The sequence below is a fragment of the Megascapheus bottae genome, chromosome 17 (genome assembly GCF_031878675.1).
Source record: "Megascapheus bottae isolate mThoBot1 chromosome 17, mThoBot2.hap1, whole genome shotgun sequence".
Lineage (NCBI taxonomy): Eukaryota > Metazoa > Chordata > Mammalia > Rodentia > Geomyidae > Megascapheus > Megascapheus bottae.
The window spans coordinates 49,277,541-49,549,179 of NC_143525.1; the positions used below are offsets into that span (position 1 = coordinate 49,277,541).

General features: G+C 57.7%; 5 protein-coding genes across 17 annotated transcripts; 2 read left to right on the forward strand and 3 right to left on the reverse strand.

Moving 5' to 3' along the window:
• Positions 1-10,512: 10,512 nt before the first annotated feature.
• Lgals3bp (galectin 3 binding protein) lies at positions 10,513-19,692 on the reverse strand. Of its 6 annotated transcripts, none has more exons than XM_090351310.1 (4): positions 19,686-19,692; positions 14,398-14,470; positions 13,859-14,105; positions 10,513-11,632 (listed from the first exon to the last, which is right to left on the reverse strand). In XM_090351310.1, exons 2-4 carry the CDS (start codon positions 14,447-14,449, stop codon positions 10,528-10,530), a joined length of 1,404 nt encoding a protein of 467 aa, XP_090207436.1. In that variant the 5' UTR covers positions 14,450-14,470; positions 19,686-19,692; the 3' UTR covers positions 10,513-10,527. The 6 variants fall into 6 exon arrangements, with proteins under 6 accessions (XP_090207436.1, XP_090207431.1, XP_090207433.1 ...); XM_090351305.1 differs by lacking the exon at positions 19,686-19,692 and adding an exon at positions 16,235-16,343 and having other exon boundaries at positions 14,398-14,473; XM_090351307.1 differs by lacking the exon at positions 19,686-19,692 and adding an exon at positions 16,231-16,299.
• On the reverse strand, positions 18,147-32,351 carry Cant1 (calcium activated nucleotidase 1). Its single transcript, XM_090351311.1, has 4 exons — positions 32,272-32,351; positions 22,891-23,543; positions 20,972-21,175; positions 18,147-20,017 (listed from the first exon to the last, which is right to left on the reverse strand). Exons 2-4 carry the CDS (start codon positions 23,519-23,521, stop codon positions 19,647-19,649), a joined length of 1,206 nt encoding a protein of 401 aa, XP_090207437.1. The 5' UTR covers positions 23,522-23,543; positions 32,272-32,351; the 3' UTR covers positions 18,147-19,646.
• A 6,273-nt stretch (positions 32,352-38,624) lies between these two features.
• On the forward strand, positions 38,625-56,901 carry C1qtnf1 (C1q and TNF related 1). The gene is made up of 5 exons (XM_090351312.1): positions 38,625-38,680; positions 38,787-38,896; positions 52,501-52,669; positions 55,083-55,222; positions 55,907-56,901. Exons 3-5 carry the CDS (start codon positions 52,515-52,517, stop codon positions 56,455-56,457), a joined length of 846 nt encoding a protein of 281 aa, XP_090207438.1. The 5' UTR covers positions 38,625-38,680; positions 38,787-38,896; positions 52,501-52,514; the 3' UTR covers positions 56,458-56,901.
• An 18,121-nt stretch (positions 56,902-75,022) lies between these two features.
• Engase (endo-beta-N-acetylglucosaminidase) lies at positions 75,023-84,033 on the forward strand. The gene is made up of 14 exons (XM_090351313.1): positions 75,023-75,161; positions 76,385-76,470; positions 76,607-76,808; positions 77,298-77,446; positions 77,946-78,103; positions 78,469-78,617; positions 78,906-79,071; positions 79,880-79,983; positions 80,304-80,412; positions 80,546-80,736; positions 81,173-81,321; positions 81,638-81,746; positions 81,962-82,076; positions 82,208-84,033. The coding sequence occupies exons 1-14, from the start codon at positions 75,037-75,039 to the stop codon at positions 82,640-82,642; spliced, it is 2,247 nt and encodes a 748-aa protein (XP_090207439.1). The 5' UTR covers positions 75,023-75,036; the 3' UTR covers positions 82,643-84,033.
• A 1,181-nt stretch (positions 84,034-85,214) lies between these two features.
• On the reverse strand, positions 85,215-224,414 carry Rbfox3 (RNA binding fox-1 homolog 3). 8 transcript variants are annotated; one of them, XM_090351316.1, is made up of 12 exons: positions 157,709-157,910; positions 104,713-104,967; positions 97,743-97,880; positions 96,212-96,265; positions 95,396-95,488; positions 94,211-94,271; positions 90,991-91,044; positions 90,743-90,875; positions 90,160-90,337; positions 89,280-89,341; positions 88,457-88,535; positions 85,215-85,563 (listed from the first exon to the last, which is right to left on the reverse strand). In XM_090351316.1, exons 1-12 carry the CDS (start codon positions 157,811-157,813, stop codon positions 85,561-85,563), a joined length of 1,215 nt encoding a protein of 404 aa, XP_090207442.1. In that variant the 5' UTR covers positions 157,814-157,910; the 3' UTR covers positions 85,215-85,560. The 8 variants fall into 8 exon arrangements, with proteins under 8 accessions (XP_090207442.1, XP_090207443.1, XP_090207447.1 ...); XM_090351315.1 differs by lacking the exon at positions 85,215-85,563 and adding an exon at positions 85,980-86,827 and having other exon boundaries at positions 97,743-97,877; positions 157,709-157,914; XM_090351314.1 differs by lacking the exon at positions 85,215-85,563 and adding an exon at positions 85,980-86,827 and having other exon boundaries at positions 157,709-157,912.
• Between the last annotated feature and the right edge of the window lie 47,225 nt (positions 224,415-271,639).

Sequence of the window (271,639 nt, forward strand, 5' to 3'; positions counted from 1 at the left end):
CACTCAGGCCAGACAGAAAACCTTGCAGGCAGCCTGGAAAGGGCAGGGCGGGTGCGGCTGCCCTGTAATGAGGCCCGGGTCCTCTGTCCATCCGGGCCTCCCTCCTGCAGCAGTTGAGGACTGCTTGGTTCTCTAGATTCAGGAAGGGGTTAGTGGGCAGAGGTGGGGTGCAGAAAGCCCCACACATTACAGCTGTGACCCCCTAACTTCAACTCTCTGCTGATTCCTTTGTGGTGGCACCTTTGTGGTGTGTGTGTGTAGGTGTAGGTGTTTTCTGTGCATGTGTGGGTACCAAGGCTTGAACTCAAGGAGTTGAGCTCTTGCTTGGCTTTTTCACTCAAGCTAGGCACTCTACCACTTGAGCCATAACTCCACTCCTGGCTTTATTTTTTTTGCCAGTCTTGGGGCTTGAACTCAGGACCTGAGTATTGTCCTTGGGCTTTTTTCTCAAGGCTCGTGGTCTGCCATTTGAGCCACAGCACCACTTCCAGGTTTTTTCTATGGATGTGGTACCAAGGAATTGAACCTGAGTCTTTGTGCATGCTAGGCAAGCACTCTGGTGGTTTGCTGGGGAAAGCAAGCCACAATCTGGAGGCCAGTGGCGGTTTCGTCTGCTGAGAAAGTTCAGCTTTCTGTGCAAAGCACTTTCTTTCCCATAGTCCGCTCCTTTCTCTCAGGTATGACTTGGGTAAGCACCTCTCTGGCTCTCACTTTTGAACCCGGCCACTAGGAAGCCAGTTCCCAGGGACCAGAGACTCACATGGTGTGGCTGGCCTGACACTGGCCGGGGAGGGCGGGAGGGGAGGAACATTCCCAGAACAAGCTGCTATCTTTCCAGGCCCCGATGGTGAGCTCAGTAGGGTTTTCTGTGCTAGAGTTGTGCGGCCAGCCTGACTAATGGGAGGAAACTGGGCTTGCGAAAGCTCAATCTTGACAAATAAAACCAGCATCGTGAGCCAGATACTGGGGCTTGAACTCGGGGCCTTGCACTCTTGCTTGTTTTTTGTTTTGTTGTGTGTTCCCTCAAGGCTGGGGCTACAGCACTGGAGTCCCGTCTCCACTTGGATGTTTTGCTAATGGATTGGAGTTTTCCTGGCTCCCAATCCTTCAGGACATCTATCCCTAGGAGTCTGCCCACAGGTGTCCTCCCGGCGCTGTGGTTGCCATCTTTGTGCAGGGCCAGATGACAACCTGAGCCCTTAGTACTTGGCACCCTGAGCCCTGGCTGCCCAGACAGACCCAGGAGACTCACATAGCCTCTTCTTTCTTGGTTGGGAAGGCGTGTCCCACAGACACATTCAGGCCAGATCCCCACGACCTAGTTCTGAGATCCCCTCCCGAGGCCAGGACTCAGCTCTGAAAAGGAGCCAATACAGGAGCCTCAACGTGTGGCTAACCCCTGGCCTAGAACCCCTCACGGTCTTCAAAGGAAGAAAATACATTCTTTCTGTTTAATTTATTTTATTATCTTGAAATCATTGTACAAAAGAATTTTGAATTAAAATATCGTTTATTTTTAAATTTTTGTCTGTCATGGGGCTTGAACTCGGGCCTGGGCACTACCCCTGAGCTTTTCTCCTCAAGGCTAGCCCTCTACCACTTTGAGCCACAGCATCACTTCCAGTTTTCTGGTGGTTAATTGAAGAGTCCCACAGGTGTTCATGTTTGTGCTGGCTTTGAACCTTGATCCTCAGATCTCAGCTTCCTGAGTAGCCAGGATGACAGTAGTGGGTCACTGGTGCCTGGCTCGAAAATCATTCTATTTTTTTTCTTTCTTTCTTTCTTTCTTTTTTTTTGATCAAGCAGTAACATCCAACAAATTCTTATTTCAGTGACTTTTCAAAAAATGAAATATACCCACTTAAGATAATCAAGTTACATTATTTGTCACTGGTTGCTGGGAAAATAATGAATATATAACTGTGATCTTGGTAGCAGCCCTCTGTGTGGGGGATCTCTGCTGGTTCCAGCTGGTTTGGTTAGTGGTGAGATTAGGCTCCAGGAGAAGCAGATAAGGAGATTTGTGGGATCTTCTGTGTATCACATGGTTCCTAGCAATCAGACAGTAGTTCATTGTGGTTTTTCTTTTTTTTTCACCAGTCCTGGGCCTTGAACTCAGGGCCTGAGCACTGTCCTTGGGTTTTCTCAAAACTAGAGCTCTACCACTTGAGCCACAGCACCACTTCTATATATGTGGTACTGAGAAATCGAACCTGCGTCTTCGTGCATGCTAGGCAAGCACGCTACCACCAGGCCAAACTCCCGGCCCCTGAAAAATCATTCTTAACTGAAGCTTTAGCCAGGTATGAAAGTCCATCCCTCTGAAGGCTGAGGCAGGAAGGTCCGGTGAGCCCAGGATGGGAGGCCAGCCTCAGGAACGTAGTGCAAAAACACCTCAAGAGCCCAGCCTGTGGTTAGGGCTGTGCAGGCCATTCCCAGGCCAGCGGGAAGAATACCCCGGCTCCCCTGGGCCTCGTGGCTGCGGGATGGCCTTGTGCTGGCAGAGTCCTGCTCTCTTCATCTTGCTCCTCCTCCACCCCTGCCATGCAAAGCCTTATAAATCGAGTCCAGAGGGAGCTACAGCCGGTCCTGGATGGCTCTGGGCTTTCAATCTGTGGCTCACTCAGCACTGACCCCACCCCTGCTAACATGACACTTAAACATGCCACCTGAGGCATAGCTGAGGTCTTCAGTTACACAAAGGCCTTTTCCCTCTTCTCTTTCGCCATCCTCCACTCTGCCATGCCAAGGAATTATAAAATGACCTGACAGCTCCAGGCCCTGCAGACCTCCTTGTCCTCCACTTATCTCGATGATCATGGGAACAGAGGAATGTTTGCACAGCAAGAATACAGTTCTGGAGACTCACCCAAGGACGTGGGGAAATCAGCGGGCCCAAGGCCACCACGGGGCACAGGCTGTGTCTGAGGATGTGCCTCCCTTCCGGAAGCCTGTTTCCCTCACCACAGAGAGGACTGTACTTCTTTTGGAGCTAACACCCCGCGTGATCCTCATTTCATTTAACTTTTGTTTCCTTTCCTCTGGGCTAAGGGTACACCACTCAGAGGCCTGGGTAGGGGCGGCCAAAGCTCCACCCATTATCTTTTGTGATAGGTCCAGGTCCCCCCTTCACCCATCCCCACTGATCTGGCCACAGGAGCAAAGTGATTCAGGGAGTGCCATGGTGTGGGAGGGGTGGCAGAGGACATCCAGGCTCTGCAGCAGCTTGGTGTTGGCTCCACAGGCTTTCAAATGGGTGTGGGAACCTCTGGGTAATCCTGGAGTGAGGCATTTTAGAGTCATGTATCTCCTGGGTGGAGGGCAGGGGTCCCAGAGCTTCCATCCTGGTCCGATTGTAGGCCAGAGTGGTCCCAGTGGAGGAACCAGCGGTCCCAGGAAGATGGTAGTGGAGGTCAGGCACACACGGCCCTGGTTACCAAGGCTGTACGTTACCATGGCGACACTGCTCCTGAGCTGGCATCCCCTCCCAGGCCCACCGAGGGTGGAGGCTGGCTGGTGGGGAGCAGTTACTCAGCAGCTCACATGATTGCAGGGGAAGGAGAGCTTCTCGGGATGACCACGGCTCTGCCCGGCCCTCTCCACTCCAGGAGCTGTCCCATGGAGGTGGGCCCGCCTCTCCTCTCCTCCTCCTCCAATGGCTGCACCTCTTTGTGGAGTGGTCCCCACTTCACACATGTGGCCAGCTCCCGTGCCAGTGGGAAGAGCTGGGACCAGCAGACATCAGAGCTGGTCTGAGGAGAGAGGGACTCGGGCATGGCAGTGTCCAGAGCTCCAGGAAGACAGCCCAAAGCCCAGCCCCAGCCAGCAGCAGCCCGGAGCCCCTGGAGGCTCTGGGGGCCCTGGCCCTCAACCCTGGTGTCTGCCTTGGTTAGATGGGTGCTAATGGGACCCCACGTTGAGTGGCTTGGATTTAGACAGTCTGCTGGCAACTTCCCCAAGCTGCCTGCTGTGTCGCGGCCTGCTCACTCCTTTCTTGTGTGACTCAACTGACAGTCAAATCCCAAGGCACCCCCAGGTACAGATGTGGAGACGAGGGTGAGCGGAAGCCTGAGCTGCACCCCCGATCCCAGGATCTCTTATTAAAGCAATCAGAAAGAAGACTATTCAGTCCCCTCTGTAGGTGAGGGGCGTTGAAGTGGGCATAGCACTGGGATCCACCCTGAAAAACCTTCATTCCGCAAGTGGGGTCCCTAGCCAAGGAGCAGGTGGGGGTCAGCAGGCCTCTGGTGATTCCTGTCAACCCAGCAGGATTGTCATTGGAGCCAGTGGGCCCCTGAGGGCAGCGTGGTGTCCAGGGGGCTGTGGAGGGGGGCTTCTTGCAAAGCGGGCAGAGTGGACTCTTTGCGTGTGTGTGTACAGCTGCCCCTGAGCTGGGCCTGGCCCGAGACTCGGACATGACTGCGTCAGGAAGGAGCAAGGCAGCAGCAGGAACCTGTGTCACTTTGTTCCTGTGCCACAACTGCCACTGAAGAGAAGGGTAGCTCTGGGTGCATGGTAGGATGTGGGGACTGGGAGGCAGAAGGATTCTAAATATGCTCAGGGAGAGCCATTCGCAGAAGGGGAGCCTGGAGCAGAAGCTAAGGACAGGACCCTGCACCCTCAGCTCCAGCCCAGCCACCTCCTGATTAGAGGGCTCCCTGCTAGTCCCCATCAAATGGCAGGGTCCCTGTCCCCTGTGGTTCCCAGGGGACTTCTTCCCCAGAGCCCATGCTTGAGTCTCCCGGGTTGGCCTCTTGGAATCTTTGTTGCTGTTGTTCTGGTCCTGGCCTTGAACTCAGGGCCTGGGCACTTTCCCTGAGCTTCTTTGCTCAAGACTAGTATTTGAGCCACTTGAACCACAGAACCACTTCTGGCTTTTCTTTCTTTTTTCTTTTTAATAGTCTCACATGTTCCTCCCCAGGCTGGTTTTGAACCTCCATCCCAGATCTCAGCCTCCTGAGTAGCTAGGATTACAGCCAGCCCCTGGCTTTGAATCCTTTTAAGATATGGACAGAAATTTATTCGAATTCTCTCTCACCAACCAAGACGCCTCTGGCGGCTACGGCTCACGTTTTTGTTTTTGTTTTGGGTGGGGGTGGTCATGGGGCTTGAACTCTTGCCCGGGCGCTATCTCAGAGCTCTTCACTTCAAAGCTACCACCCCACCCCTAGACAGTCCACTTCCCATTTTTCCCCAGTGATTAATTGGAGACAAGGGTCACTCGGCTTTGTGTTGCCCGGGCAGGCTTTGGGCTGAAATCCTCAGATCTCAGCCTCCTGTGTAGCTAGGATTACAGGCGTGACCTGGCCTGGAAGGCTCACCTGTAAGGGGCAGGTTCTGGGGACACCGTGGGAATGCACGACTCTCAGGAGAGGCTAAGGATCTCCAGATCGCATCCACCAGCAGTGGGGGTCGGGGGAGAAACGCAGCGCACAGAGGTAAAGAAAGTGGGGGGCCACTCTAGCCTGCCCTCAGCAGCCCGGTGGCGGCCAGGCGGGCAGGGCCAGCAAGTCACTGGCCATGAGTGACTCCCCTAAGTCTAAGCCAGCCAGCCCCTGTGTGAGTGTGGCTTTGGGCACAGGATCTTTCCAAACTCCATCAAGGCAAAGCATCATAAAAGATCACCCTGGACCTCAGAAAGGCCCGGAGCCTGATGGTGTTCTTGGAGGAAGAGAGAGAGGGAAAGCCACATCCCAGCTGTCAGACCCACAAAGCAGATGCCATGTGGGGGCCAAAGTTGAGGCTGGAGCAGGTGATTCTTGGAGCCTACCCCGGAAGTGGTCCAGACACTTCCATCCCAAGCTTCCTGGTCTCCAGAGCCAGGAAAAGGGCCCTGAGATGGTTTGAAGCCACCTATGGCCTTTATTTCTGCTGCCCCAGGCAACAAATGGAAGTCTCAAGTTCTTGGCCCTGCCCTGGAGTTGGCCCAGAAGGGCTGGCAAAAGAGGCTGGTCAGAGGTGCCAGGCACTGCCAGGGGCTTCTGCCACTCCTGAGAAAGTGAGTTCTGAAAAGGAGCCAGCTGGCAGGGGACCCTGTCCCCTACTCGCCCCTCTCCCCTGGGTATGTGAGGTGTCCCAGGGTCCTTAGATGCTGGCTCTCTGGACCAGTCTTCCAAAACCCCAGGCCCTGGACACAGCTCTCCTTTTCTCTCATTGGGCCACAGCCCGATCCAGGCAGCTGCTTCCTTCTGATGGGCCTGCCTCCAGCCTACCTGTCCATCATGGCTCTGAGGCCTCGGCTGGGGGGCCCCTTCCTGCTCCCCCACTAGCCACTAAGGAAAGCTGCTGCTCTGCCTCAGCCCACACCAGCTGACGGTCCACACTTCTCTGGGGCAGACACCAGCTGGGTGTCCCCTCTCCCATCCAAGCCCCAGGCGAACGGGTCTGAGCCAGTGCTGAGCCAGAGAAGGGGCCTGGCTCACACGACTCCCCACTTTGGCCTCAGTCAGCTGGCCCCCAGGGACCCCCCGCCCCTGCCGTCCCCTGTCCCACGGGCTTAAATTCCGTGTCTCTCTCACTCTCAGTGATAACCCTGAGCAGCTCACAGGACTCGACTTGCCTTTGCTGACCATGTGAGGAAAAATGAACAGGTTCGAGCACACAGGGGCTGTCGGGAGGCCCTGGGACATGGCTGCTGTCCTGCGGAGTGGGGAGTGCTCACCAGCCCCTCGATGTGGGCTTGTGCGGGTCCAGCTTGGCACAGCCATGGCTCCCGGAGACTGCCGCAGCTGCTGCCCACCCTGATGCCAGCTGGGGAGAGGGCCCTGAGGCTTTCCTCGCCTGCAAAGGGCAGATGAGGCTGGAAGGTCACCCGCCTCTGCCCCCAGGGAGCCCCCAAAGGTTTGCAGAGCTCTGAGCCAGGCACAGGGACAAAGAGCAGATGCGTGTGTGTGTGTGTGTGTGTGTGTTTTTAGTTATTCACGACCTCCCAGCCCTGCCCCCCCCCCCCGGGCGCCATCCCAGGAGCCTCCATGGAATTCTCCCATGCTGGCCTTGGGGACTCACCCATGGGGACACTCATGGGCCGGGCGTGGGACACTTGGCAGAACTGTGGGGACGGGCTGGCGCCCCACCGCCCATGTTGCGTAACCTCTGTAGGCTTGGCTCGGTGCTCCTGGCTCCCCCCAGCCGCACATACTTCCAGATCAGCTGCTGCCACATCAAACCTTTTCTGTCCAGCTCCCTCAGAGGCCCTGGCCCGCCACCTTCCCCACAGCTGCACGGGTGGGGTGGCGGGGGCACGGGAGCCAGGAAGTTCTCACATGCCCCGGCCTCTGGCCGGGGATACTGAGGCTGCAGCAAAGTCTGGGGTCTGAAGGCTGAGCTGCGAGAAAAGAGCACTTTCCAGGTTATTTTTTTCTCATACTAGTGCTGGAGCTTGTTTTTTGTTTGTTTTTCTCGAGCTATCCCTCCACCTCCAGCTTTTGGCTGGTTAATTAGACATGAGAAATCTCATGGACTTTCCTGCCTGGACTGGCTTTAAACCTTGATCCTCAGATCTCAGCCTCTTGAGCAGCTAGGGTTATAGGCATGAAGTACTGTACAGTCCTTGATAACGAGGAGAGCACTTCGGGGGAGCCATGTGCACAGCTAGAAGGAAGCGTGGTGGTGCTTCTGCAGCCACAGTGGCCAGCAGAGGCACAGGTCTCACCCAACCTCTGGTCCAGACCTCCTCTGCCATGTGACTGGAAAGATCTTAGTGGGCCTTGTGTTGTAATTCTAGAACAAGGCAAGGCTTCATTATGTAAAATAAATCAAATGTTCTGAGACTGGGTAGAGGTTGGGTTTCTAGACAGAAAAGCCAGAGGAAAGCAAGAACAAAAAGTTATTGGCTATTTCAAAGTCAGTTATGGTGTGAATGTAAAAACAAACAAAAAAAACCTCCCACAGAGCTCTTGTGTGAAAAGAAGGCTTGGTCCCAGGCCCTGGAGCCACGTCTGCTCCTTCACCACGGGTTCATTCACTGACGAGTGTCTAGCCAGTGGGCCACAGAAGGGGCTCCTGCTACAAACCCCATTACTCATGAGCCCAACATCCAGGCCAGCCTTGGGCAGAGAGGGCTGTAAGATTCCAGCACTAAATTAAACAGGAAGGGCCAGGCTGAAGGCATGGGTCAAGTGGTAGAGCGCCAGCCATGCAAGCAAAGCTCAGTGAGCCCAAGACTTTGAATTCAAGCCCATATAAGAAAAGAAGTGACAACCACAAATAAGGCTCAGAGAGTAACTTGGGTAAGTACCTTCTACCACAGTACGAGTCTAGCCTGCCCACCACCACAGCCCATCTTATGCTGGAAAGCCAAACCATGCTTATTGGAGCCCATCGTACTCAGTATTCACTTAAAAATGTATACCGCGTTTCATTCAGAATAACTTAAGAAATGTAAATAACCTGAATGCATAACGGACTGGTTATTGCATAGTCAAATCACAACGTGGATGCTAAGCTGGCTACTAGAGTAACAGACCAATGATGATGCCTTCTCTTTGTGCAAACTTGAAGACCAGTAGGGAGTCGTTTCCATGGAGAGGAGGGGGGGCTGGGGAGGGACAGTGCAGACCCCTCAGCCTTCTGCAGCCAGGCGAGTGTCTAGCAACTCTACCTGGGCAGCGGTCACCAGGGTGTCAAAGCAAACTGAGCTCCTTTCGGCCTCCTGCGAGCTCTGCTTTGGGCGTGTTACTCACCTGTGGCCGTGTTTCTGCACCCCAGGATCTGACACTGCACTGGCTGGCTGGGCTCTTGAGAGACCCAGCATGGAAAACTGAAGCTACTACTGCCAGACTGTGTGCAGATGAGGTTCAGGCACTGAAGGGCGGGGCGGCTGCTTCTAGCCAGGCCAGGGAGATTCAGAAGGAATCTGCACAAGCTCCAAATCCCAGGCTCTCACCTAAATCTCTGACCAAACCATCAGATCTCACACAGAGGCAGGAAAAGGAGAGGCTGCAAATCAGAGTACAATTTGATCCAGGGCATGGGCGAGAAAGGAAAGTTAAAGAAAAAGTCTTGGCTGATAGGTTGCTGTTATTCTTTTCTGCCACCTCTATGTGTTGTTCAAAAGGCAGATGTGATGGCCAGAACCCCAACAGCTGTTGGGGACCTTGAGGTAACCTAGAGGATGATGGTCTTAGCTAAGACAGTGGCAGGGGCGCATTGGCAGTCTACCTGCCTTCTTTCCGCATTAGAGAGAGTCTTAGGGAAAGCCCCACACAAGTCCCTGCTGTTCTGGGTCCTCATGATGTGATGACACCGCAGCCAAACAGGTGGGAGCACAGGTGCCTCCCTCCGGAGAGCCTGGCTTTGTGTGCGCGGAGGGCTGGGAATGGGGCCGTGAACTACGGGACTGGTCAGCAGGAGGTAGCGAAGCCCTCTGAATGCTGCAGAGGAAGGAGCCCAAGGAATCCAGAAGTCCTGACCAGGAGTGTGGTCTCCATCCTGCCCTCTGCTCATGGCGGAAAGCTGTGATCTCCTCCCCAGGCCCAGAGGCCACAGGCCAGGGCCACCTCCCAGGGCCAGAACTTAGAGAACTCTTACAACACTCTTGGCATTGAAAACACTCAGATGGCCAGGCCAGGCCAGGCGCGCATGCTGAGCCTCAGCTGCTCAGCCAGGACATCTCCACCCATGAGGGGGGCGGGATCTGGCCTCCCCCTGGCTCTGGATTCAAGTTTTCTCTGACCCTGACAGAGCAGGGCTGGCCCTGGCCACAGCTTGGTCAGTCACCCCCGCCCCCCAGGACTCTGTGCCTGGGGAATGTGTCATAGCGGGGGAGGCGTCCTGCATGCGCTCGGACATTCTGCACATGCCACGGCATCCGAGTCTGCCCCCTGGCTTGCCCCGGGGCCCGTGGGTCTCCCGCCATCTCCCCCACCCCGTGTGGGCCTCTTGTGTGGTCCAGCTCCCGGATGACGCAGGCTGGTTCATTTTCCACTAGGAGCGCCATCCGGGGATGGGGCGCTGTGCCCTCTTCCTTGGTGCAATGGCTGTTGGAGGACAGACTCTGGCCATGGCCCCCTCAGTCTCCATTTCTTTCTGGAGAGTCCCCTGTTCTAAGGGAGGCCAAACCGTCCTGGGCTTCCTCTGCCCCCTCAAACCCTCCTGACCAGGGCTTCCCTCCCTTTTTTGTCCATTTCCCCTGAGGCCCACAGCCTCCTCACAGGTGGGCACCCTCTGTTTCCTTGCTCACCAGCAGCCAGCACAGCGGCTGTCCAAACCCGGCAAAGGCACAGCACCCCACCTGCAAAAATGAACAAACTGGAGAAGCACCACGTGATTTTAATGATTGGGAGCAGAGATGGGGGTGGGGGGCAGAGCCAGCAGCTGCAGGGCCACTGGACTTAGTGACATCGCTGGCCCAGTCGTGGCTCTTCACCCCCTAAAATCTGGCAGGCCGCCAGCCTTCTAGTTACTTCTTTAAGCTCAGGGAGACAGATGCGAGCAGGGGGCCACCTGGCGGCAGGTTGTGGGAAGGTGACTGCGGAAAGGAAGGGAGGCCAAAGACCTCTGGGGGGGCCCCCAGGGAGGGGGGGCGGTCTACTCCAGGCTGGTAATGTTGGTGAAGTAGAAGGGGCGGATGACCACTTGATAGCCACTGAAGGATCCGGTGGCACAGGGGAAGAACGAGGCCCTCTTGGAACTGTTGGTGCCCAGGGCGCTGGGGATGGGGGCCTTGGAGCCCTGGAAATCGGTTATGTCCACCACCAGGCCCTCCTCACAGAGCATGAGGGCTTTGTTCTCGTAGCCCACGCTGGGGTCCGAGGCGCCAGAGCGGGCCAGGCCCAGGACCGGGAGCTCGTCGGAGGAGCAGGAGAAGCCGTAGTTCCAGCAGTCCTGCATCCGTCCCAGGTAGAAGAGAGACCAGGAGACCCACTGGTTCCGGAAGAGGAAGCTGGGGTGCAGGGGGGTCTGGAAGGAAGTGTAGGAAGGATAGCCGTAGCCGTAGCCGTAGCCGTAGCGGCGAGGGCTTCGGGAAGGGAACCGCCACTCGCCCTGCACGCTTCGCGAGTCGTTGGTGATGGCTGCGCTCCAGTTGGCTGCGGTGTAGAGCCGGGGCTTGTAGGTGTCGGAGGTGAGGTTGACGCCCAGGTACTGGGCCAGCAGCGGCAGGGGCACCGTGTGGAACTCGAGGGCCTGCAGGATCTTCCTCTGGAACAGCGCCTCGTGCCTCTGGTACAGGGGCAGCGTGAACTGCAGCTCAAACAGGACCTCGGGTGCCATCATGGGAAAACGGATCTGCTCCAGCAGGCTCTCCACGTCCCAGGGGGCGGCGCCCCGCTCCCGGCTCCACTCGTCCACTGCCTGCAGCAGGGCCAGCTCGCTGGACACGGCCAGCTCACTCTTGGGGAGCAGCGCCTCCATCAAGGTTTGGGGGACGCTGGTCCAGACCCCAGCCTGCGTCAGGGCCTCCAAGTTCCAGGCCAGGAAGGTCACACACAGCTCCTCCAGCACGGGGTCTGCCGAGGCCCGGGCGTAGTCGTAGAGGTCCAGGGCCTGGCGGAAAGACGGGTCCTCGGGGAGGAGGGTGGCAAAGAGGCGCCCGCAGTACGCCTGCAGCTCTGTGGCTCCAAAGGCAGTGGCCAGCTTGTGGAAGCATTTGACGGATGTCAGGGAAACCTCGATCCTCCGGGAGTAGAGGTACCTGAGGATGGGAGGGAGGAGCGGGAGGAGGAGCGGGAGGAGGATGCACATGACGGAAGACCCTGCCACCACTCTCTCTGTCACCCTGCCGGGTGTGGCCTCCTGGGCCACCGGTAGCCACCCTTCCTCCCGATCCATGCCACCAAATCATCACCCCTTCTCCCAGCCACTCCCCACCCCGCCCAGGCCTCGGGCCCATCTCACAGTTCAGAGACCAAATTGGGCACGGGGGATGTAGAGTGAGGAAGAAAGGGAGAGAGGGAGGAAGAAAGAGAGAGTAAAAGAGAGAAGGGAGCAAGGGGGGAGAGGGGGAGAGAGAGAGGGGGAGAGAGAGAAAGAAAGAAAGAGAGAGGGAGGGAGGGAGGGAGGGAGAGAGAGAGAGAGAGAGAGAGAGAGAGAGAGAGAGAGAGAGAGAGAGAGAGAGAGAGAGAGAGAGAGAGAGAGAGAATATATACCAGGGCAGGCCCTTTGTTTGGAGCACAGGCCGTGACTCCAGCTAGCAGGGCTTCAACCCTGTTTGCTACTGAATTGTAGAAACAGAGCCCACTGGGGGAGGAGCAGGCTCCCTGTCCACTTTTCATACTAGGCTGGAAAGAAAACATTTTAATCTGTTCTTAATGGACAATATTGCTCTCTCTTCAATGTCATTTGTTATATAAAGCTTGTGTCATAAGAATGAAGGCGAGTAATGATTTTTGGTGGTGTCAGAGTTTGAACTCAGGGCCGCTCATCTGCTACCGCTGAGCCATGCTCCCACCCAACCCTGGTTTTACACTGGTTATCTTGAGATAGGATCTCATGTTGTACCAGCTCCTCACTACTCCTGTTTTAGGCTTTCCACCGTGGCTGAGATGACAGGCCTGTACCACCATGCCAGCTTGTTTCATTGGGATGGAGACTCAAGAACATTTTTGTTCTGGCTGGTCTCAACTTTCTTTTCTTTTTCTTTTTTTTAAACCAGTCCTGAGGCTTGAACTCAGGGCCTGAGCACTGTCCTTGGGATTTCTCAAGGCTGGAGCTCTACCACTTGAGCCAAAACACCATTCCTGGCTTTTTCTGTGTATGTGGTACCAAGGAATTGAACTCAGGGCTTTGCATGCTAGGTAAGCACTCTACCACCAGACCAAACTTCTGGCCCTGATCTCAACCTTCTATCCTACCTATCTCAGATTCCCCATCAGCCAGGACAACAGATATAAGTCATCATGCTTGGTTTATAAGAGGAATAATTATTAATAAATGTGGTTCTCTTTGTTAAAAAAACTTCTTATGCTGGGAGCTGTTAGCTCATGCCTGTAAACCTAGCACTCAGGAGGCTGAGATCTGAGGGTCGTGGTTCAAACCCAGCCAGGGTAGGAAAGTCTGTGAGACTCTTATCTCCAATTAACCACCAGGAAACCAGAAGTGGCACTGTGGCTCAACATGGTAAAGCAGTGGCCTTGAGCTGAAGTGCTCAGGGACAGCGCCCAGGCCCCCACAACCAACAATAGCAACAAGCACAAAAAACCCTTCTTCAGCCGGGCGTGGTGTCTCACCCCTTCATGCTAGCTACTGGGGAGGCTGAGGTCTGAGGATTGTGGCTGGAAGCCAGCTGGGACAGTGCTGAAAGTCTTGGGCATCTCCAGGATCCCACTCAAAAAGCAGACGTGGGGCTGTGGCTCAAGTGGTAGAGTGCTAGCCTCAGGCACAGATTGGCTCCAGGAGTCAGGGCCCAGGCTCTGAATTCAAACCCCACAACCAAAAAGAAAAAAAAAAAACAAAAAACCTTCAAAAAAATTTCTGGAGGCCGGGAGTGTGGCCTAGTGGTCGAGTGCTCGCCTAGCATGCACAAAGACCCAGGTTCCATTCCTCAGTACCAGATACGTAGGAAAAGCCAGAAGTAGTGCTGAGGCTCAAGTAGAAGAGCTCTAGACTTGAGAAAGACCAAGGACAGTGCTCGGGCCCTGGGTTCAAGACCCAGTACTAGCCAAAACAACAAAAACCCCCAAAACCCGGAAGGCCTCCAGTGGGGAGACCAGAGACACCTGAGTCGTGTGGGAGGCTCTGCCCAGGTGAGCCTGGGTCTCACCTTCCTTGTCTGTAAGGGGCTCCCAAGACCTGCTGGGGCTGTGTGCACAGCTCGTGTGTGCGTGCGCGTGTGCATGATTGTGCTCTTCTCGGCTGTGTGCACTGCCTGGCCCCTCTTTCTGGGGAAGGCTTCCAGGAGGGAGGAGAAGGGCTGGCGTACCTGATAAAGTCCTTCATGAAGGGCGCACACTCCGAGTCTACGCTCATGGTGACATTCCTGCCCGGCTCCCCCCACAGGGCCCGGGCCTCCGGGTTGGCCGCCAGGATCAGCAGGTGGACGCAGAAGCTGAGCTCTTCCTGCCCCCTCACCAGGATGAACAGGTCGCAGTCCTGCTGGCTGTCGAAGATCTGAGCCAGCGCTCCAGGGAGCTCCCCGGAGAGGTCAAGGATGTGGGAGCCTCCAGTTTCTGCCAGGAACCCAGGCAGCAGAATGCCATGAGCGGCCAGGGCTCAGCCGCTGACTCACTGAGACCCCACAGCCCGCTTGCACCTTTCTGGAAATGACCACATTAGCACCTGCTGACCTGCTGGGGAGATCTAGCTGCACAGGCCCCCAAACCTACAAGCCACTCTCACTGGGGACAACGGGGCCTACACAGGGGACCGGGCCCCATGCCCGGTCTCTCCTCGGTCTTCTGCAGGCACAGAGCAGAGGCTGTAGAGCGAGGCCGCTCAGGCGGGTTCCCAGCCACCTCTCACCTGGAGTCCCAGAGGCCAGCAGCCACATGCAGAGGAACCACCAGAGCGCCATGACGTGCTTAGAAACCTGAGCCTGCTGAAGAAGGAACCAGAGGGTGAGACCATGACGACAGCCCTCTGCCCCGTCCCCCCTGCTCTACCCTTCTGGTCATCTGCCAGCTTTCAGTTCAGCAAGTAAAGGCGGAAGAGGTGGGATGGGGGTGGGGCCGCCCTCCTAGAAACCAGAACTGAGGGAGGAGTCAGTGTCCTCCCCTCAAGGCTGGTGCTCTACCACTTGAGCCGCGCCTTCACTTGCTTGTGTTAGATGCTGGAGCTGGGACTCGGGTCTTCATACTTGTTAGGCATCTGCTCTACCTCGTGAGCCGCTCACCATGTCCTCACTTGCTTAGTTATTTTTCAAGTGCAGCCTTGGGCTTTTCCCCAGGGCTGGCTTCAGATCCTGATCCCCCTGTCTCTGCTTTATGAATATTTATGACTACACATGTGTACCACTACTCTGGCCCATGACTTCTACAGGTTCTTGAATACTCCTTCTCTTCCTCCTTCCCCTCTCCTACCTCTTCCTCCTCTTCCTTCCCCTCTCCAACCTCCTCTTCTGACTGAATTCAGGGCCTTGTACTTGCAAATCACATAGGTGCTCTACCACTTGGGCCATACCTCTAGAGCCATATTTTGCTTAGGTTATTTCAAAGCAGTCTCTTATTTTACCCCCTGGTTGATCTGGGCTGAGTTCCTTCTACCTACACTTTCCTGTGTTGTGGGGAATGGCAGGTGTACTCGAAGACATCCAGTTATTGTTTCCCTGTCTGGAATAATAGGTGTGAGCCACTGTCCTGAGCCATTAAGTGAGATGGAGTCTCTCATACTTTTCTTGCTGGGCTGGTCTTCAACCCCTACCCCAGCTCCACCTCCCAAGCAGCTAGGATTACAGGCTTGAGCCATCCCAGCGGCTGATGGCTGCTTCTTGGCTTCCAGCCTGGCCCTGCTCACGCTGCTCAGAGTGAGGCTCAAGAGGTGGCACACAGGGACTGGCAGGAAGCACAGAACTGAAGCCAAGAGTCCTCTTGTGCTGGATTCTGGGATCCCAGCCCGCTGCCCCCTCCAGTGTGGCTGGCATGGGCCTTACTGTGACCCCTGAGACAGAAAATGCCTCAGCACCACCCCACTCTACAAATAAATCAGCTCAAGCTTGTTGCCCACTGCACAGCGGTGAGTCCAGCGGGGGCCTTCCTTTCACAACCTCCACAGAGGCTGGCAAGCACCCGGGCACCTCACGCCTGTTCCGAGACCATCCCAGCGTTTTCACGGGGGCGCTGTGCCCTGGGAAACCTCAGTTCGTCCTAGACAAGCAAGGTTAAGCGCTTGCCCACCCCACCAGCCCCAGCGTGGTGGCCACCGGCTTTGTTTACCCTAGGACAGGAACATGGGGCCTCGGAAATGGCAGCCAGCCAAACCCCTGGCCCCTGGCGGCAGGATGTGGCTGCTCTGGGCATAGCGGCTGACCCCCTCCCAAGGAGTCTGGGACAAGGCTTCCTGTGACAGCCTTCATGCAAATTAGGGAAAGGAGTTCTGAATTCAGACATGTCCAGGCCTGGGCTGGAATGTAGAGACCCGAGAGGACCAAGGACAGAACTCCAGCTCGTCCTTCAGCTGGGCTTGTGTGCAGTGCACAGCCTGTCCAACTGCATGCAGAGCCCCTGCACAGATGGTTCCTGGACTCAGGAACTCTGAATGCCCAGCTCCAGGCCTGAGGGGAAATAGGAAGGTGTGCCCTCCCCACATTCCACTGGAGAGAAAGCAGCGCCCATCAGAGAGTGACAGGCCAGAGCTCACTTGCCGAGTGCTGCTCACGTTGGCTGGAGTCTCCTGTTGCCGTCTTCCCAGGATGGACGGTGCTAGGCTGGTCCCCGGAAATGATCAGAAAGCCCCGTCTAGTTTCGATTTTCAGAAACCACATGACCAAGGCTTCTTCTGGGGTTGGCTGCAGATAATACACCTTCAGGCCCCCTTCTTTCTCAGCAATGGGGCCAAAGGGAAAGATGGGGCCAGCAGACTCTGAGGAGCTGAGGCCCTGGCAGGACAGCCTGCGCTGACATCCGGACACAGCGACTGTGGGTGCTGACCAAGCCCCCCCGGGTGTCTCTTGGGGCTAACACACTGGCTAAGTTCATCTTAGGAGGCCAAGGAGCCCTCAACTGGGAGGGAATCCTGTCCCGGCCCTGAGGGACCCAATCCTGTCGAGGGGCAGGAAGGCCCTGAGCCCCGGGGCCAAGGTGCCCACATAAGCCACACTCAGGGTGTGACCCTAAGCCTCCGTCCATCACCTCCAGACTGGGCAGCCTCATTTCACATGCTCTCTCCTGACGTCCCCTCAGCATGTGGCACACTGCCCTCCAGTGGACATCCCCACCTCTGCTGGCTCTCACCCTGGCGTGCCCTGCATGAACTTGGTTCCTCATTCCACTTGTGGAGCCCCCGGTGCTGGGTCCGGGGACTCCCACCTGTGTTTACCCACAGAGGCTGGACAGGAGTCATCTGTAACCAGCAGCAAGGCCCAGAGCTACACACAGGCTCAGCTGGGGACAAGGGTCTCATCTCCCCCTCAACAAACCTTGAGCCCAAGAGAGTTAGTCCAGAGACATTGCAAAGGTCAGTTCTTTTGTGGCCATTTCCCCAGGCATGAGGCTTTCTGCCACAGGCCACCATCTCATCTGGCAACACGGGCCCTGGGGAGCGGCTGGAGGTGGAGTGTCATGGGAGTTTGCAGTGCCAGCAGAAGAGGAAGCTCCAACACCCTCTCAGCCACCTTCGTCTCCAATCGCCTTGGGATGAGCAAGGCAAGAAGGCCGGGAGGCCCGAAGGACCCACAGACCCACACCCGTGGCTCTAAAACAGCTGCAGGAAGAGCCGCCAGCACTGTCTTCTGTCGTAGGTCTGCAATTCCTGGTCTTTGCCAGCCAGCCTCCGCCTGGCCTGGCCTTGGATCCCAGCCCGCAACACTCATGGCTGGGTCCTTTCACGATGCTTGCCGTCTCCATCCCCCCTTCCTGGCCCACAGCTCAGGGGGCCAGAGGAGGCAGCAGAGGCAGTCACTTGCAGCTGGAACCCCCCAGCTGTGACCACTGCCAGCATGCCAGGGGTTGTGGGGCCCAGAGGGGCCTGCCTATGAGGCCTGGGCCTGGGGACCAGTGGGTCCCTCCATCACCTGCCAGGATTGGTGTAATCCCCAAGGGTGTCACCTCAGAACCCAAAGCAGAGAGGGAAGGAATGTAGGCTGGAAGGAAGGCCCATTCCCCCTAGTCCTGTTGGCTGGGACTGTTTACACAGCCAGGACTGTGATGGCACAGCCTGGCTGGCCTCTTATCCCCGCCAGTGATGCTGTCCACCAGGCTCTATGCCCTTAGATTGCTTAGGGGGCCTCGTGCCCTGAGTCACCTCACCTCCCCAGGTGCAGGAGCAGAAGGGGCCAGGCAGCTCTGGGCAACCTTTCCTTCTGAGAAGAAACAGGAGGGAGGTTCCGGCCACACAGCCCAGAAAGCTCAGAGCCATGCTAGAACTTGGAACCTGTGTCCTTGCCTGTCCAGTCCTGGAAAGCTCTCCAGTGATGGACTGGCGATGGACCCATTGGGGAGGGCCTGTCGCTGGCCTCCTTGGCATACATGGAGTCTGTTTCCTCTTGCCTGGGCCCCAGAACCAGCCACTTCTTAGCAACCAGCACAGACCAGACACAAAGGGCTCATATTCTTGGACACTTTATTGTGGATAAGAAACGGGGAGGGAGACACAATCATTTCGTTGGCAGAGGGGTGGAGAGGGCAAGAAAGGGGCTACCTTACAGTCTGAAAACCCCAGATGCTGGGGAAACCCACACCAACACATCGGCAAGGGCCCAAGGGCCAAGTCCTGTGTCTCTGACTTGCTCTCCCCTCTCTGACAAGGCTTCTCTCCAGCTGGCTCGCAGCCCAGCGGGCCAAGGCAGAAGACTGGTCTAGAGAGCTGTTTTGTGCTGGTCTGATAGGGATGGCAGTCCCCCAGCAGAGGAGAGACCCTGTGGGCTCCCTGCCTGGGGAAAGAGGTCTGTGAGGGCCACCAGGGCCAGGCCAAGCAAAAGTCCTTCCCTCTAGGGAGGAGGCTCTGCCCCGCCCTGAGGGCTGGTATGAGATGGATGAGTTAGTTCTTTCTTTCTAGAATGGGCATGTTCCAGCATGCCAACCTGCCCTCCTCACCCATGCCTGGAGATTCAGAAGAGACCATAGGAGCAAGGGGTGCCTAGGCCTGCAGGAACTCCCAATGGGAAGAAGAGGGATGGGCCTTGGGGAGAAACCCTGGGAAACCACAGGAACCATCTCGAGAACAAAGCAGAGCCCAGCCAGCGGTCAAGAGCAGGCCTGTCGGAACCCAGGGCATAACACATTCAAGTCACCGAAGACAGTCTTAAAGAACGTGGCACTTTCTGCAAGTTGCTAGGAAGAGCAGATACCAAGGGCCCAGCAACCTTGGCAGTAAACTTGCTTTGCCATCTGTGGCTGCTTGGCTGCACCTTCTCAGCACCGCTGCTCTCGGTGGTAGAATTTGGTGGTTCTATTTAATAAGAAGCTGCTTTAATAAAAATAAGTTAATAGTTAAACTCTAATCCATGGTGTGTGTGTGTGTGTGTGTGTACATGAGCGTGTGCATGTACAGTAAGGAACAGCTCAGGAGGGAATGGAATGCAAGCTGTGTGAACAAAGCAAAGCTGCCGGGGAGGCCCTCAGTGGCCTGGGCCCGCTGCAGCCACATCCTGTGCCCAAAGTGTAAACATTCACTGTCCAGGGGTCTGCAGGGGCGACTATGCTGATGAGGAAGAGGAGGGGTCTGCTCCCACAACTGTCACAGGACAGAGAACACATGGGAAGGCACGGGAGGTGGATGAAAGGAGGAAGAATGTGGGGGATTCTGGGCTTGGGCCCCAAGTCAGGGCGCCTGTTGGGACGATTCTGCACGCCTGTGTGGCAGTGCGCAGAGGCCCTGGCCAGGCACTCGGGGACTAAGCCCCTGCCTTTCCCCGTACCAGGATGCCCCACCCCTGGCTGTGACACCTGTCCTGGAACTGAGCTCCCTGTCCTGGAGATTGCTGGCGACACGTGCTCCTCATGGTTACAGAAAGGAAAACAAATCCAAGCGAGCTCCTCCGGTTTTTATGAGAAGCGAATCCTGACGCAGCTAACACCCTCCGCCCTCAGCTGCCCCTGACGAGGGAATCTCTCCACTTAAATGAACTCTATTCCCTCGTACTTGACGTTTCCGACCTTGGTCTCTGGCAGCAGGAGGCGGCCGTCCAGCGTGAAGGCCATGATGTAAGTGGCAGCCCTGCCGCCATCCTCTTCCGACTTGAGGGCCAGGATGATCTGGTCATCGGTGTTGGGGACGAACTTGAAGGAGGAGAAGCCGTGGGTGGGCACGAGCTCCCCCACACGCCTGACGGAGATGTCCCCGAAGTCGGGGGTGGCACTCAGGAGGAGGTTGGTGCCCCTCTGCTCGTCCTCCTTCTCACTGTACCGTTCGTGGCTGGCTCTGCGTGGCAGGAAGAACCAGCGCTGCAACGTGTCACTCCAGCAGGCGGATTCGTGGATGAGGTAGCCTGCGGGGACAGCACAGATCCCGTCACCCCACCTCGTGGAGCAGCATGGCCGCCCCCCAGTGGGCAGGTTCCTGAGTGGGGAGGTCTGGGGCACAGCACAGACCCGGTCACCCCATCCTGTGGGGCGGCAGGGTCCGCTCTTCCAGTGGCCCACCCTGTTCACAGCCGGTGAGCTGAGGCTGCAAACCTCAGGACTTGGCTTCATTTCCCTCTTAGGCCTCCAGCTACCCGGACAGTTTAGTCTGCAGCTACTCTTGGCTATGGGGGGTGTTAGGAAACAAGCACACACAGTGGACAGTGAATCTTCAGCGCCTCCCCACACTCCAGCTGTCCCTAGACGGCCAGGCCTGGCCAGTTAGCTTTCCTTCTACACATCTGTTCCAGCCAAGAGGCATAAAACAAACAAACGAAGTGGCTCCAGAACAGAGACAGAACAAACAAGCACATCTGGCTGGGGGAAGAACAAAGTGGATGGAGGAGGAGGCCATGCTAAGCGGCAGGGAGCCTGGTTCCCCTGTTGCTTCTGGAGGGAAAACTTCTAGGACTAAGCTCCCTGCTCTGCATGCCACACCCCTAGACCTGGCCAGACTGTCCAGGCTTCCTCCAAGCAGAAACCAAGGGCCCTGGGAGAGGCCAGGGGAGGCAGGCCCAGGCCCTGTGGGCCTCCCCTATTGGGCCTGTGCGGGCCCAGGACTTCAGGCTCTGCAATGGAGTCCGGCTTCCTCGAAGTGAGACCACACCTGGGTGACAGCGGAGGCTGCTTCTGCAGGGAGCAGGGTGGCTTGTCAGGACTAGGACTCTTGAGGACAGAAGAGAAAATAGTTTATCGGCTTCAAACACTCTGGCCTGGGGGAACAGAGGGAGTCATCAGAATGGAGGAAGGCACCACGCACAGTGCTGTGGGGCCAGCAGAGGAACGGACACTGCCAGACCACCTATCCCGTGGGCTCTCACCTGGCGGTCGGATTCCCGCGGCGGCCCTCAGAGCATTGTAGCTGGAAACCCAGTTCTCATGGTCCACGCTGCCCCTGTGGCCCACCACCTTCACCCACTCGGGGTTCTCGTTCATCACCTCCCCTGTGGTGGTGGTCCACTCCTTTCCCAGGCCCCCCACATACAGGTGCTCATCCTTCACGGCCAGCCACTCCGCCTTGAAGCCTGGGATGAGAAGAAGAGCACGCCTGAGACACGGGCCGGCCTACTGCTCTGGGAGCCCTGTGGCCTGCGGGAGCCCTGGCATCCACGAAGAGCCCTGGCGTCTAGTAGTCCCAAGTTGCTGCTTTAAGCATCAGAGTAGGGGAGGAGGAGCAGAGGAGGAGCTGGTGCAGAGCCTCCAGCACCTATCTCCCTTCTGTTTCTCCTCCCCTCCTTCTGCCCCTGTGCAGTTCCCAGGACCTCTGCTGTGCTCATTACAAGCCCTGCTTCCTCACAGCCCCTTTCCAAAGGTCAGTGATGACTCTGCTGGGTGTCTATGACCCCCCAATCCTGCTTCTCAAACTGGGTCACCACCCAGCCTGCACAGCCTGTCTGATAAGGGACTCTGTAGCCCTGGGCCATGCCTGCCACCTCAGTGCAGCCCAGAGGGCTTGGGGGTGTGCTCAGGAGCCCAGTTTGCCTTGTTAGCTGCCTCATTCACCTGGCTTGGCAGGCCGCCACACAGTGCCCCTCTAACTCTTCTTGGGGTATATTCCTCCCTGGCCCTGCCTCCAGGGTATAACTGCCTCACACTCCAAATTCAAGTCTCTTGGGGCTTCCTTGCTACTCTCCTGCTGAGGCCAAGAGCCTCCAGATGTTTCTTTGCAGGTAGCTCTGCAGGGACTAGGTGGCTTCCTGTGGCTCCAGTGACTTCTTAGGTTCCCTGAGCCATGTCCTTGACGAGCCACCTCATTTACTGAGTGTGCCAGCCATGGGTCAGCCCCAAAGCCTCCCCTGTTCACTCCTTGTGGGAAGCCCAGGCCCACACGACGACGGTGGCTAAAGCCCTAACAGAAGAGTGCAGGACGCGGGTAAAGACTGACCCCTACATGGACGCGTTTCTGCCATCTTCCCTCCTTGGCAAACACCAAGGATACTGGAGCCTGCACACTGGGCAGAAACATGGCCTGGTTACTCAAGGCAGGCCCTCCCCGGCCTCTTGCTGACATGAGCATTCTGGCCCTGTGGGCCCTGCTCTGGTGGCTCTGTCCCTTGTCCAGTAGAGGCAGTGACTCCTCTCGGGGCAGCACTGCAGCCCAAGGCAGGCTCAACTGCCCGCACAGTGGCCGAGCTGACCTAAAGGTTTAATAAGCTGAAATCAGTCTCAGCTCAATCTGAGAACACCAGCCTCCACATTTTCACATGGAGGCATCTGGTGGGTATAACCCCAGCATGGTCGACATCCTGGAATAACAGAAGCCTGGCCATGGAGGGGTCCGGGGCAGGGGATGCTACCCTAAGGGCTCAGGGCTAGAGCATGCCCAGGTCTTGGGCTATGCCAGGCTTGAAAAACCACTTGGCACAGGATACAACAGGCATTACGTTACTTGCTGCCATTGGACTGTATTGGTCATTTTACATGAGCCATAAGTGAGTTACAAATAGCCTGATGGCCCCTGGTAGGAAAAAGGTCTTCTGCACCCACTACAGTCCATTCTGGAAGGAGCTGCTCTCTTTGGCAGGTCACTAGGGATCGCATCAAACCCAAAAGCCACTCTGTGAAGTCGCCAAGGCTTCTACTCAGGGCTGGGGAGGTCAGGGGGAGAACAGCCCGTCTTTGGACATGTGGTCTTCACCGGGCCAGTGGGCTGCTTTCCAAGTTCAGAACAAACTACAGACGTCCAACTCTAGAGCACCCAGCCCCTGACAAGAGCTGCCTAGAGAGCAGCCACCCTTACCTTTCTCCTCTGTTCCATCACCATCGGAGAGAATCACCCAGGGCACGGCCTTGGTGCCCTCAATCTGATAGATGACCCCTGTCCGGTCATCCACAGAGTAGAGCTTCCCATTGAAGACGATCAGGTCCGAGAGCTCCATGCCCCTCCCCTTCTCTGACAGGTGGGTCTCCAGGACCCCATGGTCTTTGTCCCACTCCACAGACACCGTGTCCCCGCTGGCTGACAGTGTCAGATAGCCCTTCTTCAGGTAACTAAACCAGGTGTTCTCCTCCTGGGCCCTGGACTCCGTGTCCAGGTCAGCGATGACTGCGATCCGGTATCGGATCCCGCCTGCCGTCCTCTGGGGGGCTGACAGGGGGTAGGTGTCATTGTAGCGGGAGGCAGGGCCCCGGCTGTGCCTCCAGTTGTGTGCGTTGTGGGGTGGGGGCCTGCTCGGAGCCGGGCGGTGGGAGTAGAACAGCCAAAGGAGGGCGACGCCCACGAAGAAAGTCAGGATCACCCTCCAGCGGGGGCGGAAGCGGGGATCGGCAGCCTTGGTCATGGACGCCAGCACAGGAAGGCCCCCCACGCTGATCCGGAGGGAGTGCATAGGCTCATTCCATTCCAGGTGGTCAGAGGGCCGGACGGGCATCAGACTGTGTGTGAGGTGGGAGCTGCAGCCCGGGGAGAGAGGCACGTGGTCAGCGGGCTGTGAAGTACATCCATCGCTTGCCAAGCCCCTTGTCCAGGGGGCCCAGCATCAGCACGTCCCTAGTCCTGGACTCCTACTCAGCAAGATGGACGTGAAGTCTCTGAAGAAAGCCCGCCCTTCCCTGGCCTGGCTGACAGGACACAGACCTGCATTTGACTCCAATGTCACCTCCTCAAAGGCCTTCCTGACCGTAGGGGTCCAATGTCACTGGGGCCCGCAACACACAAAACTTTGCTTGTTTCTGCCTTGGCTTCAGCCTCAGGCACAGAGCCAGAGACAAATGAAGGCTCCTCAGGTGAGGAATCCTTACCTCCTGGGTGAGGGTCCTTCAATGGTGACCTCTAAAAGGGAGCCCAGAAAGTAGCAAGGACTCCCCCGCCCCAACCCCCCTTCCCAGGATTGGAAAGCACTGCAGGGATCAGAGTCCGGGTCTCTGGTGACTGCCTGGAATCTCACATCCCTATTGTTCTAAAGGCCCTGTGGCTTGGCTCAGCTCCTGGTTCCTCCTGGGCCACACCCGTGGCAGAGCCCCAGCCCCAGGGTGAGGCTGCTGGTGGCAGCTGGGTACTGTACAAATGTATCAGGCAAGCACTGGCCAGGGAGGGGCACAGAATGTCTGTCTTTCTCCAGGACAGCTGCTTAGAGCCACATCCGGGAGAGTAGGCTTCTCCTGACTGGAGCTGAAGCTCTGGATCCCTCACAGGCTCCCTGCACGCGTCTCTCTGAATGGCTAGAGCATGCCTGACAGCACGGCCTGGAGAAAACCAACAGCAGCAAATGGGGTACTGCAGGGGCAGGTGTGTGTCATGGCCAGCTGCCAGGTGGCACTGGGGAGGGCTTGGGGCCTCCTCCCCTGGCTCTGTGTGACCCTCGGGCCTCCTCCACTGGCTGTGTGACCCTCGGGCCTCCTCCCCTGGCTCTGTGTGACCCTCGGGCCTCCTCCCCTGGCTCTGTGTGACCCTCGGGCCTCCTCCACTGGCTCTGTGTGACCCTCGGGCCTCCTCCACTGGCTCTGTGTGACCCTCGGGCCTCCTCCACTGGCTCTGTGTGACCCTCGGGCCTCCTCCACTGGCTCGGTGTGACCCTCGGGCCTCCTCCCCTGGCTCGGTGTGACCCTCGGGCCTCCTCCACTGGCTCTGTGTGACCCTCGGGCCTCCTCCACTGGCTCTGTGTGACCCTCGGGCCTCCTCCACTGGCTCTGTGTGACCCTCGGGCCTCCTCCACTGGCTCTGTGTGACCCTCGGGCCTCCTCCCCTGGCTCTGTGTGACCCTCGGGCCTCCTCCACTGGCTCTGTGTGACCCTCGGGCCTCCTCCACTGGCTCTGTGTGACCCTCAGGCTTCCTCCACTGGCTCTGTGTGACCCTCAGGCCTCCTCCACTGGCTGAGTGACCCTCGGGCCTCCTCCACTGGCTCTGTGTGACCCTCGGGCCTCCTCCACTGGCTGAGTGACCCTCGGGCCTCCTCCCCTGGCTCTGTGTGACCCTCGGGCCTCCTCCACTGGCTCTGTGTGACCCTCGGGCCTCCTCCACTGGCTCTGTGTGACCCTCGGGCCTCCTCCACTGGCTGAGTGACCCTCGGGCCTCCTCCCCTGGCTCTGTGTGACCCTCGGGCCTCCTCCACTGGCTCTGTGTGACCCTCGGGCCTCCTCCACTGGCTCTGTGTGACCCTCGGGCTTCCTCCACTGGCTCTGTGTGACCCTCGGGCCTCCTCCCCTGGCTCTGTGTGACCCTCGGGCCTCCTCCCCTGGCTCTGTGTGACCCTCGGGCCTCCTCCACTGGCTCTGTGTGACCCTCGGGCCTCCTCCCCTGGCTCTGTGTGACCCTCGGGCCTCCTCCACTGGCTCTGTGTGACCCTCGGGCCTCCTCCACTGGCTCTGTGTGACCCTCGGGCCTCCTCCCCTGGCTCTGTGTGACCCTCGGGCCTCCTCCACTGGCTCTGTGTGACCCTCGGGCCTCCTCCACTGGCTCTGTGTGACCCTCGGGCCTCCTCCACTGGCTGAGTGACCCTCGGGCCTCCTCCCCTGGCTCTGTGTGACCCTCGGGCCTCCTCCCCTGGCTCTGTGTGACCCTCGGGCCTCCTCCACTGGCTCTGTGTGACCCTCGGGCCTCCTCCACTGGCTCTGTGTGACCCTCGGGCCTCCTCCACTGGCTCTGTGTGACCCTCGGGCCTCCTCCCCTGGCTCTGTGTGACCCTCGGGCCTCCTCCCCTGGCTCTGTGTGACCCTCGGGCCTCCTCCCCTGGCTCTGTGTGACCCTCGGGCCTCCTCCACTGGCTCTGTGTGACCCTCGGGCCTCCTCCACTGGCTCTGTGTGACCCTCGGGCCTCCTCCACTGGCTCTGTGTGACCCTCGGGCCTCCTCCACTGGCTGAGTGACCCTCGGGCCTCCTCCCCTGGCTCTGTGTGACCCTCGGGCCTCCTCCACTGGCTGAGTGACCCTCGGGCCTCCTCCACTGGCTCTGTGTGACCCTCGGGCCTCCTCCACTGGCTCTGTGTGACCCTCGGGCCTCCTCCACTGGCTGAGTGACCCTCGGGCCTCCTCCACTGGCTCTGTGTGACCCTCGGGCCTCCTCCACTGGCTCTGTGTGACCCTCGGGCCTCCTCCACTGGCTGAGTGACCCTCGGGCCTCCTCCCCTGGCTCTGTGTGACCCTCGGGCCTCCTCCCCTGGCTCTGTGTGACCCTCGGGCCTCCTCCCCTGGCTCTGTGTGACCCTCGGGCCTCCTCCACTGGCTCTGTGTGACCCTCGGGCCTCCTCCACTGGCTCTGTGTGACCCTCGGGCCTCCTCCACTGGCTCTGTGTGACCCTCGGGCCTCCTCCACTGGCTCTGTGTGACCCTCGGGCCTCCTCCCCTGGCTCTGGTCCAATAGCCACACCAGTACACACTCAATGTGCTCCTAGCCCCCAGCTCCTCACTTCTGACAACCCAGAGAGATTAGTTCAAGGACAAAAGCATGGAACAAGAGTGGGAGACAGTGGCAGGTCCCCCAAGAGGCTTCTACGCCCACCTTGCAGGAGCTGGCCTCTCCATGCCCCCGGGGAAGGACTGCCCCTTGGCAGTAACCTTGGGGCGGGGCCGTCTCTCCTGACGCTGGAGGATGCTCTGCACAAACCCAGGTTCTGTCGCACCCGGTCCCTCCTCCAACACTGGCCTTCAAGCCTGGGGATGGCCACACTCCAACGTGGCCAGCACTCCCCACCTTCCTCTGAGCTCTCATTTAAAATGCCCCCAGATGTTTCTCAAGTACACTACTTCAAAGCCTAAATCCTAGCCCCTCTGCCTTCAAGCTGACTCACTCCATCTTCCCTGAAGGGTGATGGTGTTGATGGGGTGGCTACATACATCAAACCATGGCCAGAGCTGAGCCTGGCTCAGCCTGGCCCCCTCTCTCCTGCAACAGTGCTCCAGGGGCATGTCTGACCCAGCAGCCACCGTCTATTGCCATGGCCACCTCCCACCCAAAACACACCAGCAGCTGTGCTTTTCCCTAATAGCCCTGCCCCTCTTCTACAGCTCTGGTTGTCCTGCTCCACCTCCCATCTCTGCCTGTGGACACAGCCTGGGCACAAATGCCACAAACCCCAGGCATGCTGGCTGTCCCTTCGCGCGGAATACTCTGGTTCTGCCCCTGGCGTGGCTCGTTCCGTCACCGCATGGCTGGACCAAGGACAATGACCAATCCACCTGGCCTCCACACACAAGCCCGGATAGCTCGACACACGCAAGGTAATGGAAAGCGTTTCCAGCCCTGACATTCCCTGTCCCTCCAGCCCCTGTCTCATGCATATCCACACTCACTGATCTCCTCTGCCTCTGTCCCCCTGGACTGAGGACACAGGCTCAGCTCCCTCCCCACCTATCTCACTCAGCAGCCCTTTGATGGCTGCCCGTTCTCCAGGGCTCACCTCAGAGACGGTGACCCCTGAGTGCAGGCTCCTGGGAGGCGGCTCCCAGCCTCATGCACAACCCCAGGAGCACCTCACACATCTTGGTGGGCACGAGGCCCACTCGCTTCTTGCTATGCCTCGATTCTGTCCCCCTCTCCCTGTGCCCACAGCCCCAGTTCCTCATGACCTAGACCTATGCTCTGCTATTTACCAGTTGTGAGATCTGGGTGAGGACTTCCCAGAGTAGAGCCGAAGCCTGCTTGCTCCCCCTGCTCACCTCCCCAGCACTACTTTCAACGGCAGCAGTGGCAGATGCCTTCCTTCCATGAACGCTCTGGTCTACACTGGACTCTTGTTCCTCAGACCACTGAAAACCATCAAGAGCTCCTGGCAGGGCAGTGACAGCCATGCTTCCCCTGCTCCTTTCCTGCTCTTCCTTCAGCAGGCCTTCCCTCCTCTGGGGTCAGGACAGGAAGGAATCTGAGAAAGTGACCAATGTCAATGACAGCTTTGCAGGTGTGATTGAAGACCTTGATGGTGGCTGGGGGCTGTCTAGGCGGACCCTAAATGTAATCCAGGTGTTTCTTTATGAGAGAGAGGCAGAGGGAGACAGATGCAGACAGAAGAGGAGCCATGTGACCATCCATTGAGTCAGAGGCCGACCATCAGCCACAAGCCAAGGAATGCCCAAGACCCCAGAAGCTGGAGGCCAAAGAATGGTTCCCTGCCCAGTCTCTGAAAGGAGTCTGGGAGCCTCTTATTTGGGCCCAGAGATTGTCACATTCAAGAGCTCTGGGACACTGAATCACTAGAGGTGAGAATACAAATGTGTGCTGCCACAAGGCACCAAGCACAGCACCCAAAGGGAACACCATCCAACAGTGTCTCCTGGGCCATGGCAAGCACCTCAGGAACGGAGCACACCTCCAACAGTCTCCCGGGCCATGGCACACAAAGCTCCCGGAGGTGGGGGGGAGGGAGGGCTTGTCTCAGCGGTGGAGACTCCCCAGTAGCTAACAGGAAGGTCAAGCACTGAAAGACTCAAGCCCCACTGGTTAAATGAGAATGAGTGCTGTCAGCCACAGAATTCTGACTGCCTTTCAGAAACTTCCATGGACGCTCTAACCTGAAACACTTTCCCTTGGTCTCTATCCTCCCTGCCTTTCTTTTGCAGGAAATAGTTTTCTACAGCCCACATTGGAGTTGCTGTAGAACAAGAGCTGACCTTCCTCCCTCCCCTCCTTGTTCTTCCTCCCTCCCTCTTCTCTTCCCTCTTTCCTCCCCCTCCTTTCTTTCCCTAACTATGAGAAACAGGTGAATGGAGGGAGAGGTAGATGGACAGAGGCGGTTCCCCTCACAGCCTGAGATGATGCTGTGTTCACATCTGTAACAAGATGCTCCTCAACCCTGCCTGCAGTGTGATGTCCTGACTTGACCGATCAGGAAAAGAACCAAGCAGCCACCACAAGTTGCCGTCCCTGGACAGCAAGCACACTGGGCGGGTGACCACAGCTCATTCCCACACGGAAGCTCCAAAGCCATAGCCCTGCTGTGGCCTTTTCCCCCTGCAGCCACGCTCCAGTGTGACGACCCTGGGAAGAACCTTCAGGGGCAACAACTAGCAGAGGCGCCAAGAGCCAGTTTCCGCTCTACCCTCTGGCAGGCAAGCGTTGAAAAGGGCTCGCTCACAGGCATGCACTTCTGGTTTGTTTACAAATCAGGCCTGAAACAGCAAGGCCTGCTGTGGCATACACACTTGTCTGCCCACTCCAGAGGACACCTCTAGAAGGCAAGGGGAGCAGCAGAAGGTGGGGTGCTTTCTCTGAACACCTGGGAGCCAGCAGCTCCCCTTAGATAGGTACCTACCTACCTCCATGGGTGTCTAAGGTACCAGACTCCACACAGGCTGAGCAGAGGGAGCCGCGGCCCCGCGCCACCGCCAAGCTGCTTTCCCGCTCTCCTGCTTCCTTCAGGAGTGGCACTGGACAGGTGGCAGATCAAACAAGTTCAAGGAAAAAGCCAGGGCAGACTCCTCCCTTCCAGGACACAGGAAGGGTAGGGACAAGGGAGGTTCATTTTCAGTATACAGTGCCACTCTTTCCTGCCCTCGCCTCTTTCCTCTTCCCTGCCCACCAGACACGAGGCAGGCATGGAGCACCCATCTTGCCCCCTCCCTCATAGGACCGACCAGGAATCTTTAGGGAGGACCCAGGGTCTTACAACAGCTTTCAAACAACACAGGATGGCAAGTGAGGTTCCCTGAAAATGGTACCTGACTTGTTTTGTGCTTGAAAATTCCCGCTCAGATCTGGACCACTGTATAACCCCAGCTACTCAAGATGCAAAGGCAAAAGGGTGGAGGGTTTAAAGGCAGAAGGGTGGTGAGTTTGAGGCCAGCCTAGGCAGAGTTGGCATAAACCTCCCCCGCAAAACAAAAACCAAACTACAAAAGAGCTGGGACACAATTCACATTTGCTCAGCAAAAACGTCTGCACAGTGCAGGGAATTGAAGACGAAAGGAAAGGGTGTGCTTGGGGTGCAAAGGCCGAACCTGTGGTACTCAGCACCTGTCAAAGGCCACATGTGGCTCAGGGTCTGACTGTTGAATGCCTGCTTCCTGCCTCCACTGAAATGTAGCCTGGGAGAATTTACTCCTCAGCCTGATTTCAGCCAGCGACTCCTGAGAAGCGTGTTAATTTCCATTGCTGTTGTAACTACAACAGATCAGACAGTTCACATACCGCATATTAACATTTCACAGTCCGACATGGTTTTGGTGGGCTATGATCAGGGCTGGGTCCTTTCTCAGACTCTTGGGACAGTTTACTTTTTCCTGGCCTTTCCCAACTTCCAGAGGCTGCTCCCATTCCTTGCCTGTGGTCCCTTCACAGCCAGCAATTCCTGGCCCCATCCAGGTGCTCTTTCCTCTCATTCATCTGCTTCTTGCTTCCATGTCAAGCACCGCTAAATGACTTTGGGTCCATAGGGGAAAAGCAGGATGACACCCCCCACACCCCGCTTTCAGGTCAGAGATTAGCAACACCAATTCCCCTGTGACAGGTGCACAGGTCAGGAGCTGGGCATTCATCCCGTCACACTCTGCCCTTTCTATGAGGTATGGGTGGGCACAGGGCTAGGGTGCTCAGAAGCCCTGTGCCCTCCTATCACAGCTTTCTGGTTAAGATGGGGGTGGAGGATTACCACTCACTCTTTGCCAAGACTAGCATTAAATGTGATCCTCCTGCCCTTTGCCTTCTAAGTACCTGAGATTACAAATGTGAACCACTGGTCTTAAATTCCTTCAATGCTGGCATTTAATGTAAGCCTCCCAGGACATCTCAACAGTCTAAAGGGCACATTTCCTAGTGCCTTCAGATCATTCAACCAACAGAGGAAAGGGTTTCCTGATGAAGCCCTGACCTATGTCACTGCTCTCAACCACAGCCCCAAATGTCAGCTCTTCTATCCTGAAAGAGTAAACGCTGGAAAATGTGCTCACCGACCCTGTACAGCCACAGTGAGAGCTGCCACACCACCAAGGGGGTTCTGACTCAACAGGACCACTTGCGTGTGTCCCACACAAACACACTTACTTCTAGTCATCCACAAAGAGTGTGGAAACACAGCCAGAGCAAAGCACAACTTCCTTACCCCTACACCAAAACCCCAGCTCCCCTCCTGACTGACCCCTGTGCTCAGGAGTGTGTGAGGATATGTAACAGGTGTCCAACTCAATCCCGATGAGGCTGTTCTAAGTATCAATGGCTTACACAGCACGGTCGCCAGGAGCTGTGAAAATGCCAGAGGAGACCTGTGGCCAACCGAAAGCTATCATGATCACACCAAGCTGTAAAATGATTTCCTCTATTGTTCTGGACACATCATCGTTTGAGATCAAGTTAATCTGCGCAAGGAAGCAAATGAAAGAACCTGGACCACGGCCGTGAATTAAGACAGTGCTGGACACATCTGTTTGCCTCCCTGAAGATGTGCTTGGACTTATGCAAGAGAGAGGGGAGCGTGCAGCCTGGCTCCCGCGGTGTACCTTTCCAATAGAAAGCTCATGGAGGCCGGCCGAGAGGGGCTACCGGGGTGACCCGCGCGCCCACATACTCCCGCTGGACTGCTGTGCCTGAAGACCTGGGAGGGGTCGGGGGGGGGGTCCGCGCATGCGCTCCCTTGCCACAGGCCCGACACCTTGGTGTTTTTCCTTTGTTTCTTTCAAGTGCTGGCCTTTCAGAACTCAATGCATCAACGGACTTGACTCCGGTGCCCAAGCTTTGCTGAGGAGGTGACGGGAGAGGACGGTCAGCCCACAGCCCTGACGCGGGAATGAGGATCAGGGCGGAGAAGATGGAGAGCGAGCTCCGGGGCCGGCGGTCCACCCCCGGGGCCGGTCACCGGCGAGGCCGGCGCTCCACCTCCGGGGCCGGCGGTCCACCCCCGGGGCCCGCGCTCCACCTCCGGGGCCCGCGGTCCACCCCCGGGGCCGGTCACCGGCGAGGCCGGCGCTCCACCTCCGGGGCCGGCGGTCCACCCCCGGGACCCGCGCTCCACCCCCGGGGCCCGCGGTCCACCCCCGGGGCGGAAGGCCCGTCGCGGGCGGCCGGACCCCGCGCTGACGAGGGCGGGGACGCCGGGGACCGGGGGAGGGGCGGGGGGCCCGGGATGAGGGAAGAAATCGCAGTCTGGTGTGACGGGGCGGGGGCCCGGCGGGTGGCGGGGACCGCACGGGCGGAGCGGGGGCGGCGGCAGGCCTCGGAGAGGAGGGGCGCCAGCGGCGGGCACGCCGGCCGTCACTCACCCTCGGCGGGGCCTGGCTCCGAAGCCCGCGGGCGGCCGCGCTGCGCCGGGCCGGACGGGGCGGGCGGGTGAACACTTCCGCCCCGCCGCGCGCTCCCGACAGCCTCTACTCTGCGCCTGCGCCGCACGCGACACGCGCCGCGGCCGCGCGCTCCCAACAGCCTTTGCTCTGCGCGCTGCGACCCGGTGTGTGGGGGTGGGGGGGCGGGGCTCGAGCGGTGGTTGCCGGGAGTTGTAGTTTGGTGGCTGGACTTGGTTCCCCGCCCACTAGGAGGCCTGAGTCGTTTCCGGGGGTGCGGGAGAGCGGACACCCGCCCTTTTCAGCGCGGGCTGCCGGCCGTGGTCGGGACTGGGGCCGTCTGGCGGCTTGCACCTGTAATCGTCTACTTGGGTGATTGGGCGCAGTTGTCACTCAGGTGGGGGGGAGGGGCTGAGATCAGGAGCATCACGATTGCACCTGTAATCTTCTACTTGGGTGATTGGGCGCAGTTGTCACTCAGGTGGGGGGGAGGGGCTGAGATCAGGAGCATCACACTTCCAGTCTAACTGGGACAGAAAAATCTACAAGACTCCACCTCCACAGGAGGAAGCTGGACACGATGGCATCACTCGTGACCCCAGCTGAGACTGGAAGCCTGAAGTTGGTGGCACATGGCTCAGGTACACGTACAGGTGGGAAGTGAGACCCCCTCTCAAAAAGAAGGAGCACAAAACAGTGTGGCTCAGGTGCTAGAGCGCCTGCCTAGCAAACAAGACACCTTGAATTTAAATTCTCATGATCACCCAGACTAGGATTGCTTCAAGGGGCAGTAAGGTGGGAATAAGAAGCAGAAATGGAAGAGGAATAGGATCGTATGCAAGTATCACAGTGAAAGCCCATGGCACAAGTCGTGTGTGCTACTCAAAGAAAGTACTGTCATTGGACAAAAGGGAAGAGACCGAGGAGAGGAAGCCCTGCAGGACCATCTGATTCTCCCCGGGCGCTCTGCGTAGCATTGCAGCGATACTTCCTGGAAGCTGTGCCTCAGGATCCCTTCTGGAGTGAACGTCACGTGACCTGGCATCAGGCAGGGCCTGGGAATGTCTTCATGGACAGCTCCAACGTGGAGAGACAGGGGAGGTGAGAGCAAGCAGTATTTCTAGGTGTGATGATTGCCGTTAGAGGAGAGTTTTTGTGGGTAAAGCCACTCCCCACTGGAGAGAGAGACACGGGCTACCTGAGGGTAGTAGAAGGTCAGAGAGGCTTTTTTCTAGAGCTGCCTCTAAGGCTTCTCCGCTCAAAGTACTCAGCAAGCCAGAGCACCTTCTTCTTGGGAGTTGCAATCGCAGCCCCAGCACCTCCTCCTGGAACATCTCTCCTTTTGTTTCTGTGGCTCCATGGAAGAGATGACACATTTTCTGCTTGCACCGCTCATCCCTGTGCTGCTTCTACTCATGCTGGTCCTGGGTTCATTTCATGGCTAAGTGTGCAGGACATTGCTTTCCACCAGGGGGCGCACCCGCTCTATTTATCCAGAAGACTATTGCATGGAGATTGGGTCTGTGAAACTGGACGAAGCAAGCAGACATAGGGATGTTGAGGCACAGAAGTTACATGACTGACCTGGAGAGGGAATGCCCTTGTGCTGGTGGTTTCCTGGAGGTGTGAAGCTTTGGCTCATCCTGGCCTCTGCCAGTCCTGAGCGCCACCTGCTCTCCCAGAACATGGGAGCCACAGCACAGGCCCGTGGCAGGAGCCAGACACGGACTGCCAAGTTCCCATCTCAGCAACTTCCCAAACTGTGTGAGGACCTCCCTACCCCCTGTCCCTTGGCAGGGCCCCTTGCCCGCCCGTCTCCTCGCTACCCGTTGGAATGGAATTGAAAAGTTTGAAGAAAACCAGTGTCTGTCCTTGTGGGATGGCTGGGGAGCCTGGCGCAGAGTAGCTGGGTTGGCAGGATGTCAGGACTACAGTGGAGAAACTGAGTTGCTGCTAATGGCAGGCTGTGTGTACTGGGAACCCAGTGTCTCATGGACTTTAGCTGAAGCTGCAAGGCCTTTTCAGTGATGAGGCAGCAGGCAGTACCACAGCAGGGAATGGGAAAGAACATTGGACAGAGGCAGCACAACATGGCCTCCCCCCACCCCCAGGGAGGGTCCCAGGAAATGCCCTTCTTTGAGTCTCTGGGGCCTCACCCTGCAAACATCCCTAGCTTAAGAAAGTGAAGCCACTTAGAAACTTCTTTGGGTTTGGGTCAGACACCCTTGGGTAGGGGCAACCCCTAGCAGATTATGAGTGGGCTTGGTGTACAGCTCACTGGGGACCCAAGATAAGACTTTGGAGCAGGACTCAATTGTCCTTCCTACCTACCTTCCTTCCTTCCTTCCTTCCTCCCTCCCTCCCTCCCTCCCTCCCTCCCTTCTTTTCTTCCTTCCTTCCTCCCTTCCTTCCTTCCTTCTCTCTTTCTCTCTTTCTTTCTAGCAGTCCTGGGGCTTGAGCTCAGAGCCTGAGTACTGTCCTTGAGTTTTCTCAAGGCTAGCATTCTACACTTGAGCCACAGCACCACTTCTGGTGTTTTCTGTGTATGTGGTACCAAGGAATCAAACCCAGGGCTTCATGCATGCTAGGCAAGCACTCTACCACTAGGCTTACACTCATGGCCCAAGGGCTCAGCATTTCTGGTGGGTTGTGATGTGTGTGTGTGTGTGTGTTGTCCCTTAGCTTTTTCACTCGAGCTATCACTTGAGCCACACTTGCACTTGCAGCTTTTTTCTGATTAATTGGAGATTAGTATCATGGACTGTTGGTGCTAGCTTTGAACCCTGGTCCACGGATCTCATCCTCCTGAGTAGCTAGAATCACAATGTGAACCATAGGTACCAGCCTGGTGTTTGGCTTCTGTCCCAGGGCTGGTGTCTCCTGCCCCGGACCTGGCTGGTGGCTTTGGTCATCTGTTGTGCCCTGGCTGCTCCCTGAATCCCTCGTGACTAACTTGCACAGAGAGGTATTTGCTGTACTCGGAACGCTGTGGTTGTGGTCGCTTGGGGCGTTTGCGGAAGGGATGGAAGGAGACGAATCATCGACCAGAACATCCCTCGCTTGCCAGATTCTCTGTCTCCAAGCAGAGAGAGTGAGAGCCGATGACAAAGGGCAGGGGAAAGCTGGCACACCGTCTGGCTGTGACACGTTTTATTTCTTCTGTTGCACTCGGGTGCCTTGGAGAGCTCACTGGTGAGTCTTGGCCCATTCGCCTGCTGGCTTGGGTTGTGAGCTGTGACAGGCACCCCTTAAGATGAACCCCACCCAGGCCTGTTCCTCGGAATTCCCCTCCCCCGGGAAGCCCCAAGTTCCCTTTGCTGTTTTCCCATCACATCCCTTCCCCCAGCTTCTGCCTGAAGGAAAATGAGCAATCTGGTTTTTCAAGCTCTTAGAGATGTGGGGGCCTCAACCCACAAGGAAGGAAAAAACAAGCATATACCATACCGTGTTACCATAGTTATCGTGAGTTCTATTCTAACTCTTCGTGTCTGTTCCCCAGCTGAGGACTATAGGCTCCAAAATCCACCCAAATACCAAAGTCTCCAAAAACTTGGTTTCTTCCCAAAATTTGGCACACACAGGTGTGAGCAGCACAGCGCGTCTTGAACTCTTGTGAGACCCTGACTGTTTCCCACTGTGTTTGGAACAAGGAACTGCCCACATCCCCAGAGATGAGCCACTCTCTGGGGTCCAGGTGATTCCTATCAGAGGCCTTGGGCTTGGCTGCACTTTCTCCCGAGCCTGGGGACACAGAGCGGACAAGCCAGCTGTGGATGGGTGCCATCCTTGGCTAGAACTCTACGAGACTGCTGAGTTCATGTCTTGGAGTTGCACTAAAGATAGCCAGGCTCTGTAACTCAAGCCTGTAGCCCTAGCTGCTTGGGAGGGAGCAGAAAGCAGAGTCACCATTCCAAGCCGGGCAGTGGTGGAAAGGAGGTTATAAGAGCCACCACAACCAGTGGCTGGGCACATAAATGGTCTGTCATCTCCAGGGACTCAGAGTAGCACATGTAGGGCTGGATCTTAGTCCTAGCTGGGATAAACATAAAATAGGAGCCTCCTTTGAAGATATCTAATGTAAGAAGGGGCTGGAGACATGGTTCAAATAATTTAGCACCTGTCTTGCAAGCAGAGGCCCTGAGTTCTGTCGGCCATAACTATCAGGCCTTCAAAGCCATCTAGGCCAGGGGAAAGAGAAAGAGCTAGCTTCCCATCTTCCACATGCTTTTCTCTGTGGTGTTATGAACTCTGGGGAGGACATGGGGTCTTTCCAAGGTTCTCTCCGCTGCCACCCCACAGTGGTTGCCGCCATGTGTCCCCCACTTGACCTTCCTGGTCAGCCTGCTGTTCTCCCCACTGTCCCTGCCGCCACAGCTGAGGGGACAGGGCAGAGGGGAGCTCAGCATCCTGGTGTCACTTATGGGAACGGAGGGGACTTTATCTTCTGGTCTTCCTGTAGTGATAAGCAACCAAGGATGTGAGTTCTGCTCCACCCATATGCCAAGGATGGCCGGCAGCTCTACCTAAGTTCCCTGTACCCTCCCCAGTGCCCCGTACCCCCCCTCAGTGCCCTGTACCCCCCAGTGCCAGAGAGCACGGCCTCAGCACCCCTCAGGAGGTTGGCACAATGATTGGGGTCTTTGCTTCCATCTGCCCTTTATTTGGCGGGGTGAGGGAGGTGAGGGGTCGGTCTTGGGGCTTGAACTTGGCCTGGTCGCTGACCCTGAGCTCTTCAGCTCAAGGTTACCACCCTACTCCTGGGCCAGGGCTCTGTCCCTGAGCTCTTCAGCTCAAGGCTGCCATCCTACCCTTGAGCCACAGCACCACTTCCTGTTTAGTGGTTAAAGAGTCTCACAGTCTTTAGTGCCCGAGCTGGCTTTGAACTGGGTTCCTCAGATCTCAGCTTCTTGTGTTGCTAAGACTACAGGTGTGAACCACTGCGCCCAGCTTCCATCTGCCCATTCTGTGCTGCACCCAGCTTCTGGCCTGCGCCCGGCCTTGGGGCAAGGCAGTGAGCCTGGTGGGCATCCAGCCTCTTCACCTCCCATGTGCCTCTGTGGTGAGAAGGAGGATTCCAGGGCCTGGGGTGCCAAAGCAGTCTTTTCTGTTGGCATCCCAAGCCAGCAGCCCCTTACCCAGATTGTGGGGTGCATTTGGTAGAAAATGTCAGACAGTATGGATAGGTACAGCTGCCCCTGGGTGGGGGAGCATGGCTCAGAGGAGTGGAAATGAAGCCCTGGTACTGTCAGAGCAGTTTTATCTCCTGGGGCTAGATCCTCCCTCTTTGGGTGGTGAGATAAGATTCCTGCACAACTCACTCATGTGACTCAGATTTTAGGATGGAGCACCCCAGCCGACCTCGTGGGAAGAAGCTCGATTCGACTGGGTTGGAAAGAATGCTTGAATAAGATTGAGAAATACACAGAATGACCCCTGTTCCATTAATGGAGTTCTTTGGGAGGTGGGAACCTTCCAGGCAGAGCTTCCTTCCTGGCTTTGTGTGTGTGTGCATGTGTTTGCTGGTACTGAGGCTTGAACTTGGGACCTGAGTAGTGTCCCTTAGCTTTATTGCTCAAGGCTAATGTTCTTCATTTGAGCCACAGTTCCATTTTTGGCTTTTTCCCCCCCAGGTTAACTAGAGATAAGAGTCTTGACTTCCCTGCTCAGACTGGTTTTGAACCTTGCTCTTCAGATCTCAGCCTCCTGAGTAGCTAGGATTACAGGCGTGAACCCTGGGTGCCTGGGTCTTTCTCACCTTTGCACCAGACGCTGAGCAAAGCTTTCTGAAGTGTATACACACACACACACACACACACACACACACACACACACACACACACGTGCATGTGCATGTGCTTCTCACATGCACACCACCACAACATGACAATCTGTTACAGGTACTCACGGACCACTCTCAAATCTGTCCAGTCCTTGGACCCCAGGTAGAGTCCCCATAGGCATGTGTTAGCCACAGTCTGAAATCAGTGCTTGGCCCCTGGGCTGCTGGAGCTTCCTGGAGCCCATCCCCCCTCTACCAAGTCACTTGGGGTTCTCAGGCTCTCTGACACCCCCCACCCTGTCCTGGGCATCCTTGTCCTGGGCCCCCAGCCATCTCCACATCTGGATGTGCCTGCAGATGCCTTCCCCAGCCTGGCTGGCTCCCCAGCACGGCCATAGACCGGAGGGCCGGCCAGCCGGGCACAACACAGTTAATGCTCGGCGGCTGCTGTTTGGGTAATTTGCTCTGGGAGCGTTCTAGGCTCCACGGCACATCTGGCTGGGGTTTGCTCTGTACGTGTTTGTCCCGCTTTCTTCCTTTCTTCCTTGACTTTTGAGAAAGCACGTTTCCGCTTCTGCCAAAGAGACCTTGGAGCTAGTGGAGGAGATAAAGGTGCTGCCACAGTCACATCCGGCCCTCCCCACGCTCGGCATTCTTCCCCAGGGGACTTTTTTTCCTCTCTCAGATCTTACTCTCTCTCTCTCTCTCCTTGGACAAGTCTGTGCTTTCCTGCCGACCTGGCCTGGAGGAGGCTCAGCTGCTGGAGATGCGCTGAGAGGCGGAGAGAGGCTCCGGACGACTCAGCCGGACCGGCTCAGCTGCAAGGAGGTAGGTGGCCCAGTCACAGGGTCGGAGCTGCACCCGGTGCCAGCCCGCTCCTGCCTCCGTGGCTCCAGCTTGTTGCCAGGGCAGGACTGAGCAGGCACCTTCTTGGTGGACAGTGCATGGGGAGGAGGGGCCAGGTTAGCAGGTGAGAAGTTTTAGGAACAGCCCTGTGCCCGTGCTGGCCCACTCCCCTTGCGGTAGCTGGACTCGACTGTCTCTGACTGACAGGGAGGCGGGCTTGTCTGCAGCGGGAACCGTCCTGTTCCCCCAGCCTGTTTATCTTGTTGCACCCTTCTATGAGGAATGTATCTCTACTCACCATAGCCTCTGGAAGCCCCTCTCCCCCGCCACATGTCTCCGCAGCCCTCTGCTATCTAAGTTGATCCTAAGTTCTCTGTGCCCTCTTGGGCCTTGGCACAGGATGGAAGGGCGGACTCTGCCTGTCACCCCATAGTCTTGGTGTCCTGGAGGGCACCCGGATGGTTGGGCAGAAACAAACCATCTCTCCTCCCTTCTAGCTGTGGAGCTGCTACAGACTGAGAGGAGCCCCTGTGTGGCCTGGGGCTGCAATCTCAAATTTCCTTAAACTTTTGGACACCATCCCCTCCACCCCACAGCCTCCACCTTAGCCCTCTGGGTATCTCCAGTAGCACAGGTGTGGTTCCCATCTGTTTGCCTACACCCCGCCTTGCCAACCCTGGAAGCCCACCCAGGCTGCTCGCAGGCTCCCCTCTCCTTGAGCTGTCGTTTCCTCCCCACCCCCACTTATTTACTTTTGTGCCAATAATGGGTCTTGGGCAAGGCTAGTAGTACTCTAGAACTTGAGCCCCAGCTCTATTTCTGGCTTTTTGCTGGTTAATTGGAGATCATAGTCTAACAGATCTGGGCTGGCTTTCCTCCTTGATCCTCAGATCTCAGCCTCTTCAGTTGCTAGGATTACGGGCCGGTGTCACTGGCGCTGTTGACTCTTGCAGTAGCCTTGTGTCTGCCTTGTCTGCCTCTTGGTTTGTAGGTGGAGACCAAGCTTTGAAAATGAGAAATGTCTTGAGAAACAACTTCCTGGATCCCTGTGGAGCGTGTGACGTCCTTAGAGACAGGCCCGGCTCTGCTTTTAATAGTGCAGAAAGTATACACTTCCCAGCAGGCTGTGCAGCACACGTGCACGGCCACCAACACACACCAGACTGTGACGTGTGCTGCAGGGAGGGGCCGCCTGCCCTCAGCCACGCCTGCTCAGAGTCCCGCTCGCTGGAGAGAGCTGGGAGGTAGGGGGCTTCCCTGTCACCCCAGTTCTACCCAGAGAGGGGCTTGGTGAGCATCCAGCCAAAGCAGGGGCCAGAAGCAGCAGAATGACAGCATGAGTTTGTCCATCTCCCATCATCTATTCGGGAGTCTCGCCCAGGGAAGCTCATGGGGGCTCATGGTTTGCCCCAGATGCAGTGAGTGGGGGAACCTAGATCTTCTTCATCTAATCAACAGATCTAGGCTTCATCTCCCCCAGCTCCCTACCCCCCCCCCCCGCCCCTTTTCAGCCTATGCTGGGAACTCCTTGCAGTCTGAGCTCAGCAGAGCCACTCCGGTTTCTAGAAGAGAAGGCTGGCGGGGGGGGGGGGGGGGCAGGAAAGACAGTAGGCTTGCTTTCCAGGGGTGCTGGCTGCCCCTCTCCCCCTTCTGTCTTGAGTTTCCTATTATGCCAAGGGAGGTACTCCTGGCAGTTCTAGAAGAGAAATGTGGCCTTAGGTCCAGGTACAGGGCACCACTGCCCCACTGGTAAGAGACGCCCTTCCAAGCAGGCTGCAAGGAAGCCCCGTTGTCCTAGGGATAGAACCTCCCTGCTCAGGACAACCAGCACAGTATTCTTGTTATTTTTTTGGAACAGTCCCTTTTTGCTGTTCTCTCTTGTGCCCCCTCCCCCAGCTCTAATTAGCATGACTCATAAACCAAACATTCTGTGACTGAACTTCACCCATCAAAACAAAGATGAAAAGAATTTCGTGGAAGAAGTCCTGTGGCAGGGCATCCTCACCGGACACCAGCTGTACATGTGCGTCTTGTCCTCAGGAGACAGGCGCTGTAGTGGGTCCCAGGTCCTGGGGTCAGGGCAAGAGGGGGCTACTGGGCTTAGGGGGAGAATGGGGTCACAGCAGGAGGCCAGAAGGGCAGAAAGATGTTCTGGTAGTCTTCTTTTCTGACAAGTCAGGAGAAACCCTGACAGCCCCTGAGACACCAGAGCTGGGTGCCGGCTACTGAGTGGGCTGTTGTTATTTTTCGCCTGTTTGACACAATGTAAATGTCAAGTCACCAAGGACAATTCCTAGGTGTCTATTTGTCTAAGGAGCATGAACTCTACACTGCTTTCCTTTCATACCCTGGGGCCACCCAGGAAGACAACTTCAGGGCCTAGCCTCAAGGCCCTGTCCCTGGCCTTGCCCCTGCCTCCAGCCCAGGCTCTAGCAGCTCCTGTTCTGAACTTAGCCACAGGACGTCCAGACAGACCTGCACAATCAGTGCCCTTTCCCCCTCCCAAGCGTGGGAGTAAAAGGCTGAACTACTACCCTGGTAAAACTCAGGGCCCATTTCTGGGGGAGTGGCAAGCCCGGGGGGCAGGGGGAAAGCCTGGGGAGAAGCATGCCCTTGAGGGGCGGGTCTTATAGGGAATGGCAGATCCTGTGAGGGGTGGGTTCTCGGAGGGGGGGGGTGGTGAGGCAGGGCCTGTGAGTTAGGTGGGGGCTCAGAGTCTCTGGAGAGGAATCTGGTGCTCTGGTCCTGATGGAGAGGCTGAGAGAGCCTTGGCCTCCCCTCCCACTGCCCCTTTACCTAGGCCCCATCCCAGGGCCGTCCGGTCCATGGGGTTGAGGGTCCCTGGCCCTCCTCTGGAGCCACTGCATCCCCGTACCCTGCTTTGAGTGGGACATTGTGGGCTGGCTGGGCCTCTGTGTCTGGCTGTCTTCCTGTACCTGGGAGAAATTTTCTTTGAAAGGAGGCAGTTGAGCAAGAGACTAGGGAGGCGGGAGGCCAGGCCAGGCCAGGAAAAGAGCCAGGCAGGGCAGGGCGTGAGGAAGCCAAGTTCTGATGTCTGGGGCTGGGTCAGACATGCTGCTGGCCACAGCTAAGCTACATATGGTGGAAAACCCCACGTGCTCCCATCCTGGGGCTGCACTCCACCCCCTGGGAGTGGGGCATCTGGTAACCAGCCGCCCTCCGTCCTGCCCTGGGGGCCAGGGAAGGGAGGCCCGTGCCGGGAAGGCCGTCAGCCTGGGTGGGTAGGGCGGGGGCTGGGCCTGAGCTTCTGTTCCACAAGTTTCTGGGCTGGTGTCAGAGTGTGGATGTTGGGCTGAGTTCTGATAGTAAATGGGAGGATATGGTGGTTTGGGGGAGCAGAGGGGTTCCTGGAGCAGAGGAGATTCAGGCCCTGGAAGTCCTCTGATGCTTATCTGGAAAAGGCAGTGGATCGGGTGAACGGTGGTGAGCAGGTTGGCACAGGGCTAGAGCCCAAAGTCCACCCTTCACCGGACTGTCCTCTCCTCCACTTCCATAAGTCCTGCCCCGCGGCTCCTCTACTGGCACCCAATCATGTCTGACTCCCAGACAGCCCCCAGAGGCCCAGACAAACAGACATCTCTCCTTCCATCTCCTTCATTCTTCTTCCCACCATTTGTTCCTGCTGGCAGGATTCCAGCTTGGTCCTGGCACCCAGCAAGGGTATAAGGGGGGCTCTGTTTCTGAGCTCCAGTGGTGAATGTTGAGATGCTCATAGGTAGAGCAGAGTGTGGGAGATGAAACCGTAATCTCAGCTCCCTGGGGGTAGACATGAAGAGAATCATAGTTCAATGCTAGCTGGGGCAAAAAGTGAGCAGACCCCATCCTTAACCAACAAGCTGGGCATGGTGGTACATACCTCCCTACAAAGCTGTGATCACAGCTGCACAGGAGGCTGTGAGTGGAGGATCATGGTCCACTTTTTTTTTTGCCAGTCCTGGACTTGAGCTCAGGGCCTGAGCAAACACTTTAACCACTAGGCCAAACTCCCAGCCCCATGGTCCACTTTTTAAATCTGAAAAATAAGGCAAAAGAGGGCTGGAACCATGGGCTCAAGTGGTAGAGTGCCTGCCTAGTAAGCTTAAGACTCTGAATCCTGATTTCAAACCACAGCATTGAAAAAAGGAAGGAAGGAAGACCCAGGGGATGGCACATCATTTCTATAATCCTAGCTACTCAGGAAGAGCAAGGTTCAAAGCCAGCATGATCAGGAAAGTCCATGAGACTTATCTCCAGTTGACCACCAGAAAACCAGAAGTAGTGTTGTAGTTCAAAGAGTTAGAGCGCTAGCCTTGAGCAAAAGAGCTCAGGAACAGCACCCAGGCCTGAGTTCAAGCCCCGTGACTGACCACAAACAACAATAATAAAAACTAGTAAAAAGTCAGAAGAGGAGGTATGGCTTAAGTACTTGAGAGTAAAGCGAAGTGAGAAAACATAAAGCCTGCATTCATACCTCAGTCCTGGCACAAAAATGGAGGAGGAAGGGAAGGAGGAGGTAGTAGTGGCAGCCACAGGCTGGTACCCCTGCAGAGATCTTAGTGCTTTCCACCTGTAAAGATGGTCTAGGGCACCCAGCAGCTAACACCTTGCACTGTGCCTGGCAGGCAATTGATGCTTTGCAATCCTTTGCTTCTCTGGATGAAAGGGCAGCTGAATCTCCCTGAAAACCAAAGGCAGCGGCTATTGTTGGACTGTAACTGAGCTAGCCAATCAGGAAGCTCCCCAAACCTGAGCTCAGCAGCTCCCCATGGAAAGGGAGGCACTCTCGTTCTCCCCCTCCCCACCCCTCCTGGTGCTGGGACTTGAGCTCAGCACCCCGTGCTGACCTGAGGTTTTGTTGCTCAACGCTGGCACTTGAGCCACAGCTTTTGGGTAGTTAATTGGAGATAAGAATCTTAAGGACTTTTCTGTCCAGGGTTGTTTTTGAACTGCGAGCCTCTGATCTCAGCCTTGTGGGTAGCTAGGATTACAGCTGTGAGCCGTTGGCCCAGCCCCGGAAGCCTCTGGTTCCATGAGTCTGAGAGGCCAGGCCACTGCCCGAAGTGCCCCAGATGGTCAGTGGACATTTGTTGAGTGATTGAGCAAGAGACTGAGGCTTCAGTACCAGGCCAGTCTGCATCCCACCCGGTCCCAGTAAGCCACAAATCTGCCACAGCATCACCACCCCGCCCCCACTATCTACATTCTTATGCAGAGTGAAGTTCCCTGGAACCATCAAACGGTCCCTAGGTCCCCAGGGTGGGGCACATCTGTCATTTTCTAAGTGGAAAATAATGTGTACTTACTGTGAAAAAAATTAGACTCTTATGGGGAGAGAAAGACACACACAGAGACACAGAGAGAGACAGAGAGAGAGGGAGAGAGACGGACAGAGAGAGAGAGAGAGACAGACAGACAGACAGACAGACAGAGACAGAGAGAGACAAGAGGGAGAGAGGCTATAGAAGCCCAAATAAGAAAACATTAAGCAGCCATGTTTTCATTACTCAGTGTAGTGCCAGCAGCAAGCCAGGTAAGCAGCCTTTGGGGGCTCCCCGTGTGTGCGTGTGTGTGTGTGCGTGCGTGTGTGTGCGTGTGTGTGTGCTTCTGTGTGAATCTGTACTTGTGTGGGGAGGATATGGGTCTGCAACAAGCATTTCTCTGCTCAGTTTTGTGAGCATCTTGTCATATCCACAGAGGGTGCTGTTTGGTGCTACTAGATGAATCTGGCCCCTCCTCCCTCTTTCCCTCCCCCTCCTCTTCCCCTCCTCTCCTCCTCCCCTTCCTTCCCTCCTCCCCTTTCCTCCCAATGAGTTCACCCTCTTCAGCCACCTTGCTTTTGGCCTCCAGTGCGTGGGTGCTCTCCCGCTCATCTGGTGAGACAGCAGCCCTGGAGGTCCCGGTGTCTGCAGCCTTGGCTAAGGAGGCCTGGGGCTGGACTCTGGGCTTCCTAGCTTGGAAAGGAAGAGGGCTTGGAGAAGGGTAGCCTCAGGCCACCCTGAGACTGCGTTTTGATACTCTTGGTGGTGTTCCCTGTGTCACAGACCTGGCCACTGGAGGGCTTTGTGTCTTCTCTGGGGATGGCTGAAAGGTGAGGGTGGAGCTGAGCTGTGTGGAAAGCCAGCCAGGTGCCCCCTGCCTATAATCACAGCTTCTGGGGAGACGTGGGAGATTGGAGATGGGGAGAATCCTGCTTCAAGTCCAGTCCTTGGTGAAAAGCACATGATACAATGAGACACAATGAAAGCAAGAGGAGCTGGGGGGAGTGAGGCATGGCTCAAGGGGTAGAGCATTTGCTTAGCAAGGGCCAGGCCTGAAGTCCCCAAAACACTTCTCAGATGCTGTGGACACAGGCACGTGGGACTGGGCTGCCACCTTCCCCAGAGCTCACAGCCCTGGGAGATGGCACGAGGCTGCCAGTGGAGGCAGAACGGCTCTGCGGGTGCTGGAGGCTAAGCAGCAGACGCATCTGGACGGGGCGGGTTTCAGCACCGTGTGCCGCAGGTGACTGGCGTGAGGATCTGTGTACAGAGAGGACAGGGGAGGTGGAGACAGGATCCCAGCCACCACGGCAGTGACATCAGGGCTTAAACACTTCCTTTACTGTCACCAGGCACACTAGAAGCCAAGGGGCAACAGGGAGCTCCTGGAGCGGCGACCACCGAGGCCAAGGGGCAGAGAAGAGAGGATGGGGGTGGGGAGGGGTGCTGGTGAGATTGTCTCAGTGGACCCCACACTCTGACCTAGGACCCTGAGAATGCGGTTGTCCATCGTGGAGTCCTGGCTGCAGGAGGGAAGGGGAGGATTGGCGAGAGCAGGGCAGAGGTCTTGGGGTGTTAGTGTCTCCTGGCGGAGCAGAGAGTGGTGCCCCGGGAGCTGGAGACGCCTGTGCAGAGCAGCGCTACTGGGGAGCCCTCTGGCCATGAGGGGGGGTCTCCACAGCCCTGCCGCCCAGAGGGGCCACCACGGGTCCTGTGGGAGTGTAGAAGGTGGCCTCCTCCGTGGCTGAGAAAGAAAGGTTTTCTTGTGTTTAGTCTTCACTAATGGACTCATGCTGTGTTGGGTGTCTTGGGGAGGGCAGACTCAGGGCCTCTTGCCATTCGGGCGTGGAGTGGGATCCTGGAGGCAAGACAGGCAGAAGGAGTTTGGGGTAAGAGGGGTCCAGGCAGGGACGCAACCCTGGAAAGCCGCCGTCTTCTCTGGGGGACCAAGAATCCACCAGGGACAGAGATCCCACAGACGGTGTGTGTGGTGACTCCTGACTGCAGTCCCTGCACTGAAGTGGCAGAGAGGCAGGAGGGTGTTGAGTTCAAGGCCAGCCTGGACTTCAGAGTGAGATCCCGTGTCAAAACAGAACAAAACAAAAAGGAGGAGTGGTGGAGGTGGTGGAGGTGGTGGAGGTGGTGATGGAGAGGGCAGGAGCTTGCGTGGTCCAGCCCCTGTGTCGAAGAGGTTGTGCACAATGAAGACAGCCGGGTGTTTCTGAGCACAGGCAGTGTGCTGCCAGCAGCTTGTTCTTCAGGAGCGCGAGCTGGAGCAGGTGGCAGCAGCCCGTTGGCGCCTGACGTGGGAACCACGGGGTGTGGCTGGGTTCTAGGTGCCAGGCACCTTCAAGAAGAACCTGGAGAAAGTCTCGGGGTATCCAGGCTTGGGGCCACAAGGCAAAAGCTGTCTGTACTGCCTGTGCAGGGCTGGGGGGCGCTGCTGGACAGGTAGAATTTCCAGTTCTTTCCTCCCTTGGACTTGATAGGAGTCGCCCCCCAGGGTGCTGGCGCTGCTGGTACGGGGTGGGTCGGGGGAGTGGGCAGTAGGCCAGGCGACCTGCAGAGCAGCCCCTGGCCTCCTCCCCAGGCAGGGCCAGCAGCCCCCCCGGCCCCACGGAGGCTTTCCAACTGAGAGGTAATCGGAGGACAGGGAATCTTTGTTCTACTGGGAGGCAAGCACAGCTCTGCAGGCTGGGCTGGTCAGGTGCCCCAGCTCCCGATACCTGGCAGACACGGCCACCTTGTCTGCTGGGTCTGGGCAGTGACCTGGATGAGTTCCTGCCCCAGATGAGAGTTTCCTGGCCTCCTCTCTCCATGGAGAGGCCAGGCCTTCCAGAAGGTGCTCCCTTTCCTGTCACCACATTGGAGTGTGGAGAGCAGGTAACTAGGGCCACGAGTGACTCCGGGACAAAGCAGGTAATTCTGACTTCCTCAGGAAAGTCTCATGGCAGCCAGGCTCAAGAGCTCCTGCAACATATTTCCCCTCTCAGGCACCCCAGAATCTGAATCCTGCAGTGACTGGGGGTTCTTAGCAACTTGCTGGGACAATTCCACCCAGCGTGGAAGGAGCCGGTGAGCAGACCCGTCTTCGGAGATGGCTGAGGTGAAGACAGAGGGCAGGTGTGCGGGAGGATGCTGGATTTAACCAGGGAACCCTGTGGCCAGAAGCCACGAAGCGTGGCTCAGGCCGAGCTCCCTTGGGACCGTTGGGGATGGTGTTCAGGCCCTAGAAGAAGCCAGACAAAGATGTTTGCCTTGGGTGGGTTGAGGATGGAGAACAGCCAGGCCCCCTGGAAGGCATCTGATGCCAGCTAATGGTAGGGAGGAGACTTGACCTTCCGGGCTTATTAAGGAGGGCTGGTGGGGGTTTAGATGAGCCGGATGCATGGGAGGAGGGAGGATAAATGACTCCCAGATTTCTGGCCTGCTGCTCATTCGTGGCTTCTCCTCCTCCCCCTCGGACTTATTAATCTAGAGCAGAGCTGTCCAACAGAACTTATCACAGTGCAGCCATGGTCGCTTCTGAACTTCCCAATATGGCGGCCAGCAGCTGCAATGGAGTGACCCAGACATTGCAATGTGACTGGTGGGGCTAGGGAGTTGAACTTGACCTCAGGCTGGGCAAGGGCTCTATCACTGGAATTGTGTTCTATCCTTTCTGAATGGATTTCACTCCCACAGGTCACTAATGGCCCCTGCACTGGAGAGCCTAGGTCTAATACAGGAGCCACTCACCACTGATCTCACATTTGCCCTTGGGCTCTCATTGAGTACTTGTCTGTTTCCTTCTCAGGACTGTAATATTGTTGAGGTCAGGGAATACATTTAATTTATGGTTGGATCACTTCCTCCTAAGCTCTTACACAATGTCAGGCAAATCACAGACATTCAATAAGCCATGCTTGCTACGCCGCCAGCTGAGAGGGCAGCTTAGACTTGCCTTCCAAGACTCTTTTCAGCTCAGGGTGATTACGGGTTGCTCCCTCTCAGAACCACTGCTTACCCCATGAAGATTAAAGACAAAGCAATGTTTACCAAATGTTCTTGTCAAATGGCTCTGGACTGGGTGGGGCTCAGGGACTGAACCCACACAGGCAGCAGGCACGCACCACAGTGTGGCGCCAGGAGCAGCAGGACTGATTTTATGTGTAAGGAAACTTGGTTGAATGTTGCCTCCTTGAAGGCTCCACAGATCCACGCAGCACCTGTGAAGGGAGGGACACCACCAGCAAGGACATGCCTCTGACTCCCCCTCCTCCAGGTCATATAAGTTCCTGATTTCTCCTTGCCTTCAATCCTCTTTTTTTTTTTTTTGTGGCAGTCCTGAGTCTTGAACTCAGAGCCTGGGCACTGTTCCTGGACTTATTTTGCTCAAGGTTAGTGCTCAACCACTTTGGGCTACACCTCCATTTCCGTCCTCCTAGGAAGGGGGACCTTCTTGCTGGGGCGAAGGCAAGATGAAGGCAGATGAGGTGGCCTTGGAAGGAGGCTAAGGAGCTGCAGCAGGGCCTGAGGGAGTTGGTGAGAGAAATGGGAGAACTGTTTCCATGGGACTCTACTCATATTGGATTTGGGAAAAACCAAGACCTTGAGTCTTGTGGCATTGCTTTTTATTGCTCTGATTTCAGTGCAGCTCAGATTCAGGGGCATGTGGTCCAGGTTCAGCAGGGTCACTGATCTGCGCTCCACTTCCTGGGCCACTGCTCTGGACATGACCTGCTCTAGATGTCCTGAGCCACTTCCCTGGACTTGACTTGCTCCCCATCTCCTGGGCTGTGGCCCTGGACTTGAACTGCTCTCCATCTCCTGGGCCATTGCCCTGGACGTGACCTGCTCCCCATGTCCTGGGCTGTGGCCCTGGACTTGACCTGTTCTCCATTTCCTAGGCCATTGCCCTGGATGTGACCTGCTCCCCCACGTCCTGGACCGCAGCCCTGGACTTGACCTCTCCACGTCCTGGGCTGTGGCCCTGAACTTGACCTCTCTATGCCCTGGGCTGTGGCCCTGGACTTGACCTGCCCCCCACGTCCTGGGCCGCGGCCCTGGACTTGACCTGCTCCCCTCGTCCTGGGCTGCAGCCCTGGACTTGACCTGCCCCCCTCATCCTGGGCTACGGCCCTGGACTTGACCTGCTCCCCTTGTCCTAGGCCGCGGCCCTGGACCTGACCTGCTCCCCACGTCCTGGGCCGCGGCCCTGGACTTGACCTGTTCCCCTCATCCTTTGCCACCTTTGCTGTGTAGAGCACGTTCCTTGCATGGCGCACTGTTGGGCAGCGGAGTTGGTTTTACTGGAAACCGCGAACTGCCATCTGCAGCCAAGCTCTGCGCGGTGTTGACAATGCTGACCTCACTCCAGTGTGGCGAAAATGAAATGAAAGTTGTGATGGCAACCTTGCAGTGGGACTTAGTAAAATGGATGGGAAGACAGTGCTGCACAGCGCCAGTGCTTCATGCTGTCATTCCACCTTCTCAGGGGCTGAGACCCATCCTGAGCAGGAAAGTCTGTGAAAGTCTTAGTACCAACACACACACACACACACACACACACACACACACACACACACACACACACGTGTGAAGAGGGAAAGCTTTCAGTCTTAGTTTTTCCCTGGCACCAGAGAGCCGGTGGTGGTGGAGAGCCCAGACTTCCCATCCCCAGCCTCTGTCTGGCTTCAGGTTGTCACCTTTTGTTCCCCTGCCCCGCATGGGACCTTTCCCATCTGGCTGGGTACTCGGCCCATTCATCTGTCATACCCAAAATGTGGAAAGCCTCAACGTTTTTTAGGCTGGGTGGAGATGAACCAGTAGGAAAGCTATGTCCAGGGGAGACCCCACCTGGCTTCTCTGCTGGGGACATTGTTCCCCAGGGCAGACACTGGGCAAGTGTAGAACAAATGGGGGGAGGTCCCCAACAGATGTGGTGGGCAGAGCTCAAGAGCACGGCTGAACAATGCCCAGTGAGATAGAAGGTGGCTCCAAATATCAGTCCTGCCAAGGCCAAAACTCCATGGGGTTTTGTTGGTACTTTCCAGTATGGAAGCATTTATCAGAAGGCATGTATCTTCAGATTCAGAAAAAAACCCAAACCAGAAACAAGCTTAAGCCCGGAGTCATGGAAGGTGCCATAAGCCCAGCCCGTGGAGGCAGAGGTGCAAGGTTTGTCAAAGCTGAAGCTTTGACAGCACCCAGGCCCAGAGGTCAAGCCCCAGCATAAATTCAAGGCCTAACTAGTGATGCTGAGGATGGCCTGAGTTGCGTAGAAAGACCCTGTCTCAACAAGAAAACAAAACCAGGGCCAGAGTGTGGCCTAGCATGCACAAAGACCTGGGTTCAATTCCTTAGTACCACATACATAGAAAAAAGCCAGAGATGGTGCTGTGGCTCAAGTGGTAAAGTGCTAGCCTTGAGAAAACCCAAGGACAGTGCTCAGACCCTGAGCTCAAGCCCAGGACTGGTAAAAACAAAACAAAACAAAACAAAACCAGCTTTGTGCAGTGACTCATACCTACAATCCGAGCTCCTCTGGAGGCAGAGATCTGGAGGATTCAAGGTCATAGCCAACACCGGCAGAAACATGAGCAGAACCCATCTGGCAATCAGCTGGGCTTGGTGGTTCATGACTGTTGTCCCACCTGCGAGGAAGGCACAAGTAGGAGGGCTGTGGTTTAGGGACAGGTGTGGTGCAGGTGCTGGAGCTCCTGCCCAGCAAGCACGAGACCCTAGGTGCAGATGACTCAAGAGAAAAAAACAACAGAAAAAAAAGGTTAAAACTTCCTTTTAATGGATGCAAGATTGACACGTAAAAGGAAAACAAAAATAGCAAGGCACCAAGGTGCAGGGGAAAGGAAATATTGAATTAGAGAAACACACAGATATCTAGAACTGGACTTGACAAATATTTGTGGAGCTCCACTGGAGGCCATGGAGCTGAGAGGTGCAGGGCAGGTCAGAGCTGGACAGGGGACATCCAGACAGGAAGGCGGCCACACTGCCTTGCCGGGACACTCTCAAAGCCAAGCAAAGGTCTCTATGGTCTGGGATGATGGAAAATCAAAGTTGTGTTTTCCTACGGGCGTCCAGGAGAGCTCCAGGGACGACTCGAGGCGCTCCAGTTGGCTGCTGGCTGGTGGGTAGGAAGGGCGGCCACCTGAGGTTAGCCCATCGGAGTCTAAGACTGTCCATGGCTAACTGCCCAAAGCCCCTGCCTTCTTGTGCATAAATGGCCATTTAATAATGGACAGATGTCTCCTTTGAGGACCAGCCAGGGTGAGGTTTGCTCCCCAGAGAAATGCCGCATGATGTGTCTCCTTGTGTGGTAGAGTGCGTGCCTAGCATGCACGAAGCCCTGAGTTCAATTCCTTGGTACAATATATACAGAGAGGATGTGGTGCTATGGCTCAAGTGGTAGAGCTCTAGCCTTGAGAAAGCCCAAGGACAGTGCTCAGGCCCTGAGTTCAGTCTCCAGGACTGGCTAAAAAAAAAAAATCTGAGGGTTTGTATTTTCCTTCACTATGAGAGAACTCAAACCACTGTGGGGGAGCTGTTCCTTGTGGGGTCCTCTCAGGGTCAGACGTCACATCTGGGTCAAACACTGGAAGGCGAGAATCAACCTTGGTAGCCTCACCAGACCAGGGAGGGTTTTTCCAGCCCACCAGGTACACTCAAGCACAGTAACGCCTGGCTGCAGGTGTGGGGACCATCTGAGACCCCAGGAGAGCTGGAGGTGATGCTTTGAAGAGAGAAAACAAAGGGATGCTCTGCCAAATTCAAGTCCAAGCGCACCCCAAGGGGCTCACTGGGAGCTCCCAAGAATCACATCTTTCCAGGATGGCCTTCATGCTAGCGGAGGAAAGTTTTGTCCCAAGCTTTTTACGAAAGCACCGCGAAGTGGGGGTCAAGGGCCTTGCTTGAATGAGTAGAACCATCCTGAATTAAAGACTACGGAGCCCCACGGAGCGCCCCCTGGTGGCAGAAAGCAGATTGCTGCTCCCAGGATGTATGCCCGCCCCACACCCTGTCCCCCCACTGATTAAAAGAAATGCTGTCTTAGTCATCCGACTGTGAGTGCTCAGTATTCATCCATGCACTGTTGGGCAGGGGCCAGTGCCTTGCTGGATCTGCGTCTTAGAAGTCTGGGTAGGTACAGAAGGGCCGTGCTCAGTGGTGCATGTGTGTGTAAGCAGGTATGCATACCAGGACATACCTGTGCACAGGTGTGTGAGGGCACACAAGTGTGTGAAATTGCGGTGTGATTCTTCCCGGTGCTAAGGTGGCATGGAGATGACTGAGTGCCCTGGTACTCCCCCCATGTGTTTCTCCCTCCAGAGCCTGGTGGGAAGATGGGCTCCCATGGATGGAGATTGGTGCTGACATGCTGCTTGCTGCTGGCCTTCGCCTGGGGCCCGGTCCTGAGCTACGTGCCACGTGATCAGCAGGAACAGCAGGAGCTGGAGGCCACCGGAGAGCCACCACCCCCACAGGGTCATCCTAAGAGGTGAGGGACTCTGGTGCTAGGCTTCCTGGAGCTCCGGCTCCGGCCAGGGCAAAGGTGCCGCACCCCAAGTGTGGGGCTCCTGGGAGAGCCAACACCAAGGAGCCGTTCTTGGGGAGACTGGTGCTGGAGGAAGGCAGGCCCTTCTCCTTCCGGTGACTAGAGACCCAGGTCTCGTCCTGGTCAGCCTCGCACACACCCTGCGGAGAGTAAGTCTGCAGTGTTTTAAATGAAGAGCAGACCAAGAACCCCCAACCAGGCCCTTCAGCTTGTCTTTGAATTGATCCCTGAGAATGCATTCAGCATTCTAGAAACAGCTTGGAGTTAGGCTACAGAAACCGCTGGATTTGGAGAAATGTCACCCAGAGCGGGTGTCTACAGCCTGGAAGATTTATCTAGTTGCAAAATAGGAGTGGGTTGGTAAGGCCTGGGCAGTCAGCTTTCCCCAGAAGGTGGTAAAAGGAGGGCCGGGAGTTTGGCCTAGTGGTAGAGTGTTTGCCTAGCATGCACAAAGACCGGGGTTCAATTCCTTGGTACCACATACATAGAAAAAAGCCAGAAGTGGTGTTGAAGCTCAAATGGTAGAGCTCTAGCCTTGAGAAAGTCCAAGGAAAGGGTTCATGCCCTGAGCTCAAGCCCAGGACTGGCAAAAAAAAAAGGTGGTAAAAGACATGAGAATGACTTTAGCCTTTGTGTCTGTGGCCTTCTTTGATATGGTAGACTCTAGTGTATTAGCGATGCTTTGCAGGGATGCACAAATGCTTAGATTTCATAGCTACATGGGTGGCTTGAGGGTACAGCCATAGCCTGGCAACCGTGAGTGCGAACGCCAGGACTGTCACTGGAAGCAAGAACCCATTCCTTTATTTCTTCTTTTTTTCCTAGTCATCACCTCATCTTTTTCTTCTTTTGTTTTTAATTGAACATTTGATCAAGTACCAGCTGCCAGTCAGACATCGTCCTTAGGCACCAAGGACGATCTCGAATGGCACCCTTTAGCATCCTGCTGGAAGGAAACAGACACAGTGCAGCAAGGCAGGCTCTGCGCATAGTAGGGGTGCACCCTCGGTGCTGGGGGACCCAGAAAAGGGAGGTGTGAGATCTAGGAAGGCTAACCAGCAGCATGAACTGGTCTCCAAGGGTCCCCAGGGCTATTCCAGGTGCAGGAGAAAAATCAGTCTGAATGCTGTGCACAGTTGGGGGAGAAGGGTGGGCCGGTGGGTCTAGTGTGAAGTCCTCCCCACTCCGGACTTCGTCCTAGAGGAATGGGGAATCACAGGGAGGTTTGTGTTTTGTGGTGTTCTAGAAGGAGTGCTGGAGGGCAGTGTGAAGAGGGATGGAGGATCATGGGAGAAAGAAATCCAGGAATAGTTCACATAGCACTGGTTGGTTAGAGATGATGGGGGCCTAGCGCCCCGTCCTGGGGTAGCCTGGGCAAAGACTCCCTCCTCTACCCCAGTGGATGTGGACGTAAGCCTGGTGCTGAGGCAGAGGCTCCGTCTGGACCGCTTGGCGATGATACTGGGAATGTTCCAAGCCAGGCACTGGTGGCTCGCCCCTGTAACCCTAGCTACTTAAGAGGCTGAGATCTGAAGGTCACAGTTCAAAGTCAGCCAGGCAAGAAAGTCCATGAGATTCTGATAGCCAGTTAACCAGCAGAAAAGTTAGAAGAAAAGATGTGGTTCAGGGGTTACAGTGCCAGCCTCGAGCGAAAACGCTAAAGGGCAACCCCTTAGTCCCGGAGCTCCAGCCCCTGTACACACACACACACACACACACACACACACACACACACGACAAGGTTCCAGGGCTTTGATTTGGGACATATGACATCTGAGTGCTGAGAAGAAGGTTAGTGACTTGAAGTTCAGTGATCAAGGTCCAGCTCAGGAGACAGACCAGGGAAAATGCCCACCGCTGTTGCTGGGCTGGTGGTTGGACTCAGGGTGTGCCGACTGGTGTCTGGATGGTCCAGGGAGGGAAAGCGCTGCAGAGCCAGGCAGGAGCTGGCTGGGTAAGAAGACTGCTGCTTCTGCAGCAGGTATGGGCACCACAGCACTAGAGCGTCATGCAAGGCTGCCCAGCGCCTCAAGGTGGCGGCATGGAGCTGTCACGGTCCCCAGCTGCACTGTGGTCCCTCTCCTTTACGATGGGTGGAATGGCTTCCAGAGCCCCAGGGAGTGGCAGGGGCTCACAGCTCCTGCATCCTGGAAGGACCCTGTTCAGGTTTTTCCTGCTGTGTTTCCCATGAGCACTATAATGTAAGAGGCAAGATCTTTCTGCAGTTTGGTTCAGGATCCCCGGAGCATGGGGTGTGGGAAGGCCGGCAGCCCTTGTACCCCAGACCACCAGACTCACGGGCAGCTGAGGAGAGGTGAGAGTCGTGACCTTGACTCTGTCGTTTTAATTTCCTCAGTGTGGAAGAAAGCCATGAGAAGTACAGTTCCAGGCAGGGTGAGGAGCCCCCCACCCCTCGGTGCTATCGCTGCTGTGACCCAGGGACCCCCATGTACCAGGCTATCCCAGCACCCCAGATCAACATCACAATCTTGAAAGGTCAGTGGGTGAAGAGACCAGTCCCAGCACCTCCCGGGGGCTGAGCTGGGACAGGGGAGGGACAGCTCCCTGAAGACAGGAGCCCAGACCAACTTCCCTCTGAGGGGACTGGGGGGTAGGGAGAAGCTCCCATCTTGAAGCTGTAGGCGATTTCCAAGAGAAGAGATGGAGAGAGACACAGGAGCAAGAGCAAGAGGGGGCCATCAGGTTACCCGTCCGGTCTCTGCCTGCCCGGGGCTGCAGGACTCTGAGTTCTTTGTTAGGTGGCTTGGTTTTCCCAGACCATGTTCTGTGTTGTACAGCCCTGGGAGAAGGCCTGGACCCTGGACCCTGGGCCAAGCCCCAGACATCTGCAGCCCGTTTGCTTGGAGTGAGCCTGGGCCTAGCCCTGAAGCCTGTTGCTCGTGGACAAACGCATATGTCCTTTCATCGTTGCCAGACTTTCCAGAAGGGGAAAGAAAAAAAAAAAAAAGCATTGCTTCTGGATGGAAATAGATCAACCCTGGAAACTGAGTCCACTAGCTTGACTGCATGTGAATCGAAACTCACCAGTGTTCAGTCGAGGAGCTGGGGGGGGGGGCAGCTGACCACACCAGAGCCGTGACGTCCAGCTGGACAACGCCCACGGCGCAGCCAGCCACCAAGCCTCTCTCGTGATGCCCTGTGCATTTCTGTCCCTTTCAGGTGAGAAGGGCGACCGAGGAGACAGAGGACTGCAAGGGAAATACGGCAAGACGGGCTCTGCGGGTGCCAGGGGCCACGTGGGCCCCAAAGGGCAGAAGGGCTCAATGGGGTCTCCCGGGGACCGGTGCAAAAACCACTACGCCGCCTTCTCGGTGGGCCGGAAGAAGCCGCTGCACAGTAACGACTACTACCAGACAGTGGTGTTCGACACGGAGTTCGTGAACCTCTACAGCCACTTCAACATGTTCACGGGGAAGTTCTACTGCTACGTGCCGGGCGTCTACTTCTTCAGCCTCAACGTGCACACGTGGAACCAGAAGGAGACGTACCTGCACATCATGCGGAACGGGGAGGAGATGGTGATCCTGTACGCCCAGGTCAGCGACCGCAGCATCATGCAGAGCCAGAGCCTGATGCTGGAGCTGCGGGAGCAGGACGAGGTGTGGGTGCGTCTCTTCAAGGGCGAGCGCGAGAACGCCATCTTCAGCGACGAGTTTGACACCTACATCACCTTCAGTGGCTACCTGGTCAAGCCGGCCGCCGAGCCCTAGAGGATGCTCCCCCTCCACCCCTCCCGGCTCTGTCTCTTCTGGGGTGCAGGCCTGGGGATCGCTGTGCCCTGCACACCCTGAGTGCCTGCACCAGGCTGGCCCCAGTCCTGGCTTTCTTCACCTTTGCATCCCTAGCTTTGGCATTTTGTGAGATGCCCCTGGCTGGTGAGAAGCCCAAGGGGCTGGGTGGCCCCAGATCTGGCCAGCGGTGACTGGGAGGGAGCTGTGGCTGGAATTATCCGGGCTGGCCGGCCCGCCTGAGCCTCCCAGGTGGGCGTTGTCTCCAGCTCCCTCCTGTGTACATAGCCTTAGGCGACCCTGAGGCTCCTCCTGTAGCAGCCAGGGTTTTGCAGAAGGACCTGCCCAGCTCTCCCTCCTGGAAGCCATTGAGCAACTGCTGAAGACCCCAAGGGAGAAAAGTAAATGGTGGAGGCAAAAGGACAAGAGTTGTTCTCTCTGCTTTTCCAGCCAGTGGTCCAGGGAGATGTGCCAAGACCCGCATGGGAGTGGAAGGGAAGGGAAGCCAGGGACCCCGGGGGGGGGGGGGGATGGGGGTTGGGAGCCTGGGGTCCACTGTGTGCACCTTCCTGGGGCCTGCAGGGCTGAATGGCCTCTGTGGCTCATTGCCATTTTTGTGGCCTCACGTGGGTCTTCCTGAGCCACAGCTGAGGAGGAGGGGGCTGGGCCAAAAGTCAGCTTCCCAGGGGACCCACCTAGCCCTCTGCAGCTGGCTCTGCACTGGCAGACACGGCCTGCTCACTGCAGTGCCGGTTGCCTGTCAGTGGCTGGGACCTCACTGGTCCCAGACCCGGAGCTGTGTTCACCAGCAACAAAGCCTTGTTCACTCTCTCCAGACCGCCCTGAAGCCCCATGTGGGATTGCCACCCCTGCCCCACTGGCGGGGGCCTCCTGTTCCTTCTCCTGAACTGGCCAGCCATGGAGGGACCCTGGTGTTTGCTTTAGTGTCTATCAAAGCATCGGGCACTGCGCCCAGGCCTGTCTCTTCCCTGCGCCACAGCTTGCCTCATCTTGGCATCTGCCCTGTTCATTTGAAGCCAGGTGTATGGACTCATCCAGATGGGTGAGGCCTCGCCTGTCTCCTGACCAGCAGCTCTTGGGGCTGCTTGGAGGGCCTATCTCAGGACCCCGAGCAGGAAGAGGGTGCTGGAGGGATCCCACCGGCCCTGCCTGTTCCTCGAGCAGGAAGCACATGTCCAACCACTTGGCTCAGTCTCCAGCCACGGACAGTGCCGCCCTGTGTCACCCACGCGGACACCCAGGGTCACTCTCACAGCCAGCTTTAGTTCCTTAACCCGCCCACCGGCAGTTTCCTCTGCTCAGCCCTGGTGACCCATCCTTCCTCCTTCCTGGGGCCTGGAGGCCTGGGTGCGGGGTCCATGTGTGTCCCCAGATTCTACCGGCCAGACTCTCCAGGTGGCGTCTCTGTGCACCGCTGCGGGCAGGGCCTGCCTGGCTCTCCGCCCCCACCACCCTTTCCAGGACACATTAAACTTGGCATCTGTGTTTGAGCAATCTGGCTGCTCTGCTTGCTCATTCAGTCCAGTCCTCCATTTCAACCCTGTTATAGGCTAGGGGTGGGGACGGGGCTCAGCTTTATACTTGGGCACAGGTTGGGCCTTGAACTGTCTGGAGAAAGAAAAACACTGTGGACGTAGGGCTGTGGTTGGGCTCACAGCCTGAGCAACTGAGCAGCAGCTGGAAAGAACAGAAATGGGTGCTGTACCAGCTGTGGTGGCGTCGGCTCCCTCCAGAGGCCCTGAGGGAGGCCCCTTCCTGCCCCCACCCCCGTTCCTTAGTTCCCCCACTCAGCCTCCAGCTGTCTTTCTTGTGGGCCTCACTCCAACTTCTCTTGTTTAAACACCTGTTATTGGATGTAGGCTCCACCACGAAACCAGCATGATCCTTCACCTAATCACATCTGTACACACTTCCTTCCCAAAGGCCACACACGCACACACACCACAGGTCTGCAGGTGTGCGTGTTTCATGGGAGACTCTAATGCAGCTCACTGTCACAAGCCGTCGTCTTGAGTGCACGCATCAAGAGCCTGGTGGGGCCGGGAGTGTGGCCTAGTGGTAAAGTGCTTGCCTAGCATGCACGAAGACCCAGGTTCGATTCCTTGGCACCACATACGTAGAAAAAAGCCAGAAGTGGTGCTGAGGCTCCAGTGGTAGAGCTCTAGCCTTGAGAAAGTCCAAGGACAGTGCTCAGGCCCTGAGCTTAGGCCCAGGACTGGCAAAAATAAAAAAAAAAAAGAGCCTGCTTTCTGCTCTAGTGGTAAAGGACAGATGTTTCCCCTTCTTTTCATGACTGGCCAACTGGGTGAGCAGCCAGGCTCTTCTCCAAGCTCCCGCAGCCAGCTTGGAAGCAGGAGCCAGCAGGCGGCCTCGTGCCCGGGCTGCTGCAGGTGTTGCAGGGTGTGCTCAGCTTTGGGCTGGAGCCCGGTGGGAGACAGTGGGTGCTGCATCCAGTCCTCACCCCGCCGAGGCTGTTTCCTGTGCCCGAGGCCCAGTTGTTCCCCAGCTTTCCCAGTTCCCCCCTCAAAGTCCCCCATGCTCGTATTCTCCCTTCCTGGAGCCCAGAGTGCTGACATTTCTGATTTCCCCTCTCTCTCCACAAATTTTACTTTGTTCACGCTTGGGGACCGGCACTGGGGACCCCATGACAAAGAAGATACGACCCTCGCCTCTCAGAGGACTCTCCCAGGACTGTTGCTCTGGTCGGCCACACATGCCAGCCTTTTCAGAATTGTACATCTGGCACCAAACTGTGTGGCACGTCAGACACCTTCCCCTTGCATTTCATGGCAAAAAGTCTTTTCCTTGTTTCCTGTCTCCAGCTAAAGAAATTCCAGTGTCTGCAAACTCAGATCTGCAAACGCAGCTGCAATACAAATATTAGTGTTTTAGCAAAAGGCTTTAGAATGGCAGACAGCTCAGCCAAAGGAAAAAATTGCTTGGAGTAGGATTTCCCGGTGTCTGTCGCCAGGGGAGGGGATGAGGAGGGCATCACTGACTTCAGTCTCCAGGGGCTTCTGCAGCGGTCTCTTGGGAGCACAATGCATCCTGGGAAGCTGGCTTTATTAGCCACAGTAACTGTGATAAAGGAAGTCAGTCTTGACCAGGTCACAAGCAAGCAAGCAAAGCAAGCAGAACCAAGACTCCTAGGAGGTTACAGAAAGAAAGAAAAAAAAAAGACAAGTTTTCTACACACAAAAGAACAGAGCTATGCCTCTACCTCACACCATATACAGAATTGACTAAGAATGCATCTTAAACTAAATATAAGAGTTAAAACTATAAAGTTTTCAGAAGAAAGCTTGATCTTGATTGAGACAATCGCTTTACAGACAGACAACAAAAGTACAAGAGGAAGAAGAAGAAGGAAGAGGAGGAAGAGGAGGAGGAGGAGGAGGAGGAGGAGGAGGAGGAGAAGTTTCCAAAATCTAAATTTAAAGAAAGGAAGAAAGGTAGAAAGGAAGGAGCTAGGGCTGGGAGTTTGGCCCAGTGGTAGAGTGCTTGCCTAGCATGCACAAAGACGAGGGTTCAATTCGTAGGTACCACATACATAGAAAAAAGCTGGAAGTGGTACTCTGGCTCAAGTGGTAGAGCTCTAGCCTTGAGGAAAAAGTCCAAAGACAGTGCTCAGGTCCAGAGTTCAAGCCACATGACTGTCCAAAAAAAAAAAAAAGAAGGAATGAAGGAAGGAGCTAGAACCAATGGGGCATGCCTGTAGTCCTAGCTAACTCAGGAGGCTGAGATCTGATGATCCATGTTTAAAGCACGAAAGTCCATGAGACTCATCTCCAATTAACCACCACCAAACTGGAAGTGGTGCTGTGGCTTAAGTGGTAAAGCGCTAGCCTTTGAGCTGAAGAGCTCAGGACAGAGCCCAGGCCCAGAGTTCAAGCCCCACAATTGACCAAAAAAAAAGGGAGAGAAGAAAGGAAAGGAAAGGAAAGGAAAAGAAAGGAAAGGAAAGGAAATAAATCAGCCAAGTACTAAATGACACACACCTTGCAATCCTGGCTACCCTGAAAAATGGTAGTTTAAAATCAACTCAAGAAGAAAGTCTTTGAGACTCCATCTCCAAAATCACCAGCTAAAAGCCAGGTTGGATGTATGACTCAAGTGGTACACCATCCGCTATACAGCGAGCAAATGGACTGAAACTCTGGGCCTGAATTCAAGCCCCAGGACTAGCAAAAGACCGCTCACAAAATGGGATCAAATAAATACACATTACCAATCTGCTAAGAGAAGTTTATTAGAATATAGGAAAAATGCCTGCAACTTAATAATGAAAGATATCTAGTTCAACTATAAACAGGCAAAGGACTGGAAGCAACATTTCTCAAAGAAAACACGCAAGCTGCCAACACCACATGAGCAGATGTTTAGTGTTTGTTAGTGGCTGTCAGGGAAAAGAGAAGATGGATGCAAAACCACAGTGCACTACAGTTTTGCAACCAAGATGACATTCACCAAGAAAACAGACAATAACAAGTGTCGGCAAGGTTGTTGAGAAACTGGAATCCTGACACAGTGCTGACAGGAAAAAAGACGGTTCAGAGTCTTTGGAACATGAAATGCAGGACTGCAGCTACGGGGTGTGAATCAAATGCCTAGCCGGTGTGGGGCCCTGAGATCAAACCCCAGTACCAGAAAAATCAGTCAGTCACATCAATCAGTCACCAGAAGCCTGGGGACACCAGCCTGCAGGCCATTTGGCTTGTGACAGGACAGACACATGCATCCTGCACACCCTTGGTTGGCCTTGGTCATCAGTTTGTGTTGATAAATTTCATTTGGGCTGTGGATGATGTTATAATATCCAAATGACCCGTGGCAGATAAAGGGTTTCCAGTTCCTGTAAGATGGAGGCTCATAGCAGCGCTGGGCATAATAAAAAAGGTCAATATAACCTAAATATCTAGCAGGATGGACTGGACGACCCACGTCGGTGTGGTATCCAGAACAGGCGAGTGTCTCCTGGCAGAGAGTAGATGAGACGTTTCTGGGGCTGAGTGGGAAAATGAGAAAAATGGAGAGCAAGCAAGGCCCAGTGGTTTCTCCCAGGACTGAGAACGGGCTTCAAGAGCCATCTTCACAGCAGTTGCCCAATTGGGTGACTAGTCTAAAAACCATAAAGTGGTGTTTTTTGTTTTTCCCCTGGATTATCAGATCTGCGTTGTTGGACAAGGAGGAGGGTGGCTGGTACAGCTTCCAAATTCCATCTCCATAAAGCTGTTATCAAACGAACCCATTAAACACACGCGCGCATGCACACCGACACACAGTCTCGATCAGGTTGCCTCTCTCCCCTCCAGGGGCTGAGGTGTTGCTCCATACTTGGCTGGGGGGTGGGGCTGGGGCTGGGGCCAGGAGTGAGATGGGAGGGCCCCGGTTAGCTCTTCCTAGAACAGTGCTGAGCAGGCAGCCTTGGGTGAGGTCACTCCAGCCTGATTCCAGGTGCCAGGAAGCCCATTCCAGGAGGAAAGAGTCACAGAGGACCTGCCCTTCTCTCCCTGGCCCCTGCCTGGCCAGGAAGGGGTCAGGAAGGCAGGGTGACCTCAACTGGCCTGGGCATGCAGCCCCTCCCCTTCAGGACAGTGGGGTGGGGACGCAGCCACTGCTTGGTGTACAGATGGCCAAGGCAGACAGGAATCTCCACTGCACATCCGATTAGGAGTGGGTAGCCCTGGAGAATTTGGAAAGCCTGCTGCCCGGAGGGAAACGTGTGTGGCCAGGCGGGGGAGGTGTGAGAGCCCGGAGCCCGGCCTGCAGCCATGCTCACTGTGCACGGCTGGAAGCCATGTCACACTACCACGCTCCTCACATCCCAGGAGACCAGAGAAGGCTTAGCAGCCTGCTGGAGAGCCCGAGTGCTGATGGTGAAGAGCCACGAAGAGAACTCTAGAATCGGAAAGGAAATATACACTAAGAGCTGGGTGGATGAACGTGATGGTATATGATACAGAGCTGGAGAGAAAGGCTCAGTGAGTTTGAAGATCACTCAGAAGAGAATGGCCGCAGAGAGGCAAAAGGATGGGACGTACACAGGATGTCCAACAGAGGGATGCTTCCAGAAACCCTGGTCCTGGAGTGAGAACTGGCCAGAGAAAGAGGCACACAGCCAGGCATGATGGCATTTGCCTGGAATTCCAGCACACATGAGCCTGAGATCTCAGGATTGCCATCTGGAGTGGGTCCAGGCAGACAAACTTGAGAGAAGTCCAAAAAAACCAACAAAAAGCTCCAAGTGGAGCCTGGCTCAGGAGCTAGAGTGCCATCCTTGAGTAAAAAAGCATGAGCGAAACCTTGAGGTGTTGAGTTCAAGTCCCAAGCACCAAGTAAAGTACCTCCTAGCCACCAGAAGAGGATGATTTCAAGACGGCAAAATGGAATAAAATTTGAAAAGAGCTAAATTAAACTAAAATACGCAGGGTGCTGGAGTCATGGCCCAAGGGCCAGAGCCCCTGCCTTGCAGGGCAGAGGTCCTGAGTGCAAAGAAGTTCACGCTCAGTGTGGGTGCATTGTGGTAAAAACCAGAGCCAAAGAAAAAGGGAGAGAGGGGAATTCTTTCTTCCAGAGGAACGAAAATGAGCACGTTTGACCTTCCACAGAAGGGGCACACGCAAGAGCTAGTGGAACGTTCTGTGGAAAGGGCTCAAATGAGGCGGCCGCCTAAAGTCCTGTTTCCAGTTGAAACGTTAAGAAGCAAAGGAACACATCCTTCCAGAAGTGGCCCTGATGCCAGAGGTGGGGGTAGAGACTGGAGGACCGAGGGAGGGAGACAGACCTGGTGGCCAGGACTAGAAGAAAGCATGGCCTCAGAAAGCAGCTTGAGCTAAAGACATTGTCTCTGTGGCTCAGAAATCCCACGCCCGGGTGCATTCCCAAGAGAAATAGAAACACACTCCCCACAAAACTCCCCACAAATGTGCCTCGTGGCATCGTTTATAGACGTAAAAAACAAGTAGAGACAGCACCAATGTCCTTCACGAGTACATCAATGAATTCAACGCAGTGTACCTCACCGTGGAGTTTTTAATTTTACGGTTTATCTGTCTTCTGGTACCAGAGGATTTAAACTCAGGGTCTTGAGCTTTCCCTCCTGTTGCTTCATGCCTCCAGCCGTTTTCCACGGGTCATTTTGCTCCCCACTCCAGTGGCAGCGTGCACCTGAACAGAGATCCGCCTGTTTTGGGGTTCCCGTTCCAGCTGGGCTCATAGGTACTGCATGCAGCTTCTCTTTCGTGGAGTCTTCACGGAATCACCAGAGATCTGGTTTTTATTCAAAACAAAACAAAAGACAGCAAACAACCACAAGGCACACTGCCTATCCAGCACTGAGGGAGGATGAGATACCTAGAAGGGGGAGGTGCTGTGAGGGGATGGGAGATGGGGAAGAGGAGAGGGGGAGGGGGAGGAAAAGAGAAAGAGGGAGGGAGAGGGCAAAGGTGGGGAGGGAGAGGGAGGGGGGAAGGAAGGAAGGAAGGAAGGAAGGAGAGAAGGAAGGAAGGAAGGAAGGGAGGGTGAGTCAGGAATCAGAGCAGGGAAATCTGGGTGTATTCTGTCTTGCAAAAGGCCCCTAGTTCATCTCCCAGGCAGGCTGGTGTCTCTCTCTCTCTCTCTCTCTCTCTCTCTCTCTCTCTCTCTCTCTCTCTCTCTCTCTCTCTCTCTCTCTCTCTCTCTCTCTGTCTCTCTCTCTCTCTCTCTCTTTCCCCAATCCTTAAAAACTTTGATAGCATGCAGGCACAGGTGACTCACACCTGTAATCCTAGCTACTCAGGAGGCTGAGATCTGAGGATTGTGGTTCAATGAACCACCAGAAAGAAAAAAAAAAGCGGAAGTGGCACTGTGGCTCAAGAGGTAGAGTGCTAGCCTTGAGCTGAAGAGCTCAGGGCCAACACCCAGGCCCAGAGTTCAAGCTCCACAACTAACAACAACACAAAATAAAATGAATAGCACAAAGGAAGGGAGTGCACCCTCAGTGGGATATAATTAGGGTATGCAAGGCTGCTAACCGCGTCCAGCTTACCCTCTGCCAGAGCCGCTTTCTCAGCAGGGCTCTCAAGCGGTCCTCACACCGCCCAGACTTGTAGATCTTGGTTTAGAAACCCACAGAGGGCTGCGATGCAGCGCAGTGGCAAAGCGCTAGCCTCGCAAGCGTAACATCCTGGGTTCAACCCCGATGTCAAAAAAGACAAAGAATATATAGTTGATAAAATAAAAATAAATAGAGCCCTAACCTGCGGCAAGGCTTGAGCCTTTGTCTCACCCCCAGGCGGCCTTTCTTATGTCACTTGGCAGAGGAGAGGCAGCGGGCTTCCTGCCGGACTTGTGAAGAGCAGTGAAGGCCTCTGTGAATCTCAAGGCATGCCTCGTTCTGGAAGCACAACTTTGGCTGGACATGGCACTCTTTAGCTAGCGTTCCTGAGTAAGTTGTTTTCTTATTTTTGATCTTGGAAATGGGTCAGGGACGAGTGCCATGGCCATGCCTCTGTGCCTGGCCTCCTCACATGGCTCTTGTCACATAGGTGTTGTTGGCAGGGCAACTTTGTATTCGTGACCTGTGCCCTCAGCCTTGCTTGGGGGTAAACTGGGGTCCCCAATGCACACAAGTGAGCAAGGAAGTGTGACACATTCAAAGGGGGGAAATGGACAGAATCTATCCCCTGACAATGTCTGATGTCAGCCACTAGACAAGACTTCACGACTGTCATAAAGACACTCAAAACGTCTGGGAGTGTGGCCTAGTGGTCGAGTGTTTGCCTAGCTTGCATGAAAACCTGGGTTTGATTCCTCAGTACCACATACATAGAAAAGAAGCTGGAAGTGGTGCTGTGGCTCAAGTGGTAGAGCTCCAGCCTTGAGAAAGCGCAAGGACCGTGCTCAGGCCTGGAGCTCAAGCCCCAGGACTGGAAAAAAAAAAAAAAGACACTCAAAACACCAAAAGCTGACGTGGAGAAAGCCAAGAAAACATGATAGGACCAAATAGAAGCATTGATAAAGAGATAGAAAACCTAGAAAAAATAAATGAAAAATTCTGGAGCTGAAAAGCACAAGAACTGAAATGAAGAAAAAAACAAAGGCTTGCAGAGAGCCCTCGGGACCCCACCAGACCAGCACACGAGTGACATGGCAGCACCAGATCAGACACAGAAATAAGAGGAGGAATTGCAGTTATATCAGTCATGTAATGGGTATATTTCTGGACAGTGTCACTCCTTCCCTCACAATGATATACTCAAAGTGCTGTAAAAAGAAAAAACCCATCAACCAAGAAAGCTATAGCTAACAGAATCATCCTTCAAAATATAGGGAGAAAAAAACCGGGTGAGGGGCCTTGTTACCTATCACCACACTTCTCTTGCAGAATTTAGGAGTCCCTGAGAGGTGAAGCAAAAACACAGCTGTCACTGGAAGTCCTGGGAAGAAATACAGACCTCAATGAATGTAAAGAAACAGGAGATGGTAGACGCCAGTGCCATCTTAACCCTGTTTTATTTTCTCCACGATTAAAAAGATGAATATGGACAAACACTTAGCTGGCTGGATAAAAAACCAACTGGGAAATCTTGAATGAGTAACGCCAGACGTAGCGAAGGAGGCATTACTACAGATCCTACAGAAGGAAAAAGACGTAGGCAGGAAATCAGAATGGTCATCCCACAGGCTAGGAGGCCGCCTGGCAATCAGATGGACGGAGATGGAACTGGGGCCAGGCGTGGGGCGGGGTGTGGAGGCCCTGAACTCTGCACGGCTGTGGAGGAAGCGGAAACCACATGCTGGTTCCTCGGAAAGCTAAATATAGAAATGGCAGGGACCCCGCAACCCCGCTTCCCGGGGTGAACCCCAAGTACTGGGTGCAGTGTCCTGGAGACGTCCGTGAGTAAATGCATAGCAGCTAGACTGCCTCACTGGAGGAGGAGGTGCAGAGATGGACAGGGGTGCCGGGGGGAGAGGTGCCGGGGGGGGGGGTGAAAGGTGGGGAGAGGCCCAATAAGCTGAGTGTTTAATGCCTTTTGGCCCGGATGTGTTTCATTGATTTGTGTGGGCCCGGCCTGCTGTGACAGATGGCAGCTCAGCCTGACTGTCACCTCTGACCCAGTTAAGCCTTCCTCTCCCTGCTTCCCCCCCCCCACCCCATGGCTGGCTGGGAGGAAACCTAGCCACATTTTCCTGTGCACTTTAACCAACAGTGCACAGCCCTGCTGGATAGCAAAGGGACAAAGACTGGACCTTAATAAAGGGTAAAGGGTCCACACACTGCAGCCCCTCCACACACACACACACACACACACACACACACACACACAAACACTTAATTGTTTGCATGACCTCACAAGTCATCGCAGGCCTGACCACCGGTGTAAACAAGACTCCTGTGGGAGGGACACCTGGCCACGGTCAGGTGCTCAGGCATCAGGCCCCTGTCTCCATCAAGATTGTCCCAGGCCAGGCCCGCCTGCCACCTCCCCAAGAGCCACATCGGGGTCAGGCCTCCAACTTACACTACAAACCGGAAGGAAAGTCCACCATGCCCAGTGATACCTCTCAAAGTGGTGAAACAGGAAGCGGGGCTCGGAGGCCTCAGAGCGGGCATGGTGGTCCAGGCCAGCTCAGGCCTCAGAGCTCCTGAGTCTCCGCCTCGAGCAGTGTCCTGGGGCAAAGGTGCATGTGTGGCATCCCAGCCACAGAGGGCAGCACACGCAGACTGGCAGCCCGCGGGAGGAAGGGGCTCTCTGGCTTAAAACAAGACCCTGTCTCAGAATAACCAACACAGAGGGGGGCTAGTGAAATGGCAGAGCCTGCCGAGCAAATACACAGCCCCGAGTTCAAACTCCAGTAGGGCCCTAAATAAGGTAAAACGGTGCCTTTTCTTTGGATTAGATGCACTTTATCCTAATAAAACAGTAGACAGACACACACTTGGTATACCACCAACAATGCCCCCGTACCTCTGGATCGTCCTAGCTGAAGCTTCAGAGTTGCAGCAGAGGCAGGAGGTCTTGGCAGCGCCCTTGACCCACACAGTAAAGTTACTGTGGCCAGGCTCAGTGGCTCAGGCCTGTCATCCTAGCTACTCAGGAGGCTGAGATCTGAGGATCAAGGTTCAAAGCCAGCCCTGGCACCAAAGTCTTGAGACTTTTATCTCCAATTAACCACTATAAAACCAGAAGTGGCATTGTGGGTCAAGGGGTAAGGTGGTAGCCGTGAGCTGAAGAGCTCATGGATAATAACACTCAGAGTTCAAGCCCCATGACAAAAAAAAAGAGAAAAGGTTATTGTGTTTTGTCATTAGGTAGATTGCTTTACTATGCTTATGCAAAAATAACAAGCAGAGGGCATATGGAGTTTAAGTGTTCTAAGATCCCTGCATTATCTTCAGAATAAGTAAAAAACATGGAGTAACATTTGACTTTGAAACACACGTTGTGATCTCTTAAATAATATCAAATAAATAACATTAAGCACCATTAAAGGAGCTCATTACATCCAAGCTAATGGAGGAGGGGGATGGAATCATAAAGGCATTCCATCAGAAACAGATGAGAATGAAAGGGAACAGACAAAGAGATTAGGAAGGAAAAAATAAAAATCCACTGAATGTGTAGACCAGGATAATAGCTCAAGTGCTGGAGTCCCTGCCTAGCAAGTACAGGGCCCTGAGTTTGAACCTCCATATCTGCAAAGAAAGGAGAGGGAGGGGGGATGAAGGAAAAGAAAGAAAAGAAAAAAGAAAGGAAAGAAATAAAGAATAGAAAGAAACAAAAAAGGAAAGGAAGGAAGGAAAGAAGAGAAGAAAGAGAAACCACACAAACATACACAGGAACAAACACCCAAGTCTGTGATTACATTAGTTGTATGGACAAATTACTCCAATTAAAAAGTAAAGATTGTCATACCGGATACAAGGCAAAACCCAACAGTTCTATTTACTGGAGACTATTATCCTGGGTAAAACTGCAGAGAAGATGAAAGGAGAATGAGAGGTTGTGATTTGCCCTTGAGTAGGTTAATTTCAAGAAAGCCATGAGCCTGGGGTCTGCACACACACACACACACACACACACACACACACACACACACACACAGCGTCAGGAAACCAAGCTGGTTGCTCTGGCCATTAGTGGGATTAAGGATGCAAAGTGAAGTCTGTAGGGAAGAAAATTTCCTTTGTGTGGTGGAGGCACCAGAAAGCCCTGTGGCCAGCACCCGAGTGGGGAAAGGCTGAGACATGGGCTATGTTAATTCTACATTGACTGCAGTGCCCCAGCCAGCGCAGGAAGGAAAGACAAGGTTTGTTTGTTTGTTTGTTTTGTTGTTTTGTTTTGTTTAAATGATATAAAGATTGGGAAGGAGGAAATCAAACTTCCATTTGTTATATAATGGCGAAACCCGTAAGATTCTACAGATGAGTTATTGTTAATGGTGTGGTGGCTCACGCCTGTAATCCCAGCTACCTGGGGGGCGGAGATCGGGAGGATCGCAGTTCAAGGCCGACCTGGGCAAAGCGTTCAAGAGACTCCCTGTAAGAAATGAGAAGTGAGGGCTGAGGGTTTGGCCTAGTGGTAGAGTGCTTGCCTAACATGCACAAAGACCCAGATTCCATTCCTCGGTACCACATACATAGAAAAAAAATGCTAGAAGTGGTGCTGTGGCTCAAATGGTAGAGCTTTAGCCTTGAGAAAACCCAAGAACAGTGTTCAGGCCCTGAGCCCAAGCCCAGGACTATGCAAAAGAAAAAGAAATGAGAGGTGAGTGACCCATATAGGCTCGAAGCTTTCTTGGGGGACAGACCTGCTGGGCTGCTCCAAGCCGGAGTGGACAGGTATGAGTGGAATTGAAGCACAGTTTTAGGGGGGCAGTCACATGGGTCCCATTATGTGGACCGTGGAATTCAGGGAAGGGGGTAGAGTCAGTTCCCGGAAGGTGTTGTGAAGGTGTTACCTGGGCATCAGGAATAAGGGTGAGGAATGTAACCAGAGAGGGAATTTGTACGTCACATCAGGAAAACAACACGCGCACGCAGGTTCTTGTAAACAGGTAGGGGCAGCAAGCTGACTCAGACCACAGACTCCCTGCTCCACCAACAGCTAGCTAAACATCGCCATGCCCGCTCGTCCTCCAGCTATGTGAGAGACTGCGGAGGAGGACTGCGGCCAGAGGGAGCCCTGGACAAAGCACGAAGGCCTACGCAATAAATGACGTAAGAGAAATGGAGATGGGCACGGTGGCTCACGCCCGTAATCCTAACTACTCATAGGCTGACATCTGAGGGTCGAGGTTCAAAGCCAGCCTGGGTACCAAAGTCCATGAGACTCTCATCTCCAATTAATCACCAGAAAACCAAAATTGGTGCTGTGGTAGCGTCTAGGCCCGAGTTCAAGCCCCATGACCGACCAAAAGAAAGGAAGGGAAGGAAAGGGAAGGAAGGAGAGAGAAAGAGAGGGGGAGGGAGGAGTGGCAAGAGCTCTCACAACCACTTGGCCTGGAGTTCAACTCCCTGCACCACCAGAAAACGAAAAGCCCCAAACCAGTGTACCCCGATGCACAGGAAGAGATAGCGATTACTTATAAAGGTTGCATAACAAACCACCTCCAGAACTCAGTAGCTTACAGGAAAACACCAGTTGATGACAGCTCACGTAAACGCAGGCTGGCAGTCCAGCGCTGGCTCCTCACAGGCCTCCCACAGCTGCTGGCTCCGGGGCTGCTGGCGCTGCTCCAGGATGGCCCCAGACACGTGGCCAGGGCTTCAAAGACAGCAGCTGAGCTGTCTGGGGGTTCATGTTGTCTTTGCTCAGTGGCCCGGGAGGACCAGAGCAGAAGCTGCAGGAGCTTGGGACGTAGGCTGAGAAGTCACACCACGGCTGCATTCAGCCATGTCCTCCTGTCAAAGCAAGTCACAAGGGCCAGCCAGGAGATGAAACAGACAATGACTCCTCCTCCCTCCTCCTTTACTGTGGCTTGAAGTGCCCAGGGCCTGGGCACTGTCCCTTAGCTTTTTTGGGGGTGGGAGTGGGGCTCAAGGCTGGTGTTCTATCATGTAAGCTACATCTCCACTTCCAGATTTGTTGGTTAACTGGAGATAAGAACCCTCTAGGCCAGGAGTTTGGCCAAGTGGTAGAGTGCTTGCCTAGAATGCCCCAAGACCCAGATTCCATTCCTCGGTACCACATACATAGACAAAAGCCGGAAGTGGTGCTGTGGCTCAAGTGGTAGAGCTCTAGCCTTGAGAAAGTCCAAGGACAGTGCTCAGGCCCTGAGCTCAAGCCCCAGGACTGGCAAAAAAAAAAAAAAAAAAAAAAAAAAAAGAATCCTCTAGTATCCCAGCCACTTGGGTAGAACTTGAAGCCACAGCATTGAAGTCACCAGCGCTCAGTGAATTGAGCTAGGAGTCATTTTAATAGCTGTGCAACGTCTCCTCTCTACCTTCAGGCTGGCAGAGGGCAGCCCCAGCTTTTGTGGGATACCCCCTTCCCTTTCCCCAGCTTCCTAGAGTCAATCTGTGTCTGAACGAGGTGTGAGTCTCCTAACAAATCCTGCTTTACTATCCTGCCCTAGACTCAGTCTTTTGCTTACTGGGGCAACAATCTAGCCTTAGACGTCATTCACGCCCAAGAACCTAGAAACATCTGAAAGCCACCCTCTAGTGGTAAATAGTGATGAGAGTGGAAGTCGTTCTCAAAGGGACAAAAGGGGACTCTCTCCACCCCCCCCCCCCATTGATCTGCTACCAGATCAATGTACAAATAAGGGGAAACCACCAGGCTTATGTCTGCAGCCCTCACTATTTGAGAAGCTGAGATCTGAGGGCTGAGGTCCAAGGCCAGCTGGGCAGAAAACTCTTTCATCCAATTAATCACCAAAAGCCACAAATGGAGCTGTGGCTCAAGTTGTAGAGTGCCAACCTTGAGTGCAAAATCTGAGGAGGAATGTGAGCCCCCTCAGACACAGAGTCAACAGCAACCGCCAATCAACAAAACCAGCCCACCAGCAAGTGACCCCAAGTGAACCAGACTCCCCCTTCCAGAAAGTAGAGAAAGGGCAGCAGTGCAAACCCAAAGACAACAAAAACAGGAGCTAGTGAAATAAAAACAATCAAAAAAGAACAAAATAAGGAGCTTGTTTTTGAAACGACTTGTGACATTGACAGACCTTTACCAAAAAACACCAAGAAAGAAGCAGGGGACACAAACAGCATCAGTGCCAGAGGGTACACAGGGGAGACAGGGTGGTGTTTCAAATAAAGAGATTGGGAAATATAATTAGGAACAACTTAATACCCCTAGAGTTGGAAACCTTGATGGAGGGGATACTTTTCAAGGAAAACATTTATTTGCAATGTTGGCCCGGAAAGAAAGAAAAATCTGAATAGATCAGTAACCCCAAAGCATATGTGTATTCAAAGCCCTACCTCCCAGAAGTCATGTGAAGAAAGACAAACCTGACAGCCATGGGCTGAAAGCAGAGGGCTCCGGGCCCATGACCTTGACTTGGGGACAGTTGTGTCAGGCAGGGGAAATAACGGCCCAGCTGCAGCATTGATGAGCTACCAATTGAACCAGGCCTCCTGTCTGACTTTTTACTGGTTAGTTGAAGACTAAGTCTTATTGTCTTTTCTGCCTGGGCTGGCTTTGAACCACAGGGCTTGTATCTCAGCCTCCTATGTATCTGGGATTCCAGGCATAAACACCACCTCGCACTGTTCAGGATCGCTAATCTCCCTAAGCAAGGCTGGACACCCTTGGCTACGAGCAAAGCCACCCTGCCAGGGATGCCCACATGGTTGGGGTCGTTTGGGCAGAGTGCCAGGGCAGGCAGAGGAGAACAGTGGCCCTGGCCCCATCCTCAAGTCTCCTCCCAAACCACGCTAAGAAGACAGAGATAGTTGACTCAAGAAGGTTAGCTGAGGAGTGTGTGCTCAGCTCGACTCCTGAACCCTTCTCTCAGACCAAGGTAAGAAAGCAACTAGTTTTCTCAAGGATGCTAGCTTAAGAGCTTATGTTCTTCTAGAAGAATGTCTGCTGTGTTAGAGAAGAAACTTACTTGACTCATCCCAGCTATGTACAAAGTTCACTGCCTTCCCTACTATATCATACTGGATGGTAAAATCTGCCTGGGAGATGAACTAGGCGCTTTTGTCATCTGAGATGAGTGCCTCTTGGTTTCCCTGTGATTCCTGAGACGGTCTTTGTACCTTTCTTTCTCATACCATGCCTGCGCTGTTGAAAGCAGCGCTGGATGACACAATGACCCACTTAGAATATCTCCAACCTGCAATGCGTTTATCAGAAGGAAACACCATTGTAGAGCAAGGCGTACCTGGGTCTACCTACATTCATTTTTTGTTAGATTAAACTATTGAAATAAATACCCAAGAAGTATTAGCTCAAGTCAGTCTGTTTCTCTCACAGAGGAACCAAGATTCAGCAACCCCAGTGTAATGCTGAACTCTCCCTCCCCCTCCCCCTCCCCCTCCCCCTCCCCCTCCCTGGAAGCTCCTTGGTCTCATAGACTGATATCGTTGTTCTCGTCCCCACCATCACATCACACACTTGCTGGCAGCCAGGGAGACCTGGAGGGAAAAGCGGACAAGTGCAAGTCATGGCCGCTTGTTCTCATGGCTTCTCTCAGCTCTTGGGGCTGTGCTGGGAATGCAAGACTTGTAGTCCTACTGGAGCTTGAACTCAGTGCTTGGGTGCTGTCCCTGTGCTTTTTGCTCAAGGCTGGTGCTCTATCATTTGAGTCATACCTCCACTTCTGGCTTTTTGCTGGCTGAGTCTCAAAGACTTTTCTAGCCAGGCTGGCTTTGAACTTTGATCCTCAGAGTGGCTCTGAGCCTCTGGAGTGGCTAGGATTAGGGGCAGGACCCACTGGTGCCCAGCTTCTTGACTTACTCTTCAGCAACCAAGACTGGGATCACCGGAAAGCTTTGTGTTACGACGCTCGTGCCTGGGCTCATAAAGCCCTGGCCAGGTGACCTCACAACCATTCTGCCTTTTCTTGTACTCTGAGCACAGGGGCCTGAGCCTGCTGACCTCGCCAACCTCTCAAAGTTGTCTTCAAAGGCCTGCAAAGAGCTCCCCAAGGGGTATCTCCTGCCAGCTCCGTCCCCCCAAGGATCACTCTCTTCTCATCCCAAGTGGCTCGTCCTTCCTGCCTGACTGCCCAGCCTGCAGCATAATCAGACTCTATGTTCAAAAGACCTCGGTCATTACTCCTACCCCTGGCATTTATGGAAGCGTGGGGCCTCATAAAGCTCAAAGTCTGCAACAATAATCAACAGGCCCAGTTAACTTGGCTTGGGTAGCATCTGAGGCCCGGCCCAGAAACTCCAGGCTGCACAGGGGAGCTGGGATTGGGAAGGAGAGGCCACCCTCTCTCACGTTCCCATCTCCTGGTCACTCAGGACACCGACTGTCATGTTTTCTGTGACTTCCATCTGTGCCCAGAGCTGCAGAGGTGCAGATGTGAACCTCTTGGCCCCACATGTGCCCTGAACATTTAGGGATGAACTTGGTGTGGCTCACAGGCGTGGGCATGTGGCAACAATGGGTGTCAGCGAGAAACTACTCATGCGCCACACACTGAGCGTCTGGCCACCATCCATTCCTGCTTTTCTTAGTCTTCCCTTATGTTGTAAGGAGCTCGGAGATGCAAAAAGTCTTGTCCAGCAGAGGTTTGGAGGCTGCTGCCCTATGGAAGGACAGTCTGTCTCCAGATACCCCATCTGAAGATCGGATGCTCTTCTTGAATCTCTTGTTAAGAGTAGAACACAATCCTTAGCACTTGTTGATACCGACATCAAAACAAGAAGCAGGGGTTTTGCTTTTCCTGAAAATGATCATTTAATGGGAGCTAGCAGGGCAGAGCATTGCCAGTCTGGGAGTGGCTTTCTGAACGGGTGTCCCCTCTGAACTGCGTCGTTAGGAGGCGTTCAGTAGGTGTAAGTGGGAGGTGGGTGTCCACCTGGGAAGAACAGAACTGGCCACGGCGCCGAGGACGTTAGGGGTGGACATTCCCCTTGCCCACTGGTAGCCCCTGGGCAGTCGTGGTCTCACTTCACCCTTTGCTGGCTTCTACTGACTTCTTGACAGAGCTCCAAGCAGGTGGTTTTGGCTCTCTGGGATGAACTTCAAATTGCTAGAAAAAGAGTTGGTTGAGGATGGAGCTTGAGGAAGCAGTTGGGGGTCTTTGGAGACAACTCCAGGGACGCTGGACTCAGAACCCACCCAGGCTCCGCCCCCTGCCCCGGCCCCGCCCCCTGCCCCGGCCCCGCCCCGCGCCCCGGCCCCGCCCCTCCCTGCAGAGCCCAGTCAGAGCTCTCCTCCAAGCCCCGCCCCCAGGCTCCGCCCCCACAATGCCTCCCTATAAAGTCCCGTCCTGCTCGTCCCGCACCCGGACGAGGCCAATCCGGGCCGGGCCACTGCGCCGCGCACTCCCTATTGGCCGAGGACGGAGGCAGGGGGCGGGCCCAGGCCTGCAATTGGCTCTCGAAGCCGGAGACGAGGAGCCCCGAGCGGCGGGCGGGCTGGGACTGTCATGGAGGCCCCGGCAGTGCAGACCCGGGCGGCTGCGCGGCGGCAACGGCAGGGACTGGCGACCCCGGCGGGCGGGACGCAGGAGGGGCCGGAGCGGCGGCCGAAGAGGCGGCGGCCGGGACACAGGTGGGTCGGGCGGCGGGGGTCCCGGCCCCCCCCGAGGGGCTGGCCGCGGGGCCGGGCGCCGCTCCCTCGCCGTCGGGGACGCGTGTCCGCCCGGGAGTCCCCGGCCCGCAGCCTCCCGGAGGCCAGGTCAAGCGCGCCGACTGGCCGCCGCCAAACCCCAGGCAGCGGGCCGGCTAGGCGGCTCCGGCGGCGACGCGGTGGGATCTGGCCGAGCAGGAAGGGGGTCAGCGGCCGGGAGCGGGCCCGGCGCCCGCTCTGCCCGGGGCAGCGCTCCACGCCCCCCGCTCCTCCTCCAGCTCCCAGCCCGGCCGGGTCCTGACCCGGCGCTGGGCTCCCGCCCGGCGGGCAGGCCTGGTGTTGGAAGGAGCAGCCCCAGGCAGTGGAAGGCTTCGGGAATGCCAGCTTCCATTTCTCTGGTCCCCATGGCAGCTTTCTTCTCACGACTTGGAAAATAGTAACGGCAAAAACTGCTGTTCAGCTGGGTGCTGGTGGCTCATACTTACCACCCTGGCGACTGAAGATGCCGAGATCGGGAGGAGCCCGGTCCAGACCACCGTAGAAAACATCCAGAATACTGTCTCTAGTTACCCAGCAAAAAGCCAGGCTGAAGGGGCGGCTCAAGCCATAGAGCACCCACGAAGCAAGCAAGCTGGCTGAGATACAGGCCCTGAGTTTAAACCCCAGTAATATAAAATAAATAACCAGCACACACACACACACACACACACGCACAAAGGTTGGAAGTGTGGCTCAGCAGTACAGCCCTGCCTCACAAATGTGAGGCCCTGAGTTCAAAACAAATCAAAATCTAAACCTGTTGGATCTAATGTACCAAAGGTACCCTTTCCTTCTGTATATCCATCCACAAACACTGAGTAGTTCCTCACTGTTTTATGAAATACCCTGCTCTTTCAGAACCTGACACCTTGTTTGTCGGTAGTCCTTGCCTCTTGACTGAGCCAAGCTCATGTAGTCGTGAAGTGTTTGGAGTCTTCCGTGTGGGGTTGGGCTCTTCAGGGGGGGAAGATGTTTGTTGATGGTCGTGGTGGTGCCCAGAGAGAAGCTGAGCCCGGGTTCCTGACAGAGGGGACTTGAAGGGTCAGCAGCTGTGCTCTCAGGTTCCGTACCAGCTCCAGCACTGGCTTGTTTTATGACTTAATGTCTTGTCCAGGAGACACCTAGCCATTTGCTTCCTTTTATTGAATACAAGTTCCTTTGCTTAGAATTAAAGAAAACCAGGAAGAAGAAGCGGCAGCAGCAGAAGCAGTCTTTCGGGAAGTGGTCAGTTTCTCCTCAGATCCTTTACCAGGTGAGATAACCAGGTATTACCAGGTACTCTCAGTCTCCTGCTTGGGGTGGCCCCCAGCAACCCCCCCCCATCACTGTCACAGTGGTTCCACAAGTCCCCCATTCTGCGATTTCTCACCTTTCCCTCCTTGGACCAGATAGATATTATGACAAGAACACCACCAAGCCTATCAGTTTTTACTTGTCCTCCTTGGAGGAGCTCCTGGCCTGGACCCCCCTCATGGAGGACAGCTTCAACGTGGCCCTGGAGCCTCTGCAGCACCGCCAGCCCCCGCTGCGCAGCCCCAGGCCCCGGACCCTGCTGTGCCACGACATGATGGGCGGGTACCTGGAGGACAGGTGAGCGCACACAGACCATGTCTTACCGCAGGGGGTCCTGTGGTGGGGAGCGGTTGGGGGTGGCCCCGTGCAGTAGAAAGACTCGGGGCCAGGGCCTCGGTTTTGGTCCTCAGGCCTAGTCAGGCTTTGTCTATTAGGGACGTGGTGGGACGGGGTTGTCTGTTTCTTCAGCTGCCCAGTCATCTGGTTGGTCCCGCTGCCTCAGCTTCCGATCTGGTGGGGGTGGGGAAGATGTGAGCTAGGAAGCCACTGGCCTCTGGCTTTGTCTGGGTGTCTCTTCCCCTTTACCTCCTCCCACACCAGCTCAGAGAGATCAGAACGCTCAGTTCCTGCGGAGCAGCGGCTGTGCTAATGCCCAGAGGAAAGGCGCTCCCTCCTGACCGCTCCAGGCAGGAGAAGCAGCTTGTTCTTACTTCCCGCTCCACCTGCCCGTGACCGGAACTCCTCTTCCCCTGTGGTCTCTGAGTCCTCGCTCTGCCTCTCCCCCAGGTTCATCCAGGGAGCCGAGGTGGAGACCCCCTATTCCTTCTACCACTGGCAGTACATCGACATCTTCGTGTACTTCAGCCATCACACGGTCACCATCCCTCCGGTGGGCTGGACCAATGCTGCCCACAGACACGGCGTCAGCGTGCTGGGTAAGAGCCAGGCTGTCACACACCTGAGGACCTCCAGGGAGAGGAGGGGAGGGGGCAGCGCCTGGTGCGGAGCTGTCTGCAGGGTGTGGGACATGAGCTCACTCTTCCTGGAGAGAAGCCACAGTCACTCACGGTGGAAGCTGTGAGGCTGGGCTGTGTCTCAGTGGCTGCTCATGCGCATTCACACACACACATGCACACGCACACAGTCAGACAGGTAAGCAAACCCAACAGTCAGCGTTCTGCTCAGGGCCCTTGGCCACTTAGCTGGAGAGTGGAGGATCAGTCTGCCGACCGCGGGTCAGTCAGTCCCTCTACATTCCCAACAGTCACCACTGAGTTGATGGGACCCACTGCAGGGCCACCCAGCATGTCCCACTCCTGGGCAACTGAGGCGGGACCAAGAATCGGAAAGCTTGACATGAGTCTGACGCTGCAGGGGGAGGAAGCACGCTGGCTGGAAGCCTCTTGTCTCACCTGGCCCTCTCCTGCCTCGCAGGGACTTTCATCACCGAGTGGAAGGAGGGAGGGAGGCTCTGCGAAGCCTTCCTGGCCGGGGACCCGCGCTCCTACCAGGCCGTGGCTGACCAGCTGGTTCAGATGGCTCAGTTCTTTCGCTTTGATGGCTGGCTGATCAACATTGAGAACCCGCTGAGTGTGAGCAGCCCTTGTGCACACTCTGAAGCCCAGCTCCCTCACCCACTCAGGCCTCTGCTCAGAGCTGGCTCGGCCCCACTCTCCCTGCTCCGCTCTTTCCTCACCTTCGTCTGCTCTGGGCTTGGCGTGGCTTCTTTTCCACAGCCCTCCTCCACTTGCAGTTGATGTTCTCTTTTCCTCACTTCTGGGCTGAATCTTTTCTTTCCAGCCTGACAGGAGAGGCTCTGGCTGCCCCTCCTCTTGCTGGCTGTGGGATTGGCGGGGCTTTGGTGGGGGTTTGTCTTGTGTCCTGTGCACTCTGGGTGGTTTCTCCTGGCTCACATGCCCGCCTTGCTGAGGGCCTGATTCTCTTTCCGGTCCTGCAGCCGGCCGCTGTGGGGAACACGCCTCCTTTCCTCCAGTACCTGACCTCCCAGCTCCATCGGCAGGTCCCCGGGGGCCTGGTGCTGTGGTATGACAGCGTGGTGCGGAGCGGACAGCTCAAATGGCAGGATGAGCTCAATGAGCACAATCAGTGAGTGCTCGGGCCGGCTGAGCGGACGGCCCAGTCCCTCTCACAGGACAGTCCGTGCTGGCTGCTTCGGGTAGTCAGAGGGCGAGGGGGGAGGTCTGGCCTTTCTGCTTTCCTCTCGGGGGTAGAGAAATGAGCACCGTGCCTCGGGCTGCAGCTCAGCTTCCGCGCTGCCTCTGCGCTCTGGAAGAACCACGCTCCAGCCTCCGGCAGCCCTGGTCTGTACTGCTCAGTGATGAGCCGCCCCATCCTGCGGGCCCGGGGCCTCAGTGGGTCTCTGCCAACCCCCAGGGTCTTCTTCGATGCCTGTGATGGCTTCTTCACCAACTACAACTGGCAAGAGGAGCACCTGGAGCGGATGCTGGCACTGGTGGGGGAGCGCCTGGCCGACGTGTACGTGGGCGTGGATGTGTTCGCCAGGGGGAACGTGGTTGGAGGCCGATTTGACACAGATAAGGTGAGTGTCAGCTGTGGGCAGAGCTCGGGGGCAGTGGCTGCATGGCCTCGGTGGTCTCCTTTCCCGGCGGGCCTTCCACTGCCCCTCGAGCTCTGCTCAGCGTGGAGGGCAGAGGAGCTGCATGCCCCGCTCTGAGTCCAAGCTGTGTCCTAACTAGGCCTCGCTTCCAGCCATTTCTTCAGGGCTCTGTGTGTTCATGGCAGAGGCTGCTTGTCTCACTCTCCAGCCCAGGCTAGCGAGGGAAGGCTGGAGAGGGGCAGCACTGCAGCTCAAGGGTTGAGGACCAAGGAGGCGACTTCATGGGAGCCTGTGGGGGCGAGGGCGTTCCCTGGCCTGTTGGTCCAGCAGCGAGGAAGGACGGTGCAAGCCACCTGCCTGAAGAAAGAGCAGGGGCTTGTGTCAGCCATGGGTTCTGCCCCTGCCCCATCCCCTCTTGCCCCCATCCTGTCCCTGCCCTGTCCCCTCCTGTCCCTGCCCTGCCCTGCCCCTGTCCTGTCCCCACCCTGTCCCTGCCCCTGGCTCTTAGTCTTAAGGATGTGCCCGCTGGTGAGGGAGAGCAGTGACTAGAGATGGTCTTTGCCCTCTGTGACTCCAGTGCAGCAGTGAGGTGTGTGAGGGAGGAGGTGAACCGCCCCCCTCCCCCGCCTTGCTCCCAGGGAGCTGTCCAGAGCCTTCCTGTCTGTCTGGCCTGCAGAATGACTGGAGGAGGAATGTGGATAGCTCCCTGCTTTCCCCGGCTGCCAGAGACCGGCAGGCGCTGCGTTGGGCTGCCTGGACTCTGGGCCTCTCTGCAACTTGTGTCTCCTAGTCTCTGGAACGGATCCGGAAGCATGGCTTCTCCGCAGCTCTGTTTGCCCCCGGCTGGGTGTACGAGTGTCTGGAGAAGAGGGATTTCTTCCAGAATCAGGACAAGTGAGGCCACCATCCTAGGCCTTTGCCTGGCTTTGAAGGAGGAGGGGGGCATCTCAGTGCTGTCCTCAGGGTCCAGCAGCTGCTCCCGCTCTGCCCTGAGCAGGGCCCCTCCCGGAATGTGGGCCATGGGGTGGTGATACACGGGAGGGTGGAGGCCTGTGGGCGGGGAGAGCAGGGCTGGGGGCCCCAGGTGCCCCTGCCGCTTGTGTCTCTGGCCTCTTGGTGGCCTTGGAGGGCGAGGGGAACCTGGAGTGGTGAACATGAGTCTGAGGGGTGCTGTCACTCACTGAGTGTATTTCCCCCCCCCATGTCTCTGGAAGATTTTGGGGCCTTCTGGAACGCTACCTTCCCACACACAGCATCTGTTCCCTGCCCTTTGTCACCTCCTTCTGCCTAGGCCTGGGGAAGAGGAGAGTCTGCTATGGCAAGGTGTGTGGTCCTCTGGCTTCAGCTGGATGGGTGAGAGGGGCTGTGGGGGAGCCATGGTGGGCGCACCTGCTCTGGCTCTGGAGCCTCTGCAGGAGGCCCACCCCTCTGTCTTCCCATACGCCCCTTCCCTCAGGAGCAGGGGGTGGGCGCCTGGTACCACCCAAGCGCCCAGGAGGTGCAGCCCCTCTTTGGTGAACACCAGCTGGCTGGGCACAGCCAGGGTTGGGTGACGACGCAGTGCTGCCTGGCCGACGCCTGGCACGGGGGCAGCTCCCTGCTCATCCGGGGGGTCATCCCACCCGAGGCTGGCGGCGTGGCCGTGAGGTGGGTGAGTGACCGGGCGGGGTGTGTGGCCCCCGGGCTCTCCTGCCCTCTGGCCGTCACTGTGGTGGGCAGTGGTGCAGAGGAGTCCGTGACAGTGACAGAGGACGGAGGACAGGGGCAGAGACAGGAGGGGGTCCAGGACAGAGGACAGATGCACAAACCATGAAGCACCCCCAGCCCTGCCCAGGAGTCCATGCGGCAGTGTCAGCTCCTGGCACATGATGTGGAGCAGCACGTGTCTAGGGCTGTCACCTTGTAGACTGAGGTGTCCCCTCCTCAGCCCCAGGAGTCAGCCCGTGGGACAGGGCCGTGTTTGGGAATGTGGGCTCCCCGGCGGCCCAGGCCTGGGTGTGGGGCCTGGCCGGGAGGCTGGGAGCCCCGTGGAACCAGCGCAGCTCCTCCTCTGCCGAGGCCCACGTGTGTGTTTCTTTTCCAGGTTGTTTTCCCTGCAGGTCCCGGTGCCACCCAAGATTTTCCTGTCCCTGGTGTATAAGCTCGAGGGGCCTTCAGACGTCAAGGTAGCCCTGGAACTTACCACGGGGGACACTGGCGGATGTGCCATCGACAACATCTCTGTGCTGAGTGGTGAGGGGCTGGAGGGAGAATCCGGGGGTTCAGGCCATGGGGAAGGAGGGGAGCTGGCATGGATAGGTCAGGCAAATCCTGCCTTCCATGGAGTCGGGGCAGCTTGAGGACTTCTTGCTCAGCCAGCCTCGTGACCCTACTGGGCATCTGGCTGTGGGTGGGAGAGGGAGACTGGCCAGTCCAGACCCTGTTCTGTCTTCCTGGCGGTCCTCAAGGCATCGGCAGCCCAGGCTCCCACCGGGACGCGGGGTTCTCCCCACTTCCTTCCCCTGCATTCCCCTGAGAGTCTCCTTTCTCAAACCTGTTTCTTCCTCAGCGGAGACTGGCTCAAGACACAGCCCCCAGCCCCTCCGGGTACCCCCCACCAAGCTGGCCAGATGGGTGGGACGCTGTGGCCAGCCGCTCAGCGGGGGCTGGATCCAGCGGTGAGTCCCTCTCCCCGGCAGGTCCCAGGAGAGGAGGGCCACGCAGTAGGGGTGCTTGAGGTGTACTAGAAGGACGGCATGGAGAGGCTGTAGCCTTCCAGGTCTGGATCAGCTCTGAGACGGAAGCCCAACCCAAGCCACTCCCAGGAGCACGCGAGGGCCTGCCCTGGCCTGGCCCCCCCAGAGCGCATGCTCATGCCTTGGTGTCTCCCCAGCTGCTATGTGCTGAGCCTGCGCCAATGCCTGCTGCAGGACCTCTTTGTGAGCTTCTCCCGACCACGGGGCGGCCAGGAGGAGGAGAGCTTCACCTGTCGCCTAGGGGAGATCCAGGTGTGTATCCTTGCGTGGAGGGAGGCGGAGGCTGGAGAGGGTGGGCCGGCCCGGGATGGGGAGGAGGGGGTGTAAGGGCCAGACCCCACCCCCCACCCCTCAAGCTGTGTGAGCCTTCTCTCTCCTGCCAGGTGGTCGATGCTGACAGCCTGCTGGCCCCTCTGCCCCAGGTGCAGGATGTAACCGTCTCACAGGTCCGCTGGCTGCCCCTGGCCCCCGGCCCCGAGGGCCTCCTGGCTGGGCTCCGGCTCAGCTGCACCCTGCACTGGTCCTACCCCCTACGCCAAGTCCGGGGCTTCCGAGTCCACTGGTGGCAGAGGATGAGAGGGGCTTCTCCCAACAGGGGTCCCCCCGGCCCAGAGAAGCCCATGTTCCTGGGCCTGGCCTTTGCTAACCAGTACCGGGTGGTGGACTTGCCCGTGGCGGCTGCAGGCCCTGGCCAGGATGGCCAGGTGGAGTTCGTGGTGGAGCCTGTCCCCAGGGAAGGCTTTGTGGTGCCGCAGGCCGAATGGGGTCGGGCCGCCCTGGTCTACTCTGCCCCCGAGGCCAGGGGCCTCAGTGCATAGCGCCTCCCCACCCCAGCCATGCAAGGTCCCTGCCAGCTAGAGCTGGGTCTCCAGAAACCCAATCTCCAGGCCTTGCCGGTGGCTTTCTGTGTGGGTCATAGGAGGCGGGCTTATGGTGCTCGTTCTAGAGTGACAGGCGACCGCTGCCCACCTTTTCCACGTTGTGCACTTCCCAGGGGAAAGGACAGGGCGTGCAGGGGCTTCCTGGAGGGTACCAGGAAAGACACTTAGTGCTGGACTGGACGAAGCCTTTTAGTCTCACAGAGTGAACATTTAGAAACAAGTCGTTCCCAAGCAGGCCAGAGGACACTGAGCAGATGCAGTCCTCAGGGACAAGGACAGCGCCAGGGTAGCCAGGGGATCAGGAGCCCAGCTAAGCAGACTGGGGCATCCTGGCTCCCTGGTGCAGGGTGTGCCTGCCCGTGCCTGGCGGCTTTGGCGTCCTCCCCTCCTCCGCTGCTTACCTTCTGCGCAGGCTCACAGAGATTACTGGAGCCCTTCCTCCTGCCTCCCCCTGCCCTAGGAGGCCCTGCCGAGCTCTGGGTGGTATGGAGCCCCTGCGGTGGGTCCCTGGGCCTCCAGCACCCCTTCCCTCTTAGTGCCAGTTGGGGTCTGAGGTGATCTCGGGCAGGACGAAAGGCTGGGGTGGGGTCTGGCCTCAGGGTCACACAGGCTCAGCCCTCCAGTCCACTTCCTGTGCCCCCAGGGGTGCTGACCCCATTCGGAAGTCACCTGCTGGGGTTAGTTCATGGAAGGAGCATTGTAGGAAGGGGACAGGCTGCCAGGTGCTAGGACAGCCGCGTGCAGGGGTGGGTGGGCTGGGTTTTCCTGAGAGAGCCTCGTGCCCAGCCTGGAGCCCAGGTTCTCCACAGGGCTCAGCTCCTACCATCCCCTGCTTTCTTCCAGCTTGGTAACCTGGGTTGGGGACAACCCACGACAGTGGGCAGGCCTGCCTCTGCCGGCTGCTGACCGCGGGGGCCAGGCCCCAGCTCCTGCAGGCCTGGGGTGGCCAGCGGCTGCTCTTTGGTGGCAGTCACCACACAAGCCAACTTCTCTGCTGTTTCCAAGCTTTGGCTTTCCTGCCAAACCTGCTCCAGGGTACCAAGTCTCCCAGGCTGAGCCCGGGGCAGGGCCTGGCATTCGTGCCCACTTCCTTTGTTCCAAATACTTTCTGCAGAGGAGGGAAGGTGTATAGTGGCAATTATTTCCTCACAGTCTGGTGATCAAGCAGTTAGAAGGAAAGGGGCCTAGTAGAGCGTGGCGTGCGGCGGAGCAGGGCCTGGTCCCGGAGGTGCAGGCTCCTGTGCGGGGGAAATGAATCTGCAAGTGTTTAAACCTGCACCCCTCTGCTGGGTGTGATTACTCTGAAATAAATGACCCAACGTGGTGAAAATGAGAACCTGAGTCTTGGTGAGTTGTGGCCAGCAGCCCCACCCCTGACCCCACAGTCCCTAGGTGCTTAGTTTGGGTCCTTGCCACTTTCCTTGGGGCTCAGCTCACTCCCCTCCCCCCCCCAACTCAGCCACTCTCCCTTCTGAGCTGCAGCCTTATCCACCTCCCAGGGGTGGGGGCTCAGAACCCCGGGGCTGCCCACCCAGACCGTGTGCCCTACCTGGGGCCTCAGGGCGCCCAACCCTCTGCCTGGAGCTGTCAAATCGGAAAGAGCATTCCTGGCTTGAAGAAAGAAATCTTTATTAATAATCTTAATAATAAGAGTACTGTGGATTTGAATGATCACACCTTGGAAGCATACGGAATGGTAAGAAAGGAAGCCTGTGGCTCGGCTGCAGTCCTGGGTGGGGACGGGCGAGGGGTCTGCGCTGCTGCAGGAACAGGGTCTGCCACAGCAGAAGGCGAGGGGCTCTGTACAGAGGACAGAGCCGGAGGCAGGCGCGGGGCTGTATACCCGGGAGTAGAAAAGGGGGGTTCCATTTCGAGAGCTTCAGTAGCTGATGCTGAATATAAAGTGAGGTGTGTTTTTTTAGTTTGAAGGTTCATGAGACAGCAGAGCCGTGTCGGGAGCCCATGGTTTCATGGAGTTTTTGCTACAGCCACCCCTGCCTTGCTGGGGCCCCTGCTCTCCCCATGCCCTAGGGGCCAGCCACTGACCAGTGGGACTCCCACACCCGTCCAGGGCACAGCCGGCCTCCCCTCCCCCTCCTTTGCTCTTCCTGTGGCCATCCACAGCCCCGCACCACAACTCCCGACCTCGAGGTCCTGCTGGGTGCGGCCTGTCCACTGCCCACTCTGCTCTCCGCCGGCTTCCAGCAGGCAGCGGCCGGCCGGCCTTCAGCCCCACAGCTCCACGGGGCCTCCTCTGGGAAGGAAGATGGTGGCTACAGACAAGTCCACCGGTCCACGGAGGTGGCATGGCGGGTCCCACTTGGCAGGCTTCCTTTCTCTCTCTCACGTAGGGGGCGCAGGGCAGAGGGTGCCTGGTATTCTGGAGCTGCATCAGCCCTTTGCACTGGGGGACCCCAGGGCTGCTGGTTGGGTGGCCAAGGGCACGACAGAGCCCTGGGGTCAAGGCCCCTCCCCACTCCCAATCCCTCCAGGGCATGAGGAGCCATGGCTGCTCCGCCTTCCTCCTGCTCAGCCGGGCTGCTGGCCCTGAGTCCTGGGAGTGGGAGGGGAAGGAAGACTGGATAGAAAGTGGAGCCTCGGCGGCCGTGCTTCCAGGCCCGTCCCCTGCGTGTCTTCCACGCGCCCCTGCGGGTCACGGTCTGTCGGTGTGGCCGGTGCCGGGCGGTTGGATGCCTCTTGTTTGGTTATTTTTGTTGTTGTTGTTGCTTGGATCTTTACCATCTTTTTTTTTGTTTTGTTTTTTTGTTTTTTTGTGTGTGATTTTTTTTGTTTTTGTTTTTTTGTTTTGTTTTGTTTTTGCCCTTCATGGTCCGAGAAGGAATCGGTGGAAGGTTTCACTACAAAGAAACAGAAAGGCAGGACTTGCAGTGTCTCAGGAGCAGCTGCAGGGTGGGGGAGGGAGCTGGCATGACCATAGGCCCCCGCCCCAGGCTTCTGGGACCCCACCATCTGCTGCAGCTAGGCCTCCAGCCAAGCCCTCTTCTGGGCTGGACACGACCATGGAGGGAGACCCACAGTCTTGATGCTGGCGGGGGGGTGTGGCCAGATGACCAGACAGGGCAGTGGACAGGGCATGGTGAGTAGGGGCCGGGGCCTGCTCAGGCTGAGAGGAGAGGGGGCACACCCCTGTGTGACAGCCTTGCTCTCTGACCCCCCCACCCCCACCCCAGAGTGGGTGGCTCCTCTCCCATGTGTGCTCTGGGCCCAACACTTGGGGCAGATATCGCCTGACCTGGCCCTCCCCCGACTTGGCCCTCGCCCCCGCCTCTCCCCTGGCTGTCCAGTTCCTGCTTCCTCTGCCTCTGGGGCTGTGTGAAGGAGTGCTGGCCGGGCTTCCAGAGGCCACAGAGCTGGCACACCCTTCAGTTTTGGGGAGGCGGAGGAAGGCCCCACCACTTCACTCCCATTTGCTAGAGGGGACGTTGGTATAAAGGCACCTGGGGTGAGACACAGCCTTCCACACTCCCAATTCTCACATGACCCCCCCCACCGCAGTTTGTACATCAAGCAGCATGTTTGTGACAATCAGGGCAGGAAAAATTGTCAATAAAATTTAATCGGCAATAGCGGCTTTGGCTGAGTAGGGGCTAGGAGGGTTGAGGTGGCTACTGGGATTCCTGGAGAAGGGCAGACAGGAGCCTGTCCAGGAAAGGAAACACTCTGACCAGAGCCGAACCCTGGCTGCCTGCTTTAATCGCTGAGCACTGAGGTGGCTGGGCCAGCAGGGGCTGGGAGGGAGCCCTGGGCCGCTGGGCAGGCATCTGGGGAGCTCCAGGGGCCTGTCCTGCCCTCCCAGCCTGGCCCCGCTGTGTGTATACCATACCTGAAGACATCAACACAGTCAAGATAGGAAAGCAACGTTCAGACAGACAGGAAAAACCAGAGTCAAAGACACAAACAGCGTCGGGGTGGGGTGGAGGTAAAAAAAAATCTATGGATTTAGTCGCAGAGGGTCAGGGGTGCACTGTCCTCCCGGTGGCTGGGCCTGGTGTTTGGGCTGTAGGGTGTGGTTTGGAATAGGCAGTAGTGTGAATGCTGTTAGGGGCGGGTCTCTTGCTAGTAGGGGGTGAACCGGCTGTACCCTCCTCGGCAGAGGCTAGCCTGCAACATCAAAGATGAAAAACAGCCAATCAGTACCGCCTTTGGGTAGGGGAGGAGAAAAAGCAAAAAGAAAAAGGGAAAGAAGGAAAAACAAAAAGAAAAGAAATGGCTAAATCCCGCTTTCTTTTCCCCTTCTAGAAGTTTCCTTTGGGAAGCATGGGCCTTGGTTGTCGTGGCAGTGGGGAGGGGCAGCGTGTAGTAGTGGGAGTCTGGGGGGGGGGTGTCGGGGCCATCGTCCAACAGTGCTCCCGGCATGTAAGCTTTTGTGCCATCTCTGGCCACTTCTCAGGACTCCGCTGGCCCCTCATGGCGGAGGGAGTCTCAGCGTGAGCCCCTTCTCATCCTGGGGATGTTGACAGGGCTCTCTGGGGCCACTCCTCCCCAAGGGGGACACTTCCTGTAGCCCACCGTGTGTTCCTGAGGCCACGAGGGGCCTCCTGGGACCAGCTGTGTGTGTGGTGTCCCTCGGGGGAGTGCCTGGTGCTCTGCCCGTGCCCACCGCAGGGCCGCTCCCCAGCGGGCACCACAGGCGCTTCCCGTCCCACCTGCCAGCTTTGCCAGAAAAGGGGAAAAGATGAAAAATGCAAGAGAAGAAAAAGCTAGGGAGAAAAACAGGAATGAGTGCTCTTGGCTCAGTAGCTGTGTGGCAGGCGGGACGCCCAGGGGCCTCTGGCCTCGGGCCCTGGCCTTGGCCCCTCCTCTAGAGGGTATGCCACCCTTCTGAGCCAGAGCCTCTTCCCCATGGCCTCCACAGTTCCGAGCCTGCTCGGGACATCTGAGGCTTGTTAAAAATTAAAAGCATAAAAATAAAGAAGACAAGATGATGAGGGAATAATCAAAACCAAGGGAGGTGGAAAAAAAGTCCACATGGCCTCCTTACTGTCCCCCAAAATGTTTTCATCTTTGATGCTGGATGCCAAGCTAGCTAAAAACAGACACTGACACCCTTGCGGGTAGGAGCAGGTACAAGGGGTGTTCATTAGCTGCAGGTCTGGGGTACAGAGGGGCTGGGCTGTATGTGTCCAAAGCCAGTCTCACACACACACACACACACACACACACACACACACACACACACACACACACACACACACACGCCAGCCTGCACACTCTGGCAGCAAAGGCCTCCCCCCCCCCCCACTGTCCCCTTCTTTCTTGTAGCAGCAGGACAGGGCCACTGGGGAGATGCCTCCTACCCCACACCAAGGATGCCAGGATGAGGGGTATGGAGAGAAGCAATGGGGACCCCCTGGTCCTCTCTCCACGTGAAAATAGAGGGTGGGGGTCTTGGATGAGACACAGCACAGGAGGGGATTGGGGTAGACCTGCTGGATCTACAGAGCTGCGCAGCTTGGGGACAGGGCTTTCCTCTAGTACCTTGGGGCTTCTCGGGGGCGGGAAGGGCTTGGGTAGGACTCTGGCATGGGCTCAGAAGATGGGGGTCCCATGGGGGTGCTTCTCAGATAGTGTGGCTCATCACCTGGTCAAAGTCCCCCCCCCCCCCGGCTACTGCACACATCCACCAGGCTTCCCCAGGCCTCAGGAAGAGGCCCCCTCTCTCCCCGCGGCTGTCCTGCCTCCCTGGCTCTTTATCACGGCGCCCAGGGCTGGGCACCCCCGCCTCCTTACCATGGTTCCGATGCTGTAGGTGGCTGCGGGGCCGATGGTGTGGTGGTAGGGGTCAGCGGCGGCGTACACTCGGCCGTAACTGCAGGGAGAGCGGGGAGGGAGGGCGCAGGCGGGTGAGGGCCAGCCGGCCTCCTGCCCCTCCCAGATCACCCCAGCAGGCCGCTGGGGACCTCCTTCCCCCACCAGGTCCTCCTGCACAGTCTGTCCGTCCTTCCTGGAAGTTTCTGGAACCCTAGGGGTCACCCTTTCAGCACACCCAGCATAGAGGGCAGCAGGTCCTGCTCACTATTGCATGGACACCTTTACCAAACCACTTGGGGGCGGGGACTCCATTCACAGAAGGGCAAAGCTCAGGACCTTGAAGGGGGGAGGAATGCTGCCATCACTGCCGGGAAGGTGGCCCTGTGGATGAGGGGACCATGCAGAGGGCCTACAGCAAGGCCCAGAAGGGTAGGGGAAACAGCCAGCCACACGGCCTTCCGCCAGGCCCTGGGAGGGAGGGCCGAGCCCGGGCCACATACTCTGCCCACCCTACGGGAGGAAGGGGCAGTCTTTCCTTCTCAGAGCTGGGGGTTTCAATCCTGAGAGTGGAGGTCAAGCTGAGGCTTGGCTCTTCTATGGACCACTGCCCACTGTGCAAGCCGGGAATGACTGAAGCTGGACTTGTGGGCCCCGGGGTCTCAGCTGCACTTGGACCTGCACACACCAGGCCCAGGAAGCCCTGGGTGGTGGACAAAACTGCCTGTCTCCACGTCCAGCCCTCGGGGGACCCTGGACCAGCTCCCCACCAAGGTCCCGGCCTGGCCTGTGGTCCCAGCCTCACCTGTCGCTGTAAGCGGCGGCGGCGGCTGTGGGCTGAGCATATCTGTAGGCTGCATAGCCTCCCTGCAGAGTGGGTGGGGAGGAGAGATGGCACAGACGACTCAGGGGCGCTCACCCAGGGGGGGCAGACATAGGCAAGGTTCAGGTGCAGCCTGACCTGGGCACCAGGCTTCACATCATTCATTCACTTAGTCATTCATTCATGGGTCCCATAACCATTTGTGCACCTGGCACACACGAGTGGGTACCAATTCTACCTCTGCCTGTGCGCTGGCACACAACCGATGCCCAAAGACCTGCCAATTGGTCAGCAACTCCTGACCGGCAAGGAGAACCCTTAGGAAATTCTGGACACGGGAAGGGATGAGGCCAGACGGCTTCTCAGGCACCCGAGATGATGTCTTGGCCCCGGATTAGAGGGGGGTAGCTGAATTTCAGGTGACTGTCCAGACCTCGGGATGGCCAGCGGGGCGGTTAACGAGGGCTCTGAGCCATGGGGCACGATACGTGCTGACCCTCTCTGCAGGGCAGAACCACAGGTACCACAGGCACTTTGGGGTCTGCCTCTGGTTGCTCTCGGGCCTCTCCCTGGACACGGGCATCTTAGGCCTCCATTCCAGGGTGGTTGGGAGCGTGGGAGAGGTTCCACTGCCCACATCACAGACCCACTGGGAGATGCATTCAGCAGCCCCTCGATGAGCACAGGTATTCCAGGCCGGGCCGTGCTGGGGTCTCAGCGGGCATGCTCTGTCTGTGCAGCCTATGGCCTGGGACTCCTGGGTCCCAAGGGTGGGAGGAAGCTGGCCTTGAGGGGAGACACTGACTTCTCATGGAGACAAAACCATGCCTGACTCCCTCCCCTTCTCCAGGGCTACACTTACATAAATCTCAGCACCATAAAATCCATCCTGATACACGACCCTGGAAGCAAACGGACAAGAGAGTGGTGGGCACGCTGGAGAGGCTGGGTAGGCCGGCTCCGGAGTCTGCTGAGGGAGGGGGCACGGTGCCAGCCCCGCCCACGGGACTGGCATTTTAACAAGCGTTTGCTCCAGTGCCCTGTTTGGTATAACAATAGAGTAACACCCTTGCGAATCAGCTCCTTTCTCCCCAAACCCAGGGGGCCCCTCCGTCCCACTTGTGAGCCCTCTCCAGTCTCCCACCCTCCAGGCAATACCCTGGGGAGAAGGCCCAGAGGGGCTTCCTTATTGGACCCAGTGGCAGACAATGCCCCTGTTCAGCATATGGACCAGATGTTGGGGCCAAAATGCACCCCCAATGCCAACAGCCTCCGGGGGTCCTCTAAGCATGGCATGATGGTCCAGGTGGCTGAGGCCGTGAGTTCTGGGGCTCCCTCCCTGCCCCCAGTCATGGGTAAGTCTGCTGAGATCCCTCCTTCCCCTGCCACCCCCTCCCATCCCAGGGGCCTTTATCTAGCACCCCGCCCTCCTCCCAGGTACTCACGCTCCGTAAGTTGGGATGGGAGGTGGAGGTGGTGCCGCCCGAAACGTATTGTACACGGCCCGGCCCCGGCCCCGAAGGTGTGTGCCCCGGTAGGCCACCGCTGTGCCCGTGGTCGGGTAGGGGAAGCCAGTCACTGCACGGAAGTGGAGACAGAGAGGAGCTGGAGGAGCGAAGGCAGACAGCGGGCCTCACCCAGCCCCACCCCTGCTATTTGCCCATCCCACTGGCTCCTGTACCCCCATCTTTACCTGCATAGAATTCAGGCCCGTAGACGGCACCAACCACCGGGTTGAGCTTCCAGCCTGGGACAGAAACAATGCAGTCACTGGCTTTCGTGAGCCTTTCCCTACCTCATCTTGGGCCTGGGACCCTCCCGTCTTGTCCGTGCATCTCCTGTCCCCCTGTACTGTGAGGAGGGACAGAAGGGACTGGGCTGACTGGTGAGAGGGTGACAATGGGCCCAGGCCAGGCGTCAGGCCCCTAACCTAGATTTCACCAGCCCCACTGCAGGGCAGGCAAGAGGGGCCCATGCTCCAGAGTGAGTGTCCAGGCCTGTCCTGCCCCAGGGCAAACCTCCCCACCCCAGTCCACCAGGGCTGGGACTCTGGAATCTTCCATCCGTCTAAGGTTAGGAGGGAAGCAGTGTTTCCCCTAGGAAAACCTCCAGCCCCCCAGACCTTCCTTAGCGAAGTGTCCAGTGACACAGAGGCCCAAGGCTGACCAGAGGCCTGCCTTTCCCAGGCTCCACCCAGCAGGCCCCCTGGACCAGCGCCCCTTTCCTGTTCCTCTGGCCTCCTGATGGCCTTCCTCATGATTCTGGCTCTCTGGCCCTGCCCAGTGGAGTAGCACAGGGCCCAGGGCCGCCCTGAGAACCACCACCTGGGTGGTCCTTCGTTTCTTCTCTCCAGAGAGACACTGATTTCAAACCTGGTAGGTTTGGTTCCGGCCGCGGAAGCTCTCACCCCAAGTGATAACTGCAGTGATTCTCACTGCTAGCACACCCTGGGCCACTCCGGGCCAGGCTGCACAGAACCCAGGCTGACTCTTTGCAGCTTTGCAATTCTGCCCTTCTCTCTTTCTGTACTGGGGCTTGAACTCAGGGCTACCCTGGGCACTGTCCCTGAACTTTTTGCTTGACGCTGGTGCTCTACTCCTTGAGCCACAGCTATACTTCCAGGTTTTTGGTGGTCAATTGGATATGAAATTCTCCTGGAAGGCTGAGGATGCAGCTGAGTGGCAGAGTGCTTGCCTGGCATGCATGAAGCCCTGGGTTTGACTCCTCAGTACTGCAGACTCAGAAAAAGCCAGAGGTGGAGCTGTGGCTCAAATGGTAGAATGCTAGCCTGGGCCAAAAGAAACTCAGGGACAGTGCCCAGCACTGAGTTCAAGCCCCCAGACTGGCAAAAACAAAGTCTCTTGGACTTTTCTGCCCCTGCTGGCTTCAAACCTTCCCCCTCACACCCTCAGATCTCCATCTCCCGAGGGGCTAGGATGACAGGTGCAAGCCACTGGCAGCTGGCAGTTCCGTATCTCTTGTCCAGGCCAGTGGAGGCCTGGAAGCAGGGGCAGGCCGGCCATTAGCTTCTCCGCATCCCCAGCATCCCGTCAGCACCAGCGCCTGCCCCATGGGAGGCAGCGTGGAACGCAGCCCATCAGTGCTGTGCTTTCTTGCACATCCCTTGTTCTCCTGTTCTGCCCAGAAAGCACTGGCACAAACAGGACTCCTAGGGGGAGGGGGGCTGCCAGCATGACTGGATGTGCTGACCGGAGGGGCTTTGGGGGACCTATTTCCTATGGGGTGTTTTTTTGGGGGGTCATGGGGCTTGAACTCGGCCTGGGCACTGTCCCTGAGCTCTTCAGCTCAAGGCTACCGTCCTACCCTGGAGCCAAGCCCCACTTCCCATTTTCTAGAAGTTAACTGAAGAGTCTCAGTCCTTTTGTGCCCAGGCTGGCTTTGAACCTCGATCCTCAGATCTCAGCCTCCTGAGTAGCTGGAATGACAGGTGTGAGCCACCGCACCTGGCTCCTGGGTTCTTCATTTCCCTGCCGTCCCAGCCTAGGCCTTGGTTACTGGGACACAGGACACAGAAGCCAGCGTTTACATTGACCCAGTCATGGTGCCATCCGCGTCAGGCTGAGGAACAAGGGGCCCCCTGGGGCCAGGTTCTACCAGTCAAGGAGGCGGGACTTTACCAGGCTTAACGCAGAATGTGAATGAGGAGTTGGTGGCAGAGAGGGAACTCAAATGCGGTGGAGGTGGGGTCGCTTGCACTGTTGGTGCCCAGGGATCGTTTGCTGGGCTGGGCCCTGACCTTGCGAGGGCTCCCAGCCTGCTGTCCACAGACTAGACACAGTGCCCACAGTCCCGTATCCTGTGCACCTAAGGGGAACGTCTGCCATCTTTAGTTACTTCCCCTTCCAGGGCTGGGTCCAAGCAGTCACCGCCAGAATGTGCTCGGGGTGCGGACCAAGCTGGGCAGCCTCCAGTTTTTAGAAAGATGATAGAAACCTGGGTCTGCACAGAAGCGGGTGCGAGTGCCCACAATATTCTGGCTCGAGCCTCTGTGCAGACACCTGCATGAGCTCAGATTGCATGGCCGGTCAGGTCTTGCTGTGATCTTTGGCAGTGAGGGGCCACCCTGGGTCATTCGAGGACAGAGAGGTGGGCAGCATGCCCATGTGAGGATAGGCCACAGCTCCCTGGCAGGAGCTGGAGAGAGCCCTGCAGGCGGCCAGCTGCCCACACAGCGGTCCAATGACCCGTCCACAGTCAGCACCCAACAACAGCAGATTCCTCTTTAGGGAGCCAGGTCCCCTCCTCCCGCAGCTGCACGCACTGGGCGGGGGGGCGGGGGGCAGGGGGTGGGGGGGCAGTGGTCCCGCTTCCCAGTTCTTTTCATCAGTATCCCATCCACTTAACACCAAGCGCCCAGCACTGAGAGGTTGTTTGTCACAGCTCCCGACTGACAGATGCCATCTTCCTGCTTTGCAGGAATGTGTGTTATGTGTGTCACAAATAACTGCCCGAAGCATCAGCCGAGACAGCAAGAGAATGAAGAACACGGCTCTCTAGAAAACTGGTCCCCGAAGTCCCACAGGGCACTGGGCTGGGCCGGTGGACTCTGGTCAGCACATCCAGGTGTCAGTGAAAAAAGTGGAGCCTAGAGGGGTGGGGAGGCCTGTCTGCTGTGCCCAGCGCCCTCTTTGGCCTTCCTGTCCGTGTGTGTGCGGTGTCTGGGCAGCATGCCAGACCACAGCGCCTTCACGAGGTTACCCGGGGGCGGGGGCGGGGGTCATTGCTTCAGCCCTGGATGCTCGTGAGAGGAATTAGCTAGGGGGGTTGTATGTGACCTCAGCGCTCCTCCTGGACCCCAGGCAGGGCCGAGGGAAAGCTGGCCTGCAGAACTCTCAGCTCCCCGAGGTCACCTGTTCAGCCCCTGCAGACCCCCGGGCGCCCTGGCCCCTTACCGTTGGTGTAGGGGTTGCCAGTCTTCTTGTTGGTCATGACTCTGGCGGTGGCATTGTTGACCTGTCCAGAGAGGGAAAGAGAAGGGGAGGGAGGGCTCGTTCCTCCAGGCTATCCCAGTCCTGCCTGTTTCCAGCCTCCCAGGGCACCCAGGCTATGGTCCGGCCTAGCCCAGGTCCTTCAACCCAGATCTATTGGTTTGTGCTTGGCACAGGGCAGTTACAACAGAACCCCATTTCCTCCTTCAACCCTCTGGCTGAGCACTGTTCACAGTGTTTCTGGGCCAGCCAGCAGGCTGCAGAGGCCCTCCTGGATGCCCCTGAGAAGAGCACCCCTCCTCCCTGGGGCCGGGGTCTGCAGCGTCTGCACACGGCAGGGGGGCCTGGAGGGTCAAGATGGACTGGAGTCCTCTTTTCCAGACTTGTAAGTCAGGATGCCCAGGGGACACAGGTGACAGAGGACAGGTGGGAAGGAGGGAGGAAGGCAAGGAGTGCCAGACACCAGGGCCCAGGCTGTGGCCCTCGGGGCCACGGGGCACTGCCTCAGCCTCGGACACCTCCTGCCATGGCTGAGGCTCTGCCCTCTGCCCTCGGAGTGGAGCCTGCGCCTGCCTGCTGGAGGTCCAGCTGTGAACAACAGGGCCACACACCACACAGGGTGGCAAGGGGAGGGAGAGCAAGGAGGGAGAGGAGGGGCAGAGATGCCAGGCAGGCCCTGCCCCACCTTGCTGCCCTCTGACCACATGCTGGTATCGAGCAGAGGCCGGGAGCGGAAGAGGAGGGGCCGGGGTGGGGGAAGAGTAAGAGCTTGGCACCCCAGTAAGAGGGACAGCCCACCCCCCACCAATGGAGGGCAGACAAGATTGGCTATGGCCTTTAATCTTCCAGGCCACAAAAATGTCTGAGCAGGGGCAGGGCTGCTCCAGGGGCACAGGTGAGGAATGGGCCTAGGGAGGCCCCGGGGGAGTCAGAAGTCTCCACCCACCAGGTCTCAGGTGCTGGCCGCAGCCAAAGCTCATGGGGTGTGTGCTTGGGGTAGGGGTTCAGTCTCTGAGCGGCCTGTCCCCCTGCTGCAGAGGACTCAGGCGGGCTGTCTTCAGGGTGGACCCTGGTGGACTGATGGGGGACCCAGGGTGACAGACGGGACCTGCCCGGGACCTTGCTGCCGCCACACACTTATCTGAGCACCTCAATTTTCCGTCCCTCTACGATGGTGCCATTCAGCTTCTCCCGGGCTCGGTCAGCATCTGAGCTAGTTTCAAAAGTTACAAACCCAAAACCCTGTGAGCAGAGGACAGACACGAGAAGACAGGATGAGGAAGAGGGCACATAGGAGAGATTGGGGGGGGGGAGCAGGGTGGGGTCAGGGCCACAGGGAGGGGAAGGGGGAGAGAGAAAGAGAGAGAGAGAAAGAGAGAGAGAGAGAAGGGGTCCAGTCAGGTGAGTGAAGGAGAGCTCCAGGAAGCCGGAGGGGGCCCGGGGTGGGGGCCCTGGATGCCAGAGGGGTGGACCCAGGAGGGGGGCAGCTGTCGGCCCAGCCTGACCTGACTGCCCGGCACCTCCTGGGCACAGGCCAAGGCTATAAAGAGATGCTGACCCGGCCTCAGGATGGGGCCGACGCTGGGCTTCAAGACACACTTGGGGCTGCAGCCTCACCCACCTTTGCCCTAGGAACCCTGGGCTGGAGGGCTTGCCTTGCTTGAGGGGGCAGAGCAGGGCTGGCATCCGCTGGGACCTTCTGGCCTGCCCCCCCTGCCCCCCTCCCCAAGCCTCCAGGCCCTGGGGTGAGTGGCTGGCTGGGGGTGGGTGCCCAGGTCTGGGCCCTGGCAGCGCAGAAAGAAAAGGCAGCTTGGCAGCAACACACAGACAGCTGGGGGCGGGGGCGGGAGAGCGGGGAGTACAAGCACCCGTGTCGCTCAGGGTCCTCGGCCGCAGCTCTCCAGGAAGGAAATGCACGTGTCACAGGTTAGCCTGTAATGGTGGCGGCGTCTGCCCGGCACCCACCTTGGAGCCTCGCTCGTTAAAAATGATCTCCACGTCTAAAATTTTTCCGAATTGCTGCAGAGACAGACAGAGGGAGAGAGAAAGAAGAGAGAGAAGCGGGTGGGGGGGGAGAGGTGAGAGGGAGAGGAGGGAGGGAGGGAAAGAGAGAGAGAGAGACACGGGGGAAGGGAGGGAGGGAGAGAGAGTGAGTTAAGACAGTGATCTGTCCATTCCACTCCTGAGCCCATCCAGGGCCCTGGTGTGCTAGGAGGGGGGACCCCTTCCTTGGCTTCTTCTGGAGGCCTGAGCCTTCCAGACAGGGTGAGGAAGAGACATGAATGGGGCCAGAAGTAAGGGCTGCCTTAAGGTGACAAGAAGGGGAAGGGTGGAGGGAGAGGACCCCAGGACCCTGCACTGCTCCCCTCGGCTGGATGGGGCCAGGCTGTGTGGCTAGACGCCAGTCCCTCTCTGGTACAGGATAGTGCAGGCAGCTTGGCCAGGACTCTGGCTGCTTCCGGCCTGTTCTTTTTCTGTCCGGGGTCCTTCAGTGACATGGGAGCCCACAAACCTGTGAGCCCGTCCTTGAGCCCCTTCCCCGGGCCTGGTTCTCCTGCAGTTACCTATGCTGGCAACTACAGGGTGCTCCCTTCACCTTGACCTCCCCAGGGGCCGAGGAAAGCGGCCTTGCAAGCTAGGAGCCCTGTAGCAGGACTGCCAGTTCTGAGAGGAGCAGGGTCTCATCTCCTACTGTGTAGGGCCTCAGGGACCTGACACAGGCTGGTGCCATCTGCCCCACAGGGTCTCTAGGGAGCAGGACACGGGTCAAAGACATGGGTCAGTGAGTGCCCACCACTGTCTTAAGAGAGCCCTGGTGCAGGGGCCTGGCAGCCTCCCCGGGCCTCAATACCCAGCCAGTTCACCACCTTTCTCATTGGATGATTTTAACTCATGCACCATCCAGTGAGTCTGAGCGTCAGCCAGAGGCCTGCCCGGGATGGGGGTGGGCTTCTGGGGGTCACACTATGGGCACCCACCCGGGCTGTCTGCAGGGACTTTGATTGCCTGACATCTTCCAGCTGTGTGGGAGAGCAGTGTGGAGGGGGTGCGTTGCTGAGGCTTAGAAGAGCCTGAGCAGCCCAGCTGTGTGGCAGGCACTGGGTGGGGTGGTGGCAGGCAGAGAGAAGAGCTGGGGAGTGGGGAGGGATGGTGGATGGTCCTGTGACCGGGCAGGCTGGGGAGATGGAGCCCACACCTGGGGCTGCCAGTCCCCACTGGGGGCTCAGGTCACTGGCAGGGCTCTGTCCTCCCAGGAACACCTCACCTCACTGAAACCCGCAGGTACAATCCAGGAAGGGGATCCTGGCTTGCTGGATTCCCAACACATTTTCCCTCCCCTGTCCCGGGGGAGCCATGGGATACAGGCCTGGGGTGCGGGGTGTGCCGTCTCAGGCTAGACCCCAATGGGAGGGAATCTGGGGGTCTCCTACCCCACTAGGGGAGCTACCAGGGCTATGTGTGGGGTGGGACAAAATGGTTGGCCTCACACACTCACCCCGAACATTTGCCGCAGGTCGGGGTCCCTGAACCGGAAGGGGATGTTGGAGACATGTAACCGCTTGGGCTGCTGCTTCTCTGTGGGGTCGGAGGGGTGGAGTGGCTGGCTGTCCGTCTGTGCCGCCTCGTCTGTCTGCTGTGGGTGAGGATGGGGCCTGAGCACTATCCCCAGCCTGGGGGCTGCCTTCCCCGTCCCCACAGGCTGGGGATTCCGGAGAACCCGGGAGACCCCTGCCCCGGTGCCCCACGTTCCCATCTCCAGAGCTCCACCGTGGAGGCCCTGCCCAGATGGACTGTGAGGCCACGACCCTCCCGCCAGCCAGGGGTAAGGCTTCCCGCCGAATGGGCTCTGAGCAATGTCAACTCTGGCCTCTCACACGGCTCCAACTTCAGCTCTGACCTCTCAGCTTAGTCACTGCCATTGCTATTTGGACAATTTTTTTTTTCGTTGTGGGACTTGAACTCAGGAACTGGGCGCTGTCCCTAAGATTTTTCCACTCAAGGTTAATGTTCAACCACTTTGAGCCATAACACCACTTTTGGTTTTCTGGTAGTTAACTGGAGATAAGCATTTCAAAAACTTTCCTGCCCCGGCTGGCTTCGAACTGCAATCCTCATATCTTAGCCTCTTGAGCAGTTAGGGTAACAGGAATGAGAGCCACCACTTTTTTTTTTTTTCTTTTCAGTACTGGGTACTGGGACTTGAACTCAGGGCCCGAGTGGTATCCTTTTGATCAAGGCTCACAATCTACTACTTGAGACATACCTCCATTCCCCACCTTTTGTTGGTTAAGTGGAGATAAGAGTCTCACAAAAATTTGCTGCCTGAGTTGACTTTGAATCAAGTTCCTCAGATCTCAGTCTCCTGAGTAGCTAGGATTATAGGTATGAGCCACTGACACATGGCAATTTTTATTTATTTTTAATTTTCGTGGCCATGGGGCTTGAACTTTGGGCCTAGGTTCTGTCCCTGAACTCTTTTGCTCAAGACTAGTGCTCTACCACTTAGAGCCACAGCTCCATTTCTAGTTTTCTGGTGGTTCATTGGCGATGAGAGTCTCATGGACTGTCCTGCCTGAGAGTTAGCTTTGAACCATGGACCTCAGACCTCAGCCTCCTGAGTACAAGGCCACCAGCACCTGGCTTGAGGCTGCTTCTTAATCCAGCTTTGCATTTGCCACATAGCACCTTTAGGGGCCTCCTCCTGGGGCCTGCCCACAGCCCGGGGGCCTAGGGGGCCCTGCAGAGCCTGTCCTCATGTAGACCGAAAATGGCCAGCTGAAGGTTCTGAAGGACTTGGGTTCAGAACGCAAGGCTGCCAAAATGCACATCCACACTGCCCAGCTCCCGGTGGGAAGGTAGGGACCCAGCCAGCGTGCATGAGGCTCTCTGCCCACGTGGATGTGTCTGGTGGTCAGACCATGAGCTCACCACCACGCTGGTGGTCGGCCTTGCAAGTCCCCAGCCTCGCAATGACAAGAACAAACTGGGTGGACACATCTTCACGAGGCCTTCCAGATGCCAGTCAAGTTTGTGTTCACACTGCAGCCAGCCAGTAGCCTGTGCTGTGTTCTCAGGCTCAGCCCAGAGCCAGGGAGTGGGAGGTACTGGTGCGCTAGGGCTCAGAAGAGACTCACTGCAGCAGCAGACGTCAGGAGATGGCTGAGGAGCTCAGGGCCCCCGGGGCCCCCAGTGGGGTCCATGTCAGCATGGTGGGACTGACTGGCTGGGAACACATCTCCTGTCAGCTTCCTCCCCTCCCATCCAGCTTCCATCGTCCATGTCGCCTTCTGGACGTACGGCTTGTACTCAAACTCTTATCCCAGGGTCCTGCTTCTGAAAACGACATACCAGCTTGATGGCTGGCCCGGTTCACTTGGATGGGGTTGAAGTGTCCCTGGAGGCCTGTGCTAGACTTGGTAAGATGGAGGTGCTGCTGGCTGCAGTCTGCGGTGGGTCTGAGGAGCAGAGGCAGCCGTTGGACAGTGAGAGAAGAGCTGGGAAGAGGGACATGGCAAGGGCACTTCTCACAGGCTCCAGGGGTGGCTGGTCATTCAGGATGTCTCAGGGTGGCGTCCACTGCTGGCAGGCAGGAGTGCTGATGAGTGCTGGCCTCTCAGTCATGGGGTAGGGGGACGCTGAGGTCACCATCTCCAAGGGGACTCGAAGGGGAGCCCAGCAGAACTCTCTCACGTAAGGCCTCGCCAAGGCTTTCTCCTTCCTCTACTGGAAGGTTGGGTCACCGGTACACATTCCTGTATTCAGCCGGGAGGCTCTGACCATGTTTCAGGGCAGTAGTTTTTGTTGATGACTAGAGAAGAAGTCTCCATTTCCTGGGCCATCCAGGGACAGGGGACGGCTCTCAGAGGCTTGGTGGCCAGCTAGAGTGGGGGCTGAAGGCCCTGCTGGGGTGTATGGCATCCTGTGCAAAGGCCCCCTGGATGCCACTCTGCCTTGCTGTGTAGGGAGGGAAGCACACCACACAGCCCAGGGCCTGGAAAGCCATCGTCCTCACGTCCCCTGGATGGCACGGCCTGTCTCAGGAAGCGTGTCATGCTTAGCGCGGCCAATTCTGGCACACACGAACACGTTCCCTGAGCCCTACCCCAGCTGTGGGGCCTCCCTAGTGTCCTCCAGAGGGGATTAGTACTCAACCCCCACACCTAGGCCGGGGCCTTGGGCTGCATCTGTCTGGGCTCCACCAGATGTGGCCCTGGCGACCGCTGATGGGAGTTGGGCTTGAGAAAGAAAGGCAATAGTGGCAGGAATGTGTTCAGAGGACTGGAAGGCAGGCGACAGGCTCTAGAGCCTCCTGCTCGGTCCTGTGTCTGACTCTGACCTCCATCAAGCAACCCCAAGCAGCCTGGGTGTTCCTCCACTCCAGCCCGGGGATCCCAGGTGACTAGTTCGGCTTTGCTCCTCTTTCAGTCCTCCTCCCAGTCCTTGTAGCGGAGGGAGAGCCTGGACAAGTCGCCAGGACCAAGGCCAAACTGACCATACAGCCTGCGATCCTTGCCCTAGAAAGCAAGCGAGGCTCCTTCCTCTTCCTTCTTGATGTCTGAACCGCAGTCACCCACCCTTCCTGCACCCCGCACACCTGTGCTCTCAGCGCCTCTTGGGACAGGCCTCTGATTCAGTCTTCCTGGGCTGGGGATTCCAGCTTCCCTTAGGGTCGTGCAGTACTGGCTTCTGACAGCAGAGGGCGGCAGTCAGGGCAGGGAGGGGAGGGGATGACCCTGATGAAATGGGAAGGGGGGTTGGGAGCTCAGGCCCCTGACATCTCAGTCCAGGCACCCTGAAAAGGGTGCAGCTGAGAGTGAGGCATGAGAAAAAGGGTGAGGGAGCACGTGTGAGCTGAGCCACAGGGGAAGGAGGACACGGGAAGACGTGCCCCCGTGCTTCCTGGCCCAGCTCGGCTGTGGACAGAGGCAGGTAAATGGGTTCAGTGACTGTAAAATTGTAAGATGTACCAGGAATCCCCCGAGCATAACTGCACACCGCCTGCCCTGTGTGGGGACCAGCCTGCCGACCATTTATCACCGTGGTTCAGGTGGTTTCTCCATTCTTCCGAGGGGCTTGCTTGCTTGCTTTCCTTTTTTCATTTTTTTTTTAAGCAATCATTGCTTCCAGTCCTCAGATGCAGGGGAGAAAAGGAGGCAGCAGCCGTGGCATCCCTCCCTTCCCCCTTCCTGGTGGCTTGGCGTCAGCATCCCTCCATTGCTCGAACCTGTCCCAGCCTCTGCGGATGACCCTCCCCTCCTGCCTCCGCTCACTCAGGGCCATAAGGCAGCTCCTGAAAAAGGGCTGGGGGGGGGGGGCCTCCCAGTTCATCTCTCACGCTCCAAGGAGAGCGTCTGGGCCCATCCAGTGTAGTGTAGACCGAGCAGGCTAGTGGGTCCCAGCCAGCCGGCAGGCCCTGGCCTTCCCATCTCCAGGTCAGAGCCAAGCTTGGCAGATGTGGTACCAGCTGAAATGTCGGTAGGAATCTTTTTCTGCAGCACCAGTCCACTTGGTCCTCCGAGGACAGGGACCCAGCTGTCATCCCTGGGGGTAGGCAGGGGGGCTCCGAAGAGGGAGTCTCTGCATGTGGCCTCGAGCTGTCCACCTGGGGGTCCTGGGCTGGATGAAGGCCCTCACATAGCCAGTGGCAAGCTGCAGTGCCTTCCAGCCTGGGGAGGCTCATCGCATCTGAGTGACGGGGCCTCGTTTGGGGGCTGATAAGGCTTCTCTCCTGCCTTTTCCTACCCTGCTCCATATTGCTCGTGCCTTTGAGCATCTCATTTTGGCGGTGGGGGTGTGAGGAAAGGGCCCCGAAGGAGCGGAAGATGAATCCTCTGAACCCCTGGCTGGGAGCTCTGCCGAGGGAGGAAAGGGGCCTGTGGGGGACGCAGGTTATCCAGGACAGTTTGCTTGAGCCAGGGCGAGCATCTCTGGGAGGGGTGGGGGAGAGGAGTGGGTACAGGAGCTGCAGGAGCCTCTGGCCTAAACAGGTGGCATAGGCCGCCCCTGGGTCTGGGCCGGACTAGCCTTCCAGAGCCAGCTTGGCGGTGGTGGCCATCGAGGATGGGCGTCTCTTCTGGCCCTGCTCTACCTCCTATCAGGGCAGGTGAGCACAGGCAGGAATCCCTTAGAGGGTCAGGGCTACAGGCTGGGCCTGTACTGACAGCGGGCACCCAAGGGACCTGGGAAGGGGGGATACGCTGGCTGGCGGGGGAAGAAGAGCCAGGAATGGGAGAAGCCAGGTTTAGAACAGAGCTTGGAGCCCACCCCACCTACACTCTCTGCCCCTTACTTCCAACACCAGGCTTCTTGGGGAAGGACGCGGAGGAGGTTTGAGAGAGCTAGAGGAGTCCTCAAGGACAGCCCGGTGACATCTGACCGGGCCTGCAGGTGCTCACTCTGCTGCCAGCATGTCGGTTTCTGAGTGCGTGGGGGGGGGGGGGGGTTGGGAGGGGAGGAGGTGGTTTGGGGATCTTAGGGTAGGATGGGGCATTTGCCTGTCTTTCCAGATTCCTCTAAAGCTTCGTGGCTCTGCTTGAGGAAAGTCACCAAGCTCAGCTCTCCCCCGGGAATGTGAGGTCTTTGCCAGAAGGGCCCCGGTGTCTTCAAGGGCTTCTTGCTGGGCCAGCACCTTCCACACTCAGCCCACATCAGGTCTAAGCCAGTGAGAAGAATCTCTTCTCTTCTGTGTCTCTGGGGTACCATGACCTTAACCTCGCAGGACTTGGAGAAGGAAACCCAGCGGGGGGCAGCGTCGTGCGGGCTGCCTGTTCTGCAGCATTTCCTGGCTGTGATCCTGAGCAGGGATTGCAGGGACTGTCACCTCAGCGTGGCAGTGTGGCAGGTATGGTGGGGAGGACCATCTGTTCCTGGGGCCCCTGGGCAGCCAGAGCCCCTCCCCCAGGGCCGACACTCCTGTCCTGACCCATGGGAAGCAGAGGACGAGGTTGGCCCTTTCTTCTCTGCAGTCCCTGGGCTAACGTGGTGTGTGGTAGGCAGTGGTACTCAACAACACCCCAGCGAAGATGGAGAGGGCAGAGGATTCACTCAGGTAGCTCCGGCTGGCTGCATCTGTCTGGGGGCCCCGCGGCGTCCAGAGGCCTTGTGCTTGTTTCTGCTGACCAGATACGCAGCCACTGAGTCCCATGGGTGTCATCTTGCCTTTTTTTTTTTTTCAGGCGGTGCCCCTGACTCACCACTGCTGGCCCTCCCTTGTCTGCTCAGGAGGAGTTTGTACAGATTTGGGCCACACGGGGGAGTCCGCCGTTGCCCACTGTAAGAGCATGGGTCTTCGCCATCACTTGTTTACAGTTGGGGTCATCTTCATTGTTCCTGAGTGCCCCGAGGTCAGGGGTTTTGTGATACACAGCTAGGCACCCCAGGAAGTTTGGAGTGGCTTCCTGTTTTACCATCCCTGTGATCCTTTTGTGTCCACAAGGAGACACCTTGTGCCAGGGTCTTAGAGAGGGGGTCTGATGGCATTACAGAATACCAGAGCTGGTTGCCTTCAAGCAGGAGGAAAAGATATTGTCTGGGCATCAGCTAGGGACAGAGCCAGCCCAGGGGATAAGCGGCTGGCCTCCCCTACAGAGAGCTGGAGGTGCAGGAGCTAACTCTGGATCGACAGTGTGTCCTGGGACGAGGCTGGAGGATGGAGCAAGGGCACTGAGGGGGCACCAAGGTGGTGCCCTTTGCTCCTGGGGAGTGCAGAGCTTTGGCCTCCTGCCCAGTTCCCATCGGCCAGCTGTGAGATGCTGGATGGACCCAACATCCCAGAGCAGGGGTACAGGGAGAATGCAGGGAGATGGGGAAGGAAGAGGAGGTCAGAGGCAGGCCCGAGCAGGAGGGGGGGTCTGGGAGGGGCTGCGGGGTGTGGGGAGGGGAGGAGTCTGCCACCCCCGCAGCAGCGCCTTTCTCCACCAGGAAATCTGAGAAGTGCTGGGGTCAGCACTTTGCCTCTGAGCTGCATTACAACCACATAATTGAAGCTATCTGATTGGAGGGCAGCCAAGCAGGTAGATTACAAGTGATTAGAAATGATAGGAGGGCCTGCAATCCGAGACAGCACAGCTCTCTCCTGGCCACCCACCCTGGCTTGCCTCCCCCTCCCCCAGACCCCAGGCAGGCCCAAGCCTCCAGCCTCCCTCCCTCCCTCCCTTTCCATTAACAACATGTTGCTGGCAGCTGAGGACGTCCACCGCCCCCCCCCAGATGAAGTTGGGGACATCATCCCTCTTCTTGTGGTACATCTGCCTACTCCAGGGGTCCTTGGTCAGCTGGCACCACGGTACCGAATCCCAGGTGGGGTGGACCTTCCTCAACTTGAGAACCCTGGACCAGGTTCCAGTGTTCGGCCAGCCAGCCAGCCTCCCTCCCTCCCATCCCTCCCTCCCTCCCTCCCTCAGTCCACCAGGCCTCCGGGGGGCCCACTGGCCCCTGTAGTTCCTGGGGTGTCAGGGGCCCCTTACCGGCACTGTCTGGGTCGCGGCAATGGGCTGTGTGCTGGCCTCGGTGCCCGGCTGCTCGGTGTGCGTCTGTGCTGGTGTGTACAGGGTCATGCCGTGCTCGGCAGGCACGGGGGTCTGGCCCGTGTAGTCCTGCGTGGGGTGTGGGGGGGGCGGGGCGTACTCGGCAGGGATGCCGTTCTGAGGCGGAGGGGGGTACTGGGCAGGGGGGTAGGGCTGGGCCATGGCTTCAGGGGGAGCCGTGGCGTCCTGATTGCCCTGTGGAGGGAGAGAGAGCAAGGCCTGGTTACTGTCTGGTCCCTTCCCAGAGGCCAAGGGATGGATGGACAGACAGACGGATGAAGAGCCTGTCAACGGCGGAGGTTTCCCAGAAGCTTTGTCAGTCTCCAATCAGTGCATGTACTGGCCTTTTCCAGTCTCCTGGGTGGAGCTCTCTGAGCTGGGCTATCAGCTCAGAGCTGGAGCTGGAGCAGGACTGGGGGGTGACATACCCCAGAGGTGACTCCAGTTGTGGTTTTCACAGCTGGGACCCAGGCTCCGGGTTCTCGTTTCCTTCTCTCTTTAAACTCACCTAATGTTTAAACGGATCTGCGTCTGTAAGGACTGGTATAGAATCCCCAGTACCTACTGCCTGGAAGCCTCGGCAGACGCGCCTGCGCTGTGCTCTCCGCAGCAGGACCCCGGCTATTTTACAGCCAGCCCACCTCCATCCAGGGAGGCAGAAGTGTGGAGTGGCTCCAGGGCCAGCTTTGGGCTCACTACAGACAATCATGCGAAGGGAGAGGGAGAGCGGGTGCCCCTTCCCTGCACCCTCACTGGGTGAGCTCATCCCCCAGACACCCGGCCACACCCCCCTGAAGGTCCACGGAGCACCCCCCTCCCCTGCAGTGCTGACCAGCCAGTGCTGCTCCACACAGTGGGGGGCCCCGGGCAGGGAGAGCTCACAGCTGGCGTACAAGTCTATTTAGGGCATGTGGATATCTCTGTGGAAGGCCTGTCCACTCTGGAGATCAGACCTGTCCACCCTGGAGATCAGACCTGTCCACTGCAGATCAGACCTGTCCACTGCAGATCAGACCTGTCCACTGCAGATCAGACCTGTCCACTGGAGATCAGGCCTGTCCACCCTGGAGATCAGACCTGTCCACTGGAGATCAGACCTGTCCACTGGCGATCAAGCCTGTCTACCCTGGAGATCAGACTTGTCCACTGGAGATCAGACCTGTCCACTGCAGATCACACCTGTCCGCTGCAGATCAGACCTGTCCACTGGAGATCAGACCTGTCCACTGCAGATCAGACCTGTCCACTGGAGATCAGACCTGTCCACTGGAGATCACACCTATCCACTGCAGATCAGACCTGTCCACTGGAGATCAGACCTGTCCACTGCAGATCACACGTATCCACTGAGATCGGACCTGCCCACTGCAGATCAGACCTATCCACTGGAGATCAGACCTGTCCACTCTGGAGATCAGGCCTGTCCACCCTGGAGATCACACCTGTCCACTGCAGATCAGACCTGTCCACTGGCGATCAGGCCTGTCCACTGGAGATCAGACCTGTCCACTGGAGATCAGGCCTGTCTACTGGAGATCACACCTATCCACTGGAGATCACACCTGTCTACTGGAGATCAGACCTATCCACTGGAGATCACACCTGTCTACTGGAGATCAGACCTATCCACTGGATATCAGACCTGTCTACTGGAGATCAGACCTGTCCACTGCAGATCAGACCTGTCCACTGCAGATCAGACCTGTCCACTCTGGAGATCAGACCTGTCCACTGGAGATCAGACCTGTCCACTGCAGATCAGACCTGTCCACTGCAGATCAGACCTGTCCACTGGAGATCACACCTATCCACTGGAGATCAAGCCTGTCTACCCGAGATCAGACCTGTCCACTGCAGATCACACGTATCTACTGAGATTAGACCTGCCCACTGCAGATCAGACCTGTCCACTGGAGATCAGACCTATCTACTGCAGATCAGACCTATCCACTGGAGATCAGACCTGTCCACTGGCGATCAGGCCTGTCCACTGGAGATCAGACCTGTCCACCCTGGAGATCAGACCTGTCCACTGCAGATCAGACCTGTCCACCCTGGAGATCAGACCTGTCCACTCTGGAGATCAGGCCTGTCCACCCTGGAGATCACACCTGTCCACTGCAGATCAGACCTGTCCACTGGAGATCAGACCTGTCCACTGGAGATCAGGCCTGTCTACTGGAGATCACACCTATCCACTGGAGATCACACCTGTCTACTGGAGATCAGACCTATCCACTGGAGATCACACCTGTCTACTGGAGATCAGACCTATCCACTGGATATCAGACCTGTCTACTGGAGATCAGACCTGTCCACTGCAGATCAGACCTGTCCACTGCAGATCAGACCTGTCCACCCTGGAGATCAGACCTGTCCACTGGATATCAGACCTGTCTACTGGAGATCAGACCTGTCCACTGGAGATCAGACCTGTCCACTGCAGATCAGACCTGTCCACTGGAGATCAGACCTGTCCACTGCAGATCAGACCTGTCTACTGCAGATCAGACCTGTCCACTGCAGATCAGACCTGTCCACTGGAGATCAGGCCTATCTACCCTGGAGATCAGACCTGTCCACTGCAGATCAGACCTGTCCACTGGAGATCAGGCCTGTCCACCCTGGAGATCAGACCTGTCCACTGGATATCAGACCTGTCTACTGGAGATCAGACCTGTCCACTGCAGATCAGACCTGTCCACTGGAGATCAGACCTGTCCACTGGCGATCAAGCCTGTCTACCCGAGATCAGACCTGTCCACTGCAGATCACACGTATCCATTGAGATCAGACCTGCCCACTGCAGATCAGACCTGTCCACTGGAGATCAGACCTGTCTACCCTGGAGATCAGACCTGTCCACTGCAGATCAGACCTATCCACTGCAGATCAGACCTGTCCACTGGAGATCCGACCTGTCCACTGCAGATCAGACCTGTCCACCCTGGAGATCAGACCTGTCCACTGGAGATCAGACCTGTCCACTGCAGATCAGACCTGTCCACCCTGGAGATCAGACCTGTCCACTGGAGATCAGACCTATCCACTGGTGATCAGGCCTGTCTACCCTGGAGATCAGACCTGTCCACTGCAGATCACACATATCCACTGAGATCAGACCTATCCACTGCAGATCAGACCTGTCCACTGGAGATCAGACCTGTCCACTGCAGATCAGACCTGTCCACCCTGGAGATCAGACCTGTCCACTGGAGATCAGACCTATCCACTGGTGATCAGGCCTGTCTACCCTGGAGATCAGACCTGTCCACTGCAGATCACACGTATCCACTGAGATCAGACCTGCCCACTGCAGATCAGACCTGTTCACCCTGGAGATCAGATCTGTCCACTGGAGATCAGACCTGTCCACCTTGGAGATCAGGCCTTGGGCCTCCATGCGATCAGAGAGCCAGGCACAGGGAGGAGAGGATGAGTGAAGTTCCTGGCTTGCTGACTGCACTGCAGACACACCGAGCCCCTCTGCACTGAAGCCCTCATCCCATGGGTATGAGGGGCAGGAAAAGGTCCTTCACCTGAAAGGTCAGGTGCCCATAACGGGCACCCATGGGGCCCTGTTCTTGTCAAGAGTCTCACAAGGGCCTCTCCAACCCAGCCCCACCATGGCAGGAGCACTGCACTGTTCCCACATATAGAGAGCACTGATGAGATGTAGGCTGGGGGCCCAGCCATCAGGGCAGGCAGTGTCCTGTCCGCCATCTCTACTGCATGGACTCCTGTGGCAGTCTCGCTGCTTGGCCTGGCCTTGTCACCTGTTCTGGTGGGCAGGGGGCAGATAAAGAACAAACACGGCCTTGTGTCTTAGTAGGTCCTGAAGTGACTCCTGACATTCCCCCTCCCCCGGCCCGCCCCAACTCAGCTGCACAGCACAATCACTGAGGTGCCTGGGTCCGTCCCCAATGGCCCCCTTGAACTACTGAGACATCTAGAAACTTAGGCTCTTCCCAGGGGACCCTGGCCTGTGGCTCTGAAGTAGACCTGAGGGAGACGCAGAGCGGTGTCAGGCCCACTCAGAAGCACTAGAGTGCCTCGGCCCACAGAGCCCAGCATCCAGTGCCGCCCCCGGCTTGCTTCCTTCTTCCCAGCTTAGAGCTGCTACCGACAGTGTCAGCAAGGAGTTTTGAGCTGAGGAGTCTCTGCCATGTGAGGGGGCTTCGGATGACAGCTCCCCAAAGTATCCAGAGCCCCAGAGGATGGGGCCATCCCACATCCTTGAGTGCACACGAGAGCCCCACTGCACACAAGTGGATGGATGGATGGGTGAGGGGGCTGGTGGAAGGACGGAGGGAAGAACGGGTGGGAAGATGAACGGATGGAGGGCTGAGAGGTGGCTGCTAAGTCATGACTCTTCCTCTAACTGCTCCTCTCTCCCACGGGAGTTCTGGTGGGACCCACTTCTGCCTGGTCCACAGTGAAAACCAGACTCGCCCTGCGTGGACCCAGTCGGCATCCACACTCTGAACGGCCATCTTCCTCTTCCCCCGCCGCCGCCGCCGTGTCCTCATTCTTACTCTTGGAGATGATTGTGCAGGAAATAGCCAGGAACATTCACACTCATCAGCCCACCTCCTACACAGTGCCCGCCATCCCTCCTGTCCCCAAGGACGGCAGCTCGTGCTCCCATGCACAACCTCAACCTTGCACAGGGGCCAAGCCCTTCTCCCAGTCCCAACATCCCCTCCCAGCCCGGACCCTTCACCTCGGCTCCATCACAGGCCGCGCAGACAGGCACCACGCCGGGAGCCCACAGCGTCTTCCAAGCCCAGTTCCCACTTTCCTTGTAGAGCGAAATTTCCCCATTTCTGCAGTCCCCAGGTCTTTGGGTCTCATCGTCTGTCAGTCCCTGCAAGCGCTTTCTTGGTGCTATTCCCTAAAAGCATGCTTTTTCACGTCCGCCATATTGAAAATCCAATGCAGTTTGTAGTCTGGCTCTGACCCGGAACCGCGCAGCCCGGGGGGATGTGGTGACAGATGGCTCCTCTCTCGAGAAACATTTTCTTTTCTTGGTATGATGCTCACCCTTGGTTGGTTCTTGTTTTAGTGGAAATTTCTTCTAAGTTTTCCTTCCTGGTTCCTGCACCACCTCTTTCCAACCTCTGCACTTCAATGGGCCCTGGCCTCTGTCATTGGCCTTCTCTCTTCTGGAGGCAATCACTAGCTAAGGTGTCTTAAGTGCCTTTCGGATGGTATTTGAGGTCCCATCACTATGTGGACATCGTCACCCTTATTCTCCCAGAATCCCATCCTCCATCCGACAGGCCCTGCTTAGATGTCAAATGCATCTCTCGAGCTTGATGGTGCTTTGGGGGGGACCCCTGCTTTCCTCTCACCCCCTCCTCAGACCTTCCTCCTGAGGTCTTCTCCATCCCAGCATGCAGGCCCCTCTCATGTCACCTGGCAGTCCAGCACTCGGTCCATCCCCAAGGTCACCTGTAATTCTGCTCGACTCCAAATCCCTGGCACCCAGAGTGGCTCAGGCTGCTAATGAGGGAATGGAAGGCTGTGGGGGGCAGGAGGGGAAGTGGTGTGGGTGTGGTCGCTGGCTGAGCTCTGAGCATCCCACCTGGCCTGGAAGGCAGCCTCCGACATCCCTTGCCATTCAGATAAGGAAGCCGCGGCTATGGGATTCTTTGTGTCTATTTACTACCCTTCTTCTGTGCAGCAGCTATAAGAAGCACCATTTTTACAGGGAGCCCCTAAAGTGTCTGTAGGTGGAGCTGGCTGGCCTGCTGTGGTGAGCCTAGGCGGGCACATGCCAACCAAATGGGAATGGCTCTGACTCCTGCTGGACAGTGACCCGCTAGCTAGACAATCTAACTTCCCCTCCCACCCCGGGCCTTGTGTCGACGGCACAGCGAGCGGCTAACGATACACACGGGGATGGGCCTGTCGTAGGGGAGGCAGTGGGCAGCCAGTCACCAGCACAGCCCCCTCACTTCAGGACTGACCCACAGCGTGTGAACAGGAAGTTTTAAACGTGGGCTGGGCTCCAGCAGGGTTCATGAAGATCCCTGTCGTATCACCAGGATGGCACGGTGGCCTGAGCCCTGCTTGGGTCTGCTCCTGTGGACCTGCTATTCAAAGGAGCCATGTGGGGAGCAGAAAGATGACGCTCTGGGAGACTGGTGTCCATTCCCGGCAAGGGGTCCCGCAGCCATGGACAGAGGGCAGAAGCAGGCCTGCCCATAGGGAAAGGAAGGAGTCGGGGAGGGTGGTTATGGCTGGCCCTGAGGACAAGGGCAGAACTGAATGCATCTGGAGTCCACTATTGCCCAGCTGATGGCATCCATCCTTCATCCCATCTCTGCCACGAAGCCGGCTGGCATGGGCTGGTACCCCTTCCCTACTTGCTCTCTGGGCTCCTATTGGCTGGAGTGGGAGAGTGAGTCTGGGGCACTTACTAGCCTGGCCTCCTCTGGGGCAGTCTCTGGATGCCTCTGTCCTGAACTTGAGTGGACCTGGCCTCTGCTCATGGGGGCTCCCCTCTGACCCGTCCTCCCTTCTGGTTCTACTCACTCTTCCCTTTCTGCGGACAGCTCTAGGCTCCTGTGCCGCCCTCCGTGCTGTCATGCCCTTTCTGTGCAGCCCGTCTCCTGGCCTGTCTTGAATCATGCTAGCCAGACCCTGCTGGATCCTGAAGCCACGACAGGGAGAGGGGAAAAGGCTCCTCTTGCCCAAGGGACACATGACCTGGCTTTGAGACAGTCTGGCCACTCACTGTCCCATCCTGGCTGGCCTGGCCTCGGTGCCTGCACTCAGTGGTGGTGCTCTAGTACCCGGACTCCAGTCCCTGGCTCTACCACGTCTGCTGCAGAATGAGTCTAGTGGTGTCTTTAATTAAGCATCTCTTGTCCTCAGCCCCTTGGTGGAGGGGTAATTTACAGAGCCTAGCGGGAGCACCCTTCATCTTCAAGATCCAGGACCGGGGACCCGCAGGGTCTCTCCCCACACCCCATCCCGGGCTCTCTGCCCAGCCAGTGACCCCTGCTGCCTGTGCAGGTGGCTCTAGGAAGGACAGGGAGCTCTGGGTACAGGTGGGTGTGGGTGACCAGAGAGCTGGAAGTGGGCTGGAAGCCAGAGCCACTTCCCCCAGCACAGTCCCTCTGGCTCCCTCTGCTCTCAGGCCTTCCAGAACAATTAAGCTAATTGCTCTCTGACTCCTCACCCCTGGAGAGAGGGCACCACACGCCCAGGGCCCACAGGCCAAGCTGCAGTGGGAAGCTGGGCACCGGGCCATTTCCCTCCACTGCTGGGCAAAGCTTCCAGACAGGAGAGAAAAGAGAGGACAGGGTGGAATGAGCCCTGCCACTGAACGGTCCCATCTGCCATCAGTGTGTGCTCCTGTGTGGGTCATGGCCTGGAAGCAATCTACCCGCTGTGTGCCCACAGCTGCCTGCGGGAGGCCTGCTCCACCACCCATCACGGCCTCCTGCCAACCAGAGGAGCTGTGCACCATAGCCTGCCATCAGGAGCAGGAAACCAGGCCTCACCCTGCCATACTCCTGTGTGGATGCCTGGCAGGCTGCGGGAGGAGGGGGCTTGGGACAGGGTCTTGGGGCTGGCATCCACACGTGCCCTGGAATAGGAGCTGCACAGCCCCACAGGCCCTAGCTAACGCCTTAGTCCGGGCAGAGGCAGCCCCAGGCAGGCGAAGGGGAGGCGCTGTTCTGAGCACCCCTGTCCAGTGTGGCCCCTACCCAGATCTCTGTGAAATTCAGTGTCCACGGGTGGGGTAGAGTCTGGGGTCGGGTGGCTGTCCTGCAGGCTAACCTCGGACAGGCTGCAGTTCTGGACTCCTGTCTCCAGGCCCTGCCGACTTGGTCAGGTGACCTGGTGGCTCTGATCTCCCTGGCTGGGAGGCGGGGGGACCCTGTCCCTGCTCCCACCCGAGGCTCCACACGTGCAGGGCTGGGTCCTTCTTTCTGGACACAGGGGGCTCCTCCTCCCCATCTCTGGCTGCAGTCCCTTCAATCCCCTAAACTCCAGCTTGCAGATAATACCTGGCTGCCAGCACTCTGTCACTCTCCCTGTCACTGCCAATGGGGAGGCGCCATTGCCAGTGTCCCTTGTGGTCCTCAAACCCACCCTGCATAAAGTTCCATTGGACACAGGGGTCTGCCCGTCACCCACGGGGTGGCCTGTGGCCGCCAGCCTGCCAGGACACACAGCATCCTTGTCAGCTTTACCTGTCGGGGCAAATCTTCCCCAAGCTGAGAACGGCGGAGTCATGTTCCTTCCTAGTGCACAGCGAAGACCTGCCAATGATGGCTCCACAAGTGAGCCACGCCACGGGCAAATACACACCCAATGCTGGCATGGAGCCAGTCCCTGGTGTCTGGGACCTGGTGTCACCTCGCAGCAGAGGCCCCCTGAGCATGAACAAAACAGCCAGCAGGCGCCAACCACTGCCTGCCTGTCATGCCGGCCAAGGCTCATGGCCGGACTTGCTGGACGCTAACTGCCAGTAGGAGCTCTCATGCCAGCATAAAGCATGGCTTCTGGGGCTCTCTGTGTGAAGGATAGGAGCTCAGGCCATGAGCCACCAGAGGAGAATGTGTCAGATCCTGTTTGGCAGAGGCTACCTGGTTCAGAGGAATGCCAGGGTGGACCCAGGAGGCAAGACAGGGCCCTGGAGACCACAGCTCACTCTCCCCAGAGGATTCTTGCCTTCTGACTTGCTTCCCCAGCCCAGAAACTGGCCACTTCAGGTGGGATCGGGCCCTGCAAATGATCGTGCCAGGGAAAGGCAGAGACTTCTGACTACTCTGGGCACCCTAAAAGCAGGTGGTGGCCGGCGGGCAGCAGGGTAGTAGACAGGGCACTGCAAGCCTCTCCCTGCCCCCTTCCAGGAAGCTGCCCCAGAAGACACTGGCCAAGGAGACATCCCTCTCCAGGATAACACATCCCACCAGAAAAATCACAGGCCTCGAAGCGTTCTGCAGCTGGCAGCCCAAGATCCAGGTGTGCTGTAGGCCAGGTAGGGGGTACTAGTCTCAAAGGCTTGGAGAAGAGTTAGGCTGCCATCCCTGGACAAAGAGGGGGGAGGGGGAAGCAGGAGGGGAAGGGAGGGGAAGGAAAGGGAAGGGAAGGAAAGAGAGGGGAAGAGAGGGGAAGGCTCTACCACTTCAGCTGTAGAGATGGATTCTCTGGTCCAGGAGACTGGCATGGGACTTGTGGCTCCACCTCTGAGTCACCCCTAGCTTACCCACAGCTGTATGAGGTCCCCAGGCTCCCACCTAGGGAAGAAGGGAGGCCCTGCTCCCCTGGGGTGCCGCGGGTCCCATTCCTCTTCCTTGGCCCAGCCAGAAGAGGTCTGAGAGGCCAGGAGAGGGGTGGTGGTGTGAGGGGGGCTCTGTGGGAGCTGGGGCGGGGTGTACTGGCAGTGCAGGGCTGGGGGGAAGAGCTGCCTGCTGGAGGGGATGGGGAGGCTCCAGCCAGGATGAGATGTCCTGTGCCCCCTGCTCCTCCCGCCCCTCCTGTCCCGTCCACCAGACAGCCAGTTTAACATCTTCCATTAATTAGGGCTGTGGGATGGCCCGTCACACGGTGGATTACCTGGTTCAGGGATCGTTAGGTCCGCCGGCTCTGCAGCCTCTCTTCTCCCCCCACAGTCCTCATGAAAGCTCTGGTATCCACATACCCCAGGCTTCTGGGCTGGGTCAACATCAGGTCACCCCCAGACTCCCGGGCCTGGGTCCGATGGGAACTCTCCGGGGTACATCAAGGCAGAACCCCATATGCCTAGGTTAGGCCTCGAACCCCTGGGCTTTTCAACAGACACTGAGTCTCGCGGTCTGCCACTCGCCATGGGTGAGGAAAAACAGGCACAGGCTGGGTCCTTCCGTCCCTGCCACCTTCCTTCCTCCAGATCTTTGTCTCCTGCCCCTATTCCTGGCTCTGTTTCCCCTGCAGAGCCTCCATTTCCCAGAAGTCCTCAGAGGTGTCCACAGCGGTGTGAAGGCCAGCAGTACAAGGCCACCGTGGCCAGCGGAGGCCAGTGAGATGGCTGCTCACCTCGGGGGACGAGCCTGGCTTTTCAGTGAGTCCACGCTCCTGCCCAGCACCCTGCCCCTCCACCCAGCCGGCCATGGCCACCCTCAGCTCAGGCCCCCTCTCCAGAGGGACCTTCCTGACACAGGGTCCGCACGTGTGCTGCCATGACACCCAGCGCCAGGGGCCTGGCCTCTGCTGGAGGCTGCGGGCTGGGTGGACGCCCTGTGAACTCATGTGAGCTCCATGGAGCTCCGTGCCGTGTGTGCCCTGCGCTCCCTGTCTGCTGGGTGGACTTAGGGCATCTGTGTTCTCCACCGCCACCACCCCCGTCTCCCACCTATCTGCCCACAAGCCCTGGGAACAACTTGAAAGTGGCCACAGGTAGATGGAGGGGCTCCCACTGTGCTGGGGTTACTCCGGCATTACGCTCCCCGGCTCCAGACCCAGGGTTCCCTCATGCTGGCGGAAGGGACACCCCCACTCCTCTGAAAACTGAGTTTAGAGGCAGGTGGTTTCCACCATAATTCTGGATCTCTTATTCTAGGCCCTTAGGCTGCCATTTGCAGTGTGAGTCGCTGTGCTTCATTCCCTGCACACTAAGGGAGGTTTAAGGCATGTGACACAGTGGCCTCCCCAGGCCTCGTGGACCCCTGGGGTCTCCTTGATGGAACCACAGAGAATGACCAGAGCACAGCCTGCCTCATTGGCTCCAGCAGCCCCAGCTGGGCTCTGCCCGTTCCTGAGAAGGGTGGGCTTGGATCGCAGCTGTAAAGCCCCAGGTGAGGGGATGGATTTTCACACGATTAGACGGTAATTCCCTCCAAGCTCACTGCATACCAATCATAAATTACCCGACTCCATCAATCCTCTTCTCCCACCAGCCTCGTCTCCCCCCGGCTCTCGCTCTCTCCCATGCCTGGAGAAGTCAGTGAGGAACTTGGGAAGCAGGGGGAAGTAGGGGCAAGGGCTCAGCCCCCACCTCCGGGACCCTGTGGGCTGGAGGCAGGGACAGGACGGGACTGCTGCAGGCACCTCACCCAGACAGTGGGGTGAATCAGCTCTGCCACAGTCTGACCTGCGGAGAGGCCTCCAGAATCAGCACTGGACACTGGACAGCTCCTCTCTGCAGGATGTGGTGCCTGCAGCTGTCAGGCTGGAGAGACAGCAAAGGCTGGAGATGCCAGCCTGAGGACCAGCCAAGGCCTCGTGCCCCCCGGGCACAGCCTTCCTGACTCCGGGAAGAGGAGTACAGCAAGGCCCGTGGTCAGTCCACTGCCTGGCTCTTGCCAGCAGCTATGGGAAGCCGAGTCTCTGTGCTCATGCAGGTGTGTGTGTATGGAGGGGGGGTTCCAGGCAGGGCAAAGGTCATGAGACACCATGGGCTGCCAAGGCAGGGCTGGCAGGAGTAGGTGAGGCTCTGCCAGTCCTAGAGGAAGAGGGATGGGAAGGGCAGAAGGTCACCACCCCTAATCCCCACAGCTCATCCTGTGCTGTGACTGAGCCTTTCTGCTCCACCAACTAAACTGTGTTCTGAGCACCTACTCAGTGCACTGAGCACCTGGACGAGAGTGCCATGTGTGGAGCAGACAGGCTGCGTGCACACATCCTGGCCTTTTCCTTCCCCTGATCTCAGCTCATCCACGGAGAAACGTGTCCTGGACAGGCAGTGTGCTCAGATCCTCAGCCTTCTCCTTCCTCTGCCCCTGCGCCCCTCCCCAGTTGTGCAGGGGGCTCACTCCTGGCACGGGACTGTGGAGAACCCACCTGGCTCCCGGGCCACTCTCCACCCCGCACCCCCCGCGTCCCCTGGCAGCTCACTCCGCACCTCAGGACAAGGGTTCTGCTAGCCACTGTGGCGTCCCCACAGCTGTTTCCTGCACATTCATTAAGGAATATTAGCATTATTAATGGCCCATGGTCTTCATTTAGCAAATGGAACAGGATATTAAGCACAGTACCCAGGACATGACGTGGGCCCGCGGGGTGGGGGTGGTGAGTGGGGGGGGGACACCGGAGGGAGGCTGGGCAGGCAGGGCCCACCTTGGGTGCCACCCAAAGACCTGTGTCCAGCAGCCTCAGACCCCAGATGTCCCTGTCTCCCTCCCTCGGTGCCCTGGGGCTCCGGTAAGCCACCTCCTGGGGACAGCCAGGCCAGAACGCAGTCAGATGAGAATGTGCAGGATGTAATTAGGAGGGTAAATTTCCCAGCCACCGGATTACATAATACGTCCCACAGCAAACACCCACCTGACGGCATCTGGTTGGAAAACTGCGGACTTATTGGCCTGCCATCCGGGACAACTCCCCTGTGGTCAACACTGGGAAATCAGTGGTCCAGCAGTATCTCTGGGAGGAAGACTTTCGGGGGACGGAGCCCCAGGGCGCTTGTGCTTGGTCAAGTGTGTCTGCACTTGGCAAGTGTTTGATAAGGAGCAGGAAGCTCCCTATCATCATCTAAGCTCCAGGGAGCACCAATTCTGTTTCACCTGGACGCCTCCCCGCCACCCCCGAAATGCAGATTCTCAGGCCACACCTTGACTGGTGGACACCACACCCTCCCACGGCCCTGGATGGGTGGGAGCTGTGGCTGCACAGCGGGGGGGGGACGTCTGTATGGGTGAAGTGGAGAGGTGCCCTCGCACCTGACCTGGGCACACACACACCTGCTCAGGAGGACCAGGAGATAAAAGTCATGGTGGGCACTGGCAACCTCTGAAGGAGGTTGAGGCAGAACACAGGGGCTGAGTCCCCGTCTGTGGACAGTCTGCGTGCCCTTGGGTAACTCCGTCCGGCCCTGCAGACCATGGAGTTCTGCCACTCCGCACAGGGGTTGAAGAAGGCAGTACAGGTTAGTGGTGCCACTGGGATTAGAACCAGGCTCCCCGCAGGGTGCAGCAGGGGCGGCAGGGCCCATTTCCTTCACCTCCCTGAACCTGCTCTGCCCGCTGGCCAGCCACCAGCGGCCAGGTGCAGCTGAACTCACACCTGGCACTAGGTGAAGCAGGAGGGTGATGGCGGGAGCCACGGGGAGGGAGCCCAGGCCCCTCTAAGCCATGCCCCTGCCTTTCTCACTGGGATGTCCTGCCTCCAACTGTCCTCTGAGGTCCACGGTCACTTCAGGGGTGGGGGGAGTTAGTCTGGGCCATATGGGGAATGGCCTGGGAGGTCTGAGCATCCAGATGCACCGAGTGCCTCTCAGCAGCAGGGATGGGGTCCCCGGCGAAGGGACGGGTCAGTTACCGCCTGGCCTTCCGTCGGGTACCCCCCAATGTAGCGCAGGCTTGGGGCAACTCCACGCACCACATCCACTTCCCACACTGCACAGGATCTCCAGGGAGCCACGCCTCACCGTTCTGCATTCCGGAAGTCCTCAAGTGGCCAGGTAGAAGCTATGGACGGAGAGGCGGAGTGCCTGGCTGGGAGCACGGGCGGCTGGACTGGATTCCTGCCTCCAGACAGGCCTGCTCTTCCACCTGCTGCACGGTCAGCTGTGCGCTGCCCATGCTGGCAGGAGGACCAGCATCAGCTGTGGGTCTACTCACGCCCGTGGGAGAGGACCAACCCTCTGGGTCCCAAGCTGAAGCCGTTCTCAGCCCAGGTGAAAGGAGAGCCTTGCTCCTGCAAATCCAGCCAGACCTAGAGCTAAGAAACAGTCTGCTCCTGGGACACAGCCTGCTCCAGGCTTCCACTGGATCCAGAGAAAGATGTGACAGTGTCTTCAACACCATTGTGCCCTCCCAGCTTAGACCTGAGAGTCCCTGCAGTGTACACATACATGCCCATGCACACACATGCCTAGGGCAGGGTACCCCTTCCCCACGGGCCTCTCCAAAAGAGGGCAGCTTGGGTGCTATGGGAGGAGAATCAGGGGGCCTAGCCCAGCTTGGCTTGGTCTTGAGAGCCACTCAGTCTGGTGCCAGGAGCAGCCGGAGTCTGGGAAGTCAGAGCATGGGCATTGCACAGCAGGTGCAAGGCTCAGAGCTAAGGAGTCTGCTCTGGTTCCCCCTCTCCCAGCCAGACCTCTGGGTCAGGGTGTGACCTCCTGCAGAAGGACAGACACCACTCTGTGCTGCTGCCAAACTTCCCAGTGGCTCTGGCATGTCTTGGCCAAGCTCTGTTCACGGGGTCCGCTTGGCCAAGAGCTGCTGGAGGGGAAGGTGTCAGGAAGGCACAGGGGAATCTGATGAACTTCCTGGGACCCCCGAGGACACAGCACTCCACGTCTGCATCCTCAGCCTGTCAGGGCAGGCTGGTCACTCCAGCTCTCGCTTGGGCTGAGTCAACTGCCACCCACTGGGATTCTCATCTGTACTCTAGGTGTAGTGTGTCCACTAAAGGCTGCGCCTATGGGAGGCGGTGCCTGCTTTGGGGGGCTGGACCTTGCAAGAAGTTAGGACACTGGGGAGCACCCACACGACTCCCCTCTCCTTATCCCCTGGCTACGCTCCTCCCCCCCCCCCCCACCACTACAATGCTTGACCCAGAAGTCAAGGAGCAGGCAACGGTGGGCCAGAACCTTGGAGACCATAGCCAGTGCACATGTCCTCTTTAAAGTTATCATAGGCACGGTCACAGCAGCGGAGTCACAGCGACAGAGCGCGGGCACACCCCTCATGCCGTCACCTCCCCTGCCAACAACGGGGCTCTTCCTGGGGGCTCGGGATGGCTTTGTGTGGCCCCCGCGCTCTGCACACTGTGCCCCACACCCCTGAACACTACCACCCTGGTTGGGCATGTCCCAGGCCCTTGTCCATCCACGACCCGATCCATCCCCTCTGCTCAGCTCACCAGGGGTGAGCCACGAGGCTCTGAGAGCGATGTGAGCAAGGGCTCACACACGCACATTCCCTGGGCACACAATCCTGTGTACACACTCGATGCTAGTGAACAACCTCGCCCACCCCTGCCATCTCCAGATGTCACCAAACATCCCCAGGTCTCAGATCTGCTGGAACAACCCTTGGCACACACGCACGCCTCCTTGCCCACATGCCCGCTCCCACGTGCACAGCCACCACCTGCCCGGCATGTGCTGTCCCAGGAGCAGCCCACCACCTGGGCCTTTCTCCCCCTCCCCATGCCGAGCTGCAGGCGCCTGGCCGCCGGGCCTGCACAGGAGGCGTGGGGGAGGCGATGGGTCTTTTCCCGGTAGGCGCCTGGCTCCTGGAAGAGGAGAGTGTGGATCCAATCTTCAGCTGATTAAATGTCCCTCATTAATGAGTTTCTTTAATTAATGAAGTTTTTGGGTCTGCTCCACTTGCTTTATTCCAGCCACACTCTGCCTCCTCAGCACAAAGCGGGGCCATTTCCTCCCGGGTAATTGAGGGATACGCGGCCTGTTCCTGCCGACTCGGCACTTTACTGATTGCGTCTGTCAACTCCGGGCTGACAACTCCATTTTTAAACATTTTCTTCTCCAGCAGCCCCGAGCACAGGCATGTGTGCACACATGAGGGCCGTCCCAGGCAGTCCTTGAACGCCGCCTCCGTCATGCCTGGCACACGGATATCCATGCCTGCCCCACGGTCCCTAGAGAGGCACATAGCTAAGCACCAGCTCACGCCGGTGTGCAAGACATGTATCTGCAGGCAGGACACACGCGTACACACACCTGCACTTACATCTGTGTGTGACATCTCAACACACAGTGCACACTTCTCAGCACACACTGTCCCACACACGTGTGCATCATCCACGCACACAGCACAGGCTTGCACCGCCCACGTTCCTGAGTTGCACAACCTCAGCAGGGCACATGTGCATCCTCTCCCCGTTCCCCCAGCAGACACGCAGCCTGCCCACCCCAGAGTTCACACTCCAGCCTGTTCTTCCCTGCCCACGACCGTCACACACTCTTCCCAGACACACGGGGCCACCCCTGGCAGGAGAGGGCAACCAGCCCCAACTGAAACAACGCGCTCCAGACGTCAGGTGACCATGACCCCAGGCCCACCTGCTGTCCTATGGCCCTGCCTGGCTGCCTATCAGCCCCGGGGGCTGTTCCCCCGCCGTCACCGGCGCCAGCTCTGGGCGCTAGGCCTTTTCACTGGTCACAAAGAACTCTCTGGATGAAAAGCATCTCTCTCCTCCCCTGCTGGCTAGGCTGCTGGGCTCCTTCCTCCCCAGGAGACTGGGCAGTCAGGGGCCAAGGCCGGCACTGGGCAGAGAAGAGGGCATGCAAGCTGCCACCAGCTCCCCCACAGGTGGCACACAGTGACACAGGTAGATATCAAATAGGATGATGGGGGGGCAGGGATCAGCCTTTAACAACCAAGAGGAAGCAGAACGCCTCTGGGAGCTGGTTCCCAGGGGCTGCAGCCAGGCAGGACTACCTCCCTCAGTGGCTAGGCTAAAGGTCAGCCAGCCTGGACCCAGTGAGGACATTTTACTTGCTTTTTAATCACTGTCGGGCAAGGTTGACCTTGTTCTTACCATATGGCACTGGGGAAACTGAGGCCAAGAGAAGCCAAGTTAGGCTCAAGGAACCCCCTCCCCCTGCCCACAAGTGGTAGGGCCTGCCTCTGAATATTGTGGACCTTCTTCCTAGCCCATGACCCCGGTTTCCTGCCCCTTCTAGCTGCTCCTCCCTCCTCCCTACAACTGCTACACTCTCTCTCTCTCTCTCTCTCTCTCTCTCTCTCTCTCTCTCTCTCTCTCTCTCTCTCTCTCTGTCTCTCTCTCTCTCTTTCCGGTCTTGGAGCTTGAAATCAGGACCTTGGGCATTCTCAAGTCTAGAGCTGTACCACTTGAGCCACAGCATCGCTTCTGCCTTTTTCTGTGTATGTGGTACCCAGGAATCGAACCCGGGTCTTCGCGCATATTAGGCAAGCACTCAACCACTAGGCCACGCTCTCAGCCCCTGCGGCATCTCTTGTTACTAGAATCTTCCTGCTTACTGCACCCCAGATGCCTGGCCGTACCCGCTGCACTTTCACTTGCCAGGGAGGAGAAAGGCTGCACGGCTGAAGCACCGTAAATCAGGGCTTGTCCTCTCTTCCCTTCTTCCACCCTGAGCCCAAGCTGGCCCAACACAAGCCCTGGGCCTGGCCCATGGAGCCTCTGCAGAGGACAGAGAGCTCTACACAGCCTCAGGCCCAAGGTGCTACCCCCTGCCCAGTGCCAGCTGCACCTGTGGATCCGACACAACCAGCAAGCATTAAACACCTGCTGTGTGCTGGCACCTCCCGTAGCTGCAAAGTGCACAATGGCCCCGGGGACTACGACAGTCTTTGGTTTTGAAGGCGGGGAAACTGAGGCTCAGAGAGAGGATGATGCTCAGGTCCCCCAGCTCACAGGAGTGTGGCGTGGCAAATGCCAGCTCCCCCAAGGCCTGGAGCCTTGCACCCCAGCACTTCCCAGAACATGTGCCGTGGAACTGCAGTCTACTGAATGTCACAGAAGTGTTTGCAGCCAGACTCTCTAGGGGAATATACTCTGCTGTCCCTGGAGAGGGCCCGAGAACCCTGCCATGAAGAAACCTGGGGAGCTGTGCCAGGGGGCCTTGCCACACTGTGCCTACCTCTGACACGGCCTCTGGGAAACAGCTGGTCACCATGCTGGGATGAGGCCGGCACCCTGGTGGTGACAACTGGTGACTGTGGGCACGGCATGACCCTCGGTGACCATGGGAGGTATGAGGCCAGAGGGAGCGTCCCACGTGCTAGGGACGGGTCAAGACCCCGCCCCATTTATAAGGAGCGAGGAGAACCATAAACCAAAGCCAGGCAGCTGCAGCTGGTGCTGTGCTCGAACACTTAGGTGAAGAATACGGTTGGGGGCTGGTGGGTCTGTTTGCTGCTTGGAGTAACGGGGGTGAGGGGAGGCCACGGAGTGGGCTGGGATGGGAGATGGAGCACCTGCCCGGGGGTCTGGGCAAAGCCAGCCTGGACAGCTGATTCTGAAACCGCAGTTACATCATGAGAAACCATGTTTGATTACCTTCCACACAGACGTGCAAAGAGGCTGGACAGAGGCCCCCAGGCCACGCAGCAAGGCAGCCGAGGGCCAGGCGGCTGGGCTAGGGTTGGGCATTCTGCAGTCCCGGTGCTTTGAGAATCATCCTGGGCAGTTGGGGTCCCCTGGGAAGATGCTTACCAAGAAAGCAGGGACTACCATGGCCCCACGAAGACCAGAAGTAGCGACGGGTAGGCAGGCGATACCGTGTTGGTACCCCACGCTGTGGGCACCCCACACTGTAAGCCCTGGCAGTGAGGCTGAACATGTATTTGCAACCCCTGGGTCGCCTGGAACCCTCTGAGAACACACCCAGCTCTCACAGGGAAGAGAGAAGGCGCGGAGAGCCGTGACCCCAGGAACCAGAGCACAGGAGGTGGGAGAACAAGCTGGGGGCTTCCCCAGGCCTCTGAGTTTGCGGGGAAGAAAAGAGGGGAAAAAGTTCTCACTTGCTGATGCTTTTAAAATACTGTCTGGATCAAGGGAAATTAAATACTGCAGCTTTTTCTGGAGCCACACAGCAAACACACCCTCGCAGTAAATAAAAATAAGATTTACCACCGTGACACCTTCATTTAACAAAACTCCCAGGGCACCTCGCTTGGAATTATCCCCACACGCAGTGAAGAATGGGCCTGGGGCCCCTCCACGTCCAGCCTGGCCCAGCCTGGCCACAGGCTTCACACTTCATCATTCCTCCCCAGCGGTGGGGAGCCGGCCGGGGAGCACACAGGGGTAGACCGGCCGGGGAGCGAGGCCTTGTCCTGGGAGGCCAGCGGGGCAGGAATGTGGTTCATTATGGTCGAGATTAAACTGAAAAATCAATTTTTAATTGAATGTATTCTTTGACCAGGCCCCGCTGCCCATGGCTGAACACTAATGGAATTTCCACTCTGAGCTTCCCTGCTCCTCGCTCAACCCTTCCACATCAGCCGACCCTAGCAGGACTGCCCAGGCCAGTAGATGGACCTCTCCCAGGGGGCTTCCCAGCCAGGGGACCCCTGTCCAGCACTCCATGCACACTGGCTGAGTGGGGTCCCACAGGCTGGGGCAGAGAACTGAAGGCCTGGCCCCACGCAGGGTGGTCTTGAAGCCAGGGGGCTGGAGAGGGGGAAGAAAATTTCTCCTGGCCTCCCTGCTCCTCTGCCCCTTCTTGTGGTGAGTGACCCCAGCCCTGCTCCACCCCCCTGGCAGATATAGGCTGGCAACCACCTGCCTGTGGCTACAGCAGGGCTGCAGCAGGGAGTCCAGCCTCACATCAGGGCTGAGGCTGGGGCCTGATCTTAGCAAGGCACTTCTACCTGATCTCTGCCACCCAGGTCCCCTTCCTGCATGGGCCACCTGAGGAAGCAACCCAGCCACCGAAGGGAGGCCCTGAAAATCAGGTCTGTCTCAGGCATCTCCTTTGTCTCCCCTAAGACCCTTACGTTTGCCCCTTGTGCTGGACTCTGCTAGTGCCCCGCAGTTCCTAGGTCCTCCCCCTGTGGGGCAGGGCTGGTGCCCAGGGCACGATGCTTCTACCTCCAGGGATGCAGGACTACTGCCCAGGGCAAGAACACCTCCTCTGTGGACCCAGTGGGCCGTTATCCCCGAGCTGACTCTCCACTGGAGAGCCTCAACAAGGGGGGCGAGCACAGGGTCGTCCTCCTGCCCCAGCCCCCCACCTGCGCCTGAGCCAGGCAGGCCAAAAGGCAGTGGAAGGTACCCACGGAGCTCTCCTACGACCAGCCTTGCCCGTAAGACCCCCTTCCTATCATCGAAGTCTCCTGACCCCAAGTGCCTGGTTCACACTGGGGGCACCGACACCCGGAAGGTCAGCAGACCCCCTGGAGGTAGCACAGGCTTGGAGCTGGTCATGCAGGCCTACAGCTCCTGTCTCTCAGGTCACCGGGCCACCATGGGTCGATTTCAAGGATGATCCACGGGCATCTGAACAACAGATGCCCTGTCACCACCTCATCCTCCTGGCTTGGTTTAAAATCCACATGTTACGGGGAGGTCGTGGGGGAGACCTGGAGCCCCATCTCGAGTGTCCTTTCCCTGATGGCTAGAAGGCAGAGCCCAGGAGCAAGAGCTGGCTTTGAGCACAGGAGGGTCCCTCAGTTGAGATGAGCCCCTAACTCTGGGGACCCCGTGCCCTGCCCGTCTCTGCTTGGGGTTGGCTTCAGCCAGAGGCCAGTGATGAGAACCCCAACAGTGTCAGGTTTCTTGGTGAGGGGCTATCACTAACTGAAGCCAGACCCTACCGCTGCCCAGTCTGCATCAGGCTGCAGACCGCACTGCCCAGACCTCAACCGCAGGCACTGCTCAGGAGTCCAGTCCAGAGTCGGCCATACCACGCCAGGGCCACTGGCTCCCGTGGGGCTGTGGCAGGGACCTGTGCCCTACCTTCTCCAGGGCCTCATGCAGTGAAGGGGGGCCTGAGCGCCTGCACCTCACACACCTGCAGGGCCTCAGCTGCCGCCCCTCCCTGGAAGGTTCAAACATGGCCACACACTGAAATCTCCCGGAAGACTTGAAAATCACATTGTCTGACACCATTGGTCTGGGGTGAAGCCTGGGCACAGGGTTTTTGAAAGCTTCCCACCAGGGTCCAGTGGCTTCCAGAGAAGAGAGGCAGGCCTCCCTGGCTCGCCTGTGTCTTCTTCCTGCTTGGCACTGGCCCTGTATGTCAGGGAACAGGGACGGGGAGGGACCTTAGGTTCTGCATACTCGGCACGTGCTGGCAGCTCTGGGAGGATGTTCAGGCCCCACAGTGAAGGCCAGGCCAGGCCAGGCCAGGCCAGGCCTGCTCAGGGCAGCTCACAGCTGGGATAATGTCCTGGGGCACTGGTGACAGACAGGCTTTGATGATGCATGGAGGGGCTGGGCTGAGCCCTGGGGGTCGCTGAGCAGCAACTAGATGCCTGGAGCCCCCCCCAAGATGTGTCTACCTGCACTGTCCCTAAGCATCCCCCAGCTACGCCCTGTGGTCCATGCTCACTGTGGACCACACAGCTGCCCAACCGTTTCTACTGGTTTTATTCCATGATGGCCACAGACAGGCAAGACACCTAGGAGAGGCGAGCTCTCCGGCCCCTTTCCGAGCTACACTGAGTGGCAGGGTAACTAGACCCTGGTGAGTGTTTCCAGGATGAGGGCCTGGCCTCGGTGGGGCTCAGCACCCCTGCCTCCCATCTCTGAAGCCCTGCTCCTCTGGGTTCAGTTCCTAGGCCTTGCCTGGAGTCCTGCTTCCAGTTCCTTGGCTAACTTCCATGGGTTTGTGTGGGATGGGAGGCCCCTCAATAAGCAGGGTTGGGTGAGGCTGTTACCCTTAAGTTTTGGCCTGTCCCAGAGTCTGCAGTCCCCTAGCTCCAGAGCAGATGAGGGTCCACGGAGGCTTGACACCACGGCTTCTGTCCCTGTACACTGCCCGCCAAGAGCGGTGTGCAGAAGCTGTGTTGGGGAGATGGTAGCCCCTCACTTTGGCCTCAGGTCCCCCTTGGGAAAGGAGTTATCTATCTCTCACCCCTCTGGGTAAATGCCCGAAGGAGTGACAAAGCCCTGCTGCCAGCCCCTGGGCAGGGCACCCCCTAATCAACACAGGCTTCCTGCTGGCTCCTGGGCACAGCAGGGCCAGGTCCTCCGCTTCTGATCTTTAGGAAGAGGCCGAAGAGAAAGTGAATGTGCAAGTAAGAGTCCTCGCCTTAGCCCCCAGCCCTCTGTGTGCCTTGGGTGCTGCCCAAGCCCTGAGGTCTGGAAGAGCCTAGCCGGCGAGATAAGGCCCCACTTTTCAGATGATAAGCCTGGAGCACGCTGGTTGGCAAATCCGGAGGGCAGGGTGTGTGGGGCCACCAGCCAGCTGTCCATATCCTGGCTCTGGGCCTGCCATCCGTGCAGGCATCCACGCCCCACACCCGGCCCAGCCGGCTGCGACAAGGCGGCAGCGCGTCCTGGGCTCTGACAAGCGCCTTCGATCCAGCCTCTCTCTCATGCTAATGGCTGTCAACATGAAACAGAGGCTGTGAAGGGGAAGAAAATTACTCCCCGAGAAGGAATTGACTGATCCCCGTCATTTCTCAGGGAATCACTGACCTGTGAATATTTCATTACCCAAAATGCTGCACCATCCATACAAAGCAGCACCGCTGCCATGCAGCCTGGGCGCTCCGTCTGAGGCCGGAGGCAGGGTGGGTGTGGAGGGCCCACAGGTGTGGGATGGGTATGGCACATGTGACAAGTGACACCCAGGAGGACACAGGGCCAGCAGGGGTGTTCCGGGCACAGGTACACAGTGTGGTCTCCCCCCTCCTGCCAGCTCCTGCTCTTCCCTGCTCTGACTGGACTCACTTTCCCACCTGCGGAAGGCCCAGGTGGGGTGCTGAGGCCCCAAAGAGACAGCAGTACATCCATGGGAGCTCTAGAACGCAGATGGCACTGCCACAGGCATTTCCGAGATTCCCACCCAGGACACCTTCTGGAGACTTCCGGCTGACAGTACAGAGCCCCAGTCTTCAGCGAGGCCAGTTCTAGATGACTCTAGGAGCTTATGCTGCTCTGCTATCCCCTGACGTGGCACAGTGGCCGGGAAAGGGGACAGTGCAGACACCACAGACCCTCCAAGGTTGAGACTAGAGTTCGAATCCTGCCTCTGCCCTGGCCAGATCTCTCCTTCAAATCCCACAGAACCAAACCTCTCTGGGCTCTGACTTCCTAGTCCTACAGTGAGGCTGATGGCAGGAGCCCGCCTTTCAGGTCACCAACGGTGAGATGGTATGCCCACCTTGCCAGGCAGCTCACTATCAGTTACACTTCCCCTAGGAGGCCGTGCCCGGGGCCCAGACGGCCTCACTGTGCTCTGGGAGCCTCTGAGGGCGGGTCTGGCTGGAATTCAGGCCAGGAAAGGCTGGGACCACGCTCTGGGCTCAAATCACTTCCTCGGACGATGGGGGACAGTCTGGTGCTTTCTCTGTGGACTCCAAGTGATTGGAACAGAAATTCCTTCAAGAAACACTAACAATAAATCTCTCTGCCATGCTTGGCCTTGTCTGGATGGGGTCCCCCCCAACCATGACCAGTGACTGGGCACTCTTACATGCACAGCAGCACCGAGGACCCTTCCAGGGCTGGCGGCTCCTCTCTCCCTGCAGCCTGGCCCCATTACCACTGCTGCAGCTCCACTGGGGATGGAGTTTCCAAATTAGTACACACCCCGGAAGGCAGGCGCTGGCCTCCATCTGGGGATTAGCCGAGCGTGGGAGGCAGTCTCTCGTGCCCCTCCCTGGCACGGTGCGGCTGCAGGGAACCAGGATGCACAGCTGCTGGGGGCGGGAGAGGCGGGGGGGGGGAAGGGGCCGGTCCCGAACCCCCTGGTGGCCCTCCCTGTCTCAGGGAAGGAAGAGGGGGCTGGACAGGGACTAGGTCTGCAGTGGGAGGGGCTTAGGCTGGCTGCAGTGAGCTCTGGGCAGCGAGGCGTGTGAGACACTGGGAAGCGTGACTTGGGGGCGTCCGTGGAAAATTCCTCCTGCAGGCAGACTCCAGAGCCTCCATCCCTGCCAGCCCGGAGGGCCTGGCGCAGCCTCGGAAGGCTGGGCGGGTCCTGCGTGTTCACCCAAGCCCACTCAGACTTCTCTCCTCTTGTCAGCTCCTAACCCCACCCCCACTCCCGGATACCGCCAGGGGTCAGGAAATGGGGAGGATGGCAGCCATCTGTCCCCATGTGAGTTCCCGCCGCCCATCTCTGGGTGCTGGGGCCACACAGGGCAGAGGTGGGGGTGGGGAGTGGATGTGTGCTGGGCTGGACACGCAGGCCAGGCGTGTGCTGGGGGTTGGTTTCCCTGTGGAGGGGCTCAGGAGGAGAGGGAGGCACCTGGTGGGCGGCCATGGTGGCTGGCAGCTGGCCACAGCAGTGAGCAGCAGCTATGCCTGGCCTCCTGCCTGGAGCCACAAGAGCTGTGATCTCCAGGCTGCTGCAGACAGGGCCCCTACCATGTTGGGGGGGAGGGCGACTGTTGTACCCCCAATGACTGGTGTGGCCCGTAGCCTGGAAGAGGGGGCCCAGAGGAAGAGGTGAGGTGCCCAGGTTCTCCGGGGCACAGGGTGCAGAGTGGTGGTGGGTGAACAGGAACCAGCCACTCCTGATCCCCTAGACCACATGATCAGCTCTGGGGGCCTCTGAAGTGCCTGGGTCCCCAGGGCCCGTGTGCGCTTTCCTCCAGCAGCCAAGCCTCACTGGAGGCAGCTGGGTCAGCTCTCCCGAGGACGAGGACCATTAGAGCAACCTCAGACTAGGGGGTACGAGGTCACCTCTGGGAGCAAGACAAGGCTGGGAGAAATCTGGGAAACAGAATCGCCTCTCCGTGTCCCCATTTTCCCAGCACCCCCACTTGCCAGGCATCCTCAGCTGGCCCCAATCTGGCAGTGCAGAGGTGGGAGGGGACGGGCACCCTGAAAGGAGAGGAGCCCCCCCCCAGTCCCCAGAATGACCTCTGGAGGCGCTGGGGCGCTGGGTCTGTCATCCCAAGACGTGGCCGGCAAACGGGGCTGGCTCACACCTCCCAGGGCTGGCCGTCCTGGCATGGTTCCAAGGCTCCATGGAGCTTGCCAGGGCAGGGCCACCTCCCAAGGCCACGCTTGGCAGACACTCAGCAGACCCTTATCCTTTGCCCTGCTGGCAGCCAGGCCCGGAATGACAACAATGACAGTTCTGGGTACAGTTCTGGCTTTTATCCCCCCCCATATCAGGCCCTGCCCACCGTGCCACACCGTCACCTCAGAGGACCACTCTCAGGGTCAGGGGTCGGGACGGCTCTAGAGAAGCCCAGCCAAGACACACAGGCAGGACTTGCTATCCTGGCAGAGGCAAGGCACGGGGCTGCAAGAGACTCTGGGGTGGAGGGAGGATTTAAGAAGCCTGTGGGCTTCCATGGCCCCCACTTTCTAGGCAGGATAGAAAGAGATAGGGGGCAGGGGTGACAGATCCCTGAGGACTGGAGGGCCCTAGCCCCAATTCAGGACCCCCTGACTGCAGAGGGATTATAGAGCCAGCTCCATGGAGAATCTGGGGTCATGTGAGGGGCAGGGAGAGCTCTGTTTCTGTCTCTTTGCAGGGCCCCAAGCCACGTCCACTCAGCTACAGTGGCACTGAGAAGTGCTGACTTGGCTCAGCAAATATGGACACTGCCTTACAGATAAATGAGAGCACTGTCCCCGCTGTGCGGGGAGGCCAAGAGCGCTCAGGAGCAGGCCTGGACACGTCTTCCCAGGGGAGACACGGCAGCAGGGCACTGCCTGACTGAACTCTTCCCCACCCCACGTCACCCCATTTAATACCCCACAAGAGCTCTGAATCGTCTATACAGGTCTGTAGGCGACACTTGAGAGACCAGAAAGGAGAGGGGAGGGCAGAGAGAGGGACCCTGAAACAGACAGAGATGGGGACAGAAAGAGAAAGGGAACTGTCCCAATCTCAGAGAGACAGAGCTGAAACAACAGCCACCCACTTCACAGAGCAAGCTACAGTGAAGACAGAGCTGGGGACAACATTTCCGTGGCCCTGATTGGGGGCTTGGGGGCTTCAATTGTCTCCAGGCTAGGACAGCCCTTCCCCTCTTCCACACTCGTCCACTGTACAGAGCTTGTGGCCCGGCTACCTGGCTACCATGGTGTTTTCCCCCAGGGGTGGAGCAGGAAGACCGAGCGAGTGTGGGTGCTGTGACCCTCTGTCCAGACCTCCTGGGATTTGTCTCCAGCAGGGTGTGGCAGTTCTCTCTCATCCCCATCTCTCCCAGACTAGCTCTCAACAGTCTCCTCTTCCCACCTCTCCCAAGGCCCTGCTCTGCATCCCTTACCACTATGCAGAGCTCCCGAGTGTAGACTCTAGGCGAAGGAGGCAGGGGCACCAAGTACAGAGAGGCCAGGATGGGAAGCGTCTGGAGGGTGAGGTCAGGGCAGGGAGAACATGTGGCAGGAACTTCAGGCCTGAGTGAAGGAGTTTTCAGAACGTGTGCCTCTGGAGACAGTCTCTAGAGCCCAGCCTGTCTCCGGAGCTGGTGGGGGGGGGTGGCAGGTGTGAGCGGGCTGAGTACTACGCCAGGCTTGGGGGCTTGAGACAGCAGATAGGTCTTTGGAATTAGGTGTACCAGCCTCCTCTACAGCACAGAGGCAAGAAGGGGCTTGCTCCGTATCACACGGCAGCAAGAACACCATGCTTCAAGTTTCCCACCCAACTTTTGGTCTTTTTCCTTCCTCTCAACTCCTACTTGGTGCACAGACATGATATACCCAGGAAAAGAATAGAATAGAAATAGAATAGAAAAGCTTGCAATGTGGGGGCTGGGTGTGTGGTGACACATGTCTATAATCCCAGCTATGCAGGAGGTGGAGGTAGGAGGACTGGGAGTTTGAGGCCAGCCTAGGAGAAGTTAGCACACGAATCTATCTGCAAAACAAACGATACACAAAAAGGCCCAGAACATTCCAAGCCCAGATACCATAGAGACACTGGCACATCCATGTTTCTTGCTGCACTATTCACAACAGGAAACAGCCCAGATGAGTGGATCAAGAAAAGGTAGTACATATCCACAGTGGAATTTTACTCACCCATTAGAAAGAATAATATTATGCCATTTGCAGGGAAATGGATGGACCTAAAACAAGTCATGGTAACTGAGGTAAGCCAAGCTCAGAGAAACAAATGAAGCATGCTCCCTCTCCTATGTGCAAGCTAGATCTAAAATACAACTGACACGAGAACCTATGCGGGACTCCAGGAACACATACACACACACACACACACACACACACACACACACACACACACACACACACACACACACACGAAGGAGGGCACCTTTAGGGGAGGAACTCAAAGGTATGACTTCTCTGAACATTTAAAATGTTATTCATCAAGTGAAACACTAGATGTGGAAGCATGTTTGTTGTTGCTTTTTGCCTTTTGAAGGGGGCAAGGGGATACAGAAATGGAGGAAGGAAGGGTGAAAAATGCAGTGATGGTTTTCAGTCAACACTGTGGAAAATGAACTATGTAACTTGTAGGCAGGGATGGGAGGGGAGACTGGGGGAAAGAGAAGGGGTGAAACTGTCCAGAAAGAACTGTACTCTTTACCTTAGGAAACAGTAACCCCTCTGTATGTCACCCTAATGATAATGACATCATATAGTTAAAGCACCCCGGAAATCGTTTGAGTGGTAGACCAATCGTCTAGCCAGTGTGTGACTTGAACCCCACCAAAACAGGGTGGTGTGTGCAGGCGCAGCCTGCTTGGTTTTCCTTTTCCTGCGGTGGACTGCTCCTTTTTACTTGGTTAGGATGGATTTGTTGCCACTCTGTACCTGTAGCTGCAACCCCACTCCTTCTTGCCATCCCCTTGCGGGACCCAATCCCAGCCTGAACACCTCCGACCACCTCAATCAACCTCGCCCTGCAGAACAGTGGACCCTGCTCCAAGAGCTGGAGTCAGGCCTGACGCTTAACACAATTAAGCCAGATACCCACAGCCCACACCTAGCTACTGAGGAGGCTGAGATCTGAGGCCAGAGCTTCAAAACCAGCACAAGAAGCCAAGTCCATGAGACCAAAAATAGAAGCAGAGATGTGGTCCAAGCCGTAGAGCACCAGCCTGGAGTGAACAAGTTAAGGGACCATGCCTAGCCTCTGAGTTTAAGTCCCAGGACCACACAGAAAACAGAACAAAACATTACATGATTCCCTCCCTCCCCCTATTTTTAAGAAAAGGCTCCTTCTTATGCACCCTTGTCCTCCTCCCAGCCCCTAGTCTCCTACTGTCCCATCCCCAGCCCATAGTTCTTCCAAGTCTAAAATCCCTGGGACTCTTCTCCAGTATTGCCGAGCTCACCTAGCCCCAGACACTAGGGCCTGTTGTCAGCTCAGTTCTGCCTGCCTCAGGGCCTTCGTGCATGCTGTCTTCAGTGTCTATAATGCTGTAGCCATCCATCTCTCCTTGCCAGGATCTTTCCAGTCCTTCTGCTTAAGCGAGAGTCACCTGCTCAGAGATGTCCTCCTCCCCGACCGCCCTGTCTGAAGCTGGTCTCGCTCTCTGCCTCCATCTGTTTTCCCTGCATTGAGGTCAACTTGGAAACATTTTCTTAGCTTGCTTTCCTGTGCCTCCGGAGACTGTGTGCTCGCAAGGGCAGAGGCCACATCCCTCTGTCTCTCTGCTGCATCACCCGGGCTGGCACAAAGCAGATGTTCCATAAATGAGGGAAAGGGCATGGGGCAGTGAGAGGGAGGCTGTAAAGGAGAAGTTGGGGAGCTCATGGTGAAGCACGGAGGACCTGTCTGAGCAGCTCTGGTCTTAGGCAGATATGAGATAGGATGCTAGCCTAGTACATCGCCCCCAGAACACATGGGACAGATGAGGTAGAGCCCAGCCGGGACAGACGCTGACCTCTCTCACCCTGAGTGCATCCTGCCTGCTCCCCTGTGGCCAGAGGGCTGGAAGGGCCACACTGAAGGACTCAGTGCCGAGACTGGCGCCTCCAAGAATATTCACCTGTGCTTGCTTTGTGCTTGGGGACTGCAAGGTTTCACTCCGTGAGTTCTGGGCAGCGTCGGTTCCTCCACTGAGCAAACATGGGGCCTTCCCCATTACCTGTGTCAGGTACGCGCGCGCACACACACACACACACACACACACACACACACACACACACACGCACAGGTGGGCACCTGTCTTCCTGGACCTTCCCAGCTCTCCTGCAGGTCCTGGTGTGGGCAGCCTGGCCGCAGAGTCAGGAGGATGTAGCTGCTGTGTCACGTGCCAGGCATCCACAGGCCAGCAAGGCAGCCCTCCCAGGGCTGCTCTGCCCAGAGTGCTGCGGGCAGCCACTGCTCAGGCCTTACGGAGAAGCAGCCTGGCAGTGGCGTGGGGCGTCCGCCTCTCTCCAGGTTCTCTGCTTGGGGAAAGATTACTCGGAACACCCAGTCCACGATGGGGGAGGTAGCTGCCAGGGAGGGGGGTTTAGAGCCCAACCCATGCCCTCCAAACCTCAGAGGTCCCTCCAACAGCCACCTGCTCTTCTCAACACTTGGGCAGCCCCAGCCCAGCACAAAGGTTGGGCACTGCCCGCCGCTGGGCAGGGCGGACCAGGGCAGCAGGCTCCACTCCATCAGACAGATACCTCGGAGTGAAACCAGCATGAAATATTCATGCAGTAAATGGTGCAATTTTGTCTGCATTCAGCCAACTTCATGTATATTTCAGAGTATTATGAAATGATAATGTTGTGCAAGAAAGGCGACGAGACCAGGAGGGCCGGAGCACGGGGGCAGGGGGACCCGGGGTGAAGACGAGGATGCAGGGGAGAAGAGTGCCCCCTCCTCACCCACAGAAGCATGGGGGCCACGGCAACTGGCAACAGCATGGGCACGACCACAAGGATGCAGTCAGCTCCAAGATGGGGGCCCTGGAAAACAGTGGGTGGGTCTTGGGGGGGTCCCCCAAAACTGGGCAGGAGGCTACCCATGGCCTGGATGCTCTGCAGCTCCCTGGTAGAGAAACAGAGCTGCCCTGGCCATTGGCCCCAGCCTTGCCTCACCTCTCTGCTGGTTGCAGCTCAGGCTTCAGGTCAAACCTAGGTGCCCATTCAGCAGCTGCTGCCTCGAGGGTACAGAGTGGGATTTCCAGCGGGTCCCACCCGAACTTGACCCTCCTTGGACTTTCTGGGAGGGAGGGCACTTGGCTGGCTTGCAGGAGAGGCCCCTGTGGGCGACACCGACCATCTTCTGCCTCCGGCCCCAAGTGTCTGCCCAGTGGGCTGGGGCTCAGGTTTAGGGCTCCTGTGGTGGTTTCCTCAACACTTAGGCTTTTCATCTATGGAGATGGCGAGCGCAGTCTCTGCAGCAGCTTCCCCGGGAGGGGGACCTGCCCAGGCCTGGGGCTCAGCATTTCCTGCTGTGTGTCAGAGCTGAGTCGTCCCCTGGGCTGTGGGGTTGTAACCTCCTGACCCTGGTCACCCCGACCCAACTCCACCTGTGCCACCATGCAAGCCTGGGACACCACACTGTAGACCAGCAAACCAGACTCACCCTGTGGGCCAAACCTGGCTCACAGATGCTTCAGGTAACCAAGTTTTCACAGGAGCCTGGCCATGAAGCCTGAGCTTCGTGACCCTGTGACCTCTGAGGGGACGGGTTCGCCAACCCCCTGAGTTATGCGGCGGGGGGGGGGGTAGGGGGAGAGGGTCACAGGCTTGCTGGAAGCTGCATGGTTTCTTTGCACTGCTATGAGTCCTTCTGTTGAGAGAACACGGGACCCACTGGAGGCAGCTGAGACTCTGTGCCCTTGGCAGGCTGTGCCTGCCTCCATCGTGGTCACTGGGTGAGAATGAATTTCGTCCCTGGCAAGCCACAGAGCCATGCTGTCTGGTCTGCAGCCTCCCTGGCAAGGGTGGCCCCTCTCCCTCTGCCAGTGCAGGCCAGGCAGGCAGGGCAGCACTGAAGGGCAGGAGTGGTTTAGAGGTTGCCTACCTGCTAGGAAGAAACCCACCCTGCACGGACGCCTCCCTGGCCACCTATCCAGCCTGGGTCTCTGGGCAGCCCTGCTCTGGGTCCCCGCAGCTCTGCATCTGCCTGGGCCAGCGAGGTTCACTGCCATCAGCATCAGGGCATTATCTGGTCTGCAGTTGGCTCCTGTGGCTCAAATGCCAAGTGGCTCCTGGCTGACAGATAGCTTTTCTGCTGGTGTCCAGCCAACTTCTGTTCACCCTCTCTGCCACCAAGCCTGTCCCTTCCAAGGCTTGGAGAGGCCACTGCGGTCTGCTCAATCCTCCCAGAGGCCACATGAGGGTCCTGAATCAGACAGGGACTGAGACCCTGCAAGGCCCCCGAGGGGCTTGGCCTGGTGGGCTCTGAAGAACCTGCAGTTGAGGCTGGGTGGCCAACTCTCCTCACGTTCTCTGAGCTGTTTTCTGGCCCAGCCCAGGGAGGCAGCTCAGTGAGAGACCATCCTCACACCCAGCAGATACCGGGTTGCCCAGGCCCACGCTGACCACCTCCGGAGGCCAAGGGCACACGAGGTCACGATGACCACATGCAGCAATCCAGGAGCTGGCCAGCTAGCCACAGTGGCTTTCACAGTGACTGCTGTTCGTGAGAACTCAGACCAGAGCGGCAGACCCAGGGAGCCCCATCTATGCCACACAGTGGGCTGAGCTGCGCCCCAAAGTTTCCATGGCCGAAACCCTCAGAAGCGTGACTGTGTTTAGAGACAGCGTGTTCAAAGACGCTGGCAGTTAAAATGAGGCCACCAGGGAGGGCTTCATTCAATCTGTATCTTTTTTTTTTTTTCTGAGGGGGGGTTTTCTGAGGAAGGAGAGCATCACCTGGCCCAGACCTGGCTCCATACCCATGCTCTGCTCCTATGGCTGCACCTGCTGCTGAGGTCCAAGGACTCTGCATCAGGCTTGTGGCTTCTCCCCTAGAGAAGGCAGCAGCAGGAGAAGGTGCAGCCAGGCAAGGAAGCCTGAGCACGACCAGACAAGGCGCACAGCCAGGCTCTGGGCTGCTGTACTCTGGCAGGAAAAACTAACCATAAAGGAATAACAGGCTCTGGGGTGAGGCAGGGGGTGGGGCCACTGGGTCAAAAGCCTCACATTCACTCACATACTTAGGGAGCTGAACAAGAACTTGGTCATGGATGGCTGGCCACAGGCCTCTCCGGGGCTCGGGGATGGGCCCCAGGGCACCCCAGGCAGACCCTGCATGCAGGGAAGCGTCTCTCCACCTGACCACAGGTGAGAGGTGTGCAGCCTGTGATCCCGGGGAGGGGCACATGGTGGTCCAGCAGGAGGTAGGCTTAGAAAGGGGCAGCAGAAGTCCCTGCCAGCACCTGCCAGGTTGCTGACAGCAAGCCTCAGAGTTTAGGGCTCCAAACATCAGCCTAGCCCAGTAGGGGACTAGAACAGAGGACAGGCCCGCCATCCACAGCAGAGTTCGAGTTTGCTTCAGGCGGGCTGAACACACACAGACAAGCAACTCAGTCGCAGGCCCTGGCTCTCCTCTTTCACCAACATTCAGCCAACAGCCATGCCATCTCATGTTCAGCATCAGTCACCAGAGCGAGGCAAGGAGAGGCCTGGGTGCAAGGAAGAGGGCTCCCAGCCCCGGGATCCTCTGCTGGCCTCCTGGGCCGGGCAGCGGCCTTACCCTGTCACCTGCAGGCTGGCCTCTCCCAGGACACCCAGAACGGCAGCACTCACAGCGGAGGCAGTGATACACTGAGATGCCCTAGGCGTGTGACCAGAAGAGGTCTCTGCAAGGAACAGAAGGGTGCGGCCAGAAGGGTGGCCCACAGAGACACCAAAGTGTGGCAAGGCAGCAGAGCTCAGAGGCCGCCTTGGGTGCCTTGGGTGAGTTGGTGACCAGTGTTCAGGATGTTCTGCATCCTGGCTGGACAGCCAGGCACTGCCCACTACCAGGCATCCACCAAGGAAAGGCCAGGAGCTGCCCCAGCAATGCCCCCCGTCCCCACTCCCCAGTGTGAATGCGGACTACAGACAGGGCCAGGGATGCCTGAGGGGCAGGGTGGGCAGTGCCAGGGTCTGCTCATCACAGGCCCCCACTCTGTCCTGGGTCAGCCTGGCAGTCACAGGACCTGGCGTGTACACTCCCGGACAGGCCTGGCCCTGCCACGTGGCCGCTTCACGCCTTGACACTGTGGGGAATGAGAGTGTATAAACCTCAGGGGGAGTCAGGCTTGTGTCAGGTCACCAGCCTCCACAGCAGGGGTATGCAAGCACACACGGGCACACACAGACACGCATTTGCCTGCCATGTGCTGTCACGTGCTCACAGCCATGTGCCCCCATGGTCTGTCAGAACCATGGGGCCAAGGAGGGAGAGAGCTGTACTTCCTACCTCGAGGAGGGAGAGATGCTGGCACACTACCCAAGGCTTAACAGGAGTGCATGTGTGTTCACACGTGTGCCCGCTGTCTGTGCGTCCTGGGGAGCCCCATGTTCTCAGGGAGGTGGGCCGTTTAAATGAGGCAAGTGTCAGCGTGCGGGTACCCTGGCCCCGGGCTGGTGTCCCCTCCCCTGGGCTTGAGAGTTAAGAGAACATCCAGCTTGGGGAGTCTCTTGGGACCCACAACCAGCCGACGGGCGGAAGGTGGAGGAGACTGGGCTGGCTCCAGGCTGGGGGGGAGAGCCCCAAAGTGGTGCCCTCCCAGGAGACGGCCGGAGCCAGGGCCACCAGGAGGGCTGGATGACAGCCACCATGCAGGAGCACGGGGCACAGCAGACAGAGCAGGACCAATCCCTATGTTTCTGGGTGGGGGTCATTCTAACATAAGAATACATGGGGAAGGACAGACAGATGCTGAGGGCAGAATTGAGTCCAGAAAGGGACCTCCATGCTGCACCTTGGCAGGCTCAGGGCTGAGCTGCGGGGCAGGGTCTGCCGCTGTCTCCCCAGCCTGGCGCCCCTCTCCCCCGTACTTGACGTCTGGGGCTTCCCATATGAAGCCGGTATTCCCTGAAACTACTCTTGAGCCACAACATTCTGAGGAGGAGAGGCTGGAGTTGGGATTCACATTCTAGCTCTTACATCATTCACGCACGCATCCTTCCCGTATCATCATCATCGTATCAGGCAGGATGCTGGGTAACGGCATCGCCAGGTCAGGGTGTGTCCCTGTGGCCCTCGATCTCATGAGCCTCCAGGTTAGAGGTGCAGGCCCTTCTGCGGGGATCTGTGGTCTTTCTAGCTATGACACTCAGGCAGCTGCCCAGAGGAGGAGCCTCAGCCGGGCCTTGAAGGCAGGGTAGGAGTGAGCCGAGCAGGGGGTAGGACAGGCTAACAAAAGTCATGTGGCAGAGGCAAGAAGTCCAGATGCTCCCAGAGTCCAGGGAACAGATCGGGCGAGGGGGGCTTGGCAGAGGTACCGAAACCCGTCCTTTGCCAGTCAGGCTCAGGGAGCCTGGAAAGAGGCCTGGATGCGCCTTTATGGCTGCAGCACATACGCACGGTATCTCATCCATCTCTGCAGGTCTTCTTGAGGCTGAAGGGATCCTGCCTCTGGGCCCAGGATGCCTGTCTACAACCCCACGCTGACCCCAGTCCCACAGATGACAGAAGTCCTCCTGGCCCTTGCATTGCAGCCCCTCTCTGAGCCACACCTAGCTGGGGAGGAGGGTGGCAGGGCAGCAAACCCCACAACTGCCTAAGGAACCCAGGGGGGTCACGGCAGCATCTTGGGGATGAGAAGGGACTAGACAGATAGGAAACCAGCACAGGGTCCTGCAGCGCTGGTCCTGCAGCGCCGGTGAGCACAAGTAGCTGTGGGTCTTCTGTCCACACTCCTCCCCATAACCTCTGCACCCACAGACTATTACAGTCCAGGCTGTACCTCACAGAGCCAGACTTAATGGGGCATTAGAACAGAATTGAATTTCCCCTTAATTACAATGGCCCACAGATATTGTTTAATTTGTAATCAGGAGTTAATGTGGTTTTCCCCTCCTGCAATCATAAGGCTGCCTACCAAGGCGGGTTCCCACCCACACAGACGGGGTGTGGTCCCCTACCCTGCTAGCCCCACCCCTCCCACCACTGGCCCCGCCCCCTCCTGCCTCCAGCCCAGCCCAGCCCAGCAGGCAGAGGCCCCTCACATGTCACATGTCTGCACATGCATGAACTATCCTGATAGGCAGGCAGGAGCATAATTTTTCCTCTAATTACATATTCAGCACTTCTGAGAAAATGAGATTTTAGTAATTCAATTGGACTGAGAAGCAGGGCTATAATAAAATGAAATTTGTAACAATCGTGCAGTTAAATTAGTTAAATGGAGAGGAAGGAGCTGTGGAAAATTGACCCCTCGATCTCCTAAGGACTAATCAGACATTTGAACTGAGTTGTGCTAACAAAGCCCTTGGGTGTTGTGGGGCATGGGGCGGGGGGGGGGGGAGGGGGTGAGGGAGCAGGGGGCTGGGCTGGGGCGGGGCCCAGGGCCACAAGCTGCAGGTATAAGCCAGGGGATGCAGGCCTAAAGCCGGGCAGGAAAGCAGAGGGCGGCCTAGTGGTTGTGCAGGAAATGCAGGGGGCCAGTGTGGAAAAGGCCACCTACAAGCTTTCCACCACAAGCTGGCCACTTCCAAACCGCAGTTTCAGATCACTGTCTGGAGACCGAAAACACACCGCAGGGCAAGGCCTGTGCCTAAGGACTCTCTGGCTCTCCTGAACTCAGGTCCGGGTCAGGGGCTATCTGGGGTAGAGAGGTGACCAGACCACAGAGTTCTCATAAAAAGGAGGGTCAAACAGGGAAAGAAAAGGCAGCTCCTGTCCCTCCCCCATCTGTGCTGTAGCTTCTCCTCCTGGGTCCCTGCTGGGTCCTCCCACTTCAGCCAGCCCTTCTCAATGCCCAGAGTTTGGGGGAAGGAATTCTCTGCCCTGGGGGAGTGGCTGCTTGTTCAGGACACTGGGCTTGGAGGAGTGTGTGTACAGGGTGTCAAGATGGGAGGTGTGGACGAGAACTTTTGGAGAACTGATAATCCTCAGGGGTGGTCTGTAGGTCCTTCGGACTCTGCTCCGTCTGTTCGGGAAAACACCTCTTCAGAAGACCAAGCCCGAAGTCACCAGGGTCCCAGAGCTGGGTCCTGGACTGAAAGGGAAAGAAGGTGGTTGGGCCCACCCAGGACTGACTTCCTCTCTGCCCATGCAGTGCTGGAGTGGAAGCTGCCTGGGTTGGGAAGCTCTGGGAAGCCCGCTGCCCTTCCCCTTCCAGCCTCAAGCGTCCAGGGTGCCCATCTTCTCTGAAGGCCGGCTGCAGGCCAGGCCCTGTGCTGAGCTGCTGGCTGCTGTGGCGTCTCTGGTCCAGATGGTGTTCAGACAAACCTGCAGGAGCTCACCTCCCGGCTCTTCCACATCCTTCTGCTGAGCCATGCAAACAGCAGAGCCGGCTGAGGCAGGCGAGCCGTGCCCTCTGCCCCAAGGCCTGAGCATACGGCACTTTCCAGAACGTCAGCAGAAGCAGCTTCCTGCCCTCTCGGCTGGCAGGGCCCGCCTCCACTCCGCAGCATGGACAGAGAAATCAATATGGAAGCTGCAGGTGTTGGTTGGCTTCTTTCCATGGTAGGGTTCTGGGAAGACTGAGATGGGGGCTTGAGGTTTGGGGTGGGGCAAGGGAAGATTCCAGAAGCCTCCCCCAGGCTCTGAGTGGGGGCTTGGTGGTACCTTCAGGTTCCCTCAAGGGGAGGCAGGTAGAGTGAGTTCAGGGACAGAGGGCTTGCAGAGGCTAGCTGTTAATTGAGGTGCAGGGGTCAGTGAGGGGAGCAGATGGAGCCAGGACTTCTCCACTGAGCACTTGGGCTCTTCTACTTAATATTCTGAAATCCTCAAAACATGTTGGGTTATCCATTCTCTACGAGGAAGGGGAGTTAGGTGTGGCAGGAGGTGACTGCAGAGCTCGGCGCCTCTCATTCCTGTAGTCCAATAGGAGGAGCTGTCAAACCAACGCCCCGGGTACCTGCCGTCTTCCCAGCAGCAACAGCACCCGCCACAGGGGAGGCCACACCGTTGGTGGGTCTTGCAGCCTGGCCTGCAGGACCACAGGTAGAAGTATCCCCTCCCTCCCAGGGGAGTCAGCAGCTGTGATGCTCGAGTCTAGACCTCTCCTTCGGAGCCTTAGCCCTTCCTGGGAGTGCCTTGGGCAGGCCCGGAGAGCTGATGGGGAGAACCCTGAGCTCCACCTCCCGTGACACAGAGCGGGGCAGAAGATGGGGCAGAGAGGGAGGGTAGGAGACAGGGCTTGACTTTAACTTCCTTTGTCTCAGCTTGCTCTGCACCAGAAGTCCCCACGGGACCCAAGATCTCACTATCTTAGTATTGGGAACAGAGAGAACCTCAGAGCATCATCTGCTAAATGAAAGACAGGACCACACCCTCATCTTCCCAGAGTCAGGAGGAAAGGAGACTAAGCAAACCTCAGCCAGGGCAGCACGGACTGAGAGGAAGGGAGGGGAGAGGAGAGACAGGAGAGGAGGAGAGAGGGGAGAGGAAGGAAGACCACTTACATCCTCTGCACACCCCCAGCTCCCCTAGCCCTTGGCTGGCTTCCACCTTGAAGGCTGCAGTGAGCCATTCAAATATTTACCCGTGTTTCATTTCCAAAAGGGAAACGAAGAGAAAGCAATAGAAAGAGAGGGAGAGAGGAGAGGAAATTCCAAGTTTCTCATTTGAAAGTTAATTAGTCTAATTAGGTCTAATTAAGAGCCCCCTTACACAATGCAGCTCACAACTGAATTGCCGGTCTCCTCATTTCCATTGGTTTTCATTTTAGAGTGAGGTGGGGGAAGGCCTAAGAAGGGATCCCGAAGAGGAGGAGGGGGGAGGGGGAAGGGGAAAAGGAGGAGGAGGAGGGGGGGGTGGGACTCCCCTCTCTGGAGGGGGTGGATCTGGAAAGGTGTCCCTGAGGCAAATCCAGCCAAGCACAGATTCTGAATTCCTTGGTGAACTTCTTTCCAGGATGTGGGGTAAGCACGCTGCCATCCCTTACCTACCCAGCCCAGCATCCTGCCTCCCCCACCCTGGAGGAACACTGCCTCTGTGTGTGAACTCAGGGCCTCTGTGTGTGAACTCAGGGCCTCTGTGTGTGAACTCAGGGCCTCTGTGTGTGAACTCCCCCATCCCTTAGATTTTTCTGCTCAAGGGTGACGTCCTACCACTTGGGCCACACAGTTCTGTTTCTGGCTTTACGATGGTTAACTGGAGACACAAGTCTCACAGGGTTTTGTTTGTTTTCCTGAGTCCTGGAGCTTGAACTCAGAGCCTAGGCACTGCCCTTGAGCTTTCTCAAGCCTAGCACTCTACCACTTGAGCCGTTGTACCACTTGCAGTTTTTTCTGTGTATGTGGTACTGAGGAATCGAACCCAAGGCTTCATGCATCCTAGGCAAGCACTCTACCACTAGGCCACACTCCCGGTCCCTCACAGGCTTTCTTGCCTGCTCTGGCTTTGAACTGTGGCCCTCAGACTTCAGCCTCCTGAGTTGTTGAGATTACAGGCGTGAGCTGCCCTCAATCTGCCTTTTCGGGGTGGGGAGGGTCCTGGACTATTTAACACAGCAAGGCAGATTCCAAACCTTGCCCACACCCAGGCTTTGCCCTCTTCCTCCAGCTCCTGCTCCAGTTACTGAGGGTTCATCTGGGACCACCTGGCTTACTGTGATGGAGGAAGGCTGGCGTCTGTTTATTTTGGTCATGCCCATGGGAGACCAAGTCACAACTGGGGAAGGCCGAATAGACTCTGTTGGGTAGCTGAGCTTATCCGCCAGCTCACCACAGGCCCGGCTACACTCCAAACCAGGGCAAATCTCAGCTTCAGACAGGACCCAGAAGTCAGCTCCAAGCAGGCACGGGGACAAGAGCCTCCCTTCTGTAACCTCGGGGCTCCCACCCCAACGTGGCCTCTACTATAGAGTGCCCAGGTGGCTCATAGTGGGGATAGTACCCAGGAAGGAGTCCAGGGCAGGTGCCAAGGGAGCCACCAGCTGCTGGCAGCCCCAGGTTCCTACTCAGGCAGGCAGGCTCAGCCCAGCAAAGCAGCAGCAGGAATGGCTGGAGGGCTGACTTCTGAACCAAGATCAAAAGAATTAAGTAGGCTTACGCTCTGAGCCATGGATGAAGGGAGGGCCACCCACAGGAAGCTGAGGCTGGGGATGGAGCCAGGGGGAGTCAGGAGGGTCGCCAGGGAGGGCACAGCCTTGGGGAGGGAGAAGGTTGAATGCCCAGCCGTGCCACAAGTATGAGGGTGCAGAACCAGAACCCAGGTGTACAGGGGCCAGGACGCAATGGCTGGGCCCTTCCAGCTGCCCGCCCCCTGCTCAGCTGTCCCAATCCAGGCATAGGTGGGGATGACATGCTGGGCTTGGGAGTCCAAGCCAGGGAAGTCACCATGTCACCACGGAAGTCCTAACAGCTCTGTGGGACAGCGGCACAACCCCTCCAAGTTAGTAAGTCATGGGATCGTATGTCCGCGGACGGGTGCAGCTTACAACACACAAGCTGAACCTCAATAAAACCATTAAATGGCACCAAGGAAACCTGGCACGGGCAATACATGCCTCTAATCCTAGCCAGCCCAAGGAAGGAAAGTCCATGAGACTCTTATCTCCAGTTAACCAGAAGTGGACCTGTGCCTGAAGGATGGAGCCTAGACTCTGAGTCAAGCCCCAGTGCTTGCAGGTATGCATGCATGCATGCATGCACACACACATGCACGTGAACACACACACACACACACACACACACACACACACACACACACACACACGGGCATGTACTAAGGGAGAGACCAGAGTTTGTAAGTCTACAGATGTCTTGGGGACCCACCCCGTGAGGCTGGGGGAGCTGGCGTGGGGTAGGAGGCAGGTACATCCCAGTGCTGGGGGTACACAGGGCTGGCAGGGTATCTGCACCACAGCTCCTGGTTGTGGCCATCGGGCCAGGCATGTCAGCCCCATCTTAGATTTGTCCTAGGAAGGCAATCTCTCTCATCCCTGTGCCTCCGTATCGCTCTTCTATAAAACAGGGAGAAAGCTCCCCTCCCCAGCTACTGGGAGGTCTGACAACAGAATTACCAGGAACAAGGTCCACCCGTAAGGGGTGCCAGTCTTCCTCGCGTCCCCTCTTTCTGTGCTCCTTCTCAGGCTGCAATCCAAGTTCCCCTGAGGCTCCCGGGCATCGTGGACACAGCTCAGCGATGAGCAGCTCCTGGCTGTGTCACGGAACCCTGCTCTGGTGACCAGGCCTCAGGAGGGAACTGAGCTCTAGTCTGGAGCCTTTTGGCCTCTCTCCCTCAAGATCACCACAACCTGTGAACCGCAGGGGACAGGACCTGCCTGCACCAACAAGAAGGGCCCTGCAGCCTGGCGCCTCCTGCCTGCATCTCTAGGCCCACCTCTCCCTTCAATCCCAGCTTCACTCAAAACCTGGGTTGTCCTGGAGTCAGAGCATGGGGTTGGGAGGGGTAGAGGTCAGGGGAGATGCCCTCACACTGCGGAATCGTCAAATGGCAGGGCAGGCTACCAGGGGCTTCTGAGAAGGAGGAAGAGAAGAACCGAGCCTCTCCTGCCTAGCTGGAAGTTTGTTCCCTTTAGTTGATGTGCATCAGGGCGAGGGCCTGCCCAGAACCCAGCCACGGGCCTGGAAAGGCAATGGGCAGGGTGAAAGAGGACCTAGAAGTGACACGTTGAGTTAGGCGTTCTCAAGGCTCTGGACGTGCAGCCTTGAGGGTACTGCGCTCTGAAGTGCCCGCCCCCACCTAAGGCCCTGGGGCTCACTGTGGGCTAAGACCTCTGCCACACACAGTCTTAAATTCACCGTGTCAGTGGCACTACTGCTTTTGCTTCCTTGAGTGTGGATTGAAATAGTTAATTTGCCAAATGGAAATACTTAAAGCCGACTGTGCATCTTAGGACCTTATTTTCGTCGTTTCTTCTCCTGGCTGACTAGCACTGGAGTTGGGGTCAACAGGAGTGGCCATGTCTGTCTGGCCAGACCCCACTTGAGCCCAACCCTGGCCACACAGGGCTTCTCTGTCCTTTATCTCTTCAGAACAAAGGAGAGCAAGTGAAGCCCTTCCCCAGCAATCACGAGGAAACTGAGGCACAGGGTAGAGAAGCCCGGGAGCTGCTAGGCAGGTGAAGGGCTGGCTGGGTCTATCTGGTCAACCTGGCCCATGCACTCAGGGCAGGCCCGACTTATGAGGGCTCTGTCTGCTCTGAAGGATGGCTCTGTCCCTCTCGAGCCCTGGGGATGGGGACAGGGACAGTGGCCTAGCAAACCCTGAGCCCATAGCTTCCTCTATCAGCTGCCTGCTCAGGAACACGGTGTACTTGCTGGTCAGCCCACCAGCTGGCCCTGTCCTCCCTGCTGTGCTCTCAAGCCAGCCCAGTCACACAGACCGTGGTCACGCACCTCTGGGTAGCGGGAGTAGCTGAGTCCCTCCTTGGCACTCCAGTCCCCAGGCCTTAGCCACACAGTCAGGGCAGTTCCAGACACAGCCTGAATACACTGCTATACCTTGGCTCACTACAACACCCAGCCTGGAGACCCTGGAAACAGCTGCCCATGCCCCTGCTCAGCTCCAGCCAGGGGCCCTGCCCTGCCCGAGGGCTGGTGCTCTGCCTAGGGACATGGGTGACAGTTGTCAGCACAGCACTGAGACACCAGGGCGGGACGCCCGCTTCTCTTGGGTCCAGACAAGCAGCACCCTACACCCATCACCTACCAGACCAAGGCCTGGGCACAGACGTGAGGGCAGCCATATGCAGCCCACACTGGGGGCAGGTGGTGCCACCCCCGTGCCTGCTAGGGACCCTCTCCCCAGGCCAGGGTGTACAGGCAGGAGGCGAACTTCTCTCCCCCATGCTCGTCTAAGGGCCAGCAAAGGAACATCACCACGGGGCACCCTTAACCCAGACCAAGAAACCCCCCAGCCTCAGGGGTCTGCACCCTCGGAAAGTAGGGCTGATGCTCCCCCCCCCCACTATGTTTCAAATCACCATGTGATGCGCTGATACCAAATGCCCAGAAGAGGCAAAGAGGCAGGACAGAAGGCAGGGCCCCGGCGGGGAGAGACCAGGCGCCCGGTACCTGACAAGAAGGCCCAGGAGGTAGGGACATGGCACACGTGTGCCTACCTAGCAACTTGGCGACACACTTCACGCTACAGGGACTGTCCCACTAAGAGCCAAGGCTCACCTGCACACTCAGGTTCACTCATGCACTTTGCACTGGTTTTTTTTTTGTGGGTCACAGGTCTTGAGCTTGGCCTGGACACTGTCCCTGAGCTCTTCAGCTCAAGGCTACTGCCCTATCCTTAAGCCAAGCCCCCCACTTCCCATTTTCTAGAGGTGAGTTGAAGACGAGTCTCGTGTCGTTTTGTGCCCAGGCTGGCTTTGAACCTTGATCCTCAGATCTCGGCCTCCTGAGTAGCTAGGATGACAGGCGTGAGCCACCAGCCTGGCTCACTTTTCACCTACTTAAAGGTGAGAATAGTGATGATAAAAAAAAAACAAACCACCGATACAAATTATCAAAAGGAAGGGGAGGAGAATGCATGGAAGAACTTGCCTAATCTGTCACCTGTGACCCCTGGCTGCTCCCCCGCTGGGCACCCAGAGTCCCAAGTCCTCAGTCACAGGGTGAGAGCTCCAGACACACAGCCACGAGAGACTAGACCACCCCACCTTCTACACCCAGGCTTCACCCGGCGCTGCAGGCCCAGAGACCCTCATACCCTCTGGTGGGGCTAGAGGGGATGCCCTATGGGGACAGGCGGGTATGATAGCAGGCCAAGAGAGGAAACAGTGCCTTCTATTCTCCAGGCACCAACGGGCCTAGGATGGGGCCCCACCGTGTTCCAGCTGCTTACTTAGCATCTACTATGTGCCCTGGGGAAACAACAGTGAGCAACCCAGACAGAAAGTCTTCCCTTCTGTACAGAGGGGGCCAGGCACACAAATAAGCATATCATGTGTCAGCTATGGACTAATGCGATGAAGAAAAATAGAGCAAGGGAGGCCGGGAGGGAGGGAAGGAGGCAGGGAGGGAGGTGGAGGGTGCTGGGCAACTGCCCAGAAAAGGCTCCAGAGAGCAGGCACAGTGAAGCCTGATGGCAGTGGGAGCAGGTGGTAGGCTCGGAGGGGCTGGGGGAGAGGCAGGCACTGTCAGGGCCAGGGCAGAGGCTGGTACTGCCTGGTGAGTACCCTGCTTCCCACTGCCAGGCCGGACACACCCTACCCACCTTCACGCGACCCTGCTCCCCTGGTACCCCTCTCCCTGACCCTGGCCCTGAGCCTGGAGTTGTCCCAGTATTCTGGTCCCTGTACTCAGCAGCATCTCGAGAAGGCCCACGCCCTTGCCACACACAGCCAGCTGCTCGTGAGAAGGACCCAGGACATGGGCCGGGTGTGAGTGAGGGAAGCTGAATGTCCAGCCTCTTGCCATGAGCACGGGGCAGGCCGGCTTTGGTCTGGTGGGATGGGAAGGCGGGACCGGGGGGCCTGCAGCGCAGGATAGGTGTCAGAGAACACACAGCAGGGCAGGGCTTCTGGAGGCCAGGGCCCTGTGCTTCGAGCTGGCAGGACCAGAGCACCCGAAGCCCCTCCCGTGCCCAAGTGGGGAAGGGAAGGGCACACCTCCAACAGGGCCCGGTGGAGGGCTCAAAAGCACTGCGAGTGTGAGGTCTGGGGAAGTTCACACCAGAGCATCTCACACACACACACACACACACAGAGGCCCTCCTTCCACAGCCACCCAGTGTACGTGCAGGCTCACCTGTCTGTCCCTTCACTCACTTTGTCCCCCTGCTTGCTCTGGGATGGTGTCACTGCCTCTTCCCAAGCTCTTGTCCTGCCGTGTTCTGGTCTGTAATGTCCCCTCCCTGGAAACCCAGCCCTGCCACTTGAAGACCTTCCATGGCTCACCACTACCCCCATGAAAAGCTTGAGCTTATCAGCCTAGACTCTGAACTATTCTAGCCATCACCCTTGCTGTGGTTTCACACATACCAGGTGCTCTGGAATCCGCCAGGTCCACCCAGGACCCATCCTGTCCAGCGATCACGGAAACTGCCACCTCTGTTTGGGGCAATCGGGCCCACAGATTCTCGGCTAGCCTCAGATGTCTGTGCCTCGCACAGCTCCCCTGAGACCCTGTCCCAGACCCTGTAGGAGCTAAGCATTGTCCTGTAGGTGTGAGCCCATGACTTAAGCAGCAACCAGCCCCATGTGCCAAAAACGTAGCTGGTGGGATTTGAGATGGGACTGAAAAGTCCCTAGAATGCCCTGAGAAGGCCGAATGTCTCAACCAGCGTCTCTGTCGATCAAATGACGCAGAGACAATACTCAGGACAGGGTTAAGTAAAATACAGCATTAAGATGTGTTTTCTTGTTGTTTTCCTGCTTTTGGTGATCAGAAAAGATACCCCCCTCCCCCTCCCCTACCCCAGCTCCATGCTATTTCTGCAGTCAGGGCTGGCCTACACCAAGAACTGGTGATACTGGCTTACAAAGGGCCAGAGAGCCCACACAGAGCGAGCACCCCATTCCAGCACAGATTCTGTGCGGTCTGCTCTGTGAAGCAAACGGAGTCTTGAAGCCCCAGGTTTCTGTGTCCCATCAGTCAGCCATCAGCTCTCCAAACATGGCTGGTGTGAACCAAAATGTGTGCAAAGTCAGCGTCCGATATCACACACCAAGCTCAGACACAAGAATGAGGAATAACTCAATTTGCTTGAGACGGATACCGTTTGGGCTATGTTGGGTTAAATTGAGTGTATTCTGGGATTCATCTCACCAGCTACATTCCACAGGGTTGCTGTGAGTCTGCCCACTGGCTGGCACTTGGCTGCAGTGGCCCAGCACTGCCCCTCAGGAGCCAGGCAGGGGGGCAGGGGGCCTCTGTGGATCCTTTGTCAAGCACCACCGCATCGACAACTGAACACTAAAAAGCACCACCTCTAGAAATACCCTTTGAGATTTGTGTTTCCACATGCATGTTCCGGCCCCGTGCTCTGTTTGTGTGCCCCGCTCTTGTGTCCACACTCTCTCACACACAGATTTGAAAAAGGCCAGCCATGATGCTGATGAGGGACCCCATACGTGTCACTGTGGGTGTGGGCTCCCTGCCCCGACACGCTGCAATTCGGCAGGGATAACAACAGTGAGGTGGTGAGCACCTCATCACACCTGAATCCTTCCTCCCGGCATGGCTCCATGGGCCAGCGGGGGAGCAGGCCTGTCCCCTTTGCGTGCTGGAAGGATAAGGGGAGAGATCGGCCAGGTTCAGGATGAACTCAGATTTTCCTGGTAATTTTTTTTGGTTGTTTAGCCTGTACTAGGACTTGAACTCAGGGTCTTGAACTCTACACCTCAAGCTTGCTTGCTCACACTGTTACTCTATCACTTAAGCCATACCCCCAGTCCTGGTTTTTGCTGCTATTTTGGAGAGACTGTCTTGCAAACTTTTCTGCCCAAGCTGACTTTGATCATAGTAGCTAGGATTACAGCAAGGAGCCTCCAGTGCCTGACTCCCTGATCCTCCCTTCCCCTTCCCTCCCCCCCTTCCCCTCCCCTCCCATCCCTTCCCTTCTTGTCAGTACAAGGGCTTGAACTCAGGGCCTGGGTTCAAGCCCTTACGTGTTTGTTCACACTTAAGCTGCAACTTCCAGTTTTTTTGGTAGTTAACGGAAGATAGGAGTCTCAGGAACTTTCCCGCCCGGCTGGCTTCAAACCTCAATCCTCCAAACTCAGCCCCCTGAGTAGCTGGGATTAAAGGTGTAAGCCACCAGTGACCATATGCAATTCTTTCTGTAGTCTCACCCTGCTCCTCTACATAGGGATATCCTAGAGTCTGTGCACAGGCGTGTGCGTGTGCATGGGCACGCGCGCGTACACACGCACACACCATACAGTCACATACACGCACGTCTCCCTCTTTATCACGGGGCCTGGCCAGGGCCACATGTGACTATCTGAGAGGGTGTCCCCAGCAACAGACCCACGCCTCCTTCTGCAGAGCGAGGCGGTGAGTCCTAGCACAACGTCCGTCCGGCTCCACCACTGTCTCGGCCTGGGCTGTTCCTCCGGGTATCTGGTGCTCGCAGGAAGTGCCCAGCAGTGCTGCACCTCCCAGGCTACTTCTGCTCCACATCCTGCCCTGCCTGTGGCCCAGCCACGCCTGTGGTGCCGCTGTCTGCAGCAGCCAAGCGTCCCCAGGACAGAATGGCGCCTCGCCTGGGGCTGACATGGCTAACGCTGCCGAGGGGACCTTGTACACGGAGGCCCTGGCTCTGCAGCTGAGCGCGTAAGGGCTGGATATGCGGCACTCGGGCCTCGCTCCAGGCCAGGGGGCTGAGCACAGGAGAGCTGGGGAGGCTCTCCCTCTACCCAGTGGGCAGGGGCTCAGTCAGGGGAGGCAGGGTCCCGCCTGTCTTCTACACCAGTGCTGTGGCAGGAAGAGTGTGTTACAGCAGTCTCCTTCCTGTCTCAGGATGGCGGGTCTAGGGGCAGCAGGCACTGGACTAACTCCCTCCTTGCCCCCCTTACCTTCCCCCTGCTGTGCTGGACAAGCTCCTGGCTTGGCGTGGCCTTGCCGCAGTGGAGCTGGGCTGCAGAGAGAGTAGCGTAGGGTGGCACTTCTTCAGGGCTGTGAGGCCGGCTGGCCGAGGTGCACAGCCTGGCCGGGGCAGGTGCAGGCAGGTGCAGTCAGGAGAGGCAGGCTGCAGCTCCCACAACCCCATGGCTCTCCGGGGAGGATGTAAAATCCTGCCTCGGAAGCTTGGCACAGAAGAGGGGCAGCCGGCTGGCTCCCATCTGCCCATCATCCATGAAGTGGGCTTTGGTGGGAGGAGGGGTGCTTTTGGTCCCCAATGTGTGGGGCTGAGCCGTGTCTGTGAGCCAGAAAGGGCAACACAGGGCACCTCTGGCACAGAGGGCAGCCTGGTGAGTAAGCTGTGGATGTACTGATCACCCCTGGGGATGGCGACCATGCTCTCTGCCTTCTTCTAAGCTCTGAGCTGTTCATGCAGGGCCGTGGAGGTTCAAAGACCCACTGCCCCAGGATCTCCTCACCTAAAGGGGCAGCACTTGCGCTTCCTTCCTCTCAGAGGCTGCTGGGCTCAGCTCTGCTGTGGCAGAACAAGGACCCCATTTTCTGCAAGTGGGTTGGGCCCCCCAGGACTGGGGGGTCAGCTGAGCGGCCTAGCTTTCTGTTCAAGTCTCAACCCCACCCGAGTCTGCTTCTAGAATGTGACTTGCTAACTTAAAGGGCCCAGGATATAGGAACAAATCTCAAGCCCTCTGGTGATGCAGACTCAGAGTCAGAGCCCCTGGTCTCAGTAGCTTCCATCTGCAGTCCTCACAGAGCCCCCAGACCTGAGAACCCACTTGGTGGACAGGTCAGCCAAGCTTGGAGGGGCCAGCCAGATTCAGGAGACCAGATCCAGGGGCCAAGAAGGCCTAGAAATTCTTGAAGGAATAAGGAGATCCAGGGGGGAAAATGGAGAGAAAATGAAGATGGAAGTAAGAAGAGAAATGAGGCAGGGGAGGAGGAGAGGCAGGGAAGCAGGGACATGCTGGGGAGATAACAGATAGGGAGAGGAGAGACAGTGGCCATGTCCTGTGAGTGTCCCTGCCCTGCCCTGCCCAATTTCCTAGACCTTACAGGGTCCCTGGGCCCCACACTGCCTGCAGCTGTCGACTTGCTCTATTATGGTGGTGGCAGTGGTGGTGGTGGTGTGTGTGCGCGCGCATGTACACAGGTACTAGAGCTTGAACTCAAGGCCTTGTGCTCTACCATGTGAGTCCCAATGGCTCCACTTCTTTTGGGCTCCCTCTGGATGTCCTACGGAGGGAATAACTGCCATAGAAAACTGCCTTCTACCCATCTCCAGGCCCGTGCTTTCCCTGCCACCCCCCCACCAATCCCCACCCTCTCCATGTTAGGACATGGAACCATGAACTCGGAAGATTTCCAAACCCTCATGTCCCATTCCCTGCCCCTTTCCCAGGAAGCCAATAGTCTACCCTGAGCCATGGTCCCAGGGACCCAGGCCCAGAGGACGGGAGACTGCAGGGCACATGGCCTGGGATTTCAGCCTCTGCCTTCTTCAAGGATGATGGCCACATACCCTTCCCAAGTTGTATGGCTCAACATGGCACTGCTGGTGTGGCAGGAGGTGATGCCCTGTGGCACCAGGGGAGAGGGGAGAGGCCACAGGCACCACGGGCAGGGCCGTGGCCACAGCATCGCCCCTTGCCCTCTGCTGACCGCCCAGCCATCAACTGGCTGATGGTGTGGTCTCATGTAGCCAAACCTGCTTCTGTGGATGTTGCATACCAGCCAGAGAGCCAGGGAGGGCGTGGGCCCTGCCCTGCTGCCCCCAACGCCAGGTCCTCGGGGAGGACTGGCTGGCCTTCCCCATCTCATCCCACAGCCTTAGCGCAGGGCGCCGGGGGGATCCCTGCCTGCGGGGAGATGAGTGTCTCGTCTCGGTCCTGGAGGAACAGCCTAAGGTGCACCCCTCAGTCCAGACGCTGCGCCACACTGCAGGGGCTTGAGGGGCCTGAACATCCCACCCACCCTGGCCCGCGCCTGCCCCAGGCCTCCCCAGGCCTCCCCAGGCCTGCGGGTGCTGGGATGTGGAGACAAGGAGCCCAGCAGGACTGTCGGGATCCCTGGTCCCATCGGGATCCCTGGTCCTCGGCTGCGGCTGTGAGCAGTCTTTAGGGTCCTAGCCCAGGCTCTGCTGGGCCCTGTGCCTGCTACATCCACCCCCCTCCCCCATCTATTCTGGTCCAGCCACACAATGTTCCCTACACCACACGCAGAGGTCCCCAGTTACCACAGGGAACAGGGAATGAGACACGACATGTGAGCGGGCCCCTGAGACAGGCCACTTACGCCTCCTCGTACAGAAGGAGTATCGACACCGTCAAGTGTCAAGGTGCTAGGAGAGCCGGCCTAAAGACCCACAGGGAAGCCAAGGAAGAGTGCAAACTACGCCGTCTCCTGCTGAGGTACCTGATCTTTTACATAGGGCTGAGAAAGCGGTTGGGAAGAGAAGGAAACTCGTGCATTCTTCACGAGACCCACACAAGCCAGAGCTGCCTGGGAAGGAAGCCAACCTGGCCTGTTACAGAACTGCCCAGTGCCTCGATCTCCCCAATTGTTAAACATGCATGTGCACGCCTGGGGCTAGCAGACTGCAGAACAAGCCTGAGTCTTCAAGACCTGAGACAGAATCCACAGGCACGACGGAGTCATTTAAGTAACCACAACACCAGGGTACAGTGGCTTTACAAGGAGCCAGGGACACTTCCAGACTGTGCAGGTAGGATATACAGTGCTGTCCTCAGTCCTGTGGTCACAGCCACCGGGTGGGTGAATCAAGTGACCTCAACAACTTGCCTGGTTAAGTTAGGGACCAGAGCTGGATAGCTAGTCCCTACCCAAGACACAGCAGCCGGGCCTGTGGCCCTCAGCAGTGATCCCACCTTGTGTCACCACGAGTGTGTCTCCCATAGGGTTTCTGGAGTCACATCAAGTCTACCAGCGACATACAGCCCAGGGCACAGAGACTAAAACTAAATGAACACCAGGACCGAGTGGAGGGTATCAGAAACAGTGCCACGTTTGCTACAGTAATTAGTCCTTATTAAAAATTGCTGTGATTAGCGGAGTTCCTCCCTTAGAGCAAAGGGAGAATGATTATGAATCAGAACAGAGCTTCCTAATGAATCTCAGAACGGACCCCAGCATTCCCCAGTCCCTCTGCGGAGCTTCTGGGCTTCACTTCTCCTGGGGACACGACTTCAGCACCTGACGTGGGGTGGGAGGTCCACATCCCCACAGAAAGTTCCGGGGTTAGCAGTGCTTGCCTCCACCATGGGGGCTCTCTGGGGTTTCACCTTGATTAAGTACATAGAGGCGGGAAAACCAACAGTACTCAGGATGCGTCCTTCAGAAAGGTCCCAGTCCTCTAACCCTCCCTGGACGGCTCCCCGCCAACGCCCAGACTCCTTTCCTCCATATCAAGGTGTCAGCCTCTTCCTTCCCCTTTCCCATCAATAATCTGCCCCCATCCCAAGCCATTTTTCCAGCCAGGCAATGGACAGAATGATAAGATTCCCATTTATAGGACACTGCGGTGTGATAATAAAGTAATTCCTGTGACAAAAAATCCCCTTTGGTGAGCTGGATTTCTTTCCTTCCTATTCTGACATCTGCCTCTGCTACAGTGCAGCCTGGGGGCTCCCCTAGTCTGTAGCCAGTGTTTCAGTCCTCCTCCTCCTCCCTCTGAATGCTGACCAACTTTGCCCCTACCCCAGGTTAGTGGCACTGTGTCAGGGTGGGTGGCCTCAGGGTCCCAGGATACCCTGGACCGGGACAACCTTGCAGGCATCGAAAATGCTTACAGTGAACAAGTATGCCACGCTGGTGGTCACTAAGTGGGGATTGCTCACGCAGGCCGGGCGGCGCAGGACCACGTCCCATACCACTTATCAAACACCAGAGCCCGGTTATCAGCCCGGTCGCCTGCTGCTGGAGGATCTCAAGTTGTCCTGAAGATAGTTAAGAGTTCTCAGAAACACCACCACCGCCGCAGAGAGAAGGACGATGACATCAGGCCCCTCTAACTAACCGTGGGACCGTCATCTCTCTGAGAAGCCTCAGCCTCACTTTTAGCCTACACAGGATGTGGCCCTTCCCGGCAGGAAAGGGTTAATAGTGCCTTCATGAAACTGAACTGAGGTGTGTGAGGTTCCCCTCGCTTTTCTTTAAATGGTGCATCTCACTGCACCTCAAACTACATCTCATGTCTTGCCTGATTTCCCATCTTCTGCTCCTGACATCAAATGGGCTGCTCAGACTGAACACGCCGCCCGCAGATAACACCAGCACTCAACGCATGCACACAAGCAAGCAGCCGACCTGCAGCCCCCAAGAGGAGGCCGGGGGAGGGGCTGGCTCTCCTCTCTAGAGGCCTGGTCAGGTGCAGCCGCAGGTCACCCCCCACGTGACTCCCCCCCCTTCGGGGCACACGGGAGATGGTCTCACTCCAGTGGCAGTCTGGGATAGCCGGGTCCCCACTTGAATGACATGATCTGTTCTGTAATGGTCCTGAACCACCAGAGCTGTGTATGTCCCCTCACAAGACGCACCCCACAAATGGCCGGAAATGGCTGCAGTAGAGGCCACCCCTGCAGACAGCCATACACAGGCAAAGGAAATGGGATGCTTCAAAGCCTGGTGCAACGGGCTTGTGCTGGTTTGCCTCGGGGCGCTCTGCCCACGGCTGACACCCATGTGAGATGGGTATGGCGCATCTCAAGTCGTCCTGCCCTCCCACTGTCCCCCACAGAAAGCTTCACGTCACTCCCAGTCAGAGGCGCCTTGAATTCCAACCCTGGAGAAACCGAGGTGTCTACCCCACCAGTCTCCACTCACCCCCACCATCGCATGGCTCTGACTCCACCACGACAGTGCCGAGGTTGGTTTGCCTGGCTCCACCTTAACTCAGCCCCTGCATTCAGCTGGGAAGACCACACTGAGGGGGGCGGGCAGCCTAAAGCAGGCTACACCAACTACAAACTGTGGGTTCACCCCCCCCCCAGGATGCTTCCTTCAAACTCAACACTGGCCACTGAACCTTCTGGAATCTTGTTCTGGGCCTGGCCTTGCTCCCTGGGTGGCCTTACCTGAGAGCTTTCCAGAAAGCATGTTCTTGGGCCAGGGAGGCCCACACATTTTCTGTGCATATGGGAACCCTGGAGGGACTGGAAAACTGATCTCTGCAGCCCAGGCTATCTATGACCCTACCAATGACTCAAATGGGCATCTGGGGGGCATGGCTTGGGCTTTGATAGTTGCCCACTGGAGGGTCTGAGGAATCCCCAGATGTCACAGGTGGTCCGAAGAAGAGGAGGCCAAGGGCTGAAGGCTCTGGTGGTAAAACATGTCCAGCCCTCTACTTCTGACCACAATGCAGAGCCCAGTCTCTTCTCTGCAGTGGGCACTAATACAGCTGGCAATCCCTGCCACAAGCAGCGACCCTGGCTCCAGAGGGGTGGGCACAGGGTCTCTGCAGCCCAAGGGCTGGTTGCCCTGTTCGGGTTCAGGGAAAGGGGGCATCCCCCTCTACCACCTCCTTTGCTGAGAGCCCCAGGGGTGCAGACAACAACCCACACCAGGGGAGCTCATGGAGGAGCCTCTAGGAAACACTCCTCCACTGCGCCTTCAGGTGTGTGTGGGGGTGGGGCCAGGGCCTCCTCCCCAGCTGGCTGCCTGGCTTAACAGGGGCCCTGACCCCCAGCAGCCTGGCCTGCGTGGCCTCTCTGCCTCTGCCTCTATGGCCACCCCAGATGCAGAGTAAGTCTTGGGAGCCCTTCTGGTGGGCCTCGTGGGCAGGCCCAGGGCTCCACAGTGAGAAGCTGTCCTAGCCCCATCAAACCTCCCTCAAGCAGCCACCCCACCTCTGCAGGCTCCAGTGGGGGGTGAGGGTGTGAATGGGGAAGAGGGCAGCGCCAGGGGGCCGGGAAGGAGGGCAGGCCCGAGGTGTGGGCGGCCAGGACGGGCGAGACCAGGGTGGGTGAGACTAGGGGACTGCAGCCCAGAGCCGGCTGGGGCCAAGCTGGGGCCAAGCTGGAGCCTGGAACCGCAGCACCCGAGGGCCTGGGGAGCGCGGGACGACCCGTGGGTGCCATGCAGGCCTGGGGCCGGGCTCATTCCGCATCGGGTGGGATCGCAGGACCCCCGCCCCCGGCACCTGGGCCAGGCGCAGGCGGACGCCGAGCTCGGCTCGCACCTCCCAGCGGGCCATCCTGGGGAGCCTGGGGGGGCTCAGGCTGGCTCAGCCGCCTGCTCCCCGCTCCCGCGCCGGCCAGAGCTTCCTGCGCAGCCCCACAGCCCGCAGAAGTCGGGCCCCAGCCCCCTCCCCGGCCGGATCTCCAGGGCCTCCCTCAGCCGTCCCACCGGGCGGGTGGCCCGCCTCCCCGAGGCCCGGCGCGCCGTCCGCGCTGCAGCAGAGCCGGCGCCCGGCCGCCACCTCCGCGCGGGCCCCCTGGCATTCCCGGCGAGGCCGGGGGCCGGGCCCGCTTCCCCGCCCCCCAAGCCCCCAGCGGCCGGGCGCGAAGTTCCCCCAAAGTGACCCCCGGCGCCGGGAACCCCCGCCCCCTCCCCGCGGGCTTCCCCGGAGACTCCGCCCGCCGCCCCCTCCCGCACCTTTGGAAAAGTTACGAGCGACGCCCGAAACTCCGCCGGCCCCCGGCCCGGCGCCGCGGGCTCCCCGGCCCCCGGCCCCCCCCCCCCCAGCCCGGGCGCCATGACGCGGGAGCGCAGCGGGGCCACCCGCGGCGACGCGGCGGCGGCGGCTGGAGCGGGGCGCACGTGCGCGGGGCCCCGGCGGCCGGGGCCGGCAGGGCCGGGGGCCGCTTACCTGTTGGAGGTAGAGGAAGGCGGGCGGGCAGGGCATGGAGTGCGGGAGCATGCTGCCGGAGTTGGACAGCAGGAGGCAGCCCGAGTTCGCCATGGAGCACAGCATGGGGCGGCAGGGGGGCGCCCGGCGGCCGCGGCAGCTCTGCGCTCGCTGCGTCCCTCGGTGTGTGCGCGCGCCCTGCCTCCCGGGCGCCCTCCCGGTCGGTGCCTCCTCCTCCTCCCCGTCGTCCGCGTCCTCCTCCTCCTCCTCCTCCTCCTCCTCCTCCCCCCGGCCTCCCCTCCCCCGCGCGGCGCTCTTTAACGCGGAGACACGGGGAGGCGCGCGGTGCGTCGGGGCCGGGCGCTGCCCCTGCCGGGCGGGGAGGCTGGGAGAGCGCGCGCGAGGACGGCCGGGAGAGGCGCGCGAGGCCGCGGGGCGCCCGGGAGCGGCGGCCAGTCCCTCCGGAGCCCCGGAGCCCGGGCCGCGCCGTGCGCGCGAGTGCGCGCGGGGGCGCGCGAGTGTGGCGGCGGAGGGGGAGGCCCGGCGCACCCCGGCCCCGAGCCGCCCCGGGGCGCTCGTCCGGCCGCGCGTGGAGGGAGCGGCTCTCCCGAGGGAGGCCGTCCCGCTCCGCTCCGCGGCGGGGAGTCGGTGATGTAATGAGGGCTGCTACGCAGAGGCTTCCGCGCGCTCCTGGCGCCTCCTGCGGGGCCGCCACCCCCTCCGCCCGCCCACCTGCTGGCCCCGACCCCGGCCGGCCGACTCGGTGGGGGCGGGGAGGCCTGGCCGCCGTGGACCCTGCCTGCGCCACACCCACACTTGGTGTCCAGACCCCCAGGAGTGGGGGCTCCCAGCGCCCACCCTCGACCCCAGATGCTGCCTCGAAGCCACGGCTCCCCCCCCACACGCTGCTGTGACACGCGGGTGAAGCCACACGCAGCATTCACGCGTGCCAGGTGACCCCATCATAGCGCAGCAGGACAAGCCACAGGTGAGCCTGCCCGGCTGTGCCGACCGGCTGCCCCCTGCCCCTGTTAGGGGTGGCCCCGCAGGACGCACGCCCAGCCTCCCCGCCTCCCGGGAGGGACAGACCCGGAGCCCCAGCCTTCCCCTCAAAGGCACCCGTGAGTTTGTGTCAGCCTGGCAAGAGGGCCTGGCTGGGACCAGGTGGTTGCTGGAAATTAAATGTAAGGGGGGAGAGGGAGCAGAGAAAATCCTCTCCCTTGCTGTGAGATCTCAGGAAAGTCACTTGTCATCTCTGGTCTGCAGTTTCTAACGGCAAATGCAGTGCAGAGCCCGTCAAGTGAGCCCTGGAGGAGAGGAGCGGGAGCCCTCTGAGTACACTGGAATGAGGCAGACAGGTCGTGTGCATTTGAGACAGGCACCTCAGAAGGAACAGAAAAGTACGTCATCTTCTCTGAGAAAGAAAGGGGGGTGTGAAATCTGGGCAGAAGGCTGACAGAAGGGTCAGGGGTCAAGGGAGCGCTGGGCGATGACCCGTGCTGACATTTCTCACCCATCCTCACAGGGGCGGCACAGGCAGCATAGGGGCTGTGCAGTGGCCTCCGTCACTCTTGCCTTTGGGCAGGACAAGGTATGAACTGGATCCCCTAGGCTCTGGCCGTGTGGAGTGTGGCTGTGTGGAGAGGCTCAGCACCCCTGGGCCAGGAGACTGGCTGCAGCTCCTCCTGGAATGGAGGAGCCCAGGGCAGGCCCCGCTGCTCAGCACAGGAGTCCCGCCACCTCAGCCACCACATTCTCGCTGCTGCACAGACCTGCCCTCCAGCCGTCCCTGCCTGGGAGGACATGCAGGAATTTGGGGAGCCCCAAACCCGGGGCTCCAAGTCACCTCTGCCTGGGAATCATTCACTCTTTAAATTGGCTGTCAGAGATCAAAGCCTCCTAGAGGATTCAGGGGTGAGTCTCAGACAGTGCCTGCTGCCCAGGCCTCTGAGATGACTCCCCCATGTCTCCTTTCTGAGATCCCTTCACGTGCATCAGCACCCAGTGTACTAAGCTAAACTTAGCTAAGCTAAGCTTGGTGCTAAGCTGTGGAGAGGAAGTTCTCTACCCTGGAGGAAGCACACTGTCTGGAGGGATACCAAGCCAATAAGCAAGCCCCGGACTCCTGCGGTGTGTGGGGGGACATCTAGACCCCTGCCCATTAACCAGCTAGTCACAGCCAGGCTCCAGAGAGAAGATGGGATGGTGGAATTTAAAAGGAAACCTCCAGGAAGAAAGCTTTGAACAACATGTCTGGCTCCTCCCTCCCTCCCTTCTTTCCTTCCTTCTGTCTTTGTGTGTGTGTGTGTGTGTGTGTGTGTGTGTGTGTGTGTGTGTGTGTGTGTGTGCATGTGTGCTCGTTCTCACCTGCTGGTACTAAGATTTGAACTTAGGCCCTGGGCCCTGTCTTTGGCTTTTTTGCTCAAGTCTCCGTCCTGGCTGGCTTTGAACTGCAGTCCTCAGATTACAGGAGTGAGATACCCGTGCCCGGCTGGTTTAGTCCGTGGCACAGGGTGGTATGCATCCCGTCTTCTACCTCCTGTTCCAGTCCTCTGGCTTCTGGAAGCAGCTGGGCACTCCACACAACAGCCCGCACTCTGCTGTGATGGTTTTTGAGTCTGTCACCCAGGCCCATCCCTTCAGTCTCAACTGCCAGGAGCCATGTCTTCCTCTCTTTGTATCTCCAGCACCAGGCCCTGGGGTAAGTGCATTGGACTGGGGTGGGAGCAGAGTTTCTCAATTCTTGGAGACTCCCCCCACCCCCCCAGCCACCCTCTGGAGCGTCTGGTGTGGGGTAGCCCTCAGCAACGGGTGGGAGGAGCCTGCCTGGAGGCTCTGCCTGCCCCCGTTCCTGGGTTGAAGGTAGGCTGGGAGCTCAGAAGAGCTGTCAACCTAGTGCAAATATTCACTACTGAAAAAAAAAGAGCCAAGGAAAAAAAATATATATCCCATTCGCCCTGAATCTGAGAAGGGCCTTGTTAGGAAAGCAGGAACGGAGCCGTAATTATTTCTGTGCTCCTGGGCACCACTATAAATATCAGGCACCTCAGAAGGCTTGGGTGGCTCGGCTTTGAGCTCTTGTGGTTCCTTCCTGTCCCATCCTGGGTCACCTTCCCCAGAAGGGGCCTGGCTGGCTGCAGACTCTGCTTCCTCCTGCACTGCGCTGGGTCTGTCTGGGCCACTCACTTTCCCTGGAGATGTGTCTTGAGTCAACTCTTGAGTCAACCTCTGAGAAATGGGAGAAAGTGTCTGGTGGGATCTGGCCCATTCAGGGTGTCTTGTGCTTTAATGGAAGATGGGATGATGCATTCTGTCTGCCTGAGACAGCAGAGCCCCTCATCTTGGAATTCCCAAGAGAGCTGCTGGGCCCCTGAGAGGTGGGGCCGGGAGGGACCCCTCCCTCCCGCCTACACTCCCTGAGGCAGGCTGGATGGGATCTTGCACTATGCATGGCACCGCCCCACCCTTTTCCTCCTTCTGAGTTCCCAGGCTGACTGTGCTAGGCCTTGGGTTTCTTCCTAGGCCGGAGCCCAGTGTGGGGCTTGGCACCAGCATCCTAGGACAGGACGAGAGGTGAGCTCACAGTCTGGTTGCAGCCCGGCTCTGCCTGGCCAAGCTGAGCTGTAAACGCCAAACACACTGTGCTTCCCGTGCATTCTGGAAAGCCCGGCCTTCCTGCCCCAACCCTGTGGTTCTTGGCATACGCTTGGGCATGAGCTCCGAGGACAAAGGCGGTAGGTGACAGTATCGAGTGGCCCATCTCCAGTGGCTCAGGGGTGACCCAACCCGACTTCTATAGGGAAGTGGTGACAATTCAATAGCCAAGGGAACCGGGTGGGAGTCGGGAAAGCCTAAAATCTCAAGGTTCCCTAGTGGACAGAGCAGTGTCAAGAAGGTGAGAATTCTTGTGTATTTTCTTCCTTTTTTTTTTTGTATATTTCTATCTAGAAATGCCTCTGATTGCAAAGGTAGTGCCTCCCTGTCTTCAAAATGCGTGTATGTGTGTGGGGGGTGTGTGTGTGTATGGGGGGTGAGTTATGCTTGTGCTTTGTCCGGCCCTAATGCTCCCAGAAAGGCAGAAAAGTTGGCAGAGCAACCCCTGTAGGGAGAGGAGATGGATTGAATGCCATGAGCTCCTGGTGCAGGCCTGGCTGGCAAGGCCACACCAGGGGCATCCAGAAGGGGGCGCACTCACACCGGCCAGAGGCTCCCCTTCCTACTGGGGGGTGGGGGGCGGGCCCTAACGCCTCTGTGCCTCTCTGCCAGGGAGTCCAGGAGCACGCAGCCCAAGACAGGCTGTAGCCAGCATCCACCTTCCAACGTGCGGGGACCCCACCCACTGATCCTATCCCCCCTGGCCCCAGCAGACTGCAGCAAGAGTACAAATCCGCGTGCAAAGGAAGTTTATTTATCTGTTTAATTAAGAGGCGTTTTCCAGCCACATTCGGGTCCATCCGTCTCACTTACAACCATGTCCCGGCAAAATTAAACATAATAAATACAGGGAGACTGAAAGCAAAGGGCACACTTGAGATATATGGGCAAAGCCAGAAGTTGCACAGGGTTGCAGCTATGAGGACATCTTTCTTTTACAAGTGTCTCTGCCCTCAGGGGCCCAGGAGCCAGAAGACTGCTCTCACAGACGGGGCTTGTGGGGGCCTCTGCTTTTGCAGCTCAGTCTTGTTGCCAAGACTTATTTATTTTAAATGAGCCCCCAGGACTTCTCCCTTCTAAGAGCAGGGCGCGCGGCACCAAGCACAAGGAGCATCTGAAATCAGGCTGCTGTGCTGGACCTCGGGGCTTGTTGGGGAAGAGGCCTTTGGCAGGGCGGCCTTGGACAGCACCTCAGTCTCCTACCGTATCCCTGCCCCGTGCTCCTGGCTAGGCAGCAGAGACTTGGAGAAACAGATCTTGGGTTCTTCAGTGCCAGTTGTGGCAGAGCTACCATTCAGTGAGTGGCCCCAGGCCCCACAGCAGCCAGAAGTGGAGGGGGGCAGGGAGAGGCAGCCTTTTAAGTTCTGCCTCTGATCCAAAGGCTCAAGGGCCTTACTCTATGCTGAAACTTCCCAGGCATAGGAGTGGCTGGGGATGGATGAAATGGTGATTTATTATTGTATTGATTGCTAACTGTAACAATACCTTGCATTTCTCTGCTCCTTTTTAGGCTTTACAGAGGGCTTTGCCATAGCTCATCTCACCTGACCATGGCAGGACAGGTAAGGAAGGTTTAATGAAGCCTATTTGTGCTCTAATGACACTCTTAGGGTGACACGGGTGGCCCAAGGTCACGCAACTAGTTAGACGCAGAGTTGAGGCTGGAAAACAAGGCTATGGACAGAGTCCTGGGAGCCTCTGGCTCCTCTCTGCTCGCTGTGCTTGGCACATGTCCTTCCACGAACATCCTTATCATTAGCCCCTGGCTCCCTTTCCTAACCGGATCAACCCCCAACCAAATCTGTTAATGGAACAGTCATTGGCGATAGCTCAGGCATTTACTAATCACACTGCTGCTTGGTCTGTGCGGCAATTATCTTGAATTTCCTCTTTCTCATTAGGCAGGAGGTCGAGAGAACTCAGTGGGTTGCTGAACCCTCTTGATGAAGCCGGGGAGAGAAGCTGCCATTGGACCGAGGTGGGCAGTTTACAGGATCTTCTCAATCTGCTTTTTGTAACGGGCACCTTGGATCCCTGCCCTACCCTAGGCTCTCCCTGTCCCCCGTCCTGTGCCTATCAACTTGGTGCCTTTGTACCAAGACCCCAGAGGACCACAGAAAAGAGTTGTACTTGGCACAGGAAGCGATGTGTCTGCTTGGAGATGAAGCCCCTGGGTCCCGGGTGAAAGGCCCTGTGTGTTCAGATCCCTGCTGCAGATAGGACTGAGGATGGATGGCCTTGGCTCATGCCAGGTCAGGGCTCTCGTTACAGCTTTATCAACCACTGGGACCCCAGGATGCCGGCCACAAGTCTATGTAACTCACTGCTCTACCCAGCCCCGCTTCCGCCCCCAGCTTGCCCTCCCCCAGGCAGCAGCGGGAGTTCAGCACCAGGGCCAGCTCCAGAACCCTCGCTGGGCTCACTTCTCTTTCCTTCTCCAGGGAAGCAGACTCTTGAAGACAGAAAGAGTGCTCAGAGGCTCAAGATGGGGCTGCAAGGGAATCTGGGATCATGGCATCTGTTTCCCTGCCTTCCAGCCCGCAGACAGTAAAGCCATCAAGGACGGGCAGGTGCTGTGTCTTGTCTTTGTTCCCGTGATGCACTCTTCGGAGTGCATCTGACATCTCTCCGGGGAGCCCATCCAGGTTTTTATCACCCTGACTGTCAAGAAAGTCTACCTTATGTCTCAAACAAACCTTTCCGTCTCAATTTTATTCAAAAGGTGAAGGCCTTGATGAGTGATAGGGAGTGCTTAGACCAGCGACAGAAGCTGCTGTCACCTCCTCTTATGTTCAGGAGAGGCCGGGGTCGCTTCCCAGAGCCTGGGGAGCAAAGCTGTGTGTCAGGGAAGGATCCCTAGTACCAAATGGTGGACAGAAGCTGCTCCGATCGCTGTGATCACTGTGAGTTTGCATCCAGTTCAGTTGAAATCAATCTGTGGAAGTAAGGTACCCAGAGTTGCCAAGCAGAGACCCTGGGGAGGGGCTCCACAGCAGCCGTGGGTAGTGGCGGTGAGGCCTTTCCTCACATTCAGCCTTAGGGAGCTGCTGGTGAAAGCCTCCCCCACTAGACTCTCCGACTTGACTCCACTTGCTTTTTAATTGGCAGAGAAACCAGCACTCTGTCCATTGACATTGGGGATGAAGGGTCAAAGAAGACAGACCAGACCTGCACCTCTGAGAAGGAATGATGCCAGGACGCTCCGGGGGCCGAGCCAGCCTGGAGGGCACATCTCCACGGAGCCCAGCTTCAGCACACAGCTAGTTAAAAATCCACCTCCAGGCCGCAGGAAGTAGATGGTGAGGGGGTTGGCACTCTGTGCTTCCCCTGCTCCTTCATGCCCCCTAAAGCCAAAGCATAAGCTCATTAAAAGCTCATTAGGAGCCCGAGGCACACAGAGGCCCAAAGAGGCAGCACTGCCCTGGCAAAGCACGAAGCCCTGGGGAGATGGCGTGCAGTGTCGGGCAGCCGGTGCCAAGCTGCAGACAGAAGCTGGGCGACCAAGCCCAGAGGTGGTGTGTGGTGGGAGGCAGTGAAGCCTCTTCCCATGAAGTCTCGTGGGAGCTGGGCTTGTCCCAGGACTGAGGAGTAGAGACAGTCTTAACTAGTGAGGAGCAAAGGAACAGACATACTAATCTGCAGAAGCACCGCTCTCCCCGGGTGACAGGAGCCACACAGGGTGGGCGCCCCCCCTCCCCCGCCAGCCCCAGTTCTGCCTGGAAGATGAGAATGTATGGGGAAAGCTGTGTGACCGGCTGCTTGCGGTGGGCACAATTTGAGCAGGGAGAGGGACCCAGGCTGCTGGCATGCCTCCTTGTCAGCCAGGAAAGCTGGGGCAATGGCAAAGCCAGGGGCAGTAGCGCACCTTGAGTGGGCCTGGGGAGTACACGTTAACCTCATCACAGAGCTGCCATTCTTCCCAGACCTCCCCATTCCTTCCCGCTCTGTCCTGGGGGGACGTCCCCCCCTCCTCCGACCTCCTCCAACACTGGGGTCCAGCCATGCATTGGCACCAACACAGCTCTCCAGTGCCAAGGCATGAGGTTTCTGAGAATTCACTGGCAGGGAGGTCTGGGGAAGTTGGCAGCTGGCGGAGGGCCGCTGGGCTGGGCTGCGGTATCCTGGGGGGTGGGGGGGGCTGCTCATTTTGTTTTCATTTTTTACTTTCCGAGGATACTGTAACTTTTGGTTTCTGCTTGATTAACATACAGCCAGCAGACGCTGTATTTAAGGCAGCTTCAATTCTCTCAGGTCACCAAACACAGGAGCCGCAAAGCTGTGAGAAGCCAGACCCCTCCACAGATCAAATACCGGGACCTTCAAATCACTCCATGGCCCAATTTCTCAGCCCTGCTTCTGCCTCGAGCCCATCACGAGCATTCGGGGCTGGGGGCGGGGCTTGGACACCTTCCTGGTGGTTGAGGCAGCAGCTGGAAGGACCTGGCCTTTCTACCTGGCGCAGGAGCAAGCCTTCAGCACCAGGGCCAGTGCCAGCCAGACCCCGGGACTCTAGCGTCGTGTGGCCCATCTGGACCACAGGAGGGCATACACGAACCTCTGTGGTCTACTGGAAGTGACCAGTGGCCAGCCCTGCAGATGTCCATGTTCACAAGGTATCTTCCCCAGCTAAGTGAGGATCCTGACCCCCTTTGGGGCTTGGCATATCCACGCAGCCCCCCCCCTTTAGGCCTTATCTAGATCCAAGTCTGTCATTCTCTGAACACAGTCCCCACCCCTTCCCAAAGACCCCAACAGCTGGGGCTTCTGTGTGTCCATTCTCCTCCCTCTCCACATTCCCGAAGGCAGGCCTCGCCACTGGGGTGGGCATACTCGGTGAGGGCCGGGAATGGGGTGCCTTGGCGGCTTCCATTTCCTCTTTCTTAGACCTGGTGCATGTCATAATTGGAGAAGTCCCCAGCATGGTACAATGCAGGAAGATTGGACTCGGCTGCCAGGCGGGTAAATCGCCTCCCAGCGGGGGTTACGACTGCGCCAGTTAACAGCAAACCCACTGCACAAAAGCCATTCTCACTGAAGAGCTAGATCTTCGTGGACCTGACCGATCAATCTTGGCTTCTACCACCAGCACACTGTAGGTTAAGGAAGAAATTTCCATCTCTAAGTCGGGGAGATCCAGCCAGATGCACGCTTCCCCACACCGTGTTTACCACTATCCTACATCAAACCCCGCCAGTCTCCTTCCCTCCCACCTCCGCCTCCATCCACTTAAAATATCACCTATAGATTTTCAAATTATTGTTACACTTTCTAAGAGAAGGATGCAGTGGTTAGAAATTAAGAGCAAATTTATAGGAATTCTATATGGCAATTACAGAATTATAATGAAGTGACTGCCACTTGGCTGAGTGAGGGGAATTGGAAATCCACCCTGGGAGACTGGAATCTTTACAGTATTGGGATTGTATTTTCGAGAGCAGATGCTGGGGAAAGGGTCACTGGGCCCTCAAGCGGATCAAGTTCTCTAGAGGAGAAACTGCCCACGTGGAGTCAGCGGAGATGGGAAGTCACTCCCCCCGCACGCAGGAGGGTGGACAGACACTGGGAGGACAGGTGGATACTCTGGACAAGAGGGTAGCCCCTGGGCTGTCCAGCCTGTACTGGAAAAAGCAAGGATGGATGAAGGACCATCGCCAGAGAAGAAGGAGAGACCCTGCGACACAGATGGCGCAGACATTAGTCAGGAAGGAGCCCCAAGCCTGGTGCCCCCTCCCAGGGCTACCCTGGGTAAACTCCCCTAATTCATTCATGAATGCCGGTACTGGGGCTTGAGCCCAGGGCCTGGATGTCCCTTAGCTTTTTTACTGAAGGTTGTACTCTATCACTTAAGCTACAGCTCCACTTTTGGTTTTATTGATGATCAATTGGGGATAAAAAGTCAGACATTTCTGCCCAGGCAGGTTTTGAATCGTGAGCCTCAGATCTCAGCCTCCTGCGCAGGTAGAATTATAGGTGTAAGCTACCAGCATCCAGCCAAGAGTCCCCCTCATCCCCCAGGATGACGCCAGAGTCCAGCACTCCACAGACCACTGCACCTTTGAGCTGAGCCCATGGGGCCCTCCGTAGCTGCCTGGGTTTCAGTGACCAGCTGGGCTGTTCTGTGCTTGGTTACTGGATCAGCTCTCAGCTCATTCTCCCCAGGGTAAGAGTGAGAGGCTTTTCAGACTCCGTTCCAGTGCTACCGGGTCCAGAAAAACTGCCAAGATGATGATAGTTTGGATAGATGAGATTGCGGACGCTAAGAGCCTCTCAGGCGTCATTCTCTACCCAGCTCCCTCTGAGGGCAGGGAGGAGTGTGCTCACCACCTCTCCCATTTCCCCGGGGGAGAAGCCAGCTGCAGGGGAGTGTCCAGGGCAGAGCATGGACTCCAGATGTGGGTCTGGGTCCCTGTGCTTCCTGCCTGAGGAACAGAAGCCCGGCTGAGACTGGACGGCCTTGAACTTGTGAGATGACCACACTGCTGCAGCTCCTGCCTACTAGCTCGCACCCACTGTAGCTCTTCCTGGCACTCTTGATCAGCGGGAAAGCTGCCCACTGGAGCCTGGAGTCCCACTTGTCTGTCCCAGATTCTAGACAAGGAATTGAACACCTTGAGCTTCCATCTCTGCCTCGGGAAGGACCGGACAACATGCCTCCATTCAACTCAAGTCTCATTTTATAGACAAAGGGGCTGGCACACAGCAAAGCTCAATAACTCATGTTAATTAATTCAACAAATATTTATTGAGTGCCTCGGAGTGCCCGGCTTTGTTCTAGATCCCTCCTCTCTGCAGTAGCCAAACAAGACAGCCAAGGAAATCTCTTTTCCTCCTACCTGGATAGATGGAATTTGCCCTGTTCATCTCCCAGGCCTTGGTACAGAAAGTACAGTGAACTCTCAATTATCTATGCAAATGGAGTGGAACGTTCCACTGATAATTCAGGAAGAGCAGAGTCCACAAATAATTCTTATTAGAATTTGGAATGCATTATACTTATTTTTGCATTGGATTCACCTTCCTAATTACTGTTTGTTCTGGCTCATGCTCAAACGTGTTTGCATCTTTAGAAGCCACACTGGTAGATGTTGAGGGGCAGGGGGCCGTGCCCTGGAGGGTCCCCTGACACCCTCCAGGAGGAAGCCAGCCATCCAGGTGGAGAGGAGTCTGATGTACCCTACAAAGGAAGCTTTGGGTGCAGGGCTACTTCCATGCTGCTGAGATGGGCATGGGTAACCACAGTCAGACAGACCTGTTGGGTCAGTGGGAATGCAAAGCTTGACCACTGTGGCCTTCCCGTGGGGGCTGTCCATATCTGTGGCTTTTTCCTTCCATGTCTTTCTGTCTCTGTAAATCTGTTCTGTACATCCGTCACTCTGCAGCCTTTCTCCCTGGGGTACTCTGCTCCCAGGGGCACACAAAGAAGTGGGTGATCCTTTCCATACATAGCTTCCATCTAGCCAGGGACTAGAGGTCCTGTCCTTCTAGAGCGCTGACCCTGAGCTAGTTCTTTACCACTTTAACCACAGCTGCACTTCTAGCTGTTTGGATAGTCAATTGGAAATAAGAGTCTCAGGGGCTTTCCTGCCTTGGATGGCTTTGAACTGTGATCCGAGTTAGAATTACAGGCATGAGTCACTGGTGCCCAGCTGGTCACTCTTTCTGACTTCCTTATTCCTTTTGGTAGGACAGTGGGGGAAAGAAGAGAGAATACCATCAGGCCAGCATTCCCCACTTGCCAGCCAGGGAACCTAAAACCCAACAAACTGGCCATAATTTCTGGGCCATGCCCGCTCCTCCACCACCAGCTGTAGGCACCAGAGACCCATCCTGCCTGGTATCCCAGACTCCCAGGTGGGCATCTGCTTGTGTTTTAGGGCATATACTTGTAATTTTGTAACCTGCCCTCCTTCTGGGGGCTTTATTCTATGCCAGGAGACACAGCTTCCATGTTAGAGGGGACACTTGATCATTCTCTCCGCTGGACCGGGCAGCAAGCAAGCTCTCTGGATGACCATGGTTCCAGAAGGTGCCGTGCTTCAGCTGTGTGCGTGGGGTGAGGTCACTCGGAGGAGATCCTCCCAACACTCATGGCCCCCGTGCACTCTTACCTACGCCATTTCCGTCATTTCCGCATGCCTTATGGGACCTGCCAGGCCAACAAGCACCACAGGGGAGACTGAGGTGTAGAGAAGGGAAGGGACTTTCCCCAACTCCCCTTCCAGGCCTCTGATGGAAGCTGGGCCTCCGCCGTGGGGGCTTCCTGGTGCTGAACATTGGATTAGTGTATGTTTCCCTCGCAAAGATGCTGACTGAACACACCTGAGGCTGAGGACAGGTGAGGAGACTCTGGGCCAGGCTGTTTTGAGGCAGAGGAGGAGAGGCTCGTCGGAAAGGGCATGCCTGCGGTCATGACTGGGTGGTGGGGAAGGGAGGACTGAAGGGTCTCGGGGCTCCTGCCCACTGGAAGGAGAGGCAGGGTGACAGACGCTGTCAGAAGTGGAAAGGCCTGGCCAGGCTGGCCTCAGCACTCTAACCCCACAGTCACACCTCCCAGCAGTGCTAAGCTGACTCCCCTCCCCCGCTCTCTCTGGGACTCTTCTTCTTTCTTTTTTCTTTTTTTTTCTATGTATGTGGTACCAAGGAATCGAACCCAGGTCTTCGTGCATGCTAGGAAAGCACTCTACCACGAGGCCAAACTCCCAGCCCCATCCCTGGGCCTCTTCTTGCCAGCCCCCTCCTTGCTCAACCTGCCCTCCCCAGCACATAGGGGCCAGACTCAGAGGAGGGAGACTGCCTGGGTCCCCACAACTTCTCTGCCCATGCTCCTCCTGCCTGAGCCGAAGAGCTCACTAGGCCCTCTCCAGGGAGGGAATAGCCCAGCTGTGATCTGAGGAAGAGGAGAAGGCCAGCCATCTGGCCTGGCTAACCCAGCCATAGACTGTGGGATGTCAGTGACCTCTCTGTGGGAAAACAGGCAACCTTGAACAGACGGGTTTGGTCCGAGTTTGGGAAGTAATTAGATACACTCTTAAATAAGTCCCCCAAGCTTTAATTAAGCAGAAAGCAAAGCACAGAAGCCTCCTCTCCTCTGTTGGCCCCCTGGTCACGCTGCCTGGTCCAAGCGGTGGCTGGGGTTGATATGTGCACACAAAGACGCAAAGCCTTCAGTTGTCACAGACAGTCCGAGAGGACAGTCCCACCACAAAGCTTTCCTTCCACATTCCCTTCTTGCTATGGCAGGGAGAAAATTGCCTTTCCTAATGGCTGCCCAAGGCCTGGCGAGATGGCTGATGGCCAAAGTAGAAGGTGTGGATCCTGAACACAGTGGCCTCAGGTTGGTACACGAGAATCACCAGGTGTCAAAGCCTCTGGGAGAGCAGCCGGGGCCTGGGGCAGCCTTGTGTGCTGCGGCCAGCCCAGCCCCGTGGACTGCCAGAGCACAAAATCCAGCGAGCCCAAACCCAGCCCACTGGCAGGCATGCTGGGTATCACTCATGTCAGTAATCAGGTACCCACTTAGCCTAAGAGCAGGCAAGGGAGAGGAACCAAGCTGGGCAGACAGGCCCCAGGTGGGGGTCCCCTCTGAACAGAGCAGCCAGGGCTGCACTGAGGAGGGGCCGGAACAGGCCATGAGATGCCCGGCTTGCCACCCCAGCTGGCTTCTTGCAGCTCAGAGCAAAGTGGTAAGGAGAGGCCTTGGCAGGCGGGGCCTCAAGGTTTCACAGACCATATCCCTGGGGAATAGCTGAAGCCAAGAGAGCTGTGCTGGGCTGGCAGAAACCCACATAGCGACACAACCATGAAAGGCAGAAGAGAACGGGGCAGCCAACGCAAAGCTGTGCTGAGGAAGGAAACAGAGAACGCAGACCAGACTGCGGGTGGGTCTGAGACCCCCGCAGAGATGAGGGCCGTGTGGGGGGAAGCCAGGGGGAAAGGAGTCTGTCCAGCCCTCTACCTCTTCCTGCCTCACTGGACTGCCTGTGGGAGGGGGGCAGCTGGAGGCCACGTCCCCTCCATCAGAATGAGGCCATTGCAACCTCATTCTGAGCCCCCAAGAAACCTTCTCATTCTGTGTGTGTGTGTGCGTGTGTGTGTGTGTGTGTGTGTGTGTGTGTGTGTGTTTTGCTGGGATTTGAAGTCAGGATCTTTTATTTGCTAGCTAAATGCTTTACCACCTGAGCCACAACCTCAGCCCTAGTTACTTCTTTTTCAGGTGGTTGTCATGCTTTCTGCCCAGGTCTAACCTCCGATGGAGACCCTTCTCCCTCTGCCTCCAAACCCAGCACCACACCTCCCACAGAAGAAAGTGTGGAACCATCTTGATTCGGTTGAAGCCATAGGTGGGGCCCACAGGGGCCTGGCATAGGCCAGGCTTTCACAAGGCCCTGAGATCATTCAGCATATGACACGACAGACACACAGGGTCTTCGTGTGGCTTCTGTGGGCAAGGGGTGGGGCCAGAAAGGCAGAATGGGGGCCAGGAGGTTCTGATCACAGAACCCCCCAGTGGAGCAGATGACACCAGCAGACAGAAAGCAGACTTCCTCCCATGAGCACTAGCTGGCTTTCAGAAGGTAGTTAGCCCAAGAGACGCCCAGTGCACCCTGGGTACTGTTGCACAGTGATCTGGCCCTGACCCCATGGTACTTGTGACTTCGTTCCAGCTTCTCAAGGGGCGCTGTCAACCTGTCTGTCTCTCTCAGCCTCTGTCTGCTCCATGCCCTGTGTTTTCTAGGACATGTAAGAGGCATCTGAGGAGACTATCACGTCATTTATAATCACCACTAACTCCTCCACCCCGCAGCTGCTGGAGGTGTCCCCTCAGGCTTCCCCCCCACTGGTGCTGAGTTGGGGTACACCTCCCCACATTTCCTGCCCCTCTTTCCATCTCCCCAACTCCACTGGAGGCTGGGGAGACTGACAGACAGCCTGGGGCAGACTCAAAAACTTTGTTCAAAGTTCCCTCCAACTTCCAGGCCTCTCTCTACACCCGCACCCCTGGCCCCCAGCGCCTCTGCTCAGCTTCAGACTGATGTAGCTTCCTCCAGCAGTGCTCCCCCTCCTCTCCTCTTGCTGCCTTGCATGTGGCACCACCACCGTGGGCTTCACTAGAGCTGTCAAGTCTGTGAATGCCAGCAATCATTTCCCTGAGAATGCCCTGGGCCTGGCTGTTCTCAAAGGTAATGACAAGGTTTCATGGGCCTGGGGGTGGAGGGGGCAGAGCCCAGCCTGAGGAGCAAAAAACCCACAGCGGGAACAGAATGCCATCCCTGTGCCTGAGGTGGGCCGGGCTCTTTCGGGCATAATCTATGGATGCCTCCTCCCCGCCCCCAGGGAACCAGGGTGCCACAGACAGGTGAGGCAGTCCCAGGACAAGCTGTGTCCAGGCTGTGTCCTGGTCCCGCCTGCAGATACTTCCTGGGAGAGAGCAGTGCCATTTGCAAGTAAGTCACCCAGCATCTGACATTACCATACAACCAGATGCTCCTCAGTTCCTCAGAACCACTACAGGGAAGAGGGGGACACAGGCAGGGAACCTGCCAGTGTCACCCAACTTGTGCCCACGCCTGACACCTTCTGCTGCCTTTCCGCTCCGGCCTCTGCTGAGCTGGTCAGCACACAAAGGTGTGCTCTGACAGCCATTCACCTCTCCTTTTCCATCTAAGCTCAGTGAGCAATGGGAATGTCCACCCAGGACAGCCCGCAAGGATAAAGGCACTGACAGCAGGCAGAGGAGAAGGCCTGGGGATGCCCCCCCCCGCCCCACCATCCCCTAGGTGGATGAGACACACTCATTCACAGGGCATCCCAGGATCCCCTTTTTTGCTCCCCTCAGAGACCCTCAAGGCCTGTGCACTTCCCCAAGTGCACCTGAGCGGTGGATGCCTGCACAGCCTCTGGGGAGACCCAGGCACTGGGATGGAGGGCGGAAGCTGCTAGGGTGGGCTGGTTCCTGGACAGCCTGGATCATCAGGCTTAGTTGAAGGACTCTTGGGAGGATTTCTGATGGACTGGACGCCTGGCGAACCCTGCCTGGCAGCTCATCACAGACGCAGACTGGCTTATTCCTTCCCAGTCACGGTGCCCAACTGAGCCCTATCTCCTCTTAGTGGAAATTTCTACAATAGAAGAGCCAAGATTTGAAATTGGGTTTCTCACTCTGGGGGAAAAAGAGTCACTGGCACTTCTGCTCCCTGTCTGTCTCCCTAAGGGCTTTGAGCATTTCAAATGCTTATCAAGGTACAGCTTCTCCTACTTAACATCAACATTTACACATGCTTTTCAGTTTGGGAGATGGAAGACACTGAAGCCTGTCACCTGAGCGCTCGTGGTCTTGCAGGACTTGAGTCCGCCATGAACAGGGGCACAAGTCGGCTCACCGCAGAACCCCAGACTTCAGCCATCTTGACATTTGCCACCTGTTCCATGGCATGGAGGCTGGTCAGACAGCCCCGGGGCTCACCCTGTACCCCGTCCAGCATACAGCGGAGGCCTGGACCGACCCGGGCACCGAGCCATCTTTCTTGAGACAGTATCCAAGAACAAGATGCACATGGACACAGGCCTGTCTCTCTTCCAGGGGGAGTCACTTCCTGTGATCTGGACCCTCTCTCTGGCCCTGGTTTACCTGCTCTGGTCAGGTGTCCTACTTCTTGACCTAACAGCATGTCATAGACTCCTGTGCTATCAGTCTTCCCACCCATCAGGTCCAAAGGCTGCTACTATTGCATCCTGGGGCTGCCACATTTATTTAACTGCTACCTGGCTGCTGGGCAGGGGGCCCGTGGCCAGTGGAGTTTGTTCTGCTGCTTTAAATATCTTGGTGCTTCAGTAAGCCTTTTCCTCCACTGGAGCTTTGCTTCCTGAGTGACAGCGGGAGGAGTAGGGGTATGGAGCGAGGGCGGTGGGCTTGGCTCTTGTTCCATCCTGCTAGACGATGTGTCTGCTTTGGGGAGGGTATGGGGACAGCTGTACCCGGGGCTTCCTGAGCATCAGGGGTCACCTGTGTACTGGCCTGCATGCCCACGTTTGTGAAGAGATCGGAGAATACAGGCTTTGTGGCCCGTAGAGCACCCTGATGCAGCTGGTGTGGAATGGGGGTGTACTGTCCCCCAGTGGTGGGGGGGGGCTGTGGCTTTTGTCCCTCTAAATCCTGCTAGGTCCTGGTAGATCTCTATAGATCCCTCTAAATCCTCTAGATCCTTCATCATGCCAGGTGCCTCACCAGCCTTTAGATACCGCTGGAAATGCTTTAAGGCTCTGTACAACCTCAGGGGCCCTAACTGTACCCCACCTTCTTGTCAAGCCCCTCCATCCCCCCGCCAGTAGCATCTATCCTGCAGCCTGGGTCTCCTCGTTGCCTAACCTCTGCTTCCCATTCGTGGAGGGTCACTCTGCTCTGCATCGTCAGAGTTCCATGCCCGTCTCCCCACTCCTGCTCCATACCTGCCCCCTCATCCTTCACCCATCATTATCCCCAAAGCCTGGATTCCAGAGCCCTTTGTCTCTTTCCCAAGAAAGCCTGGATGTTCCAAGCCCTAAGGGCATCAGCCATGATTACAGACTAGCTGGTCCCTTTGGAAGCACAAATGTCCCCAAGTGTCCATAGATCCCAAGTTCCAGTTTTGTCCTAGAATGAGCACTTTCTGCTGGGGAGAGAGTGGGTTCAGGTGGGCAGGGGGGTGGGGGATGTCTGCTGCAGCAGCTGGTCCAGGAGGAGACAGGTGGGCAGAGGGGCTCCAGCAGGGCAAGCAGAGGGGCATCAGAGGAAGCAGGAAGGAGAGGCTGGCTACCTGGGGTAGAGCCAGGCTGAGTCAGGGGCGAGGCTCCTCTAGTCCAGGTGAGGTGGGGGTAGAGAGGAGGCTGGAGACAGATGGGGGAGGGGGAGACCCAGTGGTATCAGCTCTGGGACACAGGCCTAAATCCTCATTATCAGGCTTTTTAAATGCACAGACAGGATATTAGTGTTTAAACCGCTTCTATTACTCCAGGGCAAACTTTAAAAAACATAATATTTATAGAAAACCTCATTCAGCACCCTGTTTGCTCTTCATTTCTCCTGCAATTATTGCTAATTTGGAGGTGTTTTGCATTGGCATCTCTGCCTTCCACCAGTCACTTCTGAAGCCACACACTGGTCGGGGGCCCTCAGCCCTGGCTCTCAGACCCTGCCACCCTAGACAGGGTCTTTCCTCTTTGGGGACAGAAACAAAAGCTCAGCCCCCCCTCCCCCCGCCCTCCCAGTGCTGCCCTTTTGCTCCGGTCTACCTGTCCTTCTGGGCCCTGACTGGTTTGGATTGGGGCCTAGCCCTGGAGAATGTGCATGTGTGTGTGTGTGTGTGTGTGTGTGTGTGTGTGTGTGTGTGTGTGTGTGTGTGTGTGTGTGTGTGCTAGGCTTGCTGGCTTTCCCTATGGCTGCCCGTGTGTGTGTGTGTGTGTGTGTGTGTGTGTGTGTGTGCGCGCGTGCGCGTGCAAGGCTTGCTGGCCTTCCCTATGGCTGCCCGTGTGTGCCAGAGCTGAGCCCAGCAATGCTGAGGCAGTGTGGGGAGGCCAGGGGCAGAGAGGAGCCTGGATCTTCTCCCTAGTCCACACCTTCTCAACCACAAGGCCCCTGGAACCTCTGCAGGGCCCCCCCGGAGCTGGTATGTGGGTGACGCTGATGGGGTAACCCCTGTCTTGGCTCTGGGTTTGGGGAGCTCTACCTCAGCTCGACTTTCTTCAATGTCCAATGGCAAATATCAAGCGGTCCTGGACAAGAGCAATGCATGAGCACTTCCGGTGCCAGCAGGGGAGCTGTGCTGTGGCTGAGGCAGGAGGGAGCCACACTGGGGCTGTCAATTCTGGTTTAAGGTTTCTGGACTTGGTCCTAACGCTCCTGAGCAGGCAGCGCTTGGTGCCAGAAGGTCAAGCCTAACAGCTGCAGGCAGGGGTGAGCCAGATAATGTCAACGGCGCTGGCATCTCTCAGGAGTCGCCACCTGACCCCTGCCCCGTCACCTGTCACCTGTAGAGTCCTGCCAGAGTTCCTGGCCCAGCAAGGGCAGGGCACGGCTACCTGGAGTTTGGCGCTGGAGGCCAGGGTCTGGCCCTCGCTGGGTGCCTGACTATGTCACCGCTGGGTGGTGACAACAGCTCAGCCTGGCTGAGGACTTGTTCCCAGGCCGGGGACTGAGAATATGGCCCCTATGAGGTCAGAGGCCACGAGGAAGCTGGGGACTGGGGGCTCCAGGATGGGACCACGGAGGAGGAAGGCAGGAGGGGTGGGAATAGAGTTCTGGGCAGAAGGAAGACTGTGTGTAGAGGTCAGATCAGCAGAGGAAGATCAAGGGAGGAGGAGGAGGAGGGGGAGGAGGAGGAGGAGGAGGAAGAGGAGGGGGAGGAGGAGGAGGAGGGGGAGGGGGAGAAGGAGTGGGGGAGGAGGAGAAGGAGGAGGGGGAGGAGGAGGAGGAGGAGGAGGGGAGGAGGAGAAGGAGGAGGGCGGGGTAGGGTGATCAGGGGGTAACTGGAAGGAAGAAGTGGCCTTAGGCTAAGTTTGTCCTGCAGGGATGAAGTTCCCGAGGGCCCCCTGGGAAGGACACGTTGTGAGGAAGGCGCTCAGAGGACAGGCGGGTGAAAGCATTCCCAGTGGGCTTTCTAGAACCTTTGCGTGCTGCGGATATCAGAGGATAGTAAAGGGGATATTTGGTCCCTTGGGGGAAGGGGTGGAGGCCCTGTGCTTTTCCAAGGACTGGAGACCCCAGGGACTCTGGGACTTATGCTCTAGATGCTGGTTGCGGTTGTGGGGGGCGAGTGGGGGCAGCCATGGCCGGTGCACATGCGGGACTGGCTCCTGGCCAGGCTTTGTCCTGGCTACGTCGGCAGCATCCCATGGAGCTGGGCTTCAGGGTCACGGCAATCACATGAACAGCCGTGCCTGCCAGAGGGGGCCCTGCGTTCCCTCCCTCTCCCCCCAATCCTGTGACCTTGTCCTTGCATGCATCTGTCCTGTCCTGGTCCTAGAGGGCTGGGGCTTGGCCACGCCTGTCAGGATGGGGTCAGGGTGGGCAGCACAGCACTGGGGGCCCAGCGATGCCCATTAGAAGAAAACTCAGCAGCTGCTGAGTGGAGAGGGGGCAGCTTCCCAAGGGCCACCAGAGGGCGACAGAGAGAAAAAAGCACGGTCCTTTTGGTCTGGGTCTCTGATGATGCAGTGTGTGTTCTGTGGGCCCTGGGGGCTGGGGATGAGGCGTATGAGTCTCAGTTTTCCCTTTCCCGCAGGCCCTGGGGACTTCCCCACACGGCCAGCAGCCCCTCACATGGTTGCACGTCTCCTGCATCCTCCAAACTGTTCCGCCATCTCCCTGTGGTCTCCAGACTGGTTTGTGGGCGGGGCTCTGTCAAGGTAAACTCTGGTTTCCTTTTTAAAGTTTGATACCGGAATGCATTTGCACGAGAGGCAGGAGCACGGATGCACACGGCATCACGAGCACTGTACATCTGTCCGCTCAGCGACACGCACACGGCGCGTGGCCACGGCGTCATCACCCCTGTCAACACAGGGAGTCTGTGGACACCCATGCATGCGAGTAGTGGCTCCGCCCACATCTCGAGTTGCACACTCACATACCATCTGCGTGCGTGCATACCCACGCTCCCTGGGGCAGATCCCACTGCCAGGCCTGCCATGGCCAGTGACACCTCCCGACACCCTGGCACGAGGACTGGATCCTGGGCCTGGGCCAGGCGGGGACCCTTGCCACACACAGAATCCACTGCCTGCCAGGCTGGTGGCTTGAGTCACCAGGAGGAGGCAGAGCCTCCAGCCAGGGGCTGGCGGTTATAAATAAATGATGGTGGAGGGAGGGGGAGAGTGGGGAGGGCTGGAGGTCCTCCCCTTGTTGGGGGGCAGTGCTCAGGCCTGTCGTGACCGCCCCGGACCGTGGACAGAATCCAAGCTCAGCTGCTCTGCGTCACCCTCCAGCACCGCAATAAAGCAGACAGCACGCTCAATAATTCACGAGAGGGGACCTGGGAAGGAAGACTCACCTCAGCAGCAAGATGAGGCAGGAAGCGGGGAAGTGGGGGGATAGGAGAGCGTGGAGGGGGCAGGAGCAGAGGAGGGGGGCCGGGACAGCAGGCCTGAGCTCGGCAGCCCCCACACCCTGCCAGCTCTGCCTGTGTTGATTTACAGTGTCACTCTGCAGGTTCTTCCTTTCCGAGCGGACCATATGCTGACTGCCCAAGCACGACCTGCCATCAAGAGCCTGGGAGTCTCCTGGTCCCTCCCTTCCCCTCCCCTCCCATCCGGGGATCCAGGAATTCTGAGGCCATGTCTGAAGGGGGGGGAGCTGAGCTCAGCAGCCCCCCACGGCTGGCTGCCCGCTGGCTGTCCATCCCGGAAAGTCTCTCCTCTCCTCCAGGCAGCCTGACACCTATTGATCTTGGTTCTGCATGGAGAGCCAGGTGGGCGCAGCCACTTTCTCATCCGCACGCAGGGATCTTGGTGCCCCCCACGCCCTCACACTCTAGGCAGACGTGCCTCCTCCACTTCCCCAGTGCCCCATGAGCCTCCGCCCATGTCTCCCTTCTGCAGAGACCCCTGATCCACAGCTGGACCTCCAGAGCCAACCCAGCACTGCCAGGAGGGCTTGGCCCTGCCCGATGCTAGCTGACCCCCCAAAGCAACCGTCCAGCAACATATCTCGATTGAAAGTCCCTGAACCTTCTGTCTACCTGTACCCACCCAGACAGTGGGATTTTGTTTGTTTGTGGTGGTGGTGGTGGTGGTGGTTTTTTGGGCAGTATGAGGGTTTGAGCTCAGAGCCTGTACTTGCGAGGGAGGCACGTAACCACTTGAGCTATTCCCCGAGCTCTCTCTGTTGTTGTGAGTTTTTGAACAGTCTCTCATGTTCACACAGGCTGGCCTAGACCGCAATCCCCCTATTTACACTGCCTAGCTGCTGGATGACAGATTGTGCCACTCTGCCAGCCTACTGGTGAAGATGTGAACTTTTATTTTCCCTGAGTGATCTCCATTTTCCCAGCTTGCAGCTTCTGAGTAGCTGGAATTACAGGTGTGAGCCAACGTGCCCAGCGCAATCTCACGTCTCACTGCTAGTGGATTGCCTGACGTTTCATCCCCGTTCCTCGCCAGCAGACCAGGCGAATGACCCAATGACTAGCTCTTCCTCTCAGCTGCAGATTAACCAGAATCTGATCTCCACGCCGACGGAAGGTTTCCATGATTCTGACCTAAATTGTGACTGGGAGAGGAGTTGAGAATGGAGCTTCCTGGCATGGTATCAGAGACACACGGAAAGCCAGCCCTCCTCAGACCTACTCTTCAAATAATTCTGGATGCCCTTGTGTCACCACCATGCAAGCCCTACCAACAGGACCCCCCAGTGAACGTCCTGGACCCTAAGCACTGTAAAGCCATCTTCCTTCTTCCTCAGCCCCAGTCCCCATCCGAGGATGCCCCACCGATGCTCTGCTAATTCCAGTGTTCTCTCTCCCATGGCCACCCCCCCCCACCTGCCTGCTTCTTCACAGACCTTCTGGAATGCACAAACAGGGGCACGGCTGCCAGCCTGAGCCTGGGTCCCATTGGCAGCCAATGTTTCCCTCCGAGGTGCAGCCGAGAGGCCAGTACTACAGGGCCTGCTGGGCAAGCTGTGGGCCAGGAGGGGTGTAGAGAGCAGAGCCCAAGGGTTCCAGGTCCCTTCTATATCATCCAACAGGCCAAGAGTATCTGCCATGGGCAGCCACAGGCTTCTACGTGTGCTACCCCTCGGCCTTTCTCACTTTAAAACGAGAACTCTTTAGCCCTTGAGCCACAAGGCTGTTTCTGGCTTTTTGTGGGTTAGAGTCTCCTGGACTTCTATGCCAGGCTGGCTTTGAACTGTGATCTTCAGATCTCAGTCTCCTGCATAGCTAGGCTCACAGGCGCGAGCCAGTGGTGTGTGGCTCTCTGCAGGCTTGGATGCCCCCTGGTGAGGCCGGGACTGGGTGCCCCCCTCTTCCTGTGGGGTACTTCGCTTTGCTCAGTGAGTGGAGAAGTACTGGTTCTTCGAGCCATCAGTGGGGACAAAGTGCCCGCTTTGTGGTCCTGCTTGTGACTCCAAGCCAGCCTGCAGGATCAGAAGTGGCCACATTGCCAGTGCTCACCACTTCCCGGCCTCCCCTGCTCCTGATGCCCCTTCTTTCCCACCACCTGCCCCACGGGGATGGGCTCTGCACTGTCTTCCTTCTCTCCCGTCCCCGCTGCTCTGTGCACTCAGGAGCAGAAGGAGGCCATGAAGCCTGAGAGGGCTGTGACCCACCTCCTGCTCCCCAGACCCTTGATAAATCACTCCAGCCAAGCAGAACATGCCCGGGCCAGCCTCCTCTCCGGCTGTAATTAATACTCGAGGGGAAACACAGGCTCCAGCTTCCACACTCCGCGTGGCGTGTGCACATACAGCCTCCTCCTCCTCCTGCCCTCCAATCCCACCCCGGCTGTGCAATGTCCCGCTCCTTCCACTGGCAGCCAGAAACCACCTAGCTGGAGACACGTGGAAAGCCCCCGGCCACCCCGGGGACCCCGGTGGTGCCCTGTGGAGCCGCTGCCGGTGCGGGGAGCTGATTTTCCAGTGTTCCGGCCTTAGACTTCACAAATGGCTGCAAGGCTAGGTGAACCCTCTTCAACTCTCACCTGCGGTGGGCCCCTCAAGCTTGCCCGCCAAGACAGCTGGCTGATCCTCGCACCCAAACGGGGTTGTGCCTCCGTGTCCAATAGCTCAGAGCGCTGACGCCATTTAAGTCACTGTTTACCTAAACCCTCCAAGACACATGGCCAGCAGCCCAGCCCACAGAAATGTGCTCTCCCTCAGAGAACCTCCTGGAATGGGGGGCTGACCTGCCAGTTCCTGTGTGTCTAGAATGCACTGTGGATGGGGCAGGGCCTAAGACAGCCACATGGCTTCCCAGGCACGCTGGGCTTCCCGGAAGGCACCCTGAGCGTGGAGTCGAGCATGGGCAACAAGCAGTACGGGGCCAGCCACCGATGCAGTCCACGCCCCCACACCCTTGCCTGAAGTCATGGCTGGTGGCTCTGCTCCAGCCTCCTTTGGGCTTCTGAGGGCCCAAGGAGAGACAGCTGTAGTGTAGCTCTCCAGAGAGAATCAGGAGCAAGACTCCAGTGCTTCCCTCTCAGCTATTACTATTATTATTATTATTAATTATTATTATTGTGTGTGTGCTGGTCCTGGGACTTGAACTCAGGGCCTTGAGCTCTCCCTTAGCTTTTTCACTTAAGGCTGGCATTCTACCACTTGAGCCACACACCTTTACTTCCAGCCTTTTGCTGGTTAACTGGAGGTAAGAGTCTCTCAAGCTTTCATGCCTAGGCTGGCTCTGAACTGAAATCTTAGGACTCAGCCTCCTGAGTTGCTGGGATTACAAGTGGCTCTTTAGTTATTCTTACTGGGGGCTGGAAGGGCGCTGCGCATGATACTTGGTGATGACCTCACGTCCAACAGTGAGATCAGCTGGGGATGGCTGGGTGCTCTGGGCTCCCTGTCCTCCCCGCCCCCCCCAGCTACCCATTTCCTATCTGCCTTTGCTTCACCATGAGTGGATTTTTTGTTTTGTTCTGTTTTTGTCTGTCGTGGGGCAGAGTTCGAGCCTGGGTGTTGTCTCAAGGCTACCGCCCTACCCGTGGAGCCACAGTCCCATTTCTAGTTTGCTAGTGGCTAACTGGAGGTAAGTCGCTCATGGACTTTAATACCCAGGCTGGCTTTGAACTGCAATCCTCAGATCTCAGCCTGCCGAGTAGCTAGGATTACAGGTGGGAGCCATTGCACCCAGCACGAGTATTTGAGAGTTTGAGAGCTTCTCCCTCCCTCCATCCCTTCTTGTCTCTCTCTTCGTATTCTTTACTGTCAAGGTTCTCTCAAGATTTTCTGTCCACCCTTCTCTGTGGCTGTCCAGCAGCAGTGAGTCCTCTACACTGAACAGAAGTACAACACTGATTTTCTTCATAGACAACACGACCTGACCATCTGTGTAGAAAACCTGACACCCAAGTTTAGCAAGGTTGCAAGATGTAAGATCAATACACAAAGAGGTCTATTGTATCTGTGTGAACTAGCCACAGACATCAGAAAAATATCATGTCAAAGGGCATTCAAATAGGAAGCACTTAGGGATAAATTAGAGAAAGATACATAAGAGCCATATGCTAAAAACTACATGCCACTGGTGCAAGAAATGAAAGTCCCTAAATAAATGAAAGACATGTCTTGTTTATGAATCAGAAATTCACTAGTGTTAAGACCTCAGTGATTTCTCAAATTGATTTACAGATCCAATGCAACCTTGGTCAGAATCCTAGCAGGCATATTTGTTCCCCAGAAATTAATATACTGGCTCTAAAATTCACATGGAAATGTAAGGGACCTGGAATAGCTTATAGGACTGCAAAAAAAAAGAAGAAGAAGAGAAAGAACAAGAAAGGCGACTTATAACTCACTTCTAAAGCCACAGTATCAGCCACAGTCTTCAGCATTAATGCATCAAAAGAAACAAACTAATCAATGGACCAGAAATCCAATCTTGCAGATACCATAACTGACTTACCCCTCCCTCCCTTCCTCCCTCCCTTCCCTCTTTCCTTCTTTCCTTCCGTCCTTCCTTCTTATCTTTCTCTTTTGATAGTCCAGAGATTTTTTTTTTTTGCCAGTCCTGGGCTTGAGCTCAGGGCCCGAGCACTGTCCTTGGTTTTTTCTCAAGGTTAGAGCTCTACCACTTGAGCCACAGCACCACTTCCGGCTTTTTTCTATGTATGTGGTAGCGAGGAATCGAACCTGGGTCTTGGTGCATTGCTAGGCAAGCACTCGACCACCAGGCCAAACTCACAGCCCTAGTCCTGGGATCTTATATGTTCTAGGAAGACTCTCTATAATCTGAGTCACACTCCCAGCCCAGCTTTGCTTTAGTTACTTTTCAGATTGAGTCTCCTGTGTTTAGCCAGGACTGGCCTAGAACTGTAGCCTCCCCAGTCTCCAGCTTCGGAGCAGCAGGGATTACAGACTCTTTGCCTTAATTACCCAGAACACTCAGGCATTCGGTTAGGGTGGTACAAATGCCTCTTAAGACCCACAAGCCTGCCCAGTTGGGGCGTGGTGTGGGGAGAGGATGGCTCGCGACCAGGGGTGGGTAGCCTTGTGCTGAGCAGCTTGGACCAGGCAGAGGGCGCTGAGGGCAGGGAGGGTCCTGACCAGGAACCACTCTGCCTCTTGACTGGAGCTGCCTGGAGGTGAGTCCTGGTGTCCCTTCTCCATGTCCCTTGGCTCCTCTGCAGGTACACTCACACAACATACCTACACACGCCCAGTTCCCCTCCCCGTGTTTCGTGTTTCCCCGCACAGTGTGGGCCTGTCCACTGGGGTACAAGACGAGAGATGTCACAGAGGTGCTAAATGACACCCAAACTTCCCTCCACGGCCCCCAACTTCCCCTCCTCCCTCCAGTGAACGGGATCTGCCAAGCTCTTTGGCGCTTGCTCATTGCCGGCAGCTCCCGAGATGTTCAACAAGCTCATATCTGTCAAAAGCCATTCAGGAAGAAAGGAGAAAGTCTTTATACCTTTTACGCGGCCAATTTCCCCTGAGGTGCACTGGGCTTTCTAAGAAAGAAGAAAGGAAAAGCAGAGAAAATCATGGCGTAGCCACCTATATCTGAATGCTGGAGCACTACCTGGAGGGAAGGCAGGCGGGACTGGAGCGCCCTCTCTCCCTCTCCCCCTGGCCTGCAGGCCCAGGGGGCCAAGGAAGCCTTTGGGAGGTGGCAGGGGCAAGGCAGTTGCCTGAGACCCTCAGCATGGCCAGGGGTCACACTTTTGTTTTGTTTTGTTTTTGAGATGGGGTCTTACTAGATAGACGGGCTGGCCTTAAACTCTCAAGCCTCTTACCTCAGCACCTCAGTGGCTGGGGTTACAGGCATGTGTCTTTATGCCTGGATGTATATACACTGGAAATTCTGTAGAGGGATTTGAACTGAGGGCTTTGTGCTTACCACCGGACGTTCTACTGCTCGAACCATGCTTCCAACACCTTGGGTCCAGTTATTTTTGAAATGGCACCTCCCCGCCCCCTTCTCTCTCTCTGCCATTCTGGATCTCAGTCCTCCTGTCTGTGCCAGAATGGGTCTGGAGATGTGGTCTCCAGAACTGTTGGTCTCATCTGCCCTTGCTCCTCTGTCCTCGCTGTTCCCTGGGAAGCTAGGGTTTCAGGCGCGAGCCAGGGTGTCTGGCAGTGTAGAGACTTGGAAAAGTTAGTGCAAGGCAAGACAAAGTGAGGGGCTCCTGAGACAGGGAGGCTGAGGGACTGGGCTTCATTCTCGAGGAAAGGAATATCACAGCGGGACACGGCGCTCCTCCCCTTCGTAGTTGGCCAGTCAGCCTCACTGCAGCCCTGAGGTCCAGGCTCACACGCTCTGCCCTTCACGAGCGAGCTCAGCCTTCGATGGCAGCAGCACCTGACCCCCAAGTTCCCAAGCCAGAACACCTCCCTCCTGGGGTCCCGCCCCTGCGCCCCCTCTCCCACCATGGGAACTCAGTGTAGGGCTTGGCGTGGGCTTCAGCCCATGGGGAACTGTGTATTTCCCAGGCAATCTTTCCAGAGCCACACTGAAGAGGACAGGGGCTGGTGGGTGGCCAGGGTCAAGGTGGCCTTGGCAGCCTGTCCCCTGCCCACTACAGCTATGAAAGTACCTTCTGGCCCTAGGAGCTGTGCCACAAAAACATTCCCAGGATGCCTTCCAGACCCTACGGTCCTGTTCTGAGTCTCTCCTGACAGGCCCAGGGGGAGAGGAATGCCAAGCATTATTATTGTTCTTCCCCCTTCTCTCTTTCTCCTCTTCCTCCTCCTTCTCCTCCTCCTCCTCCTCTTTCTCCTCCTCCTCCTCCTCCTCTGGCTCCTCCTCTTCTTCCTCCTCCTCCTCCTCTTTCTCTTTCTCCTCCTCCTCCTCCTCCTCCTCCTCTTCTTCTTCCTCCTCCTCCTCCTCCTCTTCTGCTTCCTCCTCCTCCTCCTTTTTCTTCTCTTCCTTTCTCCTACTCCTCCTCCTCTTCTTCTTCTTCTTCCTCCTCCTCCTCCTTTTTCTTCTCTTCCTTTCTCCTCCTCCTCCTCCTCCTCCTCTTCTTCTTCTTCCTCTTCCTCCTCTTCTGCTTCCTCCTCCTCCTCCTTTTTCTTCTCTTCCTTTCTCCTCCTCCTCCTCCTCTTCTTCTTCTTCTTCTTCCTCTTCCTCCTCTTCTGCTTCCTCCTCCTCCTCCTTTTTCTTTTCTTCCTTTCTCCTCCTCCTCCTCCTCCGTGCGCGTGCGTGTGTGTGGCATTCCTGGGGGTGGAACTCAAGGCCTTTAGTTTGCCACGGCAGGTGCTCTACCACATGAGTCACACTCCCGGACCCCTGAGTTCTCTTCGGTGTCTCTCGGTCTTTGTTTGGTCCGAGTCAAGTGTTTGGTGCCTGGAGCTCATGCATTGGTAACATCAGGAGACTCCGAGGTGGCGTCCACCTCAACCTCCCATGAGATTTTGCATTTTGATAACACCCACACTAGAGGGGTGGCCAGGGGCCCCATCCAGCATGACCATCCAGGCCTCCGAATAGAGTCTGGGGCTCCAGAGCCCCCACTCTCCCCAGCAGCCTGCCCAAGCACGAGACAGGCAGTTTCTCCTAGCTTTCGGGAGAATGGCGAGTGCCCTTTTCTCTCCCCTGGGCTCCCAGCAGTCCCTCCCTTGGGACCAAGGACACCTCACAGGCAAAGGCCACGACCCAGACCTGTCTGTACCTCCACATCCTGGCATGTAGCTGCCATAGCTAGGAGGCCATGGAGGTTGGCTGAAGGAACGAACGAAGTCCCGGTGAATGTCGGTTCTCGGGTCCATTCCCTCGCTCAGGGTGGACTCTGGTTTTGAGAAGATGGATGGGGTCTTTTTGTTTTATTGATAAGCAGCTGATTAAGTAGAAGCACACAGGCGTGTGGACAGAGATCCATCCACGCTTTCTTGCCATCCCCACTGACCCGTCTTTCCTCTTTCTTCTCTCACCCCCACGTCCAAGGCTCCAGCATGTCCTCAGGAGCAGCGGGGCTTCTGCCACCATTCTCCTGGAGATCCCTCGCCCCCAAGGAAGCGCCTCCGATTCCCAAAGCCCCAGGCCCTTGCCCTCCTCTCCTCCTAAAATGTTTTATTCTTCGGAAATGAAGCTGGTACCTGCTTGTATGACCCCCAGAATGAAAAGAACACATCTCTATTAGCAAAGCTCATTTTCAGTGTGATCATGCAAATCGACCTGCCAGGAAAAAAAAAAAAATCTCTTCTGTCACGACCCAGGCTGCTTCTGCGAACGCCTGGGCTCATCAGCTCAGCTGGATCGGGGCAGCCTCAACATTGCCGCCCGTCCCAGCCAGGTGCCCAGCCGCGGGCTCAGAGAAGCTGGCCAGGCCAGCTAGTGTCTCTGATTCTCGGTGGAAGAGGGCTTCGGTGTAGGAGTTTGCGGGGAGGGGGGACTCCACTCTTCAGTGGACCCCGTTTCCTGATGTCCACCCGTCCTTGCCTTTTTCCTTCTACACTTTCTGATACGGGCGGGCTTGGTGCGGGATCTGGGCTGTGGTTGGAACAGATGGTTACAGCGTCCTGCAATTCCCGCACGAGATCCCAGGGCCCCGAAGGCTTGGAGAGCCCGCATTCCCACGGCTGTGGGCTTGTTCTTGATGGTTTTGTTTTCTCTGTGAGGGTGACTGCCCATCAGGCCTCTCCCTCCCTCCTTGTCCCCTCCAAAAGGGGCGTGCAGCACGCACGGCTCACGCCTGCGGATGTCTGAGACCGGCTTTGGATTTTATTAAACGATCCATTTCTGCCCTCTCCCCGAGGGCTTTGGAGGTAAAGGGCGCAATTTTATAAGTAAAAAGTTAACTGTGGGTGGCTTAAACACACGTTTTCATGATGGTGATCATGACAGGAGAGCCATGCTGATTTAAGATTGGTCTCTGAAAAGAAATTCACCTTTAGAGAGGAGAGGAGGGTTGGGGAGGGCGCAGGCTCTGACCAGCAGCTCTGAGAAGTTCCAGCAGGGTCCAGCCATCGGCTGGGAGCAGCCATCAGCTGTGGGGCAGCTGCGCCTACCCCCACAGGAGGCACAGGAGACCCTGTGGGGCCTCTGTGGGAGGCAGGGCCAGCGTGAGGCTGCTCTACATGGGGGCATACAGCCTCCCCTCTCAGCTGTCCTGCCACCTGCCCCGAGCTCAGCCTCAGGGTTCCTCGGGGGTCCCGAGTCATGGGTCTCACTGCAGTGGGGGGGGGAGTAGGTCCCATGATCACCGTGCTCCCCACAGGGCCCAGAGCCCACCTGGGCTCAGCCCCAGGACTTAGGTGGCCTCGCCCCCGTGCCAGCGCAGAGCCTCCTCTCCTGCTCTCCAGGCTGTCTCCTCCCTGACACCTGCAGCCACTGGGTTGGACTCTGTAAGGCCCGGCGTCCTCACCAAGGCACGGAGACCTGGATGCCCTGAGCGGTGGGCTGAGGGAGGCACTCGCCTGCATCAGCTGAGCACAGATCTAGGAGTACTCCTTGGCCCTCCCCCTGTGCCAGGATAACCTGGCAGGGAGGTTGACTTGGCATAGATGGGCAGAGTCGCGGTGAGAAAGCTCCCTCATAGAGAGAGCTGAGAAGACCAGAAGCCCTGCTGAGGGCCGGGGCTGTAGGCCCAGAACAGAGCAGCCAGGGAGCCAGTTTCTCCCTGAAGAGCTGACAGCCAGACACTGCAGGACCCACGGCTCACTGTCAGCCATTTAAGCAATTGCACAGATGTTCATGTGGCCTCGAGTCTAGGGATGAAATGCCAGTTCTCCAGGGTAGTTTTGTCTCCCACCCTTTCAACAGCCATCTCTACCCAGAAGCTCAGCTCCAGACCTCATTTGGGAATATTGTCTTTGCAAGTGTCATTAATTAAAATGAGATCACACTGCATTAGAGTGGTCCCTAAATCCAACAACTGTGTCCCTAGAAGAGGAGGAGATGCACGATGGCAAAGGTGACATCCGCCAAGAGGCTTTGTGCTCATAATCTGACTTCCCTCTCTCCAACTACTTAACTGAAACATCATCATCATCATCATCATCATCATCATCATCAAGAGAGGAAGGTTGCTCATGCCTGTAATCTCAGACGTAGGACAATCGCCATTTGAACCCAGTCTGAGCAAACAGCAAAAGGACTGAGAATGTGTCTCAAGGTAGAGCACTCGCCTGGAAAGCGTGAGGTCCTGAGTTCAATCTCTGGCATCCCCAAAACAAGAGACCACAAAGGTGCTCAGAGGGACAGACCAGGAGGCAGTGGGATAGCTTGTCTCATAGCCACGAATGGCAGTGCCCAGGAAGTCTGGCCGTGTCGAGGACACGGATCCCGGAGCCTTCAAACCCAGTGGAGTCCTTGGTTCAGCCGACGCCTGGCTCCCGGCTCCTGAGCTGGGAAGAGACACGTCCAGGAACTGGGCATTTGATGTGATACCTGCCTACGTCCTCCAAGGCCTCTGCTGGCTTCAGCGACCCCCCCAACACTGGGTAACAGGTGGCCATGACACTCGCCCCCAGCCTGCACCCCATTCAGACCCCAGCAGCCTTCTTCCTTCCTCTGCCCTCCAGGCAGAGCACATCACCCCAGCTTCACCCTGGAGCTGTTCCGAGGGATGGGGTGGGAGGGCTGCCTGGCTGCTCCCCCCAGCTCTCGACCCCCCCAGCTCAGCCACCACATAGGCCCGGTGGGACCAGACCCTGACAGATGGCAAAAGGGTCTTGGGTAACCATTGCTCCCTCTACAAAGTCACTTAAAAATGTTCGTGTTGCTTTTGCCTGATTATTTTTTCCATTGTGGCAGAATACACCTACTCGGAGAGTGACCATCCTAATCATTTTCCAGATCTTGGCCCAGTGCAACACTAGCCACCGCCTCTATGACTTCCTCTTCTCAAGCTAAAGTTCTGACCCCCAGCCCTGCTCCAGCCCCTATCTGACTGCTGTCACCTCATCCCCAAAGTAGAGGCGCACAGATGCGTCTTTTTTTATATCTGTGTCTTCCGCCTAGCACGACTTTTTCTAGGCTCATCCTGACCTAATATGCACCAGTGTTTCTTCCCTTTTCATGGCTGACTAATGTGCCCCTGCATGGATGTACCACATTCCGCTGCATGGATGTACCACATTCCGCTGCATGGATGTACCACAGTTGGATAGCCAGTCATCTGTAGGTGACCGCCTAAGACAACGGCAGTCTTGTAGTTGGCCACATCTCCCACTTTGCTTTGGCCCCTAGCACGTTCAGAAAAACAAAGTGCCGTTTACACTTGCCAAGTTGTCCTCAAAAGGCCGGTCAGCTTGCTTTTCTGCTCTGTTGGTTTTGCTGTCTGATCTGGACTTTGATTTATGGACGGGTTTCCATCTTGGTTTCTATGGTTCTGACAGTGGCTGTAAACCGCACGAAGGAAGACAAGAGCATCAAGAGGAGTCACTGGGTGTCCCCCTAGAAGAAGGGTAGCCAGCTCCCTGCCTTCAGTGCAGGCATGGGGCACAGAGATGCTCCGGGAGCCCAGTCCCTGCCCTCCCCGCAGCTCAGCTGCAGTCCCCACGCCTCTCACTACCTGGAGGATTTTGTGGCTCCTCTCCCTCCTGGCGGTGCGTCTGATTATGCTGAGAAGGCATTCTGTCTGTCTGTGCTCCCTCCATGGAGTTGGCTCCACGTACCACATTCTCTCCAGCACTCAGCTAAAACACAGCCCCATGCTGGCCACATCTGGGCAGCCATCCAGTCTCCCGGCTCCACTGACGGTGCATCTTGGCTCCCATCCCTTTTGTTTCTTTTGTTCCGACTTGCCGGAAGTGGTGCTGAGGCTCAAGTGGTAGAGCTCTAGCCTTGAGAAAGCCCAAGGACGGCGCTCAGGCCCTGAGCTCAAGCCCAGGACTGGCAATAAAATAAAACAAGAATGGGAGACTCTCTGGGGTGGAGGACCAGCTGGGTTCCCACAGCTGTAGCTGGGGGTGTCCCTGTGCTGTAGGTCTTCAAGGTCCAGCAGGGCCCCTCAAAGGACAGAGTGGGCCTGGGAAGCCCTGGTGGGCTTGCCCACCTCTCTGCTTGCAATTGGTGCTGCAGGAGCATCTGCGGGCAGCGGGGTGAGGGCCGGAACGCGGCCAGGACTGAGTTGGCGCCCAGGGCAGACGGCACCGTTCAGCATGCAGATGATCTGGGCTCCGGGCTTCCCAGATGAGCATGTTTTGCTATCAATAATTTAGACGTACCCTTTCTCCTTTGGGAGATGGGCAGAATCTCATTTCCTGAGCAAATCCCCAAGAAGCCAACCTGCTCACTCCAGAGGTATGAAGAAATCTGTCTCTATCAACCCACCTTCACAGTGGAAGCCCACGATGGGCTGGGAGCCACAGGGAGCAGGAGGGGCCCCGGGGCCCTTTGAGGACTGGGGTGGAGAAGGGGGGAGCTTTGCTGGCCCATTCTCCCTTCCTGTGGGGGGTGGACGGGGGTGAGTGCACTTTTAATTTGCTAGGGGTTGAACTCAGCCTTATGCTTGCTAGCTGGGCCCTCAACCACTCAGGCCACAACTCCAGCCTTGTTGTGGGTGGGTTATTTTCCCAAGGCAGGATCTTGCTTTATGCCTGAGCTGTGACATTCCTACTTATGCTTCTCCTGTGGCTAGGATGACAGGACAGGCCTGAGCCGCTGTGCCCAGCCATTGGTTGAGATGGAGTCTTGAAAACTTGTCTGCCCATACTGGTCTCAAGCCAATGGTCTCCCATCTCTGCCTCCTCGGCGCCCAAATTCCCCTTCCTGCTTTGAAGTGGATACAGAACATAGCTGAGTTGTTTAATTTATACAAGAATTAGATCAGGAGGCTGAGATGGGAGGGTCACAGTTCAAAGCCAGCCTGGGCAGGAAAGTCTGTGAGCCTCTTATCGCCAGTGAACCATCAGAAGGCCAGAAGTAGAGCTATGGCTCCAAGATGCAGGAAAGCTCAGGAACAGCACCCAGGCCCCGAGTTCACAACCACCACCACCACCACAAAAAAAGCCAGAGGTGGAGCTGTGGATCACGTGATAGCCATGAGCGAAAGAGCAAGAGGATGGCACCAAGCCGAGAGTTCAAGCCTCAGCATCAACACAGAAAACAAAGCAGAACAATGAGGGGCCCTGAACAATTCCCCAGCCCCCCGCTGCCGGGCCAGGCAGGGCTCTGGTCCCCGGGCACACAGAGAACAAGGCCTCAGTTCTGTGGGAGGCCCCTGTTTGTGAGGTGCCTTTTTCAAGTGCCTGGACTGGCAGTACGGAGTTCCGCCCCCCTCTTCCTGCCACTGACAAAGGACTCTGGAGACCCCTGAACCACCCAGCCCTGCAGACCATCTCTGGAACCACTGTACAGTGTGGAAACTCCAGAAGTTTCTACCGAGGGGCTGGAGAGAGGGATGGGGAGGCGTGGGGTTTGTCATCACCCAGACAACTCAGGTCTTGGAGTGGCTGCTGGTGCTTGTGCTGCAGATTCAGACATAGAGAGACACTGAGCAAAGGCAGAGCTGTACCAGTCTGCCCCCTCTGGCCAGTGTGTCCACTGGATTCCCACCCTGCTTGTTCTCCCATGCTCTGACATGGTCAAAGCTGGTCCTGGAGCGCTGCTCTCCTCAGACCTCCGTTCACAGACAGCCCACACAGCTGGCCTGGGCCTGGAGTCTTTTTTTTTGTATGCAAGTTATGAGACCCTGGGTCTCCGCCTACTGTCTGGGCCCCCACCTCTGGCCCATCGTCCATCTGATCAGCTGTTGGAGGCAGAGGGGCCCGGTGCCCCTCAGTTCAGAGCCCCTCGGCCCAGAGCCCACCCTGCTCATCCTGCCCCATCCGTTCCTTCCCACAGAAGCCAGAGAAACCCCTGCCCCAGCTCCCCTCCCCCCCCATTTCATCTGCCTGCTGATTAGGCCTAGCGCCTCCGAGTGCTCCTGGCACAGAGTTCCGTCTCCCGCCTCTCTGGGCTGGGTTGCACTTGGGCATACGTGATTCAAGCACAGTCAGGGCCCGTGGTCCACATTTGTAATCCCAGCTACTCAGCAAAAGAGCTCAAGGGCAGGGCTTAGTCTCATATATACAACACAGAAAAACCCCCCAGTTGGGGAATCCAGCCTCACCCTACCTGCTGCATCTTTGGAGTCCACCCACCCCAGTACTCCCAGGCCTTTGCTTCTACAAGAGGAAGCATTTTAGGGGTGACACCATACTTCTCCCTTGGGGCAGAGACTTAGTGCTTGGTGTGGCTCAACCCGATTCACCGCCACCAGCGCCACCTCAGAAAGACCATCAGCACCCCAGCAGTTACCTTCCAAGGTGAAGCCCTCCCTGCCAGTGCACCAATTCTAGAAGTTTCGAATGCGAAGGGCCTCCGAAGCTAAAGGGGCATTGGGTTTCTCTCACACCTGCGACTAATGGTCCCCCTCCATTGGCAAGTGGCTAATTTGCAGATGGCGCCCGCATTGACGGCTCCGTTTATTTGATAATAGATAGCTGCCATCCGGGTTCTGTCCACGCAGTCTCGCTGAGGGGAGAGCATGATAAATTGTGGCTGTTGGTGCCCACGTGCCAGGCCCCGAGGCCAGCGGGAGGGACACGAACCCTCAGGACTTTGGATGGTAATAATGAAAGAACGTATTCTCCCTGTTGTTGCTTTGCGGGGTGGGGGGGTCTCCAATGGGGACAGCCACAGCCACAGAAGCTGCTCGCCAGGCGCGGCAGGCGAGTCCCTGGTGTGGCCCTGGGGACTGGTCAGTACTGGGCGAGAGTCTGCTTCAGCGGTAGGCATATTGGGGTGCGGGGGTGGGGTCTGGGAAGGTGGTAGGCAATGGAGTCCGACCAGGATCTGTGGTGGCTCCCTCTTCTCTCAGATGGTCTCCCCGGGGCTACGCCATGCTACCTCAGCATCTTCCTGCCGCCTCGGCCTCCCCCTCCCCTGCCCGCATCTCCTCCCTCTCCTTCTCTCTCGTGGGACCCATGCCGCGCTCTGTCCTGGGCTCCACTCTCCACCATCCTCAAGCATCTGAGTCCATCCAGATGGCCTGCAGCCTGCTGTCCACCTGCGGGGAGACCTGAGCCCTCTGTGCTCATGAGCTGCCCCCGAGGGATGCCTCAGCACTGTCCTTGGGTCCCCAGGCTGCTCCTGCCCTGGGCAGCGTGACCTTTGCCCTCTGCCCCCCCACCCAGCCACTCCCATGTTCAAGAGTACATCCTCCAGTCCCCCATTCTACGTGGCCAGGCTCTGGGTCATTCTCTCTGCCAACAGAGACCTCCTCTTTCTCTCTACACAGCCGACGGTCACTCAGCCGAATGGAGGGACCAGAAGGCCTCAACATGTCCCCCCCTTCTGGACCTTGCCGTAGAACCAGGGGGCACACACATCTCATCTTCCTCCAGCCGTCCCGCCTTGCTTCCTCCCGTGCAGTCCTCGGGGCCAGCTCCCCCATCCTGGGCTCCTCTTCCTATCGCCCCCTCCCTGCGATTTCATTAGAACTACAGCCTCGGCCTTTAGCAGCACCAGGAGCCCCTCAACCAGCCAGGGCGGGCTCCACCCCTTCTCAAGGGTGGGGGGAGAAGAGGCTCTGCTCCTCCACCCCCTCAGGGCAGAGGTCACACCCAGGGTCTTCTCGCCCAGTCCACCTCAGCTCTGGGCTCCAGGCTTCCAGGAGCAGCGAGGAGCTGAGCCTTCTGCTCACACTTGCGTCCTGGCCTGGTGAGGACAGGGCAGGGCTTTCGGGGGCAGCGTTCCCATGATGGGGAGGCCCCTGGTCTTTGGTTCCCCATGCTACTGTCTCACACTAATGACACTGGGCTGGTGGGGGACAGGACCAGTGCCATGCCAGGACCCAAGCCCTGAAGGCAGGACAAAGGTTGTGGCATGTTCTGTCAAGAACCGGGCTTCCTGCTTCGGGGACAGACTGACCCACTCCGGGGCACCGGGGAGGGGGCAGGCAGAAGCGAGGAACAGGGCCGGAGGAGCGCGGTCAGGGCTTCTCCCAGGTCCCAGCAGCTCCTGGGGGCCGGGGTGGTGAAGCCGCTGGTGTGGCAGGGGCAGCGGGGTGGGGTCGGCTGCTGCAGGTGCTGCCCTCTGAGCAAGGAGGCTGGCGCTGCCCGCCTCGACCCTCTTCCCGACAAAAAGCCCAGGACAAGGGCTGATTGGACTTTTAATTACACTTATTTAACAAGATTATCCAGTGAAAGTCTACGTCCCCCTCCCCACAAAGAGCCCCTCTCTTCATCTATTTATACGCAGGATCTACATAGCCAGAAATGAAGATTTCTTTATGGACCATTAATGATTTAATGTTTAATTTATAGCCATTTTCTCTGGCGGTGTGTCCAGGCCCAATGTCAACATTTTTAATTAAATGAATTTTTTTAATCATAAAGATATATATTTTAAAAGCCACATTTGAACTGGTTAACAGCAGACCAGGCTGTCTAGATGGAGAGACTGCGGGGAAGAGGGCGCCACTGAGAGTTCAACCACAGGCAGCGGGGTGACACTGCCGTGGTGACGGTGGCACAGGAATGGCTGGGCGCAGAGACTCAGGGGCTCTCTCTGCTGACCACCTACTAAGAGCCAGACACTGTCATGGAAGGTGTGCACACAGCCGTGCTCCATTCTCTCCCCCGTAACAGAAGCTCAGAGAGGTTGCAGCACTGTCTGAGGTCACACAGCCAGAAGGAGCCCGATGGGTCTAGGACAGATTCCCAAACCCAAGCTCTTTGCTTTCCTGCTGTGCTTGCTGTGAAGACTGTTCCCACGGAGTCAGGGCTTTTGAGTCACCCCTGGTTCGGGTGTCTGGGAACCAAGGGGAAGCAAGTCTGCATGGCGTCCCCAACACCCCGGCCCAGAAGGCTCCAGAAGCCATTTGTTGAGTGTAAGGCCCACCAAAAGTCAAGGAGACGTCGGGGGGCCTCCAGCAGGTCACCCCACTGCGGCCCCCTGGGTGATGCCGGCTTGGCTGGGAGGGAGGCCCCCAGGACTGGCACACGCTCACCGGCTCCCCTCTGAGGATCCCGGCCTGGCTCCGTGGTGTGGGTGTGGGGCGGGCACCCTGGGTGGGCTCCCTCCACACTACTGCTTGCCCAGGACCCCTTGATAGCCCGGGCATGGCTGCTCTGGGATCACCCTGGCGTGGCTTAGGAACACAAGGGGTTCTGGAGAGACCCAATGGGACGACATTGCCTGCCCCGTGGGGTACCTGTGTGCCCCAAGTACATAGGCCAGGGCGGCAGAGGCCAGCGGCCTCTCCTCGGGCCCAGTGTGGACCCTGCCAAGCCCCCCTCCACGGCCTTCTGCTGACCTCCTCAACACCCCTCTGCTTCTGACCTCCAGCCAGACCTTGTGAATCCAGTCTAAGTCCAGTCCCGACTGTGCCTGTATCTAGGGCAGGGGCATACGGAGGACACGGAGGGGTGAGAGAGGGTCCACCCTGGTGAGCCTTTGCTCAGGGGCCTGACAGTAATGACGAGTCCAGCTAGGACTCTCCAGAGAAACAACTTCACCCAGCAGGACACAGCCCCACACCGTCCTCACTCCAGCTCATGGCTGCCACCTGTGCCCTGGGCGGAAAAGGCCAAGTTCATTAGATCCAGCACACGCCAGCCACTTTTAATGGGGTCTTCCATCTTCCCGTGGAAGATGTGGAGTCAGCAGCGCCTGGCGGGCGTGGCCGGAGCTCGGCAGCCGGAGGCCTGCTGGGGTCTTTCTCATGCTGCTATTGTCCTTGCAGAGAATTCTGCACTGGGAGACCCCCATGCTGCTGGGCTGGGCCCCTCATCCCAGTGGGACGAGCTTGCCGAGATCCTCCCCGCCTTGGGCCAGAACCAGCCAGGCTCCTTCTCAGCTGCCTCCCTCTGGGAAAGTGGCCCAGAGGAGTCAAGGGAGCAGGGGAGGGGGGAGCAGAATTGGGGAAGACTGTGGTGGATGGTATAGGAGGAAGAAGAAAGGAGGAGGGGGAAAGGAGGAAGAAGAGGGGGAGGAGAAAGAGAGGGGGAGGGGGAGGAGAGCGAAGGGAAGAAGAGGAGAGGGAGGAGGAGGGGAAGGAGGAGGGAGGAGGAGGAGGAGGAAGAGAGTGGCCTTCAATCCTGCAAACTCTCAATGGCCTTCTAACTCAAAGCACTGGAGCAGTGAGGCCGTGGGGGTGATGGGCCAGCCACGGAGGGGAGGGAAGCTTCCTTAGCTGTGGAGGTCGGGAGTCTGCCCCCCCCCTCAGCTCAGCCTTGCCCCTCAGCTGGTGGGCACATGGTCTCTGGGGCTTTGCTCCTCATAAACCAGACCTTCAGGTCTCAGGCAAAGCCACTTTAATTATGAAGCTAAATAACGAGAAGAAAATATTAAAATTAAAAAAAAAATCCCCGTACAAAGCAAGTTTGCTTGTGTGCGGGACGCGGCTCTGAGAGCCAGGGCGGAGCGAGGAAGGCACCCTGCCACTCACGGAAAGCATGTGTCACTAAATCAATAATTCATTTACTTTAATGAGATAAGTACTTTGAAAACTAATTGCAAACCTGCTCCATTTACTCCGACCCGTTATAGCCCTTCACGTAAATGGCAGGGCCACTGTGGTGGGAAGGAGAGGTGGCTGGAAGGAGAGGATGCGACCATGTCCCCCTTCTTCTAAGGCCAGGCGGAAGCGTTCCACCGAGGGACAGGGGCTTGGGGGCCCTGCGATGGGGACCTCTGGGTGATGAGCTAGGTGCTCTGGAGAGCAGTGGGGCTCCAGTGTCTCCCTAAAAGTCCGAGCCCTCGGCAGGGGTGCACAGCCCCAGACCCTAGGTAGGGGTGAGGGCACTTCTAAACCCCAGTGAGCAGGTGGAGACCCAAAGGGTGCCACAGTCAGCGGCTCCAGCGGGCAGGCATCCTGGACATCAGCTACTGCGCTGCCAAGCCGTAGACCTGGACGCTCACCACCTGCCGAGAACGGCCAAAGAAGCGGAGGCAGATGCCACGTCCTCCCCACTGCCGGGCGTCCGTTCTGGGGGAGCAGGTATGGATGGCGCGCTGTTCCCTTCTCAGCATGGTGTGGGGTGTGAGTTCTTCCTCCCTCCCTCTCCTTCCCCCCTCCTTCTCTCTCCTCTGTCTCTGTCCCTCTCTTGGCTCTCATAAATCAGAGCTGGCTTCTTAACCGATTCCAGGCAGAGCTCAGCGAGTTCACAGTCTCTTAACTCCCCACTTTTGGCAGACGCTGGCCTGAGCTCTCCCGCTGGCCAGTCGGGGTCTCCGAGCTGAGCTGGTGCAGGGAGCGCGGTACCTCTAGGCAAAGTCAAAGCACCAGACAGCCGTGAGTACCTCAGCCCCCTGGGTCTCGCCCCACCCCCCGGACAGGAGCAAGGACGACCCCCACCCACTGCCCCATCACTCTGGGGATCGTTGTCTAAATGGAGTCCCTTTTCCCCAAGCTGGATGGAGCCAGGAGCACCAAGGATGATCCCAGAGAATAAGGCAGGGAGCCCCCACCTGGCTCAGGAATGGCCACCTCTCAGCGGAGCCCCACCTGTGCCCCCCACCCTCCTGCTCCATTGGCTTCAGAGAAGAGGCAGGCAGCCAGGCTGTCCCAAACTTGACCTTGACCAGGCTATCCCAACGGAGCCATTCAGGGAGGGGTGACGGCTACCCGCCACCCCACAAGTGCAGCCCCAGGCTGGCTCTGGTGAAGGCTTCAGCTGCTTTGCCGAGCCGGTCACCGTCTGTAATCCTAGCTCTCTCCTTGCAAACCCTCACGCCAGGCTGCCGGGCCTGCAGCCGGTGCCGGTAGGAGCTTCTGCCAGGCCTGATCTTCCCGTGGTTCTGCTTCCCCTCAGCCATTTCCACCTCAGGGCCAGTCTGGGTCAACCCGCCATGTGGGGCGGCGAGGGGGGGAGAGGCAGTGTGGCTCTGAGCCGAGTCCACTTGCAGGGCCTGCCACGCGAGCTGGGGGGGAAGCCCAGCCCTCAGCTGCCTGGACTGCTACCCCGAGACCCAGCGGCCCATGGGAAGTCAGAGGCAAGGCCAAGGGTGCCGAGAGCGGCCATCTTCCAGGAAGCTCTCCCATTCTCTACAGTGAACACGATGAAGCTAGCCAGACCTGCAGCAACGCGTGGGAGAAGCTGCCTTAGCTCTGCCCGGAAGGAGGGCAGCTCAGCTGACCGGGAGCAGCTGGAGAATGGCCGTGTGAGCCTGTCCACAGGCCCGGCTGCCAGCCTGGTGGCTGCTCAGACCCTTACAGCCCGGGATGCCCCTGGGAGAGGAGCATCCTGAGCCCCGGCTCCGGCAGGCTGGTGATGGAGCGCTCACGACGCACCAGAACCCAGCTCTCTCTCCAAGTGCTGCTGTCCCAAGCAGGGGACGAGGGTCAGCAGGACAACAGCTAGGGTGGTCATGGGCTTGGGGGGAGGGGAGGGAGTGGGATTCAATCTTCCCAGCGGGGCAGCACTGGGGCCAACCCACAAGAACCAGTCCATGGCCGCAGCTCGGAGGGGCTCATGAGCAGGAGAGGAAGGCTGCCAGCCACGTGGGGAGCCACCTGGAGAAGGTGAAGCAGCCACAGGATCAACCCTGACCTCGGCTCTGGCTGGGTTGTGCATGTGGGACGCCAGAGCTCTCTGCAAGGAGGTGAGGCAGAGCACTGCCCAGGCTTCCTGAGAGGGGAGGCAGCCAGAGCGGAGGAGCCCAGGTGCCCAGAGCTCCAGAGCGAGGCTCTAGCCCATGCCAGGCTCTGGGGGCCTCCAACCCTGGTGCCTCAGGGAGCCTCCAGGACCCCATTTCACAGATCAGGGAACTGAGGCTTGGAAGAGTCCACGGTAAGGACGAGGGGAACGTAGTCCCAGGGGTGGCCGGGCAGCTGGGCTCCCTTCCGCCACGAGGAACGGACATCGACAGAGTCCAGCCCACCAGCCACCTGGGCTTCTGTGTGAAGGCTGTGCAGGGCAGGGGAGGGGGCGAGGACAGGCTTTATCCAGCCTCCAGCGCTCCACGCCTCACCCTGCTTCTGCTGCCCTGCTCACATTTCAGTACCCTCCCCGCCCCAGCACAGCCCAGGGGCCTGGTCCTCTGCATTCCCTGGTCAGTGGCTGACTCAGCACATGCCCTGAACCCCAAACGAACTCCACTTAGGGACCAAATCCAGGCAAGTAGGTAGCAGAGCTCTCCTCCCTCTCCCCTCCCCAGGCCACCGGTGATGTGCAGCCTGGTAAAAAAAAAACTACTCTGCCCCCTCCCTGTTCCCCAAAGGGCAGCTTTCCTATTCTCTGGACGTGCCTGAGGGAACCTGAAGTCAGGAGTGGGAGGACAGAGCCAGAAGAAGAGCTGGTGGGTTTCAGCTTGGCGGGGACACCCTGGCCTGGAGGCTCAGGACTCTGCTTTACAGGGGCCACTCTTGGCATCTGCTTCTGCCACATTCCACCCAAAGCCTTCCCTTGCCCACGGGCTAAGACCCTGGAGCTTCAGCAGCCAGCTACAAGTTGGGTGGTGCCTGAGGGCCTTCGGCCAACAGAAAGGCAGGCACTGGCTGAAGCTGGCCTGGGAGCCTTCAGTCACCATCCCGTAGCCCCAAACGCTCCCGGGACACCCTACCTCATCGTGGTGTCCCTGCCACAGGGTGGCAGGACCTGTGTGGGACTCGGCTCTGCCTCGCTGTCCTCTGAGCAAGCAATGAGCCACACACCCACACTGGTCAGGGCCCCTTCATCACACCCCGCCCTGGGGGTGTCGGGGGCTGGACGGGAGGCCACAGGTCACCACCGAGGGCTTGGGGGGGGCATGGGCCTGTGCTTCTCCCCCACCCCAGCCTCCAGCACTAGGGTGCAGCCCTTCCTGGGGCACAGGGGCGGTCGGCCCAGTCCTACCACCCCTTCCCAAAGGGTGGACGCCGTCTGAGCAATGCACAGGGCAGGAGACAGGTGGAACCCCTGCGTGCTCCTTGGTCACGAACACAAGCTCCGCTTGTCTGCCCTCATCGCCGCCCGGGCTGGGGACAGGGTCAATCTCTGGGCCCTTCTGTGGGGCCAGCTTGGCTGGATAGAATCAGAGCCTCCAGCTCCAGCAGCATGGCGGGTCTGGGGCTGCTGAGGTGGTCCACAGCCCCGAGGGACCCTGCGCCCTCTCTGCCTTCCCGACCCCACAGCTGGGAAGGTGGCTGGACCACCTTCCAGCTGCGCCTCCGTGCCCTGCAGCCCGCCAGGCTCTGAAAAGATGATGATTGTGGACAGTCCCAGGCCCCAGCAAGAACACCAGATGCATGAACCGTCCTTTGATTTCTGTTCTATCCCGCTACCCGGGCCTGGTGTTTGGAGGGGGGCCAGCCCCTGTCAGAAGCAATCCATGGGCACGTCGGTGTTTTATAGGCACTTTCTAAATTCTGTAGCACTCTGAATTTATGTTGTTTGTTTGGAACCCTGGACAAAGTGAGTGGGTTTTCTGCTGACGCTGATGCTCTCACACACTTTCCTGGCCAGTTTCTACCTGCTGGGCAGCGCAATCCTGTACTGGGGGCAGCTGCTAGGAGGGACTGGACGCCAAGGCCACTCTGACCACCTCTTCTGCTTCCTAGTTTAGCCAGGAAGCCATCTAGACCAGAAGCATCCATACTGGCCACCGTGCCCCAGGCCTGCAGACGTGTGGGGTATCCCCGAGAAAATGTGTGAGGACTGCTCTCACAGGTGGTGCAGGCTGCACTGACCGCCGCAGGCCCGCTCCTGGACTCTGTGACCACCACCTTTTCGGAAAAGAGATCCTAGCAGATATGATTACATTGCGGACCTCGGAACGAGATTATCCTGGATTTAGCATGGCGTGAGATCTACAACTGGCATCTTTAGAAGCAAAGAAACACAATGAAATAAAAGGGAGGATTGGAAGCAGAGATACAGGGGTGAAGTCACAGGAAGAAGAGAGGAGGAGACGGGAGGGAGTGGCCCAAACACAAACCCGGGAAGGCCAGCAGCTTGCAGAGCCAGAAGTGGGGAGAAGGCTCCCCACATCTTTGGCATGAGCAGCCAGCCAGCACCTTGACTTCAGGCTCGCGGCCTTCGGAGCACTGAGAGAATCGGCTCTCCTTGTCTGGTCTGTGGCCATTTACTGTAGCAGCCCAGGCCCCTTGCCCATACTCTGATCTGGAGCTTAGTCCTTCTCCGTGTCCCTCCTCTTGTCTCTTTGTATTTCATCCTAGGTCCCCCCCCCCCCACCCAACAAAGATGGGCCCAGTTACAGGCTGGCTGGTGAACCCAGTTTCACACAGCCCAGGCACAGGCTCAGCTAGCAGACTCGGTTTCTTCTTGGCCCTTGGTTTGCTTGAAAGTCTCTGTCCACGGGAGCTCGGAGGCTTAGGGGTCACTTCCTGCCCCCAGAGGACTCCTCTTTGCTGAAGAGCTCAGTGCTATTATAAAAACAACAGTACACTGTTCAGGAAAGTAGCCAACGCCTCACCTGCTCCATGCTGACCTGTGTCCACCCCGCTGCTAGCCGTGGAGCTGTCCTGTGTGCTGTGCTCACCAGGCCAGCTGCTGCCCTGACCCTTCATTTAAAAAAAAATAGAGTAGAGAACAAATATCTTCAAAGACCCAAACCCTCTCGCCTGTAGGAATGCTTCAAATGGAGTCCAGGTTAGGAGGTGTTCAGGGCAAGAGCTGCCTTACCCTGCGGCTGGCCCTGCGATCAGCCACTATTATCTACCTTCGGGCAGCTGGAGGCAGGGGGCACTGGATTCTCGCGGCCGCTCACCTGCAGTGCCAGGCTGCCTCCCCTCCCCTAATCGGCTCACAGGAAGCTCTGCAGCAGTCAGGTAAATGACTGCGCGGGCCCTGGGCCTGCACGCTGCTCCTTCCCCACCGCAGCAGTTTGACCTCGTTACCTTGGGGTAACGCATGCCTGTCATTTCCAGGGTCTCCCCGGCTGATATGAGTGACTTCCAATTTCCAGAAAGAGCTTAGTTTCCGCACGCCTTTCAAGCTCATGGCTATTTTAGACTTTCTAATTCCATTAGGTGAGTCCCGGAGATTTACTGGGCTGAGAGTTTGCAGGTAAGCTTATAAACTGCTTCCCAGGATTCCACAGCCGGCAAAGCCGGCTCAGGCTGGCAGGTGACACCCCCCGGGGGTTCCTGGTGACTCAGGCAGGACTGGCTTGGGGAGGGGCCGCCTCCCACCTCACCCCGGCATACGATTATTCAAACGGAGGAGGCTGAGGGCTCATCTAGACTGCTCAAGGGGGCAGGAAGTCAATCTGTCCTGCAACTGAGCACTGCAGAAATGCGGCCCCCTGTAACCAGCGCATGGATCCTACTTTCCCAGGACAGCTGTTGCCCAGGACAGGACTGCAGGTGACAATGGCCGGGCTCGGGTCCTGGTCTCCCAGCTTCCTGCCAGTCCTCACTGTCCCTTCCCACAGCTCGACTTTTATCCTAATATATGCCAAGTGCAAACCATCATACAAAGAGCTGATGAGCTTTCAGCGTAGAGGTGGATGCCATGCAAGAGGACAACCCCCCACCAGGGCTGGGGTCTTGTTTCTGAGTCTTTGGCTAATGTCCCACCTGCCTACCCAGCCAGGGGTGAAACCTGTGCTTTGCTGGAAGGTTTTGGGAGCCAAGTTCTCTCTCTGGACCTTTCTGAGACCTTGCTGTGATGGTCAGCATGGATTTCTGGCTGTGTTCAGGCCCCAGGGCTTGCTGCCAGCCTAGACCTGCAGGGACTGCCTGCTAACTGGCTCCTAGCACAGAGATGGCGGGCAGTCTCTGTAAGCCAGCAGGGTGATGGCCAGTGGGCTTCATCCTGCAGCTTTGAAAAGTGGGCTACACAACAGGACAAGCCACTCCGTGAGCAGAGGGCTGGAGTGTGGGATAGCAGCCCTGAGGAAAGGACAGGGCAGAGCTCACCGCTGGATGGGCTCTACGTAGGCTACAGAAGCTTGGTACCAACATGGCACCCTGAGGCGTTCCTGCTCAGTGAGCGGTGCCGGCGGCGCCCCCGCACATGCATTCCCAGATGCTCCTCTCCCAAAGCTGCCCCTGTGAGTTCTGAGGCGTGTTCTGGAACTCGAGCCCCTGACCGTGCAGGCCTGGTGGCTGGCACGGGATTGAGGAGGTCTCCTGAACAAAACCTGCTTCCCAGATCTATCCCTGAACCCTGGGGCTGTGCTTGGGTGGCACGGGTGTGGCATCCAGTTTGCCCGTGGCTCTGTCTAGGACGTTCTGTTCTTTGGTGAGTTACTTGAGTGACATCTATTGGTTGTTCTGGTGTTTGAACTCAGGGCCTTGTGCTTGCTAGGTAGGCGCCCTATCATTTGAATCATGCCCTCTCCACGCTCTGCCAATAGGATCGTGTTTATTCCCAGGCTGTCCCGGGCCTCTTCCCTCCTATTTGAGGCTGGGATGGGAAGCATGCACTACCATGCGTGGCCTGTCGGCTGAAATGGAGTCTTGATAACTTTTTGCCCAGGCTGGTCTCAAACCACAATCCACCTATCTCTTCCTTCTAAGTAGCTGTGATTACAGGTGTGGGCCCTGGCAGTGGATCTGTCACTGAGCCCTTTCTTTGGGTCTCAAATGTTTCGTTACATTGATAGATTTGGACAGATGGTGCACAAAGCCTCTCCGTTATGAAATGCCATGACTCTGACCCCGCTCTTCACGTGCTGCTCTGTGAAGGGGCCAGGGGCTCAAAGCCTTCCTGCTTAGAACCTGAGTTGAGGCCACTCTTTGGACCATCTGCCTCCTCTGAGCCACAGAGGAGCCAGAAAGGGCAAGGAATGAAATCCTGGCTGCTTCAGTTGGGGGGGTGAAGATGGAACACACAGAAAGAGGGAGCAGTCCTCCCGCAGCCTCCCCCAGGGGCCTCCAGCCTCTTCCGGGCAGCCTCATACAGCCTTCCTCCAGGGCCACTGTCTACCCACATGGCCCCTGGATGTGCCTTCCAAATCCACCTGCTTCCCTAGCCACAGAATTTGGAGTAGCTCTGTGGCGCAAGTGGTAGAGTGCCAGCCTTGAGAAAAAAAGAAAAAAGAAAAAAAAGGGAGAACTCAGGCTGCATAGGTCAGAATGTCTCTGGCCCTGGCTGTCCACCTGTTTGTCTCCTATCCTCCGGACATTTTCTTCCCACCTCTTTTGACAGGCCTGGTGTGTGTGTGTGTGTGTGTGTGTGTGTGTGTGTGTGTGTGTGTGTGTGTGTGTGTGTGTGTGTATGTGTGTGTTGGTGCTGTTGTGTTGCTGCTCTGCTCTGTTCTGTTTTCTAGCTGCCCCGCATTATAAACAGGTGAGAATAATTCAGGCTCTCTTCCGCATCTGCCACCGTGTGTGTGGATGTGTGGTGCTCGGGGCTGCCGGGATTACAGGCCATCCAACCAGACCCAGTCTGAGCTCCAGGTTGCCTTTGTGGTGGCCCTGAGGGTTCCCCAGCCCTCCTCCCCTCCCCTCCCACTCCATTCCTGAAACTTCCCGTATTAAAAGGTTCTTTTAGGAATGGCAGAGACTTCTCTCCTGATTCCCCTGCTGGCTGAGTGCTGGGCTCTGCACCACAAAGGTCAAGTTCAACTCACAGGTTTTTCTGGCCCTCCATCGAGCTCAGGGCTGGCTGCTTGCCTGGCCACCGGGCCCCTGCCCAGCCCCTCCACGGCCATCTCCATGGGAACTAAAACCAACTTTGACTTTGCCGACCAAGCATCTGGCCACCCCCTCTGCCCTCACCCTTCCACCCAAGAGCAACAGGCTGTAGGCGCATCCCAGCTCCCTCCAGCCACGGCACGGAGATGAGGCTGGGTTCCCCCGGCCCAGCTGCCTGCTCCTTCCTTCCAGCTATCCCTCTCCCAGGGCCCTGTGTCTCCCTTCTGCCCATGCGTCTCCTTGGCTCTCCTCCTGCAGGGAGGAGAGGGCCAGGCTGGTCTCCTGGGCACCGAGTATCTCTGATGCCCCTCTTGTCCTCACCCCTTCTTTGTCCAGCTTCCATACATCTCTGGGTTGGACAGTGTCTTCCCCACGCGTGTCCATGCAGAGCCTCAGACACAGCCTGATTTGGACACCGAGTCTGTGGATGCGCCGTGCACAGCACTTTCTGACAGGGACGATGGGACGACAGAGGCGGAAGCCCAGCTGTGCACAGGGAAGGCAGTGGGGTGACGACAGAGGCAATGGAGGGCAAGGAGGCCACAGGCCAAGCAATGTCCCCTCACCCAAACTGCAGCTCTGCCCTACGGACGCCTTGACCTCAGGCCTGCGTCCTCAGAAGTACAAGAGATGGGAACTCGCGTCCAGTACCACCGGAGCCACATGGAGGCGGCCAGAGTCTCAGGGCCGTGCCACCCCTGCACGAAGCTGCCCACCTCCCCACCCCGTCTGTCTGGGCACCGTCCTCTGACGTTCTCAGGTGGTGCACCCCTGTCTGAGTGGTGAGTGAGGGGCTCTGGCTGCCAGCTTGCTACCTGTGTGCCCTGACACAAGCCACTGACCTGTGCTGCCTCTGTGTCCCGAGATGTCACATCAGGACATACACCTCATCCGTATCCGTGGCTGTGATGACCACACAGTAATCACCCAGCAAATCCCAAGGTTATGGTCTCAGCACAGGACCTATGGCCTCTCCCTGCCTCCTTCACCCCAGCCAGGCCCTCATGAGCCCTGAGTAGAGCCAGCCTCCTCTCCCCTCGGCCTCCCCCAGACAGCCTCCTCTCCCCTCGGCCTCCCCCAGCCAGCCTCCTCTCCCCTCGGCCTCCCCCAGCCAGCCTCCTCTCCCCTCGGCCTCCCCCTGCCAGCCTCCTCTCCCCTCGGCCTCCCCCAGCCAGCCTCCTCTCCCCTCGGCCTCCCCCAGCCAGCCTCCTCTCCCCTCGGCCTCCCCCTGCCAGCCTCCTCTTCCCTCGGCCTCCCCAGCCAGCCTCCTCTCCCCTCGGCCTCCTCCAGCTCTGCAGGGTGGGCCTACTCCTGCCCATCTTGCAGGAGACCAGAAAGTCAAGGCTGAGGGCGGTGGGCCCCTCACAGGCCGCTCACCATCACACAGCGCCAGCACAGAGCCTTCCAGGATGTGGCTTACAACCTCCCATGGGCTCTCGGCTTCCTGTTGGCAGCGCCAGCTTCATTTCTGTCTGGAGGTCATGTGGGCAGCCAGAGGATACTGGGCAGGTTGGATACCACACTCCAGAAGGGGCCAGAGGAAGACTGAGCCTCTGTCCCCCACAAGCTGAGGGCTCCCCCAGGCCCTCTTGCCCTGAGCACGGGTTTGGGCCCTGTTTCTCCCGGCATCTGCATGCCTGGCCCAGCACAGGCCCTGCCTCCCTGGCTCTGCCTGAACTTTTCAAAGATTCCCAGTGGGGGTGGCAGTTCATCCCCTACCACCTCACACTGTAAATACAGATATAAGTATTACAACGGAGTTTAATATTTAATATAATCGGGTTAACACACATTCCAAACTCCATAAATAATCATTAGTCGAGAGTTCTAATTGTGCTGGTGGGATCAGACTTCATGACTAATTTAGAGCAGAAGACATTGCCACACTCGATTCTCAGGAGCACCATCCATCAACCCTGGCCAGTTTCTGCTCTCAGAGCACACAGGGCCTGGGAGCCCAAGCCCCGGGCTGCCCTGGGCCTCGGCCCACCCTCGTGGCCAAGCAGGAGCTGCCATGGCCGTGATGAGGTCTGTGGAGGGGCCCTAGAGGGCTGCCTGGAGCCAGGGGACTGGCAAAGGGAAACTGAGCTGCTGGCTAAGAGTGCAAGGGAGGCAAACAGGCAGGAGTGGACTCCAGGAAGCCCGTGCCAAATCAGAACTCCGTGCCCTCTTTTGGGTGGCCCCAAGCCTGCCTCTGTGGGCTGGTTCTCACAGGAGAGGAGGCTCTTTTGGCAGAGTTCTGGGGTGCTTCTACTAAGGGAATCCCCCCACAGCTCCGTGGGGAGCACTTTTTCTAAGCCCTACATCTGGGTTTACCGCCTGGTCAGAGATGTGACATGGTGAAAGGGGCAACTTGGGCAAGGGGCCTTGCCTGCTGAGGAACACACGCTGCCTTACCTGAGCCCGAGGCTGTGCCCCCAAAGTGAAGAAGCAGCCAGGGGTCCCTGCCCGTCAGGGTGAGGACAGTGCCAGGCCTGCAGCCCCACTCCCTGGGATCTGCCACACGCCCTGAATTCTGCAGTATTCCCCAGGGCCTGCCGTGTACAAGTCCTGCCACACGCCCTAAGGCCTGCCATGCACCCCGAGGCCTGCCGAGCCTCTGGATTGCAGAAGCATCATCACAGGAGAGAGGAGTCCCTGCTCCTGCTCAGACAAGCTCAGGCCTAGGCTCTGGGCAAAGCCTGGGTGGCCCAGCTGTGGGAATCCCACAGTCCGATGGAATGGGTCATAGGCCTGTGTGTGTTCCTGGCTCCCAGAAGATGGGATTGGAAGCCAGGATTTCCTGGGTCTCCCTCCTGGATACCAAAGGCAAGCCTCCCCTCCCCACGCTGGCTCCATGTCCTGCCTAGCCAGTGGGGAAGGGGTGAGTGTGCAGACCCCAGCCTGCTGGGCCTTCCCCGTGCCTAGGCCGGGCCTGGACTCTGCTGGGTTCTGCCAACCCCAGCCCTCAGAGTCACCGGGCTTGGTGCCCAGTCCACAGCAGCCCTTCTGACCCTGCCAGGTGCTGGCCGTGGCCCCCTGCCAGCAAGCAGCTCATGGTCCCCTTGGCTGGAATAGCCAGGACACATGGCATCCAATCTGGAGGGGCCTTGCGGCTCCTGGGCTCAGCCCCTGTGGGACAGGAAGTTCTGAGCGCGATCCATGGCCCCCGAGTACAGGACCATCACCAGGAGCCTCTGACCAGTCCTGGTTCAGTGTCTGGGTTTGTTTCGTGCTGGCACTGGGTCTTGAACTCAGGGGCACTCACTCGCCTGGGTTTTAGAAGGCTGCTACCTTGTCCTCGAGCCACACCTCCACTTGCAATTTTTTTTTTCTGGTTAATTGGGCATTAGGAGTCTCGGGAGCTTTTCTGCCGGGGATGTCTTAGAACCTCCCTCCTCAGCTCCCAGCCTCCGGAGTAGCTGGGATTATAGGGCTGGGCCATGGGTGTTGTATTTAAGTGCATCTGCTTAGTCTTACAGCTGGTCGGGCCCACACGGTGTCCACTGGGGGCTCAGAGCCAGAAGGAGGGTGTGGTCACCAGGGAAATAAACAAGCCATCAGGCTGCAAACGGAGGGACATGTCAACCCATTAATTCAGTCATCCTTGTGCTGGCCCGGGGACTTTGCTGAGACAAATGTCTCTGGGGAGAGAACTGGCAGGGAGGAGGCTTGGAGAGCGACATGGATTCTGAGGTCGTGGGGCTGGGTTGCAGTTTTATTTGTTCCTTGAGAGTGCTGACCACACACTCTGCAGCTCATTGCTGATGGGAGCAGCGCTGTGGGGCGGGGGGCTTGGAGGGCTGGGGCGGAGGGGTGGTGCTGGTCTGGAGCAGGCGGTGGCCACGCCCTCTTGAACACAAGCCCCCCCCAGGGAGGCTGACTGCCTGCAGAGGCCAGGGACGCCCTTGCCACCCAGTGCAGCAGGGGGGACGCCTGCATCCTCACGCCTCCCCTCTGAGACCCCCTGACACCTCCCCTTCTTAGGAGGGGTCTTTCCTGCTCTCAGAAGCTTCACTTCGTTCAGAATGAAAAATGATGAGAGTAAATTGGGCCCACAGCTCGTGCCAGACTGAAGGCTGGCGTGGAGTGCTTTGTGGTTATTTAGTCACAAGTAGGGTTGACAAAGGGAAGAAGAATGTGGCATGGTGGGGGGGGCTGCTGCATACATGACTCTGGGGGCACGGGGTGGGCTGCCCACTCACGGGGCACTGGAGGAGCCCAGGGGTCCCCTATCCCCAAGTCGACTGTGTCCCAGCACAGTACCAGGGGCCCAGTGCTGGGTCTGAGGTATGTGGGCTGCACCCTCAGCCCACGGTGGAACCCCAAGAGCTGGGCTGGCGTGGCCCTTCCAGGTAGGGGCTCTCAGAGGAACAAGGTCTAGGACATTGGCCAGAGCCGAAGCCACCAGCAGCCGCTGCTCACAGCAGGCGTGATTCTGTGTGGAGCTCAGGCCTGGAGAGTTGGCATGGTCAGGAGAGAGATGGTGGCAGGGGTGGGGGTAAGCTTGCCTCAGTGGGGGTGCCCACTGGCCTTCCTGCACGCTTTCCTGCCCGCAGCGCCCACACCTGGAAGTTCTGTCTGTTGAGACAATGTCTCTGTTTCCATGTGTCTGGGCCCGGAAGCTCACAGAGTTGAGGTGAGACCTGGGGTGCATGCTCCTGAGATCTGCAGGGCCGGAGGGATGCACCCAGCAGCCCAGCACTGTTTGGGGACCCGCTGTCCCCAGAGTGCACCCCAATATCAGGCCTGGACCCTGCTCATCCTACAGCAGGATGCAGCGCCACAGAGGCGCGGCAACCTGGCTCGTTCTTGCCTAGAGCATGGATCAAACCGTAGACCTGCATGGCTGCTTCAAAGCCAAGCGATTTTGCTTTGTTCGTGAAATCCCATCACTCATTTAAAGGAAGTGCGTTCTCTGAGCCTACAGACTTTTATCTGGGCCATTGAGGATTTTGGTTTTTTTTCCTTGAACTCAGGGCCTGGGTGCTATCCTTTTGCTTCTTTCTTTTTTCTTTCATTCTTTTTTTTTTTCCTTTTCTTTTTTTTTTTGCCAGTCCTGGGCTTGAGCTCAGGGCCTGAGCACTGTCCTTGGACTTTCTCAAGGCTAGAGCTCTACCACTTTAGCCTCAGCTCCACTTCTGGCTTTTTTCTATGTATGTGGTACCGAGGAATCGAACCCCGTCTTGGTGCATGCTAGGCAAGCACTCTATCACTAGGCCACACTCCCGATCCATTTTTGTTTCTTTCATATAAGGTGGGTGCTCTGTCACTCAAGCCAGAGCATCACTTGTGGTTTCTTCTGAGTAGTTAATTGGAGATAAGAGTTTCAAGGACTTTCCTGCCCAGGCTGGCTTTAAACCATGATTCTTAGATCTCATTCTCGTGTGTAGCTTGGATTACAGGCATAAACCAGCATGGCCCAGGCATCCCCTTGAAGAAAATTGTCGTCTCCGAGACAGGGCTTGCCCTGGAGAACTGATGAGGGTTCTGTGCTGTTCGGGCTCAGGAAATGTTTTGGCAGAGTAATGTCTGGATAACAGTAAACATGTAAACTAAATGTCTTCATTTATGAAACAAAAGCAATAATGAGAAAGTTATTAAAATAAGTGTGAAATGCCCAGCCTTGGGGATCCAGGACACTTGGTAGCAGACATCTTACAGTGGCCATGGGGAGAGAGTGCAGGCCACAGGGAGGTAGGGGCTCACCTCTGCCACTGTCGCTGTCCTGTGGACTTGTGGCTGGACAGATGGCAAGGTTAGGCTTTGTCCTCTCTTGGCCCTGGTAGTCTGAGGGAAGGAGGGAAGTTCTAGAAAGATCCCAAGCTTTGTGAACAGATGGGCATGGTTTGAGACACTGTGGAGGAATGCCAGCATCCTCTGACCCTCAGTCTTTCTCACCTGCAGGATGGGAATGCTGAAACTGGCCTGGGAGGTGGTGGGGAGCGGGGTGGGGGACAGCTGAGATCTCCCGCAGCAAGACTGGCACTGGACAAGGCAGCTGCACCCTCTGCCCGGCTGCCAACACTCGGCTCCAGCGTGGGCAACCATCAGTAGCGATGCCTGTGCTTTCAGTCCAGCCAAGTGGACAGGCCCCTGTTTTCACACCATGGTCAGCGGATGGACCCCACGCCCTGGGTGAAGATGGCGTGGTGTGGAGCAGAAGGTCCCTGCTGGAGTGTGGGATGTGCCCTGGGCTGCTGGGTCTTCCTTCTGGCTGTCCTCAGGGAGTGCTGGCTCTACAGACTCTGGCGCTCCGCCTGCCCTGCCCAGGGCGCCTCCACAAGCAAGCGCTCTTCCATAACCAGATGTCCAAGTGGGTCCTGGAATCACCGCTGGAAGAGCCACGGAGTGACCGAACTCGCCTGTCCCTTGGTCTGCAGTGACGGGGCTGCCTTTGTGCACTGGTTCTGCTCACCAGGGCAGGCCTGCCCTCTGTGGGCAGGGAGGACAGACAGAGGCGGCTGGCCTCCCGCAGGCTGCGTGCATGGCTGCCTTGTAGAGACCACATTGAGATGTCTGTGCTGGGTCACCAGGAACCGTCTAGAACTTTCTGCCTGTTAGGAGGGCCTGGCAGTCCCCTCAGCGTCAAGGACCTAAGACCCTCGCAGCCACGTTGCCCAGTCCCACAGATGTTGCCGTGAGTCCCTCTTCTACAGGAGAGAGGCTGCCTCCTGCTCCTGTGTCACCTCCCCAGCTCTCCTCCCCTGCAGCCGGTTCTAAAAGCCAGCAGAGCCCACGGGGGATCGAGCACCTGAGGCTACATTAGCTGTGCAGAACCCAGGGCTGCATCAGGGATGGCTTCCTGAGAGCCACCCTGAGAGTCTGCACAGACCTCCCCGCCCTCCCCGCCCCTCCCCTCAGCCTGACGCAGCGTGAGGTCAGCTGCGACCACCAGGGGGCACCCTCAGAACCCACGGGCCAGTAGGGTAACAGAATCTGCCAATGGTTTTTTAATGACTCGGGGCTTCTCTTGAGGCCTCCACACCCACCATGAGACAGGGACCCCACCTTCCTGCTCCCACAGACAGAGGACAGGTGACACATGCACCTGGACAGCATGACGACCACCTGCAGGACAGTCTATGAGCAGAGCCTCACCGCTCATGGAGTAAGTCCCCAGAGGTCCACGTACTCCCAGACCACCAAACCTACCCTAGGGCCCTTGCTGTCCTATCTGTGGGGTCCATCGAGGTGAGCCCTTCTGAGCCACTCCCCCACGCTCTGCTAGGCCATCTTCCCAACCCTACCCCACCAGCACTACTGAATCCATTTTTCCTATGGTTGTGGTCAGTACATGGACCTGGAGAGCAGGCTTTGCAGGCAAAACTCAGCCACTTGGAGAGATGGCAGACACTCACGGCTGCTCGTCCTAGGACAGTCCTTCCACGGCCAGAGCTGTCCCATGCATCCTTCTCTCCACACCCCAGCTTCTTGCCACCTCCTTTCCATGCTTCCAGGCCCCCCACAGCTGGCTGCAGCTCCTCTCTTCTCCCCCGGCCTCTCAGAGGACTCATGGCTCCATCCCTCCTGGTTCTCTGTGCGTCTCCAGCCACATTCCTGGTGGCTCTCTCCTCCAGATTTCCTGGGTCTCTGCCTTTAGTTCACTGGAGTCTGTAGCTATAGCCTCTAACTGCGCAATCCCGCTCAGCTCCGGATTAAACAGAATAGCTGTCCAGCTAGTGGGTCAGACCCAACACCGCCCCTGATCTGAGCTCACCAGAGAGGCCACCAGGAGCCTAGAGGGTTCCCGGCAGGCACTCACCCGTCCTGAGAGAGCAGGAGCGGCTCCCTCTGGGCACTGAGGTGTCCAGTGTGGATGGACAGGGAGTGAGGAGGGTGAGCCACAGGGCTGGGGCTGGGGGCAGCATGGATGGGGCAGCTGGGTGACCTCATTCGTGGGCATCTTCCTGTCATCCTCACACTGTCTGGAACCCTGCAATCCCCTACCTCCTGTGATCCTCAGAGCCCCGAGGCAGAGCGAGGCCCCCTGGCCTGACTGGTGGGCCTGGCACAGCCTTCCTGTCTGCGCTGCAGTTGCATGGCAGGTTGTGGGAGTTGGCAGCACAGCAGGGCCATCCCAGAGCCTCTGGGTCACCTGCATGCCGTGCCCCTGGGCTGGGGGGTGGAGGTGGGGGGCACACCAGCGTAGTGTCCCCACTGTGAGACCTGGCTGGGCACTGGCAGGTCACTCCTGCCATCCTGACTACTCAGGAGGCTGAGGTCTGAGGATCCCGGTGCCAGGCCAGCCCAGGCAGACATATCAGTGTAGAGCTCAGTGACGGCTTAAGGCCTCGAGGGGAGGCCCCATGCAGGCCCCAAAGCAAAATAACAGCTCCCTCTGGCCTCTTCCCCGAGGTCTACCAGGACGGCTTTTGTAGCCAGCCCTGGTCTTTGTCGTGAGGCCAGCTTGACCCTCAGTCTTCTGGGCCTGTGGTGAGCTCCGGTGTTGTCTACCAGCTCACTCTCAGCAGCCCTCAGCCCAGGGCCCTGCCCTGCCCCAGATCATCCCCCACGCAGCCCCTGCCACCCCACGCTGCCGCCCAGCTCTTGGCGGCCCGCTCGGAACTCCCCCCAGAGCGGTGTGCTTCATCTTTATGTGTCAGGAGTTATAGAAAGAGGGGATCGCTCACCTCCCTGTGTAAGAGCTGGAAGAACGGCCCTCTGGTGGCTTCCTCTAGTGATGCCATCGATTTCTAAAAATAACTAATCACCCTGAGCTGGGCGGGATGGGGGGCGTGGGGTGCCCACAGGTGAGTTCCCAGAGGACCTCGACTGCAGGGGGAGGGGGCTCCCAGGGGGGTCAGGAATTCCCCTTCGAGGTGCTGGGAGCTCAGGCCAGGTGTGGACAGTCCAGCTCATAAGGGGTGGTGGTACCCCAGCAGGGGGTATGCCACCCGGGAGGGCAAACTCGTGAGGTGAGGGCCACCACGAAGCCGCTTGAGGGCACCGTGGAGGGGATGCAGGGGAAGAAAGCATGGCCCACCGAGGCCAGATAGACCCGTGCCCAGGAGCAGCGCTGTGGACAGGGCCGGTACCTGCATGCGGGCATCTTCCCGTGAGGCTGCCCACCGCTCTCAGCCTCGGGGGCCTGGGCTCCTGCCCTGGGGAACGGGAGCCGGGACTCTCCATGGGTGGGGCTGGGGGCTCCCCGTGGGAGGCAGGGAGGAGCCATGATTGTGGGTACTGCCCCAACACCCTCTCCGTGCAGGGGAGGGCCCCCCAGCAGAGAGTGGGCAGATCTGAGGTTGGCACAAAGGACCCTCGCTAGGGACCCCCTGGGGTCAGGCCTCCAAGGAATACACAGTCCTCAGGATTAAGATTTGTGGAAGGAAGCCAGAGGAGCTGTGGCTCTTGACGAGGCAGACAAGCAAGTATAGGTGCCTGCAGCTCGCCGGCTACACTGGTGTCTCCATGTATGTACAAATCAATCCTGCCATGCCTTGACCCTGGCTGCGGTGCCCTCTACCCTCCCCGCCCCGTGCTGTCCTCTCCCACATGTAGCCCATGCCCGAGTGAGGGGCTGAGGAGCTTGCCGGGCAGGGCAGGTGAGGGGTGGAGGCAGGAGGATTGAGGAATTGGAGGAGAGGCCAGCCAGGGAGAGCTGCACTTAGCCAGCCAAAGTGAGGCCAGGAATAGGAGAATGAATTAAGTTTTATAATCAATCACACAAATAGTGGCTCCGAGGGCCAGGCTTCTCAACCCTGGGTTGCCCAGATTTCCTTTGTGAGGTGATTTTTTGGGGGGGGGCTATGTACCCCAGGCAAAAGCTCCCTATCCCTCCCCTCCGCCCCACCTCCGTCTCTCCCTCTAGCGCCACATTTTAGATTTGGGGTACCTTTACCAGCTGGGCTGGCGGGAGGAGGTGGGGGAGGAGCAGTGGGCTGTGTGAGTTCCCTGCCGAAAGGACTGGTAATTAAGTAGAGTGGTGTGTGCCGTTCTGGGCTCCAAGTTGGGGATTTATTGTCGCACCTTGCCAAAGCTCTTGGCTGGAAGAATGGAGCAGCGCCTCCCCTCCCCCAAGCCGAATGGCCCACTCTGATCCATCAGGAGCAGAGTCTGCACCCCAGAAAGATGCCCCCAGGGACCCTCTTCAGGTGGTATAAGGGGGAGAAGCAGGGTGGGGGAAGTCTCACCCTTGTCCCCGCCAGAAAGCATCATTACCTACACACTCTCTGGACTGTCCTTGCTAACACCAAGCCCCTAGCAGGGGCCTGGCACACAGCAGGTGCCCAGGAAACATGGGTTGAGGATGGAAATTAAAGGGCACAACACAGCATTTACACCGGCACCCAGAGCTGTGCCCGGCCTGACGGGAAGTGCTGGCAGCAGCGGAGGACAGGTCAGGGCTGGCCAGTCCCGTCCCCGCTCCCCTCTCTCCCCATGACAGGGATAATGAGGCCACGGGAAGAGGGTGCTTAGAAAAGATCCTTCCTCTGCTCAGCTCTGCCACCAGAGACCTCCAACTGCCATGTTCTGATCCCCTACGCAGGGCTACAAGGCGGGGGGGGGGGATACAGGTTCCCTATTTCCTTCACGGTAGGAAAGTTAGCGACACACAGACTTCGTTTCCGAACCTGCCCTTTTCTTTTGGGAGTTGGTGTCAAAGTCAGTTCCACCCTTCAAGCTTTGCTTTGGCTTTACTGGGTTTTGTATCCGTCCGTGCCTCCATTTCCCCCAATTACCCTCTGCTCTCATACGGGAAGCCCCTGGAGAGCAGAACCGGCAGAGTGGGAAGCAAGGCCCCCCTCCCAGTCCCTCCCAGCCCCCAAGCCAGCGGTGTGTCTTTGTACTGCTCTCTACCCTCCCCCAGATGAAAGCTGGTGCTCAGGAGAGCAAGAGCCCATTTTCTACTCCTTTCCAACCAGCCGCCACTTCCCCAGAGCCTTGCTCCCCTCTTGGGATCCCTCGGCAGAGCCTTGGGCTAGAGGTCCCAGGGCCTAACTTCTGTCCAGTCCCAGCCCGGGAAGCCGTATCCTGTTCCACAGGCACTTGGGTTCTTGGAGACACAGGAGCAGGCTGAGTGTGGGGGCTCCAGCCTGCAGCCCTAGCTCCTGGGAAGCAGAGCTCAGCGGGGTCGGGGTTCAAGACGCCACGTTAAGCAGTGTCCTAGGGTCCTAATTACAGAAGAAGCACAGCGGCTGGGGATGTGGACACAAGAACTGTCACCCCTGCATGTGACCAGGGCAGCCCAGTCATGAAGCCAGGTCCTATCTCAAAAATAACTAGTGCAAAAGACAGGCTGGAGGTATGGCTCAGGTGGTAGAGCGCCCTCTAGGCACTGCGAGCCCTGAGCTCCCTTCGGGCACCTCCAGTGTGTGAAGGGCCCAGTGTGGGGAGAACAAGAGCTCAGGGCAGACAGAGGCCTGCAGGGTCCTGCCCGTCTGGGGGGGGGCGGCGCCTCAAGCCAGGCGGCGCTGCCTGACCCCCTGCAAGCAGCTCCCGCTCACCGTGGTCCACGCCACGCTGCTGCCACACGAGTGCTCATTGCTTATTTCAACACGTGCCCTGCCAACTCCTCATTAGAACAACCTCCTGAAGTTTTGCCCCACAGGAAGAGCCTCTCTTTGGGTGACAGTGAGATCCCATCACAGACAAAATCAGCTGCCATCCCCGCTGCCCCGCCACTCTTCCACACGGCCCAGGGTGCAGGTTCTCAGGGGAGGCGGCGGCCACCATGGAACGTGCTCCGTTTGGAGATCTTCTCAGCGGCCGTGGGCTCTACCTGGCACACTGCCTGCGGGCTGTGCAGTGTGCAGATGAGTTCTGCTGTCCGCCCCTCCTCACTAACTCCTCCACGCTGGAAATGCGTGCACCACAGCTGGTTTTCCAGACCCGGCAACTGGAGCAAGATGGGGATGAGGCAGGGCTGCCCGTTTGATTTCTTTGCTCGAGGCTTGCATGGTGGGGAGGGCAGGAGGGAAGTGGATTGCACAATCTGGCGTGGCGGCGGGGGGGGGGGGAATGCCTGCTGTCCTGGCCACTCTGCACACGTGGCAGCCAGTGATGTGCAGCTCATGGGAAGGGGGACATCCCGTGGGCGGGGGGGGGCAGGCCACTCAACCTCCAAGCCGCAGGGTCCAGGAGTGAGAAGCTGGGTGTGTCCACAGGGTCATCCGCACAGAACCCACACTAGCCCTGGCTCCCCACAGCACAGCAGCGCACGCCGTCCGTCCACGGAGAAACAGCTCAGCACAGGGGCAAGGGAAAGTGTCCGGAGCACAGAGCGGCCGTGTCTGAGGATGGCCAGAGCAGCGAATAGCCTCTGTGTGTGTGTGTGTGTGTGTGTGTGTGTGTGTGTGATGGGGGCACAGCGAAGGGATGTGGTGTGTAAATAACACCCCAGGAATGAGATTTCAAGAACAGACCAGCTGCAGGACTTCCCGATAACCATGTGGGTGCCCCTGCTGTCCGGCTGCAGCTCGAGGGGTCTGGGGCGGTTAAGAAGGGGTTGGAGGAGGGCAGAGGCAGAATTGAGGCGAATTAGAGAGACTTTTGTTGCACTTAATGTCATTTCCCGGACTGCTGACACAGCAGATTCCACAGCTATACAATTTATGGGCTCCCCAGTGCGCAGGCTTGAAAAGACAAATACAAAAGAACTTTTTACAAAATGACCTGCCATCAGCAACATTTTAAATAAAAACTGAACCCCTCTCCCCTTTCCCTGGCCATAAACACATACAATACCTACATTCATATACAGCACACACACATACACAGGTTTAGTGGTTTTTGATGGGTTTAGGAGAGTCATCTTGGTATGTAACAATCACCTGTGCCAGATTTCACTACCTCACGGGCAGACTTCATGGCATTCATACATATTTAAAAAAAATTCACATAAGAAGTGCAGGAAGCCAGGCGCAGTAGCTCACGCCTGTAATTCCAGCTACTCTGAGGACTGAGATCTGAGGATTGTGGTTCAAAGCTAGTTGGGGCAGAAAACTGTGAGATTCTGATCTTCAATTACCAACTGAAAAGCTGGAAGGGGAGATGTGGCCCAAGTGGTAGAGCACTAGCCTTGAGCAAAATAGCCCAGGCCCTGAGTTCAAGGCCCAGGACAAGCACGAACCGGAGGGGGAGCCCTGGCAGCCAGAGAAGACCCTGTCTGTCTCCTTTCCAAAGGACAGAGCTGGGATTCTGGCATCCACATGGGTCCCGCGTGACTGCCGCTCCCACCAACTATGAGCTGTCTCCTCTTCTCCCTCTTCCCCTCCTCCTCTTCATCTCCATCTTTCCCCCTTCTTTCTCTTCCTTTTTCCTCCTTCCTCCCCTCTTCCCCTCCTCCTCCTGGGGAGTGGTTTTCTGCTCTTGATCTGGTCTTGCTGTATGATTGCTCATTTCCTCCACTGTTTGCCTGGCCTTAGATCAGCCATCAGCCAGAGCTGGAGTCTCACACAGTTCCAGAAGGGGTGCCCACTACAGGGAGCCCCCCTCTCCCTGGCCATGTGAGTTCCTGGGGCCATCCCTAGCACCCCTGAGACCCAGCAATCTCAGGGCTGGGACCAGGCTGAGCTCTGGATTCTTTCTGGGTGGAACAAAAACTTGTAAATCTGGTAGAGCTGTCCCCTGGCCCAGTGCTAGCCACAGCGCAGGGCAGCCACAGAGCAGGGCAGCCACAGCGCAGGGCAGCCACAGAGCAGGGCAGCCACAGCGCAGGGCAGCCACAGAGCAGGGCAGCCACAGAGCAGGGCAGCCACAGCCAGGGCTGAATGTGTCTGTCCCAAGTTATGTTTTCACACGTTTATCACAGCTGGCCATGCTGACCCATCCCTAGAACCTTGCAGTGGCCTGCAAGAAGCCGAGACATGCCCAGTGTAGTAACTCACACCTGTTACCCTAGCTACTCAGGAGGCTGAGACGGGAAGGACAGAGGTTCAAGGCCAAACTCGGCAAAAGTACATGAGAACTCATCTCAGCCAACAGAAAGCTGGGTATGGTGGCGTGTGCCTTTTATCTCAGCTACGTGGGAACCAGAATTGGATGATCGCAGCCCAGGCTGGCTATGAGAGACAGGAGATCCTACTGGAAAATGGCAAATGCACAAAGGGCTGGAAGGTGCCTGCCCAGCACGCACAAGGCCCCGAGTTCGAGCCCCAGTCCTACCAATGAAGAAGAGGAAGAAGCAGTTAAGGCCCAGTGGAAGTGGCCGGGGCCAACAGACCTGGGTGCTTCCTGGCGGCCCCAGCTGCTCCACAGTGGTTGTGGAGAGGAAGGCCTGCGGTCCCATCCTCACCCGCATGGTCAGGCCAGGTCCACACACGAAGCAAGCTGGCTATGACCAAAAAGCACATCCAGGGGTGTCCGCATTGATGCCAGCTTCTCCTCTCGCCGCCCGATGCCATGGCGTGCTGGAGCAAGCAAGCAATGAGAAGTACACACGACACAAGCCAGGCTCACCAAGAAGTCCAAGGACGCCAAAACCATCTCCTACAGGCAGAGCAAGGGTCCTGGGGTGCCACCAGACGTGAAAGGGCCCGCCACCCTACTTCAGAGGTGCCTCACCGGGTGCCAGCTCTGAACCCAGACGTATGTGAATCAGCGCGGCTTCTGGCTTCCCCACGGAGGGGAGCCAGGTCAAGAGCACCGTGTAGAGGGCTCAGGGAGTTGGAGGGGCAGGAGGAGGGCCTGCCTGGCTTCAACATCAGCAGACCCAGGCTCTTCAGACAAGGAACACAGCACGGGCAGAGGTACTGAGGGTTGACGGCCCGTGTTTCGCTGAGCGCCATGTGGAGGTGCCGTGGTCACCACCCCACCACGTCAGTGCTTTCCCAAATACGATGTGTCACCACATGCTGTCCAGGTCTGTCAAGTCATCCCAGACCACACCCGGCCCACAGGACACCAGCTCAGAGCCCCCTGTCCTGCCATCATGCCCCCCCCCGCTTGTGGCATGGGGGTGGGGAGAGCCGCGTGGCTTTCTCCACCAGACGGGCATGCAGGAAACCCGAGACCACAGTGACAGCCGGGACAGACGTGAACACGCTGTCCTGGCAGAGCGATCGATGGGCGGCGCTGTCTGACCCGCACACCCTGCAGACTGCGGGCACAGAGGCCGGAGAGCAGAAGGCTGGGACCAGACATGTTTGTTTAGATTCAGCACCGCTGCAAAGCCAGGCGGCCGAGGAGCGGCCTCCCAGCACAGGGCCACCGGAGGCCACATGAGGTGTAGAGGTGGCCGGCTAAACGGGGATGCCACCGAAAGCAAGGGAGGCGGGGCAGCCCCCAGCTCAGAAACACCCTGTGACGACGATGGTGGCTCCTGGAAGCTCACATGCTGAAGTCCTCACCCGGGGCCTCGGAATGTGACTGCATTTGGGGAGGGGGCAGTTAAGTTCAAACAAGATCATCACAGTCCGTCCTGACTCTGTCTGACCTGTGCTCTAAGAAGAGGAGCTGAAGGCACCGATGGACCAACAGACGGAGGGACAACACACCTCACTCCCCCAGCATGTTTAGCTAGGTACTTGAGCCGCACATGGCCTGTTACTTGTTAGGTCTCCAAAAAATCGCCCCTGCCTGCACCTTGCTATGGGGCTTTGAGCCCCAGAACTGTGAGCCCCGAGGCCGGCTGGGCCCTCCCAGGAGCTCCACACACAGAGGCTTTGCTCAGCCTCTGCCCCGCTCCTCTGGCTGGTCCTGCGGGGACAGGGGCTCCCGCTGGCCTGCAGCTGAACTGGCCGGGGAAGATGGCACACCTGACACCACCTGTGGTGCCAGAGGCGCAAGACCTGTGGACACTGATTGTAGGGCTGGGACCTGGGGTCTCTTGAGCCCCTCAGCGCATTCTCTCCCAAGGCCTCCTGCTTGTCTCATTCAACACGAAGTCACACGGGCTGGGGCCACCGCGTTCCAACCTCATCAACATGTATTTCCCTTTATCTTTTAGTAAGAAATGATTGTTGATTCCCTAGGACTGGTTGCAAGGAACAGACTGAGAATACACAGACACGGCTAATAAGGAATTAAACTGTCAGCTGACAGAGGGGATTCCTCCCACACACTGGTGTGCACGCATGTGTGTGCAGGCTTGTACTTGTGTGCGCATGTACACCACCTGTGTGCACATGTGCGCCTGCATGTATGATCGTATCTACACACATGCTTGTATGTGTGCCCGTGGCTGTGTGGGCACAAATGTGCATGTGTGTGCATACGTGTGCCATACGTGCATGAGGGAGACCTGGGAGAGACCTCCATGACAGAAGAGGGGCCGTGAGGGCAGTCAGGATGGGAGCTAGGATGCCTTGCCCTGCAGGGAGCTCTGGTGCCCAGGCAGCCTTGATCCAGAGAGCCCCTCGGCTCCATGTTTGCAGACTGCTCTCTAATGGACTACCCGATTCCTGTGTATTCATCTTCCGGCTTCTTGAAGGGCAACCTGGGGTTGGGAAACAGGAGGGAAGGCCGATGCAGGCCTCCGACTTGAAGGCAGGCCTGGGGTGTGGGGGGGGTAGGTAAGTAATGGCCTGCCATGCAGTGAAGTAACTGATTCAACCCAAAGCAGGCAATGCCCTGCACACGCTTCTGAACACCACGAGGCAGCCACCGCCACCAAAGTGGGATGAAAAACACCACAGACAGCACACCCTGCCCTTGCAATGCGCTCTGTATGTCCCAGTGTAGAGAAAGCGCCGGAGAGAACAGGCATCCTCGCTCCCGGGTGAGCGGCAGCCAGTGTCCGCGCCCTTCCCTTTTCTTGTCTCCGTCCGGGAGGAACATGTCTCGCTTGGGTAGCAGTATAAAGACAAAGAGTTCACTTTAATTCTAAAGGATAATTACGACTCCTCCCCAAGGCCTTCGGACCCTGTGGTGGAGCAGGGCCCCTACCTGCCCTGTCAGTGCAGGGTGAAGCTCGCCCTGTGACCCAGCTCTTCCCTCACCAATCCCAGCTGCCTGCTGTCCATGACCCCATGATTGGGGATGGGTACCATTCCAGCCTGGCTCCTGTTCTGATGCAGTGGTTCACGACAGTAGAGGGCAGGGGGAGAAGCAGGGACTCTGACAGCACCGGAAGTATTGCTCTGGCCCCAGAGTTTGGGGTAGACAAGATAGGAGCTGGTGAAATGCTCTTGCCAGTGTGTGTGTGTGTGTGTGTGTGTGTGTGTGTGTGTGTGTGTGTGTGTGTGTGTGTGTTGGGGAGGCCTAGGTGGGTGGCCCAGCCCTCAGGAATTATGGGTGGATTGACAGTGTGCACTGGGGGGTGTCTGATATTCTCCTTGACTTTTTCTTTTTCCTTTCCCTCCTACCTCAAAGTAGATAAGAAATCCTAAAATCATCCACAGAAGAAGGAGAAGACCTGACCGGCAGGGAGATGGCTGGATGGGGGGGCCACACTCTCCACTTCAGAAGAGGTGCTCTGGCCTCTGCTGCCTGAGAGACACAGCTCAGCTCCTGGCCACTGGCCAGCTCTGGGTAGGACACAATCAAATGGGCTTGGTGGCTTTCCATCTTGTCCCTGAAGCAGCCTGTCAGCTCTTTCCATCTTGCCTGAGCCTGCTGCTTCCTCCCGTTCCGCCTGTGTGGGCCAGGGAAGGCCCAGGGCAGACTGCGTGGCTTGAGCTAAACAAACTCCTGAAAGGGCAGCAAGCCTCCGATGGGCTATTTTTCAGACTTCAATTCCACTGAGTGTGAAACTTCAAACGGCTTTTCCAGTTGCTCAGCTCTAATTCTTGCTGCCCTGGGCAAACAGCTGCCCTACAATAGCAAAATGACCCGAGCGTACACCCCCACTAACTGCCAATGCCAACCTGTGCACGTCCAGTATCTATTCCTGGGCAGGCGGGAAGCCAGGGTCAGCACATGCTGCCGTCCCAGGCCAGGACCCTGCTTTGTTAGGGGTTCCACCCATGGGCTGAATCACTTCCAGCAGCTGGGCCCCCGAGGCACCTGACGGGCCCTGTGCTCTTAGAAAACTCCCGGACGCGGGCCTGTGGGCAGCCGGCTGCTGACCGGTCAGGAGGGGGGCGGCCGTCCATGCACACAGCCCAGTGGAATGGGCAAGGCACAGGTACAAGCAGGAAAGGCCATGCACTTGATACCCCAAGACACAGCCCACCCTGACGGCGGCTCTCTCCCCACTGATTACCCCGCCACGTGCACTCCTCTCGTGAGATCCAGGCCTCAGGACACCTGGTGGGTATGGAGGCGCTCGGGCCACCCTGAGATGCCGTCCACATAACCTTCCAGGCGACGGGAGGAGGCAGGAAGCCAGACAACGTGCCATCCCTGTCGGCCACCCCTAGACGACGGTCACGCCTGAGGCATCTCCACCAGCCGCAGCCCCATCTGCCACGTCCAGCCCACTTCCACCACGTCCCCGCCCTGCTTCTGGCTTCCACCACACCCGGACCGCTTCTACCCCACTTCTGGCACATTTCTGCCACCATCCCATCCCACTTATTCCACACCCCAGCACGCTTCCAACACACCCGGGCAGCCACTGCCCAACCCCTGCTCAGCCTCAGTGCCCCGGACCCCAGGACCCTCTGTCCGGAGGAGGGGCTCCCCGTGGAGGGAACCCTTGCCCCGTCTGGCGCCCCACCAGCCATGACTCTTGGACAGCCTCGGAGGGAGTTGGGCCCAGGGCCATCTGTGGACGCGTCTCTCATATTTATTAACCTACTTTCTCTCTTGGCATTGGAAGCAACCAGGAAACCTCGGCCAGGGCTATTAATAGGCGAGGCCTCCCTGGAGAGAAGGCCGAGCTCCTACCTGCAGCGCAGGTGCCAAGTGCAATGAAGGCTCCCAGCTACCTCGGGACGGGAAGGAGGGGGGTGAGGAGGGAGGCCTTGCCTCCGCAGTGGAGCCTGTCCCCTTCCGGACACGCAGTCCTGCCACCTGGGCAAAGCCTTCCTCCCCACCCAGAGTGGCACTGGTCACGTGGAGTGTCTGTGCCCCCCCACAGGGTCAGGCCTGGTTGGAGCCACAGAGGAGGTGGGGAGGGACTGGCACAGTGACATGGAATATAAATGACTCCTGTAAACAGAGAGTTTAATAAAGAGGCAGTGAGGGAATTTATGGGCAACCCAAGGATAATTAAAATTATTTATCTACTTACCTCCCTTGCTGGCTGATCGGTATATTAATTATCTATTATACACTCACTGATTTGCATTTTAGTGAGGGACTGGGTAAGGGCAGGTTGAAAACACTGAGAGGTGCGGACAAAAAGGGGGAGCAGATGCTAATCTCCTTGCTGAAGAGCACAGTTCCCTTGGCTGAGCCCCGTTCACACACCGCCCCACAATGGAGGCTGCCCCAGGCCCCTGAGAACCCAGACAGAGCAGAGAGCGCGAGGCGAACGAACCAACGAACGAACGAACGAACGAACGGAGACGCACCTGATGGCAGAAGGGGCAGCTCGGGGACAGGTGCCCGCCAAAGGGGGCTGCAGAGCAGCTGCAGGGACGGCCGGCAGACTTCCCTCGGGCAGTTCTGACTTCACGCTGCCTTTTAAAAAGAAAACAGAACGAAATCATGTTCAGTCTCTGAATATCTGGAATGCATCAGACACACACTGTCCCCCGCGCTTGATTAAAAATATCACAGGCCAGAGAGCCATGGGGACCGCGTCTCCCGAGCGCTCGGAGGGAGAAAGCGTTAGCAGGCAGGAAGCGGCAGCTAGAGGCCGGCTCTGGTCCCCAGCCACCCACCCAGGCCAACCCCAAACCCTCCGGAAATGTGTTGTGACGGTATTTAGCGACTGCTTTGGGCATTTCCAGTGGGCTCAGGTCACCAGCGAGGAGCCTCCAGGCAGGCTGCACAAGCTTCACGCCGCCAGCTTACGGCCCAAGAGCAAAACAAGCTTTCTGGAGAAAATACCTTATCTCAAGCTATCGGCACCTGGTGTGCCAGCCTCCATACTCATTCCAAGTACAGATGTGGCAAATCTGTGAGTCAGGAGTAGAAAACCAATCTCTCCATCTATCCACCCATCCATTGATAGCTACCTACCTACCTACCCATCCACCTGTCTGTCTAACTTACCTGTCTATCTGTCCACCGCCTCTATCATTTCTCATGTCTTCCACCCGGCACCTGTCATCTATCATCCGCCCCTTATCACATCCATCACCTCACCTCCGTCACCTGTCTTTCAGCTCTATCATCTCTCCATCAACCTCTCAATCTATCTGACTCCCGCTAGTTCGGCTTCTCAAATCGGAGTCCTAGAACCAACCTTGTCTGTCAAGAGAACCAGGAGAGCCTGTGTCATGCTCTGCCAGCCCCAGGTCCCCGCGGTGTGGGGTGGGCAGTGCCCAAGCCCTGTTATCAAAGAAGGGTGAGGGGAGGAGAGTGCTGGGGGCGCTGGTGGGCCTGAAGCCATTGGATGAGAACTTTGCGGCCCTCAGCCTGGATCCCCCTGGACGTCTTGAGAGGGGCAGACGGAGTTGAGGCTCCAGCTAAATCTGGCCACTGCGGATTCTGGACGCCCCGAGGGGTGCAGGTCCGTTGTTCCCAGCCTCCCCTCTGGGCCTCGCGCAGCCCTCCTCCCCTTCCAGACAATCGCTTCTCAATTCTGATGATGTATCAATAACCGAGAAGCAAAATGCCACACTTAGCAGAGCCACTGTACTGTAACTAATCGTTCTCTGAATCGATTCTCAGGCCGGGTCCGAGGAGCATGGTCGGGCTGGCTGCCTCCAGGGCTGGCAGCCTCTGGGAATTAGGCACACCAGGGGGCTTCCAAGACAAAGAGGACCCCAGCAGAGGAGGGCAAGGAAAGAACAGATTTCAAAAAGAGGGCAAGAGGAAGTCTGATGATACACGGAACGAGAAAGCCAGGCCACACTCTCACTGTCTCTCCATCGCGGGTGGGCGCAGAGGGTGGAGAAATCCCAGCCCCAGAGCCTGATGGGAACACAGGATGGCAGCAGGAGGCACACACCAGAGCCGCCGGGCACTTGCCCAAGTCCACACCAGTGCAAGTCAGGCTGATGCAAGACCAGAGCAGAGCCGTGTCTCCAAATGGAGCAGAGAATGTAGCTGGCTCCAGGGGGCAGAGCATCCTGGGGCAGGGGTGCCAGGCATAGACAGGAAGCTGCCCACCCACCCTGCCAGCAAGACCAGGCCCAGGAAAGACTTTAGAATTCATGCGCTTAAGAATTGATTGGCTCAAGCTGGGTGCCAGTGGCTCAAGACTATTTCCTAGCTACCTAGGGGCTGAGATCTGAGCGTCAAGATTCCGAGCCAGCCGTGAAGTTTGTGAGTCCCTTTATGGCCAACTAACTACCAAAAAGCCAGAAGTGGAGCAGTGGCTCAAGCGGTAGAGCACCAGCCTTGAGTAGAGAAGCCCAAGTGAGAGTACAAGAGAGGCTTTGCCTCGCAAGCGTACGGCCCTGAGTTCAAATTTTAATGCCACCAGCAAAAAGAGACACAAAGCTTGTATATAAACTGTACCCATCTCCTTGTGTGCTCTAACTGGCCTCTAGGTTATTTGTAATAATATCTCCTGCGATGCCAGAGGACGGGGCTGAGGAGCAAGAGCCGCCGTGTTAGCTCAGGAGGAAGCACTTTGCGTCTGTGGCATGCATAGATGGAGCCGCAGGCTCTGCCGGGATTCACTGGTCTCCTGGGAAGGCTTTGAGGGTCTGTGGTGCTGCTGGCTGAGCGGGGGCTCAGGTGGCCCCGCGAACAGTCCCGTGAGGAGGCTATCAGACCCGGGCCCACCAGAAAAGCCCCCACGCTAGTCCGTTTTACCACCCACTTTGGTTTCACAAAGTAGAATCGCTTTGAACTTTGTCCTAAATCCACCCCCAGGAAGAGCGGCGGTTCTTGTATGGGAGGAGAAGAGTAGAGGAGAAGAGTCCTCAGAGGGTGGCAGGGCCCGGCCTCCCACAGACGTGGAAGAACAGCTGCAGGGGTCAACCACAGCCCTGGCATGGTGCCCTCCGGGTGCTGGCCTGGGGCAAACGTGGGAAAGGCTGGCGGTCATGAGGGTCAGCGGGGACAGGAGGTGGGGAGGACAGGAGGAGGTGGGGAGGCAGGAGGAGGTGGGGAGGACAGGAGGAGGTGGGGAGGCAGGAGGAGGTGGGGAGGACAGAAGGAGGTGGGGAAGACAGGAGGAGGTGGGGAGGACAGGGGGAGGTGGGGAGGACAGGGGGAGGTGGGGAGGACAGGAGGTGGTGGGGAGGAAGGAGGTGGGGGGGACAGGGGGAGGTGGGGAGGACAGGGGGAGGTGGGGAGGACAGAAGGATGTGGGGAGGAAGGAGGTGGGGGGACAGGGGGAGGTGGGGAGGACAGGAGGCGGTGGGGACACATCAGGTCCAGGTGTGTTAGTGAGCAAATTTGGATCCTCCAGACCCAGCCAGCACCTGTGCCTCCTATGCCCAAGGGGCAGGCATGGGACCCTTACCAGAGAATTCTACCAAGTGGACACGACTGCCAACAACCAACACACTCACTGCCCAAAGAGCAGGTAAAGAGTGGTAGATCGGTAAGACGGGTTTCTAAGAGCAGCATGTCAGAGGAACGGGTCAGAAACAGCCGCCAGCACAGAGAAGCCTCAGATCACAGCACAGATGCCAGAAAGACACTCTGAAAAGAGATGTCACACACGACTGGGGCGTGGAGCAGTGGGCTAGACCTTGTCCTAAACCATGTGCCTCTCTCCCTCTCTCTCTCGCTCTGCTTCCTGGCTGCCCTGGTTTGAGCAGCTTTACTCCCAGCAGAGCCTTCTCACCACATTGCCTGCCTCAAACTAAAATGGAGCCACTGTTAATTAATTACAGTATTAATTGTGGATGAAGAAACAATCAAATGTTATTAGTGTATACCAATTATACAAATGATATTCATTGAATATGTGATGTACTTTCCTATGGCTCTTATTTCTTCTTACTCTCAACCATCTCTCCCCTCTCCCTGTCTTTCATTTTACCAGGCAAGCATGCTTGCATGGCAAAACCCAAGAAGGAAGGCAAGAAGTGCATCTCCAGCAGTGACGAGACAGCTGCGTGTACCGCATTCTGTGCACCCAGTGGCTCCATAGCCTTCTTGTCTGGTGGCCTCTGACCCAGTAATGGCGGATGCACCGAGTTGATGTTTCTAGAGGGAACCAGATGACCCCCCAGACAAGAGGAAGTGCAGAGTGAAGCCAGGTCCTGGGGGGTGGGGGCTTGGGGGGTCTTCTAGCCTCCTCATCACTCCTGTTTCCAAGAGGTCAGGCCTTGGTCCTTGGACCACCTATTGAGAAAGACATCAGAAAATAAATGTCTTCTTTCTCCTTCCTTCCTTCCTTCCTTCCTCTCCCATTCCCCTCTTTTGTTGGTCATGGGGACTCGAACTTAGGGCCTGCATGGTTTCCCAGAGTCTCTTGTGCTCAAGGCTAGTGCTTTGCCACTTTGAGCCACAGCACCACTTCCAGTTTCATGATTGTTAAGAGTCCCATGGTCTTTCCTGCCCAGGCTGGCTTTGAACCATGAACCTTAGATCTCAGCCTCCTGAGCAGCTAGGATTAGACACTGGCTTCTCTCTTTTCTTGTCACTCAAATACCTTCAAGCAAGAAGAAGCTACGGCCTCCCTTATTTCTGGAGGTGGCCCCGCAGGGTGAGGTGGGGAGAGGGTTTATCACAGGAGGCCTGGGTCTCTGCCAGCTCCCGTGGGGCTACTGGTGTGTGGTGGAGACAGGAGGGCAGGCATCACATGGCATTCAAGTGCTCCCGCCTCCCCAGCTGCGTCTCTGCTGGCTGGCCCAGGCTGATGGACGTGTGGCCAGCCCAGGTTTTGATCTCACACAGCTCCCCATCCAGCCTTACAAGCTCACAAAAGCGGCGTGATCAAATTCCAGGCCATTAATCCAGGAGAGGGCCCGCTCAGCGGTGGCCCGTGGTTTCAAACCAATTAGAATAAGCCTGCCGCTCCTGCCCCCGCCACCCGGGGGGCTCAGAGGACCCAGGCCTGCCACGAGCACCATGCACAAAATGTTAATGGAGACGTCGAAATGGCACGCAGGCGAGGGGGGATTCTGTAAATAAGGCTCGGGGAGAGCTTGGGGGACATGTCTCCCCAGAGAACCCTGGGGAGGGGCTCTACTGAAAGACAGACTGGACTGGAAACCGTTCCGGCAGAGCAGGGAGGGGTCTTGCAGGGGGAGGGGAGGAAAGCTATTTGGTTTCTGGTCAGTTTCTCCAGTGTCTGGGCCCCGTGGCCTGAAAACATCCACTGGGCAGGTGTTGCTTGCCACGGAAAAACTGGATGGGGCAAGGTGGAGCTGAAAACAGATGAGAGGAGTGAGGCGGCTTTTGTGATGCCAGGGACCTGGCAGAGCTGTGGGGGTCCTGGGGCCTTGGAGGCAGCTGAGGCCACTGAGAACCAATGGGGTCACACATGCATGGCTGACCGGCTGCTGCTTGGGTCCTTGTGAGGGGTAGAACCAATGTAACCCGGGAAACAAATAGAAGGTCCAAGAAGGTACCACCGGGTGGGAAGGATACAGCTGAGGTGCCCTGGGCCAGCCTGTGACTCGTGCCTCTGAGCCTAGCAGGGCTCAGGTCATCTGTAGCTCGATGCCCACCTGGCCTTGGACAGGAGGGAAGTGGCCAGGCCACGCTGCAGCTCAGAGTCCAGTTTGGAAAGCTGGGCCAGACAGCCAGTGAGGCCCTGACCCCGGGCCCCTGGCACCAGTTCCCATCCACCTAGCTTTACAACAGGAGTAACAACCCCCCATGTAGCCAAGGTGGCAGACTTAGCCAGGAAAACTACCAGCTAAATGTGCTAAGAAGTTTTAGTGAAGGACGGGCCACAGGGCATTGGGATGTGCTCATAACCATGACCATTTCTTGTGTATCAGAAAGTCAAATGTAAACAGGAATTCTAGATTTCTGTCATAGTCCCAGGTTTCAGCTGCCTCATTGCACAACTTAAAGAACAGGCGCACACACAAGTACCACCATGCATGCTGGACAGAGGACAAGAGCGAGCACTGCCCCACGAGCCAGGCTCTTCTCACATGCTGCCTCTCTGGTCCTACTTCTATCACGCCTGTCGCCATTGATCAGACAAGATTCTGCTTTGGAGCCAGATTCTGCTTTGCGGGCTCACACTTGCAATCCTAGCTACTCGGGAGACTGAGATCTGAGGATCACGGTTCAAAGTCAGCCGGGGCGGGAAAGTCTGTGACACTTGTGTACCCAGTTAAACCCACCAGCTGAAAGTGGAGCTGGGCTCAAGTGGTAGACCACCAGCCTTGAGTAAAAAACAAACAAACAAACAAACCAAAAATCTAAGGGACAATGCCCATGTCCTGAGTTCTCTATTAACAGAATATCTTCCTCTCGCTCTCCTCTCTTCTCTCTGTCCCTCTTCCCCTCTTCCTCTAGCCTCTCTCCTCGTCTCTCCTCTACTCTTCTCTTTCTCCTCTCTTTTCTCCTCTCTCTCTTTCTTCTAGATTGCCATGTGTCAAGGCCATACAGTCAACAACTATGTGACTGAAACTGCAGCCCCAGATGATTTGTGTTCCAAAGTCTGCATTGTTTTCACCAAACCAGGCCCAATGCATAGCTTGCAATGCTCTTTCCAAGTAGAACAGCCATAGGATGTCACTTACTGACTTAACTCAGCCACAGCTGGGCGGATGGCTTGGCTCTGGCCCCTGGGCCCTGCAGAGAGAACATCTGGGGGTGTGAGATGTCTTCCCTCGGCAAGCTGGGCTCCCTCCATGGCCTGAGTACATCTGGGTACCTGGAGAAACCCATAGGCACCCAAGTCCTAAGTAAGCCCCTCCCCCCCACCAGCCCCAGGCAGGAGTGTCTCACGGAGAGGGTTTCTCCCTGGACATCCAGCGGCTTCTTTGGTTCTAGAACTCTCTATTAGCCTCTCCTCAGCAGCTGCTCCTCAAGGGAGCAGCAAGTGGTTCTGATGTTTCCAGAGATTAGAACAATGTGTGTGTGTGTGTGTGTGTGTGTGTGTGTGTGTGTGTGTGTGTGTGTGCGCACGCGTGCCTGCGTGCATGTGTGTGCGGGTGTGTGCCTGGACTGGGGCTTGAACTCAGGTCCTGGGCACTGTCTCTTACCGTTTTCACTCAAGGATAGCCCTCTGCCATTTGAGCCAAAGCTCTACTTCTGGCTTTTGGGTGGTTAATTGGAGACAAGAGTCTCACAGACTTTCCTGCCCAGGCTGGGTTCAAAATCCTGAGTAGCCAGGATTACAGGTGTGAGCTGGGAATGGGGTTCTCGAAGGGGCTGGGTGCATCCCAGGCTGTGGCAGGACCCTGCAGGGAGCTGAGCTGCTGGGTTGGGAGTCAGGCCTGCAGAGAACCCCTCCTGACATCAGCAAACAGCCACAATCACCCTCTCCCCCCACTTCCGGTCTTCATCATCCGCTCCTGGATTTTTCTAGGAAGCAGAGTTAAGCATAGTGCTCTGCCATTTCTAGAAACATCTTTTTTTCTTCTCTAAGGCCCCTCTTTCTCTCTCTATATATAAAAAAGATTGTGACCAGACTGGGAAAAGGCTCCAGCATAGTGTGAGCAGGGCCCCCTCTCCTGAGCTGCCTGCCTGCCTGCCTGGGGCTGCGAAGTTTAAGAGAGCTGCCAGCTGGAGGCCTCCGGCCACCGCTCCTAACTCCTGCCTCGGAGCCTGAAGATCTGGATGCGCCACATGCTATTTGCTTAACCAGTGGCCAAGGAGAAACCCAGCCCAGGGGGGCGGGGAGGGGGAGGCTGTGGTGAGGAAGAGAAGAAGGCCAGTGTGGATCATCAAAAAAAACCCCACAGAACCTCCCGAGCTGGAGGATGCAGCTAATCAGATGTTAAAATCCAGGGCACAGAATCGCTGAGGGCAAATGAGCCAGGGAACGCAGCCACATAAAAACAGCGAACGCCTTGGCCATTTTCATAGCCATTACCTACACACAGCCGGGCCTTTCTTTGAAGGATGCAGTTGAGACGGCCCGGGCCTTCTCACGGGATGTGTACACTCCTCCTCCAACGAGGAGCTACTGAAAAATTCCGTACTAAAACTTGCATTTTGAAATCTGACCCTGTGAGAAAGGCAGGCATTGGAGTGGGGGCGGGGGCGGAGGGAGGAGGCAATAGGATGGGGGAGGGGAAGGGAGAGAGTTTAATTATAGACAGGCTGTTGACTTGCAGGTGACCTACTTCCCAGATGTTTTTCCCTTGCTTTGCTTTTCTAACACAAAGTTTTGACATGTGGGAGACAGGTAGGAAGAGAAGTCACACTGTGCCACCCAAAGAAAAGTTGGGCATACCAGCTCCGTGATCCTGAGCCAAGGGAGGAGACGAGAAGGGTGGCTGGGGCTGCGAGTGTCCTCAGAGACCCTGGATGGATGCTGCCCTGGGCCCAAGGAAGCCCCTTGGTGGGTGAGCCCAAGTAGCCCGGCTGGGGCCCAGGACTGCCTCCAGCTCCAATGAAGGTGGTGGGAGTTGTCCTTTGTCAGGGCATCTGGGCCCGGCCGGCAACAACGAACCGTCCCAGTGACTCCTGGCTGTGATTCACACATGCACAGAATTTTCCAGAAGGCTGTGGTGGTGGGCTTGCCTTCCAACCACTGACCACGTGGCTCTGGAGGGTGGCTGGAATTCCCAGGCTCACAGCGAGCCTCGTGGTGCCGCCATGCAAGCCTCCCAGGGGAGGAAAGGCCCAGTTCTACAGGGCCCTCGGCTCGGGCTGTGCAGCAGGACCTCCTGCAGGACGGATGGGAAGTGGACAGCCAGCCCGGTTCCCCCCGTCTGGCTGACTTCGATCCGTGAGAACTGGTTATTTTTAATGCTACCCAGCAAGGAGCTCACTACCCGCTCCTTCCTTGGTGAACGTTTCTACATTTCATCAGCCTCGGAGCCAGGAAAGGTCCTCCCTCTGATCCATCCCAAATCCCTCCTCCCTCTGATCCATCCCAAATCCCTCCTCCCTCTGATCCATCCCAAATCCCTCGTGCTCAACCATGGTCCCTCCCCACACCCTGCCTGGGGCAGGGATGCAAACAGCAGCTTGCCAACCGCTGCCAGCAGCCAGGTGAATCCCACAGCCGTGGCTCTCCCTGAGCCCCCGCCCCTCCCCGAGTCGCTACCGAAGTGGCTTGGAGGAGCCAGCCCAGGTCTTAGAGCCCCAGCTGCTGGCCTGGGCCCTGGAGACATTCCTCCCAGATGGGCAGAGAATGGATTCTTCCATTCTCCAAAAGCCTCCTACTCTGCAGGGCCAGAGAGCGGAGCAAGGGGTGGGGAGAGGGAAAAGCGGAGAAAAACAGTTCCATCAAGAAATGTACTCAGTAACTTTCATGTGTAACTGTAACCCCTCTGCACATCACCCTGACCATAAAATTAATTTTTTTAAAAAAAAGAACAGTACTGGATCCCACGTGTATCTGTGGCATAACCAAAGGGCGTCCTGGATGTGTGAGGGCCCGGGAGAGCTGAGGCCAAGGCCAGCAGACACCAAACGTAGCTAACAATTCCACAGGGTCTCCTTGCTCTGCAGTCAAGCAAGCTGGAGACACAGCTTGGCTCCTACCTTTACTGCGCTCAGGTAACCCTCTGGGCAGGGGTGCCCCACGGCCTTTTGAGGGTGCCCTTCCATCCACAAGTGTCCAGAAACCTTGGGCCCCCTGAGGGTCTACCCTTGGGTGTCATGGAAGGAAAACCCAGAGAGTGCCACTGTGTCAGGGCCCCTAAGCCAGGCCTGCTCCCAGCCCCTGGGTTCCTCCAGCCCTGCTCAAAGCTGCAGCTCCCACTGGGGCAGAGTACACAGCTCCCCAGAGCCTGAGGCAAAGACATCCAGCGTCCCCCAGGCTCGCATCCAAAAGGGGACAGCTGTGAAAGACTCAAGCCGGGTGGGGTAGAGGACAAGGAGGAGGCAGAGGGAAAGAGAGGAAGATGACGGTCATTTCCTGGCCAGCACAGGAAACTCCAGACAGACCGCAGAGAAGGCTAGAGCTGGACAGCTGTGAGCCCAGCCTGGGGACCCCCCCCAAGAATGTAGGTCCAAGCGCTTACAGCCTTTGAACTGTTCTCAACACTGCAGGAGTCGAGGTGATCCTAAAACAAGACACTCAGAAGGGCCTGTGGGCAGAGGGTACAGGCAGGAATGGAGACACGCAGGGGTAGTTTGAGCTGGGCTCTGAATGCAGCAGGAATGCAGGGCAGGGAGAAGAGAGGAACCCAAGGAAAAGCAGTATGAGAGGAAGTAGGGTCTGCATAGTGGCCAGGGTGGGGTGAGGCGGTGAGGCCGTGGTCTCCCAGAGGCCGCGGGACATTCGGGGCCGCTGCATGAGATGGCACGGGTTGGTCCGGGCTAGGTTCTGAGCCCAGAGCCTGGCACCAGCATGCCTTAGCAAACACCAGCCTTGGCCTCCCTCGTCCCAATCAGAGCGTCAAGACTGGGAGCTGCCGATGGGAGATGGCATTGTTGCGGGAAGGGGGCTGGCACTCTACCACTTGAGTCACAGCTGCATGTCCAACTTTTTGCTGGTTCATTGGAGAAAAGGGTCTCATGGACTTTCTTGCCTGGACTGGCTTTGAACCATGATCCTCTCAGCCTCCTGTGTAGCAAGGATTACGGGTGAGAGCCACAGGTGCCTGGCTGTGAGCTGAGCTCTGAAGGTCGGTGCTCTCAGGCTGTCCACCGGGTATGCAGGCAGTCATGACCCACAGCCTGCAGGGGGGCTGGCCCCTGCTGCCCGCCTGACACCCTCTGCCTCCCTGCAGTGGGGGCTTCCCCGCCTGCTCACACGCTCCCTGCCGCCAGGACTGCCGAGGAGACGGCGAGGCCTTCCTCTGAGCCAGGTGCCCAGCTAGAGAGGCATTCTGCAGCGGCCTGTGCAGCATGCAGGGGTCCGCTGTGAGCGTGGCTGGGTTCAATTCCACCATGAGCTGCTGTCCATGGCCCACAGTCTGAGCCCTGCCCCCTCCCCCTGCTCCTGCGCACACCCAGGAAAACAGCCTGGAGGCTAAGGCTCCCCTGTGTCCAGAGGGAACTGCAGACCTTCGTGCATTTGGTCCCTGGCACCCCAACCCAGCAACATCAAAGCCCCTCACAAATGCTGAGCCCTGAACCCAACTCCTCCAGCCCTGGGCAGAGCTGCCCTGCCCCTTCCTGCCTGGAGCAGCCTGGCTGTGGGAAGAGGTGCGGTGAACAAGAGCGAGCACAGGGGAGCTGTGCCTCTGGGCAGCGAGAATGAGGCCCTGGGATTGTCCTGGAGGTCCCTGGAGGCCAAGGCTGCCTGGAGAGGCCCTTTCTGTCCCCCTGGGGAGAAGGGAAGGAGACATTTCCAGGGCAGCTGGGGTCATCTCTTCAAAAGAAAGAGTTGCAACTTTGGGGTTCTACCCAGTGAGCCCCATAATACTGCAGGTGTCTACTTCCCTCCAAACATCAGCGGCAGCTATTTACAACTTCCCAGCCAAATGGCTACCAAACTCCACCTTCCCGAGTGGCAGAGAAAGGGGTCAAGAGGGGCACTTCAGAAAGATCACTTGAGACCCACCTGCTACCGAGGGCCAGGGGCTCAAACCTGTCACCCTAGAGATTGAGGAAGCTGAGCTCTGAAGGTCGTGGTTCAAAGCCAGCCTGGGCAGGAAAATCTGCCAGACTCTCATCTCCAATGAACCAGCAAAAAGCTGTGACTAAAGTGGTAGAGTGCTAGTCTCAAGAGCAGCACTCAGGCCCTAGCTCCAGGAGGAAGAAAAGAGAAAAGGAAAAGAAAAAGAAGGAACTGCTTTGCACACACACACACAAAAAGGAAAAATAAATAACAAATGTAAGTAGAGCCACAGCAGCCCCTCCCTCCCTCCCTCCCCCCCTCCTCTTCCTCCTCCTCCTCCTTCTCCTCTTCTGCCTCCCAGCTTTGAGCTCCAACCTCCTGGATATTTATTGTCCGTCCCCTTCTAAATCATTCCTGATGGCTGGACTGCTCGCACTCCATTACAGGGAAAGCCCGTGCGGAGTCACAGTTCCGTTTAGCTTGCAGAAAAAGACCCTCGGAGGACACAGCCGCCTGGGAGCTGTCCAGTCCTGAACTCCACTGTGATGGACGGTTATGGAGCATCTGCACTTTCCGAGGGGGATGGATTTATGAGCAGGAGAGACAGCTAGAAGAGTGTCCACCGCCATAACTCAACACCCTCTTCAGAGATATTCTAATCAGGCAGCCCGCCCCACACCCCCAAAAGCCTGTGTTGAGAACTAGCAAGAAAGAAAATCAATTATGTATTTCTGGGGATTTTTTTTTCTGCCGTCAGCGGTGTTGGAAGTGAGGACGGCCGGAGGTGATCCCCACCCCAGCCTCACAAAGCAGATTCGTCTCCGCATTGCTTACTGTGGCTCTTGCTTTCTTGCAACTAGTATGGAGAAAATAGGAGGTGTCAAGATGCCCACATGGGTCTGGGCGGGATTTACTGGCAACCAGAGTCAAGGCAAAGAATGCAGGGAAAAAAGAAAAACCACCCGCCCAGGCCCTCTTGGCACCCAGCCCGTTGACGTTGATGTACCGGGGAAGGGCAGGCTCGTGAATCTCCATGGCGGGCCAGCCGGGGCCCGCAGCTGAGCCCAAGCTCTGTACCCAGCTCTGTAGTGAGTCCTGTTCCTAGATTACGGGTGGGAGGGCGAGACCCACAGAGGACAGGGCTCCAGCCTGGCCCTCCGGCCTCCTCCAGCACAAAGCCAGTCCGAAGATGGCCATGCAGAGGGGAGGCGCTGTCCACTCCCAGGCGCCCTTCCTGCCACAGGGACACCGTCCTGCCCACGACCCCCTTCACGGCACGGGCCTGTGGGCTTCCCACCCAGCTCTGTGGGAGGTGTGACCAGGGAGCCCCAGCTCTGCCCCCTGGGGCCCCCTCACACAGGAAAAGGCCTCTGTCCCCAAGGCAGAGATGGAGACCATCCCACAACCACGCCCATCCTGGACACGTGCGACCTTCAAGGTAGAGGGCACAAACAAGGGCCGATCCATTCCTGCAGGCAATGCAGCCCAGTCATTCTCCCCCACCAGCCAGTACAGCCCACGCCTTCTGACCAGCCTCCCTATGGTGCCACGCCTCCCTGGGGAAGGGGACATACCCAGCTCACCGCAGGGCCTTTGAGCAGCCCTGGGACTCCAGTCAAAGATCCTGAACATCAAGAAACACCATCCTTTCCTGCCAGGACTGCAGTGTTCTCCAAGGAGCTGGGTCTGGGTCTGGGCACTACAGCCCAGGGGTTCTGGAGCCTCACCGGGTTGGGACCCGGCTGCCACTAGGAACAGAAAAAAGCCAAGGGATTTTCCCCTGGTTTGAAACTCCCAGCTTACCCTGAAGGCTCACCCGTGGTGCTGTGTGTGTGTGTGTGTGTGGTTCCAGTATTTGAGCACAGAACCTTGCACAAGCACAACTTGCACTTCACCATTTGAGGCCTCTAGATATATACTTTTTGGCTGGTTCTTTGGGAGAGCAGTCTCATGAGCTCTCCGGCAGGGGCTGGCTTGGAACTGCAATGTTGCAGTTGGAATTTCAGGTGGCTTCATCCGCAACATTTCAACTGGGAACAATCCTGGTCCTTGCCAAGACCTCTGCTGCAGCCTGCTCTGTCCATCAGCACGCATGTGAGCAGAGGACTGGGTTCCAGTCTGCTCGCCCTTCCTAAACGGGGCAGACGGGAAGGGAAAGCCATCTGCCTGAGGCCACAGCTAGCTGAGCAGAGGGGGAGGGGAGGGAGAGAAGGAGGGAGGGAGAGAACGAGGGAGGGGGGGAGAGATCCTGGGGTCTAGCCTTGTGGTGGACATGGGAAAAAAACAGAATAAGGCCTGTGGGAGGGGCGGTCTGCAAGGTGGAGGCTGGGTGAACTCCTATGCTAACTCCTCAGTCCCAGGTCTTCAGAATGAGCTGCCCTCTTCCAAGAGTCCAGGCCGGGACATCTGAGAGGAGCACACTGTGTGTACCCAGCGGACATGGTAGAGAGGCTGCTCCCTCCTCTGGGCTCCACGTCCGGAGCAGCTGTGACTGGCTAACTGTGGCGGAGGGTCCAGCCCTGTAAGGCCCTGACCCAGGTACATTTTGAGCACTTGGGAGGTTTCTGGGGGCCTTTTGTGATGAGGAGGGGTTTTTCCCACTGTTTCATCTTCGCTCATTCACATGGCGGCAGCTGTTCTTGGCGGGTGACTGCTGCCTGGAGCAGCGCAGCCTGGACAGGAATGGCCACTGCTGGCTCTGGGCCTCCCACTCCTGGACCCAGGCAGGGCCACACATTGCTTGGAGGTTTGAGCAAGCTTCGGGCATTGCAGAGCAGGGCGGGGGGCGGGGGTAACTCTGCACCCCGAGACATTTGGCTTCACCTGTGAAAACAGCTCCAACTTGATGAATGGCTGGTTCTCGTACTTGATGAAATTAAATTCTCAGCTTGGATGAAGCAGCACGGAGCTGCCTTGCTCAGGGGCTCAGGACTGGGTGTGGGAGGGCACTCGAGAGGGCGTTCAGGAGGGCGCTCGGGCAGCCAGAGCGCTGGCTCTGGGGTCCCTGCCGTGGCCACCTGTTGGGGAGGGGTCAGCAGGCACACAGATGCCCACAGGTGCCAGCCAGGAGCCGAGGCTGCAGAGGGGACACTCAGAAGGCCAGCTCAGTCCTCTGCACGCTCTGGAGGAGAGGGTCTCTCCACAGAGCCCTTCCCCTTGGGCCTGAGCTCCCCTGGTGCCCTTCTGTCTTGGATGCCGGAGGATTTACAGATCCTGTCATTTCCTGCCCAACACTGCTCTCCATGCGAGAGATTCTCCCGCCGCCCTCTCAGCCCTGCCCTCATTAACGGTGATATAAAGTAGAGCCCAGGGTGCCTTCTAGAGCGCCCGTGAAGGGCCCGTCCCCCACTCTGCCCTCTTTCTACCATGGCCCGGCTCCGGGGAGGGGAGGGGTGGGAGTGCCTCGCCTGGGGCCACGTCTGCGGACCATTTCCATGGACACACCAGCAACCAACACCACGTGAGGCCACCGTATGTCACAGCCGTGACTCCAGACCCCGCCAAGTGCCCCTGGCCAGACTCCGGCCTCTTTGGGTCCCTTTGGGTGCCAGAATCTGAACAAGGGAGTCAGCCTGGGCCCAAGACCGCTCCGGACCCCGGCTCACCTGCCCAGGTGCACTCCCTGCGCCTCTCTACCCAGCTTCGCCCAAACACGCAGCTGCCGCCACGTTCAGACAGGATGCCTGAGATCCTCCGAGACCCTGCAGCCCCGACCCCTCCGGAATGGGAGAAGCATCTGTTCTGCATCCCAGGTCCAGCCAACAGCCCCGGCCCTGCCCTCGCAGACCCGGGTCAGTGGAGTCCCGCTGCCAGCTCTCTGCTTGCAGCAGGACCACTTGGGAACCCATCACTGCCCAGACTCCTGGACAGCGAGACATAGCGCCCGTGTGTGTGTGTGTGTGTGTGCCTGTGCCTGTGTGTGCACACACGGGCGTACCCAGATGTGTGCAGATGGGGGTCACGCCACCCCATGTTGGAACAGAGCCAGCTCTCTTCAGCCCCTGGGACCCAGGCAGACGCCCTCCTTTAGGCAGAAGGAAGAGTTCAGGTGTTCAGCAGGCTTTGCCACTGGTCAGGGGCTCTGGCTATTTCTGGAATTTTCCCAGGATCTCTTCAGCTGGGCATCCTGTCTTTCTGGCTCCAGCACCGTGCATGCTCCCCATCAATGGGGGCTCTGGGGGAGGCGGCCAGCAGGGTCTACCGTAAGTCTCCCCATCCCCGCTCTCACCAGCTCCCGTTCTGAGATAGGTAAAATCCTGTGGTGGGTCATGAGGTCAGGGGTTATTTCCAGGGCTTCTGGGGCCCACAGGTCCTCTGGTCCCTCCCTGTCCAGCCAGACCAGGCTCATGCATTCAAGGCCAGGTCCTCCCTGACCTCAGCCAAGTCAGATATCCTGGGGCATAAGCTGCCCGGCCTCCAGTTCTTACTCCCCCGTGGTCCCTCGGCACCACTGCGCTTTCGCCAGTTTTTGCTTTAGGGGCATGTGTGTCTCACCTCATTATCTAACCTGCACACTCATGTTTAAAAGAAAAAAAGACAATAAAACCCCAACCAGCATCTGCAGCCAGGCTCTGAATGTCATTTCCAACTCCCGCTGGGTCTGTCCAGGCCTCTGCTTCCCTCTGCCCCGCTCCCCCTGGCAAGGGCCAAGTGCTGCGTTCGGGAGCCTCGGGTTTGTTTGTTACACCGCTGTGCTCTCAGCCTCCTGGACTATGAGTCTTGCACTCACGCCAGCTCCTCCAGCACCCAGCTCAGCATCTGATCTGCATATGGCTGCTTTCTTCACCCTCCTGGCAGTCGACTCCAGGCATCTCTCACCGCCTCTCATCCACCCCTCCATCCAGCTGCACACCCCTCCCGATCTCACCCCAGCTCCACAGCGCACCCAGGCTCCCCTCTCCCCCTTTTACTCTCCCCTCTCCTCCCTTCCACGCCCTTCTTTTATCTCCTCTTCTCTCCCTGTACTGTTTTTTCTTCCTCCCTCCCTTCTTTCTTCACTCTCTCCCTTCCCTTTTTCTCCCTTTCCTTTCTTTTTGCTGCTGAGCAAAGCAGGGGCCTTGCGGGCTCTGTTGGAAGGAGGCATTTCTGGGATAAATCCATAGATGGCACGAGGTGGATAAGGAGAGGCACCGTGATTCCCAGGGCGCTGGCAGGAAGGCAGGGGCAGCTCCACCTGAGCTCCGGAGCCAGTGGAGGTCCAGAAGAGGATGGGGGAGAGGGACAGACAGACAGACAGACAGACAGACAGACTTGTGGAGCAAAAGCCACAGCCACAGCCATAGAGAAACAGAGATAGAGAGGGAGAGAGAGAAAGAGAGAGAGAGACAGAGAGAGAGACAGAGAGACAGAGACAGAGAGACAGAGACAGAGACAGAGAGACACAGAGAGACAGAGAGAGAGACAGACAGACAGACAGATGCAAGACCAGCTGTGGTGGGGACCGGCTGCCCCACAGGGACGTGGCCCTGAGCCGTCGACCGCCGTCTACAGGCGCAGCATGGCTGCACCATCCAAGAGTCTGGGATGTTTTCTCCTCAAGTCCTTTCCCCACGGAAGATGCCCTGCTGCAACTCGGCCACCATCTTCCCGCTTCCTTTTGTTCCAGAGAGACGGAACTGGTGATTTTTGATCTCTTAAATCAATACCCCCTGTCCTGTCATCCAAAGCCATCTCTTCACACCAGGAAAAAAAAGAGACTGAGGAGAGCATAAAGAAAAGTCGTGGCTTAGAGCAAAACCATTGCAACCCCCGGCCCCTGTCCCGACACACACACACCACACACCTGACCTGCGAGAGTCCAGCCCTGGCTGGGGGCAGACGAGGCCCCGAGGAAGTCGGGGAAGAGGACAGAGCCCCCAGGAAGAGGACTCCAGGCCCCCGGACACCTCATCTGATAGCCAACAAGTCCCTCCCCGGCCCTGCCATTCCCAGTCTCCTTCCCGGGTCTCAGCCCACACCTGTGGCCCGTGGCCCCCTTTCTCCTCCAGGTCCCCACCACCCCTCCACCCCTTCCCCGGAGCTGTCCCTGAGAGCTTCCTTGGCTGTGGGCAGTGGTCTCCCCAGCCACGCCCAGGGGCCCCCTCCTTCCTGTCTGCTTTCCTGTGCTAGGCCCTCAGTCTCTTTTCCAGTCGCCTCTGCCTCTGCCCTGTGCCCATCCTCCGGGTGCTCAGACCCTGCCCTGGGCTTCCGACTACTTCCTAGGCTAGGGTCCCTGTGGCCAGCTGCACAGCAGACATTTCTGGAGATTCCTGAACCAACCGGGCCCCACCGGGCATGCCCAGGTCTGCAGGGCGAGCGTGGAATTGGCCAGAGGGGCGGGCTGGACCCTCGCTCTGGCAACCCCCTCTTCCTTGCTCTGGGTGCCCATCTGTAACCCACAGCAATGACAGTGCAGCCCTGCCTGCCCTGGCCACGCAGACCAGTGACGCTGGTCATACCCACACTGCCCCGCACAGGCCGGTCCACTGGTCTAGGACATCCTCTGGGTTGACACACTCATCCCCCCTGACTCCCCCGGGGCCCCCCTGTGGGCTCCTGCAGTCGGCAGTGGCGTCTGCCCCATCCCCACCTGTCACAGACAGCACAGGAGCCCCGGAGTCCAGGGCTGGTACACAGCTGGGAGTGCACTTGAGTCACACACCCCTAACTGTGCCCTAGGGCTGAGCAAGGGACCTGTCAGTGAGTCCTCGGCTGGGAGTCGGGGGGTGGCTGTGCGTGTGTGTGTGTGTGTGTGTGTGTGTGTGTGTGTGTGTGTGCATTCAGGTGTGTGTATATGTTCCGGTAGGTGTTATATGTTATGTTACATGTCCTGGAGTCTGTGTATGTCCAGGCCCTTGTATACACTAGTGTATGCACGTACATCTGAGTGTGTGCACACGTTCAGGCAGGTGTGTGTATGCACTGGTGTACGTGGACCTGTTCAGGCGTGTGGATTTGCTAGTGTGTGTGCATGCGTTCAGAGGTGTCATACATTCGTGTGGGGGTGCACTGGAACTGCAGGAGTGCAGGCACCCCTGTCTCCAGCAGGCAGTGGGCCCCGCAGGTGGGTAGGGAGTCCTCCACGAGTGCCCTCCCCTCTGCAGGGTCTCCCCGAGCCGTCCTCCACCCCAAGGCCTCCCCGCACAGAGCACACAGCTCTGGCCCCCCTGCAGCCTGCACTGCACCTTGGGAACTCAGCTGTTTCTGCGGGTGCTGGAATTTTCCAGAACCTTCTCTGGCTCTCACCCATATCCTACTTTCCTGAGGAAATGGAAGCTTCCCCCCACGTGGCTCTCTGCAAAGCACCTTCTTTCCCAGCAGACGTTTCTGCGGGCTCCGGGAAGCCTCACACGCAGCTTTCCATGTGTGAAGGAATCGCTCCACATCTTTAAACCCCACCATCTAGATGAGTCACCGGAGTTTCTCAACCGTGGGACTTTCTGGCCCTGCAGCACAAGAAGACAAAGCTCAGACCTCCCAGGACTATCCTCTCTCCCAGGAGAGGCAGACTCCCACCTGGAGGGAGGGCGGCTGCTCCTTCACCGGAGCCAGGGAGGGGAGAGGACACGGGTGGCTGCCAGCCTTCAGGAGGCGATAAAAGCAGTGTGATGTGGAAGGGAAGCGCTGTCTCTTTTCAGCAGTCCTGACTCCGCACTGCAGGCGGGAACTGCACCATCCCACACTGGGCTGGAGCGAGGGCTGCTCCAAGCCAAGCCAGGGATTGCTGACACGCCCTCCCCACAAGAAAACAGCGGAGCCAGGATCCCGCCCGCTCCCCTCAGCCTCCGCCACGTCTCCCGCCCACACACGGGCACGCCGGGGGGTGCCCTGAAAGGTGGGCCTCGCTCACACGCAAGCCTCACTGCTTGTGCAAGAAAGAAAGAGCACACACAGAGCAGATTATGATTGTGAGCATGAATCTGCTGTCTGTGCCTCACCCCACACCCGGGCTTCTTACCCTCAGCCCATCTCATACAGGAAACCCTGTCCCCAGCTCAGTCGTGCCCTCTGGTCCCCACTGGCTTGTGTACTGGGCCGGGCTCCTCCCATCCCAGCTCCGTCCTGATCACTCGAGGTGTGGAGGGAACAGGAAACGGCTGTGCGCACATGCACGTGTATGTCTGGGTGTGCGCGTGCGTCCCGCAAGCGTACATGTGCCTGCACGTGCCGGCGTGTTCACGTGTGCACGGCTGCGCTGTGTGTTGTGCTCGTGTGCATCCAGTATGCCTTGTCTGCACATGTCTGTGTGCTTGCATGCACAGGCGAGCTCTCCGGGAGCGACTGAGGGCCGTGGGTCTCCTGTTCCATGGCTGTGGGAAGAGGAGCATCAGGCACACTCCCCAAGCCCACTGTCTGGCTGGCTGGGCGCTTTATTTATTGAAATCCAGCTCTTTGCCACCTGGGGGTGCCGCAGACTGAAGTCACTTAAAGGTGGATCAAAATCCACCAGGGTGCTCGGCCCCGCCCCCTTGGGAATCAACATGGCCACGCGCGTCTGTGTGTCCCTCCCCGAGAGCACCACTGAGGCCCGAGGGAGGAGGAGACTGGCTTAGCCCAGTGCTCTGCACAGCAGCTCCCTGCAGAGCTGCTGCTCAACATTGCTTAACACTGGCCTTGGTGTGAGCTCCTTAGCCCCTCCGGCTCCTGCCCTCCACAGCCCTCCACGCCCCCCCCCCAGGCTGCGGAGATAGCACCACTATTTAAAACAGAAGGGTGACCCCTCAGACAGACTGAATCTAAGGGGGGAGTGCTTGTCTAACCACCATGCAGAGATTCTTGTGCACACAGTGTGTGTGTGTGTGTGTGTGTGTGTGTGTGTGTGTGTGTGTGTGTGTGTGCGTGCGTGTGCATGCTGGGCTTAACTTAGGGCCTGGACCTGGTCCCTGAGTTATTTTACCCCAGGCTAGTCCTGGTTCTTTGTTGGTTAACTGGAAGGTAAGGGATAAGAGTCGCACGGCCTTTCCTACCCAGGCTGGCTTTGAACCACAATCCTCAGCTCTCAGCCTCCTGAGTAGGCAGGGTCGCAGGTGTGAGCCAAGGCGCCAGCTCAGCTCCTATCCCTCCTGCTTGAAGATGAGGTTTTGGGTGGAGGAAGGGTGTAGTCCCTCCCACAGCCCCTTATTTTCCGATGTAACATGGCTGACATGGGTCACTAACGCAGGGCCTCTGATACGCCACGTGCACACGAGTCTCCTCTGCCACGATCATGCTCAACTTTGAGACACGCAGGAGTGGGCTAGGAAGCGAGCAGCCAGCTTTCCCAGGCGTCTCCCAGAAACAAGCCTTGCCTGCCCTCCCTCCTCCCTCCCTCCCTCCAGCTTGGGGCTGTTCTCCTGGTAGCCTCCTGACAGTCCAGGGCGCTGTCTTCAGTCTCTGAGCAAAGCTGCAGTGTCCCCCACAGCCCCCCCATCATCAGCCGGAGTGACTTCCTGGTTCCCCACCCCCAGCACATCGCAAAAGTGGCACAATTCCAGGTGGCGAAGGGCGGCCTGGGTGTTCAGTGGGGCGGTTGTTATCCACTGATGCACAGTCCAGGCCTGGCACTGAGAATCCAGGAACGCAAGCACTCATCGTTTTCCATGGCGACCTGACTCCATTTGATGAATGGAGAGGAAAGAAAAAAAAATACAACCGAGGAAAAGAAAAAGAGGAAAACATCTGTATGGAACATCTGGATTCTGTTGCCAACGATGAAAGCAAATCCCTCAGAGTCAGCACACTGGAGTGGGTGGGAAAGGGGGTATTTATACACAACTGTGATATTTCAATGGGAAAAGCCCCCCCCCAGCACCTCCGCATCCCGCATGAAGGAACGCCCTGCAGAATGGAGGGGCCAGGGTTCACTTCCCAGGAGCCGTGGAGAAAGAGGTACACCTGCAAGTTGGGCTCTGCACTCAAACCGGCATAATTACGGCCTCTGGGTTTTGTCAGCTGGCTCCTCAAAAGTGGCTGGAAGGAAAAATGCAGCTCAGTGTCCATGGAGACGCAGCCCCGGTGACGGGCACACAGGCGCAGACATGCACACAGGAATGCAGACGTGTGAACACAGCGTGTGGGTCCTGAGCACCAGGACGCGGGCACAGGGAAGGGTGCATGTGTGCACACGTGTCCAAGTGCATGGGCATAGACTCGCGTGTGTGTGCCTGCACGCGTGTGCCTGCACGCGTGTGCCTTGCTCAGTGAGCCAGGCTGGGCTGGGACACGGGTACACATGCACGTGCGTATGCACACGGGCGTACTCGATTGTGAGCACACGTGCGTGTGTGCACAACGACAGCAGCATAAGCTCGTCCTGTGCACTGCCTGTGTGTGCAAATACACACGCGGGTGTGTATGCCTGCCAGGTGTACTCCCGTGTGTGAACAGCCTCCTGCATTGACAGCTACCCCTGGCTCGCAGCCTGCCTGTGCAGCCCTGCAGCCCCTCCACGCCTCGTCGATTATCACTGCCTGCCCACTCCGTGCGGAGCCGAGGGAAAGGGGACAGAGGCTGCGGCAGGCAGTCTGGTGGTGGACTTGGGGGTGGCTCTGCAGGACCCCAGCTGGCTGCCCTGTGCTTCATGTCAGCTGAACATGAGGTCAGAGGCTCCTCAAACCCCTTCCCCTCTAACGAAGCCCATGCACAGAGGGGCGGAGAGCCCAGGGGCTCCTCTCCTGAGTCCCTTCCCACTTCCCTGCTCTTTATACAGCCATCTTAGTAAAATGGAGGGGCGCAGGGTCTGTCTGCACCGGAAACAACGACCACAGGAAAACCAAACCGCAGCTAGTGGCTTCCAGTGAGGGAGAGACCTGCAGCGGTGCATGCAGGCCACAGCCAGTGTGAGAGGAGAGCCAAGGAGTGGCAAGGCTTGGGGAAGTTCACCCCTGCTCACCACCGTGGGGGCACGAAGATATCCCCGCCCCCCTGCCCTGGCCGCCCCAGCCCTCTGCCAGCCCCTCGGCTGGGGCCAGGGGCACAAGCAGCACAAGTGCGGGCCCTCACTCCGTGCTGCAGCTCGTGTCGTGGGCCCTGGCTTTATCAGTTTTTATTCCCTGTAATATTCATCACGCTGGTTTATTTATGGGGTCCTCCTTGGGAAGTTATTTTTCAGGCCTGGTGAATAAAACATTAGACTTTGCGGCTTGTCGGGACGCGCGTGGGGCCTCTGGTGTCAGCCTGACAAACCACCCTTTCTTTTTCCCAACGACTGCACTTTTACAGAAATGTATTTGTATTTTGTTGGGCGTCTGTTGTTGGTTGCGTGTTTCATCTCTCTCTCCTTTGGCTGGCGGATGTTGGTCTATAGTCTTTTCTCTCCTGATTAAGTGCTGGACCGTTCCCTAGCTGGGGAAGAGGCGGGGCTATGTGTGAGAGAGCCTGCGGAACGCAGGAGTGAAGCTGCCCTGCTCCCCTGGGCCAGCACACAACACATCCCGGGGGGCTCTGGTGTCCAATGTCCAGTGGGTAGAAGAGCCAAGACATGACTGGAGCAGAGGAGCCAGGGCCACTTGCAGAGTCTGGGCCGTGAGCAAAGAGCAGAGTCTAAACTCCCAAAGGGGATAATGGAGAAAACAATCCCAATAAATCAAAGCAAGAGCAGCCTGACTGTCGCTTGAAGCACACTCTACATAAGAATCCACACTCACGGGGCCGGGAGTGTGGCCTAGTGGTTAAAGTGCTTGCCTAGCATGCATGAAGACCTGGGTTCGATTCCTTGGTACCACATACATAGAAAAAAGCCAGAAGTGGTGCTGAGGCTCAAGTGGTAGAGCTCTAGCCTTGAGAAAGTCCAAGGACAGTGCTCAGGCCTTGAGCTCAAGCCCAGGACTGGCAAGAAAAAAAAAAAAAAGAATAGACACTCACATGACTGGAAAGCAGGGGAAAGTAATACACCTTTTCTCAGTAAGTAGTCAAAGTGAATTTAAAATTTAAAATGACTTCCAAAGTTGTTTTAAGAAGGGTGGTAGGGAGGAGGGAAAAGAAGATGATGAAGAAGCAGGAGGGAAGAGGAGAAGAAGGAAGAAGAAGGGGAGGTGGAGGAGGAGGAAGAAGAGGAAGAGGAGGAAGAAAAAAGAAAGAAAGGATGGGAGGAAGGCAGACAGAGAGAGAGGGGGGGGGAGGGAGGGAGGGAGGGAGGGAGGGAGAGAGAGAGAGAGAGAGAGAGAGAGAGAGAGAGAGAGAGAGAGAGAGAGAGAGAGAGAGAGAGAGAGAGAGAGAGAGAGAGGATACTTCCAATATAAACGATGGGGTATAAAGTCAGGAAATGGAATGAGCATGTCTGCACCTGGTTTAACGCCCATAGATAGACGACATAGTATAGAGTCCACCTGCCTTATTTGAGGATTTGTTACAGGTGGTTCTGACCAAGGGAGATGGATAAATAAGCAAGTAGGTAAATGAATGAGTGAATGAATGAATGAATTCACCAAAGCGGACGCACACACACTGCAGTGCCCCGAAACTGGAGGAACTCCGAGGGCCGGGATGTCACCGGTGGCGCTGACATCGCAGGACTCTGCACTGCTTTCCTGCCCTTCATTCTAAAACTGGACCCCCACCCCCCAAAAGCAAATGGCGTCCCCGAAGTGAACCCAAAGCAAACGTGCTTCACTGAGCGAGCCGGTGAAAATGTGGGGTATGCCGAGCGGTGGAAAACTTTTCAGGACAAGTTGTGGGTGGCATGACAGGGAAAACGGGTCAAGCAACCAGACCACAGGGCTGAACTCCGGGCACGCACGGCTTCCCCCGTGGCTGTGTCCTTACGCTCGTATACGAGCCCATGCCAGGGAGTATCCTTCAGCCATGAAAAAGAACCAGTTCTGTTGCTACAGCCACATGGGTGGGCTGCAGGTCATGAGCTAGGGTGACATGGGAACAGGAGGGCAGGGGCCGCTTGCTCTCGCTTGTTTGGCAGTGGTTGGGGAGCACTGGAGCTGGCTTCCGTCGTTCTTGGCACAGGAAGACAACTACAGCGGGGGCAATTAATGGTGCATGCCAGCGTAGCTGGTAGAGAACGCTCAAGTGTCCCCAGCACAAAGACACGGCCAGCGGCAGGCGAAGGGCGTGCCAGCTGCCCATCTCATTCACCCTGTGCCTCATCCGTCTGTGCCACCATGGTGTGCCCCGCAAACCCCAAGAACAGAGGCTGTCGATGGTGGGCCCACCGCTAGGGCTCCCTTTGGCCTGCCCAAGGCCCTTTGGATGGATCCAGAGCTCCTCCCCTCCCCTCCCCTCCCCTCCGGTGTCCTCCCCTCCCCTCCCCTCCCCTCCCCTTCTCCTCTCCTCCCCTCCTCCTCTCCTCTCTTTTCTTTCCTATTCCTCCACCCACCTAGATCACTAGTTGTTTGTTCAGGGGAGGGGAGAGGTGGGCAGGGGAGGAGAGGAGAGGTTGGTGCTGGCCCTTCCCCCGCTGGACCTCTGGGTTGGGGTGGCCGGCTCAGTCATCGTGTGTGTGTGTGTGTGTGTGTGTGTGTGTGTGTGTGTGTGTGTGTGTGTTGGACCGGGCCTAGAATATTAGATTTTCTAGTTTGTCTTAAACTACATGCATTTAGAATATAAGTGTAAGTCCTGGATTCGCCAACATGCGAAGTGCTCAGGCTTCTGAAGGATTCTCCGGGAGTGGGGGGCGTCTGGGCACACAGGGCAGGGAGTGTGGTTCCAGATCTTACTGCCCCTCCTCCAGGGAGGGAGAGTTTGGCTGAGGGTAGAGGGCTGTGCGCTGAGGCTTCTTCAAGGCTGCACTTTAGAAATGGCATCCCATTTCCCCTTTGCCCTGGCAAGGCTACACCCCTCGTGTGTCCCCCCAGCCCCGCTGTGGTTCCCAGGAGATTCTCAACCTTCCCTAAGGGTGTCAGCTTTCCTTCTCCGCTTCTCGCTCCTCTCTGAAATTCATCCTTCTCAACCCAGACTCTTCATCTCCATAGTTCCTTCTAAAGTACCCTGGGTGTTTATTTTTCTCTCCTTGCTGGATTTCTATTACCCAGCCGCCAGCACTTGAGTGTTTCTAGCCTTCTTATGTTCTTTATGGATTTCTTCCTTCCTCTGGTCAGAGATTGCCTCCAAACACCCGTCCCTCCCCACGCTGAGTTCAGCCAGTCCTTGTCCTCTGCTTTGCGTCTCTTTCCATGAGCACAGCTTACTGACTCCATTTCTGCAGGCAACCACAGAGACGCCCCGCCACGACACGCCCCGAGAAGCCCTGGGTGGACGCCAGCCTATGCTGGGAGGCAGGCCGCCTCGTGAGGCTCGCTCCAGGAAGCTGCCTGTTCGAGGCCCAGCCCACTGCCTGGGGCCTCTGGGTGGTCGTGGGTCGGGGCCCAACTCAAATATTCTACATCTTGCCCTGTTGGGTGACCACTGAGACTCACTTTCCTGTAGCAAGCTCGGGCTCCATTTTCATTTTTAAGATGCGTTGCTCTCCTTCTCATCCTGCCGGTGAATTGGACTTGGGAGACTCTTGGGACATTTCTGTCTGGGCTGGCTTTGAACCACGGTTCACAGATCTCAGCCTCCTGGGTTGCTCAGATTGTAGGTGGGAGCCACTGGCGCCCCGCTGAAGACTTGATTTTTTTTAAGAGTAGCTCCACGTTTGCATTGAAATAGAGAAGGGGAAGAAATGTCCCAGCATCTCCCGCTCCCCTGTACCTCCCCAGCACGGCGGGATGGGCCCGCCTGGCCACGCCGCGAGGGACCCTGGGTTGGCGACCCTGCTGGTGTGGGCAGCACGCAGTGACACGGCAGGTGGTCACAAACCACACAGGGAGGCCTCCGTGCCCGGACCCATCCGAGAGCCACAGACTCGCGTGGTTCTCAGCCGGGCGAGGTCTCCTAACAGCCCAGGGACGTGAACACTCTACACTCTCAGCGTGGCCCCCGCCGCGCCCCTGGGGGACACTCGCTTCCATACAGGGTGGGGTGGGGAGGCGGCAGGACGGAGGCCCCCCCGGGCCACGCCACGCCGCTCCCGTGTGGGGCTCCGGTGTGTGCGTGGCCCCTGACATGGCTGTTCTCAACATGGACGGGCCCGTGCCAGCACCGGAGCCCCTCCAGGGGTTGGTTCCTACACTCTATTAGTAATCACTAGCTTCATTCTTCTTAGCTCATCGCTGTCAGTCGTGTAGCTGCTCTGCAATTCTTACTAGGAATCCTTGAGCCTTCGAAAATGAAATGAAAGGCCAGAGCTAGCTCATTTCATAGAGAATTACACGGGGTTCCTGTCACCCACGGGGTCACTCATGGTCATTATTGGGGAGACACCCTTTCATGAAGGGATGCCTCGGGGGTCACGCTGACTTGGGGGTTCTGGGAGATGAGGGTCAGTGCCTGCGAGGAAACATACGGACTCACGAGTCAGGAAGCTTAGGAGAGGCAGGAAGGGAGGCATTGGGGGGCTAGCGCCCCGCTCCAGCAGGGTCTTGGAACATGAGGTCAGTTCTGCTGAGCACGCTGAGAGCACGGAGAGGGGGTGGGCTCGGTGCCAGCATACCCACTCAGCGCGGCTGCACTGGGCAGGAGGTGGCGCTCTGCAGGGTGACCCCTCAGTCCCACCCCCTCTCTCCTCGGTGATACCGCAGGATCTGGCAGCCCTGGGTACTGTGAGGAGGGGGCAGCTGCCCAACCACACGCGGTCCTTCCTCCGTAGATGTTGGGAGCCAGAGTGGAATCAAACTGTACCTTGACTTGCATCAGACAATGGCTATATTGTCTTATTGCTTTCTGGCCCTATTCTATGTAAATGACCTGAGAATTACCATATGAATTAACACCTGGAGGTTCCCTGGGAGAGGAGGAGGGAAGAAAGGGGAGGGGAAAATAAACGCGGCAGTCTAGTCAGTCTTTGCCTGGACTGCGGACATCCCGCACCCGGTGTGTCTGTCTCTCTTCTTTTTCTTCCTAGTCCTTGTCCCCTATTTCAGGAACCCCAATCTGCGAACCCTGGTTTGCTGCCGGTAGGCCCCGGCACGTAGACACTGACCTCCGGCCACAGAGGCCAACCCACGACAGAAACCAAGCCCTGGACGCGGCCCCACGTCTCTACCTTTCAACTTTCACTCCCGGTGTGGAGGAGAATTTCGGGTCTGCAGACTGACAGGTGACAGCAGTACTCACGTCCCATCCCGTGATGCTGGACAAATGTTCCCCACCCTCCCAAGTCCAATGTCACCAAGTCCTTATGAACGCCCCTCTCCCCAAAGTTCAGCGTGAACTTGTCTGGGGTACAGCTTTGGGGCATTCACGCCACTGGAAGCCCAGGTGCTGGCCAGAAGAGGAGCTCATTTGAGCTGAGCTGCCCAGCTCTGCCCAGCTCTGCCCAGCTCTGCCCAGCTCGGCCCAGCTCCGCCCGTCACCTCTCCAGGGGCACATCTGCCTTGCTTCTCTGGAATAAGGAAGTTGTCGGTTTTTCCTATGTCACCATTAAGCAACACAACTCTGTTGGTGGGTTTGAATAACTGTTTGGAAAGTATCCATTTCTTCCCTGAAATGAGGGCAAAGGCATAATGATCATAGAACAGACCAAAGTTCTGTGCCCCCAGGGCCTGGCGCACTCAGGGCTTCACCTCTGCTCGCCACCAGCACACAGCCTGTGGCCACAGCTCTGCAAGACCAGTGCTCATTTCCAAAGATGCAAGTGCAGGCCGGACAGACATGCATGTGCATTATGCTTGTGTGTGTGTGTGTGTGTGTGTGTGTGTACCAGTGCACATCACACCATTTGCAAATCACCCCAAATCAAACAAGAACAGACACTAGGCAGATGGTAAAGAGAAGCTTGGTCCTGATGTTTTAAACAAGTTTGCACGTGTTCAGTCCACTGGTTAAAAATTCCCCATCCAGGGGCTGGGAGTTTGGCCTAGTGGTCGAGTGCTTGCCTAGCGTGCACGAAGACCCAGGTTCGATTCCTCGGTACCACATACATAGAAAAAAGCCAGAAGTGGTGCTGAGGCTCAAGTGGTAGAGCTCTGGCCTTGGGAAAGTCCAAGGACAGTGCTCAGGCCCTGAGCTCAAGCCCAGGACTGGCAAGAAAAAAAAAATGCCCCATCCAGCCAGTGCCAGGGCTCACGCCTGCAATCCCAGCTACTCAGGAAGCCCAGATCTGAGGATGGTGGTTTGAAGCCAGCTTGGTCAGAAAAGTCCTTGAGGCTCTTATCTCCAGTGAACCGCCAGAGAACCAGGAGTGGAGCTAGTGCTCAGAGTGGTAGAGCAAAAGAGCTCAGGGACAGCACCCAGGCCCTGTGTCCACAACCCCACCACAGAGAAAAAGAAAAGAAAATAATAAAAATTCCCCATTTTTGGGCCGGGAGTTTGGCCTGGTGGTAGAGTGCTTGCCTAGCATGCACGAAGACCCGGGTTCAATTCCTTGGTACCACCACATACTTAGAAAAAGCCAGACGTGGTGCTGAGGCTCAAGTGGTAGAGCTCTAGCCTTGAGAAAAATTCAAGGACAGTGCTCGGGCCCTGAGCTTAAGCCCAGGACTGGCAAAAAAAAAAAAAAAATTCCCCATTCTCAGTTGGGTGTTGAACCCCTGGAAGATAGAAGCTGATGGAGGTTTCAAAGTGTGTGTGGGGGGACGGGGGGGGGGGGGAGAGTGTTACTTAAAGAGCCCTGCTTTCCAGACTAAAAACCATGACAATATTGGAAACCATGCAACATAAGGAAAACTAGGTGAAACAGACAGCTCAGAAAACCAAGGGCGCCAGCCTCAGTGGACAGGGAAGCAGACACCATCGTAAGCTAAGCTCCAGCCCAGCCCAGCCCAGCCTGGCCCAGCCCAGCTCGGCCCAGCGCTGGGCCCTGGAGCTCCCTCTAGGCACAACCTACAAAGGTGCCTAATGGTTGTCTTGAATCTACAGCCTCATTGAGCTAACACCCACAGGGCCAGCTCCAGAGACGGTGAGACGGAGTAAGTGTTCACCAGCGCCAGGGGAGAGGCTCCTGGCTTGGACTCAAAACCCCTATTACAAAATCAAACTCTTAAAAAAGATAGCAAGAAAGCAGCTAGGAGATTTCCTCTCCCCATCTGCTAATTTATCAGGTTACTAGGGTCAGCCATTTAGGAGAAGTTCAATTATACCCCAGGTCTTCTCCGAGCTCTGCCACAGAATCTCAGAAATGTAATCACAAGTTTTAATTGAGAAAAATTGCTCTGGACCAAACTCCTTGGGTTTCTTTTGTTTATTTTTATTTCTTAAAGAAACAGAGGAAATCATATCGGGGAGAGGAGGGCTGGCCATAGGAGCTTTAAATTAACTGTAGCAAAATGGAGGAGTGATTGTAAACAGACTTGCGGGTTGTGTGTGGTAGCTCATAGCACAGCCTGCCTGCCTGGCTTCTGATGAACCCACGCAGGCCGGGGAGAAGGCCAGCTTTGGGGTGCAAACGTTCACCCCCTCAGGCGCAGGGAAGACACACAGCCAGCCCCAGAGGTGGGCAAGAGGGATCGTGCCAGCTGTCCCCTTCCTGCCCTCGCCAGATGTCTGTCCCGATGCTTCCACCCTGACAACACCCTCACCTGCTGGTCCCTTCCCCTCCCCACCTACCTCTCCCTACCCCACCTCATCCATCTCTGACAACATACCCCACCCGCCCCACCCCTCCCCACCTCACTCCATCCCCTCCATCTCACCCCATCCATCCTTGACAACATACCCCACCCGCCCCCCCCTCCCCACCTCACTCCATCCCCTCCATCTCACCCCATCCATCCTTGACAACATACATCACCGTCCCTGCACGCCAGCCCATACCATGCCATCTTTCCTCCCACCCCTCCTTGTCCCACTCAGTCCCCACCCCACCCCACCCCACCCCACCCTTGTCCACATCCCTACCAGCGTGCACCATCTCTGCCATCCGTGTACAGACAGCCTGACATGCTATAAGACCTCTCTGGGCGTTGAGTGTGTGTGTGTGTGCGTGTGCGTGTGCGTGTGTGCGTGTGTGTGTGTGAGTGTGTGTGTGTGTGTGTGTGTGTGTGCGCGCGCGCGCGTGCGCGCATGCGCTGCGCTGGCTGTGGGCTTTGAACTCCTGGCTCGGGTGCTGTCCCTGAACTCTTTTGAACAAGACTAGCATTCAGCCACTTGGAGACACAGAGCCACCTCTGGGTTTTGAGTGGTTCATCACACAGGGACATTTCCGTCCAGGCTGGCTTTCCACCACGATCCTAAGACCTCAGCCTCCTGAGGAGTGAAGATTGCAGGCCCGAGCCATCAGTGGCCCAGCTATTTGGTCTTTGAAACACTAATGATGTGCTATTATCTTTAAGTAGTTATGCAAAGAGGTTCAGTTGAACCTATCTGTTTATGAGTACATGCGTCTTGGTTAATGTCACCCCTTCTATCCCTCTCCATCTTTGCCGACCCCACCCATCTCAAGTCACCTGGTTCCATTTTCCCATTCGGACATGACTATTAAGACCTTCTTCCCCGTTCACCTGCCCACCCTCCGCCTGGCCTCCCGGGGTCAGTGGGCCAAGGAGCCACAGCCTGGGCTCTTCCCTGTGTGCTCTCTGTGCTGGGATATGCTTGTGTGCATGCCCGCGTCTACGCGGTGCCCTTTCTCTTTCTAAGCCTGGTTTTATTAACTTTCCTTCCATTTCCCTGTGAATGAATGATGCAATGGTATTCTTTTTGATAGATGAGCAAAATTCCATTGCAATTGTGTGTGTGTGTGCACATGTGTGTGTATCACATTTTCTCAGTCTCTCTCTCTCTCTCTCTCTCTCTCTCTCTCTCTCTCTCTCTCTCTCTCTCTCTCTCTCTCTCGTGGTGGGGCTTGAACTCTGGGCCTCGGCGCTGCCCCTGAGCTCTTTAACTCAAGGCTAGTGCTCTGCCACTTTGAGCCACAGAGCTTCTTCCAGTGTTCTGGTGGTTCACTGGAGACAAGAGTGTCATAGACTTCTGTGCCTGGGCTGGCTTTGAACGGTGATCCTCGGATCAGCTAGGATGACAGGCGTGAGCCACCAGCCTGGACTGTGTGTCTCTTGTGGGGACAGCTGGGCTGTGTCCTGACGTGCCATGGTCTAGATAAGTGCCCACGTGTAGACGGCTGATCGAGGGGGTGATATGTTGTTTGGTTTTTTGAGGAAGCTCCAGGTTTGACTTCCATCGGGGTTGCACTGGTTTATCTTCCCACAAGCGTGTCACAGGCCTCTCTGCAAGCTCCCACAGCTCCCACACACCTCCCACTGACCCAGCCATCACGCACAGCTTATGTCCCGGCACGGGTGGGTTCACTTCCTGCACACACACACACACACACACACACACACACACACACACACGGACTCTCCTCTGGGCCCCAGGATTCCAGGATTCCCAGGGCCTTCACTGCCACACAAGGCCAGCAGGCAAGCTCAGCTCAGTGGTACAGGGCTGGCTGCCAGCCCCACACCAGGCACTGCTCAGCATCCGGTAGGGACACTCCTGCCACGGCACCCCTGCTCCAGCTCCCCCTCCTCCTCCTTCTCTTCTTTCTTCTCCTCTTCCTCCTGCTCCTCCTCCTCCTTCTGCTCCTCTCCTCCTCTTCCTGCTCTTCTTCCTCCCCCTGCTCTTCCTCCTTCTCCTCCCCATCCTGCTCCTCTTCCTTCTCCTCCTCCTCCTGCTCTTCCTCCTCTTCCTCCTCCTCCTGCTCCTCTTGCTCCTCCTCCTCTTCCTCCCCCTGCTCTTCCTCCTCCCTGCTCCCTCTCGCTCTGCTGTCCTAGGCAGCCCTTTGCAGTGTCTTTGGGCTGAGGACGCCCCAAGAGGACCTGGCGGCCCCCGCCCGCTTGCTCTGCGAATGGGGGACACGGGATGCTGCAGGTTCTGCCATTCCATCTTGATTTAGTCCTCTTTACATGGTTCGCAAGGCATATGCAGATTTCTCGGTTTCTTTATTTCTTCATTAAAACCTCAATAAAAGTGTTATAAAAATGTCTTATTTGGGGAGTTAATTGCCACCTTCACTTTAATATTCAAGCGGCATCGGCCCTCCTCCGAGTCCTCGTCCCGGGCTCTCTGTAAATAATGCAGCCGCCTTGCATGTGCGTGGCCCCTGCCTTCTGCATGTGTCCTGCGCCACAGCGGCGGCATGTGGCAGTGGGAGCCTCCCTCCCTCCTCCCCCAGGCCCGCTCCGCTCCCCCAAAACTTCCCCTGCCTCTTGGGTATCCTCTGCCTTTGGGAACGTGGACCGCTCTGCAATTCTCTGGAGCGGAAATCGTCAGCTCCCCTGGACGAGGCCGTGCAGGATTTGGCCATGGTTCTTGCCCTGAGGCTGACGCAGATGATGGGGGCCAAGAGCAAAATCGCTGGGAGCCAAGCGGCTCCCTGAGCCCCGGGGTGTAGGAAGCTGGGAAGTCAAGGGAGGAGGAGATGGGGGGGCAGCTGGCTGGCCATGGCGGCTCTGCCAGGCGCCAGCAGACTGGTTTGGTGCACACTGGAGCTGGAGAGCTTTGATATCCCACATGTAAAGCTGTCCAGAGCCTTCTAGAAAAGCTTGAGAGACCTAGAGGTGAGGGACCCCTCGCCCCATGCTGGGCCAGTCCTGGTGGTCACCTCTGGCTCTGAGCAGCCACAGACATCAGAGGGCTGGGAATGTGGCTGAATGGTAGCGTGCTCGCCCAGAAATGCAACCCAGAAAACCCACGACTCCCCCAAGACCCAGGGGCCGCTGACCAGGGCTGGAGCCCCCCCCCAGCAGTCCCCGCAGCATGGGGCACGGGGCTCACTGTGGCTCTGAGTGAGGAAATGACTCCCAGACTGTCTGCCATCTTGCAGAAGCAGGGGGCCCACTCCGCACTGAACCCCGAGTCCTTGTCGTAGAGCCTCCAGGTGGGTGGCGTGGTCACCAGAAAGCCTCTACAGCCGGCGTTGTCTGTAGTGGAAGCTGGGAGGGGGGGTGTGGAGCGCCCCTGCACGGTCTCGCAGGTGCGTGGATGCGGGGAGAGAGCAAAGACCAGCAGGAGCTCATGGCTGCAGGGTCCAGGGCTCCGTGGCCAGGGGACACGGCCAGGTGGACATTAGGGAACGTGCAGGAGGACTTGAAGGGGCTGGGGAAGAACCCGTGTGCTGAGATGGGGTGCCCACCCAGGACCCTGCAGGGAGGAGAAGGCGCCGCAAGCCCGCCTCAGCCACTGCCGTGCTGTGGGGACCCAAATGCTGCTCCAGCCCGGCCTCCCCTAGGCCAGCCTGGGGCCCCTCTGTCCAGCTGTTCTCAGCTTGTCCTGAAGGCCCCATGAGCGTCACCATCACCACCTGCCTAGCAGACTCCATCTCCTCTTCCAGCCCCCCTCCCCGCTGCGGCCTCAGGGGTCTCTGTGCAAGGCCCCCACCCGCTCAGCCATGCAGCCCAAGTGTGGAGTTCCTGTCTCGGCCTCCCTCACCACCGGAAGTCAGAACACTGCACATCTCCAAACCTACCCAGCGCCCCGAGATTAGGAGCAACGGAAGGATGGAGCGCAGGAGCAGCATAAAGGCCGCACGCAGTGGTTCAGGCCTGCAATCGCAGTTCTGGAGGCGCAGACTGGCGGAACGGCTCAACACCAGAGGCAAAAGGTTCACGAAATGGCACCTCAAGCAGCAGCCTGGACGCGGTGATGGAGCCCTTGCGGGAGGGGCTCCAAGGCCCGAGGCCCCATCAGAATGGGAGTGCAAAGCAAAACAAGGCTGGAGGCGTGGGTCGAGGGCTAGAGGGCCAGCCTAGCGAGAGGCAAGAGGGAGGCCCTGAGTTCAAACCCCAGTGCTGCCTAGAAGAAGAAAGGAAAAGAGAGAAAGGAGGGGAGGGGGGAAGTAAAGGAAAGAAGAGGAAGAAAAAAGGAAGATAGGAAGGTAAGAAGGGGAGGGAGGGAGGGAAGGAGGGAGGGAAGGAGGAAAGGGGAAAGAAGGGAGGGAGGAGAAGGGGAAGGAAGAAAAGAAGGAAGGAAGAAGGAAAAGGAAGGAAGGGAGAGAGGGATGGAGGGAGGGAGGGGGGAAGAAAGAATCTGCACTAAGCAGATTTGGGATCCTGGGGGAAGTTTGTCTCTTGGCTCTCATGAGCACCCCAACAAAGGCGCTGTACCCTAGCACTATAGTTCCTATCTGGACGGGGACACACACACACACACACACACACACACACACACACACACACACACACACTGTATTTCTGGGGGAATCTGAGCCCTTTTCTCTTTTTAAACTCCTTTCCAAAGACTCACTTGGGCTCGTTCTACTTTCATTCTGTCACGAGCCAGACGGTCACCCCACAGCGCGGAGGGGAACGAGGGATGCCGTAACTGTGGGAGAAATAGCAACCGCTTTGATGTTAAGTAATACAACACACACCTAAGTGAAAAATCCACGAAGAGAAAAATGAAATAGAAAGTTGCCCGGGCATCAAAAAAAAATTACAAAAAAAAAAAGAAACTGTGAAAGAATAAAACTCATTAAATGTCTGTGGCGACACTTTATTTTAATGGTACATTTAATTCATACTTAATTCCAGCGGAGCTCCGGCGCCCCCCCCACCCCGTGCTCGCACACGCACAGCAGATAAATGGATTCCAGCGCGCGAGGAGACAATGAAGCCAGCTCCACGGCAAGTGAAAAATGTTTGAACAGAATATATTCCCCATGTATGAATCATCGGCACTTTTGATAATACCTTCTGCAGAAATAAAACACGAGGGATAGATCTTCCCCACCCTGACAATGTGGATTAAACACTTCTACCCCGTGCCCTGTGCTTGCGGGGCCGAGCTGATTTAGAACTCGTGGGATTCACGCGGTAAAAAGGGGGGGGGAGGCGCAAATCCCCTGAGACGGGGGGGGGCGCAGTCGCACTGCTGGCCTTGGGAGGGAAGGGGCGCGGGGCTGCAGCCACACCTCCCCAGGCCTGTAACCACGGAGACGGCGGCCCAGCCTGGGTACCACTTCCTGGCACCGGAGAGTCCTGGCATCGAGGGGTGAGCTGAGGAAGTTTTGCATGGCCCTGAGGAAGAGCAGAGGGGCCCCCTAGTCTGTGGGCTGTGTCTACGATACACGGGAGCCGCCAGGACGGAAAGCTGAGCTACAGAACGTGACCCGGCGAGGTAGTGACCCGGCCACTGGAAGAGCTAGCCAGCGGCTGCTGGACAGGCAGACTGCACACGCCTGCAGTCCGAGGAGTGGCCAGACTCTGCTCGGGCAGGTCAGCCATCCTGGGTGCCTGGTGATGTCTCCTCCATCCTCTCGGAGGCTGTTACTTAAGGTTAAAGGAATGGGTGGGCTCCCGTGGCTGCCCCGAAAGCAAGCTGTTATTCTACGGTACCCAGTGCTTATCTGTCAAAGTCAGGGTCCCAGCACCCCAGAAGTCAAAGCATCATGAACAGAGCACCCCCCCCCCAGCCCAGCTGGGCTGCCGGTAGGCTCCGAACACGGATGCTTTCTTTGCAAGCAGTCAGTGCTGGCTGGCTTCACCCCTGCTCAGTGAGAGAAGAGCAGCTTTGGATGTGTCGTGCCAGCCTCCAGAACAGCCCCCGCCCTTCCCAGAGAGCACTGCGGTCCCACCCAGAGCCCCGAGTCCCAGCGGGAGGCGCCACTACCCCCCGCGCTGGCACTGCTGTGGGCTGGCGGGTCCCATGCAAGGCCTGGCCTGGGCGTTGTGTCCTTGGTCCACAGACCCCACGGTGGGTGGGCAAGGGCAGGGAAAGGCTACAAGTTGTGTGGCTCGAGGGGAGACAGCTCCCAAGCTTCCCACAGGCTGTGACCTCGTGTGGTGATCACGCCACAGCCCAGCGCCACCTCTGCCCCTGTCTTCTTCTGTCACACTGAGCAGCGCTGGCAGACCCCTCTCCATTGTCCATCCCTCTCCTCCGTCCTTCCTTCCTCTGCTTCCAGAAGCCACATCCCTCCTTCCCCACAGGCCAGCCTTTAAGAGGCAGCAGAGGTGAGCCTGGGGGCTGGTGGGAGGAAACCAAGGCCCCTCCCTGGACGTGAGAGACCTCTCCTGGCTCGGCTCAGGTGCACGGGCAAGGTTTGCTCACAATAGATGGTGCGATGTGACCGTGGACTCCAGAACAGATCTGGGACCCAGAGGGGAAGAGCGGTGCCCCCACCCCTGCGAGCCCTCTGCAGGACGGGGGTGACCAGCACACACAGGCCAGGCGGACTCCAGTGGGCAGCACAGGGGATTCAGATCTTGCTATGGCACAGACGAGGCCAGCCCAGCCCTCCAGATGCTGCCCCAGGCGGGCCACGGGGTCCTCCAGCTTTCCACAGTCCCAGGGCTTCACCCCGCTGTCCCCGTTACATCCCACGCCTCAGGACCTCACCTGGCCCCAGTCACCCAGCCTGGCCTCCCAGAATCACCAGGACTCCAGGCCCTGCCACCCTCTCATGGGGACCTGTTTGTCCCCTGCTCAGAGGGCCAGGCAGGGCCAGCCATGCTGGCGGACGCTGTCCACGTTCCCCTCACAAATGCAGGCCCTCGACAGGGACATGAGCCCGTTAAGGGGACCCTCAGAGGGACAGCGCAGCCCTGACGATGGGGGTTTGGTAGGCCACAGCGTGGGGTCCATGCCAGCCCATGCTGCCCTGCGCCTGGCCCCCAGCCTCTCTCTGTTCAGTGTGTGAGCTGTGGCTGTCAGTCAGTAGTTTGGATCTGGGGTGCTGGAGTCCAGGAGGAGTGAAGGCTGGCAGGGGTCCAAGCCCAGCCTCAGCAGGGGAAGGGACAGCTGGTCTGGATGTCCCCTGCTCATCCCAATGGGAACTTGGGAGTGGACTCTCCAAGAAGCCAGCAACCTGGCCTAGGGGCTGGTGGACTCCATTCACAGGGGTGGGAGGGAGAGTCCGGCCCCCCCACAATGTGTCACCAACACACCAGGCCGTCCAGCTCTGCTCCCAGCTGTGGCCCAGGTATGGGGGTCCACCCCCTAAAATTCCCCCCCACAGCACCACATGGTCTGGCCAACTGCACCCCAGGCCCCTCCCATCGGCACTTGAACATAGCAAAGCACGGAGGAGGGGCTGGCCAAGGCCCTTGTACCTGGGCAGGCCCTGGAGTGGCTACAGAAGTGATCACCTGTCCAAAAGCCACAGCCACAGCGGGGAGGGCATGGGGGGGGCCAAGGACCGTCCTCACACACAGGAGATCTTTTCTTCGGGGTTCCAGGGAGAGGCCGTGGGGATGGACGGTGAGGGGGCCTGGGCGCGGGCTCTGCATGGAACTGGACCGAGTCTGCCCGGTAGGCGCAGGGCTCCAGCAGGAGGCGCTGTGGCACCATTGTGAGCTTAGAGCCCATGTCCAGAGCTGCTGCCCACCCAGGCCCGGCCGGCCGCCCCTCCACCCTCCACCCTCCTCTTCCCTGAGTGCCCGAGGAGCTGTTTACGCTGGTGGGGAGCCCCCTCTTCAGGGACAGCTGAGGTTGGGGGTACAGGCCGCTCTGCGTCCCGTGCAACAGCGCCAAGCCCTTCTCCTCTGGAAAGAGGCGGTTTTCTGTGCAGAAGCAGGGTTTTCTAATAGACGAGAATTAAGAAAACTCATTAAGCTAATTAGTTGCTGCAGAAGGCTTGGGCCGGCACACACACACACACACACACACACACACACACACACACACACCCTGGCAGGGAGGGCTTCCCGCGCTCGCTTCAGTGTAAACTGCACTAGAGCAATGAGAATGTGCCAGGCCCTCTGCCCCCAGCTCCCTCGGCCCGAGCTCCTTCTGCGTTTACTTACCTAGCTGGGTCCCCCCTTGCAGCCCCCACGTACAGATAGAGGGGTTCTAGAGTCACGCGTCCATGAGGGGAATGAGAACAGGCAGGATTGCTCACAGACACCGCCTCCTCCATGCTCTTAAAACGCGATGGGGTTTGAAGAGACCCGAGATCCCCCCGGCCCTGGCCCAGGCCCCTCTTCAGCCCCTGCTTGGGCCCCACTCCCCATCTCTACCCTTGGCCCCACAGCCCTGGGCCCCACCTCCTCCGAGAGACACCCCAGTGTTCCAGGGCGAGCCGCCACCTCAGCTTCCATCATTCGCTTCAGCTTCCCCAAGGAGGCTCCAGAGGCGGTGGAGGAAAATCCTTTCCCAGACAGTCGGTCAACAAGCATTGATTATTGATCAGCTTCCTGTGGGGAGTCTTAGGGAGGATGGGGGGAGGCAGACGCCCTTCCCACAGTGCACGGCACTGGGGGTGTGAGGCCATGGGGACCGCTCAGCCACAGCCCCCCCAGGAGCAGGGCAGGCGCTGGCCAGGCCTGCTGCTCTGTTGTCCACCCAGGCAGACCTGAACAAGACGTCTGGGTGGCCCAAGAGGACGCACTTGGATAGAGACGGCTCAGGGCTTCCCCCTTGACACAATCGGGGACACAACCTGGGCCCTCAATGTCACTCAGACCTGAGAAATGAGAGCAAGGGAACCCTCCTCCCTCAGCCCAGCTCTGTCCCACATGGCTGTGTGACTCAGGCAGCCTACTGAGCCTCTCTGGGCCCCGACTTCCTGGGCTGGAGACCAGAGGCGATAATTCTCCCGGGGAGGTTCTGTATGTGTTAAACCCGGTCAACGTCCAGGCCAGGCCGCAGGCCAGGGCCACGTAGCTTTCCCCCGTCCTGGGCAATGGAAAGTCCAGCTGCCCTGGGTGGGTGCTGGTCTGCCTGGACTTGGTCCCTGTCCACGAGGCCTGGGACTCCCCCCGATGGGAGAGGGGGCTCCCTTGGGCTCCACTTGAGAGGCAGAGGAAATGTGGGCCCCCTCCCCCAGCAGCCTCGGGGTTCACCATGCAATGTGGGGTGGGGAGGGAAAGCGAGGGGTGCAGAGGGCTCTGGGCATCAGAACAGGGCCTCTCATCAGATGGGGGGACAGAGTCACAGAACGAGGTTGGTGGTGGAGCCCCGCGCGGAAGGGGAGAGGCTTGGAGGGGGTGGCTGGGGGGCTCCACGGAGATGGGCTACAGCAGGAGAAAATCACAAATCAACAAATAATGGACGACGGGTTGCAGGAGAGAGGGGGGCAGCTTTGAGGCTTGGGTTTCTCACCTGGGTAGGTGAGGCCAGTGGGGGGGGGTGGCCAGGAGCTGTCAGCCCGGTGGGCTCCCCTCCATCCCCAAGCCCCCTTCGGGGCTCCAGGCTGTGTCATCGAAGGCTTCTCTCCCACAGTGAACCCCAGCTTCTCCGATCTGGCCTAATAGACATTGGCTAATTACACCATATTGATCCCAGCTTGAGGGGCAGAGCCCTCCTGATAGAAGCCTCGTCCAGGCAGGAAAGGGGGGGGGACACCCACTCCCACAGCAGCACAATCAGGCCCTGAAGGCTGCAGGCCTCTGGCGTCCCCAGGGCATGGGGGCCTCCCCAGCCTGCCCAGGCCTCACCCTGGGTCTGGCTCTGCCTCTTCTCACTGACCACTTCTGGCCACTGACCCATTTCCTTGGTCATTCTGGCTGGCACAGGGTAACAGCCATCTCAGGAGGGAGACACCCACTTCGGAGCCCAACGGGAGGGGGTGGGACTGACACTACTTTTGCCCCTCGGGGCTCTGATGTGCTTGATGATCTGAAATTCACAGAGGCTTCCTGTGTGCCCCACTCAACGCTTATCCCGACATTCAAAATCTCTACAGTGTGTCGGGAGCTTGGCCTAGTGGTAGAGTGCTCGCCTAGCATGCAGGAAGACCAGGGCTTGATTCCTCGGAATACCACATATATAGAAAAAAAAGCTGGAAGTGGTGCTGTGGCTCAGGGGGTAGAGCTTTAGCCTTGAGGAAGTCCAAAGACAGTGGTTAGGCCGTGGGTTGAAGCCCCAGGACTGGCAAAAAAATAAATAAATAAATAAAAACTTCTGCTGGCTGCTCTTACAGCTTTTTGCTGGTTAGTTGCAGGTTAGAGTCTCATGGACATCCGTGCTCTGCTTGGCTTTGAGCCTGGCCCCGCAGCTCTCAGTCTCCTGAGTAGCTGAATGCCAGGCGTGAACCCCCGGCAGCCTTTCAAGCTGGGGTGGGAGGTCTCACTCTGAAGTGTGGTGTGAGGGAAGGGCCTGGGGCCTCACCTCTTCAGATGGGCGCAGAAAGGCCTCACCCTCCCCACTGCCCTGGGCTGCAGGCAGGGAGCCCCCAGCTCAGCCCCTCGAGGCTTCCTGCTGCACCAGGGCAGATTCTCCAGATCGGTCTCTGGGGGCTGGGGAGCCATCCTGACTCGCGTGGGTCTCTTGTCCACAGAGGACACCCAGGACTGCGTTCAAGCCGCCAGGCCTCTGTCACTGTGGCCCGGAAGTCCCTGGAAGTGGCGTCTCCCGTCTTCCTCTGTCTTCCTGCGCCCCCGCCATTATTCCGCTTCTCTGTTCAAATTCTGTCCTCACCTGGTTAAGCTCTCATGACCTCAGGGCACTGTGTCCCCTCCTCCGGCTGGGACACGACTGCCTTCCATCCCTTCCCTCCCCCTCATCTCTGTCTCCATCCCCCCCAGGCCCCAGCAGCCCCTCTCCTCCCCCCAGCCCACCTCCAGCCCTCCACAGATCTCACAGCAGAAGGATTTAATTGCATGTCAAAATTAAATCTCTTTTGATGAAGAACAATCCAACGACGGCTCTGCCTAATCAAATTAACAAAGTCTTTTTTGATTTTCAATTATCTTCTTCACGGGAACACTTTATCCCAGGCCCCAGCGATGGCACCCGACAGACCACGCATGCACAATGAGTCCGAGGCCTTGTCCCAGCACAAGGCCGGGCTGGGGTGAGCCGCGTGCCGTCCCCACCCTGCAGAGCCCTCGTCCCGCCTCCAGGGGGCCCCTGCTTCATGCCAAGGCAGAGGTGAGGCCACTCTGGTGTCCCCTGCCATCTGCCTTGGGAAGGGGAGAAGGGGGCAGGGGAAAGGGCTGGGGCCACCGGGCGGGGGGAGTAATGTTTATAAACTCTTCACTCAATACTTAACCCCACATGCCTGGCTGCAGCCCGGTCGAGAGGCGTCCAGACAGAAGGCCCGGCTCACAGACACAGCATGCCCATGGCACCTGCCCCAGAGCTTGGTCTCTTGGTGCCACTAAGAGGGACAGGGGTCCTGTCACGGGCCACTGGGCTCCTGTGTGGACGGGAACCGCGGTCACCAACCCCTGCTGTGCCTCACCGTGTGTTAATGACAAGCGACAGCCTCGATGTGCCTTTGCTCAGGGGACAGAGAGGGACAGGGACCGTTGTGGGGCGTGGGCAGACCTGCCCCCCCGCTTCCTCTCCAGGGGGTGTGGATATGCCTGGCACTGAACCCCCACACCCCGTGTCCCTTCTTATCACCCAAGACCCCGCCAGACCAGCCCAGACCACTAAGCCACACTACCACCCAGCCTTGGGGCGCGCATCCCCCGAGCAGCTTTCAGAACCCTGTGCCCCCCGTCCCCCTCGGGCTCCGGGCCACCTTGTGATCTGGAAGGCTGGCGGTGGGCACTGGGTCAGGGCACGGGGAGGCCGGACAGGCGGGGGCGGCAGCGTGGTGGGCTGGCGGGGAGGGGCCGTGGGGGGCAGGCGGCCGTGCTGAGTCGAGGGGTGGTGGCCCTTCCCCCAGCACACCCCCCCCTCGGGGCCGAATCTTCACCAGAGCCCTGGCGTCCCAGGCTCTGGGCCTCCTGACCAGGACGCAGGGGAGGCCAGGAGCCACACGCCTGGCTCAGCAGCTGGGAGGGGGGAGAGGCAGCCTGGACGAAGCATCCCAGATCCCAGCCCAACCAGTGAACAGGAAGAGCACAGCCAAGGGGCACCGCACGCACCCTCTCACACAGACCAGGGGATGCAGGCCAAGCCAGCCCAAGCCGGAGAGAGAGAGGGAAAGAGACAGACGGACGGATGGACAGAAACAGAGGGAGGAAGGGAGAGGGAGGGAGGGAAGCAGAGGCAGACAGAGAGACACAGAGAGAGGAACCCTATTTGAAAACTAAGCCAAAGCATGGCTTAAGTGGTTGAGTACCTGCCTAGCATGGATGAGGCCCTGAGTTCAAACCCTAGTACTATCTAAATGAAGGAGGAGGAGGAGGAAGAAGAGGAGGAGGAGGAGGAGGAGGAGGAGGAGGAGGAGGAGGAGGAGGAGGTGGTGTCTGTAGTGTGAAGACAGCCTGGATTGTCTGGCTTGGTCTACGAGAGCCCCAGTGTCTGTTTGAGTCACTTTCTCTCCTCTTCCAGCACCACTTCTGGCCTTTCTTGCCAGAGAATTAATTGCTGCTGATTAAACTTCATTGTTGAAGGAACAAGCTCCATGGGGAAGGGCCCCCACCCCAGAAGGCCAGCCTGTGACCCAGGCTCTCCTGTGGGCTCCAGCATGGCCCGGGTCTCTGTCCTGGGAAATCCAACAGGAAAGCACAGAGGTGCGGTTCTAGAGTCACACAGGAGCCTTGGGGACAACCCTGGGCGCCGCCTCCCCAGCCCCGTACCAGAGGTCCTCTCCACGCTCCCGGACACCCTGAGTCAACGGCCAGTGGTGAGGTCCACTCCCGTGCGCGCCACTCAAGGCAGGAATGCTCACCCCGGGCCACTCCCCAGGAGGGTAAGGAGGCCAGGCAAAGACATGGCCGCGTAGGGACCCTAGCTGCAGACGGCTGACAGACCCACTGCACCCATGACCCCCGGCCCTGCGGGACCCCCCCCCCAGCCGCCCCTGTGGACCAAGGCTGTCCCTGCTTTCCAGGGGCTGAGCAGGGCGGCCGAGCCCCCCGGAATTCCCTCCACGGGGACCCGCAGTGTGCAGGCAGCAGCACGGTCCCCCAGGGGAGAATCCACTGCTCAGCAGCAGCTCTCCCGGCCTGCGGAGGCCTCGAGGGCCCAGCCCAGCATGCGCGTCTGGGTTGGGTGGGGTAGGCAGGCACACCAGGCCCCGTGTGTTTGGGGGGCCCCACACCCTCACCGCGGTTGCCAGCTTCTTTATCTGCCATAGGAGGCCCCCCTACTTTCTGGAACTCCAGCTCACGGGGCTGCGGGGTTTGGGGAGGACTCTGCTGCCCCCCGGTGGCAGGAAGCGGGAATCGCCTCGCTCCTCACCAGGGTGGCTGGCGGGCCGACTCCTGGGCAGCTCCTGATCTCTCAGCCTCCCCGAGCACCACGGAAGCAGGGCTGTGTCCGCACATCCATCTGGGCACCGCACGGCTCAAAACCAGACCGCAGGAGGAAGGCCTGGGATCTAACCGGCGCCAGGCCCGTGGTTGCTTGAGAGATCAGGAAAGACGGGCACGCCAAGCTCCACAGCAGGGCTGGCCGCCATCCATCCGCTCCTCCTCTGCTTTCTCCTCTTCCTGCTCTCCCCTGGGTCCCATTTCCACCCCTCGATTCTACCCAGAGCCTGAGTGCCTCCTGCTGGGGGCAAACGTGGCCGCTCAGCGCCTGGACTCCCGCCCTGCCACCCCCGGGCCCACTGAGGACAGAGGCCGGACAGCTTAGAGATCAAGTCCACAAAGCACTGCGGGGCCTGGCTGCTCCGAGGGGCCTGCCATCCCTGGCTGCCCGGGCTCGCTGACGCCTGACGCTTCCTGCGGACCCCGCCCCACCCCGAGGCGAGGAGAAAGCATTCCTCCTCGCTTCCTGCACACACGCTTGTTAAAGCACACGAGCAAACGAGCGCACTGGCTTCCGTCCTCACACTCGGAATACGAAACACGAGTACCAGGAAAATTTGCAATTCAAAGCGCACTTCTAAGTATGATGTGAGCAAGAGATAAAACATAACGGAGTTCCCAGGTGTTTTCCTCAAACGCTTGGAACCTTTACAGAGACAGATCTGGGGATTTACAGCCCGTTCCCACCCACGAAGCCACCTGCCAACTAGGGTAGAGACGGAGGCTGGGGTCACCTCTCTTCCATTAAAAATGCCCCCCACGCCCACACACTCACCCCGTGCACGCAATGTATGCACATACGTGTACACACACACACACACACACACCCCGCCCCTGACTACCCTGTTCAGTAGAAGGGAAGATGGTCGTGAGGTCTGGGGAAGGAGCCGGTCAGCCAGCCCCAGCTCCTGTGAGCCTGGCCACATGGCAGCCTCCGGCTACGCGGTCGCTGGCACCACCTAGTGGCCATGTTCAGCACTGCACCAGGCCGGATGGCAAGGAGGCATTTGCACCCTGGCAGGACCAGAGACCACACACGGATGATCAGGTCTGGGCATCTGGGGGGAGGCACAGAAGGGCAGGATGGAGGGTACCAGCACCACGCCCAAGGAACAGCCCGTACCGCAGACTGCAGCAATAGTTTGGGAGGCCATGAACATCCCGCCACCAGGATGGGGCTCCAGACGCAGGTGGGGTCCTCTGCCGTCCAGGAAAGCAGGCCCCAGCCCCTCAGCCATCCCAGGCTGGCCCTCGGGACAGGCGGAGGAGAGGGCCAGCCTTAGCGCAGCTTCAACCTGTCCCTAGTCCTGTCACCTGTGTCCCTGTCCCCCCTCCCGAAATGATGGTGACACCCACAAGTGGTCCCCGGTCTCTGGAGCAGCCCCCACGGCACCCGCGGGGCGGGGCTCTCCCTCTCCCGGGAGGACCCTGAGGCCCAGGGGCAACAGCAGGACGAGCAGAGCTGGAAGGCCACAGCCCTGGCTGGCTGCTGGGCCTTTGCTGCCCCTGCAAGGCACAGAGAGGCTGAGCTGCTGTCTCGGGGCCCCTGCTGTGGGGTGGGGGGGACAGGGCTAAGGTGCTGGGCTCTCGGCTCCCGTCGGAGCCAGCCACGCCCTTGAAGGTGGCCCTGAGAATGAGGAGGAATGAGCATCCCGCCCTGAACAAGCCGGCCAGGCCAGGGCAGCGGATCTGAGTACGGGTCCCTCCCCTCAGACAGCGCAGCCCTGGCTGTAGGGTGGGTCTGGGGGCCCAGACACCCGGCTTCCTGGGGGCACAGGCATTTCCACAAGCCCCCTCGCACAGCCGCCATACCCACATCATGATCTGTGTTCAGGTCATTGTGTGTCTTCTCCAAAGAGCTCTGAGCCCTGGAGAACTTCTAGCGATCTCTAGAGCGAGGTGGGTGCCCTCGCTTCCCTGTGAAACCATTCTGGGCACTGTGGGGCTCCAGGTCAGGCCTCAGCCCCAGTCTGAGATTAGCACCAGAGGGCTCGGAGCTCTGAGCCCATCCCAGAAGCCCCAGGCACAGGCCCAGGCTTGGGGTTACAAACGGGGGTTTCCTTTCTCAATCCCAAGGAAGTAAAAGGCGGAAACCTCTCACAGAGTTTCACCCCTGGGCAACCTGGAACAGCCAGTAAGACATGGACTTAAAGATGGGGAGAATGCAGAGTGTGAGCGAGGCTCTGGAACCTTCTCAGGACCTGCCTGCAGGGTTGGCAGCTGGCAGCCAGTGGAGCCCAATCCACAGCAAGGCTGCTGTGGCTTCTGTGGACAGAGGCCCAAGGCGAGCAGTGAGGACCACCAGGCCTGCAAGGTGGAATTCCCAGCATGCCCTGCAGACCTGGCCTGCTGGACAGACTACCCAGCATGCACTGCAGCTCCCAACGCCAGGGACTCGAGAGCAGTTCAGAAGGTTCCAGGGTCACCCAGACCTCAGTCAGCCCAGGGACACCTTGACTCCCTGAGGAGCCAGAGGGGACAGGGGGACAGCTGAGGACTCAACATGGCCAGTGGGGGGAGAGTGGAGGGGCTCAGTCAGCAGAGCCTGGAACGCAGAAGTCTTGGCACTGAAGGAGCCAGGGGCTCCCAAACTTGGACACGGCACCCCATGTCTTGCAGCACGGATGGGGGTGAGGGCCGGGAGGAGACCAGGAATGAAGGCTGCAGAAGCTGCGATGCTCCACGGCCCCACGGTGTCACCGGGTGTGCTGTACAGGCGCCAGCTCCTGGGGGTGGGCGGCCCTCACCTGGGGAGCCAGGGGCCAGCTTGTGACGGACTGGACAGACGGACGGGGCCACCTGCCCGGTATCGACGGCTCTCCTCGCCTCAGCAGTCCTGAGGCCACTGTCCCAGATTGCTGGCCCACCACAGACCACCTCTGGCCGGCTTTCCCTGCCCTCTCCCAAGGCCTCTGCTGGTGGCACACGGGGCCCACAGCCTGGACGCCAGCAGGCAGGACTCCTGGAGTTTGGCCTGGGGTCTAAATACTCTGGTTTCTTCCAAGCTAGGAAAAGCATCTTCCCGCCAGTCCTGAGGCGGCAGCACTGAGCTGGCGCCCTTTGCCAAGCGCCCCTCCCCAGACACAACAAAACACGGGGGACCCCAGGCCCCCCAAAGCAGTCTAGAAGCTTCCAGCTTCCATGGGCAGCCAGCCAACGAAGCTTCTCCACAGGGAACTCCCCTCACGGGCTACCTGGAGGAGGAGACCGGCAAGGGTGAATTCCCTGGAGGATGAACAAACACGGAGATGAGAACTCAGCACGGGGAGCTCCGCCCAGCCTGACCTGTCGCCCAGCCTGACCTGTCCCCGGAGATGAATCACAGTGTGTGGAACCAGGCCTTGGCTCCCTGTCTGCTCACGTGCGCCGTCTGATGGTAAAATAGCGGTACTACATCCACATTTGTCCAGTCCCCCAGAACGGAGCCTCTGCCCCAGACAACTTCTTCATGGACTACAGGTTTAACCAACCAACCATCAACCCCACCCAGCAATGACACGAACTCAGGATGTCCTCAACTGCAAATATTCCATTCAGCATTCTACTGGTACCTCCCAGTGTGCCGAGACCCTATGTTTGAGGGGAGAAGTGGGTGGTGGGCCCAGTAGTCTCCACCCTTGCTCCCCCTTCCCACAGTCGCATTCTGAGCCTGCTCCATGGCAGGTCTGTGAGATCTTGGCTGAGGTGCCCTCTTCAATGCCCCCCCACTACATAGCACCCGGCTGAAGGCCAGGGCCCACTCAGACAGGGCTGCAACTGACAGCCAGATCCAAGTGCCACCAACCGGCTCAGAAAGCCCCTGTCCCCTCACTTCTAGAGAAGGGGTGGAACATGGGGGCATGGACAGAGTCTCCTGGGACCCTGAATGAACACAGTACCCCACAGAAGGCTGAACTGTGCCCCCAGCTCACAGCCCAGCGATTGGGCCCTAATTGGAAAGAGGTCTTTGCAGGGGTGTGGCTGTCCCACTTTTCCACGGTGACAATGATGAGCCAGTGAACTGCCATGAGCGCTCCTGGGAACTTTTGAATGGCCAATCTCTAGGCGATTTCACGTAATATGTTCAGATGGGACAGAACTACGAGCCTCACACGAGGAACACACAACTGAGAGCAAGGTTTTGAGATGCAGCCATCATGGACTGGGGTGAATCCAAAGTCAGGGACAGAGAAGGGAGAGGGAGGCCTCATGGCACATGCAGAGGGGAGACCAGGCCATGGCAGAGGCAGAGGCTACGTCAGCCTGCAGGGAAGCTACACAAAA

Bases quoted from the DNA above. Each gene is read 5' to 3' on its own strand.
- Lgals3bp (XM_090351310.1), bottom strand. From the start codon at position 14,449: ATGGCGCTCTGGTGGTTCCTCTGCATGTGGCTGCTGGCCTCTGGGACT. The intron at 14,106-14,397 runs GTGAGAGGTGGC...GGTTCCTGGCAG, and splicing joins GCTGGCCTCTGGGACTCCAG to AAACTGGAGGCTCCCACATC. The intron at 11,633-13,858 runs GTACGCCAGCCC...TCCCATCCTCAG, and splicing joins TTCATGAAGGACTTTATCAG to GTACCTCTACTCCCGGAGGA.
- C1qtnf1 (XM_090351312.1), top strand. From the start codon at position 52,515: ATGGGCTCCCATGGATGGAGATTGGTGCTGACATGCTGCTTGCTGCTG. The intron at 52,670-55,082 runs GTGAGGGACTCT...TAATTTCCTCAG, and splicing joins CCACAGGGTCATCCTAAGAG to TGTGGAAGAAAGCCATGAGA. The intron at 55,223-55,906 runs GTCAGTGGGTGA...TGTCCCTTTCAG, and splicing joins CAACATCACAATCTTGAAAG to GTGAGAAGGGCGACCGAGGA.
- Engase (XM_090351313.1), top strand. From the start codon at position 75,037: ATGGAGGCCCCGGCAGTGCAGACCCGGGCGGCTGCGCGGCGGCAACGG. The intron at 76,809-77,297 runs GTGAGCGCACAC...CCTCTCCCCCAG, and splicing joins GGCGGGTACCTGGAGGACAG to GTTCATCCAGGGAGCCGAGG. The intron at 82,077-82,207 runs GTGTGTATCCTT...CTCTCCTGCCAG, and splicing joins GTCGCCTAGGGGAGATCCAG to GTGGTCGATGCTGACAGCCT.
- Cant1 (XM_090351311.1), bottom strand. From the start codon at position 23,521: ATGCCCGTCCGGCCCTCTGACCACCTGGAATGGAATGAGCCTATGCAC. The intron at 21,176-22,890 runs GTAAGGGTGGCT...TTCTCATCCCAG, and splicing joins TGATGGAACAGAGGAGAAAG to GCTTCAAGGCGGAGTGGCTG. The intron at 20,018-20,971 runs GTGAGAGCCCAC...CTGTCCCCGCAG, and splicing joins CGCGGGAATCCGACCGCCAG to GCTACCTCATCCACGAATCC.
- Rbfox3 (XM_090351314.1), bottom strand. From the start codon at position 157,813: ATGCTGTGCTCCATGGCGAACTCGGGCTGCCTCCTGCTGTCCAACTCC. The intron at 96,266-97,742 runs GTGAGTGTGTGA...CTGTCTCTGCAG, and splicing joins ACCTGCGGCAAATGTTCGGG to CAATTCGGAAAAATTTTAGA. The intron at 90,338-90,742 runs GTGAGTACCTGG...TATACCAAACAG, and splicing joins CCCATCCCAACTTACGGAGC to GGCACTGGAGCAAACGCTTG.